The sequence below is a fragment of the Doryrhamphus excisus genome, linkage group LG15 (assembly GCF_037039965.1).
Source record: "Doryrhamphus excisus strain RoL-2023G ecotype Guam linkage group LG15, RoL_Dexc_Guam_v1.1, whole genome shotgun sequence".
Classification (NCBI taxonomy): Eukaryota; Metazoa; Chordata; class Actinopteri; order Syngnathiformes; family Syngnathidae; genus Doryrhamphus; species Doryrhamphus excisus.
In genome coordinates, this window is record NC_136371.1 from 14,562,851 (window position 1) to 14,795,098 (window position 232,248).

A 232,248-nucleotide genomic window follows, 5' to 3' on the forward strand; every position below is an offset into this window, starting at 1 on the left:
AAATTGCTAAACACCAACTGCAGAACAGAATCCAAAATAAATTCAAACATGTGCACCCAATTCTTGTTTTGGATATACACTACATTGTATAATCATACAATTCCACCCGGTCAAATAAAGCACCCAAATTGAATATGTCCACCACGCTTATGGTGAGAGTATGCAAACTTGTAGATGTTGCCAGTTGCACACAAACTGGAAGGTCAAGTTTTTGGGCGGTGAAAATGACCGCTCAAGTATAACCTCAGGTAACGCTGTACAATTTTAGGAATTTCAGAACTGCCGTATGTCCACTATAATTAAAACCTGTATTTTTAGTTTAATTGCCACAAACCTGTTTTTTTAAAAATACCACTGACAAAAATAGGTGACCGTTTTTGTCTTATATTTGAGAGCCAAAGGAGTAATTTCTGTGAAAAATGGGTCCGTTTATGTCATATACATGTGTAGTACGGTTAAAGGGGCCGGATCCTATATATGACATTTCATACTAACAGCGGTGTTTGCCCAGTTTCCTGATTTGTTATTTAAAACATAAAACATAACTATTGTTTATCACACGAGTTCAATTTCCCAAACAACACCCAAGCCTGCTTACTGCCACACCTGTAGTCTATCAAGAAATCACTTAAATACAACCTGCCTGACAACGTGAAGTAGACCAAAATCTCCTCAAAAGCTAGACATCATGCCCCATCATGATCTAAAGAAATGAAGGAACAAACGACAAAGAAAATAAATGAGCTCCGTCCATCTGAAAAAGGTCATAAAGCCATCTCTAAAGCCTTTGGACTCCAACAAACCACAGTGAGAGCCATTATCTACAAACCTTGGCCGGTCAATCAAAATGACCCACAGCCACGACTCATCCAAGAGGTCACAAAAGACCCCACAACAACATCCAAGCAACTGAAGGCCTCACTTGCTTCAGTGTTCATAACTCCACCGTGAGAAAGACACTGGGCAAAAACGGCCTGCATGGCAGAATACCAAAACCACTGCTGAACAAAATCTTGATGATCCCCAAGACCTTTGGGAAGTTGAACTTTTTGGGGGTGTGTCCCATTACATCTGGCGTAAAAGTAACGCCACTTGCAGAAAAAGATCATACAGGATCAGGCAAAATGATCTGACATATTTGTAGGTTAAATAAAAGGCAAATAAAGTAAAAGCTGTTATTTTTGGAAAAGTACATATAATGTCATTTTGCTTTGTTTCTTTATAATGCCATTGTTTTTGGTTTCTTTTTCAATTGCTGCCATGAATTGGACTGGTGAGCATGGCGCTTTCATCGTGGAAACGTTTATCAAAACAAACAAATCTGTAACCGCAACACAACTAGCGTTCCGTTTGCACTTCAATCTTGGTAGACATGATCCTGTACCAGCTGGAAACACTATCTTGTTATGGGTTACCAACTTCAGAGATACTGGATTTGCATTGAAACAAAAATCAACCGACCGACCTCGCACCACCAGAACTGATTTAATTTTCAAAACATAATGAAACAAAATGGCATTATATGTACTTTTCAAAAATATAAAAATGTTTAGTTTCTTTACTTTATTTGCCTTTTATTTAACCTACAAATGTGTCAGATCATTTTGCCCGACCCTGTAATACCAACAGTAAAATATGGTGGTGGTAGTGGGTTGGTAGCCCACTATTGTTTACCCTAATGACCCACGACTGTCGTCCCAGGTTCAGCAGCAACCACATCCTTTGTCACGTAGCAAAGTAGGAGGTGATATGAGCATCCACTGACATAATGGGTACCATAGTAAGTGTCAATATAGTGATATATATAGCACATCATGACTGGTTCAAGACTCTTCATCCTTGTATTTAGCAAACATCAACTGCTTGTATTGTCGATAGTATTGATATTTTGATTCGAGAGTTGACTTTAGAGCCTGAAGAGCTGATATCTGTATCGATCTGCAAATCATAAGCATTTTTTTTCTTTATTTAACAAACAATTATGGACAAAAATTGTCTGGAAGCCATGGAGTTAGGGATAAAGAAAAATAATAAAAAATAAATAAAAGAATTAGTAAGGACCAATTTTTAATATGTGTTTATGTATAGCTATACCTATAAGTATAGGTACATTTTTCAGTGCATTCAAACTATTACTCAGTGTCGGGAGACAGATGGCAATAAGTACCGCCTCAGGTCATGTTGTACAATTTTAGGAATTTTAGAATTGCTGTATGTCCACTATAATCAAAACCGGTACTTTCAGTTGAATTGCCACAAACTTCTTAAAAAAAGCTGCCTCATTTATTAATATGATTAATTATGATTACTGAAATGGCCCTCAACGACATTTCCAACTTGTCAGACACCTTTATTTGTTTCAAATGTTGCAATGCTGTAGAACACGATGCGGAAGTACTAAGTACTATATGTCATTAAGCAACGGCTTATTTGTATTTTCCAGTTCATATACCTGCAAAATTTTGTATTCATGTTTCTGAAAAAATATGTGAAAACCTAAAAAAAAAAAAAGGTCATTCAGTGCATTGAAACTGGAATCGTACTCAGTGCCAAGAGTTCGGGATAACAATCCAGCTTAGCCATGCCGTTACACAGCAAATGGTTCAAGGACAACTTATGTCCTTTATGCTGGACGTCACCTTTAAGCCATTTTAGCCCCCCGAAAAAAATCCAAAAGTGCCTTTGTATTTTATCGTTGGAAGTCATTTTTGGAGACCAGCAATTTGCGCCATTTTGCAAATAATTAAAGACTGGACACTGGAAACGTGTTTCTCACGTTAATTATCATTCTTTCTGATCCAGTTTGGGAGGTTGGAATAGTCAAAGAATGTGTCCACTTGCCTGCAGTGGGAAGGTGTGCACTTGGGGGTGGTCTATATAAACGGATGGACAGGGGATGAAGCTCTCAAGGCATCCGAAGACCTCCTCCTGCTCATCAGTCCCTCCCCTCCTTCTGCTCCATCAACGCTGCACACGGTAGGTCGGTGGAAGTAGACACAGGCTGGACCGGGGTTTAGACCAGGGTTCTAGGTTGGTGATTGATGAGTAGATTATGGCAGAAAATTGCATTGAAAATTTGAGTTACAATTGAAAACCATCAGAGGTCGACACACACCGAGATGACTCCAAGGCCCAATGCTGCATTTTGAAGCACCTATGGTAGGCTCATGTACGTTTTAGTCGACTGTCGTCATTTCCCAGTTCGAGGGTTTTCCAGAAATATATACCAATTCATAAATCATGCTGATTTAGGGTTGAATATAGCCTATATTTAAGCTAATATTACATATATTTGCCTAATTGGCTAAATAAACGAAAATACAATTCTAAGGCACTCAACAGAAATGTTCAAAAACCTTGAGTTTTCTACACTGGACACAAGGTGTCAGTAATGATACTGTAATGCTCGATGACACACACAACAGGCTTTTATTGCAGGTTTGAATTATTTCATATAATAATGTGAAATAATAATCCTTAATAAAAACATGAGCTACTGTTGCGGCCATCACTTCCTGTCTGCCAATCATTCTGTTCCCTTCGGGGAACCAACACACATACCACGAGTCATATTTATGTCTTAAATGCCTTTTTCACTCTTATTATGTACACTATATTGGGTAATCTGCGTGAAACGGTGACTATAGGGGTGTTAAGGCAAGGCTAGAGGGCTCTAATATGTTAAAACTATATTTAAAAGGTTGAAAATCTTCCAATTCACTTATAATTTTTTTGTTTTCTGGGGGAGACCTACTGAAAGCGCAGTTTGATGTTGCATTCATATCCAAAATTCAGGGAACACCTCCACGCCCCCCCTTCCCCTCTCCCCTGGTGTAAGTCTGGTGTTTATGTTTTAAAATAGTGCTTATTTGTGCCTATGTATGCGGAGGTTCTTTGACAGCCCCACACTGTACCCCCCCCCCCCTGAGATTAGTTTGGAATGGTCTTTTTTCCTCTCCCCAGCCCTCCCCCCTCACTGTTCACATTCCTGTATGCATGGTGAGGGGAGCGGGCTGAGGAATCAGAGCTTTTCGGCCAAAAGTTGAATAATACAAATTCATCCTGTATACACAACCTTGAATATTTTATTGAAAAAAACTTACAATCATACCCCCACTGGTATCATATCATTTTAAAAGCCCCTGAAATGAGGAGGATGGGTCACCTTTTAATGTTATCCCTGTCACCAGGACAGGACATGAAATTAGGGTAAACAGGGTGTTTTTTTTGTTTACATCAATGACCGCTTGTGTCAATGTGAGGGGATGTCGACTTACACCGGATTCACTGTGTTAAAACGAGACATAAACGTGTTTAACCGCTTCAGATTCTTAATAAAATATCCCTGGAAATAGACAAGCACAAATTTAGACTAAATATTGGAATCAAATGTATTCCCCAGTGGCGTCATTAGGCCTAATTTAAAATGTTCTTAAGCCCACCTAAATAATTTTATATTTTTTATTGAATTTTTAAAATTTCTTTTGATTTTTTTTTTTACAAAAAAAATCTCTGATAAATTTCATATAATAGGGCAAAAGCAGGCTAATAAGCATGCCAATATGCAGGCTAATACTAGCCTACTACTAGTAGTAGTAGTAGTAATAATCAGAAGAAGAATAATGACAATAGTAATAACAATAATGGGCTAATTAATAATATAATAATGATTATGATATAATTGATGACTGTCCACTGGACAAAATGGTTGCAGAGCTTGAGCAGCGGTTTTGCAGTGTAGATTGTGTCTACTTGTGTACATTTAATGGTGGCCTAAAACAATTGAGTATATCTACTAAATCTGTCCAAAAGTGGGAAAGTTACATCTCGGTTCTTGTTTGTTGTTGTTTGTTTTTGAATGTCTACAACATTCATTCATATCCTGTACATCCCCAGGGGTCTAAGCCCCCCCCCCTCCTCAGATCCTAGTGACGTCCCTGGTATTGATATATTCCCGATTGACCCGTGGTATAGACAATGGGAAATCTTAACAACAGTAGGTGTCTCTGAAAAGCAGTGGCACTTTGAGCTGAGGATGCTAATGTGTGCCGTTTACGAGCTAACACCAACCCTTTTTTTCACCAAAGAAACCCTTTGTTTCTTTCAGCAATGAAGATGAGTGTGCTGCTCTTCCTGCTGTTAGGTGAGAAAACCTTCCCATTACAGTTTTAATTCTAGGCTCTTCTTTTCATCTGTTGACCAAAACATTTGTCTTATCCTCTGATGCAGCAGTGACCTGCAGCCAGAATGGTTTGGTCCAATCGTTGCCATTTGGGGATATGGCAACCATTGCTATTGAGGACTGTCCTCTCAGTGTTTATGGGAACTTGTTCACATCTGTCCAAGTGAGTCGCACTGTACTTTGTACCATGGCAGGACTCTGCGTTATTCTAATTGTGTACATATTAACAGATTCAGACTGGACAAGGCGCTGTGACATACTGCTTCATAAATGTCGCGAGTGCTCCCGATTGCATTTCAATCACAACTGGAACCCTTCCCACTTCTGTGGACACGACGGTCGAGAGCGCCGCCGATCCTGCGCTCGGAGCGTCGGTCAAGGCCGAGCTGCTGCAGCTGAGTGATGACCTGACCTGCTATTTGAGAACCAACCTGTCCAGCAGTTCCGGAACTAATGTGAGTCTTTCCAGTTCAATAACAGGAACATAGACTGCTGTATTGGGGGTAGGCGGATGCTAATAGTTAACAGTTTGACCCCATTGCTCAGCACTAAAATTCTCCTGTCTTTTTCCATGTGCTCAGATGATTGTTACCTGGATGAAATTTGGATCCCAAACGGCATTGAGCGTGCATCTGATGATGTATCTGGATCCTTTAGTTGTAAGGACATGTGAGGTAGATTTGGTTCAATGCATGACTCGCGTGAACACTCGTGTCCTTTGTGCAGAATGTAGACGCAACAATCGGTTCCCAAGTGGTGTCAAGTAACTTCACCAAGACTGAGGGGGAGAATAATAAGTACATAGATATGAGTGGCTGCAGGTTGGAGGGTACGTCATGATTTCATGGGCCTGTTTTGACTTGTCTGATTGACAGCATGGCAGACTGACCCAGCTCTTTCAATCTGCAGACAATACTTTAATTTTACCGACCTACACTCTGACTGACCCAACGATCTGCATGACGACCATTTGCAGCCCGGCGGCCGATACCAGTTCTGAATCAACTTGTGGAGCCACGGAGACTTGCCAAGGCGATAATACGTAAATTGGTTTTGGCAGGTTTTGCAGTAAAGAATCTGATTTTGCCGCACACATGCTGACTGATCGGCTTTTATCCCATTTAGGTGTAATCCGATGTACCGTGTGTGCACGGTGACAGCCGCCCAAGTGATCCAGTTCTTTGGCAATGTAGTTTCCATCACGGACCGCTGTGTGCACAGCCTGCTCCAGCCCGTCAACAATCCCGGGTTTGAACTTGTGGCGACCTTCAAGGATCGCCGAAGTCAGATCATGCCGTTCCTGGACAGTGTGGTCCTGCTCCTCCCTCCCAATGTCATCATCTCTCTTGAAACAAGCGGAAGGGTTTGGGTAAGAAGATGATCGCTGAGCTCCGCCTGACAATACCCCGTCGCTGTGACGTTTGAGTAGACTTGCGCATGTGCTTTTGTTTCGTCCAGGTCGATGGCCAAATACAAATACTCACCCCCGAGGCCACATTGGTCCACGGAGTGATGCTGTCCAGGGACTCGACTGGTGTGACCATCAGTATTTCGAACCCAGACATTTCAGACGACCCTGTTACCGTCTTCTTTGATGGCTACAGCGCGCACATCAAAGGTGTGTAGCGTGTCTTGGTTTGGAGCTCACCTGGAACCCAACATTGACTGGATAGTTCTGTTCCTTGCTCTCAGTTCCTGATGGGAAGTCTCTAGCGGGCTTATGTGGCCACGCTGGCGATCCTACCTATCCAGCGACGTCCATCCCTGACATTGCCCGAAGCGATGAAGGGTAGGGACTGCTTTCAAGCAGGTCATCGGCTCCTGCTGAGGTTTTCTCTGGTGTTGATGTGCTTGCTTTGTTCTGCCTTAGATGTACTACTGTACCCCAAAGCGATGATCTTGTAATTGGCGATACAGCTGCAACGGGACGGTAAGCGCACTCCAACAGCAGCATGTTCGGGGTTCATCTCCATGGCAACTCTGACCCTCGCGATCACTGACACAGCTGCTCCCTGCTCCTGTCAAATCCCTTCACTGCTTGCCATGGGAAAGTCCCAGCAGAACCGCACGTCCAGTCATGCAACACAACTATGAGCAATTACCCCTTGGTGGACAACCTCCTGTGCCAGTTCTTTGAGGCGTACGACAAAACCTGTGAGCTGCAGCATGGGATCGATCTGGGAGACTGGAGGTCCTCCACCGGCTGCCGTAAGAGTGCCACACGCGGAAGTCCGTTGTCCGTTTACCACAAGTTAATTGCTTCCCTGTGATAAATGAATTTCAGTGATGTTAGAGCATAGAAAACCTGTTTATAATGCTCTACAACAGGGGTGGGGAAACTACGGCCCAGGGGCCACATGCGGCCCACAAAGCGTTTGAATCCGGCCCGCCAGTTGCTTTCTAAGTATTTCAACTTTTAACATACAAACTGGCAACATGACTTGCAAGTCGGATGTCTTAAAAAAAAAAAAACAACAAAACTGGGCTGCATGGCGGTTGAGTGGTTAGCACTCGGAGACCCGAGTTCAATTCCACCCTCGGCCATATCTGTGTGGAATTTGCATGTTCATGGGTTTTCTCCGGTTTCATCCCACATTCCAAAAAACATGCTAGGTTAATTGGCAGATTTCGAACTTAGCCATAAATTTGCTGCACGGTTCCATGTGTCAGTTTGTTCACCGGAAATTATGATGCATATTTGAAGGTTGTTTTTTTTAAAGTAACAAATTTGGTGTTGCCATCTGCAGCACCTGAATTTCACCCCAATGTTCCCATCCATGCACAGCTCTGGAACATCATGCCTACTGTCAGAACCACACTTGCAGCACCCACGAGTTCTGTGGAGAGTCCCCGCTCAGTGGAACCGGCTGCCTCTGCCGTGCCATATTTGCCTCCGGGTACAAGGCAGAAGACTCTTTAGGTATGGGTGCGCTAACATCGCTGCAACCCTCCGCAAGCTTCCTTCGCTAACGGGATTGTGCTTGCATAGGTGAGGCGACAATGTGCCAGGATAACTCGGCGAGCATCTCGCTGATTGGTTGCCTGCTGGAGGAGAAAGGCATCGACTTCTCCAGTTTGCATCTCCTTGATAACACCTGTACAGGTCAGCTAGACAGCGAAACCCATACACTAACCTTCGACTTCGACACGAACAACAATTGCGGGTCAGAAATCAACGTGAGTCCCCAACACAGACATAAAAGAATTATTCCGTGTGAAAAGTGCAAAGAGCACCTTTGGGACCCGCTCAAGGTTTGTGATGAGCATTTCTTCTCTGTGCAGACAAACAGCAGCCATGTTGCGTACAAGAATAAAATCGTTGTGAGCGGACCTCAAAACGGAGCCATCGTCACACGGCAAAACCTGTTGGAAGTGGACTTCTCGTGCGTATACACGCAGCCGGATGTGAGCACCATGTCCTTCAACATCAGGCAGAGGTGGGTGAAGCTTCAGGTCACACCCGGAGATGAGGATACGATTGATACCTGGCTCATTCTTATGTGTCCTGCAGCTCTTCTGTGCATCACGTGGTATCGCACACATGGAACTACACCTTGTTCATGAACGCGTACACGGACGCCGCGCGCACCAATATGCTAACCCCGGACATGGATGTGGACCTCAATCAGGAGGTTTGGATCGAGCTGACCACTGAAGGACTACAAGGGGCGGCGGTCCAACTGGTGACCGACTCCTGCTGGGTGACTAGTGATCCTTTGCCCACGGCAGCCATGAAATATGACCTCATCGTCGATGGGTGAGAACACACTCCAGACTGCACCCCATTTGGACACCATGGACGGCACCTTCCCATGCGCGTTTTCTTCCCGAGCAGTTGTCCGGACCTAAATGACGGTACCGTGGAAATAAAAGGAAACGGGATGGGTAAGGACAACTACTTCTCGTTCCGTATGTTCCAGTTTGTGAGCAGCAGAGACTTCTTCCTGCACTGCCAAGTCAACCTGTGCGTGGATCAGGACTGTTCCCCGGTGAGTTGCCAACACGTGCCCGCAAACCCGCGTATTCTGTACTTCCACTGACACGCAATAACCGTTTTGTCTTGCGTCATCCACACAGGATTGCAGTCAGCCTCCAGCCAGAAGACGCAGAGCCTTACAAGAAAGCAGAAGCGAGAAGCTGAGAGGTGACTTCATCTCGTTGGGGTGGAGCAATTAGGTACCTGCTCACGAAACACTAATGCGCGGAAATCGAAATAGATTTTGGCGAAATAATGTGGAATTAGAAAATGGAAAGATACCAATAAGCACTAACGCTGTCTTTTGTGTTTTCCAGGTGACCCGGTTTCCGTCCAGTATGACTGACCCACGCTTGAAGTCAAGCAGGGTGTGAAAGCTTTTTATGGACAGAACCTTGACAAATCGGCCATGGTTCTGCTGATTGGGGACAATGATTTGATTTAAAAATGGAATAGAGGTTTTTCTATACAGTGGAACCCGCTTATGTTGAGTTTGGGGGAGTTTCGGGGGACATTAGCATTGTAGTGACGTCACAAGAATAAAGTCAAACTATTAAGAGAAAAAAAGTTGTAATCTAACAAGAATTCGTAATAATTAAAACACAAAAAAAAATTCAGAATATTATGAGAAACGAACAAAATATATATTTTTATAAAATATATATTTTTATTTTTGTTAGGTTGGGGAAAAGTTTTCATTATGGGAATAACATCATGATATTATGATAGTTGTAATTTTTTTTAACCAAACTGAAATGGAAAAACCAACACCAATGTGAAGATGAAAAAATTGTTTATCTTCTTAAGTTTAGTTATTATGGGAATAAAGTCAAGAGTTGGAAAATAAATTTAAAAAAACCCAGCAAAAAACAAAATGTCATTTTCGTAGCAGGCAGTTGAAATATTACAGAAAAAAATATGTTTTTTTATTTCTTGATTGTATTTTCTTAGGTTTAGATTTATAAGTTCCAGGAATTAAGTCAATAGTTAAAAAAAAAGAATCTAAAAAAAAAGCAAGCTTCAAAATAGAAGCGTGGCAGTCTTAACCTGGATTTTTTGATATTAGCCACTGTAAGAAAGATTTGGAATCTACAAAAGCTTTATTGTCACTGTAGTTAGGACAAACTACAAAATTACCACTATCGTTGCTAGAGTATGAAATATGATTATAAAAGTTTCAATTATGTCGACAACCACTTGACGTCAAGTCAGGCTGACAAGTGTTGACATACGTAAGCGGGTTCCACTGTATTATAATGGGTACCTCATGAATGGGATTAAGTGGTGTGATGACTATGACAAAATGCAGTTGAAAATGATCATTAAAAAATGGATGTGGTGATTGCAAAGATAGGATTGAGTCTTGTTTTCCTTTCAGTTTCTAAATTGTACATACACATCAACAGTATCAAGTACCCTTGAGCAAGATACTGAACCCACAGTTGCTCTTGATGCTGGTCATCAGTCGGTAAATGTGCTAACAGTGTCGAAACGCTTTGAGCTTACCTTTATCAACAGCGCAGGTGCTGGAACCAATGTTCTTTCGCCTTCCCTCTTGATCCTCATGAACTTCATCTGCGAACTTGATTCAAGAAACAGCCAAGTTGAACTGACACTGGGACACAAATATATAAACAAGGGACATTTTTACTTGTTTTGGGGGTTTTGGGACCCTCAAAACCGGGGAATTATATTGTAGAATAAATTAAGTGTGTCACATATGCCTGTCAATAAGCCCCGCTTCCAGTAAAAGGAGTCTAAACTCCAAATAAGGAGTGTAGCAGAATGTATGATGTGGAAATTTAGCATCTCCCGTTTGTCCGGTGGTCAACTCACACCTCTGGCAGAACTTGCCTGAATCCCGGGAAAGGGGTAATGAGTCTGAATGAGCCATACTGCTTTCATTGCAAAGACTAAGGAATGATTGCATTGACATTGAATGATTACAAAGACCCATTGCACACAGTAAATCTGCTTATTACTCTGGTCTCATCTCATCCAACAAAGGAAACACCAAATCACTTTTCTCATTACTCAACAAGATCCTCCAGCCTCCCCACTCCTTACCCCCCCCCCCCCCACATTTACTCAATTGACACCTGTAATTCACTGATGTTATTCTTCAATGACAAAATTAACTCCATTCATCAGCACCTCTGTTCACAACCGCCTCCTCTCCCCACACCCGAACCCTTTCTCTACAGTCAGCCTTTTTCCTCCTTTCAACTCCCCAATGCCTCTGAAATATCTGACCTCATCCACAATTCCAAGCCCTCCACATGCCAGCTGGACCCCATCCCCACAATCCTGGTCAAATCCTGCCTCTCCTCTCTGCTTCCTCTCATTTCTGCCATTACCCACTCTTCACTGTCTACAGGAATTGTCCCTCCAGCTTTCAAAACTGCTGCTGTCACCCCAATTCTTAAAAAACCTGGTTCAGATCCCAACAACTTCAATAACCTCCGCCCTATCTCCAACTTACCTTTCATTTCCAAAATTCTTGAAAAAATAGTCTCCTCCCAACTTCGCGCACATCTCACTCTTAACAGTCTGTATGAACCCTTCCAGTCCAGCTTCCGTCCCCATCATAGCACCAAAACCGCACTTCAAAATCACCAACGATCTCCTCACTGCAGCTGACACCGGTTTACTTTCCATTCTCATCCTCCTCGACCTGACTGCAGCCTTTGACACCATCTCACACCTCATCCTCCTCAGTAGACTCTCCTCAATTGGCATCACCCACACACCCCTCCACTGGTTCCATTCTTATCTCACAGACTGCACTCAGTTCATACAGCTTAAGTCTTTCTCCTCCGACCCCTCCCCAGTCACCACAGGTGTGCCCCAGGGCTGTGTCCTGGGTCCCCTTCTTTTCATAACCTACCTTCACTTCCACTGCTTCGCGGATGACACCAGCTCTACCTTTCTTCCAAACCTAACTGCGCACTCCCACCCCCTCCCTCACCTCCTGTCTGAAATAAAATCATGGTTCACCTCTAACTTTCTGAAACTTAACAGCAATAAAACTGAATTCTTACTCATTGGCACCAAATCCACTAAAGTTGACTCCTTCTCTCTCTCCATCGACAGCTCCATCGTCTCCCTCTCCCCTCAAGGTCTTCTTTGACAGCACTCTATCTTTTCTATCCCACATTAATAACGCCACCAGGTCAGCTTACTTCCATCTGCGCTCCATTAATTGTCTCTTCCTTCTCTCTCCATCTCACTATAGTGCCTTAGCACTATGGGGAGCAGAGCTTTCAGCCGCTCTTCTCCCCAAGTCTGGAACTCATTGCCACCAGACCTCTGTAACTCTGCCACCCTTCCCATCTTCAAATCCAATCTCAAAACTCATCTGTTCAAACTTGCCTATTCTCTTTAACTGCTTCACACCCCCCCCTCCCCTATTTATTGTATGCTCTTATTTATTGTATGTTGTCTTTTCGCTTGTATTTTATATTGGTGTTTTTATCTTCTGTACAGCGACCTTGGGTGTCCTGAAAGGCGCTTTGAAATAAAATGTATTATGATTATTATTGATGTTTGTTTCTCTTTTCAAAATGTACAAATGAAACAGGTACAGGTGAAATAAATACCTTTTATTATTCTTCACCGTCATAACGAACACACAGCTGTTGCATTACTGCAGAATTTGGCCAAGAAAATTTAACGGCACTGCTGCATTTGTCTGGACCAACCATGCATAAAATCTTCCCAAGTGAAATAAAAATATATATATTAAAAAATTATACGTACCACTGATATACAGATCTGATATAAACAGGCGTATTGGTCACAAACCAATTAGAATTATAAACATGGCTTCTTTTACAAGACACACATAAACAGACTTTAGAAAAACAAAAAAGGTACATTTCATTTTTTTACATTTGTACAAGATTTTAATCATTGGTGTCCTCCGCTCGTGATGAGAACGCTCGAGGCATTATGGGTGGCACCAACTGAGCATAGACAGTAGTTACACACGCATACACATACACACACACACACACACACACACACAGTGGCTTCACACACTTAAGTGTCAACGCGCACATACAAATACCGGTCGTGAAACGTTAATCCACTGTGGTGAATGACGTCATCTGACAACTTGCATTCATTGCAAACACACACGCACAAACACACACACACACACACACACACACACACACGTGAGGAAACGTTATGTTATGTGCAAAGAAACAGCTGAGGAGGAATTGTAAAAAAATAAAAAATAAAAACTATAGAAAATATAAAATAGAAAAGTCAAAGATAGTGCATTCTGGTTTAAACACAACATGGCCACTCAAGTTTCTATGACCGCATGAAGAGAATTTGTTCTAGTGCCAAGCAGAGTGCATGTTAAGTGCCTTAAGGGGAATTGTACATTTCATGCAACAATCTGGACAAAACGGGATGGAGGGGAAACAAGGGTGTATTAGTGGCTTTTAGTACCATCTTGTGGCCACTGGAGGCAAAAACACCCTCTAAAACCTACCAAGTTGACTTTGTTGAACTGATCTATTTAATCTACAAGACAAAGTGTGGCGGTTCCAGCAGGCATCAGATTTGTGAAATACTTAATAAAGTTCTGGGCATGGTCAATATGGAACCTTTAGTTTGATCAGATGCAAGAAAAGTGTGCATTGTTTTTTTTGAACGGTGGGTTGGGTTGGGGGTAAGTGGCGGGGGGGTGGGTCTTTAAAAGCAGACCTTGCTCCGGTCTGGCTCTCACTGGCTGACTGACTGACTGGAACATTTAAGGCATCAATCTCAAGCCAGATGGAGAGGCGACAATGGGAGTGTTACTGATGGCGACTCACGACTGTCACTGCTAACCGGGGCGTACGCACAAAATAAGTATTTGATCCCCTGCTGATGACATTTATTGTAACCGAGAGAGACCGAATGTCATAAAATTCAGAAAACCTACTTGTTAGCTAAAAGACACTTAAATCACATAAATCTAATCTGTACACCACCATGGGCAAGACCAAAGAGCTGGCAAATGACAGCCAGGACAAGCTTGTAGGCCTGCACAAGACTGAAATAGGCATCAAGACCACCAGCAAGGAGACCACTGTAAGATTTTAAGGGTGAGTAAAGACGACTGCGAGAAAAGTGACTGGCCCAGAATGGCATGTTAGGAGCTGGTTAATGATGTCAAGGGAGTTGGGAGCACAGTTTGGAGGCAGATAAATGACACAGACTGACACAAACAACACCATCCCATCTATCAAACAAAGCGTCTCTCCTGAGATGTGTGCAACCCTGGTGACCAACTAGAAGAAACATCTGAGCTTGCCAACGACTACTCAGCCACATTTTGCATTGGGGATCAAATACAAATAAATTCATCAGCTTTATGTTTTTTTCTGTATTTGTTCTAAGTCCTGTCTCTCTGCCATAAAAAATTATGGATTGTCTTTGCAGTGTAGTAAACTTACAAAGTGGGGGATCAAATACTTAGCAACCATAGACTGCAACCCAGCTGAGTGCTTCATTCAAGGTCTTAAAGTTCTTTTGTATGTATGAAAGTGACAATGAGATTGATTGAGTGTGTGTGTGTGTGTGTGTGTGTGTGTGCGCCGGCAGCGGCATGACTTGGAGCCAATGTGTGTGACATATAATGCAACGACTACAAAACTCATTCAGGCAATATGTAAAAACTGAAAAAAGGCACATGGCAAGATGGCGACCGAAAAAGAAGGCGAGATGAAGGCAGGTGATTGGAAGGTGGTGTCTGCATGGGGTTTTTTTTAGCAGCAAGTCCAGGTCATCACAGGCAGGAGACTACATTCTGGGGTCTGGTCCACAACAACGACACCAACATTTGAAGAGGGGGGCGTTAAAAAAAGGGGGGGGGGTGTTTTCTGAGAGTTCATATCGCGCTTGATTCCTCCTTGTTTGAGAAAGTAAGGTGCAAAAAGAGAAGACTTGTGTCTTCAGCGGTTTCATACAAAGAGGCCTGGAAGCACCCAACCATCTGGTCCAGTATGGTTACAGTAAGTAAGCCCGGCTTTAGAGGTGGGTGTGTTGTCAGGCAAAGTCGCTCTCACCTTAATGTACAAAGATGTGCCTCAGCAGCTCATCTGCAGACGGACGTTGCTTGGTCTCCACAAAGATGCGTTTGAGAAACTCCCTGCAGTGATCCGACACGTGAGCTGGCAGCACAGGGTTGGTGGGCTGTGTGGCAATCTTAAAGATCGCTGCCATGGCTTCAAACTCTGCCCAGGGGGGTCGTTGGGTCAGCATTTCCACAACAGTGCAGCCAACACTCCTGAGAGCATGACACGGACCGTTGACATTCAACCCAAATAAAATGGTCAGATAGACCTTTCATGCAAACCCTGAACACAGTGGAACCTGTTTTCTACTTTTGACTATGGCCTATTATTCGTCAAACATATAGAGTTTAGACATGCCAAATTCCCTACACATTAGCCAAGTTTACATGAGGAGTTTTTCTCTTTCCGCCGAATGACCTTTCCGAAAGCAATGGTATACATGGAAAGGAATATTCCAATTGCGTGTCTACATGCGCCGCTATAATCAACCAGAATAGTCAATGGGGCATGCGCAGTAAAGCGTAAACACCAACATCACGTGATACCGACTTCCTCGACTTTTTCTTTCACTTGTGGAATAACTCTGTATTGCCAGTTTTTCGTTCGTCCAGTCTTGAAATTTAGTTTGAATCAAAACCAAACTTTCTGCAGCAGTCCAGTGCCGATTGCTTGCCTCCATTTTTTTAAATCAAAGAACGTCTCAAGCTGTGTGTTACGTCATATCTCAGCATTCGCTGAAAGAACGCACCCGGAAACAGGAAATGATAGTTAGATACAGTATGTCACAAAAGTGAGTACACCCTTCACATTTCTGCAAATATTTTATTATATCTTTTCATGGGACAACACTGAAGAAATGAAACTTTGCTACAATGTAAAGTAGTCAAGGGAAAGTAGAAAGGAAATTTACTGTTCCCTTCAAAATAACTCAATACACAGACCTTAATGTCTAAACTGCAGGCAACAAAAGTGAATACACCCCTAAGAGAAAATGTCCAAATTGGGCCAAAAGTGTCAATATTTTGTGTGGCCACCATTATTTTCCAGCACTGCCTTAACCCTCTTGGGCATGGAGTTCACCAGAGCTTCACAGGCTGCCACTGGAATCCTCTTCCACTCCTCCATGATGACATCACGGAGCTGGTGGATGTTAGAGACCTTGTGCTCCTTCACCTTCAGTTTGAGGATGCCCCACAGATGCTCAATAGGATTTAGGTCTGGAGACATGCTTGGCCAGTCCATCACATTCACCCTTAACTTCTTTAGCAAAGCAGTGGTTGTCTTGGAGGTGTGTTTGGGGTCGTTGTCATGTTGGAAGGGAGGGGATCATGCTCTGCTTCAGGATGTCACAGTACATGTTGGCATTCATGGTTCCCTCAATGAACTGTAGCTCCCCAGTGCCGGCAGCACTCATGCAGCTCCAGACCATGACACTCCCACCACCATGTTTGACTGTAGGTAAAACACACTCGTCTTTGTACTCCTCACCTGGTTTCCGCCACACACGCTTGACACCATCTGAACCAAATAAGCTTGGTCTCATCAGACCACAGGACATGGTTCCAGTAATCCATGTCTTTAGTCTGCTTATCTTCAGCAAACTGTTTGCGGGCTTTCTTATGCATCATCTTTAGAAGAGGCTTTTTTCTGGGATGACAGTCATGCAGACCAATTTGATGCAGAGTGCGACGTATGGTCTGAGCACTAACAGGTTGACCACCCATCCCTTCAACCTCTGCAGCAATGCTGGCAGCACTCAGGCGTCTATTTTCCAAAGACAACCTCTGGATATGACGCTGGGCACGTGCACTCAACTTCTTTGGTCGACCATGGCGAGGCCTGTTCTGAGTGGCACCTGTGATGTTAAACCGCTGTATGGTCTTGGCCACCGTGCTGCTGCTCAGTTTCAGAGTGTTGGCAATCTTCTTATAGCCTAAGCCATCTTCGTGTAGCGCAGCAATTCTTTTTTTTCAGATCCTCAGAGAGTTCTTTGCCATGAGGTGCCATGTTAAACTTCCAGTGACCAGTATGAGAGAGTGTGAGAGTGATAAAACCAAATTTAACACACATGCTCCCCATTCACACCTGAGACCTTGTAACACTAATGGGTCACATGACACTAGGGAAAGAAAATGGCTAATTGGGCCCAATTTGGACATTTTCACTTAGGGGTGTATTCACTTTTGTTGCCTGCAGTTTAGACATTAAGGTCTGTGTATTGAGTTATTTTGAGGGGACAGTAAATTTACACTGTTATACAAGCTGTACACTGACTACTTTACATTGTAGCAAAGTTTCATTTCTTCAGTGGTGTCCCATGAAAAGATATAATAAAATATTTGCAGAAATGTGAGGGGTGTACTCACTTTTGTGACATACTGTAAATAAAGATAGAAATTCAATCTTGCTAATATTTTATAATTAAGCTCAATATTTTATATAGATATGTATTTTCTTTTTTAATAAAACTGGACTTGTGAATGGTGTATAGAAGGGTTTAGATTCTGTTCCGCAGATGGCGGTAATGCACATGAAAGCTGCTTGCCAACCGCCAATAAACAACAGAAGAAGAAAAACACCACGAAGAAGAACGCAGTCTGACAACTTTCCGTTTGAGCGGGTACAAGATACCGCAATCGGATTGGGGAAAAGAATATTCCACCCCTGTGAATCCGATTATATATTCATTCGGATTGGTTCTTTTCTTTCGAAATGAGGTGTATACAAAGGTTACATTCTTTCCGTTTGAGCAAATAACCCGAATGGAATGGGAATATTTGGGTCCATGTATACGTGGCTATTGACAGCTCATCTAAGCCGTGGGAGACTTGTCTTGTACGGTTTGCTCTGGATGTGGGTGCCGGTGTGGCGACCAATGATCACATCGCGAACTTTGATAACTCAACAATAATGCCCGTCGAGACATTCTTTCTGGCATGTTTTGCCAGAATATGCTTGCCACTTTCACAACAACAAGCTTTGTGAGCTGCTCGGCAAAGATGATCAGCATTTACAAAGCAAGTATCGGGATATGCAGATACCATGCTTTTTCACAGAGATCGTCCAATTGATCGGAGCGCCAGCCCCATCGTCATATGAGCCGGGACAGGTTCCACTCAATAAGCTGTAGAAAATGAATGAATAATTATGTGGTCTTACCAGATGTCAGCCTTCCTCCCGTAACCTTCGCCACTGATTACTTCCGGGCTCATCCAGTAGGGGGTGCCGGTCACTGACTTGATTCCTGTTCCTGACAGACAGATAGTCTGCAGTCGACGACTGGCCCCAAAGTCACCCAGCTTCACGTTTCCGACAGAGTCTCTGAGGATATTGGCCCCTGAAGACACACACTTTTGAATAACACTTTCATCTTTCAGACACATTCAGGTCCTGGTCCAGATACCTGGAGATCTATAACAAAATGGTGCAGGCATTACCTTTGATGTCCCTGTGAACAATCATGTTGCTGTGAAGGTAGGAAACCCCTTCAAGGATCTGCCGAGTGTAACGACGTGTCACATTCTCTGTCAATGCACCATAGGACTTCACTTGGTCCTTTATGGAACCCTGAGGACAATGAGACATGATGAGTGGAGCATTCAGAGCTTGCCGCACAGCTGAGAGGGCATGGGCACTCACTCCAGGCATGTACTCCATGAAGATGGAGAGCGTTCGCTCCATGGTATCTCGCAGACACCCGTAGTACTGCACAATGCGTTCGTGACAAAGGTTTTTCAGCAGCTGAATTTCACACTCCAGCGCACTCACCTCCTGCTCATAACATAAGAGTCTTTTCAGCTTTTCCGCCACAAGAGAAAGAACATAAAAAGCAGAGCAATTCTGACCTTGCTTGTCTCAGGACTCTCTGGATCAAACTGGACCTGTTTGACAGCCAATTCCCGTCCAGTGTCGGCGTCGTAGCAAAGAAAAACCCGTCCGAAGGCACCCTGGCCAAGCAGCTTCCCCAAACGCCAGTTGGTGGGAGCTCGTGGTGCTGGAGATACATAGCGTGGTGAAAAAAATAACAAATAAAATGGGCGGTTGGGACGTCAAAGGGAGAACTCACAGCGGCTGGGAGGACTGATGTCCATAACTGTCAAGCCTGGGGTGGTCGACTGATTGACTTCAATGTCGCTTCCTCTTCGTGGCCGCCTGGCAGGCCCAGCGGCATCTTCCAGGTCGGGGGTAAAGACGCTACTGCCGCTGCTGGTGCTGGGAGACTGCTCCGTTGGGCTGAAGCTGACAGGTGAGCGAAGGCCGTGTGCCTGTGTTCGCCGAGCGCGAGGGAAGGTCTTCCTCCCTGCACAAAGAAAGGAGAGCAACGTGTGCTGTGCTTGCGTCACCCGTTGTTGGAGAGGGAACTAGAACCAAATGCATACCATCACTGTAATCTTGCAGGCCGAAGGGAACGCCGTATCGCCGAGGGTATGTGCCTCCTTTTCCTGTCTTGTCGAAGACCGGGATGTCGTACTCTGTAGAAGCAAGAACAAGATAAGTCCTGTTGCTCGTGACAAATGATACATCAGATGTACTGAAGGGGTATGTACCAGTGATGCAGCCATACATACAGTGGGGGGTGGCGGTTTGTGGGGTACACTGTGTAGTATTTGATCCCCTGCAAGCATGAAACATTCCTTTGTTGCCTTGGTTTTTAGCATGCTGGAAGACACACCAGCGATTCGGGGCTGTATATAAATAAACTTGAATTGACACCCACGTGCCACATTTATAAGCCGTATTTAATGGGAGTGATTGTAGATGACGATGTGTATTGTGATATTTTTAGAAAATTTTAGAAAAAATGTCCACGTCTGTATCTGGAGTGTGGGTGACAACTTCCAAAATCAACATGAGATCAAATCATTATTTCCCCCACTGTATAAAGGCAGTACCTGCACCTGGAAAGTCCTGGTGGTTGTCAGGGTAGCTCTGTGCTCTCGGCATCCTCGACTTTGGGTAGTCGCTGTTTAACAAACAAACATGGCAGTCAAGTATGGTATCATGCAAGCTGACTGAAGCCCGACTTAATCTGTCTCAACCTGTCCAGAGGGCTGTCTAAAGAAGGACAACTTCCAGAGGCTGAATTTTCTGGACTGCTCATGCTCAACGGATCCAACATCTGAGGAGAGAAAGACGCACCACTTATATTTCCCATGCATGGAGAATGGCAAGGTTTACGTGCTTGAGGCTGGGGAGGAGCACCTGGTCCATGCTCTCTGGAATGAACTCTCCTTCGCTGTTGATACTCGTGAAGGAGCCGTTCCTCGCCACCTGCTGGAGTGCGTCAGGAATATATCCAGGCGGAGGAGAGCTGCGGTCCGTTGAATGAGACCCTGAACCAGTTGGACACATTTACTCAATATCAAATTATTGCGCTTGACACTTGACTTTATCGACTGTGACATTCATTCTTGTTAGCATGAGAACTAACCATCTGCAGTACAAGCCACCGGGTGGCAAAGCTTCACTCTGGATAGGTGATTCGGTAAACAGGTATTCTCTTACCTAATGATCCAAGCATGCTCTTCTTGTCTGGGACTCGGAATCCTGTGTTGTCCAACTCCTCACAGGAAGGCAAAAGGCCCATATTGCAGGAAGAGTTCTGGAAAAACAACACAGGAAAATACTATACTCAGTGGTAGTTACAATTGACATTGTCAGAGAGATTTTATTACTGTGGTTGTAGGATTAGGATTATATTCAAACAGACAGGAAAGCAACAACATTAAGTCACTGGAAGTTGTAATAACCTGTTTAAGCATACTGAAACTAGGAAGTGCTTCTGAAAACCTTGCAGATAAACATGAAGTTTGAAAGCCAGACATATCACATCCTTCATCGTTTATCTGATTTTGTATTAATGTCTCTGCAATTTTGGGGCTTTTAGGTAGAAAATTATAATTATTTTTTAAATTTTTGGGATAACCCACCCACTTCTGCTTTTTCTCTCCGTAAATAGGTATCCTCCCCCCTCACAGAAAAACATTCAACCTCAGCAGGTAATAATTTATAAAGACGTGATAATAAAGCATAAAATTGACAGCCTTATGCTCATGTCATGTTGTTACGTCGTAGATGAAGGAAAAGTGTGAGGTTATGGACGCACTATAGCTTTTACAGTCAACTTTGTTACAATGTGGCTTCAAAAACTTATTGCAAGGTGAACACGAGGTAATAAAGCATCATATGTCGTGTAGATAATGGAGACGCAGCTTGGAGAAACTCCTTCCGCCGACAATTTGTAAATGGGAGATGGAGGCGGCCATGCAACAGCTCGAAACACGGTTATAGCCGTTTGCCCTACAGAAAGATGACTATGACTTAGTACAGTGGAAAATGGGTTGGCATCATTAATACGTTCCACAAGGTCAGATGCTAACCAAATTAAAATTTCCCATAAGAAATAATGCAAATCCAATTAGTCTGTTCCAAAAAGCAAAAAAATATAACACATAGTGTCAAAAACAATTCAAAATGCATATGAATGACTATAAATGATGATGAATGAAAGGGATAAATTCATTCATTCAATAACATTCCAGATTAATTTTACATTGAATTTTACTTACGAATATGACTGCTCCTAAAGACAGAGTGCGGCAGGAAGATAACACACCTTCCTGTTTTCCCATGACTTATTTCTTGAATAGTGTTTCTCACCTCAATAACCCAAAACAGGGCCAAAGAAAGTTGCATTTGTTAAAGAAGATGAGAAATAACTATAAACGGTGTGGTGTCTCGGAAGAGTCACGACTCCAGTGAAGATAAAAGTAACCTTAAAAGGTCAATGACATGATTTTTCAACATTGTTAAAATTCATGAAAAACTACATTTTTATACGTGCCAGGCGACATTATGGTCTGAACTCTTAAGAAAAGGGGCGTTTCCCAAGTGACCTTGGCAAAGGCACAGCTCTCATCTTGAGCAGAGTAAGCAAACCCTTCAAGAGGCCGCTCGTCAGTATATATTTCATCAAATTAGTAGTCCAGTCAAAACGTGTTGCCGCTGGCTGTTCAGTGTCCGAGGGTGCTCTCGTTGTTTTTCTTTTCCAAAAGTCAAAGGTTTAAGACTAAAATGAATGAAGAAAGTACACCGAGAACAAGGCACAATTGGAACACCGCTTTGCGTTTATTTCACTCAAGACTGCTGTGATCATCATTAAAAGAAGAAGCATTTGGCTTGAAAGTACGCAATTTGGATGCTATTTCTGATGCTATGTGAAACGAAAACTACTGACACCTGGCTCCAATTTTTGCTATGATCAATGTAAACATATTCTGTCTTGTCCATTGTCTCATTTTACTTGTTTACTGTGCCTTCGCCGACGTCACGTCCAGAAACGCCCCTTTTCAAAGACGGATATTAGTAAGATTTCCCGCCATATACTTCAAATGTAATTTTTACTAATTTTCCATTCGCATTAAAAAAACAAAAAACAAACATGGTGGAACATAATTATAAACAATGCATAACATATTTAAGCAATGTTGAGAGGTCATGTCAGTGACCGTAGATAATGTCAGTTACGACTTTGTTTGCAAGCTAAAGATGTTTGTGATGAAAATACATGAACACAGATGGACTCACACAGTGTATGAATAACATGTAAGACAAGAGCCATATTGTATGGCAAGTCGATTTCCTAACATGATAACCAAGGTTACACTGTATTAACATTTCAGCATTTTCTTGTTACATAATGCCCCTTTGCTGTATTTTCCATTTTTGCTGTTTTTGTTCAATTTCATTTCCACAAAAAGCCACTGGCACCATGGTCTACAAATGGCCTCCAGGCCGCCCTTTGGACACTCCTGATTAATGTATTTCACGAGGAAGCAAAGTGTTACCAGTGATGAGGAGTGTGTCCACATGCACAATGAATTGATACTGAAAAATTTGAATTAAATCAATCCATAACCGATTGAATACTGTAGTATTTTTTTTTACCCAGCCCTAATTAAAATATTTCATCTACTGTTAATATGATAGGTGGTTTCCTCATCCTGCACAATGCACAGTTCCGGATAGACCTTTGGGTCAAGCGTTTACAAACACAGGACAGGTTAAGACCAGTTGAAAACCCCTGTTGTGGGACTGACCCCGAGTTACCTGTGAGGAGATCTGCAGCACCAAGAGGATCTTTAGGCTCTTCATGTGAATGCTCCGATCCAGCAGCTCCACAGCCTTGTCCAGGTCATCCTGAACGGTCAGCGGAATCACCAGCTGCCAAGAATAAGTGAGGGGAGGTCTGTGAATGTACTGCTCACCTGAAATGACTGACTGGGTCAGAGTTAATAATGGTCTTAGCAGTTTTAGCTCTACCTCGTTGTTGCTGTAGTGAAGGTCCATCGTCTGACCGAAAGCCACCTTAGCTTTCGCCCTCAGGTCATCCAACTTGATGGGCCGACGAAATTGCAAAATTCTACAAAAATGAAGACATCAAAGGTCAAGGGGTGCGCAGAGGAGCACAAGTAATGAAGCAAGCCAGAGCCTCACCTCTTCTCGCCTTTAAACTCAAACTTCACTCTGACGTCATTCTGTTCCAAATACAAACATTGAGAGACGGTCAAATGTGAGGAAAAATGACATACTGAGAAGACAGTTTGGCAGTTTTTACTGAATGCGACAGTCTTTAAAATCCTCTGAAATTGTTGTATTATCCTTTATATGGCATGGAATATAGTAAAATACTGTATATTGTTATCACAAGAGGCTGCAGTGATGCTCCTGATGAAAATGTTAAGACCAGTTGCAAATTCCAGTAGGCTCGTGGGAATGGCTTTAAAAAAAAAAAAGAGCATCCACTGTCCATTTTTGTAAACTTCCTGTGCCATCAATTACTAAATATCTCAATTTGATTTAGATCAGGGGAACATGCAGGACGATCCTAAAAAGTGGGGTCACTCCTCCCTAGTTGAGCGTGGTGCTTACCAGGTTCTTGGGCGAGGAGGCTTTGGGTTTGCCTAGGTCCGACAGAAAGCCGGCAGGACGGCTGGAGCGATGAAGTTCTGCCAGGTCCTGCATGATTGACTGCAGCGCCTCCTGCTCATCTGTTCATTCAAACAAGGGAAAAACGAAAGGAAATGAGCACCTGTTCTTTACATGGAAACTGCACCTTTTTTGTCCATCATTCACAAGCCTTATGTAAAACATGAACACATATCTTTGCCTTTTCTGTGCATTCTAGCGCAAAAATACAAGTTAATATGAGAAAGCTAACAACAGACATCATGGGAAAAACCTATTGACGCTAAAGCATTAAAAAAACCCTAAAAAAACGGCAACAGTGTTCAATTTACTTATATATTAACTAAGCTACAGCGATATTAGTGTAGCATTAGTGTATTACCTGGGGGACTAACACGACACCTGGCTAGCCGCTAGTCTCAGCGTCATTCACAGACAGAAGAGTGGATATCTGGCTCTCAATTTCGCTACAAAGAGTCACCAAGATGCTGGTTTGTCATCAGCATTTTTTACCCGAGGACTGGAGCACACGTCTTGTGCTGGAAGACACAGCCATCCCATGGAAAGGGGACATCATAAGGGTTTGTCTGAACTAGCAGTATTAGCTAGCATTTGTATCAATATGCTTAGGAAATATGTTTCGTAGTGTTTTAAATAATCAAAATATGGCAAGATATTGCAACTACAACATGTTATGTTCAGTGCACGTGTTAATGTATGATCACAGCATGTTTATCAAACTATGCAACGTTGTTAGTTATTTTTTTGAGTGCTTCATAGTATAAATAGGTGTCCTAATGACGTGCATTTTATTAACTTGTTCACTCGTGTTCGAATGCACAGAAAAAGAAATATGTGTTCATGTTTCACATAAGGATTATGAATGATGGGCAAAACTCCCAAAAAAGTGCAGTTCACCCTTAAGTACACATAAAAACAATCAAACACTCTTTCAAAGTCACAGGTACACTTTGTGGCTTGTTTCGGTACACTAAGGGAACACAACACAAAAGAAAACCTATTCCCTAATTCTCCAATAAATAAAATAGAAATATTCTTACTTTATACATCACTATAAATGATGAAAAAGTTTGATATTTTGGTGACCTATTACCTCTGTAGGCCTGCCGGCGGAGTCATGGAATTGGCTGATAAAAAAAAAATCTAATGTTGTAAAGCAGAATCTTTTTGACATAATGTAAATGGAATGCTGTCATTGCAAGGAGAAGGAACATTTCTCATCACAAGCACTGATTCAACATGTCCAAACAACAACCTCAAACACTGGCAAAAGTTGGCAGAAAAAGGCCTCAAATTTACGTGAATGGAAGCTAGCTGGGTTAGCTTAGTTTAGCGGAGCATGCTAGTGCGGCTGTGTGTGTGTTTACACAGTGTTGTGTTTGTATCCAAGCGTTTTACAATGCTCGCTGATGTCAGGCATTCTCAATACACACACTACACTTCCTGACTAGGTCTCCCTTAACCACAAGCACGGGCATTATAGTTTATTGAGGATTTTGTAGCAATATGTGCAGAAGCTGTTAGCGAGGCTGCATCCGTTTCTGAAATACTGGGCAAGGATTTTTGCATTTAATTAAAAGGCATTTTATTTACTGTCGCAAAAGTACACACTCCGTGCAGGTAAAGTATAAAATGTAAAAGTATTATGAATTCAAAAAAAGGAAAATTGAAAAACTGAATAAAAAATAAAACGGAATTTGGGGAAAAATGCACAAATTTTACACAAAATAGATTGATTGCACACAGAAGAAAATATTCTAAACCTTTATTTCTTGCAATTTGGACATTTATCACTTACATATAATGAAACCCCCAAAGTTAGTCTTAATGAATGTAAACATTGTAAAAAGGCAAGATATTAGACAGCTGTGGTGTAAGAAACTAATCAGCTAAACGGCTCCATACACATGCAAAGACGAGCCCGCACTGCGGAAGGTACCAAAACCCAATTCAATGACGATGGTGTCACTGTGCTTGATTAGCCAGCAAACCCACTTGACCTGAGCCTCTCAAAGAGTCTGTTAGCCAGGGTCAAGAGAAAGATGAGCTGAAGACTCCTATCAAAGCAACCAGGGCTTTCAATACACCTGAGCAGTGCCACGGGCTGATCACCTTCATGCTATGCCGTATTGACGCTGTACTTCATGCAAAAGGAGGCCCAACCAAGTAGACAACACAGATACATACCCATCATAATGACACGGCTATTGACCCAAGAGTCCAGGAAAGAGGATTCTCCCATCAAAGGGATTCCTTCCTCCTGTAAGAGCACACAAGACACAAGTTGGAGCAGGAATAGTTGGAGCTGGCTGACAAGCACAACAAAATACTTGGTTGACATGCTGTCTTCATGCGGCACCAGGTATGGAGCAGATTACCAGCAACAGTACATTTTTCTGCTGTACCTACCGCCACATCTTTATGCAGATTGCTGAATGTGAACAGCTTGAGTACATTAGTGCCAAACACTGAGCTACAAAATGCTCTTGAACACCTCATTTGAACAGCCAAAGCCAGTAGTACAGTGCAGAAAAAACCCTGACTGCATGAAGTTGTTCATTGTGTTGTGTGTGTTACATGAATAACTAAGTAAGTTAACAAGTAAGTAATCGCCCCTCAGCCGTTCAAAGCACAAAACTGCAATGCTGAGTGTTTCACTTGAATATATAACATGGCAATTCACTTTTAACAGCAAGGGTTAATCGATCACACTGTTCATCTAGCTCAACAGGCAGCTCATTGTAGACAATTTTAGTGGGGACAGTAAAAGAACATTAATGATTATCAGCTGATGTGCATGGGCATCACCCATTGACTTCAGTCATGTTGGGACTTGACAAACGTACAATATTGTTTACACGGTGTTGGTGACATGCTAGCGACCCAGCGTTGCTATACTCACAACAAACATTGCAGCTGTGACTGTGGCCTGCTTGGCGGTTCTTTAGCTTCAATGCTATCGGCGAGAGCAAGTTGGTAGCTACAAAATGTCAACAGTTGCGATTCAATTTGCCATCTCAATAAAAGAAGATTATTCACGACGGTGTCGTCTCACAGCAGGCTAAAATGGCCGTGACTGACGACGGAAGCGAAGGGGCAATAAAAAAGCAGAAGACTCTTCAGTGTGCAGCTAAGCTGTCAGGCCGGAGGAAGTTGTCAAGCTATGCTAACGCTAAAGTGGACGGACAGTGTGGCTATACCTCGATGTGCTCGTAAAGCAAACCCTCACAGTTACAATTCGAATCTGTCTTGCCAGTTGTATTTCACTTATCTTACCTGTAAGGAATTCGATTTACTCAGTCATCCACAGGGCCGGTGACTCGCGCCCCGGGCCCCGCGGAGAGCCGCTGGGGGAAGCCGAAGTTTGGCACTCCGCTGGCAACTTCACTCGAGTGCTGATGGGACACGACGACGAGGCCCTCGGGCTGTCAATTTAGCCCTCTGCGAATCTCCTGGCATACAAATGTACCATTCATCCGGTGGTGTAGCCCCTTCTCCGCGCTGTTATAAAAACGAAGTTACGGAACAGCTGCCATTTTGTGCTACTTTTCGTGGTGTTGGCTGCCAACGATAGCTTTGCTTGCTGTTGTGGCCTCATCAGCATCAAGGTACTGGATTGTTGACAGCCAGTGCCGGAAGTTGCTTCATATGACTGACAAAACAAACGTCTCGTGCTATGACTAAATGACAAATACGCTTTTATTTTGTTGTTCAAAACGAGGAAATATTTTCTTATTCTGACCTGCTTGGTACGTCTTTAACCACCACCGTTTTAAGAATGTATCCGTGCTGTCAGAGAATGGTCATAATTCCTAAATATACACACTAAATACAACGTGAACACTAAACACCACTGTGTCGGTTAAACTTATTAAAAATGGCATACATTGTTGTTTGTATTGAATTTGTATTTAAATGTTTGTATTTATTTTGTTGTCTGAAAATAATTGGATTGCCCTGAATTTTATGATGGTCGTTGCCAAAAATAGCTGGAATAATTGACCAAAAGCAATCATTAGCGTTTGCAATTTATTACAAGTATAACGATAATCTGTCTATGAAAAATTGCATTTTATTTTGGCAGTGGGTCGCTTAGTTACGTCAGTTCCGGTAACCATAACTCTCACAACATCGGGCTTATGGTGAACGAAACCGCGTTGGCTAGCTAGCATTAATTCTATTGTTAGTACATTTGTGTCTTCGCCCACAGTGGAAAATATGTCAGATACGGTAAGACGAAACCATTTAATCGTAGTTGTTTTGCATTACATGTTTATCAGGCAAAACGAAACATAAACCTGCTTTAGGGGCTGTCACTTATTACCTTGTACTGCAATGTGCTAACGTTTAGCTCTGGTAGTTGGAGGCCCTCCCCCCAAAACACTTACTCACTTTATCGTGTAGCTAAAACTTTCCAAGGTATGATTCACATTATTTTCATGATAACATTCACATGCCGTTAATTAATCATCGGCAGTGTAGTATCTAAGCACCATTTGGCCTACTTTTACAGTCGTGGTGTTTACCATTGTGTTGTTTTGTAGGAGACAAAACCATCCAGCCAAGACGGTGGTGATAAGAAGGATGGAGAGTACATCAAATTGAAAGTGATCGGTCAGGTAGGAGTCGTGTCATATTATCAGACACCAGACATGCTCATGCAGTTTCCTGTAATCTGCTAGCATAGTCCTTGAATAAATAACGCGTTGGGAGTCTGATATCCTTTCTGTTGGTTGACATTGCCAATCGTTGATCTCCAGGATAGCAGTGAAATCCACTTTAAAGTGAAGATGACAACACATCTGAAAAAGCTAAAGGAGTCTTACAGCCAGAGACAGGTTGGACACACAATACAGTATGTCTGGACTTGAATGACAGCAACTGGGCCTCAAAAAATATCTGTGTTGCAGGGCGTCCCAGCGAGTACACTCAGGTTTCTGTTTGAAGGACAGAGAATTGCAGATAACCAAACTCCAAAAGAGGTAAACCTCTATTTCCTGTGATGCTCATCTTGAGCCGGTCTTTAAAAAAAATTCACTTTTCTTTTAAATTTTGCCCATCATCCACAATCCTTATGTGAGCCATGTACACAAACAGTATACCTTTCTTTTTTGTGAATTCTAAAGATGTATAAGTAGTTACTCACTCATTTGTTACCAAAGATGTATGTATTGTTTTTTTTTTAAAATCCGAACACCCGATCCCAAAGACGTATTTATACGCCCTGTACATTTTTTGGGAACGTTTAGATCATGTTTAGTGCACTTTTGAACTGTAAAAACAGCTGCAAAGTGGCAGAAGTGCATTTTATACAAGCATGGCATGCATCTTTTCTGTGTAATAAAGTGCTCCATCGCAAACAGGAAGTGAAAAAGCGTGGGGTAGTGCAGCGTGTAGGAGGTTACACATCGAAGGGGGGACACATGCACACACACAGTTTGGTTCCAAATGTAAAAATTGTAAATAGTTTCTGGTATGACATTTGAAAATTACAAAATGTTTTGTAAAGCAACCAGGTTTTGTGTTGTTGTGGCGTAGTTGTTTAGATATATCGGCTAAATACATATGGCAAAATTTGTGTCAAAGTGAAAGTTGTGCTTGAAATGTATCATTTCACCAAAACTAGTTTTTCTCCTTTTAAGTGATATTTTGCAGAACTGACTTATGTTTGACTGCTGATTACTAAAGAGGAAAATGGTAGTTGTAGGCTTGGTAGGTGCTATGTTTATGCAGCCCTAGAACACAATATTCCTTGTGCCTTGACAAATGAGAGGGATGTCTTGAAAAACGGCGTTAATGTGCATGTCACATATGTAAATGAAACGTTTGCTTTTTGGAGATTTTTTCAGATGACTTTATAGGGGGAATATGTTATGAGCAGTAATGAGCGTTCTCTTTTTCTGTTTTTATCTCGTTAGAACAATCAGAAAAGAGAAACACATTCATGTTCATGTCTCACGTCTATAAGGATTGTGCATGACGGGCAATTATAAAAAAAAATACAGTTTTCCTTTCATGATGTTCATGAAATGCATGAATTTGTTTGAACAGTTGGGGATGGAGGACGAGGATGTCATTGAGGTGTATCAAGAACAGACGGGTGGACTTTGGAACGAGTAAACCTTCTATCTTCTTAACCTTTTTTTATTTTGTATTTTGCTTTTTTTTATCAATGCATTTTGTTCACTTTCAAACCATCTGGATCAAAACTGTCAGGGCTTCCATGTATCCGAACGGAGAGACGAGAAATAAGACCAGGAGGAATTGCAGGAACCCTCATGTGGATACCATATCCATGATATAATGTTGACACAACCAGGAAGTGTAAAGGAGTCTGTGTTGTTCATGTAAGCCAAATTCTGGAACATAATGTGCCAGGAAGCGTTGCACCATGTGAACAAGTGGCAATTTTTGATGTACTTTATTTTTGGCATCACATTTGTACAGAGTTTGAAATCAGTCCCATTGTTTGCTTTAAAGGTGATGTTAGTGCAACACTTTGCAGCTATGTTGTCCACATTGACAGCCACATCCCCTAAAATAATTATCATTGGTATTAAAAACATTTTTATAATAACAATGGTGACTGTGCTTGTACATGTCTGTGTGTGTTTTCGAGCATTTTGAGTAATACAACCATGTTTTTATCTTCTGTGTGGTTGACTGCTCATATGGGAAGGTTTATGTAAATATATACACGGCTGCATCCGTTGGGAAACACTTGGTTGGCATGTGCTGCCTCTGTTGTGGCGGTTCCTTTTGTGTTGCTGTTGGAATCCGACTGTCCGTACTATAAAGTTCCTCAAGAAGATTGTGTTAAAGATTGTGTTAAATTTGTACACTTTGTGCTTTTGCAAATCAATATTTGAGATCATGACGTGAAGTCAGTCTCCCAAAGTGGTGCACATCATTATTAGCAAGTACAGATCCCAGTCCCAATACTGATCATACTTCTGAGGAACATTGATACAGATGGTTTGAGATTCTGCTGATTTTAGCTTTTTTTCCAAATAAAATATTTATAAATGGAAAACATTTTCTATTATTTTTTTTCTGTATTTGAATGAAAAGCAGGTTTGCCGGCCTCTGCTGGGCCCCTCCAGCCGCATCCGCTGCCTTCTGACTCTCAAAAATCTAAAGCTTTTTCTTTGTGTATACATATCATATCAATATATTGACTAATACATTTCCTGGTTCACTTACAAATGGGCAGCACGGTAGCCTCAAAGTTTAGCATGTTGGCCTCACAGTCAAGAGATCAAAGGCTTGATTCTTTGTTTTGGTGTCTTTATATGGAGTTTACATGTTCTCCGGGTGTGAGTTTTGTCTGGGTACTCCTGGTAAAAGATGCATGGATGGATGACATCAAAACCGCTGACATCCAAAAGAGTCACGTAACACGAATAACACTAAATGTCCCAACTACCTTCATTAGAATGAAATGCTGGGTTATCAGCCGTCCCGCCGCAACCTTACTGGCGACTCGTATCTACAGAACATAAGCCCAGATACAACCATCACGACTGTGCCCACCAGACCCATGGCGATGCCACAGCCCACATGCTGAGAATCAGGGGCCCGGGGCATTTTGAACGCAGGGGGGAACACGATGGTCTGATTGGTCACCACAGAGCTTAGATTCCATGCGAGGGGAACGAGTGACATCCCAGAAGCTGACAAGAACAGCGCTCCCGTGATAAAGAAGCAGCTGGGAATGTTCTTCTCCAATCCAAAGTGGACGTTCCTCAGGGCATAAACCCCACTGCTGTTCCCCACCAAGCCCACCAGCACAGGCAGGAGCATGAGCACTTGACGCAATCTCAGGTGGTGTGGACGCCTCCGAGAAGCCGATGTACCTGCAGTGTGTGACCACAAAGCCGGGGCTTACCTGCGTGTGGCTGTTGAAGCAGAGCCTCCACACGCCCACCCAGGCCATGCCTGAGGTGATTGCTTCGTTGTCATACACCAACCAAACCCTCCACTGGACCAGTCCAAGTGCCACGGCAGTTAGAATCCAGCCCATGCAGCCCAGCCACAAAGCACAAAGCTGGGGATGGGTCATGGCGGGGGGCAAATTCACCAAGAAGTCCACATCAGAACGTCAACAACATGTCCTCTAGTGCTCCGTTGCTTCGACGTCAGGCAGAAAAACACCCTGACATTCCCCTTCCCAACCCTGTAGAATGCCAACGTTTCTTCAGAGTGAAACCTTGAGTGGAAAGGTTCAATACTCCCACTTCCTTATCCTCATCCCACTAACCCAAACCGACTCCCGTCATGACGGCGCTGTAAATGATTGACGTCTCTTACTGTTATTGTGGCTGTCGCTACTCGAACATTCTTTTGGTTTTTGCCCTGATTGCTCGTTTCTACAACCAGGAAATATAAGATAAACAAGAAGATGATCACCTGATCGTTTTATTGCTTTTGCTCCAATGAAATGGAGTGGGGCCGATTCCGTCCACAACTCCTGACAAAGGAGCACTTTGATATGACAGTAAACTACTGAACAGAAAATAAGAACCAGTGATTGCTAAGGTAAGAAAACCCTAAATCTTTTATTATCACACAATGCATATGAATACAGTTTATACGGTTTTATACAAGGTAAATATAAAGACTGACATGTTTTTATGGGTTTCTTTTTTTGATGCACAAGCTGTGCAGTAACACAAAGTACACATTTATTGGTGTAGGATACTACTACACTATGATACTAACAAGAGCCCCTTTCAGCTACTTGTGATTATGAAAAACATTGTCGCATTCCCACCAAAACTACATTTCCTCAGAGCCCAAACTTGAAAAAGTACCTGGTCAGTAGGTTGGTCCAGGATGAGGCCAGGAATTTCTGGAGGGTCCAGCTAACAAGTTGCTGAAAAATGTCATCATTGGAACACACTTGCAAACGAGATGCTGCCAGAAGCAAACGAACGACTCTTTTAAGCCTATTTGCAGAGGGAGATATTCAGCTCTGAATTTACCAGTTGATCTACTCTATGTTCCAATGTTTACCTATGGTCTTGAGCTTTGGGTAGTGACCAAAAGGACATCATGGATACAAGTGGCCGAAATTAATCCTCTGTAAGGTGGCTGGGCTCTCTCTTAAGAGATAGATTGAGAACCACTGCTCCTCTGCATTGAGAGGAGTCAGTCAGTTCGGCTGCTTCCAGGGCGCCACCTCGACCAGATGACCAAATGGTACAACTAGTTTGGCGTACTGCAGCAACAAAAGGTTACTCACAAAAAACATTTTCCGGTAGCCATTTTCAAGGAAAGGTGACAAAACAGTACTGCCTACCCAACCGTTCATGACATTTAGGCGTGGCGTAAAGATGAAAGCAGGGGTGGCTGAATATGATATGGCACTTCCGCATTATTTTGAACGAGCGTAAGATATATGAAACATACATACTTTAAGTCTGAAAATTCCAATATGTTGGATGCAGTTCAGGCTGCACGGCGGGCGAGTGGTTAGCACGGAGACCTCACAGGAGACTCGAGTTCAATCCCACCCTCGGCCATCTCTGTGTGGAGTTAGCATGTTCTCCCCGTGCATGCGTGGGTTTTCTCCGGGTACTCTGGTTTCCTCCCACATTCCAAAAACATGCTAGGTTAATTGGCGACTCCAAATTGTCCATAGGTATGAATGTGAGTGTGAATGGTTGTTTGTCTATATGTAGCCTGTGATTGGCTGGCCACCAGCACCCCCACGACCCTCGTTAGGATAAGCGGTAGAAAATGAATGAATGAATCAATGGATGCGGTTCCTTTAATTACCCCAAATTGAACTGAACCTGAATCTGTACGGTGGGTGAGTGGTTAGCACGCACACCTCAAAGCTAGGAGACCCGAGTTCAATCCCACCCTAGGCCATCTCTGTCTGGAGTTTGCATGTGTGGGTTTTCTCTGGTTGCCTCCCACATTCCAAAAACATGCTAGGTTAATTGGCGACTCCAAATTGTCCATAGGTATGAATGTGAGTGTGAATGGTTGTTTGTCTATATGTGCCCTGTGATTGGCTGGCCACCAGTCCAGGGTGTACCCCGCCTCTTGCCCGAAAACAGTTGGGATAGGCTCCAGCACCCCCCATGAACCTCGTGAGGATAAGCGGTAGAAAATGAATGAATAAATGGATGCGGTTCCTTTAATTACCCCAAATTGAACTGAACCTTGGGCTGCACGGCGGTCGAGTGGTTAGCACGCAGACCTCACAGCTAGCAGACCCGAGTTCAATTCCACCCTCAGCCATCTCTGTGTGGAGTTTGCATGTTCATCCCGTGCATGTGTGGGTTTTCTCCGGGTTTCATCCTCCATTCCAAAAACATGCTAGGTTAATTAGCAACTCCAAATTGTCTGTAGGTATGAATGTGAGTGTGAATGGTTGTTTGTCTATATGTGCCCTGTGATTGGCCGGGCCGGGCGTGTGTACCCCGCCTCTTGCCTGAAGACAGCTGGGATAGGCTCCAGCACCCCTTGCGACCCTCGTGAGGATAAGCAGTAGAATACAAGAAATGGCTGAGAAAACATGACACATCACTGCGGTTTCAATCCATTTCTTCAATTTTCCTGCCTGTCCACAAAAAAACGTTCAAGGGAAACAGTTCAACCAGCAAACACAGTGTATACTGTCCAGATGCCAGTGGAGAGTTTCTTCCTGCGCTCCTGAAGGTATCATAGCCATGGCCTCTGCTCCGCTGGGAGACTGTCCAGCAGGCACTTGAGCTGCTCCTTGCCCAGCTTGATCTTGTCCTCCAGCTTCCGCTGCTCGATGATGAGAGCGGATTTCATCTTCACAAAATGGCGATAGTCATCCAGACACTCCGCGTCCAAGTGGGCTTCCATGATAGCGGAAACCAGACGCTCCCTCCGATCCAGGTTCTCCTTCAGTTCTTTGGCGTCCTCATGCTGTTGTATTAGCAGTTTGCGTTTCTCAGTCAGCGTGTGCTAATAAGAAGAAGTACATGTTTGAAATTTGAACAGTTTTGCAAAAAAAAAAAAAACATCATACTAATTACCTTCTCCTCCGGGGGCGCTTCATCTTCCAGGCTGTTGAGGGCGTTCTCCACCCGGGCGAGACGACCAGACAGTGACAGCAGCAGACTCACAACCTTGTCCAGGTCGCCCACAAACATTCGGAACTTGTCGAGCTGGTTGGGCAAACAGACACGCTGCACAGTGGTCTCCACCTCCAAGCCCAAAGCATCATTGTCTTCTATGTCCTCCTGGAGGCTTTGACGCGCTTCTCGAAGCACCTCGAGCTTCTTTGCCAGGCTGGAGATGAGCTCGTGCTGGAGATATTTGAGATAGAAATCCAAAAGATTAGTTTAATAAAAGTCATGAATAGTCATTAAAAGAGTCAACCTTTTTACTGGCTAGGTCCACGTCCAGCTCATCTTCAGACTCCTGTTCCAAAAGCTGTTCCTTCATGTCCTTCATCTTGATGAGGAGCTCAGCCTTTGGAGCTGACGTGTTGTAGTAGGAAGAGCTGGGAACCAGGGAACCTGTTGTTGAGACATCATCCTCCTCCCTCCTAACAAATGAAGACACAAATGATGATCAAGACCAAGACCACCAGGAGGCAGTCCAGGTAACTCAGCAAAAATGCTGACGAGATCCTCACCTGCTTGTGATAGGTAGCCTGGAGCCGTTGGAGGTTTTTCTGCGCTGCTGGGCCCCCTCAAGGATCTGCTCTTCTGGGGGAAATATTCCCTCCATCAGATCCATGGTGGTCTTCCTTCCACTGTGATCTAAAATGTCCACCAGAGATTTATCTTTGCCCATAATGTCCCGTACCAGCTGCTCTCTCTTGGCCTCTTCCCCCATTGGACCTAACTCAAGACTGTTCCCTTTGACTGGACCAAGTCCGGGGTCCATCGTGGGCTGGTGACTGCAGACAAATAGTGAGGAGGGTGACGCCTCGCCATGCAGGGAGATGTTGATGCCAGGACACCACCACATATCTGACGGGGAGACGACTCTCTCTACGTCTGAACACTCAGTGCTAGTTTCATTTTGGACGATCGTCCCTGAATACATCACAGCTTCACAGAGCTTGAAGTCATTTTCAGATCTGCAAAAAGATTCACTGTTGTTCAGTAATTTGACATTCCTAGGACAGAAAACCGATATAAGAAGCAGACAAAGAGATGACGTCGATTCCAAGCCCTTCAGATAAGCTGCTTACCTTTGAGTTGAGTCCTCCTGCACAGAAAGTGACGGTGAAGGAGAGCACGCTTGATTTAGCGCAAGACAAGACAAAGAGGTGATAGATGCAGACTGCTCCTTTCGTTCCTCGGCTTCTTCGTTATTCCTGTCAGGTCCAGGCATCCTGCACAAGTGAGGTGATTCAGCAGGGGTGGGCCTCTCAGTAGAGGCGTACTGCTGGGTCTCCAAGCCCAATGGCGGCCGCAGCATCGCTGGTTCCTCAAGGGCCTCTGAGAGGAAATCCTGAGATGAGGAAGTTGTTTCAGGATCTGAATGGGGACGGGATGGTGGCACGCCATTGGCTTGTGGGTTTGGGGCTGAGTGCCGGGAGTCAAGGACAGGGCTCAGGTTATGAGGGCCAGAGGAGACCCCGACATCGGCAGGGCGGACAGTATCTTGGCCAGTCTGGTTCTCAGTGGTGCCTGGAAAGGGGGGTTCTTTCCTAGCAGGCAAATAAACAACATTGATTTGAATCAAAGCACAAACACTCATTTGGTTTCAGAGGGTGAGGGGGGAAAGACGAGCCAACAGTGCTTTCGAGTGGCCGAATGAGACAAAGACACGCATCATCCCTGTGAAACACAGGCCTGATTTAGTTCCCTCTGAGTGATCATGGAGGTTACAGTCAGCTTTCTTGAAGTGGACATAAATTTTTTTTTAGACTGAGACACGTTGTTTGTTGTATACATAGCTAGTAAAGTGTAACTGCCTGAGGCCTTGTCTGGTTTTGCGATTTGGAATATAACATGTTATATTGCAAGAAAGGTTCATTGCACATGCAAGATATTTTTATACACACACAAAAAAATAAATCACAATTTGGGATTTTAGGTTTCAGGGTGATTGTGTATTAACACACTATGTAAATTGAAAAATAAAAATAACGGTACAGTGACAAGTCACACACATGTCACAACATACCTACTACCAGATAACTGTTTTTAAAGGTAAGCTATAAAGGTAAAAGACAAAAAGCTGTAAAAATGTTAAAAACTACTATAGACTCCAAACACTACCAACATTAGGACATGACACAGAAAACAACTGGAAATGGCCCAAATGTCATCAGGGACATATTATGCACATTGTCCAGCTTTTTGTATTGAGTTGTGGACTCCTATAGAGCAGTTACACACAATAACCAGCACAGAAAGCTTTCTGGCTCTTCCGGAATCTGCACCTATTCAGCTATATCTCCACCCGCTCCCGTGAACACATTACCCCGGTCCTTAAAAACCTCCACTGGCTTCCCATCCCCCAACGTATCCATTTCAAAGTCCTTCTCATCTCCTACAAAGCTCTCCACAATCTGACCCCTCCATACCTCACAGATCTCCTTCATCCACACAATCCCCCGCGTCCCCTTTGCTCCTCAGACTCCAACCTCCTGGCACTCCCCTGTAAAACCAAGCTCCGAACAGAGCCTTCTCCCTCGCTGCCCCCACCCCATTCACTCCGTGCTTGCCCCGACCTTCAAAAAACAACTCAAAATCCACCTGTTTAAATCCGTTTTTAATGATTGACTGCTACGCCTCACCAACAAACGCTTGGTTGACATCATAAACGGGACTGATGGTTTGTTACTAGAGAGCCTTACCTGTCGCTGCTCTGCTTGTCTTGTGTATTTCTCAACAGGGATGGACTATTCTAAAAAATAAGGAATGTTTTTGTGTGAAATAGAAAATTCTAAAGCATGAATTTTGTCTATTCAAAAATAGAAACTGACACAAGAACCTCTATACAGCACTTTGGCTCACCTGTGCATGGAAGTCTGCAGAGGGAGAAGATCTGGCTCTCTCATGGAAGCACATAACCTCCTCCTCAGCTTCGGTGTCTAGGATGTTCTCTGCTGAGTAATACCTGCCTTGGATCTTGGCCTCTGATGTCCTCTTCTGTTTTCTCCATGAGGCTTGGTACTCAGCAAAGGTTCCCAGCCTCTGTTGGTCCTGTTGGACCTCCTCCCATGGAGGGTTCAGGGAGCTGGCTTCGCCACACAGATGAGTCACCTCCACTTTTTCTGATAAAGTTCTGTCCTTGCTTTCTGTACCGGACTTTGTCACTGACTTAACCGGCTCAGAAACTGCAGGCTTGGCATCAAACAATTCCATTTGGGGAAATGACGCAACCTGATGCTCTCTGTCCATTCCTAGTCTGTCTATCTTGTCCGGTTCTGAGAAAGAATGTGTTCGCTTGGCCAAGGGAAAGCGCTTACGCCCTCTAACACGTCCATTGGTGGTTTTAAAGACTGGCGCCTCTCCTCCAAAGGGCTCTAGATCTCGTCTCTGGAAGGAGGTTGCCTTAAGAACCCTGGCCTGCGCCTCTTTCAGATTGTCTTTGTACGTGTTTGAGGAGGAGACGCTACACGATGTAGACGTCTCTCCAGCTTTCCACTCCGCCAGGTTGGCATCATCGACATTGCAAGTCAGCGTCGCGGCACTACGGCTTTTTTGCAGCTCAACTTGCTTCTGCCTCACTTCATTCCGTAGTGTGGTGGCAAAACGGTCACTGCGCCGACCGACTTTCCCGCAACTGGAGTCGTAGACATTCTGGGGTGACGCGGTGCTCGTGGGCGGGACTGTTCTACTCTCCTGTGCCAGAGAATGAAGTAACGGGGTCCTCAAGGCGGATATTCTGTGGTCTTCTTGAGGCACCCAGGGATCATGGAGTCTTGAAAGGCTGAAATGCTTTTTATTTTGATGAACTGAGAAAATTGCCTGTCCTTCACTTCTCTTTGTGGCTTCCTGAGGGCTGTGGGAGCGTTCAGAACTTTGATGGTCAAGGAGGACATTTCTTAGAGGGCCACTGTGTTCCTTATTTTCATTATATGGCACAGGCCTGGTCTTTTTGTTGACCGGGCCTGAGTATCTGTTCTGTTCTCTGTTTTCTATTTTTGTGGGTGCAATGTACGTCTTCATCGGCAGATCCTGAAGACTGCGATAGTAACTTCCAACACTCTGAATATTGGTGGGAGGAGCTAAGAATGTCTGGGTGTAGAAAGGACTCTCGTCACTGTATTGCCTCTGGTGGGCTGGTATGTTGGTGTGATGAGACAATCTGACATCAGTGCTGGACAAGGAGAAATGTTTCTTTGGGCGTGGTTGATTGTGTTCACCTGCTCTATTGGGATGGAGTAACTCCTTGTCAGACAGCGGGGTGAAGCTACGTCGAGATTCTGAGGGTTTATCTGAGAGGGATTTGTTGCTATCGGTCAGCTTTTCACCCATCCTGTCATAAGTTCTTCGATGTCTCTCAGGTCCCTCAGAGTATGTATTTTGCTGCCACAACACCTTTGTGGCAGCAAAACTATCACTTTGCAATTGGAGAGGCGGAGACGGAGATTTCTTCTTCTCTGGTACCTGCCGCAATGGGCCAGCGCCGGGCCTCAGATCACTCGTCATCCGAGATGAGTTCCGCTCATGTAACCATGACCCCTCGAGGTGAAGAGCCTGCAAGTATTTGGGCCGCTCTGTTGAAACAGACCCTCCACCGGGAAATCCCTTGAAAAAAATGTTTTCAATACTCGTCCCCGTCCTTGGATCGAGAAACGGAGGACCCGAGACAGCGGAGAAGCAGCTGAATGTGTCTCTTCTGCTTTGTGTTTTACTGAGAGGCTCAGTGATGCTGGTGTATGTAGTTGGAGAAGAACAATCTGCTGGGAAGGGATGAGCAGGACGCTCGAGTTTCTCCATGCCGTCCGCTGGGCTCAGCTGCCCAGTTCGCAGATGCAGGTTATTCTGGTCCACTTGAAAGGATGACTCCTTGGACCTGGTGTGTTGGGTCAGATGACCGTGTAAAGTTACAGTGTCATAACCTACCACTATTCTTTAGGATTTACTCTAGTCTACCCACCTTGCCTCCTTTGGCTGCCACACTGGCACCGACGTGGACTCTCTGCCAGGACACTCTGACTCCTCCTCTTTCAGCTTGGAAGAATGCCAGGAATGAGGCCGTGAGCTGGAATCATTCTTTCTGCCAAATAGAAATACAAGGAATGCTTTAAACATTGCAGCACATAAAAGATCCCAGAACTGAAAGGTATCACAATGGAGTGTCCTATTCTCAATTTCGGTTTACTTCTTCATGTTCATATGGACACAATATCCCTATGTTAACCTCAATACGGTAAATATTCAGAAAAAGTTTGACACATGGAAAAACCTTTTCAGAACCCCAATTCCAAACACATTTTCGATTATTAAAAACATGATCTGAAATCCTGGCACATGCCTGCTTCAACCCAAATTGTACCTTACACAATCCATGGAAATACAGTATTAAAATTATGTTCACTGCTCAAATTGCAAAGGATTGTGGGATTTGTCTCGGTCTGGAATGCCCCCAAATGTAGATGGTTGACACTTCTGGGATGAAGAGGAACCAAATGTAAGTCCATCGATGGGCATAGGCACCTGAACAGTACTATTTTTTATGAGTACTGTATCTGAAAAATATAGAAGTCAGTTTCCGCCACTGAAAAAAAAAAATGGTAAGTCGAAATGATGATAAAAAGTCGAAATTACGAGATAAAAAGTCAAAATAACGAGATAAAAAAATCACAATTCAAAATAAAAAGGCAAAATTATGAGTCATACTAGTGAGATAAGTTGAAATAACGAGATAAAAACTCACAATTACAACATAAGTCAAGATTTTGAGATAAGAAAGTCTAAATTATGAGAGAGAAAGTCTAAATTTTGAGATAAAAAGTGGCAATAACGAGATAAAAAGTGGCAATAACGAGATAAAAAGTGGCAATAGCAAGAACATTTTTGAGATAAGAAAGTCGAAATTATGAGATAAAAAGTCATAAAAGTGAGATAAAAAGTTAAAATAATGAGATAGCTTTGTAGAAGAGTAGCAGCAGCTCTTCTCTCCTGTTCAGACGTGGATTGTGAGTACATTGAGGAGTACTTTAAGTGTGGCTTTACAAGTGATGAAATACTTCATTTGCTGGTGAATTCACATCGAATTGTACTAAACAAACGCACATTGGAAAGAATTTTGAGGCACCAAAATAATAAAAGGTATGTGGCTGTTCACAACTGTCTAGCCATTTTGCCAAGTGACGAAGATGACGGCACCTTTCGACTTTCTATCTTGTAATTTCGACTTTTTATCTCGTAATTTTGATTTACCATTGGGATATTTTTTTTATACAGCGCCGGAAATGGGCTTCCATAGAAAAAGAAGCCTGTTTCTGACTATTTGATAGAAATAGTCAACAAAATGTGACATAATAATAATAATAATAATAATACATTTTATTTGTATAGCGCTTTTCAAGATACTCAAAGACACTTTACAAAAGAATGAAGTTGAATAGAACAAGTAAACAGAATGAAAGACACACCAAAATACAACATTCATTGGTTAATACACAGTTAAAAAAGCGGGGCGGGGCACAGCAGTCAGATATAAAAGGTTAGACATTAAAAACAGATTTAAAGAGGTGGGTTTTGAGTTGTTTTTTGAAGTTGGGAAGGTCAGGGCAAGCACGGAGTGAGTGGGGCAAAGAGTTCCAGAGAGTGGGGGCAGCGATGGAGAAGGCTCTGTCTCCCCAGGTTCGGAGCTTGGTCTTACAGGGGAGTGCCAGGAGGTTGGAGTCTGAGGAGCGAAGGGGACGCGGGGGATTATGTGGATGGAGGAGGTCTGTGAGATATGGGGGGGTCAGATCGTGGAGGGCTTTGTAGGTGATGAGAAGAACTTTGAAGTGAATGCGTTGGGGGACGGGAAGCCAGTGGAGGTTTTGGAGGACAGGGGTAATGTGGCGGTGAGGAGGCGGGCAGCGGAGTTCTGAATATATTGTAGTTTGTTGAGGGTTTTGGAGGGTGTACCGTAGAGAATGCTGTTGCAGTAGTCGATTCTGGAGGTGATGAATGCATGGATTAGGGATTCAGCGGCAGAGAATGTAAGTGATGGACGGAGTCGGGCTATGTTCTTAAGATGGAAGAATGCAGTCCGGGTTAACTGTTTGATGTGGGGTTCAAATGAAAGGGTGGGGTCTAGGAGGATACCAAGGTTGCGGATGAGCGGGGATGGAGTGAGGGTGGCGCTGTCAAATTGAAGATGGAAATTATGGGTGGGCGCTGTGGTGTTTTTGGGACCAATGATGATAATATCTGTTTTGTCACTAGTTTGAGAAAATTTTGTTCCATCCAAGTTTTGATATCAGCTAAGCAGTTGGTGAGGGTGGAGTAGATGTTGGAGGTGATGGAGGTGGTAGAGATGTATAGTTGAATATCATCGGTGTAGCTGTGGAAATTGAGGCGGAAATTTTGGACGGGACGAAAAAAAAAAAAAAAAGTCGATCTGGTCGATCGCGGCGTGACATTAAAAAAATATATCATCCTAGCATCAATGCCGTCACTTGATTGATATACAGGGCAGCCATTCAGATGACAACTGAATGTTGCCCTTCGGGTGACCAATCAAATCAAACAACGTCTCAAATGCAGCAGAACTTACGATGTCAGCCTATCATCCATCCCCGTTACTTGATTGACATACAGGACAACCAGTCAGATGACAACTGAATTTTGACCTTTAGGTCACCGCTCATGCGTAAACAACGGTGCAAAGTGCTAAGCTAGTCGGCGAATTGCGGCAGATTTTAAGCCCTCGCTAAAGTTTATGGTCACTAAAATGAGTGAAGTAGCTGGACCAAGTAAAAAGGCAAAAACATATCACTTCCATACGGAATGGGAGGTGGACTTTTTTTTCCCACAATGTCTTTTTCGAAGTGCTACTGTCCGGACTATGCATCCCTGGCTGATTCAATTCAGTGAAAGTCATCAAAATAACTCAGGTAATTACAAAAAATGTTAATAGTTAATTATGTGTGTTTTGCAATATTGGCTCATTTGGTTATGTAAGGTACATCAACATACATTGTATGTACAAATAATCCTCAATACATTTGAAAATAAATAGATGTTTTGCATTTTTGTAGTCGGTAGATCATTTTGACTCGGTCATTTTAAAAGTAGCTCGCATGCTGAAAAAGTGTGAGCACCCCTGATGTAGAGGATGAAGAGAAGAGGACCAAGCACCGAACCTTGGGGAACACCTTGAGGTAAAGGGGCTATGGAGGAGGAGCAGCTATTTATGTGCACAAACTGTTGACGATTGGTGAGGTATGATTGGAGCCAGGACAGTGCAGAATCAGTGATATTGAGGCTGGTTTTGAGGCGGGACAGGTCTAGGCGGTGAGGTCTAGGAGGATGAGGATGGTAAGATGGCTGGAATCGGAGGAGAGAAGAAGATCATTGGTGATTTTAAGAAGAGCCGTTTCAGTACTGTGTTTGGGACGGAAACCGGACTGGAAGGATTCACACAGGCTGTTGGAGTTGAGGTGAGTTCGAAGTTGAGCAGCTATGACACGTTCAAGGATTTTGGACAGAAAGGGGAGGTTGGATATGGGACGGAAATTGGAGAGGTTATTGGGATCGAGACCAGACTTTGAGTGTGGGGGGGATTGCCGCCAGCTTGAGAGACTGTGGGACGGATCCAGTGATAAGGGAGGAGTTAATGATACTTGTGATCAGCGGGGAGATGATGTGGAGGCAGGGTTTAATGAATGAAAAAGGGATAGGATCCAAGGAGCATGTTGGAGTCTTTATACCGGACATAAAGGGTTGCAGCCTGGCAGAAAAAAAACTTTACTATGTAAATGGAAATATTGGTAACTTGCCTTGCCTGAAAGAGAACCTTACTCATGTGTCATGTGTGCCTGTCAACGTCGCGAGGCTAATGTCGGTAACAATCTGACCAATATGGAGTCTGTTTCACTTTAAGAGTAATCCTCTTTGGTCTCACATACCCTTTGAAGCGGTTCTTCCTGGGTAGCGTGTCGCAAAAGAAAGACGTTTATCATTCTTGTTTGACACAGGGAATTGTTAAAGATTTACAATCTGAAGAATGAGGCTAAAATAGGAAACGCTAAGTGATCAGAGGACACCTACATAGCTACAGGCCAGCTACTTAATTGTACCTCATGGAGCTTCGCAAAATCTTGGTGAGAAAGCACCTCGCCACATGAACTTCGCTTTCCGATGGCATTGTGTGTGGCGAGACAACATCAACCATTTTAGCCCTAATCGTGCCGAGCAAGGGAGAGAAAAGGAGAAAGGAGAGATGATTTGTCATGACGATTTTCTCTGAAACAGATGGAGACATGGGGAAACAGCACCAACACATATAGCAACCCTGTTCACCTTTGTTGGCGTGGAAACACAGACATTAGCCGGTCAGGTGATGCTTACGTATACTTGTATACCAATACGTATTGCATGTTCTCCCCGTGCATGCGTGGGTTTTCTCTGGGTACTCCGGTTTCCTCCCACATTCCAAAAACATGCTAGGTTAATTGGTGACTCCAAATTGTCCATAGGTATGAATGTGAGTGTGAATGTTTGTCTATATGTGCCCTGTGATTGGCTGGCCACCAGTCCAGGGTGTACCCCGCCTCTCGCCAAAAAGGATAGGCTCCACAACCTTAGAAGATAAGTCGTATAGAAAAAGGATGGATGGATGGAACCTACAACAGTTTCTTGACACAGTTTTCCTCCATTTCTGTATATTGTATTTTTTATTTTATACTCTTATCTAACACACAGAAATAAGGCTGTCTTCTAGGAAGTTGAATCTAATAGTCAAATGTTTTTTTAAAGCGCACAGCCTTTCTCGTTTTAAACGATATCCAATGATGATGTGCTCTATCGAAGAAGCTGGTGACACAAGTTGCAATTTTCCAAATATTTACACACTTTGAAGGATTTTTTTCATAGCAAAACACAAAATAGACACAAAAAAAATCAAAATAGGCTATTTATAACAAAACCAAAGATATTCTTTGTAAAACTGTATGCTCAACAGGAGCCGTGGGCACCCCCCCCATTTAGTTACAGTGGTAAAATCTTGATCACATGACATTTTCATATGATTGATAGTTGAGTCAGACTTTGAATCAACTCATCAACTATTCAATACAAGGAAGGCCATTTCCGGTTGGGTTTTGGGGACTGGGCTCCTCACTGCAGCTTGTGAGGCTCTGAGGGCGGCAAGGCGTATGGGCGTGGTGAGTGCATTGATGTAATACTACATTTTTGGCCGGACTGAACTACATTATTCTCGTAATCGACTGGCAACATCCCAAAGATTGGACAGTAGTATCTCAAAAGAGGCGGTGACCCCTGACCTGGATAGAACCCCCTTAAATAGGCCCCGTTTATGTTGATAATCTGTGTTGACCAATGCTAAAAGTACATGCTGGATTATGTCTATGATTGAATCTTTCAGAAAGTAACATTTTGATAGAGGAGCTGGTCAATAATGGGGTGGGGGTGGAGGGGCGGGGGGTGTAAGACACTCAAGATGCAACCCCGCCGGTGGAGCTCTGAGGTGTATCAACGCTTCATCAGCTTGTGACATTTGACACTGAATGGCCAGTAAGACAAGACTGATTTACCGTCGTAAAGAAGAAAAAAAAAAAACTCACCAAACGCAAGGACAGACGCCTGAAAAGAAGTTGCACTTCACTGCACCTTCACTCCCGTGTGACACAAGAGCCCGTGCCGTGTACAAACCACACACCTTGTGCTGCCGGCAGATTTCTGGAGGGATTATAAAAGGGGATTTGAGAGGAGGGGAGGAGTTATTGTCCTGCATGGCGTCCTTGCTGTAATCTAGGCTTTTGGAAAGTAGCTCTCATGTCAAGAAGAGCTGCATTCAATAACCTTTTAACACTAAACATGTGTGTGCAAAAGTATTTCACAAGCTTTTTTGCCACTTTTGATTCTGTGTCCTTGTGGGCCGGCAGTCTGGAATGTTTGCCTTGTGGAGAGAGCAGACAATGTCACACTGAGCTCCACCAGCAGTGGGAGAAACACAAAGCACGCCACTGCATCATCCCGTGGCCGACGGTTCACCTGTCCAAAATGAGATATTTAAACTTCCGTCACCTGAGCTGTGCTGCCGAGTCAAAAGCCTGCTGACGACAGGCCCGGAACGTGGGGCCTACAAACACGACAACACAAAGCAAACTGCCAGAGTCATCACAGATGGGCTTATCTGGGAAGTAAAGCATGAGCGAAGGACAATAACCACCAAAAACCTGATCATGTGGAGCTGTTATCCACACTATACACTATATCCAATATATCCTAAATTATTATGTCAACTCACGCACTACTTTTTGATTGCAACACAGAATTATATTGGCGCAGGCATGAGACAAAGGTGGGAAAGAGGAAGTACCTGTGAGTAGAATCCCAACATGTCCAGAAAGCGTGAAAGCAGCCAGTCTGTGTGCTTGTAGCGGCCAAAGCCCTTGAGCACAATGGGCTCGGCTGATGTGGCCTCTCACCTAGGCAACATGGACCATACCATCCTCCAACAGCAGGGGAGGACACTCCCACACACACACACACACACACATACCTGGAAACTCTAAAAGCTCTCACACTCTTCTGTGTAGCGTCTGTCATTTTGTCATTTTTGCCACAAAGTCCACCTCCTCCCGTCAGCTATATCATCACCATGTGTTCTGTGACCACCACCACACCCCTCCCTCCCATACACCCACACACCCACCCACCATCGCTTGACCCGTGGCTTTGCAACTCCTAATTGGATTCAACCTCCACCACTCCAAGCACGGACATTAGCAACTACAACAAAGCCAAAGAGAGGAAACAAAAATAAAATGTCACATGACTTCCTTTTGGCGCTTCTTTTTTAATGCTTCTGTACTTTATGGAGTAGCTGGTAATAGTAACAGTAATCTGGATCATCTCAACACTTACAAAAACTGTTATACATTTTTAGTTGTTAAAGATAAATTATATAATAAACCCCCAACATGCTCAGAATAAAAACAATTTTTTTTTGGGTGGAATAAAAATTATGGTCTACAAGCAAAATACTTCCGTAACAAATGTAGTGACATTTTCAGAAGTGCATATTGGCTATCGTTTCCATGATACAGTATTGGGTCAAAATAGGAAATTGATGCAAATTAAAAATTAATACAAAAGTTGTTTCCTTTTATTTGAAACATTTCAAAATGAAAATACTGAACATGTAAACCGAGTTAAATATAATAAATTACAAAATAAGATAAAAGTAAAGTAATTAACTAAACTTTTACTACATAATTGGTTCCATCCGTATGCTGGATTTTTTACTATAAAGTAGATGCTTTTGTTTGTGGGTGTTTTTGGAATTAAAAGAAAAACTGATTTAAAAAAAAAAATCTTAAGTATACCCAGGTTCCCTGGAGTTTGCACATTTGAGAACAAGTGCACTAAAAAGACATGGACTACTGCTGAAACTGAAAAGAACGTAGTAGCCATAGTCAAGTACAGGCTGTTTAATTTACAACAAAAAACATCAGCGTGCAGCATGTTAAAGAAAACATTGCTACGTCTTTAAATCTGCCTTGGGAATAAAAAGTGGACCCTCCTAGCAGCCAATCATAGAGTCCTGAGCGCAGAGACACACTCACATCTCACGGTGCCGCCGCACGAATCACTTTGTCTCTCCAAGATGCTCCTCTTGCTGGGTCTGGCCAGCGTCCTCTCTGCTGGCTTCTCAAGGGAGCTGAACCGGACCTCCAAGCTGCTGGCGGATGGTACAGAGCAGTGCTCAGCCTGTGAATTCAGGGAGCACAGCAAGCAGATGAGACTCTATAGCATCAAGTCCCAGATCCTCAGCATCCTGCGGCTTGAGCAGGCCCCCAACATCAGCAGGGACATGATCCAGCAGCTGCTCCCCAAAGCACCGCCTCTGACACAGCTCCTGGACCAGTACGACCCGCGGGTGGAGGACGAGGACCACGCCACCACAGAAACCATCATCACCATGGCAACCAAGTGTAACTAACCATTGTTATTCTGCTGAGAGATGTATAAGTCCTGAGCACACGGTGCACCTTGGGGGTATTATAGCATGTAACGACCTGAAAATGCAACATTTGTGTGTCTTTAAAATGTGCATTTCCTTTTCCCTTCTATCGTAGTACAAAACTAAACTTTAATTCTTTCGATTCGCTTTTTCTTTCATCAGAGCACCAAATAAATGGCAAGTCATCATTTCATTCAGTTGGAACACCACCTAAACTTCAAGGCATCTTATGATGCATTTGTCCTTCAATCGGAGCACCAACTAAAGGCAGTGCATGTTTTACTTTTCTGCCAATTGGAGCACCAACTAAAGGGCATCGCATGTTTTACTTTTCTGCCAATTGAAGCACCAACTAAAGACATTGCATGTTTTACTTTTCTGCCAATTGAAGCACAAACTAAAGGCGTCGCATGTTTTACTTTTCTGCCAATTGCAGCACCAACTAAAGGGCATTGCATGTTTTACTTTTCTGCCAATTCAAGCACCAACTAAGAGGCATCCCAACGTTTACTTTTCTGCCAATTGACGCACAAACTAAAGGCGTTGCATGTTTTACTTTTCTGCCAATTGAAGCACCAACTAAAGGCATCACATGTTTTACTTTTCTGCCAATTGAAACACCAACTAAAGACATCGCATGTTTTACTTTTCTGCCAATTCAAGCACCAACTAAAAGGCATCCCATGTTTTACTTTTCTGCCAATTGAAGCACCAAATAAAATGTATCGCATGTTTTACTTTTCTGCCAATTGAAGCACCAACTAAAGACATCGCATGTTTTACTTTTCTGCCAATTGAAGCACCAACTAAAGGCATCGCATGTTTTACTTTTCTGTCAAATGAAGCACCAACTAAAGACATTGCATGTTTTACTTTTCTGACAATTGAAACACCAATTAAAAGGCATTGCATGTTTTACTTTCCTGACAATATAAGCACCAACTAAAAGGCATCGCATGTTTTACTTTTCTGCCAATTGGAGCACCAACTAAAGGGCATCGCATGTTTTACTTTTCTGCCAATTGAAGCACAAACTAAAGGCGTCGCATGTTTTACTTTTCTGCCAATCGCAGCACCAACTAAAGGGCATTGCATGTTTTACTTTTCTGCCAATTCAAGCACCAACTAAGAGGCATCCCAACGTTTACTTTTCTGCCAATTGACGCACAAACTAAAGGCGTTGCATGTTTTACTTTTCTGCCAATTGAAGCACCAACTAAAGGCATCACATGTTTTACTTTTCTGCCAATTGAAACACCAACTAAAGACATCGCATGTTTTGCTTTTCTGCCAATTCAAGCACCAACTAAAAGGCATCCCATGTTTTACTTTTCTGCCAATTGAAGCACCAAATAAAATGTATCGCATGTTTTACTTTTCTGCCAATTGAAGCACCAACTAAAGACATCGCATGTTTTACTTTTCTGCCAATTGAAGCACCAACTAAAGGCATCGCATGTTTTACTTTTCTGTCAAATGAAGCACCAACTAAAGACATTGCATGTTTTACTTTTCTGACAATTGAAACACCAATTAAAAGGCATTGCATGTTTTACTTTCCTGACAATATAAGCACCAACTAAAAGGCATCGCATGTTTTACTTTTCTGCCAATTCAAGCACCAACAAAAAGGCATCGCATATTTTACTTTTCTGCCAATTGAAGCCCCAACTAAAGACATCGCATGTTTTACTTTTCTGCCAATTGAAGCCCCAACTAAAGACATCGCATGTTTTACTTTTTTGTCAATTGAAGCACCAACTAAAGACATTGCAAGTTTTATTTTTCTGACAACTGAAACACCAGTTAAAAGGCATTGCATGTTTTACTTTTATGACAATATAAGCATCAACTAAAAGGCATCACATGTTTTACTTTTCTACCAATTCAAGCACCAACTAAACTGCAAAGCATGTTAACACCAACTATATGACAAGGCATGTTATGTTTCATATGTTTACCTTCCATCGGAGCACCAACTAAACTACATGGTGTCTTATTTTTCACTTTCAATCGGACCACCAACTATGTGACAAGTAATGTGATGTTTTACTTTTCGAGGTTTCAAGACTACAGGCGTCTTAGTTGACAGTTTTTCTTCGATCAGGGCACCAACATAACTGCAAGTCATTTTATGATTGACTTTTTCTTTATTCGGAGCACCAACTAAACTACAAGGCATTGTGTATGATTATTCTAGGTACCAAAAACAGCCAAAATAGCTGTGTCCACTGAAAGCTTCATCCTCTAGTGACCCTGAATGCACAGCATGATGCAAAACTGAACATTTGCTATATGAATGATCTCTTTCAGCAGATTCCATCGCAACAGACAAGCTATCCTATTGCCTGTTCAGCCTCAGTCCAAAGATCCACCCTGAGAACATCCTGAGTGCTCAGCTGTGGGTTCACCTGCGACCCGTCGACATGGTTACCACAGTCTTCCTGCAGATCTCACGCCTCAAACCCGACAAGGAGGGAAACAACACCCGGGTCAGAGTGCGCTCTTTAAAGGTCGATACTGATGCCGGCACCGGATCTTGGCAGAGCATCGACATTAAGTCTCTGCTTCAGGCATGGCTGCGTCAACCAGAGAGCAACTACGGCATTGACATCAATGCTTTTGACCCCCAAGGAGAAGACCTGGCAGTCACATCTGCAGAGCCTGGAGAGGAAGGGCTGGTGAGTGCACCTTATTCATTTATTCCTCGTAGGTCTCGCTGAGGGGTGTCCAAACTTTTTTCACTGGGGGCCCCATACTGAAAAATCATGGGGGAAAAACATGGCGCATTACTGATCATGTTTAAATGATCAGCACTACTGATTCATGGCAGCACATCTATCATGTGCGTAAGTTGACTGCCTAAGTTGATGCCTACTGTTTTTATCGAGATAAAATTTGAGACCCAAAGTATCACCCATTCAACATGAGTTAGCTAGTCCAAGGGACGTCGACATAAACAAGTGAGTGCCACTATATACTTAAAAAAACTACTTCTCTGTCAGTTTTGTGTTATTCCCCATTTTTGCTGATGTTTTCTTCGGTAATTGTATATATATATGGATATATACAATGTGCCGTGGGACAAAAGGAAATTCTCATGGGCACACTTTGGACACCCCTGGTTTATCTAATTAGATTTTTTAGACAATATGACAATCCATATCAGAAATATGTGTGTGCACAAGTGCGCCATTTCTTTCCAGCAACCATTCATTGAAGTCAAGATACTGGACAGCCCAAAGAGATCCCGGCGTGACTCAGGCCTAAACTGCAACGAAGAGTCTGCGGAAACACGCTGCTGTCGTTACCCGCTCACCGTTGACTTTGAGGAATTCGGTTGGGACTGGATCATCGCTCCAAAGCGTTATCGAGCCAACTACTGCTCGGGAGAGTGCGAGTTCTTACACCTGCAGCAGTACCCGCACGCACACCTGGTAAATAAGGCCAACCCAAGAGGCACAGCGGGACCCTGCTGCACGCCCACAAAGATGTCGCCCATCAACATGCTCTACTTCAACCGCAAGGAGCAGATCATCTACGGAAAGATCCCTTCCATGGTGGTGGACCACTGCGGCTGCTCCTGATGCACACAACACGCAACAGTACAGTTTGATAGCAGCACTCGATGCAACGATTAGATGCAGTTGTGGATTTGTAGAGTTTTAAAAACAACACAGTATCTGTTTTAGTGCATTTAGTTTTGCACAGGTCTGTGAGCCACATTCGGCTGTGACGGACCCCTGCTACTTCCTGTCCCTTCTGTCTGATTTGAGCTTTGGCCAAAAGAAAGCCTGCATGGTGTCTAACATGTGCTTTCATTTGAAAAACACTGAACTGAATGCCCTTTCCTTCCCCGCGCATGTTTGCAAACCCCTCACTGGGAATCACATGCTATTAATTTATCAGGACATTTAGAAAGGTTGTGTATGATTTATAGTATAATATAATGTATGTATGTATTGTATACGTCATATGCACATTATAGGAAAACACAATTCCCTGTAATGAAATTATTTTTTTGCTGTCCACAACATAAGAAATCATGTCAACAATATCTTGATTTCATGCATGATAAGGTCAGCTCGATCCGTCAGATCAAACAGAGAATGATCCGTCATTCTCTGTTCATTTGCTAGCAATAGTTCGGATGAATGGCAAAATTTAAAAAATTTTAAAAAGTGATGCAGATATTTTGGCATTTATTATCAACTCCTATGTTGTTTATCAAATCCTATAAAGCGGCACAAATCGGAAGTCCTTCTAAGCACTCAGGAGTGTGACCAACCACAGTGGACCACAGTAGGTGTGCCTGGAGGTGGGGTGTGGGTGGAATACATTAAAAGCAGGAAGCACGAAATCCAACAAATACAACTCAATAGATGCAGATTCTGGAAGAACTAGAAAGTATTCTGTGCTGGTTATTGTGTGTAGCTGCTCTACAGAGTCCACAACTCAATACAAAGGCATGAAAAATGAGTATAATAGGTCCCCTTTCAGCTCAAAAATACCTCTGGTGAGTGTATGTACATCTGGGTGCAAAGTATATGCGCAGTGACGATATAATGATGCAGTTGGCTCTGATGCAAAGGCAATCTCTCTTTCAAGCAAGTGGGGGTGTTGGATTTGATGCTGCGTGCAGATGTCCCGGGTGTTGTTGTTGTGCTTCCTGGGGATTTCTGACCCAAACTATTGGGACACAGAGTCCACACGATGCCCATTACTGTACTGACCTCGAGTTCACATTTTGCACCAAAGAAGTCACTGCACTCAGCTAACTTTATACTCAGCAAGTCACCAAGCAGATGGGAAAGGGAAACCTTATGACCTTCTTTCGTTAAACAGTCTATCTCTTCAACACATTAAAAAATGTAAAATGACTTGTGGTGTTCAGTTTTATTTCATGAATAAATATAGTAAATATGGTCTTCAACTCCCTTCTCCTTGAAACTAATCCCTATTCTATTCCATTCCCTAATACTGCATACATTTAGGTTCGTTTTTTGACAAGAGTTTCACTAGAACGTGAAAAGTCACTGTCAAAGAGTTTAGGTTTCAGTTTCAAATGCTTCTGAGTTCCTTTCGCTTTCCCTGAAAACACATGGTCACTTTGGCTGTTCCAGCCAATGGTCGTACTCCCTCGGTTATTATTGTTATTCTTTTACTTTGGATGATTTTAAACAAACATTTAGATTTCTTCTACCACAAAAAATAAACCAAAACCTGATCACTTTTTTTAACTCCAAATCGCGCAACAACGAGACGTTTCGGTGTGTAAATGTTGTCTTGGGTTGTCTTGTTCGTGTAGGTAAGTGGCATTAAGGACGGAACAGCCGACATTCCGCCAGCTGATTGGCTATCATAAGCTGGAGGCGGAACTTTGTCGGGTGTTCTCGGCGGCGATTGGATTACTTGCGTGAAACCTACAAACAGTCTGACAGATTCGTTGTCGGAACAAGGAACTAGGTTCACTCGTCACACCGAGCCTTCATTTACCTTCAAACGGTAACTTTTTCTATGTATTCATCTCTACACTGGCAATGTTGAACAAATGTCAATATGTTCTTTTATGGGTTGCTACTGTGATAAGCCGCTCGTAAGTTTGCTAACTAACTGTAATACTTAGCTTGTGTACATTGCATGCGATGTGTTGATATCGCTGATTAATGTACTACTGTGTTATATGAACGATATAACGCTTTATTTTTTGGAGTCTTCCATTATAATAGTAATAGTAATAGTATAATATAATAAAACTCAAATCCGTTTACAATAGGGGTGTCCGAACTTTTTCCACTAACACAGTAAAACCAATCCAATATATGGCAATATATCCTAAGCTATCTGAAAATAATATTTTAGCTTTTACTGTATATGAGACAAAGCAAATCCATGTAATATCTAAAATATATATATTAAACATGCCGGTGTCGCAGTTTTCTTCTGATAAGATGAATTTTGTTGACCATGTTCACCAGGAGATGGCGCAGTGGCGCAAGCTTCAGCTGCTGGACTCCAAGTACTTGGAGCAGGTAGACCAGCTGTATGACGACTCCTTCCCCATGGACATCAGACAGTACCTGAGCAAGTGGATTGAGAGCATAGACTGGTGAGATGACGCCAAACTTCTGCAATACCTGACAGCTTATCCAATGAAGAATCATACAGTGGTCGGCTGGGGTAAACACGCAGCAACGTCCAAATGCTCCTGATTCCAAACCAAAAACAGACAAACACCATAAAACACACTCAATGGGAAAATGCTGCAGTCATAAAAAACACTACAGCATCAAAAACAACGTTTAACATTGTTGCACATTTACCCCTGTCGGCCACCATTATTAACATGATTAAAATTAAATTATAACCCCTAGCATGATATATAAATGGATGTTTTTTTTCTCAGTTTAGGAAAAAACAAAGCTGAATCATTTATATTAATCCATCATTGCACTGCTTATGGTTGTTTACATCCAAATATCACTGCATTTTATGTGTTCTTTTATTGCATTTATTTATGGATGTTTGTACACATTCAGAGATGACATTTAACATAATTAAACACCTCCGGATTCACGGTGTACAGTGGGCCATGTTTTTTGAACGCGCTATGCCGGACTTTTCCAATCAGTCAGGGAAATAAAACTATAAGTGACCACAATCTTATGCCAACATTGAAGCAGCAAATTATTTACACTTGTACTGCAAATTCGGTGGCCAACGCAGGTTAGTAGGACCTTAGTAGCGCGGTTATGTTAAACTTTGCATATTCTGCATCATAAAACAGGTTTTCAAAAATAAAAATAATTTGTGAACGTGTACTCCTATGTACAATGTAATATCAAGACCACAAAAAAAAAAAAGAAATCTTGAGGTTTTGAGGATAAACTTGTAAATGTACAAGTAATTTGCCCAAGGTCTATAGCTGGGCAATAGTGTTAAAATAAACTGAGATTTTGAGAATAAAAAATGTTTAACTTGTAATCAGACATTGTCTGAGACCGTTGGCCTTGGGCCTGTGGAGGGGGGGTAAAGAACGCGGAAGTGACAAACATCAGACGTGCTGATCTGCTTGTAGACCCGTAATATTACGACTTTAGTCTCAAAATTGACTAAATAGTTTGTACACCGTTGAGTTAAACAGAATAGGCAACCTCCTCAAGCATGGTAGCGGATTTATAAGTACAAGTATTTCCAGTATTTGTGTCTTGGCCACCTCAGGGATGCCGTGTCAGCCCAAGATTCATTAGCCACCGTTCGCTTTCATGACCTCCTGGCCCAGCTGGACGACCAACACAGCCGCTTTGCACTGGCAAATAACTTCCTGCAGCAACACAACTTCCGCAAGATCAAGAGGAACCTTCAGGTCAGAATGAGCTGGACGTTCTACTCCACTTGGAATGTACCGCTTATTAACCTTGGCGTCAACGTGACTTTTCCAGGATAGATTCCAGGAAGACCCAGTCCATATGGCCATGATCATCTCCAAAAATCTGAAAGATGAGCGCTTCATCCTTGCCAATGCAAAGAGTGCAATGGTAGAGCTACACTTGACTCAAATAAAGCTTTGGACAGTGGAGTTGAAACAGAGTATCCACTACAGATGTGTCACTCTGCAGGAAGGTGAGGACACTATGTCAGCCATGGTGGTGGAGAAACAGAAGCTGGACAGCAAAGTGAAAGAGATGAGAGACCAAGCTCAGGTGACATACTACATCCAAGCCGGTGTGTTCTGCTTTGGGTTAGACTTTGGTGACATGTCAAATTTGTGTCTCAGATGGTAGATCAGAACATCAAAAATGTGGAAGATCTGCAAGATGAATACGACTTCAAGTTAAACACATGGCGGAGCAGAGGTGAAACCTGCCTCCAAGGCTCAGAAACGTAAATGTGACATGAAGGAGGTGACTTAGAAGGTTGTGTGTTTGTGTAGAAAATGAACTTAATGACATGATGCCAAAGGAAGTGGAGAGGGAGAAGCTGATCATCGGTAGGATGTGCTTGGAGCTGAAAGCCAAACGGCAGGTTTGTTCATCAGAATTCCAATACCATATACTGTATGTACCTAAGTATGTACCTATATATACTTTATGGCTATATAATACTAACTGTGGGGCACGGCGGTCTACTGGTTAGCGCGCAGACCTCACAGCTAGGAGACAAAAATTGTGATTAATCATGATTAGAGGTGTCATGAGAAGCGATGACACACGAGATTGGGTCTACAAGAACAAGACGTTACTTTTAAGAAAAGTACAATGAAAAAAAACACTAATATACCGCAATCTACTATTGCTACATTACGGTCTTCTGCACTCTGTGTATGCCAGTGGCCTCGCCTCCACCCATCCAGACAAAGAGACTATATGTCTTGACAAAAGGGCTCACTCTGTTCATGCCATTGTTCTATGGAAAGCACCAAGGTGCTGAAACCAATGCTCAGAGTGAGCGCTCGCCCTGCCTGTTTGGATGTGGGAGGAAAACAGACAATTTATTGAGCCCGGCAAAATTGTCAAGTTATGTTTCATTTATTGTGTGATTAACTAATTAATGATTAATGATGAAAATTAAATTAATGAAAATTTTAATGATTAATTAATTAATGTCTCAGGCGAGAGGGTTTTATTTTTTACTGAATGACAAACGTCTCTTTTAGTCTCAGGAGATCTTGTGACACCCCTAATCATGATGAATTAATTAACTGTGATTAATCTGATAGCAAATTTAGCAATTTTTACTGTAAAATGGGCCCTACATGGATAACATTACACTTTACAGTTGACATCAAAACAAATTAGTTTCTACAGTACATACTACAATGCTCAACCACGTGCTCATCAATGTTGTCCTCATTCACCTGGAGCATTTTGAGACATTTGTAAGCTCTGATTGTCCTATTTCCCACTCGCTATTTGTCTCAAATGTGGCCTAGTCACCCAGCCTCCTCCCTCTCTCATCAGGAAGTGGTGTTCAAGCTGACTGAGCTCTTGAACATCACTCAGGCTTTACTGACAGACCTGATCTCTGAGGAGCTGCCCGAGTGGAAGCAGCGGCAGCAGATTGCCTGCATTGGTGGACCACCCAACGCTTGCCTGGACCAGCTGCAGAATTGGTGGGTACTGTCCGAGCGTCTGATCTGCTGGATACATAAAACTCTTCGTTCTCTTGCAGGTTTACCACGGTAGCAGAGACACTTCAACAGGTCCGGCAGCATCTGAAGAAACTGCAAGAACTGGAGCAGAAGTTCACTTATGAATGCGACCCCATCACCCAGAAGAAAGATTTCCTTGAGGCCCGAGTTCTGGAGCTCCTAAAGCACCTCCTCACCAAGTACTTATTCACGTCTGGGTTTTTGGATGATGGTTCATCCATTGAGGTGATGCATCATCGAGCTGTGTGTGTGTTTGTGTGTGTGTGTGTGTGTGTGCAGTGCTTTGGTTGTGGAGAGGCAACCCTGCATGCCCACCCACCCACAGAGACCACTGGTGCTGAAAACCTGCATCCAGTTCACGGTAAAACTGCGGTAAGTAGCGCCTCTGCTGGCGCTAAGTTGGCGTTTTGAAAAGAAGACACAAACATCCCACCGTCTGCTGTGTACTCAGGTTCCTGGTGAAGCTGCCTGAGTTTAACTACCAGCTCAAAGTCAAGGCTGTGTTTGACAAGTACGATCTCACACTTGCTAGCTGAACCACTGCGTTATCGAACTTGTTGTTAATGAGCCATTTTGGTCTTCTCAGGGACGTGACAGACAAGAAAGGGTATGTCTCCAAAGCGTTGACACATTCAGTATTCATTCGAGTATATGATGTTTCATGCCGAGGACAGTCCAAGTGAGAGATGCACATGTATCTCTCAGGTTCCGCAAGTTCAACATCCTGGGAACGAACACCAAAGTTATGAACATGGAGGAGTCCAACGGCAGCCTGGCAGCAGAGTTCAGACATCTGGTCAGTGTTTTGTATCATTGACAGTAGCTTATAGTCGAACAGAGCATCTTGATGAACTACTGAAAGTATGTTTTGTTTTACACACAGCAATTAAAAGAACAGAAAGTGACAGGAAATCGAAACAATGAGGTAAGATTGTTAATTCTTTATTTTTACCTCTTGGGTCACGCCATGAAATATGCAGTCAACTTTGGTTTTCTTACTCCGCAGTTTTGTCGAAATGTTGACCAAAATGTTTTCGTACAATACTGCACGTACCAAACTAGTCCGTTTGCACTGTGTTGTATAGTTCCTCGAAGTCGAGTGTCCAAACAAAGCGCCCTGATTCAACATCTGTGCTTGCAACATCTTCATAACCAGTTACACGGCCAAAGAAAGTTAAAGAGAAAGAAGGTGATAATTCAAATTAAATCATGAAGTGTTTACTGTGTGAACAGAACTGCAGGAGTCTGTTGGAGAATGAGCTCCGCTGCCCCTGTTCATGATTGGTTTGTCCAGGATGGACAGCTGTCTGTCCAATGTCCTTCATCGCCTTCCTTCATTGCTTGTTCGGCTTTCCGGATCAGTTTGTCCATCCAATTCATGTCCTTTTTGCTGGTGCTGCACACCCAACCAACCACAGCAAAGTACAGGCCACTGGCAACCACACACTGGTAGAACACCTCCAGCAGCTTGCTGCACATATTGAAAGACCTAAGCTTCCTCAGGAGGTCTGCTCAGGCCCTTCTTGTAGACAGTTGTCCTTCTGGTCCAGTCTGCAGTTCATGTGGACTCCCACACGAACTGCGGTGCGGTGCCCCTACACTACTGACCACAGTGTCAGTCAGTACTTTGGTTATTTTACAATTACAATCTACAACTAGCGTTAACTAACTAACTCAAAAATAAAAACAGAAGCGGCTCCAATATATAATGTTAGCTTTCGGTAATGGCCTGATGCATTGTGAGCACAGCGCTGACACACTATGAGCGAGCGCGTGGTGAAGCTAGTGTGACACATCAGCTGATGTGGTGTCACAATTCACATTATGTAAATTGATTGGTTTTTGGAGTTTTTTTCCAGACTGCTTTATGGGCAGAATAGGTGCATCGTATTACATGCATTCTTAGCTGTCTCTTTGTATCTGTTTTTATATCTTTAGAACGCATACAAAAGAGAAAAGATGTGTGTTCATGATTGTGGACGATTGGCAAAATGTCTCAGTTCCTGTTGTCTCAAGGCAAATTATCCATTAAGCTTGAGCTATCCTCTTCATCACGCAGTAGTCCAGCCTTTCCAAAACCTGTCAGTGATGGTGGATGGTTGATGTCCAAAGAGAAGCTGGAGTAATATTTGATCAAACGTACTGAAGATGTGTGCTCTGTTTTTGTGTTTAGGCACCGCTGGTCGTCACAAATGAGCTCCACTTGCTGAGCTTTGAGGCGCTTCTGCAGCTCGGCCAGTCTGGAATGACCATCCAACTGGAGGTGAGACAACAAGAGTTGAGTGGAGGTTTAACGATGAATGAGTCTGCAGATGATGAGATGGTTGTCGGTGTCTCAGGCGCTGTCTCTGCCCCTGGTGGTGATCTCCAACGTGTGCCAGCTGCCCAGCGGCTGGGCGTCCATCCTGTGGTACAACATGCTGACCAGTGAGCCCAAGGTGACCACAAAGATGTACACATCCAGATATGTACATTATGAATCTTACAGGCTGAAGCACTGATTCCAGCAAGTTCCTGGGTTTCAAAATGAAAGCTTGCATGCTTAAAGTATCTAGTTGAGAATGTTTCCAGACCATTCTCATCCATAGCGTATTTCCTTCACAGAACCTGCAGTTCTTTTTGGCTCCTCCGGCAGCAAAGTGGTCTCAGCTCTCCGAGGTTCTCAGCTGGCAGTTCTCCTCCGTCACTAAGCGAGGCTTGAGCCAGGAGCAGCTGAACATGCTGGCCGACAAGCTGCTGGGTCAGAACTTCATGTAGCACTTAAAACATGAACATATTCAAGCAACACAATGGTGGAGTGTCTTATTGAGCTGATGAAAAGGGGACTGTGACTCTCTGCAGGATCCAAAGCTGACAGGAACCCAGATGGGCTCATACACTGGAACAAGTTCTGCAAGGTGACAAGACCGAAATAATCACACAGCTCTTCAGAAGTCTGATTGCGTTTGAACTAAAAGCGTGATCTGCTTGTGTTTAGCCACTAAACAACAATGACAAAGCAAATTCGTTCTGGTTGTGGATTGAAGGCATCTTGGATCTGATTAAGAGACACCTGCTTTCTCCCTGGAATGACGGGTGAGTTCCACCTGTTCAGGACGGTGCATGGGTTGAATGCGAAGCAGCTTGGCTCACAAAGCGAGCACTTCTGCTTCCTGTATGTGTGTGCAGCTTCATCATGGGATTCATCAGCAAGGAGCGTGAAAAGGCTCTGCTGAGCGACAAATGTCCGGGGACCTTCTTGCTCAGGTTCAGTGAGAGCAGCAAAGAAGGAGCCATTACCTTCACGTGGATCGAACATGACATGCACAGTGAGTCGGCCATCTCTTCAACACATTCATATTCCCATACTCGTCATCCACGAGGGAAATCAGCCAGTACCGATGGCGTAGATTAAGTGGAAATGTTTCAATTGAATTCATTCATTCATTCATTTTCTACCGCTTTTTCCTCACGAGGGTCGCGGGGGTGCTGGAGCCTATCCCAACTGTCTTCCGGCGAGAGGCGGGGTACACCTGGTGGCCAGCCAATCACAGGGCACATACGTATAGTCAAACAACCATCACACTCACATTCATACATATTCATATTCGGCCATCTCTGTGTGGAGTTTGCATGTTCTCCCCGTGCATGCGTGGGTTTTCTCCGGGTACTCCGGTTTCCTCCCACATTCCAAAAACATGCTAGGTTAATTGGCGACTCCAAATTGTCCATAGGTATGAATGTGAGTGTGAATGGTTGTTTGTCTATATGTGCCCTGTGATTGGCTGGCGTGTACCCCCCTCTAGCCCGAAGACACCTGGGATAGGCTCCAGCACCCCCCTCAGCGACCCTCATGAGGATAAGCGCTAGAAAATGAATAATTTTAAACATCATATTTGTATATGTTATATCAATTAAAAGATTAAAAAAGATGTATAAATCAATACATAAATATCATAATGATAAAATTATGATTACAAAACTGAGCAAAAGTACACAGAAATGTGGCTGGTTGAACAGGAACCCATTAAAACCACTACTGGACAGCACAGCAATTCCTTCACCACAAACCCCAGCGGGTCATCTTTACACAGTCATCTTTCCACTCCAGTTACCCCAAAGAGGAGACATTATATCATAACATAAGATATTTCAGACATTTTACTGTATCTTACGGCATGATTGTCATGTGACTTGCTCAACAGACAAGCCCATCTTCCACTCGGTGGAACCCTACTCAAAGAAAGACCTGAATGCAGTGCCGCTGGCCGACATCATCCGCACCTACAAGGTGATGGCGGCAGACGACATCCCCGATAATCCGCTGCGCTTCCTCTACCCCGACATTCCCAAAGACCTCGCATTTGGGAAGTACTACAACAAAAGCTCAGAGTGTAAGCCTCAAATGATTCCCTTTTATTGTCCAAGTGCATGGAAGGATTGGTAAATGTGTGTCAACATGGCATCCAGCTCCAGAGCCCATGGACGTGGAGAACACGGAGAAGACCGGCTACATGAAGACGGAGCTTATTTCTGTCTCGGAAGTGTAAGCGAGCCGTTCCAATTTTTTCCGGGTGTCTGCACTGATCTGAACTCATGAGTTGATGGCTTGTGTCACGGTCGCGCAGACATCCGTCCCGCCTGCAGGAGAAGATGATGCCGATGTCACCGGAGGTCTACAGGTTGTTGGAGCAGTCCGTCAGTCCCGCAGACCTCAACGATGCAGTAAGACCAGCGTCGGAAGGCATCTCAGGGTGAAATCATAAGGAAATCATTATTTTTTTCTGCTTCTTCACAGATGAATGCAGACTTTCAAGGTCAGAAGTGAGGAGGCGTGGACTTTCTTAAGAGGTCATCAAACGCAAGATCTCACTTTGTGTTTAATGTGCTTGCATGCCAGCTCCTCTTTGTCTGTTATTGGTGAATTTTGTGTCAGGTCAGAGGAAAGACAGTTTGTAGCTTAGCATATAGCATCCGGGTCAAACATACCTGGACTATATGGTTGAACATTCATTGATAATTCAGTTTATCAATGAGTTTATCAAATCAACAAAGTATGGGTTTGTTTTCATGGGATGACTCAAGGAAAGCCTTAAAGTAGCTGGTATCTGTTGTACTTATGTATATAGAATGTAACGTACAAGTAAAAAGCAGGGTGTGTTGACCAGTTGACTTTTTTCCAAACTATTTATGAAGCAACATAAAATACCGCCACATAACAAATTGAAAAGTGTACTCGACATTATTGCAATCAGATTATTTTATTGGCACAGCGTATGTACAGGCAGCGTGCTAGCATGGATTATAAACAAATATGCACATTAGCACCCAATAACATCAGCAATGATAGCAAACATGACAACAACTGTAATGTACTCAATATGTGATATGTAACTATAATCTTATTGCCGACTTCACCATCACTGTAATAAAACCAACAGCATGACAACACCATGGATGAGTCGGTGAGTTATGTGGGGAAGTACTCATGTACTGTGAGGGTGTATATGTGTGTGTGTACAGGTATCTCTGGAGGTGTCTGCAACCTACCACACCTTTGTATTAGATTTCTTCCATTTCGTCTTCCAAGTGCTATAGTTTCATTTGTCACAACCGCTTTTTCCAGTACATGTCTGTGTTTTGGGTTTTTTTGCTACATGAACACACAAGTCCGTTTATATACTATATATACATTCTGGGCAGTACTGGGCGCGCAACAGTGTATTCACTGGCCCTGATCTGAGCGTAAAATAAAGTTATGTACAGTTTATATACATTTTGATTAAATTAATGAATATTATTGACTGAAAAAGAAAGTGTAGGGTTTCTAGAATCTGCTGACTATCATGGCGACCAAACGCGTGCGTAGCGTATGGAGGACCAAAACTGCCAAAATCATAAATAAATAAATAAATAAAAGTGAAAATAAAAACAAAAATGAAAAAAAAATCTAAAAATTAAATACAAAAAATAAATATAAATGGAAATAAAAACAAAAATAAAAAATATATACATAAATAAATAAATAAAAGCAAAAATAAATACAAAAATAAAAAACAAGATTCAAAAATTAAAAATAAATACAAAAATAAATGTAGAAATAAATACAAAAATAAATATATAAATAGAATTACATATCAATAAATAAATAAAAGCACTCTGCTCTCATATGTATTTATTTCATGCTGCAGACAATGTCAGCTTGAAATGCAGAAGGAAAAACTATTCAAATGAGGGGGCGGTCCTAAGTGTGTCTTGGGTTGAACTGTTCGCCTATTGGTTGATCGACATGTGAGTGCGAAAATCGACTAGGTATGCCTGCAAACAGCCACAGCAAGAGGAAGTCACCACACCACTCTCAATGGCGGTAAATATGGCTGCAATCTCCAGGGATCTCCGTTTGCTAGCAGATATTTCGGATAATGCTTCCCCGGATTACCTGCTTTTCCGGGTGGAAGCCTTATTGGAGCAGTTAATTCACACAAATGAAACAACAGACTCAGAGGTCGACCCTGTAGTTTACAGGACCTTGTGTGAAGTTGTGGAGTACCTAAACATTCAAATCGCAAGTTCTGGTGACAGTGGACAAGTTGGTCGTCCATCGCTGGAGCTGTCCATGCAAGCCGTGGAGACTTACTTGTAACCAATAGGCGAACAGTTCAACCCAAGACACACTTAGGACCGCCCCCTCATTTGAATAGTTCTTCCTTCTGCATTTCAAGCTGACATTGTCTGCTGCATGAAATAAATACATATGAGAGCAGAGTGCTTTTATTTATTTATTGATATGTAATTCTATTTATATATTTATTTTAGTATTTATTTCTACATTTATTTTTGTATTTATTTTTAATTTTTGAATCTTGTTTTTTATTTTAGTATTTATTTTTGCTTTTATTTATTTATGTATATATTTTTTATTTTTGTTTTTATTTCCATTTATATTATTTTTTTTGTATTTATTTTTTTGATTTTTTTTTCATTTTTGTTTTTATTTCCACGTTTATTTATTTATTTATTATTTTGGCAGTTTTGGTCCTCCATATAGCGTACAACGGAAGTGGAATAATTATCGTCTTTGGTGTGACCGTACTCGTGCACTCAAAATAGAGTGTTAATTATGGAAATCAGAGGTTTGAGCTCAGCCAAAGACTACGTTTTTCACAAAACTGGCTAGTTTAGTTCATCCTATTGGTTAACAATGAAAGCCAACCAGTCTCTTCGTCCAATCGCTTTTCTATATTTCTGGACCGTGCTCCAATCACGAACAAACAGCGGCACATTGAAACATGTGAATATTGAATCGTTTATTAAATGTTTTACTGGTGACAACTATATATATATATATATATATATATATATATATATATGTATCCAGTCACGTCTGTGTTTCTTACAACCAACAACAATCACGCGTGACAAATATTGGGCGTTGTTTGTGCTTGTCGAATATTTTCGTCAACATCCACGCACACGGAACCATTCTTACTTTCCTCACGTTTCCTTCCTGAGAAGCAACCGTATAGTACAAGTTCACAATCTGTGCTACGAACACGTAAAAACTGTCACTACGTTTACATAAAAATAATGAAAACCTTCATTTTAAGCGCTGCTATGATTGATGAGGCTGGCAGTGACATCCGTTGTACTGTCACACAACAAACTTTGGCTAACTGTTTAACGATACCGAATAAATAGCAAATAAATAAGTACAGTTGTGATAAATATTTCACAGCATAAACAATCATACAGTTGAAATACTGTACAGACTTACATCATGTTTCCCATGGAAAGCAACAATATACCTATTTATACACACACACACACACAAACACTGACTTGTCTCTGAAATAAATACAAACACATAAGTTGCCAAGTGTTGGGGGAGGTTACATTCCACCAGATGGCGATAAAAGGGAGGACGGTTTTGTCTGATACACTTCCACTTTCTTTTCAGAGTAAAACCAAAACCAGCTGCCGCTAAATGAAGCCAGCATTCAGCTATTCGGCAGGTAGCGTCCTCCACGTTGTTACAAAAGTAAAGCTGATCAAAAAAAAACAACTGACAGTAAAACCTTGAAGCAAAACTAGAAAGAGTACACGGAGGAATGCAGCACGACACCAGCTAACGACATTTTGGTTAGAGCTCTGGTCCCTCCTTTACAGCATGCCGTCAAGGTTCTTCTCTGCGTTCTCCTTTGTCGCCGGGCTCTCCTGGGGACTGTACAGGTTGTGGTAATCGCGCAGGATGGTCACCACGTCGTGGTGGCCGAAGTGGACCGCCTCGTCCATCGGTGTGTTGCCCCACCTGCGGCGGGACGTGATGGACTTTATTGTACGTTCAGGCCGATGATGGAACCCGTTTAAGTTGACTTAAGCGGTCGTCAGCATAACTGAATCTGAACTCGGACATTATGATGATTCATTTTGATTGATGGGAGTTTTATTTGATGCAGATGCTTGGTATTGGCTTTCTTAATGATATTCGATACGGCCATCATACCTCGTCTTAAAGGAAGCCTCTCCAAGCATAAAGATGACGAAATGTACAAGCAGACATTCCGCCAGTCAACCTAAAGTAAAACAACAACGAACTCTCCCAATGCTAACATGTGTCATTCTTTATTATGTCTTATTTTCTATTATTATTATATATTATAATTTTATTATTTTTCTTACTATATTGAGTAATAGGAGCATAAAGGTGACTATAGGGTTGTTAATTCATGTCTAGAGGGCTCTAATTGTGTTAAAAACCAGTGTGTAGCTAGGAAAACTATACTCCAACTACGAAAATATTTAATTTGTAAATTAGGAACCCGGGCTGCACGGCGCACAAGTGGTTAGCGCGCAGACCTCACAGCTAGGAGACCAGGGTTCAATTCCACCCTCGGCTATCTCTGTGTGGAGTTTGCATGTTCTCCCAGTGCATGTGTGGGTTTTCTCCGGGTACTCCAGTTTCCTCCCACATTCCAAATTGTTGTGTAGGCACAACAATTTTCTTTTTAACTTTATTAGTGCCCTCTAGACATGAAATAACAACCCTATAGTCACAGTTACATTCCTATTACTCAAAGATGTCAATAAAATCAGGGAAAATAAGACCTAACTTAGACATAAATAAGATAGCAGACGAGTGGTTAGTACGCAGGCCTCACAGCCAGGAGACTCGAGTTCAATTCCAAAAACATGCTAGGTTAATTGGCGACTCCAAGTTGTCCATAGGTATGAATGTGAGTGTGAATGGTTGTTTGTCTACAGTGCATCCGGAAAGTATTCACAGCGCTTCACTTTTTCTACATTTTGTCATGTTACAGCCTCATTCCAAACTGTATTAAATTAATCTCTTACCTCAAAATTCTACACAAAATAGTCCATTATGACAATGTCAAAAGGTTTTTTTGACATGTTTTGAATTTATTAAAAATAGAAAACAAAAAAAATCACATTTACATAAGTATTCACAGCCTTTGCCATGAAGCTCAAAATTGAGCTCAGGTGCATCTTTTTTCCACTGATCATCCTTGAGATCTTTCTACAGCTTAATTGGAGTCCACCTGCAGTAAATTCAGTTGATTGGACATGATTTGGAAATATAATAACTGTCTATATAAGGTCCCACAGTTGACTGTGCATGTCAGAGCACAAACACCAAGCATGAAGTCAAAAGAACTGTCTGTAGACCTGCGAGACAGGATTGTCTTGAGGCACAAATCTGGGGAAGGATACAGAAAAATTTCTGCTGCTTTGAAGGTCCCAATGAGCACAGTGGCCTCCATTATTCGTAAATGGAAGACGTTTGGAACCACCAGGACTCTTCCTAGAGCTGGCCGGCCTTCTAAACTGAGCGATCGGGGAAGAAGGGCCTTAGTCAGGGAGGTGACCAAGGCCCCGATGGTCACGCTGTCAGAGCTCCAGCGTTCCTCTGTGAAGAGAGGAGAGCCTTCCAGAAGGACAACCATCTCTGCAGCAATCCACCAATCAGGCCTGTATGGTAGAGTGGCCAGACGAAAGCCACTCCTTAGTAAAAGGAACATGGCAGCCCGTCTGGAATTTGCCAAAAAGCACCTGAATGACTCTCAGACCATGAGAAACAAAATTCTCTGGTCTGATGAGACAAAGATTGAACTCTTTGGTGTGAATGCCAGGCGCCATGTTTGGAGGAAACCAGGCACTGCTCATCACCAGGCCAATACCATCCCTACAGTGAAGCATGGTGGTGGCAGCATCATGCTGTGGGGATGTTTTTCAGCAGCAGGAACTGGCAGACTAGTCAGGATAGAAGGAAAAATGAATGCAGCAATATATAGAGATATCCTGGATGAAAACCTGCTCCAGAGCGGTCTTGACCTCAGGCTGGGGCGAAGGTTCATTTTTCAACGACCCGAAGCACACAGCCAAGATCTCAAAAGATTGGCTTCAGAACCACTCCGTGAATGTCCTGGAGTGGCCCAGCCAGAGTCCCGACTTGAATCCGATCGAACATCTCTGGAGAGATCTGAAAATGGCTGTGCACAGACGTCTCCCATCCAACCTGACGGAGCTTGAGACTTATTGCAAAGAAGAATGGGCAAAACTGCCTAAAGATAGGTGTGCTAAACTTGTGGGATCATATTCAAAAAGACTTGAGGCTGTAATTGCTGCCAAAGGTGGATCAACAAAGTATTAAGCAAAGGCTGTGAATACTTATGTAAATGTGATTTTTTTTGTTTTCTATTTTTAATAAATTCAAAACATGTCAAAAAAACCTTTTTCACATTGTCATAATGGAGGATTTTGTGTAGAATTTTGAGGTAAGAGATGAATTTAATTCAGTTTGGAATGAGGCTGTAACATGACAAAATGTAGAAAAAGTGAAGTGCTGTGAATACTTTCCGGATGCACTGTATATGTGCCCCCCGCCTCTCGCCAGCGGTAGAAAATAAATGAATGAATTAGGAACCCTACTTTGCGGGAATTCACTTATCACTGCTGGGTCTGGAACTAACCGCAATAGTTTTTAGTTTGTTGATGAAACTGCCATGCTTTAATTTTGAAGTTGACTTTGCACTGAGCAGGAATTGCAGCGTCTACATTTTTAGACTTATTTGATGTTGCTGCTTAGCATAATGATAATGCTGACAATAAATGTGTTCCACTTTTTAATCATTCCTCCAGTTGTTACCTGTCTCTGGGGACCGGGTTGACTTTGCAGGCCTCGAGCAGGAAGCGAACCACTTCAGCATGGCCTGAACACACACACACACACACACACACACACACAAATAAGCTCCCCGAACAGAAACACTCAGAGGTGCCAGGGATTCACCTTCAGCTGCTGCCACGTGCAGAGCCGTCCTTGAGTCGTAGTCCCTCTGCTCCATGTCCATAGAGGACAACGCAAACCTGCATCGCCAAAAAACAAAACACAGCCTTAGAGCTAAAGAGGACGGCGTTGATTCAAATTCCGGATGCTGTACCTTCTGAGGGCGGACACGTCTCCAGTGTAGGCAGCAAACAACAGATTAATCACAGACTTCACCTGAAATGCAGCATAAGTTGTCAAGATGGAGGTCAGCACACACGCACGCCACCCACCGCTTCCATCAGGTAACTCACTCTCTGGTCTCCTCCCTCTCGACGAGGATCCAGCTTCTTCGCAAAGTGTCTGAGATTATCGTAGTTGTGAAAGTTGAAGAGGGAAACCAAGTCCTGCGGCAAGATGAGAGTGGCGTCACCTGGCTTTTTCGCGGCTTTGAACACCGGAAAAGCTTACCGTGCAGAATTGGATGCCTCGGACGCTGTTGCCCAGCTTGTCGAGAGGAGGAGACCAACACATGATGCCCATAACGTTTGGAACGACGAGCAGGATCCCACCGGCAACGCCGGATTTAGCTGGCAGACCCACCTGAGAAGTCAACATAAAAACCGTGACTTTCACAGCGTAGAATTACTCACCAGAATCTTCTCTAAGCGTTCCCGGGTACTGACGTGGAAGGCAAACTGTCCGGAGAAGTCGTACATTCCACACGAGTGCATCAGGCTCAGAGTGTTCCGCACCGCCTCCGGGCTCAGAACCCGCTCTCCTGTGATGGGACAGAAGCCGCCGTTGGCAAGGGTGGCGGCCATGACGCTGGCGCTCTCACAGGTCACTTCGATGGAGCACAGCTGGCGGAAAACCAAACGGGATTGTGAGTACGGATGAATGTCATCTCTCAAGAGTGGATTACAGTCGCCCCTCAATACATCGCCGTCCCAACATCGTGCCGTCAGGAAAAAAAATTACAAATTCTAATAATAAATGATATAATGTTAATCGTGGCAAAAACATAGCATAGTTATGCAAAATCTACTCATTCTTGGCCTAAATTCAACATTTTCAAGCATAAAAACGGCTAAATGTACCAAAGTACAAATACAAGGCAGAAAAAGCATTGCAATATTCTACAGTGGCCACTAGGTGTCGGTAATGGACATTAGGCGTTTTTTTTGCAGTTTTCAATGATCTCACCACAGGCACAATCATAACAACATGGGCTACTGTTAAACCACCAACGTCACTTCCTGTCCTCCACACGTCTGTGGGAACACATTTGACTGTGATGCACATGAGGAGTGTTATGTACATCTTAAATGACTTAGCTACTCTTATTAAGGGCTACTATATTGGGCAATGCGACCATAAAGCCATTTAGAGCCACCATTACAATACTGTGAAAACTACAGGAAGTACGCGAAGGTGGAACTGCTAAGGTGTGAGTCTGTTATCTTTCATTCATTCATTCATTTTCTACCACTTATCCTCACGAGGGTCGCGGGGGTGCTGGAGCCTATCCTCAGCCAATCACAGGGCACATATAGACAAACAACCAGTCACACTCACATTCATACCTATGGACAATTTGGAGTCGCCAATTAACCTAGCATGTTTTTGGAATGTGGGAGGAAAGCGGAGTACCCGGAGAAAACCCACGCATGCACGGCGAGAACATGCAAACGCCACACAGAGATGGCCGAGGGTGGAACTGAACTACGGTCTCCTAGCAGTGAGGCCTGTGTACTAACCACTCGTCTGTTATCTTATTTATGTGTAAGTTAAGTCTTATTTTCCCTGATTTTATCGACTACTTTGAGTAATAGGAGTGTAACTGTGACTATAGGGTTGTTATTTCATGTCTAGAGGGCTCTAATGATGTTAAAAAGAAAATTGTTGTGCCTACACTTGGCTAAATAAATAAAGGAGGTCCTCAGTCTCAGTGAGTTCCATTCCAATGATGGCATTGTAAGTAGAGTTATAGTGGAATTCGCCACATACACCAACAGCTCCCATTTGCAAAGCCCATTGGCTGATCATCTTTCACCTGGAAGTAGAAGTCCAAGATGGAGGTCATGTCTGTTCCCTCTGGAAAACACTGCAAGCACAAAAAAAGAGGTAAAGATGATGCGGCTTAGCTTGGCAGAAGACAACCGGCAATGACCTTCTGACCTTCTTCTCCTTCAGGTAGTAGCCGATGGCAAAGTTCCTGTCTCCAGACTCACGCTCTGACTGGAACCTGGGAACAAAGAGAAGAGGAGGATGAACCTTTCCATCATCTCCTCATTGTCTCAGTTGGCGAATGGGTGCAGCGTCCAACTCACGTGGCGTTGCTGAAGCCAACATACTCGTTTCCGGCCAGTTTGTTCATGAAGTTCATGACCTGCGGAGTTCATTGGGAAACGTGAAGAGCACGCGGGCGGGAAACTGCAGTCGCCGTGTGTCGGGTACTCACGTAATCAAACTTCTCAGCGTTGCTCGCTCCTTGCTGTAACATAAACACATCACGGCTCGCTTATCTTCTTAGCATTACTGCCACACGTTACCACAATCATTTATACAGCGTGTCCACAAAAACATGATAGCATGAATAACACTGTTATGTTAATTACATTCATCTACTATATACGGCTACTCCTCACGAAAATGCATAATGTTTATTATGGTTTATGAAACAAAATAGGTAAATACACTCAGCGAAATAGATTATTTGTCAAAAGCCGACCCCCCTCGAGACGGGACATTTTTGATGATATTGACTGATTTTTCAAAGCACACAGAATATTGTGGACTTATGGCTATATAGGGTAGGGCAGGGGTGGGCAAATACTTTCACTCGTGGGCCGCATTGAGGAAACAAAATTGTCCGGGGGGGCCAGAACATATATATTTAACACACACACTATTTTATACTTATAATTTTTCTTGAATTTTTTTGTCTAATTTTATCTGTAAGTGTTATATACTATCAGCTGTATGTTTTCATGTCCCTTTTTTTCAGGAGCACTTTAAACATCACACCACATCTAACTACGTCATTTAATTTGACAGTTTTGTTGTTTTTTTTTTTACTAAATAAGACTTGCAAGTCATGTTGCCAGTTTGTATGTTAAAAGTTGAAATACTTAGAACGCAACTGGCGGGCCGGATTCAAACGCTTGGTGGGCCGCATGTGGCCCCCGGGCCGTAGTTTGCCCACCCCTGGGGTAGGGTATGGTACGGTATGTATTGTAATATAATATAGACCAGTCCAGGGTGTACCCCGCCTCTTGCCCAAAGACAGCTGGGATAGGCTCCAGCACCCCCATGATCCTCATGAGGGTAAGCGGTAGAAAATGAATGAAATAAAAATAAATTAATAACTTTTCACTTTTAGCCTTATGTATTTCACCAATATGTCTAAACATCTATGTTTATGATGGCACTTCTGCCATCAAACCTGCTCTCTTCTGTTGTAGAGTTGCATCATCGCCTCTTTGTGCCTCTCATGCAAATAAACGTAAAAGACGTATAAATAGTCTGTTAATGGGGGTGGGGACAGTGTTAGGATTACGGGAGGACTGGACCACCACCAACATCAAGGGGTGTAAGTGAGGGCAATTTGATACAGTATATTTGGTGTGTTAAAAGCAATCCAGTGTTGGTCAACATATGCCTAGCCAGGCGACATTATCCAAGACGGGCTGCAGAGCCAAAATGGCCCCCAACATATTGGACGTCCCTGCTGTAAAACAAGTCTACTCTTCATTTTTTTAATCATTTCCACATTTGTGTCTATTTACTTTTGCCAAAACTGTGTTACAGTCTAAAGAGTGTAAACCCAGCAGGGGGCAGTCTTGTATACTGTAATCCTGAGCCCACAGGTCAACGGCAGTAACCTTGAATGACGTTGGAATGTGTGTCCCTGTTTTGCTTCTTACCACCAAATCCCCTTTTCAGCATGATTATAAGCATAATCTGGCCCGAGTGCACAACTCTGTGGTTTCATACAAATTCTGTTGGCCAGCGTGACTCAGTGATGGTAACGTTCAGCTGACAGCGTTGTTGTGATCTTACCTTAATGAGGGACGTGCACACGATGGCGCCGGCATTCACCATGGGGTTGTGTGGTTTATCTGCAACACACAATCACAAGTCTCACACAGAAATAAGACATCGTCCACCGGCTGCTTCTCAGGTGGAGTCTCGTCAAGCCCTTGCCGCCCGAGAAGCAACCTCTCATCAATAATTCATTCCGCTTCCATGGCAACGGGGGCCAGAGACTAGCGGCTCCTCTTTCGGTCAACGCTCTTCCTTACCGTCCTCATTCAAGAAGAGCTTGTTGAATCGCAGGCCGCTGGGTTCTTTGCCGATAAATCGGTGCACATACTCTGTCCCGTGGTCGTGGACGGCGATGGCGTATTTCAAAGGCTTGACACAGGACTGCAGACAGAAGGGAACCTTGGTGTCGCCAACCGTGTGCCTGGAAAAGACGAGAATGTGTGGTGGCTAGTAATGGACAGGTACAGAAGATCCCCGCCTATTCGTGGTTGGGCTTTGGTGACCCCTGCCTCTTCACGGATTTCCTTTCTCCATCCATCCATTTTCTTCCGCTTATCCGGGGTCTGGGTCGCAGGAGCAGAAGTCTCAGTAGGGAAGCCCAGACTTCCCGGTCCCCGGCCACCTCCTCCAGCTCCACCGGGAGGACACCAAAGCGTTCCCAGGCCAGCTGTGAGACATAATCCCTCCAGCGTGCCCTAGGTCTGCCCCGGGGCCTTTTCCCGGCTGGGCATGCCCAGAACACCTCACCAGAGAGGTGTCCGGGAGGCATCCAGACTAGATGCCCGAGCCACCTCAACTGGATTTCCTTTCTCTACTTTAAAATGTTTAGTTTAGTTTTTTTTTTTACAAAAACTTGGTAGCGAAGGGTGCTGTATCACAAGTCAATTAACTCAACATTCTCCAGCAAGTACACAAAAGCTGTACAAAGCATGCATATAGGATGGAAAATGGAATTTAACATGCGTCTCTATACCTCTGACCGTCCACGGTGCACAGCGCTACGGCCCACAAGTCTGGGCTGAAGCGGGCCAGCTGGGGAATGTAGTCAGCCACCTGCAGCAACAATTATTAGTGTCACATCAGAATCAGTCCACTCGAGGGGTGCGGCCTTTGTTTTGTCACTCACCTGTCCTCCAGACAGGTTCTTGGCGTTGTCGTAGAGGTCGTCCATATGGCTGCAAAAGGGCTGAAAGTCTGGGATGACAAACTTCTTTCTGAAAGCCTGAGTGAGCAGGACTATGTTGCTCTGCACACATCTGCACACAAAATTATTTTTTTTATTATCATTATATTTAATATCGGGCAAATGTATTGCAGAGGTCGTCAAAAGGGGGGGTCAAATGGTGGAGATGTGGCAGGGGGCATCCCTCATGACAGACGGCCCTCATCTGCGAGGTAATGACTGGCTTTTTTCAACAGGACTCTTTTTCAACTCTGCACTTCACAATGGCCACCTGACTTCTTACCCAAGAATAACATCACTCTCTTGGACCAGCCTGTGTGTTCGCCGGATCTAAATCCAATCCAACATTTGGGGATGGCTGGCAAGGCAAAAAGACCTGGAGCAACATTCTCACTAGCCTCCAGGAATCACAAGCATGCCAAAACCAATTTTTGGGGTGGCTTACAAGAATGATGCAACTACTTACTACAGTGTCAGTTTTTGTAAATGTTACTTCTATTTTGGGGTGTGATGTGCTCTTTTTTTCACTTTAATGCTTGTTTGCTATAAAAAAAATTGTCCCACTCACATTTATTCTCTTTGAATGTCTACTCAGAAACTTTTGAATTTTGGAACATATAAAAATATGAGGGCTGCACGTTAGTTGAGTGGTTAGTTGTTAGAGACCCAAGTTCAATTCCACCCTCACCATCTCTGTGTGGAGTTTGCATGTTCTCCCCGTGCATGTGTGGGTTTTATCCGGGTGCTCCGGTTTCCTCGCACATTCCAAATTGTTGTGTAGGCACAACAATTTTCTTTTTGACATTATTAGAGCCCTCTCGACATGAAATAACAACCCTATAGTCACAGTTACACTCCTATTACTCAAAGTCGTCGATAAAATCAGGGAAAATAAGATCTAATTTAGACATAAATAAGATAACAGACAAATGAATTAATCTATTATTATGGGAAATAACACTGGTCTAGGCTGCATGGTGGTTAGCGCTCAGACCTCACAGCCAGGAGACCCGAGTTCAATTCCACCTTCGGCCATCTTTGTGTGGAGTTTGCATGTTCTCCCCGTGCATGCGTGGGTTTTCTCCGGGTTTCCTCCCCCATTCCAAAAACATGCTAGGTTAAGTGGTGACTCCAAAGGTATGAATGTGAGTGTGAATGGTTGTTTGTCTATATGTGCCCTGTGATTGGCTGGCCACCAGTCCAGGGTGTACCCCGCCTCTCGCCCCAAAGACAGCTGGGATAGGCTCCAGCACCCCCCACAACCCTCGTGAAGACAAGCAGTAGAAAATGAATGAATGAATGAACATATGAATATAGGCCACATTTTAGGCCGTTTACAGTGGGCTGTCACCAGGGGTTAATATTAATATTAAATAGTAATATTCTATACAGTCTTTTGATGTAAACAAATCACAGGCTGCCCAATGTCATATAATGGATTGTATCCTATGTCAAATAACTCCAAGTTAAATTTGATTTGCTCCCGGTTGTGCCAGCCGTTATAAAAACACAGACAGCAGGGTGGAAGCGTCTCTGCTTACAGAGACATTTGCAGCTCAGCTATCTCTCCGGCATCACTCCCTGTAATCCCTGTATAGCGTGGTATCCCTGTGGGGAAAACACACGCTACACTCCACCCGCTGATCACGTGCTTCCTGCAGAGGCTGAGTTAAAAAAAAAAAAAAAAAAAGCCCCAGCAGGCAGTGGATCACTGCCAGTAGCGGAAGTGTCAAGAGTGAGCTGTCATATGCCCTGGCTCAGTAAGCCACCACCATCCCCCCCAGTCTGGCATCAATGGGGGAGGAGGTGTACTGATACTTTACACTTCTGTTTTCGCCTGCTCTCAGGTCACGTGTCCAGCAGGATCAAAACCTGAGCGAAGGCCACGGGACGAACTAAAGTGAGGAGGCAATGCTGAATAATTCATACGGTGCAGAAATGAGGCAGCTTAAAAAAAAAAAACATACTTCTTGAAGAGATGCCTGTCCAGGGCTCCGTCTGAGGTGGTTTTCAAAGTGACCTTCAGCATCTCCATACATTCTTTGAGCCGGGGGTCACCTGTGCGAAGCCCCGTTGCTTTGAGAGCCTGTTGAGAGCGGATGATTAGCGAGTCGTGTGTTCAGGAAAAAAAGCTTGATGACTTACTTATCCTGGTTTAAAAACTCACCGTGGTGAATTTGTGTGCTGGGATCTTTTCCTGGCCTTCAGCTATTGTATAAAAGAGGAGGTCTTCCAGGCTGGGCAGAATGCCTGCCTTCCTTCTCCTGCATGACACACACACACACACAGCTGATGACACATGAGGCAGCTTGGGAAAATGTTCCCAATTCAAGATGATTGCACGTCACATGTGAACCAACGTTTATTGCGAGAATACCAGCCAGGTAGTAACCTCCAATTTAGAGGCAGGTCCGCTGCCTGTGACTGAAATGATGTGACTGAAGTGGGGACGGGGGCCGAACCGATTCGGTATTGGAAATTTCCGATAACACCAAATCTTCCAATAAGATTTCTGCTCCAAGAGCCATGTCTGTACTTTCATAAATTTTCATAGTTACAGCATAGAAAACCTGTTTATGAACACCTAAATATGGTTGTAACCATTATTAGCCCTGTAGACAGGAAATAGCACCCCTGTAGTCACCTTTACACTCCTATTACCCAATAGAGTTGATATACCAACAGAAAATTAGGATATAAAAATATATATAACAGGTGTTGAATGTGGTTATACTGGTATAAATGTTGAATGTAAACGAGCCGAGATGCGCGCCATTGCTACATAAGATGAATTAAACGTGAGGAGAAGGAACATACTTCGTGTGGGGAGTATTTACTCAGGGGACCGTTTTCACTAAAAACACTAAACCGCCTCCTACTGAACCACAAAGGTTGCCGGTGTTATGTTTGAGCACTTTTGAGCCTGATATTTTGTCTCCGCAGGAAGCAGCTGATTGGCCCCACCCCTTCTTGGAGCAGATAAATGAGTGCAGGTGTTCTCTGGCTCTCCAAGGTGGGAGGACAACAGCCCTGTACAGGGTTGACCTGTTGACCTCACCGTCCTTTTGTTTGTTTGGGCCGATAAAACTCTGGTGACTCCTCCTGTGTCCTCTTTAAATAGATTAGATTGGTTTAGCATGCTCGCATGGTTGTGTGCGTGACTCGAGCTGAGGATGAGTATATCTGCACCGCTGTAATGTCAGGGGCGTTTCACAATGCGGGATAACACCATGCAGGTTCAGAGGACATACGGCCGGCCAAACAAAATAAAAGCACTGTTTTATCACAGAGTGTGATAAAAATATCATACATACGCCGTTGGAATTGCATGGGTGACTACATCTTCCTAATCACAATCACAGGCATTACAGTTTGTTGAAGATTTAGTAGCAATGTGTACACAGGCCGACATCCCATTAGTAAAGTTAGACAGTTAATAAATAAAGGTGCTTTACAATTTGAGAGTGTATCTCATTACTGCTCTGACCTTATAACTGGACCTGGCTGGTACTCGTAGCAGGCAGGAGAGTTAGTTAGGTCAGCTATGCTTCAAATCAACATCTGATTGGATTTACACAAAGCTGTCTGCTCACGGGACACAGGCCAGTGTGTTAGGAAATGCAAAATCTTTTTAGCTGACAGCACTTTGGACACATCGAGACGTGACAGCGTTTCGAAGTGTGTTCCCTTTGGACTGATTCAGCAGCAGCAAAGACCCAATTGGAACCTTTCATCCTCACATACCAGACCCGACTCTGACCACGAGCCATCAAGGATGTGTGGGTTAATCATTAAAAGAGGAAGTTGGGAAGTTGGGTTATTTGAAAGAAAATGGTTGGAAGGTGGACTACTTCTACTGAAGGAGGGGGGGGCGGGATACTCCAAAAGTAAAATAAACAAAGAAAGATACTTACAATGTAAAGCAAGCAGATCAACCGTGAGGGAGAGAATGTGCAGAACAAATATTAATGACTTGTGACAATGAACAGTCAGAATTCACACACATCTATACTTATTCAGCAATGACCTCAACTTCACCATAACCTCGTTTGCTTAATGAGGATTTGACAGGTCAAAGGTGGAACATCTGTAACATCTGGAGGAGCAGCTGGCCTCATTAGTGCCTGATTCTGTTTTTGCGGCTCAATTGCTCATCTCAATCTTGAGCGGTGTACTGCACTTCTGAAGGTGCTGCAAGTGCATCTCGGGTGGAAGTTGCACGTCTGGCAGCAGAAAGAAGCGGTGCTGCACGGATCAACCGGGAGTGACCCATCTTCTCCTGGAAGACAAATGCCGGGCAGCGTGCCAGCTTTTTGTGCAAAAAGCAATGTAGGTGGGATCAATTCAACAAACATTTTAACCCCCATTAGATGGATCACAGCCATTGGTATCCAGACACAGGTCAGGGTCTTAAATGATACAATCCGTGCACTAATTGTAGACACACTGTGTTGTTTGGCTGCCTGAATATTTCTTTTTTTATCTGTCACTATGATCGATTGTGATGTGAAAGACGATTACTGCCTTATGAGCACATTTGTTTTTACAGACACTAAAATAAAATGCACTAAAATAAATTGAGTGCCACTACACTGACTAAAACGTGCTGAGAAATACTTGTGTATTTAAAAAAAAATAATCAACTAACCAACATTGACCTTGACGCTTGCTGGGATGCGTTGCGCTATTACGGTCCAGCCAATGGTCGTTTGGTAGCAGGTGTCTCAACCGGAAGTTGTCTATGCCACACGCACTGACTGACAATTAAAGCTATGTAGTTAAATCCACACAGTAATTGTAGCTAACAGCTAGCTATAGCTAACGACGAGCGCCATCGAGCTAGTACGCCAAACCCCGAAACAAAGTAAATAACATGCCTTGGCTAATGTTCGAAGAAACACACATTCGTGAGTTGACATCCAGGGCAAACGAAAGCAGCCAAGCTTTAATTCGGCATTGTTTTTTACATTAAATGCGCCACATTTCCATAGTAATGACACTGGAATAATATGGTCCATTCGTGTCCCATTAACCGTCATGATATTAAATCGTGCGTTTTCCCAATGAAGTTCGGTATGGCTAACCTCTACGCTGCTCACTCACTTCTCTGTTGAAGAATCCTTGGTGGCATCGTTGGGTCCGTCTGTTTTGGAACAAAAGCCTCTCACACCGTGCTGCTTGATAAGCGGCTGCGTGGCCCTCCACCCGGTGAAAGCTCTCCCGGTGGCGGGAGAGCGGGACCAGCAGCTGGCTGCCGGTGGTGCGTGAACTCCGCCTGCCAAAGGTCGCTTCAGCTGGCTGTGTAATATCTCCTTGAGCAATGCCGTTGATCGTAAATGTAACATTTCAATCCGTTGAAATAACCCTGAAATTGAAGGTGAAGCAGGCACACTAACGAGATACCGAGAATACGGTTGCGATAATAACGATTTCCCGGCGAATGGATGCAATGCAGGAGTTCACAACCAACAAGTTACAACCTACATTGAACTGCGCGGATTTTGATTGGTCCTTACTGAAGCAGTAATTCAAATCCGATTGGTCAAATAAGTCGTCAATCATCAGTATGTCTTGCGCTGGTTTGGCCGCCCTGATGGTGAGCAGAATTCAAAATCATTGAAAACATGTCCTCGGCACACTGCTCAGCTACTAACTGCTCCAGTAGTCTGTCCAAAATACCACATTTGTAATTTTTCAAGTTCCCTAAAAATAATGACAAGTGTCATAAAGCTGTTGTAGATTTATAGCATAGTTATTGGTGGTTGTAAATAAACAGGACTGCGGACAGTGTGTAACATTAATCGATATTACCAAAGCGCACGCACAGTGTAACTAGTGTAATAGTGTAACGGTGTAATTAGTTTTATACACACAGAGCTCGTGAGTACAATTGTACACCGTTGTCCGCCTCGCCCCGCCCACCTCTCTTGCTCACCATCATGGCGGGCTTTCTGCTCTATGGCGTACTACACCGTTCAGTTATAGGTCAGTGCCTTACTTTGAAGCTGAGTCGACCTTTGGATGGGTTGTCGCTTTCTGTTACAATAAAAAACTGTCCATACTTAATAATTCCCCATGAATTGGGCTTCGGAAACGATTTGAAACGTTTTGTCTTGACCGATAATAAAATGCAATTTTAGGGCATTTTCACCGAATTAGTGTAAATTTTCTTTAAGTAAGTTGGGTGCTCTGACAAGAATGTGGTATATTCTCATTCATTTGTGCTGCGACGCCATATTAAGTATTAAGTATTTTGGTATACAGTACTATATAATGCACGTTTAAGCAGTAGCTGTTCTTAAAAATAGCCACAGCACCATCTTGTGGTAAAATGTTATTAGGTCATATTTGAAATAGCATTAATTCCTTCAGCAGCATTAACAAATATTATGCATCATCATATATTGTTTTTAGCATGTCATTAGTTAGCTATTTGCATGGATTATTGTGACATTATTGGATCGACGCTAGCGTGATTGATATCAAAATTAGCAGTGTCGCCCACCACGTTTCAAAGCGAGGCAGTGATGAGTCGGTCACGAACGAAGCGAATCTTAGAGTCGACTCTCGCTTTGGTTGTCTCAATTTCTTCATTAATTCATTCATTTTTTTTTACCGCTTTTCCTCACGAGGGTCGCGGGGGGTGCTGGAGCCTATCCCAGCTGTCTTCCTAGTCAATTAACCCGCACGTGATTGGTCGGTGGGGGGGGGGGTACTGTAGACACAGCATAAACACACACTGAAAGAGATAAACGTAACAAAACATTAGGGAGGGAAACTCAAAACGAGTGCAAATGAGTGACTTGTAGGAAAAGCAGTAAAATTTGGGCACAATTCCATGACATTGTGTGTCAAGCATGCATGATTAAAATGTACAAATGCATGCACGTTAGTTGAGGACAATAAGTACTAAACATAAGTACTGAACTTTATTGTATGTTCCATACACTAGTCATTTAGCAACAACAAAAAATAACAGCCGCTGTTAGTGAGCCGAGTCATAAGATCCAATTCTCTGGAAGAGCTGGAATTCCCATCACTAAAGTGAGGGTGATGGGTGCACTCAGCATATACCTCCCACGCTGCTTAGTGTCTGCCTCCCGCCCACCACCAGACCCATGGAGCCACCCACTTCCAACCATTGCCACGGCAACCCATCATCATCAGTAGTGACTTGTGCTGGAGGAGGACAGGGAGGGGAGGGGTGGCCGTGCAGAGCAGGGCTGCCACTGAACAGCAGCGGGCGTGGGCGTTCATGAGCTGAGCTATTCTCCAGAGAAAGTCTGTGTGTGTGTGTATGTGTGTGTGTGCGTGTGCGTGTGTGTGTGAGTGGGAAGGATGGGAAGTATGTGAAGAGAACCTGCGTCAGAGTGAGTCATAAGCTTGTTTCACAATGTCTTGATGTGACGTGGATGCAAATAGCCGGTGCAGGAAAGCAACTTCACCTTCATTTATGTTTACCTTGCAGGGGCCCCGTATTGGGAGTACATATCGGGACAATTCCAAGGGCCCCTGACTGACAGGGGCCTTAAATAATACCGCTGCCTGCATGGGGAGGGGAGGGGAGGATTCCTGGTGGCGCCCCTGTTCGTGTGCATGTTAGCCATGCACCATGACACCATAAAACCTGCAAATGGCACACAACCAAATAAAGAAAAGACTTACCTCCTGCATTGAGTGGAAGAGCATTTCATTGTTGTGCCTATCAATGTGCATCGGGGGGCTATGACTCAATGAACCTGGGGGCTGTCTGATGTTGAGTCTGCATAAGTATTCACAAAATCACATTGTTGTCAACAAACACCACTGGAAGCTCCTGAAGTACACTATAGTTACTAATAAAATATTTAATATGGCATGCTTGAGTTGCACAAAAAAAAGTTGAACTTTATTTGGGCACGTAGTAGTCTACACTACTCCAAACGAGTCATTCTTTAACATAACAGTCTGACTCATCAAAGAAATAACACTATAACCATCACACAGCAACAGGTAGATAACACCTACACGCATCAACTACATACTACTCTTAGAGAATAATACACAACTATGTTAGCACTATACACGTACCTTGAGCAGCTATTTACAGCTGGGAGTACTTCCGGCTTCCTAGCATGCCTTGTGGCGCATTTTGGAAAAAACTGCTAAAGTTGAGTGTTGAAAGTTGAGAGAGATTTAACGTTGTTGTTCATTATGATAGCAAAATGTAAATGTGAAAATAGTGACATTTTTCTTGGTTTACGTAAGTCACTGATAAAGAAAAAGTGAGTCAGAAGTGCAGATTGGCTATAGTTTCCAAGATACAGTATTGGGTGAAAATGGGTAACTGATGCAAAATAAAGCAAAAACAGGAGTTTATCAGGGTGTCGACAAGCAAGAAGTTCTATCTGAAAGCCTGTCTGCACATTACAATACATGCATTTGAATATGTCTAAAGTTTCGACATAAAAGTTTTGTTTTTATTTGCTGAAATAAATCTCTCTTGGAAGTTGACATGTAGAGAAATTTCGTGAACCGTAGCAGAAATTGACATTTGCATCTCAGTTTCCTGGAAACTACAAGGCAGATCATTATAAGCAGTTGGTGGCAAAAATCCTTAAGTCCTACAAAGCCATTTTTTAGATTCCCATTTAGATTTCTTTCTATTGAACTGCGGAGAAGTGATGAGCACGGGCTGTTGTTGGGCAAGAGGCGGGGTACACACCCTGGACTGGTCGCCATACAGCAAATCGCAGGGAAAGCAGATACAGTCCAAGAATTTGTAGACCAGTGTTATTTCCAATAATAATAGATTTATTCATTCATTTTCTACCGCTTAACCTCACAAGGGTTGCAGGGGTGCTGTCTTTGAGCGAGAGGTGGGGTACACCCCGGACTGGTGGCCAGCCAATCACAGGGCACATATAGACAAACAACCATTCACACTCACATTCATACCTATGGACAATTTGGAGTGGCCAATTAACCTAGCATGTTTTTGGAATGTGGGAGGAAACTGGAATACCCGGAGAAAACCCACGCATGCACAGGGAGAACATGCAAACTTCACACAGAGATGGCAGAGGGTGGAATTGAACCCTGGTCTCCTGTGAGGTCTGAGCGCTAACCACTCGACCGCCATGCAGCCTAGACCAGTGTTATTTCCCATAACGAGGGTTGCTGCGGTTGCTGGAGCCTATCCCAGCTGTCTTCGGGCGAGAGGCGGGGTACACCCTGGACTGGTCGCCATACAGCCAATGGCAGGGAAAGCAGATCGAGTCCAAGAATTTGTAGACCAGTGTTATTTCCCGTAAGAGTTAACAGTAAAAATGGCATTTTTGCGCCAATGAAGTTAAGGTGGATAGTTATCGACCAGCCACAATACTATGGCAACTCATGGAAGCAGACACTGATCATAGAACAGACGTCACAATAGGGTTCAAAAAATACAATTTAATGTCATGTGCTGTATAGCAAATAAAATATATTAGTGTTTAAAAAAAACAGGTGCATAACTAGGTGGAGCCTAATCTATCACTGTGAGGAGACTGTAAGGAGAGGGCGACAAGGTCTCCTGCTGCGGGGGGAGAAACATTACAACATCATCACAAGTCTTCACGAGTTGGCTGCTTGAACACAACACTGAACTCCATGAAGGAAACCTTTAAATACAAATACAGTGTGCTGCACATTCAGACAACATTACGTGGAGGACCAACATACAGTCACAAAACAATCATACATGTCCACACAATACATGTTAGTCACGTGTATATTGCATTGGTCTGCCACTGAATGGGGAAAAAGGAGGAGAGTTGGACCAACTTGTCAGGACACACGGAACGCTTGTCATGTTTCTACAGCTAAAAACAACTCACATATGAAATATGCATTAACAGCCGGCTAGTCAACATCATCGGGTGTTGTGGTGTAAAGCATTTCATATACCACACACTTTCACACTTGGATTTTTTTCCATCTAAGTTCTTTTTTTTATGCACATGAACGCTATTGACACACATCATTACAGCAAAGTTACACATGACAGAGCAGAACGGGTATTTGTTATCACACAACTACAATATTTACACTCAGCAAGGACACACACACACCTGAAGGTGAGAATAACACATCTTCAGTCCTGGGATATCCTGTTTGCAGATGTGTGGTTCAGGGTCACCAGCAGTGTGACGTGCAGCAGTACCTGGACCCCCACACTGATCTTAAAAAACTGCTTCTGGAAAGACCTCCCATAGATATACATATGTAAGACAAGAGCGGGAAGAGGCGGAGTCATCCCAACCACAAAGCAAAGCAACCTGTTGCTGGGACTGGGCCCACACTCCCCACAGTACCTGTGACTTTTCAGCACAAATGCAGACAAATGTTGGATTTGGGAGAAGGTCAGCGGCAGAGCAACAACAACAACAACAAAAAAATCGTTCAGAGAGGTAAGTGTGTCCAAACGTACTTCTAGTCCAGACCTGCCAAGCATTGAGAGGGCATGCCTTCATGCTCTCTGGATGCATTGGCACTGACACAAAGACGAAATCAAGGAAAAAAAATAAATGCTCTTCATGAGGCAACATTGGTTGTTAAGGCTCTACTGTGGCTGTGCTTGCTTAGTTTCTAGTGACGGCTGAATACTGCATACTACATGAGACAAGGGGGCGGAGCAAGCAGGAGGCACTATGTGGAGTCTTCAGGTTCTGACTTGATGGTCTTCCTGTCTGTGATGTTGGACGCCCGCTGTGAAATCCCGTTTTCTGGAAACACAAATCATCAGGATTTTCCACTAATCATCACTAAAGTCGAACTGTAGTAAGTAGCACAGAAGGCAATTAATAATTAAGTTAATCGATTAATTGACAACTATTTTGGTAATCGATTACCGTAAATTATTGTAAAATAAATTACCCGCAAAAAATGCCACTTATACTCCAGTGCAACTTATGTATGTTTTTTTCAACGTAATTATGCATTTTTGGCCTTGTGCAACTTATACTTCGGCGCGACTTATAGTCCAGAAAATACGGTAATCGTTATTTTATTTAAATCAGTAAATATTCTCAGATTTCTGCCTCTCAAATGTGTATATTTTTTTAATTTCCATTGTCATCCGTTAAAGCAGACCTATTATTTTTGTGTTTTAGCCAAAACAAGAAAACAGTGATGGGCCCAACCACCAACAGTCGCTGTTTGCTTCATATTAATATGGTCCGTCAACGGCCGAAACGTTTACTGCATTAATTGAAACAACACGCTGCAGATTAATCGATGAAGAAAATGATCTTAATTGTATTTTTGTGTACATTTATTGTTTTACTGAAGCTAAACATTTAGGTTTTTTTATTAGTTAACATTATTTTAACAGAATATCCAAGCTCAACCTGGTGTTTGTGCACGTATTTACTCTGTCATTTCAAATCTTCTATTTCTGAAAAAAAGAGGCAAAGATTTTTATTAAATAATGAATCATCGATTAATCAAAAAATAATCAACTGATTAATCATTGTTAAAATAATCAGCAGTTACACCCCTGGTGTTCAGTCAAAACGCCACTAACCCGTTGCTGTTTTGGTCTCTTCTGTGCTGCTGTTGTTGTGGTTGTGATGACGTTTCAGCTCATTGGCCAGCTGCTTGCCCAATGGGAGGTCACCTTCCTGCATGGTTTGACTCACAACCCTCAAGTTCATGGGTCGCTCGTCTAGAGAAAAGACCGTTTGTTTACCAAATGCCATGCAAAGACATACTCTAACAACAACAACGTGCGTATGGAAGAGGTGAAAGTATGCAAGTTGCAATGTGCAATGTTTAAATATGAAAGTATGCGATATAAATAATGTCCCTGGTGATGGAATGGGACGTGCAAACTCTGAAACTTTGGAAAAAAACATACGTGTTTGTATAAAATATAAAGAAATATAATATAAATGACAAATGATTTACTATAATGTTACGATTTATTGGTATGTGTTTAAGAAGCATTAATTGTATTCTAAATATGACTGGCAACATTGTTCCCAAATTCAAAATAAAAATGTCATTTAGAGCATATACTGTATTTGCATGTAAAGAAAAATTCAAATACAAAACATAACAAAACACAACAAAAACGTTCTTTCGCGTTTTAATTTTTAAACAATATTAACGTTTCAACTTAAAAAGTTCTGAATTTAATATGTGGTGCAATGGCTGTCACACATCTAAAGCTAAAAATATAAATATTTTCATAAAAAAATAATACATGAATATATATTTAAAAACATATTATATAGTTTTAGATGGTATTATTTTTGCATAATTATTATTGTACTCATTTTAAGAACATTTAAACCAACATTTTTATTGAATTATGAATGAAAATGGTGCTTGTTTGTATAATATACAGTATGTATTACATGCGTATATTATCTGTAAGTGGAACAGAAATAGGGGGAGGTGAGAGAGAGAAAGCTGGATTGACAGTCAGCGAGCAGAGAGAGCCGAAAGAGAGAGACGCCCTCTCTGGGCAGCTGGTTGGATGTAAACATGTGTGGGTGGGATGATTGCAGGTGCATTGTGGGATTTGTGGAAAGAGCAATAGAAGAAGCTGTCACCGTGGGTGAGAGAGGAAGAGGAGATGAGGCCTGCAGAGTGAATACTAATGAAGAAAGAACTCCGCAACAATCATGGCTTGTTTCCACGTACTTTACATGCAAAGTCGTCAAATGAGCTCCACCCACAGGAAGTACCTTGTGACTGCTTTTACCTTGCGTCTCCCTGCTGGCGTCCCCGGCAGCCCCGTTGGTGTTCTGGGCGTCAGCGAGATACTTTAAGGCGGCAGGGGGGATCCTCCAGTCCAGAGCCTGCAGTCGCTCCTGCACTGCGGCGTCCTGCAGGATCTCCATCTGCCTCGCCAGCAGACGCTCCAATTGCATCTGATGACACAAATACAAGCGGCATGACTACGACTCTGGACTCGTGGTCGCGCAGTTGAAAAATGGTCCCGTCAGTGAGTGTCAGCACAAACGTCTGGCCGGGAGTCAAATGATCATCGGCGTGCACGTCGCTGTCGCTGTAAATTAGAACATCAAAGTGCCACGTCCTCCGCAGGGCTCACATTGTGAATGAGCCATGTAATCTCTTCCTTCTCTGAATAGCGTTTGGGAAAATCGCATCAGCTTGACAAGCGGAAGCGCAAAAACGCAGACAGACGTGTGCGCGACATGCTGACACGGCAAGTCACACGTGTTTCCACGCCTCAATGAACGGAACAAGCTCATCAATGACCGACGTAAAAGCTGTCGCCAACGCCGCATGTCGCTGTTACGACAGCTGTATCGTCATTAGCTACGTTTACATGAGGAGTTTTTCTCTTTCCGCCGAATGACCTTTCCGAAAGCAATGGTATACATGGAAAGGAATATTCCAATTGCGTGTCTACATGCGCCGCTATAATCAACCAGAATAGTCAATGGGGCATGCGCAGTAAAGCGTAAACACCAACATCACGTGATACCGACTTCCTCAACTTTTTCTTTCACTTGTTGGAATATCTCCATATTGCCAGTTTTTCGTTCATCCAGTCTTGAAATTTAGTTTGAATCAAAAACAAACTTTCCACAGCAGTCCAGTGCCGATTGTTTGAATGTTTTTAATTTTATTATTTTTTTCCATTTTTTTAAATCAAAAAACGTCTGGAGCTGCGTGTTACGTCATATCTCAGCATTTGCTGAAAGAACGCACCCGGGAACAGGAAATGATAAAGTTCAATCTTGCTAATATTTTATAATTAAGCTCGGCGCAGGTTTTATATAGATATGTATTTTCTTTTTTAATAAAACTTGACTTGTGAATGGTGTATAGAAGGGTTTAGATTCTGTTCCACAGATGGCGCTAATGCACACGAAAGCTGCTTGCCAACCGCCAATAAACAACAGAAGAAGAAAAACACCACGAAGAAGAACGCAGTCTGACAACTTTCCGTTTGAGCGGGTACAAGATACCTCAATCGGATTGGGGAAAGGAATATTCCACCCCTGGGAATCCCATTATATATTCATTCGGACTGGCACTTTTCTTTCGGAATGAGGTGTATACAAAGGTTACATTCTTTCCGTTTGAGCGAATAACCCGAATGGAATTGGAATATTTGGCTTTGTATGTCTGAAGCCGAGATGCCATGACGACTTAATGACCGTACCTGCAGATTACGACCAATGCTTTCGTCTCCTTTGGACTTGGCGCAGGCCAGCTGCTCCCTCAGCATCTCCTGCCTCATGTGGATGGCCTGCAGTGCCTCCTGGATGTCGAAGAAGTTCTCCTGGAGATGCAAAAGAGAGAGATTCACACCGCTTGCAGTTTCAATTGCTGACACATCTGAAGAGCCAAAGAACTGACCTCGGTTTTAATTCTTTTAGGAGACGGCTCATCTCCACAGCGAGACCTAGGAACAAACAGGAAAAGTTGTTCAGGAAGTGTGCTTGAGATGCCGGAACACCAGAACGGCGTCTCTTACTTGCTGGTGCGGTATGTGTACTTGTAGGTGACCTCTCTGGAGATCTGCCGAGCGAGTCCAAACAGCTCGTCTCGGCGGGTCAGCAGAGCCGTGTCCCTCATGCAGAGCTGCGCTGCCGCCTCGTTCACTGTCAGCTGCACAAAACGATAAACGTGAGCTCCAAAACGGGTTGCTTGAAATGTTTCGACACCTGAGGAATGAGGCGGCACCTCGTGGAGCGTCAGGTGTTTGCCGTCCCTCCTCTTTGAATCGAAGCGTCCGTAGATGGCGCTGTATTTGCGAATCTCCTCCTCCCTCCGCGGGTCATCATCACTCAAGTCAAAGATGTGTCCGATCATCTTTGCTAGTTTCTTGTTGCTCTTAAGCTGCTCTTTGATGTCAGCAATGTCCGCCTTGGCGAGCCCTGGTGCCATCCTGTCCACACATTCCAGAACCGACTGCACTGCAGCCGCATCCAGGGCCTCCATTCCGTCTCTGGGCGAGGATGGGGACCCGAGGTCAGAGGGGGAAAGGCTGTGCTCGCTATCGTTGCTATGTCCCGACCAGAACCGAGCTTCACTGTTGCTCTGAAGGGGAGACCCTACAGACACTTTGTCCCGAGTCAAGTCCGACTTTCCTGCGTCAGAGCAGGTGGCGACCGCTTTGGGTATCTTGGTGCTGGACGTGTTTGCCCGGTCCTGGGAACCCAGCAGTGTCGGCGAGCCCTCGGGCATCTTATAGACGGGGATGCTGCAGACCGGCAGCGAGGTGAGAGGCTGGTTGAAGATGGCTGGGTTGGTGACCCAGTCGCGGAGCGCTTTCTGCAAACGCCGTACGTGCAGCGGCTTGCTGGCCATACCGACTAGCGCCATGATCTCCAGGAACTCCTCCTCGCCGGCCTCGCACAGCTGCTGCACATCATCGCCGCCCTGCTGGATGAAGGCTTCGTAGTAGTAGAGGAGGTTGGCTCGCTGCAGGATCCGATAGAGCTGCAGTTCACCCAGCGTCCTCGGCAAGACCGCTGCCATAACTGGAGGAGGAAGACAACCAATGATGCTGTTGTTGTGTCTGTATAAACCTGGGGTGTCCACCAAATATTCTACAGTGGAACCCGTTGTAAGTCCACATCCTTGACATCCACGTCGTGGCAAATGAGCTGAAACAACGACTGAGAAGTCTGTTGCCCTTCCCACCCTTCTTCTTTCTTTTTATTGATTTTAACCACAAATCTGCGTCGGCGGGGCTGCACAGCGGTCGAGTGGTTAGCACACAAGCCTCACAGCTAGGAGACCCGAGTTCAATTCCACCCTCGGCCATCTCTGTGTGGAGTTAGCATGTTCTCCCCGTGCATGCATGGGTTTTCTCCGGGTACTCCGGTTTCCTCCCACATTCCAAAAACATGCTAGGTTAATTGGCCACTTAATTGTCCATAGGTATGAATGTGAGTGTGAATGGTTGTTTGTCTATGTGCCCTGTGATTGGCTGGCCACAAGTCTTGCCCGAACGGAATATCCCACATTATTGCTTGCTGCGCCGTCAAGCTGCACGGGCTTCGGCGTATCAACAGGAAGCACTGAGAAAATAAAAGCCTGTGTTTCAACAGCTCAGCCAATCCGAAGACAGCTGGGATAGGCCCCAGCATCCCCGCGACCCTTGTGAGAATAAGCGGTAGAAAATGAATGAATGCAATACCACAACACATGTCAGCATAAATGGAAGGATTCTTCATACAAATGATCCGTTTGAGTCTCAAATTTCAGGTTGAGAAAAGTTTTTAATAATAAGTGGAACACAGTAGACTTAAACGACTTCAACCAAATGATGTCACGCTCCACTTCCACTGTGATTGTATTGCCCTTCAAGTTTTTGGTCACTGACATGTACATGTGCTCTTTCAAATCAAGGTCGCTAACTTTTTGCAGTTCTTTTCCCAGTACAATTATACACACCAAGAGGTCATAATGTGTCCCTACATGAAGCGTGTTCCTCACTCCAGCGACCCCCCCCCCACCTAACAGAGGGGCAATCACCACAAGGCCAGGCTGCTGGGAGGACCACATGCCTCTCTCCACCCCTGCAGGATGTGTAGGTGGTGGGCTCGCCCAGAATAAGTCTGAGCAGAGGCCCTGGGTGGGAATCAGACAAAAGCCGTCTGAATGAAGAGAGTATAGCTGGAGTAGAACTTTTCTAGTGTGCCACTTTTCAGTCTTGCCACGTCAAATATGCACGTTTTGTCATGTGACCTGCTTACAGCTTTAATGGTCAATTCCTTTGTATTATACACACATTATACGTGTGTGTGTGTGTGTGTGTGTGTGTGTGCTTCCGCTTCATAAATCAAGTTGAGCGAGTTTTCAGCTCTGGGGTGCTCACAGATATCGTGACACATTCAGGGACACTTTGAGTTCACTAGAAATTCCCTATCATTGTCGCCATGGCGACCTGCGCTTTTTGTGTCTACAAAAGAAGTAAACGCAAATGTATAGCATATTTAATTGCCATATTACCATACATCAATAAGCAATTCCTATTGTGCTTCTCTTCGTGGATTAGAGTCCCACATCCACACCCATCAGTTTTACTTATATTTGTGGCATCTTGCTTTGCATGCAACGTGCGTGAAATACAATAAGGCGCAATCGTGCACTGGACTTGGCCTACCTGATGTGTATTTGTCCTCTTTGGTCAGCGCTCCTCTGCTTTTCCTCCTCAGCACGGAGACTGACTGGCAATCTGCAAGATTCGAGAGTTCTCGCAGCGTGCGTGGACGAGCAAGGTATGGATGTAAAGATTCTTTCCAGTTGGAACAGAAAGAGAACACACACACAAAAAAGGAATTCCTTGGTTGGTTCAAAAGAAGCGAGGCTCTTGTGTCTGAGCCTCCTCTGGAAACTTTTCCTCTTCCTGCCGGCAAGAGAAGCAAAAGGCGCAGAAAAAAAGACTTCTGAGCGACCCTTTTTCCTCTCAGTGTGTGTTGCGCGCGTGTGTGCGTGTGAAACCTGTGCGTGTTTGAGTCCTCGCTCAGCCCGTCTCCACTCCCCTGCGCACTTTCACCACACTATCAAACGGCACTCAAACACAAGTACATCCGGCTCCCTAACAAAATAAAAGATGCGAGTTTAGGAGAATTATGAAGCCCTATGAAATTTGAGTTATTGTTAGGACTTCCCAGGCTAAAACTGCACAAATGTTATCATTTATTGGCGCCACACATGGGGGGTCGTAAATATCAGTGTAAATTGATGAAATGTAAGCAAGCATGCTGGCATATGGAATGAATGAAGTCCGGTAGCATTTACCGCTGTTGGAGAATGAGCTCTGCATTGTCCAATGGAATGGGATATTCGGATATTGGGCTTTCTGGATCCTAATCAGTGGTGTCCATATGTTTTTATTGGCCGTTGGCACATTCAAAAAAATGTCAATCATGACAAGAAAAGTAAAAATACTAGTGATACTAGTGAGACCCTTTGTCACCGGTGACACAAAACTGAAGGTTTTTCCCAAATACGTCGGCTTGGCTGAGCCGTTGAAACACAGGCTTTTATTTTCTCAGCGCTTCCTGTTGATACGCCGAACCCCGCGCAGCTTGACGGCGCAGCGAGCAATAATGTGGGATATTCCGCTCGCGCTCTCTCTCGGCGTCTCTCTCCGCCTCGCGCCCACGCTGCTCCCCGTGTGACGCAAATCCGCGCGTGGGTGGACACACGGGGCGTGGGAGGCTTTCTGCACGGAATACCAAACACGAGCAGGTTACACGCCCACAGACGCGCAACACTTTTGAACGCTGACATTGTTCGCAAAAGTTTAGCCAGCATATATTATCTATTATCAATCCATTTTTTTGTTTACCTGAAAATGTGGCAGCTAATTTTTTGATTGATGGTGCAATATCACGGAAACATCTCCACTAATTATCATAATATTTTCACATATGTCAACAATTTTCCTAATGAGGTGCTTGTGTCATTTCTGCACACGGTTTCTTATTTATTATTTTTGTTTTTTATTTATTTATTTTTATATTATTTATATTTGTATTTTCTTATTTTATTTTTTATTCATGTCTTATTTCTTCTTATTATTATTATCTTTATTTATTATATCACTATTTTGGGTGAATTAGGCCAGCTGCCACCAATGCAACACAGTTCAGCACCCCAAGGACACGAACGCAGCACATTTTAACTCCCACCCCCAACTCACTACACTCCGACACATAAACACAACACAGCTACCTTGTGCAGCTAAGACAGGAAATCAATAAAATAAGTCATATATGCAATTTCCCTCCGAAATATTTCCTGATTCTTTGCCACCCACTTTTATGTCTAAATCCTATGGATGTGCGTGCGTGTGGGTTATTATGCTGATATGACCTTCCTACGTTGATGATGTGGATCAGATGGGATGAAATCCAATTCCACACGAGACGTCAGGTTGTTTTGAACACACGTGCACGCACACAGACACTGAAAATACACAAAAGACAGAAATAGAGAAGAAAGTGCGAAGAAATTATAGTGCCAGCAGCAAATAAGATGTCCACCCACGCAGGAAGGTGGGTCTAGTCCCACAAGTCCCTGTTTACCCAAACATCCTGGTACTTTATGGAGCATCTTCCCGAAGAATCAACTGTCTCATGGACATCAACCGTCAACGTTGTTGGTTCTGACGTGAACGTTTCACTCCGCCGCTTCCAGCGGAGGGAAGTTTAATTTAGAGCGTGAAAGAAAGCAGCTTCCAAGGTTTTCACACTCCTGACATGCTGTCAATCATCTCCGAAGCGTAGGCGCCACTTTTAATTTATTTATGTCTTGTTGGCGGCCGCCCTCCCACCTGCTGATAGTGCATGTGTCTCATTTGGCAGGAAGCCTTGTCATATCGCACTTTCTCATTTTTGCGGCAGCTCGCCGCTCCCTTCCTTTGCCTTTTTCTTCCTTTGGCTGTCTTTGCCCCTCACCCCCCCCCCCCCCCCCTGAGGAGAAACACATTTCAATGACACACCCACGCCTGGGCCTGTCAGCCCCTCGCCCTGTCAGAGCGCCCACGCCGCTCCGCTCCCTACAACCCACATCTTCAGCGCTCCGGCAGCTCTTTTCATCCAACTTCCTCTTTTGGAGGCACGCTTGCGTGTGTAGGCCGCCTTCATGTCCCTCCTCATTTGCAGCCAGGGTGGCTCCAAAGTTTGCATCTCAGAATTGCAGACGGGCGTGGATGCCGCTGGTCTTAAAGTAGCAACTTTCCTATTAAGCACATTTCTTTGTGTGTGTGTGTGTGTGTGTGTGTGTGTGTGCAAGGCTCCTACTTTGTGTCTGTAGAGCAAGTGTGGGAAGTATGAGCGGCTTATGTCTGACTGAACATGTGTGTGTGTGTGTGTGTGTGTGCTTGTGTGGAGCTGAGAGTGTATCTGGGGTGTGTAGATATGTGTGTCTTTGGAGGACACAGACTTGTGTGTGTGTGGGCAAGGATGTGTGGGTGGGCGTAGTCTGTGAAGGCGGGGGTTATGTGACATACAGACAGAGACAGCAGTATATACGTATATGTGTGTGTGTGTGTTTCTTGCAATAGGCGTCTGCGGATCTGCCAGTGTGAAAATCAGCCTGTAGTGGAAGTGTAAAAAGAAAATGACCACAGTGCACGATTGTGGAAAAATGTAAATCACGACCTGTTATAAATCTGTATATACAATAGAACCGGTTTAATAATTACAACACTGTGGACTGGGAAGTGATGAGTTGCTCGATATGCACGGGTTGTCAACATAAGCAGGACTTCCGCTGTATGCAAATCACAATGTTTTTATTAAGACTGGATCAGACTACTTAGTAAACTGAAACTGCCGTGCCCTGATACTGCAGGAAACTACTAGCTATAGCGGTGCGAAAAGAAACAAATGTAAATATTAATCAACGACAACACAACTGAACACTTGCCTCAGTTAAGGTCAGTGTTCATGATTCCACCATAAGTAACTTGGCAAAAACAGCCTGCATGGCAGAGTTCCAAGACCGAAACCAAAACTGAAGAAAAACAACATTAAGGCTCATTTCAATTTAGCCAGAAAACATCTTAATGATCCCCGAGACCTTTGGGAAAATACTCTGTGGTTCGACGAGAGAAAAGTTTTTGGAAGGTGTGTGTCCCATTACATCTGGTGTCAAAGTAACATGCATTTCAAAAAAAGAACATCATACCAAGAGTAAAATATAGTGGTGGTAGTGTGATGGTCTGGGGCTGTTTCGCTGCTTCAGGACCTGGAAGACTTGCTATGATAAATTGAATCACAAAACAAAAAATCCTGAAAGAGAATGGTGAACTCATTCCAAAACCAACTTGGGTTCTTCAGCAGGACAATGATCCAAAACACACCAGCAAGTCCACAAAATGAAGACTTTGGATTGGCCTAGTCCAAGTCCTGACCTGAATCCTATGGAGATGCTGCGGCATGACCTTAACAAAGGAACGATATAGTCACTATATTGTTAGTATATATTATATATTCCCGATAGTTTTGGGAAAAATGAGCCCTCCAAAGTGATACGAAATTAGGAATTAGCACCGCTGATCCCTAATGTAAAAGACACAGAGGATTAACTTTGTGCTTATGTTTTGCTTTTTCTTTGTTTTTTTTCGGCTTTTGGTAACACTAATTCAAAAAGCTGCCCACATAACAGCCTAGTCTCTCTGGGATTACATCACATGTAGCAGAGTGCCCTGATGCAGGTCAAGTTAATGGCCCAATGATAAACAATGAAAATTGGGAAGGTCTTTTTCATCACTTTTTGGAAAAAACGGATATTTGTTCCCTAGACTATATGATCACTAATCACTAGGCATTGTCAATATAGCCATATATAGCAAAAAGCTTACCAAAAATCAACTTCAGGAAATTTCAAACGAGGAATTTTGCACACACGTCTTTCTGCATTAAGAAGCTGCCTCTTTTTTCTGAGTTTTTATATCTTTAAAAAAATGTCTCACGTAAGAATTATAGATGTTGGGCAAAATTCCGAAGAAAGCCCATATAGGCAGATGTCAAAAACAAAAACAAGCAGTCACCGTCCATAAAATGGTAACACTTCCATGACAAACGTTGCCATCCTAACGGTTAGTCTGTTAGCCACTACCTCCGATTGATGGGAATGGACCAGAAGCTAAAATAGTGCAAAAATAAACAAAGCGATGACGACAATACAAAACATAACATAGACAGGTCCAAATGTGTTTTTTTTAGCTTTTCTGTTGACTATTGTGAGAGTTTGGGTGTTTTGGGTTTGGGGTTCGGGTTAAGGTAATTCAATATGAATGACAGCGCTTCATCCATCTTGTTAAGTGGGCGTGACAAGCAGCTGATGAGCGGCTTCTGCTGCTGAATTCAACGGTCTAAGGACACACCACAGTTCATGCTAACTCCGACTCATCTGACGCCAAGAATGACACTGAAGTAGACGGTATGACGGACACACACATTCATTCATTCATTCTTTTTCTACCGCTTATCCTCACAAGGGTCGCGGGGGTGCTGGAGCCTATCCCAGCTGAGGCGGGGTAATGGTGGCCAGCCAATCACAGGGCACATATAGACAAACAACCACTTATGGACAATTTGGAGTCACCAATTAACCTAGCATGTTTTTGGAATGTGGGAGGAAACCGGAGTACCCGGAGAAAACCCACGCATGCACGGGGAGAACAAACACACAGATGGCCAAGGGTGGGATTGAATCCTAGCTGTGAGGCCTGCACGCTAACCACTCGTACATCGTGCAGCCCTAAAATGAACATAATAATTGTAATCTGATGAGTTAAGGAACTACTTCTATGAGAATAATGTTGTAGTATTGTGAAGAAAAATAACATCATTTTAGCAGCATAAAGTGGAAATATTGAATCATATTATGTGAAGGAAGTCCATATATTAGGGGAATAAAGTCAAAATATTATGGAAAACATTGGGGAAAAAAGTAAATCGTGAATTTGATAGCAATAATAGGCTTTTTCAAATATATCACAAGTAGCTCTAGCATCCTTTCATATTTCACCCCCTGTGACCCCCTTTGGATAAAGGTCTGACACCCCTGGTTTATGGAACTCGGCAGAGTTGGCCGAGGGTGGGATTGAACTCAGGTCTCCTAGCTGTGAGGTCTGTGCGCTAACCACTCGATCGCCGTACAGCCCTTGATTAGGATTCCTTATTTATAAATCTAATATTTTCATGTTACAGCATAAAAAATGTCTTTAGAACCGCCTAAATATATTATTCCAACCATATCGTCACTTTTATACTCTTATTACACGTATTGGGAATCTGACAGAAAATGGAAAATCAATCAGAAGCATTGACCAAGACCAAGAATGAAGTCCTGGAGTGTTCACTGTGGGAACGGAACTGGAGGAGTCTGTTGGAAAATGAATGTCCACTTTGACTCTGTGGCGCCCCCGGTGGCCAAACAGTGATAAACCATGGGGCTCCATCCTTCATCCTAACAGTGCAGTATGAGCACCCATGCCAAAAACGGAGGATGCGCTAAATCTCAAAGAGTTGATGAATTTCCACCAAACTCTCAAGTCAGTCCGACGCAAGGAAGACAGGAACGCTCACGCTGAAACAAAGTGTGTTAGACGATGGCGGGTGCAGGCACGATTTGCATGATTATTGCTGTGAAGTTTTTGATGTGCAGCCAGCAGGCAGCAACAACAGCAGCAGCCTGGGATTAACCCCCCCACTCACACGCCCACCTCACCAGCACAAGTCCCTGACTCAATTAGAAACCAACTTCCTGGCTCACATGCGCCCACACGCCCCGCCCACCACACCGCCAGCATCACTTTCATTACCCGTACAATGAGCGTGCGTGCCAAGAGGAGACGTGTGCGTGCCGATCATATAGCGGCCCCGTACACCTTTAATTGCATATCAGATGTCACGGAGGAGGCGGCTGCATGCAGTCCTCCTCGGCATGGTGTGCTCACACGATCGGAACGCCGGTTTTGAATCATCATAAATGGCCTGAGCCTTTATTTAACCTTGTTCCGTTCTACCAGGACCACACACACATTCTCTCTCGGCTCTCCCACTGTGGCTGTGATGACCCAGCAGGCTGCGGGGGCTGGAGGGGGCCTGGAGGGACGCGAGGCGGGGCCGAAGCGGCCTCCCTGCTGAGCTATCGGCTGCCCACGAAAAGGGCATCTACTGTATGGAGTGGATTGATCCAGCCAGGACTAAAATGGCCAAGGAGGAAGTGGACCGAAGTAGTTTTGTTGGCTGTCCTTGACTGTTACACATTGTTGCATGCGCTTACTTCAAATGGACGACATATTCCTTGTCTGATGCAAGACAGTTGCAAAGGTGGAAAGAGAGATGTTGCGGTGATGAGTTAGTGACATCACGGTGTGTATGTATACAGCAGGGGGTGGAAGGATGCACGCCGTATATGTTTAAGCCCGTGTTGACATCAAATTGTAGACCCAAAAAGGTCATTCCTCTGAAAGGTTGTCCCATTAACGTCAATGTGTTTGAGCATACAGGCGCCCTTCACTCTATCACTATGGTTCAAAAATACATTTGTTAATAAACCATGCTTTTTTATGGTTGAATGCGGTCTAATATCAGGAAACAAATATGCACATTTAAGCTAATTTTATATATTTTTGATTGAGAGTTTTCAGGTTCAGCTGCACGGTTGTAAAGTGGTTAGCGCGCAGACCTTGCGCGCTAACCACTTGGGTTCAATTCCACCCTCGGCCATCTCTGTATGGAGTTTGCATGTTCTCTTTGTGCATGCGTGGGTTTTCTCCCACATTCCTCCGACTCACAAAAGGTCACAAAAGACCCCACAACAACATCCAAAGGACTGCATGCCTCACTTGCCTCAGTTAAGGTCGGTGTTCATGACTCCACCATTAGAAAGACACTGCATGGCAGAGTTCCAAAACCAAGACCACCGCTGAAGAAAAAGAACATTAAGGCTCATCTCAATTTGTGAGGAAAACATCTTGATCTCAAGATAAAAGTTATGTGTGCATTTCAGAAAAAGAACATCATACCAACAGTAAAATATGGCGGTGGTAGTGTGATGGTCTTGGGCTGTTTTGTTGCTTCGGGACCTGAAAGACCTGCTCTGATAAATGGAACCATGAATTCTGTCTACCAAAAAATCCTGAAGGAAAATCTGTCAGTAACCTGAAGTATTACGTAACTTGGGTTCTTCAGCAGGACAATGATCGAAAACACACCAGCAAGTCCACCTCTGAATGGCTGAAGAAAAAACAAATGAAAACTTTGGAGTGGCCGAGTCCAAGTCCTGACCGGAAATCCTATTGAGATGCCTCCATAACGCTGTAAGACACTCATTGCAAGTTATCACAAGCCTGATTGCAGTTGTTGCTGCTATGGGCCCAACCAGTTATTAGCTTTAGGGGGGAAATCATTTTTTCCACACATTGGGTTTCTTTTCTCCCTTAATGATGAAAATCTTAAATAAAAAATGCAATTTTGTTCAGTTGTGTTGTCATTGACTAATATTTACATTTGATTGATGATCTGTAACATTTCAGTGCGACAAGCATGCATAAAATAAGAATTCCGGAAGTGGGCATACACTTGTTCACACCATTGTATTTGGATGTATTAAGAAGTCTAAAATATGTTTGTCTAACACTCATCTCTTTAATAGTAGCAGCATTTCAATCACACTTTAAACCCTGTTATTATGAGTCATGAGGGGTCGCATTCAAAGACATCACGTAGTTTAACGGAAATGTACTTGTTTACAGTGTATTTTCCAGCATACTTATATGTAGCAAATGGTTAGAATAATCACTTCATGTGTTTCGTTAGCTTCCTGTTTATTTACACACACACACACACATATACATAAATGATAACATGTTTGTTCACTTGTCATGTTCCGAGTGTCCCTGAATGGGTCCCCAGGATGAATGGACTAGAAACATGTCAGCTATTTATTGAGTTGTTTTTTTTTAACAGCAAATATTGTCAAATATTGTAAAATATTTTCATAAGACACTGTTGCAATAATTTATTCATTTTTTGGTACAGCCAACATTTTGTGGAGCATCTATCTTTTAGAGCCACTGACCTTGTAGTATTAGATGGCAGAAACCCAATTTTTTTAGGAAGCTTATTACTGTCCTCCCACGAACGCCTATCAGAAGAAGGCCCACCATGACCTCAATAACCTGCATACGAGCGACACAAGACAGCAGTTCCCTCGGAGCGCTACTGCCACCCGGTGACCAACTGGAGAACTACATCCTGGAAAGGAAGCGATTTTACCGTTCGTGCTTTTTACATCATGTAGCAATTCATATTCATGTTGTGAAGTACTTAACATCAGTTTAGGAATACTACAGTAAAGTACAGTACACATGCAGGTCATTGTACATTTTCTTCTCATAATTAGGACTTTTATTGCCATATTTTGACCTTATTCTCACATTGTACCTTTTCACCAAATCTAAATTTTCAACTTACAACTTTATTTTGTTTCTTATAGTATGATTTTTTAAATAAAAATAAAAATTATCTCAGTGGTACTAAAACAAAATGTTTATCCCCTAAAAAATATATGTTATAATATTTCAATTTCATGCTACTTATACTATTTTTTCATCATATTAGAGTATATTTTTATTTAATATTTTTTAATATTTTTTACCTCGCAACGTCCAAAAATTACGACTTTTTATTTTACTAAAAAAATATTTCAAATGTTTCCTCATTTTACATGATTGTAATCAATATTAAAATGTTTTCTTTTTGAATTACCATTTTTTTCCTCAATATTTTATTCTTATAACATTAAAGTTTTTTTACACAAAACTTTTTTCCCAAAAAATCCATCTTTGTTTTATTTTTCATATGATTATTTTTTTTCTTTAATATTAAAAAACTCTATGATACTAAAATTATAGAAATTATAAAAAACTTTTTTTTTCTTAAAAATAGGACAAAATATTTTTTCCTGTTTTGATTATGACTTCATTCTTGTAACATTACATTTTCCCAAAAAGTACAACTTTGTTTTGTTTCTTTTTTTATTTTAATATTATGACTTAACATTTTTTTCTTTAATATTCCATCTTTATGTTACTAAAATGTATTTTTACTTGTATGACATAATTCTCATCAAAATTCAATTTTTCTTTGGTTGTTTTTCTCGTAACATTTTTTACATTATTCTTGTAAAATTACTGCAGAACATTTTTGCCTTTTTTTCCTTGTTAAATGACATTTTCATTGGCGGCCCAATAAAAAAAACATTCACGAGCTGTAAATGGCCCCCAGGCTGCAGTTTGGCTTGTGTGACTAGTTCTGGGGCTGTGCATTATTTGTATACGCAACCTTCTTCTTTAGTCTCCCCATCAGGGGTCCAACCTTATTCCTAACGTTCCATCGGGACCAACACCACCAAGGAGGTGGATTGTAAATTCAAACGTCACTTTCATCAAGTTTGTTTGGAAACGGCAGCAGTCGTATTTCTAGCCCACGTTCAGAAAATGCTAAATTTGTGATGAATTTATTTGAAATACTGTTCTGACAATTACAGTGTTACACTGGTGGTCCGTGGAAGAGGTACGTCGAAGCATCTTAAGTCAAGCTAACAGGAAACTGACTTCAGTACATATCAAAGTACATAAAACATTCAGTTCAGAAACCACAAAAATAGACTTAACTCTTAAATTAACCTTAAAAATAAAACAGCGGGAACACTTCACTCGAGAGGCACTTGCTTAACAGTCGTGAAGTGTCGACAGCTGTGACAGGAAGTATTCAAGTGTGCAGACCGCTCAGTCGACAAGTATCTTTGGCGCTACTTTGGCTCCGCCTTCATCGGACTCCGCCTGGGTCTGGTCTTTGTTACAGTTTGTAAACGTTGTGCAGGCGGGGCCCGGTTGAGTCGGCAGTCCGGGGTTGGGCGTAGCGTCGGCATCGTTGTGGTTTCTGTGTGCCGCCTCCACCGGTTGATCATTAGGAACCTGATGACAGAGAGAGTAAACAGCTGACACCCGCTATGGTAAAAGGTGTGCACACAAACACATTTCCTTCTGTGTTAGGTAATGACTTTATGAGCATGCACACACACATCCACACACACACACACACACACCCTAACGCACAAACATGGTAACTTTCCATCAGCAAACACAAACTTCTCACCTCTCTGCAGGGTGGGGGCAACCAGTAGTACAGTAGAGGAGGAAGCAAGAAATCAGCACAGGAAGTAGGAAGTTATGTTTAAAATTTATTGTAAACCACAGAGTCCAGCGGCCGATATGCAATAAGAAACCAAACAGAAACAAAAAGCTTTCCATACGAGGAAGTACATCCCATACTACATAATAAATACTGCTTGTGAAACAGACCTGGCTCACCTGTAGGGGCCGAGTCTCCCGCTGGCTACTCTTCGCCATGGTCAGCATCTCTTTAATCTGGACAACAGCGAAGGCGATGGTGACCCAGGGGGCGCCGGAGAGCACCCAGGCTGGCCGGGCTACATCCTCCTGCTCCTCTTGGTACTTGGTCTTCTTCACAGGAGCGGGGGTGCTTTGGTGGTTGAGAGCGGCGCTGCTCCTGGTGCCCAGACTCTCGACCAAGTCAATGGTGGCAATGGGGACGGGGCTGGAGGGGACTGGGATGTTCTCCGCCAGCATTTTGTCCTCTAAAAGAAAAAATAAATCAAGAAATGACACAAAACACCAATCTTTTAAAGTTCCTACTATTTACACAGTAATTGTGCTATAAGTGAGGATGAGGATGGAAGAAGTGACCCACCCTTGCCGCCTGTTTCGTCTGTCAGACACTGGATGAGAGTGAAGATGAGGAGTATGATCAATGAGGCCATGCCGACCCCTCGGAATGTTGTTGCAGCACCTGCAAAGTCAAGCCAAATACCAACACATCAAAACGGAAACTGATTGTATTCTCAGGCGATTCAATCGACCGTAACTCCACCGTTCAGGTTGCCTTAGAAGACGTTTGGCGTTGTGGCCGTTAAAACTACACCAAACACGATCTTTTCTACTGTGGAGTTGAATCACCACCTCTTTGTGAAAAAAGTAAACCCATAAAAGATGTATCGATTTGTCTTTGGTGGCGAATGGGTTTGTTTGTTGGATGATCTGAAAGATTTAATTGTGACAAATATGCCTTTTTTCCATATTTAGGCTTTTCCAACTGTCTTCCTCTTAAGCCTGTTGGGACCATTATTTGTGTTGTTGGTATTTGGACCCATGTGACGTCCACATATGAGTACCAGTGCCTTGGTGCTGTTCAGAGCCCTCCTCTACATGTCTTCCATCTTGGCCAACATAGAGATACTAGTGATGCCATCACACAGCCATGCTTTTGTCTGTTAAATGTTCCCAAGAACTGAAAAAAATGTGGTTTTGAGGCAAATGAGAACTTTGTTCTGGGTTGAGAGCGGCTCTGCCATGGCAGGGTGTGATCAAGGTTGCCTCAGAGTTTCCATTGTTTCCTGGGTTGGAAAACAGGGAGGTGACGTTGAATGAAGTCAGTTTCATTTTAGTCCGTTTCTCACCAAGTTCATTGAGTTTTGGATGTGATGTTGTGTGTGCTAAAAGACTGGACACACTTGGTGCACTTTTTACAAAGATTTTTCCCATCATCCACAATCCTTATGTGAGATATGAAAACACTTTGCCTTTTCTGTGTATTCTAAAGATATAAAAACAGATAAAAAGATTACTGCATGTAATGTTAATAAAACTCCTCCAACCAGGCTTTATGGTGTTATATCCATGCTGTAACCATGTAGTAACTTTCCCGATATGTAACACATGTAACTGAATCCTGAGGTGAAAATTGGCGAGAAAACGCAAACTCCACACTTAAAAAGGTGCAATCTAACAGGTTGAAACACCTTGAGCTGAAGGAATCATGGTCTCATACCAAAGTAACCAACCAGCAGCCCCCCAACCATGGCCCCACAACCACGGCCCAGCCCGAGGTGAAGCCCCTGGAGGATGCCCTGCGCCGACGTCCTCAGAGCGGGTGGGACAGCGGCGCTCAAGAAAGAGATACAAGCTGCCCAAACAGAGGCGTGAGTCACACCTGCAAGACAAACAAACGCCACATGACTTCCTGTGACACTTCATTTGAATCGATGAGCTTTCTCGCACCTTGCACATGGTTGTTCCCATGGGTCCTAGATCCCGCCCTATTCTACACTAAAGGCATGAAGCATTACCTTGAAGGACCTCCATGGGCAGCACCGTCCAGGCGTTGTGCAGGTATGAGATGTAGAGGTAGCGTGCTGTGTTGCAGGCCAGGCCGATGTAGAGCACCCTGAGGGCGACACCACATCCACATTTTAGTATCTTGGTGGAAAACAATTAGCCGTCCTGCTATAACAAAGCAATCTAAACACGACACACCCTGGGAAAACAAACTCACCAGGCTGGATCATTGCATTTGCTCAGAACACACTCGGCATGTTTGCCGACACATACAATCACACGTATAGGTGTGACCTTTGGAATAGCAGAGAAGAGCCCAACTTGTTTGGAGAAGATGTCAGATGGCAGAAGAACCTTTGAGCAAGGACGTGAACGCCCAAACCATCCAGGGGCTCAACCCATGTACACCTTAGGGGTGTGTATTGGCAAGAATCTGGCGATACCATACGTATCACGATACGATATATCACGATATATCACGATACTGTAAACAAGGCGATATTTTTTTGTTTTTCTCGTAGTTAAAGATTATTTACTGAGAAAACTGAATAATACCAGCAATATGCACTTACTAAACACATTTTTATTCCATTAGAACAGCATGTTATGCTGTATCACAAAGTGTAGCATTTGGATAAATAAAGCTTAACATCCAGCTTTAAATCTACAAAAAATAGGTAAAAAAACAAATAAATTAAATTATGTCTCAAGATCCTGCACCTCGTACTTCGGTATGGGACAAAAAAAAACTTAAAAACTTAAACTGACGGAAAGCAGGAAGTGAACAAATGTAACAGTTACTGATTGTAAAAGTACCAGATGGAGGGGTAGGATTTAATAAGCTTTGCTTCTTCCTACTCCTTTTGGACATCTGGAACTGGGAAGTGATTATGGGATGCACTCAATTGTGATCTGATGCATGTTCAAATGAAATTAACCGTTACCATTACCAAATGTTCACATTCTATTAGCTGTGAAAAAATGCACAGTATTCAGTCCCTGAGTTTTCCACCATCAGAAGAGTATTTTTGTGGAACAAAGTAACTAACATCAGTAAAAAGTCCTTTTAGGATGCTTGATATAACCATTATTTAACAAAATTGAAATCAATTTCAAAAACAAAATACCTGCAATATCACAGTACTACTTTTGTATTATACAAAAGGACCTTCGCATTGCTTGCTAGCGGCAGGTCCTCATGGTGTCTCGCTAAGTGGACTCACAGATTTGTCGTCTTTCCCGAATACTTTATTAACTATTAACCGACGACACACTTTACAAACGACATGGGTTTTGTCCATTTCTGCACACCCTACTTTGTGTAGAAATCCAAAATGTGTCCACACTTCAGCCTTGTACGCTGCAGGGGCCGCTGTTATGTGCTCGCATTCCGCCATGTTGAACTGTGTTTATGTACTCGTGAATCTCGTTCAACGTCCTTGCCTAATTGACGACGTACTGCCGCCTAACGATCGGAGGTTTCAATTAAAATCAGAAATGAACCTTTGCCGTGTCTGCACTTACCATATATTACCATATATACAATTTAATTACCATATACAGTCTGTGATAAATGCCTAAAAATATATTGACACAGTATCGTGGAACAAAGTATAGCGATATATCGCAGAAACAATATTTTCTTACACCGCTAGTACACCTCACTGGTGAATTGCTTTTTGTATGGCGCAGAAGGCAAAAGTGCAATAATGAACATTAGTATGATTAAAAAAGCGAAGCTCACCTGATGTGTCCCACCAGCTCAATGAACTTGTGGCTGGTGAAGTAGGCGGCAAGCTCCGAGACGTGACTCAGCACGGAGCAGACGCCAAACAGCGTGTATGTGCCATGCAGGTCCTCTAGGTGCCAGTACAGGAAGCTGAAGACAAAGCCGTAGCCGAAACCCATGAACCAGGCCACGAAGAGAACCGAACTGTAGCGCACACTGCACAGCAGCTTCAGGAGATCGCTGTAGTGGAACTCCTGATCGGCGGCGGTGGCGATGGCGGTCGGGTCGGCCGCGGGCGTCTCCTCTGCCGCCCCCTCTGGAATGTCTTGAACATAGTCACCGCCTTTTTCAAAGTAGAACTGTGTGGCAACGACAAAGGCTGCGCCCATCAGCACACCGAAGACGATGAAAGCAATCTGGTAGTTGCGGAGGCGGAAGGCAGGTATGACGCAGCCAACGCCGTCAATGGTGACGGTGATGTGCGTGTGGTCGATCCAGATGCCCACCAGCAGCATGGTGAGCCCCCACCCCAGAGAGCCCCACATCCTCTGCAGCCCGTAGCGATCGCGGGCCTTGCCCAGGTACTGCAGCGTGACCGTGTCCACAATAGTGACGGCGGGAGCGCTGAAGAACTCCCCGACGATGATGACAAGCAGGATAATCAGGAAAATGTTCTCCACTTGGGTGTTGTCGTAGATGATCTGGTACTCCTTGGTGCCGGTTGGAGCAGGGAAGGGGGTTGTGGTGGTGGGGGTAGTGGCCGAGGAGTCATTGATGCTTCGCTGGGATAAGGATGGGAGCCACTGAAGATCCATGAAGCTGCGGCCAACCCGGCTGGTGGAGTTGCTCTCCTGCGTGAAGTTTCCCGGCGTGGCTGCGGTGGGCGCCACTGTCACCTCAGCTCCCAACTCCACGCATTTCATATCAGCCGGCTTCACGAAGCCGATGCCGCAGTTGAACACCAACCAACAGAAAACAGAGAACAGCAGCACCGCCTTCCCCTTCTTGAAGCGGTCCGCCACCACACCCCAGAAGGGCGCACTGCAGAATTCTATGAAGTAACGGATGCCGACCAGGAGGCCGCTGCGGCTGGCGGACATGCCCAGCTGCTTGTAGTAGACCGACAGCAGCGGGTGCAGTGAGCCGTACGCGGCGTAGAAGAAGAAGTAGAAGACTTTCGAGATGAGGAGATGAGTGTTGACTTGAAGGCACATCCTCTCGCAGCATTTGAGGGAGTCCGGCGGCGAGGTCACCGTCGACTCAGGCGAGGTGGCAGCAGAGGGCGGGGTCGAAACGCCCCTCTGCTGAAGCGTCAACGTGTTGAACGCATCAGCCACTTCGTCGTCTGTCAGGATAACAACCTTGTCGTCAGCTGCCATATCTGGAGAGAATGAGACAACGACATCGTCAGGGCCTTGAAATTCCCACAGCGAGTTAAGATGACTAAGTATGTTGAGTATGAACATGTGAGGCGTTTACAAACAACTCATCAAACAGTGGGAGGGGTTTCTTTAACCCTTAGATGCATAAGTGGGTCAAAAATGACCCGGTCCGGTTGTTTTCATGAAATATTTTCATTCATTCATTCATTTTCTACCGCTTTTCCTCACGAGGGTCACGGGGGGTGCTGGAGCCTATCCCAGCTGTCTTCAGGCGAGAGGCGGGGTACACCCTGGACTGGTCGCCAGCCAATCACAGGGCACATATAGACAAACAACCATTCACACTCACATTCATACCTATGGACAATTTGGAGTCGCTAATTAACCTAGCATGTTTTTGGAATGTGGGAGGAAACCGGAGTACCCGGAGAAAACCCAAGCATGCACGGGGAGAACATGCAAACTCCACACAGAGATGGCCGACAGATGGTGAGGTCTGCGCGCTAACCACTCGACCGCCGTGCCGCCTGAAATATCTTTGTAATGAAATTTTTTTATCGCTTCATATTCCAGGTATTCCTCAAAAAACATGTTTTTGATAGCTAGATAGCTAGATAGCAAATACTGAACTGCATGCAGTGATGAGACAAGTGGAAACACACAATGGATCCTCATATTTTCTATTGTTGTACGGGGTCATTTTCTTTTTCAAAGATGTCAAAAAGTGAAAAATTAAGATGTTTCTAACATGAAACAATTCTTGTGTGGTCCTAAATATAATACTAAATATCATACAAGTGATTATTCCTAACAAAAATGGCAAAATTGGCATAAAAACGCATTGATTCTAGTATGGGTCATCTAAGGGTTAAGAGAAATACTGTGGAAAAGCTCATGTCACAGCGATGACGTCATCTAAATAACATACATATAAACATACAGAATAAGCAGCCATTATGGGGCGTCTGGAGGACGACCATTTGAACACCTGCCTGTCACTCACGCGCCATTGCGGAAGTGTTTTGTTTCTGTCACAAAGCTTCAACAGCTTTTAAAAGAGGCGAAAGCTATACAGTATACACGTATTTGTACAATAAAATCATACTGCTTGACTTCCACCACGTCTAACCCACAACGGTGATAAATAATAGTCAAACTGCTCACCTGCTTAGGTCACAGCTCCCATTAAAGTCAAACTATGACTGCGCAGGTTCTCTTGAGTTTCTCGCTTTGTCTGAAGACGTTTGTCACAATAAATCCCATGTCATGGCTGCCTTCATAGATTCACCCGAACAAAATACACCGTATTGTGTCCATATTCGAATAGACTATCCCCGGCCGGATGGTTTGTCTTTGTATTCTGCCGACAGGATAGCTCGTCTAACCGGAGCTCCCACCTGTCTGGCGATGACATCACCGTCAAGTTGGCCGTGAATGATGAAGCACACTTTCGTTTTTCGCTTTCAAAATAAGAGATACTTTTACACGATGTGGAAAACAAACAGTTCTTCATTGTCTTTTTAGCGTCTGGGTGTAAGCGTTTATTCACATTTTATTCACAATTTACAATTTACTGTTGAATATAGAGGAATTAATTCGAGTTAACTGGTGACTGTTCATCACCCGGTGATGATATTGATAATATTATATTTTATATTGTATTGCATTTATGTTTGTTTATTGTTGTCAAATAAAATCTTCGACACATTGGAAAAATATGTGTCCATGGTTTGCTCTGATTATAATCATGGGTCAGCAAATTAAAGACAAAAATCACAAAATTATTTACATTTCATGTGATCAGTATTGGTATACGAGTCACGTGCTGAAAAAATAGAAAAAAAACACAACTACAGAAGAAATGAAATACAAAACAAAACACCAAGCTGCTCTATGTGGAGGGGGTGGAATTACGTTAAATAAATATTGTGAACATTTAATTTAGATTCCAAACAAATCAGAACGATGCTTTTATTTTGAAGTTTGTACAGGAAATACTGAGCGACGGGGAAAAACAGTCTAACTGAAACTTCGGGTGGACCGTCAATTTGCATTTGTCATACCGATGCTGATACTGATACTTTTTACTTGACATTTTTGTAGATCCTTGAATTATTTGGCGAGTTTGCCTTCATTAAAAAAATAAAATAAAATTAGAATCTGATTTTAGGCAAAACGTAATGTTTTCCTTTTTCTCACTGCATTGTGCTCAATGTGTTTTTCTGTGTCTATGTAGCGCCATCTAGTGCTGGTTAAGAATAGATGGAACAGCATTGTTGCGCAACAAGAAGAGGGTTCCTTGGAGGATGCAATGATGTTCATAACGATATTCATGTTAAGTGAGCGGGATGGCTGAAATAAAGAAAAATACTTTTAAAGAACATTTTTAAAAAAATTTAAAAACTTTACTACTAAAATGATATTTTTCCCAATAATTATGACTTTTTTCCGGGTTGCAATACCCCATTTTTCACTTCATATTTGCATTTTTTAGAGTTATTTTTCCCATTTCTTTTTTTTTTTAACATTTCCCAATGATTTCAAGATTCTTTGAGTATGTTTTTTTCTCATCGTTATCCCCATACTATTTTGACATAATACCTGTAATATTATAACTTTCTCCCCCAACCTCATTTGTTTCTTTGTCATATTATATTATATTATATTATATTATATTATATTATATTATATTATATTATATTATATTATATTATATTATATTATATTATATTATATTATATTACATTATATTACATTACATTACATTACATTACATTACATTACATTACATTACATTACATTATATTATATTATATTATATTATATTATATTATATTATATTCCTTAACATTTCAACTTTATGCTTCCAGCTTTATTCTCTTACAATTTTTCTTGTTAGATTACAGTTTTTCTCTCTTAATATTTTGACTTTATTCCTGTAAAATGATAATGTTTGTATTTTTGCCTTTGGTGCTTTAAAAAAAAATTTTTTTTGTTAAATTATATTTTTCTAATAAAAAAATAGCCTTGGGCCACAAAAAATATTTTATATCACATTCATTTAATTTTTTTTCCAACATAAGTACAATTCAACTCTGTAAAAAATATACTTTTATCATAAATGCCAAATGTGTAACACACAACTAGAAGAGTAAATATATATTGAAACAGATGTTAGCTTTTTTAAGTTAAGGAGATCTAAACTGAGCAAAAGATGTTTCATTGGGAAATATTGCGACATAGCGAAGGAAATAATACGCTGGAAAGAAAAGGATGAACGTCAATAATCTGACTCGTCTGAAAGTTCTCCCTGTTGCGTCCAGTGCTTCCCCCGCTTCTTCTTTTTCCTCTTCCTCTCCCCCATCAGCATGGCGGCCAACACGGTTATCACCACGGTGACGGTGATGATGAGCACGGTGACCGTCTCGGCGATGCACAGCTCCGTATCCACCTGCATCAGCCGGTAGTTGCGCAGCACTGCGGGCTCCCTGCATGTCAGGTTGTAGTAGTCGTCCAGGAAGAGTCTCTGGATGCTCCTCAGCTTCCGGAACACTCTCTGCAGGTCGCAGTCGCAGTTCCAAGGGTTTCCCTCCAGCAGGATGTGGGTGCTGTAAGTGTGTATGCTCAAGAAGGTCTTGAAGTGGATGCTGGTCAGTCGGTTGTTGGCCAGACTGAGGAGCGTCATGGTGGTGAGCGGTTTGAACACCCCCACCTGCGTCTCGTTGATCTGGTTGCCGGCCAGGTTGAGGACCTCCAGCGAGCGCAGCATGGAGAACATCCCGCTGCTCAGAGCGCTGAGCTGGTTGGACTGGAGGTGAAGCTGCCGCAGGCTGCTCATGGAGGCAAATGATCTCACCTGGATGGTATGGATTCTGTTGCTGCTCAGGTTCAACCTCTGCAGGCCGTCCAGATGCGAGAAGCTGCTGCTGTCCAGGCTGCTCAGTGAATTGTGGGCCAGCTGCAGCTCTCGCAGGAAGCCCAATCCGACGGAGAAGCCCTCGCCTAGGGTGGAGATCTGGTTCCAGCTTAGGTCCAGCTTCTGCAGGAACTCCAGCTGTGAGAAACCGCCGTCCTGCACCGTGCTGATGTTGTTGTTCTGCAACAGGAGCACACGCAGCTTGCGGTTGTGGCTGAAGGAGCGCTCGGGGATGACCGTGATGCGGTTGACGGACAGGTCGAGCAGCTCGGTGGCGGGTGGGACTCTGGCCGGCAGCCGGGTGAAGAAGGCCCGCGAGCAAATGGCGAGCCTCAGATCCCCACGACAGTCGCAACCCAACTCACACCAGGTGCTGTGAGACCTGGAGGACGCTGCTGACACGGCCAGGAGGAGCAACAGGAAGTCCTTCATGGCTACTGAAAACACACACACAGGAGCCATGTTTGCTTGAAGAGAATATAGAGCACATTCCAAATATGATTTAAAAAAAAAAAAGAGAGTTCCTATTTATGACTTCATCTTTTGTCTTACCGGCAGCGACCCGTCTGCTTGCCAACAAGCAGCGGGCAGCAGGTGGAAACATGACATGATGATGGCGGTGAGGGAGGCGGGCGGTCACGGCCTGGAAAACCTAATGAGACACCACAAAGAGGATGGAAACAAGACAGCGAGGGGAGGAGAGCTCGTCAATTATTTACCGTGCAGTGGGTGGGTGGGTTGGTGGGTGGGAAGGGTGGGGGGGGGGGCGGGGGCAAAGCGAAGGTGGGAGGGGGGGTTAAGAGATTGAAAGCAAATTGGGCCACAGAGCAGAATTAGAAGGTCTGGGCTTATTCAACTGATTGCAGGCAGCTTTTAATCTCTGCCATATCACATACATATATGCAGTATATTCAAAAATATATACAGTACAAGTATATACATTTTCTATTGGAGTGAAATAGTCCACTGCTAAGTCACTGGGTGTTCTAACTACGTAAACCAGGGGTGTCAGACCTTCACATAGTGAAATATGAAAGGATGCTAGAGCTACTTCCATATTTTGTAAAGCAACACATGATATGCAAACAAGTACTTATTTCAGGAAAAAAAACTCCATTTCACCTTTGTGATATATTTGAAAAACTCTATTATTGCTATCAAATTCACTATTTACTTTTTCCCCAATGTTTTCCATAATATTTTGACTTTATTCCCCTAATATATGGACTTCCTTCACATAATATGATTCAATATTTCCACTTTATGCTGCTGAAATGATGTTTTTCTTCATAATACTACAACATTATTCTGATAGAAGTAGTTCCTTAACTCATCAGATTACAACTATTATGTTCATTTTTGGGCTGCACGATGGTCGAGTGGTTAGCGTGCAGGCCTCACAGCTAGGATAACCGAATTCAATTCAACCCTCGGCCATGCAAACCCTTGGAGTTTGCATGTTCTCCCCGTGTATGCGTGGGTTTTCTCTGGGTACTCCGATTTCCTCCCACATTCCAAAAACATGCTAGGTTAATTGTGCCCTGTGATTGGCTGGCCACCAGTCCAGGGTGTACCCCGCCTCTCGCCCAAAGACAGCTGGGATAGGCTCCAGCAACCCCCCCCCCCCCCGCGATGTTCATGAGGCTAAACGGTAGAAAATGAATGAATGAATGAATGTATTGAGTTGTGGACTCCGATAGAGCAGCTACACACAATAACCGCACAGAAAGCTTTCTAGATCTTCCACATCCAACACCTTTTTCTGCAGTGTTTTGTTTAATTTACTCAGGCCCTCCTATAGCGACACTCACGTCGCTGTGTTCAAGGACTTTTGGATACGTAGTTCATCCATAAGGTCTTTCAGGGCTGATTAAACTTCATTATTTAACATGAGAATACAATATTGTACCAACATGTATAGGTCAGAAAAGCATTATCGGTCCTCTTTAATATTTGGCTTTTTTCCTGGAAAATTACTGCTAATTTTTCCAGTTTTGCTGAGGTTTTTTTCCAACAGTTTTCTTCAACCGGACTTGTTTAAAATTAGAACCATTGTGAGGAACCAGAATTCCAGAGACTTTTGACAGGTGAAAATGACCGATTGGGAGCAAAAGCTGAAATCCAAGTAAAGACTCTTACAGGAGAGCCGCTGTGCCACATGTTCCATTGTTTACTCTCATCTGTAGGATGAGACGGGATGTATCCGATTGCCAGCGGACCTGTTGGTCACCCAGAGAAAGATTACATTAATACCGTCCAAATCCGCGGCCCAGATAAAGCACTCGCTTGCCATATGGGGTCATAACTTTATGCTCACTTTGGCCTTTATGGAAAATCAGAGCATTTTTAACACATAATGGGGACACAATGGAGGCTTTAATGACTGCCATAATTGTATCCTCCAAATAAAACCAGCCCCGTCCCAACAGGTATCAGGTGTCCGCAGGGGTCCGGTTCCGCCGAGTTGACCTCAATATGTTGCATATAATAGCGCTCCTTGGGTTACTTCCTGCTGTAACACAACACATCTGCTCCAGTCCGTCTGAAGGCCTGACAGAGGTGAACCGAGAGACAAATCATAAACGTGTCGGATCATAAAGTTATTACGCATCACACTTGCAGAGTGACGGGGAGATTAGAGGAAAGCCTAAATGAAGACGTTAATCCGCACAGGGAAGGATTACATCCGTGTTCTGCTTCTTGGGAACATCAAAGTCCATATACCGGATCTTGATCTTCATCACTTTTATTGTTGAGTATATGGTGCTAGCATGCTAACTGTTAGCATGTTAGCTGGCACAGACAGGGCATGATGGAGGGATATTATAGGCCAAATTTAGTGAAACAAAAAACGTATAATACGTATAATATAACAAAACGTTACAATATTATGAATAAACTACAATATGTAATACAACAGTACAAATTAAGCATAAGCAATCTCATCATGCGAGTTTCGATCCGGTACTGTCACTATCAATACAATATTTGGATCGACTGTCCCGACTTTCTACCAGATTGATAATTTTCCACTGTTGGAAAAAAGTGAAACGGATAAGCATTTATTAAACAAACAACGGCCTGGCCATCCCACGACGCAACATTTACCATCAGAACTTACGAAATCAACTTTTTGCATTTGTGACGTCACTCTACGCAATGTGTGCTTATGGCCAGCAGAGGGCGAAAAAGGCCAGTTTGAACAGCAAAGGTTCAGGCTGTGTCTGAATCCGGGTTCTGCAGCCTACTAGTGTAGCTTACCCGGTCTACGAAGGCCAGACGTTCAGAGACTACTCCTCCAGCCGAGAACCAGCCTTGCTAATTCAGATGGTCTAGCCTTCCTCACACTTCCTGGTTCTGTCACGTGGTCTCATGTTTACCCTGACGTCCTCACAGAATGACATGTGCCTTGAGTGGGAAAGTAGCAAATAACTCAAGGCTAAGTCAAGGCTAACACCCAAAAGCAAAGTTATTATTATTATATTATTATATTATATTGTTATTGTTATTTTTAACAAGGTTTTAGAGGAGAGACAAGAAATGTTGTTCTTTTACAGATTTATCTCCAGCTCACAGCGAAATCTAATATAAACAGTAGTAATATTAATATCTCCTTTTATTTAGTTAGTACTTTTTGGCTACATTGTGCATTTCTACATTACCGATCAGCAGCAACACATAAGTTTTAATACATGTATTATTTGATGGCATATATGAGGTGATAAATACTAATAAAACAATGTTGCATCCTGCACTGTATCAAGCTGGGGGGGCAGGTGAAATAATAATGAGGTGCAGGACCATCCTGCCATCAATGTCCTGCAGTCCCATCCTGATCATAATTATCTTCAGTAAAACTACTACTATTAAAACTATTATATTTGTGTTCTTTAAGGTTGGCAGTGGAGATCATCCTTGCACACCCGCTGGATGGATGATGATGAGGACAGTGGAGACATGCACCAGTCCACATGATGTCCCGGTGAGAGACACACATTCATAAAAGTTAACATGCAGATGATGACTGAATAATGATTTTACTGCAATATTGTGTACTTTACCTTACAACACTATTAGTGTTGTTGCCGTGGGTGGGTTGCGTGCACCTGGGTGTGTGCATGTGCTTGTGTGTACATGTGAGTGGGAGAGACAGACAGAGGTGTTAACGAACGACGACAGTGGCAGCGCAGCGTGGCTACTTGTTAGCGCCTCCGCTCAGATTCAATATGGCAGCCTCACTGAGGAACAGCGAGAACCTCACAGAGGTCGCAAGGGTCATGACCAAAAGGATGAAACAGCCTGTTCCTGCCGTCGGATGCCAACTAACCCGCCATGCGGAGATGATTTACAGTCATATCCATCATCATTATAAAGCCATTTTGAACGTTTTGGGACTCCAGCAAACCATAATGAGAGCCATTATCCACAAATGGTGAAAACATACAACAGTAGTGAACCTTCTCACGAGTGGCCGGCCAACCAAAACGGCCCCAAGACTTCAGGGACGACTCATCTAACAGGTCGCAAAAGACCCCACAACAACAGGTTTCTTTTTCCCTAATGGGTTTTGAGTTTTTCCTTGCCCTGATGAGGGTTCAGATCAGGGATGTCGTCTATTGTCTATCATCGACTGTATCGACTGTTGCCTGCTTGTTAAGCCCTTTGGGGCTCTTTTGTGATTAAGGGCTATACAAATAAACTTGACTTGACTTGACAACATCCATAGAACTGCATGCCTCATTTGCCTCAGTTAAGGTCGGTGTTTATGATTCCACTATAAGACAGACACTGGGCAAAACGGTTCCAAGATGAAAACTTTTGCACATCATACCAACAGTAAAATATGGTGGTGGTAGTGTGATGGTCTGGGGATGTTTTGCTGCTTCAGGACCTGGAAGACTTGCTGTGATAAATGGAACCATGAATTCACCATCAAAAAACTAAGCCAAACAAATCAAGCAAGGGAGAAGCTGGAACTACTACTAATGGTAGGAATCAGAAAGTGTCTGTTATGTATCATTTATTCATCATTATTTACCCACTTAATCATATATTTTTATTCATTTGATATACTACTTAGGAGACCCAAGTTCAATTCCACTCTTGGCCATCTCTGTGTGGAGTTTGCATGTTCTCCCTGTGCATGCGTGGGTTTTTTCCCGGGTACTCCGGTTTCCTCCCACATTCCAAAAACATGCTAGATTAATTGGCGACTCCAAATTGTCCATAGGTATGAATGTGAGTGTGAATGGTTGTTTGTCCATATGTGCCCTGTGATTGGCTGGCCACCAGTCCAGGGTGTACCCCGCCTCTCGCCCAAAGACAGCTGGGATAGGCTCCAGCATACCCGTGACCCTCGTGAGGATAAGCGGTAGAAAATGAATGAATGAAATATTACTACGTTCCTTGTGGTGATTAGTACCACGACTTACATGACCTTTAATATTATTGAAATGAAGAAGAAATGTCCATGCGTTTAATGTGCAATCGCCCCACGAGATGCCAGAGCTTTTAGGTCAGATGGATGTGTGAGCTTCAGCATCTTCCCGGAGAAGTCAATGAGTGGGTATGTTGGGAGAGAAAAAAAAGACAGAAAAACACTGAATTATTTAGTGGCACAACAAGCCATTTTTATCTTCATCTGTTGGAAGGGGTGTATGTCCATATGCCTTGGAACAACACAACACCAGACATCGCTTGCAGTTTGACTTGCGAATTTTACCAGAGATAAAAGGTTGATAGTAAATTGCATATTTTTACTTGGCTTCTTCCGTCTTCATATACCCATAAAGCACACACATTCCAATGTTTAGTAAGGAATAACGACACTTGTCATCTTAAAGTTCACCTGAAGCAACGAAGCACACTGAAAGGAACAAAAACACAATTATCTCCAAGTTCATTAGATAACTCCAAAGTTCCATTCAAAAGCATACCAAACTAACTGATCATTTAGACCAGGGGTCGGGAACCTTTTTGGCGAAGAGAGCCATGAAGGCCAGATATTTTAAAATGTGTATCTGTGAGAGCCATATACATTTTTTTTAAACATTGAATGCAATAAAATGTGTGCATTTTTATGTAAGACCAACAGTTTTAGATAATGGGCTCTAATTATGTAGACCAGGCACACTACCCCACGCCAATGGGGTGCGGCCAGCACACTTTCGTGAGTAGCGCAGTGTCTAATAATAAATCAAATACTTGTTGCCATTAATACAACTTCTGCTGCTGCATAGTTTTGCACCGTACTCCGTAGACGTATTTCATTCTTTTGGCCATCTACCATTACCCAGTAATAATCAAGTTTTGGTGTTTGACCTGGAAAATATCATCAGGAAAGATAGATATGGTTGGACGTATTGCAGCAGAATATAGATGGACGAATTAAAATGCATAAGAAAGTTGTTGATTTTGAATATTATTTTTAACAGTCATTTCTGTGATGGTTTACTTTAAAATGTTAGCAAAAATACATTTTTATTGTGGTAAGAAGTGCTTGAGAGCCAGATACAGTCATCAAAAGAGCCCTACCTGGCTCCCGAGCCATAGGTTCCCTACCTCTGATTTAGCAGATCGGCGTGACCCATTTAATGGCCGTATTTTTAAAACGGTCCTATCATCAAAGTATAAATTACAGCCGAACATGTAGCTGAAAGACATAGAGTTAGGAAAACCTTTTATTTGTTCGTTTTTCCTATTTTAAGATGCTTTTATGATACTTTGTTGATATTCACCCAAATGGCAAAGTAGTTCGGAATTGGGTTTGTAACGCCATTGAGTCGAATGAAATTGCTGCGTAACAATATTGAATCAAAACCTTGCTAATTATGCCTCAATGTTGAATTATATTGATATGTAAAAGTGTAAATGGAAATGTGAATTTCTGATCTCGGTCCAAGTGATTCATATTGATAATGCTGTACAAAATGTAGCATGAATTGTAGCATGATATCAATGTTGATCAAATGTTTAAGACCATAGCTTAAAGAAAACCTCAAGGCCAGTTTTGTAAACTTTCATTCCCAAATGTGCTCAATTGGATTTAGATCAGGGGAACAGGCAGGATGGCATAAAAAGAGCGATGATTGCCACATAGCCATCTACCGTTTGACGCCCCTGCACAACCTGAAGCTGCATTGAACAATTCTATTCTCATCAGGAAAATAAACCTTTCTTCCACTTTTCAGTGTCCCAGTTTTGGTGCGCTCATGCAAATGCAAAGACAAGGTCTTTGAGGATGTTTTGTTTTGTTCTTAAAAGCCTTCTCTTGCAGGTACCATCTGATGGTGAATGCCGCTAACCAAGGTTCCACTGCAGGAGGTGCTTGTGTGTGCAAGGAGGTCAAAGTTCAGACGTTAGAGAGAAGCGGAGCGGGGGTGCTGCTGCCCTAAAAGCCTCCCAGCTTGTTGACGCCGGCCATTAACACTCTGTTTAAAGCTTTATGACAGCGTACACGGCACGGCGCTCCACCGTGTGCACCTTTGTGTGACCTTGGTGTGCTCCTGGTATGTTGACGCGGCAATAAATGGAAAGGAAACCAGTGGTCCGCATCCTTAGTTTGGACTTCAAGCTGTTTGTTGGTGCCCTTTGTTGATGTGAAGAGCAACCACAAAGTGCACGCTTGTTCCGTTCGTCCCTGGCGGCTGCGTCCGGAGCGCAGCGTGGAGGAGGTGCAGGAGGATGTGTTTGTTGGGATGGATATAATGCACACTGACATGTCGCCCAGTGCAGAAAGGGGGGTGGGGGGCGTGGGGGTGCAGCCAGAGGAAGCAGGCTTCTTGAAAGAAAATCTGTCAGCCATCGATTTGACATCACCTTTACTCCGTTTCTTTGCCAATAATCACGATTCGGGAGTCAATTCGGTTTATGACTAAATGAAAAAGGTTTGTAAGGAATGTAATGGTCTGCCGACGTGCCTAAGAGCTTGTCGGGTGTCCTCCTGAGTGGCCTGAAAACAGGTCAGTGTGTCTGCACTGAAACTGTATATTCTTCCAGGCCTGAGTGGGTCTCAAGGATTATTTAATATTTCATATTTTCTTATGCAGCAGACACAAGTCTATTCAAAGTGTTTAATATGAGAGAGTAGACCGTCCGCAACCTGCATCAAGCCATAAGTCCAAGTACAGTGCTAGGTGTGAGCCACGATAAGGTCATACATGCAAACATATTTTACAGTAATCTTACTGCAATGTTCAGTGAGACACACAAGCACCAGATTTGACGGGTAGAAAAAAACATGCTTTCAAACACGCTTCAATTATCTCACAACAGACACAGGACCCATGCCGTAACCCATGCAAAGTTAAAACTCAACTCTAAACCCCCTCTTCCCCCCCACCATGTCACTTCCTGTCTGCCGCTCACTCGAAACACATTTACAGCAACACACACAAGCACATGTCGTCAATGTCTTCTTTTCTTACAGATTAATTAATATGAGTTTAAAAGTGACTATAGGGGTGTTACTTCCTGTGTAGAGAGCTCTAATCATGTTGAAACCTGTATTTAGAAGATGGTAAACAGGATTCATTATCCTCACAAGGGTCACGGGGGTGCTGGAGCCTATCCCAGCTCACTTCGGGCGAGAGGCAGGGTACACCCTGGACTGGTGGCCAGCCAATCACAGGGCACATATAGACAAACAACCATTCACACTCACATTCATACCTATGGACAATTTGGAGTCGCTAATTAACCTAGCATGTTTTTGGAATGTGGGAGGAAACCAGAGTACAAGGAGAAAACCCACACATGCACAGGGAGAACATGCAAACTCCACACAGAGATGTCCGAGGGTGGGATTGAACTCAGGTCTCCTAGCTGTGAAGCCTGCACGCTAACCACTCATCCGCCATGCAACAAAAATATTCAAATTCTTCCCCAATTCACTTATCATGGTTGGGTCTGGAACCAGTTAACCCTTCAAGTACAGTGAAGATGCCAGTGTCAGAAAAATGCTTCGGACTGTGGTTGTTGCCATGGTAATGTGGTAACATGAACATCTTGGCCTATCCCAGCGAGCTTTGCCGTGCGGCGGGATACGAGAGACGGGAGGTGGCCCACAGCTGGAGCGGGACACACAACATCTTGCTTGGATGATTGATCCCGTCACAAGTGCACAAAGTTAACCGTCTGAAGACTCCGGGAGAAAGAAAACTCTCATAAATCATTCCCGATGCGTCATTAAAGATGCAACGTCAGCAGCGTTCTGCACTTGGCAGGAGCCTCACCTGCTGCCAGCCTGCCCTGAAAAGTCATGTCCAATTATTATTACCTTTTCAGGGCGTGCCTTTTAGCACTTTCAATCTGATTTTGGTGAAATGAGACTGTGGTTGAACGGCATTTGATTCTATCCGGTGAAACCTTGAGCCTCTGGCAGTGACCTGCCTCTGCTATAAGTGTGTTTGTTTGTTTTGGGATGGATGTCAGTTTTCACACCTGCTGGTGCAAAAACTGTGGGGGTCGGGGATGGAGTGTTAGTCGCTTGTGCTAAAAGCATCCAAATCTGCAGATAGGTCAAAAAGACATGTGATGAAGCTGTGAAGGATGCCAGAGAAGGAAGGAAGTGTTAAATTTTTTTTTTTACCATAAAGTTGAATGACAAACTGCATTTTACAAAGGTCGGAAATGTGTAAAATGTAATCACAGAGCCTTCCAAAGTATCGTTTATAGGTAGAATATTTGCTATATTGTCTTACTGTTATGTCTTACTGTTGCAACAAGTGATTGGTTTTGTAAATATCACGTGCATGTGTGGGTGTGTTTCCTGTGAGTGTCCCTGAATGTACCCGTGTACCCGATGCACCGGAATGCACCATTCTTTAAAAAAGCTGCGCCGATTGCTAGATTTGCTTTAAGCCAGGGGTCGGGAACCTTTTTGGCGAAGAGAGTCATGAAGGCCAGATATTTTAAAATGTGTATCTGTGAGAGCCATATACATTTTTTTAAACATTGAATACAATAAAATGTGTGCATTTTTATGTAAGACCAACAGTTTTAGATAATGGGCTCTAATTACGTAGACCAGGCACACTACCCCACGGCAATGGGGTGTGGCCAGCACACTTTCGTGAGCAGCGCAGAGTCTAATAATAAATCAAATACTTGTTGCCATTAATACAACTTCTGCTGCTGCATAATTTTGCACCGTACTCCGTAGATGTATTTCATTCTTTTGGCCATCTTCGTCAGAAGGCTTGGTTCTGCAGCTTTAGCTATTTGACTAAAGGAGGAAAGTTTACATTTACATGTTATTTTGACATCTCAATGACCGAGGTAGACTACAGCATTACCCAGTAATAATCAAGTTTTGGTGTTTGACCTGGAAAATATCATCAGGAAAGATAGATATGGTTGGCCGTACTGCAGCAGAATATAGATGGACGAATTAAAATGCATAAGAAAGTTGTTGATTTTGAATATTATTTTAACAGTCATTTCTGTGATGGTTTACTTTAAAATGTTAGCAAAAATACATTTTTATTGTGGTAAGAAATGCTTGAGAGCCAGATACAGTCATCAAAAGAGCCCTACCTGGCTCCCGAGCCATAGGTTCCCTACCTCTGCTTTAAGCCAACACATTAAAGCTTCAATTGAATGTCGGAATGAATGGTAAACATTGAATATTCTGTCTGATTCCTATCATTTTTAACATTGTCATTAACTACCCGGTATCTCGGGGTTTGGTTCACAAGTGAGGGAAAGTTGGAGCATGAGATTGACAAGCAGAAGTCTGACCGGTGTGTGTCCCACCTAGTCCAGCGGCGATTACGACATGGATGAATGAGGATATTCACAGGCATGAAAACTGGAGCGTTTTTGTTAGCGTGAAGGCACTGAAAACGCTACGAGTAAGTACCGAAGTGTTCCAATTGAGACACAGCCTTTGTCTCAACTAACACTTCAATATGTATTCTGTGTGAGGGGCATCAACTTTGAGTGTACTGCGAGTGCTGTTGCAAATTGAATACCGTCGTTGTGCACTTACCAGAAACCCAACAATGAAAAGACAAAGAATCGACACGCATACTTAGATTAAATAAGATAAGAGATTAGATAAGTTGTCAGCTCCCAATCATAGCAATCAATTGTTACCATGGTAATATACAACACATATACAATTGTCGTGACAGGACGTGGGAAGGAGGACCTAAAGGCAGAATTGGCAGGCACCACAGGAGATAAGGTTCAACACGAGGCCGAGGGTCGGTACAAAGGAAGTCAGTCCACTAAGGCAAAGGTATCCAAGAACGAGTGGAAGAACAGACGAGGGTCAAAAACCAGGCGAGGCAATAACAAGGAACGCCACAACGAGACATGGGAGTACAAGAACTTGCAGCTAACAGGAGGAACTAGAGGGAATAAATAGGAAGAAGGAAATCAGGTGATGAGGAACACCGGAGCGCAATCAGGCAGGAGGCGGGTCTCCGAGTTGAAGGCGGGGTAGAAGGTGACAGGCACGACAGGCACGACAATACGGAATGACAAAATTCAGTGTTTGGGGCCAATAAATTCTGACCAGGTTGCGACAACAAGCAAGACTGACGTTTATATAAAGTCGATAAAATTTTAAGACCTTCCAAAATCATATTTTGTTTTTCCAATCATTTCTTTTATTGAAGTTTTACATGTGAAAGAAACATCAGACCAAAATGTTCTTCGACACAAATATTTCAGAAGAATGTTCATCGTGCACATCCAATGGACGTGCATTGACGTGTCTGTATGTATGATGTATACCTGTACAGGAAAGCTAAGCTAAGACATCCTTATACATCAGAGCCGAAATACAGTTTTACATGGAACCACATGGTCAGATATCATCTTGGGGATTTCTATTCACAGTCTTGACATATTCAACAAATGGTGTCCAAATTCCTTTCAGTATGTACACTACCGCTGAAAAGTTTGGGATCACTTGGAAATGTTTTTGGCCAGTCTGAGATCTGGCTTTTTCTTGGCAATCCTACCATGAAGTCCAGCATCCTGAAGTTGCCGCTTCACTGTTGATACTGACACTGGTGTTTGACGGGTACTATTTAGTGCAGCTGTCAGCTGACGTCCTGTGAGGCACCTTTGTCTTAAACTAAACACTCTGATATTTGTCTTCTGGCACAGTTGCACAGTGCATCGTTTTTCTGTCCTTGTTAGACCCAGTTTGTGCTGCTCTTTGAAGGGAGTAGTTAACAGAGATTTTTGTTTTAGTTTAGTTTAGATGGGTTTTCTAATAATCTATTAGCCTTATTAAATGATGAACTTACATCAGCAGCCATAAAAGGAGATTGATGCAGAGGACTGACAGTTGTTGATAGTAGGCCTCTATGCAAAAATGTAGATCCTTCTTTGAAAATCATCTGATTAATTTTAATTGTTCGTGAAATTGATAAAAATGTTTGTGAAATGGATAAAAATTGTTTGTGAAATGCATGAAAAAATGTTCTTTGTAAAACAAAGAAATTTGCAAGTGATCCCAAACGTTTGAGCGGTAGTGTATGTTATCGTTTCAAGCAGAAGCCGTGATCATCAACATCTGAGGTCTTAGAGTCTTTTTCATTCATTTCATTTCTGTAACCAATCAAAATCGGATTTTCAATGGTCATTTTAGGAGACCTTAAATTTAAATTATGAACTTTTTAAGACCGCAGGGATACCATGTTTACTATGAGATGTTCAGGTTATTTTTAAAGAAGTGCTGGTAAAACAACAATAACACACATTTAAATACACTCAACTATTGTTTGAGGCGCCTTGTGAAGTGATTTTTCATACAACAATACATGTCACATATACAAAAAGAAGTTGAGAAAAACCAGGAAGCAAAACATATAAATGCATGTCAATTTGGGGACATTCTGAGCCACTTGTGCGTTGACAGTGTGGAGTCGTTGCTAAATGCTGAGGCATGTAGATGTAGGCATGTAGGCATGCAGGCATGCAGAGATATCAGAATGAGAATATTGTCAGTGGAAAATTCCCTGCTCTGGAATATTTCTTAGTTCTGGAGGGGAATCCCATCCTCCCTTTGATTTAGCAAAAAGACCAAGAGCAAGAACTCTGTCAGCATCATCTTCTGTGCAGTACATGTGTAAGCCAGCGGCAAACAAGGCAGTAGCGTCTCCAGTCGGGAAATTAAAATGCTTTTCTCGTATCTGACATAACGGACCTGCTGTGATTGTGTTGGGAACATACGGTACATGTGCACAACGTTGCGGCAATCCTCAAGAGGCACAAATGCTGTCGATGTGAAGACGCCGTGTAAAGCACTATTTTGGTGACGAGCTGGCATAGTCTATAAATAGAGAATGCAGACAGGTAAATGCTCACCAGTCAATACAATACCTTCTAAATACATTTTTTAAACATTATTAAAGCTCTCTAGACATGACATAACACCCCTATAGTCACATTTATACTCATATTACCCAATATAGTAGACACAATAAGATTTTGGCCAATATTTCTGGCCATCACTGCATGTGTGTGTGTTACCTTTTACTTCATCATAGATGTCTACCAATCTACTACAAATTGTTACAGTATATGAAATATGGTTATTTTTAGTGCTTCATTGCCTGCATCCCATGTTGCAGTAATCTTTTCTGCCAAAAACAGGGTACGATAATCCCTTTTTATCATTGCTAACTGGTTCCACACCCAGCCGTGATAAGTGAATTTCCGCCAAGTAGGATTCCTTATTTATAAATTGAATATTTTCATCGTTCATCGTCATCAACCTGTTTACAACCTTCTAAGTGTCTCTTTTTTTACCATTATTAGAGAACTCTCAACAATGGTCACTGTAAAAGTCGTATTACCCAATATAGTACATATAATAACAGTAAATAAGACATATTAGACATACAAGAGCTCTTTGTTTTTTTCATGACAGCTACTTCCATCTCATCAATGAAACAATAGTCACGCCTTGATCTTTGAATGCGTCCTCTGAATGCCTTATATCTAAATTTTACCCATTTACCCATTTTTATGCTCGAAAATGCTTCCTTTAGGCCAAAATTGCATACTATTTACATAAATATTTGTATATTTTGACTAATAACAAGGCGTGGTAAACAAAACAATGATGGGGCCCAGAATTCCTGGTTGCACCCCTACTACTGGCTATATGAAAGAGGGAACCATAAAGTCACCTTCGTTTAGACAAAAACATATTTGACTTACTTTTTCAGGAGATAACCGGTGAAACTTACAGAGGATGTGACGTCTTCTTTAAGAAGACTTTGGATGCGAAAGTACATAGGTATCATGCAGTGGGGTTCCAAGTGAGAGAACAAATTTATATCACTCTCACAAACAGCAGGTACGTTCCACATGGCAGACATGTTCTATTACAGTGGAACCTTGGTAAGTGTCCGCCCCAGTTAGAGTGTTTTGCAGTAAACATTTCTGCACCGGTTTGTGTGCATGCTCCGGTTAGTGTACAATATGGCGTTCATCTTGTCGCGTTATTAACTCTTTCAATTGCAGCCATTTTTCAAGGCACACAGAATATTGTGTTCTTGGGCTATATTGACATGGTATATGCCAAAAGAAGATTAGACGTCATGCTTTTGTAATCAGTAGTGGAACATAGGTAAGTTTCAGCAAAATATCAGTTCTCAACAATCAAGACACAAAAACAGCTTTTTGTCAAAACAGACATTTCAAGGATAACTTTCACTTTGACATAAATTTAGCCGTATACTGTATATTTACCCAAAATGTCTGTAGAGTCATGCCACAACATAAACAACACAAAAAACGTCTGTTTTACATGAAAACAACAACATCCGTCGCGCAAAAATGCCTTTTCAAAAATGCCTTTTCAAAAATGCCTTTTCAAAAATGCCGGTGCGAAGCATGTATTTCATGGGACAGATACAGACCGTGCTCTCATAAAATGCACTTCTACCACCTTGTGTTTCTGCCGTGTTTTTGGCTTAAAACTGCACCAAGCGTGCTCTCTTCTCCTGTCCACTTCCATCATCCTCTCAATGTGCCAAAAAATACAAAAGACGTATAAATACATCTTTGGGAGCGAGCTGTCAGGTTGAAAAAAACGTATAAATACATCTTTGGTAGCAAACAAGTTCATGGACTGTGCGAGTCCAACTATGTTCTTCATGCATTTAAAAAACATGTTAGCATACTAATCGCTAGCTAAACATAATGGCAACCAGATCATTATAGTTCCACTTGAATCTATTCTAAGTGCATATAAATTGTGAATGAAAGGGATAAATGAAGACTTAATGTTACTTTTAGCTTCACTCAACACATGACTGTCCCCAAAGACACGCTGTGGCAGCGAGATCAACCACTCATTATACTCATTTTTCAGCCCTTTGTATTGAGTTGTGAACGCCTATAGAGCAGCTACACACGATAACAAGCACAGAAGGCTTTCCAGGTCTTCTAGAATCTGCACCCATTTCAGGTGTATTTCCTTGGATTTCCAAAACAATGCCTGATACCTGAGTCCTGAGTCAATGCTCCTTGCTAACACCGTGAAATCTGTGTAGCAGGGGGCGGGGTAGGGCTGCTGTCTGTTTTGGTGGGGGGTGGTGCCAACAGCTAGTGCTTACTGTCGGCACGCTATGATGCCACAAAGAGCCAGTGTTAGGAAAAACACTCTGAAACGAAGCGTTCTGGGCCATCACAAACTTTCACTAACATTCTGGACCTCCTGGAACAAATGAATGACACAAACTAAGGTTCCACTGTACTCTTTTTGCTGCTTCTTCTCTCCTTCTTAATGTTTTGAATTGCAAGCACGTGACTTAGTCCCTCCCCTTCCGCTGCATTGCTCAAAGAGTGACTTTATGGATTGTGAAGTGTTTTAGCCGCTTTGAGTGCAACATCCAGGTAATGACAGCGTCCTGCATTTTGCCATGCTTCTCAGCATGAACACATGTATACACTCACAAGACTAAGCGTCAGTAGGGAAGTGTGCCAATTGAGACACAACTTACTAAATACATAAAAAAACAAAGTAGTTTAGTTTCAACAAGGTAAATGCTTCATGTAAAATCTTAAAGAAATTGTCACACCTCCATATTAGAGGATAAATCCCGACTTCTGGGTGTCCATGAGTCCATCAGGACATGAGACTGCTACGTCGCTGGCCACCTCTCTGTTACCGTTGGACATGAGACAGGTTCTAATGTACGTGGCGTTGGCAACCTTGAGGAGGCAGCCATTTTCCATCTGAAAAACACAACCGACTGGTCATAATCAGAACAGACAATATCTTTTTACTTGAGCAGTGAAACTATTCAAACGTTTCTGAATTTAATGCGAGTGATTCTCCAGCTACTGAATCATTTGAGTCCTGACACCCACAATCGACACGCACAGGGACATGCAAGCATTACATTATTTACTGCGCCTACACTACGGCAATGGGGTGTGGCCAGCTCACTTTTTGTGACCAGCACAGTGTGGCGCATTGCGGCGCACCCACGCCCCGTCCCTCCCACACATGTCCACTGTTCCTGACAGTTACATTAAACGCAGCAACAGGCTAATCCAGGCATCGTGCTTGTGATCACTGAATGGCATTGAATATTGTGCATTTTGAGTGTATTAAGTATACAAGCTGAGATTGGCAGTACGCGGACTCAACATCTTAATTTTACCTTTTAAATCCTGCTTGCTACGAACATCAGCTCGTTTTCTGGAGTTGGATGAAAATACAAAGCTGACCCGAGAATAGCTTCTATGAAGAATTCATCATTAGGTAAATGATGATGTCAGTACGTCAGCGGAGCGATCATGCTTATGTCTGTCTGATGATGCAACTAATCACAGGCTAAACAGGACTGGCTTTCACGAACTGGAATGAATGAAATGAAAGATGAAAAATGATACATATCAACTAATATAAAGTCATACAGTACATGTAGATGCATGTTTACATACTGTACTTGAGATGAACAGGACCTGTCTTATTTACACAGCATGTCTGATCACATCATCACAGTTTACACTGAGCTGTGCCCGAGGCTTGTGTGTGCTGAGTTAGAGCGCTCTAGATTCAATGCTTTTGCTGATATGCGATGGCAAATCAAAGATAAAGCCTTTTGAAAGCCTTCCAATTAAGGGTGTGAGATGCAGACCAAACAACCTTAAACCAAGCTGGCAGCGTAAGTAATTTGGAGAGTTAGACTGACACAGGACAGAAGGCCCGAGTTGTTCACTTGGTATACGGCTAACAAGAATACACTAAAACTATTGCACAGATTTAGTGCTTGTGCATATACAACATATTTACTACTTTCACTTATACAGTATATACAACATTTACTCTCAGTAGAACTGTCAACCCTCTTACCCCCAGAATATGTTTGGCTGTTTGCAGCATGGAATGTACATCATTATCACTTTTAGTGCATTTTGCCAATGAGCATTGTTTGCACAATTTCACAATATGGCGATTAGTTTCATCCCCGCCTGGGGACCCCAAAAGTACCTTTGTTATACATATACTATATTGACATTTATTAATGATGGATGCAAGTTTGCATAACCTGCTAACATGTATGGAACATTACTGTATGTTGTACCTGACTGCAGGTATCCTGTGTGGTGGCGCTAAACAGACTATAGGCCTCGACTGAAGGTTGAGTCAGCGCCACCAACTTCTCCAACTCCAGCGCAGATCTCTGTAGGGGACCCGGGGCCAAAGCAGAACCTTGTTGCTTGTGTAAGTCCTGCCCCTGCCGTGTGTATGGCTCCACTATACTCTGGTAGTGACGCACATTGGCACCAGTCAGTGCTGATCTGCTTGCGAGTGATACGTTGGAGACGTTGCAATCCGCAGCGTCGACAAGCACATCAGGCAAAAGGAAAGTGTGTTTTTTGGGGCTAAAGGTTCTTTCCTGTGTCTGGACATATTCCTGTGGATATGGCTGTTGCTGGGCTTGGTGCGGCTCCAGCTGCAACTGCTGATCTGACTCCAAAGGTGAGGTCATATCTTTGCGCTCCCTGTTGAAATGTAATGTCCCGGCAAAAAGGTCGATGTTGTTGTCAGGACAGGGTTCCTCAGGCAGGTGCATCCAGTGGCTGTTCGGAATCCCAGAGAGGATGCTAGTATCTACACTTCCAGATGGAGACTGAAGCCCACCCACACTAGGCAGCTGCTGCATCTGCTGGGGTGTAACACTCTGCCCACAGGGAGACGGAGTGGAAGGGGTAGCTGGCACAAAGTGTGCCTGCACCTCTTGGGTAGCACTTTGGGAGGGGTTTGGTGGAAGGGTCGTTGGGCCAAATTGACCTATATTGCTGTAGTCTCCATTCTCCATCTCCATTGAGTCATGAATGTAGGAGAGGATTTCATTGTTCGCTGTTGAGACATGGCTGGGATCCACCTCAACCTGGATCATTCTCTCATCCAATAGCAAAAGTTCCAAGTCTTCAGCGTTCAGGCCCAGGTTCTCCAAAGCACTAAAGAGTTCACTGTTGGAGCAGGTCTCCTCTCCATCCAGAGATAGAGAGTCGAGGGTTGCCAGCAGTGGCTCACACGTGGACACTCTGCCATTGGATTTCACCGCCTCTCTATTAGCAAGCATCTGCCAGCTGTCCCCACATTGAGGAGTCTCACCTTGCTGGTCATTGAAAGTACTCCAATGGTAAGACTTGGGAGCCTCAGAATCTGGCTGGCAGTAAACAGACTCATCTTGGCTCATCATCACTTCCAGCAAAGACTTTGGGTGTTGATGCTCCGAGCCCTTCTTGTCCATTTTCCCCTTTTTAGACTTGTTGGCTTTGGCATTGTCGTGCACAGGCTCTGGAAATCCATAGAGTGGGTAACCGGTCTGGTAAAGAAGTGCCTCCCCTGTCGCAAAGGTGAAAGGAAGGTGCATGGAGCGTTTCCTCAGATGTTCCCCTCCTTCCTCTTCACTGTAGAGAGAGAAACAGTGTTTAAACAATTCCACTCTCTTTTCAAGCCGTTGCTGTGCACTTACACCAGGGGCCTCTGTGTCGCAATGATGTAGTCCGGTTTGCCATTCTTGTAGACGAGGCGGGCGTTGGCTTGGACCCACTTCCACCTGTTGTCCTTGGTGAGTAACCGGAAGACGGTGAGGCCGCTCTCTCCAGTCTTTATCACTAGAATCACATCAGACAAGAAACGGGCCATGTGCTCCTACAGTTTGCACGCACTTGTGTGTGTCTGTAATGCGGGTCACCTTTTTCTGTTGCTTTTAGAAGATAGCAATGGTATTGTTTTAAATATTGTCTTAAATTTGTTTGTTATTGTGGATGTCCTCTGTAGTGGTGTAGAACTGCACCGGGCTACATGGCCGAGACTTGTAGCTAAACAAGGCCATCCATATGGTATTCTTTTTTTATTCAACACATTGTCTTGATAGGAGCATCTAAATTGACATGATCCATAGATGTAGTTAGGTGCTGTACATTCATGGTTTGATTGATTTAGACAATGAAGTAAATATACAGAGTAAAAAGTTTCTTAATTTATACAGTGGATCAGTATAGCGAGTGAGCATTCACAGCCCCACATATGCACTAATTATTTGTCAAATTCTTTCCCCACTGAAAATAGACAGTTTTTTCACCCATCATCTTACATGATGAACATGACTAGTTCTGAGTACCTACACATTTTATCCTAATAAATGTGTGAGGCATATTTACGGGTTAAACCTGCATTGTGTCACGTTCTGGAGCTGAATCTAATCTAATAATATACAAAATACTGCAAATGTCGATAAGAAATTGGGGAAGAACGTCAATGTCAAGCCAGCTGGAGGGTTTGTGGAGTGCCAAAAATATAAATTTTTCAATTAGTTGTTTTTTTTTGCCATTTGTTGGTGGACATGGGATATTTTTCCGTATATTTCTGAAATGTTGCTTTATTTTTTAAATATAAATGTTAACAGGTATGGTTAAAGCTTTCATTTGCATGTCTATATTGTATTGTATGTTTTCAAATGCGTGCATACTTGTGTGTCTGTATGCATGACTACATGCATTCAGGGAGTGTGTTTTTGTGTGAGCTTGTCTGATAATGTGGGCACCATGGTTACAACAAACCAGGTCATCGGGTCCATCAGCTACAGTAAGTAGGACAAGTTGTTGAATTAGTAGCAAATGCTATGTGGTTATCATTGGGAAAATGCTACATGTGCATCTGTTAGGAAAACGAGGATTCTATGACTTTTCCACACTGAAAGGCGACAAAGAAATATTTAGTCTTTCATCACATAATGGGTTTACTGTAATTACATGACTATTTAATAATTAGCCTGTTTGTGACAAATGTGCTCAGCAAGGTTTTTAACTTACTTCTGACGTGATTCTCAGCACAGTACAGCATGTCAGCAGCATGGATGAACTGGTAACCCGAACCTCTAACACGCAGCTCTGCCTCAGTGTAACCCAGCACAATTTTCCCCCTGAAAAACACAAACACTCAGGATTCTTAATTGACTTCTTACATGAAAAATACGAGTGCAGAACCACGCACTTTGCATCACAGGCCATGGGAGTGAAGTCAAGCTTGTGTTTGGTCCTGAAGATCATGTTCTTTGTTCGGATTTCCAAGATGGCGGGGGGCTGCAGGGGAGTAGCAATGGCGAACAAAGCCAGCTGAAACCGGGTGCGCTCATTGCCGTGCTGCAGTTGGCTCTGACCACGAAGAAACTTCAGTCGACCCTGGATGCTCAGTGCCTGAACAAAGAGTTTGGAGGAACACCAACAACTGAGCAAATGAGTGCTACTGACTACTTTTCCCTACATCAAGTATCATTAGTCTTATTGTACTGCGGGGGGAGTACTATCTCAGTTTTAACACAGTGTGTTAAAACTCTTCTCTGTTAATAAAACCCCTTGGCCCTTTGGGAACCCGTTTATGTCGACACAGCTCGAACTAGCTGACTGACATGGACATAAGTGACTGTCGACACTTTGGTCAAAGAGATGGTGTTGAATGAAGTTGAGCCTTTTGAAAGTTTGAACTGTCAGCATACAGGGGGTCCACAGTCTCTGTTCCTGCAATCTGACACAAGTTATACTTGGGTCTTACAATTAAGAACTTCTACCTAAATTATACCTAAAATAACACCTATGTCACGTACACTGGACACAGAACACATGAATGACATATCAACTACAGTAATAAAAAGGTTACATACAAGAATGAAATGTATGTAACCTGTGAGTGTCTTGTACACTGGAAGTGGGCGTTGCAAGGGAGGGAAATAGAGGGAGAGAGGAATCATCAATGATGAGACCACTATGCTGCTCAGTTGTCCCTGTTCCTTTCATAGAAGCAGGTCCTTTCACATGTTCAAAGCTACTGTTTTTATCCTTGACCGTTACAGTGTTTGAGCAGCTTGGATTGGACCTGCAGCCAATGGTTTCTGAGCCTACTTTCGCGTTCCTTTTTATTTTCAATTTTTGATGCACTGCTATCAGAAGAGTTAAGCTTGGAAGAAACCACGAACGGAAATAAGTTAACTAAAAAGAACAATAGTGACGTAGTCATTCCTCTGTGTAGAGACGTGTAGTGCCGTCACATTCTTTGTCATTGCAGTCTTCAAAGTAGCGGTACACTTGATTGTCACAGCCATGCTGTGGTCTCACACCACTTGCTACAATTAAATGGAGTAAAAAAAAACTCCTCTACGACCACTGATGCTCCAGATAAACTTCCAAAGGTGTCTGTGTGACCTTAAGGCGTGACATCACTTTCTCTGTATAAATCAGCTGACATGACACGTCACAGGAACATCACGTGACCACTCTGATGCCAGCAAGCAGTCCAAACGGTCATATATGGAAAAGAACTTCTTGGTGTGTTTAAAAAATTGTCCTTTCCTGTGACGACCCCCGTCTCTGTTAGCTCTGCCTAATTGACCTTACTTAAGTGGGTTTAAGGGCCTGCAGCTGTGATGTCAGGAATCTGGTTCTGAATAGCAGGAGGGATTATGAAAAACAAAGCCATAGTGACCACCAGATACATGCAGAAACCTGGCTTACTGCTCACGCAAATGCTCTGGGAGGCAGGAGAGACAGAGTTCGAACCATGCGTCCTTCTGGTGAACTATGAACATGAAATCGCAGCACTGAGCCTCTGAACAAGGACAACAGGAGGGTTACATCCTTGTAGTGTGGGTAAATGATGAGAAAAACAGTTTCAGGATTAGTTCTCGACGGTCTTCAGGATCCAAACCCGTTCCGGTGGCAGCGACTGAACTAAACTGCAGCAGTGGGAGTGCAAATGGAAATACCGATGTCATCTACTGAAATGACATTTTCCTCATATCCCATCCGCACTGGGGAATGGGGGGGGGCGAAGGCCCTGTTCCCCATGACCCTGAAGCTCTTCTAAAGCAGATTACATGAGTAAATGGTGACTTCTGATCCCTGAGGGACTGACGTGACACACCAGGAATGAAAACATGCTTTCATGAAGAGACACTCAAAGTGACATTTACTCATAAAATCTCACCAAGAAGCCTGTGGAATTGTCCAGTAGACAGCGGAAGCGGCAGACAAAGCTTCTCTCCAAGAAGGAGGAATTTTCGGGTGGAAGCTCATCAGGGTTGTAGGAAGTTGGTTCGGCATCAGCTGGAGTGAATGTATCAACACAAATTAAATGACGCAGAAGAGAGACTGTCCTTGATCTGTGTGTGTGTGCACCAACTGTTGACATAATTGAAAGTGACGTGTGTATATTAAGAGTGGGTGTGTGTTCGGATGTGTCGAGGTTTGAGCTAAAGTTCTCCTCTCACTGAATGCCAATTCGATTCCTCTGAAGCAAAAAGAAAAACAACTCGCTGATTCATGATTTTGTTGTTGAATCGGAGGAGTTATTAACAGGAAAAATGAAGGCAAAGCATTGAAATCTTGCTGAGTCAAATGGAGGCTACTAGACCTGCTACAGCCTCCAAAGAGGATTCAGTGCTGGGAAGGTTGAGCGACCAGTGCAGGTTCCTTCTGAACTCTTGCTGGTCTTCTGTGTGGATCAGCTCAAACACACTCTGATGCATCACATCCGTCTGGCAAGAAAACACCACACAAGGAGGTTGAAAAAAAAAATACAGATATATATATTTATTTTTTAAATACATATATTTCTGGGGCTCTGGTCCAAATGCAAACGTTTGCCCTTAAAAATGTCTGAAGTGGAAACTTCAGTCTGTTATTATCTTATTTTATTTCTGCATTGACGTTCCACAGATGGCACCTGGGCCACATGTTTGACACTCATGCATGTCTTGCCAGCAAAGCGAGGAGCTGCCAGGCATAAGAGGAGTGTGCCCCAGCTCCGCCTGTCTCTGTTGTGTGTCGCAGTGTGGAAGCTTTAAAGCTTTCACACCGGCATTGCACTGCTACTAGAATCAGAAGTGGAGATCTTTGCGGCAAATACTTCATCTTTGTTGAATGGGTGTATTTAAATATCAAATAAATGCATGACACAAGTCACACTTCCTGTCTCTCACTTTTAATGCACACCCCTACTTGTTAAATATAGCAACCATGCAACTGTCAACACCCATCTCCTATATGTTTGGGGTGTGTTATGGAGCAGAGTTATGGTCGCCACAGTATGCCCTCAGGTCAGACACATATTCCAGACAGCTCTGGAGCTTCAAGTGTTGAATGATGGAAAAAAACATCCACACGTCACTCGCTGACGCTGGGGACACCAAGGTAGGTTAGATTGCAGGGTGTGTACAGCACTCAATGTGCAGTTCCGATAACCCTTGCACTGCTGTCACTTGCAAGATCCCATGATATGAGATCTTGAGACACCCCTACTTATTCATGGCCACTTTGGCCATTTGCAGATGGTCTTGGTAGCCCGCGATTAATGGGCATCAACCGTATACACTGAGGCGCTTCACATGCTGCAAAAGGTTGTCAAAATAGCATACCTGATGGAAGCCTAGGTAATCCTGGATGGTTTGAGAGCAGTAAAAGATGATTCCCTCAGATGTGATCACCAGGACAAAGCCACTCAAAGCCTGCAGAGACAACAGGGGATGATCAGAGCACTGCTGAGGACATCTGAAAGTTGTGGTGTGGTTATTATGTTATTGTACAGTGTGTTGTAGTTATTGAGAGAGTGTGCATCATTACAAAGATGGTACTGTAAACAAAAGGGCACATGAGAAAAAAAATTTGCACCTTTTTTCTGCACTCGTTGTTACGTTCTCATTAGGTCTATATTATTTTGCCTTTTCCTCCTCTGTATTTTTTTTTCCACAGAGCTTCTCAGGCGGGAGGCGGTTCCTCTAGGCACACTTGATTTTGATTACTGCTCAGCTACTTAGGCTCACTGCTGACAGCTGATGGATGCTGGTTTATTCCTCTGTGTCTCCCATGACACTAGCCTTGTGGCATTCTACTTTCATCCACCTTCAACTACTTCTACTTGTAGTTGTGAATCACACACTTTTGAGCCGCAGAGGAGTGGTAAATACTGAAACCTATTTACTATTTACCTGAAGCAGCAGTTCCCCCTCAGGCATGCAGCTTGCTGTATGTTCCGACACCTTATCACCATGGCGGTCAACACTAGATGGACATCTTTTCAACGCCACTGGAGAAGGAGCAAGAGAAGGGGAAGGATGATGGGTAATTAGGACAATGAAAACGCAGGTTTTCTGTGGAAAAACGTCAAAAGCCCAGCTGTTCCAAACATAATCCTTCTCACGAGCACATAGAATAGCGATGTTTCAATTAGAGTCACATTGTACTATACAGTAAGGTAGCCCATAGTACTTAAAGGGGCTCCTATATGACCCCAAACACAAAACCCCTGAGGCCATTAATGTGCCTCAGAGCCTGGGGATGAAAACCGTACAAGCGGGTCGAATCTGCTGAAAACAAAGAGCTTTTCTGGTGCCGCAAAGGAGACATTGACAGAAGGGGAAGTCAGCAGGCTGGGGACAATACGGGTGGAAGGTTAAATGGCTTCGTCGCATCACATCTATTTGTAATTGTACATGGCCTTCATTTTTTTCCTATTACCAATGCAAATTTCATTAAAGGCTGCTCACTAAACAATGGAAAACTTAAACGGATAATTTGGAGTTTTGAAAATGAAGTTGTATGACACCCTCATAAGCAGTAAAGTCCGTCAACAGCAACTCACTCCCCACTTGGTGTCCTGAGCCGGGTTCTGGTGGTATTTCAGTGCAGAGGAAAGTAGTTCCAGCCAGTTGCTGGGGACAGTTAAGTAAAGAGTTTGGCTTCTCAAAAACAATATGCGTTTAAAAGCATAAGACATTTGCATCACACAAATGCCTACCAGAAAAACAATGAGATCACACAAATCGCCCGGTGGTGTGCTCCTCCCTGCCCCCCCACCTGTTAGATGACCACTAACTTTGGGTTTATATTAATTTGGTCAGTCAAGAGCCTAACCAATGATTTGATTCAGTGAAATGACAAGCTTCATCTTAATCTTTAGTTGCAGACCTAAAATAAACTTTAACATACTGCACAGACATCTCATGAAAATAAGCACATCCTGCACATTTCAGCGAGGCAGTCATCGTCTTGGAGGTGTGTTTGGGCTCATTATCATGTGCTAATTATCATTAACGTGTTATCCAAAGTGAAGGATCATGCTCTACTCTAGAATGTCGCAGTGAGTAGATGCTGAAAATTAACTTAATGAACCATAGCTCCCTAGTGCTGGCAGTACTCGTGCAACCCCACACCAATAAGGGGTGTGGTGCTGCTACTATTAAAGAAGATATACTATGGTAAAAAAATGGCTGCTGAAATGTTCGAGGTGTGCTGAGTGAAGTAACCCGAAACTGAAGCACGACAGAACCAACAGTGTCTATACCTGGAAGACCGATTTGCAAGCAGCAAAACAGCTTCAGCTGATTTGATGCGACAGTAGGAGTCAAAAGTTGAAACATGGGCATTTGTGCCCCCCACCCCACTCCGTTTCTTAAAAAAAAGTCTGCAAAACGGCGTGAGTGGATTATCCTGCCATGTTTTTATTCTCCAAAGCTTTCATCTCCTCCTCCTAACTGCACACTGCAGTGCCAGCGCCTCCTCAGACCTACATTACTGTGTAGCTCAGACTTTGGGAGGGAGGTCACATCATGGCCACAGGCAAACTCATTGACCTACAATCCATTAAAGGCCGCATTCAGACACTGCAATGAGTTGGGGGTCTTCCAGAGGTCATGTACATGTGCTGGAGAAAGATAGAAAGAAGTGGGGGCTGACTCGGGCTGGGTGATATGGCCCAGTAATCGTACCTATTGCCAATAATATTTATTATATTATACATTGTATTATAGATCATAATATCAAGGATTATGAGTATTTCACATTGATCAAAAAGTTACATCATGAGCATCTTCAGTAATGTTAAGTAACTGCTCCACATACAGTATGCATTTTCAAAAATGTACTAAGTAATAAATAAATGACCGCTGTTTCACGATTGAAATTGATCTTTTTGACCTAAATGAAGCATTAAAAAGGCTTAATGAAAGAAAATACAAATATAAGGCAATCAAAAGACATGATATGATGTGTAATACAGTATCTCTGACTTGTGTGTGCCTTTAAGAAGTCTGGCATACTGGCTGTGACATCACTAGCTAGAGTTGACTGTTAGCTGAGTGCTACCATCATGTCAGCAGTGGAGAGCGTGGCCGACAGCAGCTCCTGTGTGAATGTTCACCGCATGTGTTCCTTGCTTCCTAATGTATCGATTGAAGTGCATCATGAGTTTCTCATTACCCACAAACAGTGACAGTAGAGTAGTATTCCACACTGGTCTGTAGTAGTGTCAGTAACATTACACTGATGAGCCAATAGGCACCTGGAAAACTAACATTTGGGTATCTTCTTTATGTCTAAGATGGATTTTTTTCTATTATCATTCATTCATTTTCTACTGCTTATCCTCATGAGGGTCGGGGGTGCTGGAGCCTATCCCAGATGTCTTCAGGAGAGAGGCGGGGTACACCCTGGACTGGTGGCCAGCAAATCACAGGGCACATATAAACAATTTGAAATCACCAATTAACCTAGCATGTTTTTGGACTGTGGGAGGTAACCGGAGTTTATTATCATATTTATTTTCATGTGTACTATATACGGTAAGACAAGTGTAAAAGTGCCTATATGGGTGATATTTTATGTCTACAGGGTTCTAATGACGGTAAAAACCATATTAAAAGGTCATAAACATGTCCAATTATTAATATGAAATCCTACTTTGCGGGAATTAATTAATCATGGTCGGGCCTGGAACTATTTATTTATTTTCTACCGTTAATCCTCACGAGGATTGCAGGGGTGCTGGAGCCTATCCCAGCCGTCTTGGGCCGAGAGGCGGGGTACACTCTGGACTGGTGGCCAGCCAATCACAGGGCACATATAGACAAACAACCATTCACACTCACATTCATACCTATGGACAATGGGAGGAAACCGGAGTCCCTGGAGAAAACCCACTCATGCACGAGGAAAACATGCAAACTCCACACAGAGATTGCAGAGGGTGGGACTGAACTCGGGTCTCCTAGCATTGATGTCTGTGCGCTAACCAATCGACCGCCGTGCAGTCAGCCTAGAACTAATAAACCCCAATTAATGATGATCATACTTGCGTATTGCATATTTCATCACTGACACACGGCTTAAAATTTAAAATCTTCCCAATCTTGCTTAGGCATGGTACCGCTCCATTGTTAGAACATGCTTTCATGCCTCCACCTACCTCCTGGCCTGGTTCAAATGTGATGTGTGTATTTTCACAGTAGGTTGAGTCCAAAAGAGTAGGATTCCCTACCTGAGAAGAAGCCCTTAGTGCGGAGGTAGCTGACACTGAGCCTCAGGATGGACAGTTTGTCCAAGCTGGAGATGACATCCTCAGGGAAGGGAAGCAACCTGGCCAGCCTGTCCAGCTCCATGTTCAGACGATCACGGTGACGTTTGGATGGGTTGGACTTGGCCCCTTCAGCCGGGATCAATTTGGCTCTGGATTTGAGATGACACAGTGGAACAGTGGTTGGGAGTCACTGTCGTAGCATATCTTAACCCACGGTGATTGATTTTTGTGGGGTTTGTGGATTAAAATGTAAAGAAAATCACAGTGGCCCCCTCGCACCCTACATTTTTTTCTATATGCAACATATGTAAAGCTGTATTATAACGTTCTGCGGTTATATTGCTAGAAGACAAATTGAAAATGTGACTTTGTTGTTATTTATTTGAATTATTTAGTATCTCACAAACTAGTGGTGGACACCACTACAGATTGATAAGTTAAACTTGAAAATGTTCAAGATCATGGACTGATTTCGTGCTTTTGCCTTTGATTAGCTGATCATGATTACAACCAGAATAAAACACAAAACAGCAATGTAAAGATAGTAACAAAATAACACAAATGGACCCTTATCCCCCTTGTACCAGTATAGTTACTCCAGACTCCATTCACTGTGCAACATTAAGGCTCTAAGTGCAATATATTAAGTTCAAAGTGAAGTATTTCTATAATGCCTCATATTAAATCACTAGCAAGATCTCATAGTGTACTATAGACTGGTCATATATTTCATCTCATTTCATATTATCTGCAAACTGTATTTGTATATAACTATGGGTAAAATTGTTGATTTGTTAATACTTGGGTTGTTTATATTTATATTGTGTAGTTTGTACTTTGTACTGCTTAACTGATTCTGTACTCTAGCTGCTGTGCAATGCAAATTTCCCCACTGAGGGGCGAATAAAGGCATATCTTATCTTATCCTATTCCCCCTTTTTTTAAACAATTGTTAAAGGGGGGAAAACCCTCTTTCAAATTCTGTGTTTTTTTGCCTCCTGCGTCCATAAACTTATTCCCTGAGTTTGTAAACAACAACAAAAATATCCTCCCATCAAGCTAGCATGGAATGTTTTAATAGCTTCACGTGCAGCGCAATTAAATCTCGGTTACTCACAATGACAGGATATGAACAAACATTTTACCCTCATGAATAAACATTTTACCCTTTCTGAACCGGTTTTCTTCTCTTGCGTCCAGCGTACATGTTGGCTCCCGTTTATTCCCAGCCGAGCGGCTCATCCATGAAGTCGAACCAACCCAGAAGAAAAGCCAGCCTCGTAGCCGGGACCACGAGCACGTTATCGGCTAGCGTTCAATACAAACACCCCGGCACCAGGCGCCATTTCAAATGTCACATTGACAACTAAGAGTAGACACGACTATTTTACATGATGACATGTAAGTATACCTGTCCCGGATATACTGTATGCTAAATCACTTCCTTTCAGTACCCCCCCTCCTCCAAGGCGGACTTTAAACTTCCTAAAAGCCACGTCCAAGTTCAGTTCGCTGCCTCCATCCACCGGTTCCCCTCCCAACTACCATCTCCCTGTCCCGCTCAAGTGCACTGATGAGATGTCTGGTTCCAGCATTCGCGAAGGGGGTGGGTGGATCCTGGGGGGTGGAAAGCAGCACATTAAAACGTCAATACATGTTTAACCTCATGCCCTACAGACCCATTTCTTAAAAAATAGCATAGCATTGCAGTTTAATGTGACATTACCTTTGTTGCTTGTCCTATGTTAATTCATTTTAAAATATAGTTCAACTGTAATATATAAATATAACAACATTAAACCATTAGAATTGTTAAATGGGTTTGAAATTACCGCTATTGGCAAAAAAATAAGCTTTTGGAAATGAGCTAGCTTACCTGACATTTTGGAAAAGCCATATATTCCAGAATAGTCACGACTGTCACATGACCTATATGTTTTTTCCACCTTTTTGACCTATAAATGTAGTTAGAATGTTGTTAAATCTTGTGTTAAACGATGCCAAAGTTTCAGATAATGAGGTTTGCATATTTGGAAGTGAGCCCTGAAAGACGCCCAGTTTCAGAAGGCATGGTAAAACTTCCACTTTGTGATGTCACAGAGGAGCAGACCTCTTTATATGGGCATGGCTGTAAGCCAGATAAGCTCTCTGTCCTTCCGCAAGCTCTGCTACTGTTTACGAAACAAGCAGAAGGCAGAAATTATTGTATTTGGTGATTCCCAGCATTTCACACGGGACTGGTTTTGTGAACATGAATATGAAATATCTGTCAAATATGTTTTGCTAGAGCCAGAAATGGTGCGCCTTCGCTGGGAAAAGTGCATTAATGAATTAATGTCGGACATACTGTACATCCACGCGGAGCCCTCACGTCCGGCTTCTGAGCTCCAACGGCGCTTCTGAGCTCTCTTCCTCGGGCAGGTGAGGTTGCCACACGTCCATCTTCTCTTGAGCTCCATCACACCGGCGGTGCTACGCTACTGCTTTTCAATTAGCTTTCAAATCCGCTTTCACTACAAGTGATAACTCAAACATCAAAGTACAGTTCAGTCATGTCAAGTTAGTTGTAGTGGGAGATTTTCTTGAGTAATGGAGTGTAATTCAAATAAAAGAGCCCCGAGAGCCTGGAGGAAATACTAATACCCAAGTACTTCCTATTTGCAGGAGAGGAAGGATGCTTGGGCTATGGGGCCCCATGAGTCTTGGCTTAGTGGGAGTAATTTAGATTTGGACCAATTTATTGTGTGAGGTGATCCCATTGGTGGTTGCTATGGCTCTAGGTGAGGTGATCCCATTGGTAGTTACTATGGTTCTAGGTGAGGTGATCCCATTGGTGGTTGCTATGGCTCTAGGTGAGGTGATCCCATTGGTAGTTACTATGGTTCTAGGTGAGGTGAGCCCATTGGTGGTTACTATGGTTCTAGGTGAGGTGATCCCATTGGTGGTTACTATGGCTCTAGGTAAGGTGATCCCATTGGTGGCTACTTTGGCTTTAGGTGAGGTGATCCCATTGGTGGTTACTATGGCTCTAGGTGAGGTGATCCATTGATGGTTACTATGGCTCTAGGTGAGGTGATCCCATTGGTGGTTACTATGGCTCTAGGTGAGGTGATCCCATTGGTGGTTACTATGGCTCTAGGTGAGGTGATCCCATTGGTGGTTACTTTGGCTCTAGGTGAGGTGATCCCATTGGTGGTTACTTTGGCTCAAGGTGAGGTGATCCCATTGGTGGTTACTATAGCTCTAGGTGAGGTGATCCCATTGGTGGTTACTTTGGCTCTAGGTGAGGTGATCCCATTGGTGGTTACATTGGTGGTTACTATGGCTCTAGGTGAGGTGATCCCATTGGTGTTCACTATGGCTCTAGGTGAGGTGATCCATTGGTGGTTACTATGGCTCTAGGTGAGGTGATCCCATTGGTGTTTACTATGGCTCTAGGTGAGGTGATCCATTAGTGGTTACTATGGCTCTAGGTGAGGTGATCCCATTGGTGGTTACTATAGCTCTAGGTGAGGTGATCCCATTGGTGGTTACTTTGGCTCTAGGTGAGGTGATCCCATTGGTGGTTACTATGGCTCTAGGTGAGGTGATCCCATTGGTGTTTACTATGGCTCTAGGTGAGGTGATCCATTGGTGGTTACTATGGCTCTAGGTGAGGTGATCCCATTGGTGGTTACCATGGCTCTAGGTGAGGTGATCCATTGTGATCCAGTGATAATGGCTGTGTTCATACGTATATGGTGGAATTGTGGAAGTTGTTTTGATTTCCGCAATTACTCTTAATAGTACGGGTGAAAAGGCATCCCAGAATAGTTTCTAAAACTCTGCTGGTAATCCGTCTGGTCCTGGTGATTTGTTGTTTGGTATTTTATTTATAGATTTGTACATTTCATTCGCGGTAAGTGGTGTGTCTAACATGTGCCTGATCAGATGAGAGTGTCAGAAGGTCGAGTCTGTCTAAGGGGCCATCCATAATTTTCAACATTTTCACAAGAGTACAAAGAGTACTCTTTTGAGCAACCCCCCTCCCCCCTAAAAAGAGTACAATCCCAAATGAAAAATGTTGATAGGTCCATGACCAACTGACCCAATACAGCCAGGAAATTCGAACACGTCCAATAGTGTTCTCTGGCTGTATTTTGGGACTCTGGTCAATCAGTCACTGCCCATCAACATTGTATTGAACAAACAAGATAAAAAATTTTGTCAAATGCCTCTTTTTTGTATTTTTCTGTCAAGAAAATACAAATGTATTACAAATTTGGTCTTTTTGTATTGTTCTTTCTATCAAATGATAAATGTAGAAAAGTCCTGATGCAACAACTGTTTTCCATGGGATTTTTTAAACAAGGGAATACTTCTTGTATACACACATGATTACTCAAGGAGCAGAAGAGTTGCCCCTCGTTTCCAAAAGCCTGAGGAGATAAAATCTTCTTTGAAATGATGGACACAACCTTGAACTCAATTCAATGCGAAGTAGGCAATAAAGATGCCACAACTGTTTTGAAAAGGCTTAACAATCACACCTATAGTCTAGTCCAGTGGTGGGCAAACTACAGCCCAGGGGCCACATCCGGCCCACCAAGTGTTTGAATACGGCCCACCCATTCTTTCCAAAGTATTTCATTTCAACTTAACATCCAACCTTTTGATGGTTTAAGTAGCTGTTTTATCAATTTCGTTATTTGCACAGATACAATAATTCCAGGTGGACTGTTACGTGTAAAATATATAGTATGGTGCCCCCGTCAATTTTGTGAAATCAATGCGGCCCGCCAGTCAAAAAGTTTGCCCGCCCCTGGTCTAGTCAGTCTATCACAGGAAGTGAAAATCACATTGATTGTTACTGCACTGTCCACAAAGTCAAATTCACCACCACAGAGTCATTCAGAAAATGGCAATCACAGCCAGGTCCATGCCCAAATATAGAAAATAAACACAGAGCTGGCGAATAGATTCAGGATGGTCGGTTTAGTTTTGATCTTCTCCATTTTCGCAACGGCACTTCGGAACAAATCCGCCCTGCTCGATTCCTTCGATTTGGAACCTTTCCAAGCCGCCTGGCCAGCCGCAACAGCGTCCTTCCGCTTTCTTTCCGAACCCACAAAGCAGTAAACATTGATGTATTGTTCGTATGCATTGCTCGGTGAGCGATGAATGGCAGTAATTCTCTTTTTGATGAACGAAAATAGGTAATCGAAATCACCGGGGTCGGCCATTGTCTGATTGTTGTGTTGGAATGCGAAGCACGCAGAGCCACGTGAAGTATCGCGTGGACTGGTACGCTCTCGCGCTAGCATCCGACGACAGGGGACCAGTCTATTCGCGCTACAATTTGACTGCGTCCCGCGGTTCGAACATACAGACATCGACATTTTCTGGTTTTCAAAAAGCGTACGTTGATGTCTTAACCCCCCCCCCTCGTACGGTTTGTACGCTCGTGAAAATGTTGAAAATTATGGATGGCCCCTAAGAATGTTTCTATTGGAAAGTGTTTGTTCGGTGTTTGTTTCTATGTTGCTATGTGAAATCGATGCACCCGGGAATGCTTAGAACAAGGAAAATACGGCAAAATACTGTAAGTAGTACATGTTATCATGGATGTGCCTGTTGCTACATGGTTACAGCATGGATATAAAATGCTTTGCATGAGGTTAGCAGGGTTAGCTCTGTCCTTTGCATGTGAAGTACGCATATTTTCTCCATGCGGCACGGGATTTACCCTGGATACTCCAAGTTTCCTCCCACACACAAAAACATGCATGCAAGATTAAGTGGAGACTGTAAATGTAAATGGTTGACTGTGATTGACCGGCTTCACCTTGCAGCTTGTCCTCTATGACCAAAACAAGCGTTACACTGACACCGAGTGGACCAGCAGAGCACTAACATCATTCATACATTCATTCATTCATTTTCTACCTGCTTTTTCCTCACAAGGGTCGCGGGGGTGTTGGAGCCTATCCCAGCTGTCTTTGGGCGAGAGGCGGGGTACACCCTGGACTGGTCGCCAGCCAATCACAGGGCACATATAGACAAACAACCATTAACGCTCACATTCATACCTATGGACAATTTGGAGTCACCAATTAACCTAGCATGTTTTTGGAATGTGGGAGGAAACCGGAATCATTCATACAGACTACATCAAAGAATATTGGAGAAACACAAGTGTTCAGCGGTTACACAGAGGAATAACATGACTAAAAACTTAGCATCAGAGCATCTTTAATGCGGCGACTGTGGATAGACACTTGATGAAATCAACTGAAAAGGTACAGAGTATACACATGTATATGCAGCTGTGCATGTGAATGTACAAAAATAAAACACAGGCCGATAATATGTGACAAAATGTGTTACAAAATACATAAATATACTGTATATACCAGCAAACTGAGTTTGAACAAAACAATATCCAACACTCACAAAAAGTTAGGTACATTCGGCTTTTCGGCTGGAATTTAAAATGCACGACAACCTTTACAGGTGAACTTTAATTTGACCTTCTCTAAACAATAAATGTCCTGGTTAATTGGAATTGGTGGAGTGCCATCATTGCAACATAGAAACAAAGAAACCGGCAGAGTCACACTACCGCAGGGGGTCCGACGTTTTCTACTCAGGGCCTCATACTGAAAAGCCAAGGATGCAAGGGCCACTTTGATATTGCTGTGAAATTATATATATTTCAAGAGAAAACTGCATGCCAGCTTTGTGATACAGGTGAAAAGGTGTATTATTAGTATGATAGGAAATATTAGCATTCTCCATTTTTGCTGTTGTTTTTACCTTACATTTTTCTTTCTTTCTTTCTTTCTTTCTTTCTTCGTAAATCATTTTCACACACATTCTAATATTTATACATTATTCCCATAAAATGTTTTTCCACAAACTAATATATACAATATTACAACTTTGTTTTTTATGACATTCTGACTTTTTAATTCATATATTGACTTTACACTTTTCCCAGCTGTTTTTTTCATTTTCCAACCATTTCTTCTTGTAAATGTTCTTTTCACAATTATATCATCTTTACTGCCTTAAAGGGGAACTGGACTTTTTTTTGGAATTTTGCCCATTATTCACAATCCTTATGTGAAACAAGAATACATATTTATTCATTAAAACATGAGAAAATGAATTAATATGAGCTAGCTTACAATGTGCATCATTGGGATACACCTATTTCGACTATGAAGCATGGTTTCATATACACGCTGTGATCATGCATTAACACATACACTGATGATAACATGTAATAGTTGTAGTTTTTTTTAAATACTACCGATCTACTTTTTTTTTTTTTTTTTTTTTTTTTAATCGGGCTTCATAGTCGAAATAGGTTTGTCATTACAACTTTTTTCTCTAAATATTTGTACATTATTCTTGTAAAATTGCTGTTGTTTTTAAACATTTTAACACATATTCTTGTTGTTTTTAGAACGTGTTTGGGTCAGCTAGGCCACACTTTGGACACCTCTCCAGTACTATATGTTGTCTGAGAAAAAGAAAAATCACCTGTTGTGAACTTCGCTGTTCAGTTCCTTAATACAGAAGAGGAAGTTGTGCCAAAAAAGTACTGACTCAACACATACAAAAGTCCATAGAAGGTCAAATGAAGTTCAACTGTGAAGAAGATTGTAGAGTATTTTGGGTTCATCCTAAAATTTCACACCAAAGTCGACTACCAATTGTGTATGATTGGCCTTTCCTTTTCTTTTACAGGCAATACCACCAGCATAAATGTATATTCTTACAAAAAAACACTCATGAAAACACATGTAAAAGGTTGCAAATGAGTTCTGATTGCTGTTTTTACATACCATGACGCAATAGTACTTTACACTTTACTGTAGGTGTGTTTATTTGTTAGCGGCACTACCTAAAAAATACTCAACCGATTTCCAACTTTTATTTACTTTGGTTTCAGAGTACAGCCGCTTCTCCCTCACATCGCAAGGAGCCAGTTGAGGTGGCTGGAGGTGGCCTGAAACCAGGAAGTCTGGGCTTCCCTACTGAGACAGCTATCCAAGATAAGCGGGGGAAATGGATGGATGTTCTTTCTAGGTATTACATTTCAAGTCCAATTATAAGCCAAAATACTGAATCTTTCACATATACAGTGAAACCCATTTGAGTCCCTCGGATTGGCTGACTCACGTCAACATAAGTGGTTGTCGACATAACCTAAATGACTTGTGACATTAGGCAGAAAGGGGGATGAAAAAATGGCTGAGAAGCCTTTGTTTGTTTTGATTAGTTTTGATGTAATCAAAGTCTGCTTTGGCAAAATCACACAAGCGATAACAATGAAGTTAATAATACGACCACACATGTAGACAACAAAGATCAACAAAAGTGGTCAACCGTGTACATGACCTGTCAAAAGGTAGAACTTCTACAATTCTACAATTTCTCTGGAGAAAAAATGGTCTGTCTGTTCTAGCCCTTTTTATCGCAACAAATGACTGTGTCCAGTACAATGTTGTTTAACTGATGTTCTATAGTACCACAGTGTGTTCTGGGTAACCTTACCTTTTGTAACTTCTGGCACTTCAACATTTACCTTTGTGCCATTTCAAGCCATTCATTGGACTTGAACAACTTGAATTTCAAGAAATAATTTGTGGCCCGCGGCTCTTTATCGGCCTGTGGTAAATTCTAAAACTCTAATTTACAAAAAAAAAAAAAAACAGCAGCAGCAAAAATGCAAATGTTTAAGCAGTAAGTTTACAAAAACAAATTCAAAATAGTAAGTCATAATCTTACAAGAATGCCATCATATTATGAGGGAAAATTAGGTTCTGGTTAAAATATATGTTAAAATATTCAAATATTATGGGAATAAGGTAAAAATTGAATGGGGATAAAGATGTAAAGTAGAAATAAAGCAGAAATAGAAAAAACGGCTGTAATTTCACAAGAAAAAAGCCATATTCTGACTTTTTGAAAAAAGAGTACATTTGTCATATTATTAGGAAATATCATGTCATTTCAGTAGAAAGACTTCAAATATTTTTGTTGTAATACTTGTAAAAGTTGTACTAGTATGGTAAACAAAACAAAATACATTTGTCATTTTGAAAAAAATACTTTGAGGGAAAATGTTTTAAAATGGGAATAACATTTTTTCCAAACATAACAGAACTAAATTTACAACGATTATGACCAAAGTTCATACTAAGCTTTTCCACTTATATCACAGACCACAGATGGAGTTTTTCTTGAAATACAGTATGAACAATATAAATTAATAGCATATCTACATGTGTTGGTTTTATAAAATAAGAAAGTAGCCCTGTTTGGACACTCCTGATGAATGGCAACATGAGTTTTATAAGAATGGTAGACTGGGCCTTGACGACTTAAGATATGGTCAACTTAAAAGGGTTCCACTGTACCATAAAGATCCCTCTACATCAGTGGTCTCGAATCGTGGCACATTTGAAACACTAAATGAGCCTGAATGAGACCCGAAGCTGACGTCTCACTAGACACAACAAGGACTACAATCATGGTGCCAACACTGAAATGACAGCACATCATGTCACATGTAAGTAAACACACAATAGGGCAAGTACTACTACTCTAAACATGTAATTTAGCCACGTTTTACAAAACAAGTACCGCAAGGCATGCTGGGAAGCCAAAAATACTCCTGCATGCCTTTTTGAGTTCCTACTTGCCCAAATAAAGAGCAACTTCCTTGAAGCAAACTCCAATGCCTCGGACTGTGCCTCTTTCGGGTACCACAATATTATATTTTTATACAGTACTTGGGTTTTATAGTCATGACCGCTTACGGGCTTCTGGTAGTGTTTGTTGACAAGTTAGTCATCTGGTGGAGATGAATGGGCGTGACTACCTGATGCAACCCAGCCCCACTTAGAGGCTACCTCCAGCTATTATGTGGCCTGCAGTTACACATTTGTAAAGGGTGGGCATGTTGTAATTATAAAAAGTGACATTTTTCTCCTTTGTTATCGTTGAGCGATATTAAGACCCACAGACTGTAAGACACTGGAAGTCTCTTCTTCCATTTCCTTTGTTGCATGTATACATCCTCATTTAAACCAGACGATAGCTGCCTTTGTTATTTTTACTTCTGCACCGTTGATGCTCTGGCTTTGAGCAGGAATCCTAAACTAACCGCAAGACAGAAAGAAGAAAGAGGACGGACTTTTGCTGCAAAAAGACGACAGCTTCACGTTTACAGTCATTGTTGCAAAAAAAATATGTTAGAGGGAATACAATCTGTTGAAAGCGTCACACAATTGTCTATTCATGTATGTACATAGTATATAAGCTTTCTAAACAGAGTGCAATACATATGAAAGTCATAGGCAAAGTTAACTTTTGTTGTTTTAGTTTAAATATATACATTTCTGTTACTGAGAGGCATTGCCTGCGCTATTTTTCCACTGCAGGAAAAACCTACTGAAATATAACAATGGAAAAAAGACTGTTTGCTTTCAAACAACACACAGCAGATTTCGTTTTTGTAGGTTGGTTGGATCAAAAAAGTAGATATCATTTTGGACCATTTTGTCCTTCTGGGTGCGACTTGGTTGTGCGTGTTTGTATGTTAAGAGATGGCAGCTGAAACCAAATTCATCCGTCACTCCTCAGCTTTTTTCAGCTTGTAAGGTTCCATTAATTCAGGTGGTGCCCACAGTATTTATTAATAGTGTACACATAAAATTAACAATTAATTATATGCAGTATATTATCACATACTTCATTATACAAATTAGCTTTATCGCTAACTTGTCCGTAGTTTGTTCAAATAGCTTACCTTGACATGCATTGGATGGCTTTTAGCATCTTGAACACACATCCTCCGCATCCTCCAATTTTCCTTGGAAACTTTGGACCCCCCTGCAGTAAGGACAAATAACAAATGTGGCACAAGTGCACCCTGTGGCCAAAAAAGGGACGTCTACTGTCATAAGGGAAGCAACCCTGGCGGTGCGGTGGTACACGGTGGAGAGCATGGGTGAGATTGCCAACCAGGACAAACTAATCCAACAGCGTTCATGCGGGTGATGTGACCTGTGGTGACCTCTGATGGGGAAATTCCTGAAAGTGAAAAAAAAACCTGACCAGTCAGGTCAATTTCCATACATCCAATCTATGTTATCAATAAGAGCCCTTAAACAGATTTCACTGATCTTCACGTTTTTGGTCAAATCCAACCAGATCAATGCTCATTTTCAATGATTCCACGTTCAAACACTCCATACGAACAGGTGAGCTTTCATCTCTTACTTGAGTATCCTGACCATTTAGGCGACAAAGAAACAACAGGGGCATTTCTGTTCTTCAGTCAAGCGCATGTTCATGTTTTTCGAGACACTTGTCCATGTTGTGATCCCTTGCAGCCCACAAGTCACAGCTGCTTCCTGTTTGTTCTCTGAGGAGCAGGAGTTCCCGTTTGGCAGTGAGGAAATGCCCCGCCCTTGTTCCCGACAACTGAGTGGTTGTTGAACTGTACAAAACGAAAAACACAAAATATCAAACTTTATCAAACCATCAATCTGACAATGCTTTTTACCTGGTCACTGAAACTTAGGTACTGTTGTTGCATCAGCGGGCCCCCCAGGTCAACACTTGGGGTCATTTGGCAGGAAAGCGGTGCCGTGTCTGAATGGGACATGGACCCGCTCTCACCCTGATAGAAGCACGAGGGGCTGTCTGGGATGTGGTTGCTGACGTCTTTCAATCGCTGGTAAGGCGGCATCTGACTGAAATGCCCACCGTTCACGGGCAGCGAGGGGGGGTTGTTATGGAACATACAGCTGCTTGAACCTCCGACGAGTGGACCCCCCAGAGCATGCATTGACAGAGTGTTCTGGGTCACTGTGAAGCCTGGATTTGTCTGAAATCCTGATAATTGGTTCATTCCCATTTGTCCATTTGAAATGAACTCCGTTTCTAGCTGCTGCCAAGAACCCTCCACGTGGCTCTGCACACTAGTGGGTGCTGGTGGATCGGCTTTAAGCGCTCCATTAGAAACATTTTGAGTGTACCTTCCCACAAAGGCGTCTGCATGCTTTGAGTTCCACTGGCCATTCTGTAAGCTAAGCCCCGCCTGTATTTGATCATAGTGGTCGACAGGCAGGCCGGACATCCTCTGTGGATGGCAGTGCTGCATTGGTTGAGCCCTTTGGATGTGATTGGGTTGTCTGAGCGACAATAGGTTGTTCTCCTTTATGGTCCTCGATTTGTTTGATGTCTCGGAACAGGAGGCCCCCAAAGACGGGACAAAGCTCTGTGGAGGTCCACCCGTGGGGTCCTGGTCACCATGAAGGCCGGTAGAAAGTGACAGTGTTTGCTGTAAGCCAATCTGCTCCATTGCTGGACTCTTAAAACTCAGCTGAGGAAGATCAATGTGGGTCAGTTTCTCCATCTCCGGGAGTAAAGATGGTTCGGACATCATCTGCTCTCCACTGAAGAACTGGCTCTGAGGCTCTAAAGGCCATCTAAAGCTTGGGTCAGCAGGACCCTGGTTCTGGTGGTTCAATACTGGGACGCTGTCGTCAATCTGGTCTGGCAACTTCAGCCCACCCTCTTTTTGGAGCTGCTCCTCCACATACAAGAAGATGTCCTCACTAATAAGTTCATTTATCTTGCCACTCATTTCGCAGCTGTTGCTTTTCACCTTCATTACGGTGCTTTCCCAGCTCTTTAGCTCTTCAGGTCTCACATTCACTGTATCTATGAGGTTACCATCACCCAGGATCTCCTGCAGAGTCTCCATCATGTCCTGGATCGTGCCCTCTGACTTGACCAGGCTTTCAACGGCAGGGTTGGGGGAAGATTGCTGCCAGACATCTCCAGGAATACTGACTGTGGCGTGGGTGTCCTTGAAGGCTATGTCATTAAGGTCGTTCATGGTCTTGGTACTGTTGTGCTTGCAGTAGATAGACTGATCCTGGTTCAGCATTAAGCCAAGGATGGAGTTGGAGCTGACCGTGTACTGGTCTACCTTCCTCTGCTTTGGGGTGGAGCAAGTCTCCAGCATATCCACAGTTGGTTCCAGATCGTACAACAGCGCCTCACCAGTGGCAAAGCTAAACGACACCTCCAGCCGGCGAAGACGCAGCTGTTCCTCTCCTTCTTCGTTGCTGCAAAAAGGAAGGCAGTGTCAGTCTTGTTTGTACCTTATCTTCATCAAACATGCAAGCATTCATTCATTTTTCGCTTATTCCTCACGAGGGTTGCAGGGGGTGCTGGAGCCTATCCCTGCTGTCTTTGGGCGAGAGGCGGGTACACCCTGGACTGGTGGCCAGCCAATCACAGGGCACATATAGACAAACAACCATTCCCACTCACATTCATACCTTTGGACAATTTGGAGTCGCCAATTAACCTAGCATGTTTTTGGAATGTGGGAGGAAACTGGAGTACCCGGAGAAAACCCATGCATGCACGGGGAGAACATGCAAACTCCACACAGGGATGGCCGAGGGTGGAATTGAACCCTGGTGTCCTAGCTGTGAGGTCTGTGCGCTAACCACTACGCAGTGCAGCCCAACATGCACTGCTTTGTTGGAAAAATTATGATCAAAAAGAAATAAAAGATAAGAGGGATGAACCCGTTTAGTTATTTTGACAATTCAAGCAGTTTGAGGACTTAAAAAAACTGTAAAGCAGCTTCAAAATATTTGAAAATAACATGGATTTTGCCAGCTGCACAGTAGTCTAGTGGTTAGCGCACTGACCTCAAAGCTAGGGGGCCTAGCCCACCCTCGGCCATCTCTGTGTGGAGTTTGCATGTTCTCCCCGTGCATGCGTGGGTTTTCTCCGGGTACTCCGGTTTCCTCCCACATTCCAAAAACATGCTAGGTTAATTGCCGACTCCAAATTGTCCATAGGTATGAATGTGAGTGTGAATGGTTGTTTGTCTCTATGTGCCCTGTGATTGGCTGGCCACCAGTCCAGGGTGTACCCAGCCTCTTGCCTGAAAACAGCTGGGATAGGCTCCAGCACCCCCTGCAACCCTCATGAGGATAAGTGGTAGAAAATAATTGAATGAATGAATTTTGCCTCAAATAAACACCATATGAAAATAATACAAGGAAAAGCACAACCATGCCTTATGCAACTTACGACAAAAGTCTCTGCCGGGCCACAATGAAATCTGGCTTATCTCCCTTCATGACAAGCCTGGCGGTGGCCTGGACCCAGACCCAGGTTCCCGTTTTCGTCAGCAGTCTGAAGACGGAAGTAACACTCTGTCCTGTTTTCATCACTGGGCAAACACAGAGACTAACGTAAGTTCAAGCTATACATTGCAGCATGTGTCATAAAAGTAGGACTCACTCGTGACGTGGTTGTCGGCACAGTACATCATGTCTGCAGCGTGGAGGAAGCTGTAGCCTGAACCCTTCATGCGGAGTTCTACCTCACTGTAACCCAGAACCACCTTTCCTCTGAACAAAACACACAAATTGAAATCACAGTCTAGCTTTGCATAGCATAAAGTCAGCATCACTTTGCAAATGGCTAAACTTAATCTCCAATCAGAATGCAAGCGGTTTTACCTGGTGTCGATGCCGATTGGCGTGAAGTCCAGCTCATGCTTGCTCTGGAAAATGAGCGTCTTGGTGCGGATCTCCACAATGGACGGCGGCTGCAGGGGTGTAGCAATGGCAAACAGAGCAAGCTGTGGAGGAACCTGCGTCCCGTTCTCTGACACCCGGTTCTGGCCATGAAGGAGTTTCAGACGACCACAGAAGTTCAGGGCCTGAACACGTCAAATGAGAGCAGAGACTTGCAGCTAAAAGGCAACTTTGGACCATTTGTTGTTTGTTATGTTGATGTTTCTTCTACCAGGAAGCCAGAAGAGTTGTCCAACAGGCATCGGAAGCGGCAGCAGAAGTTTCTTTCCAAGAAAGACGAGTTTTCTGGAGGGATGGTCTGTGGGTTGTAAGTTATCATGTTGGCGCTGACTTCACTGCTGCTCTGCTCACCTGCAGTCACGATATAAACATTAAGTTTGTCTACAAGCAGCTGATACATGGTCCTCACGTCAAATGGATGATGCAGGAGCAACTTACTGGTCTGCGCGATACCATCCTGCTGGCTGGAATGTGGGTTGAAGGCAAAGTGAAGTTGTCGGCGGAAAAGTGCTCGATCGTCTGTGTGTATTAACTCGAATACACTCTGATGGATGACGTCAGACTGTAACATAGAACGCTGAATTAGGGCTCTTCAACCCCACTGAGACAGAGTGGCAAGTTGTTCCTTGCTCTGTGTGCATCGTATCAACAAATTAAGAGTATTAAGAGCTTCATCTTGAAGCTTTCATTTATATGTACTGTATATTCAAATTAATCCCCGCAAAATGAGGCTTTATCGGTGGTTGTATGTATTTTTGTATTTCAGATACTACTATAAAGGGGGCAGCATGGAAAGATTCCAGTCAGATAATGGACAAGCAGGATTAAAACTAGCAAAGTGCTATCAGTGCTGCTCCATTTTTTTCTAAAATGGCGCATTCACGCGCATCACATAACTCCTCGGACACAAGTTGCTGCTGCATTCAGGAACACTTGTAAATCACAGTACATACCTCCACACATGCAGCCCAAAGTAGGTGATATTTACAAAACCAACCCCTTGTTGCTCAAACAACAATAAGACAATGTTACAAAATGGTCTACTTATAACAGACATCAACATTAAACCAATTTTTGGACGGATGCTTGTTAAACTTTCCCCTTCAATTTGGTTTGAAATAAATATGAAAACTTAACCCGCAGCCATCCTTCAAATTATATCGATTCAAAGGGAAGGATGCCAACATCAGAGTGGAATAAAATATGTGTAGGATAATAACCTATTATAACTTACTTATTTATCAGTGCTCATGTCAAACTTTATCCGAATGTCACCATGCAAAATACACATTTTTCCAGCCCAAATTATGATAAAATGAATCAACCAATGAATTATGTTCAATATTTCATGTTACTTAACATCATAAGGTTTATGTTTGTGCAGGAGCAGAGGGTACATGGCTTCAGGTCAAATGTCTGAAAGACCTTTAGATACTGAGAAAAACCTTGAGCATTTGTATCTTCTGTTCTTTGAGTCTGTTCTTACCTGGTGGAAACCCAGAAAGTCCTGGATGGTAGGTGATGTGTAGAAGACGTAGCCTTCAGAGGTCACCACCAACACAAAGCTATTCAGCACCTATTGACCAAACACTTGATTAGACGCAATACTCTTCTTTGTTGGCTCACAGGATTGGTCAAGTCTCACCTGGAGGAGCAGGTCTCCCTCTGAGAAGCTAACCCCGTCAATGGAGGTCACCAGGGAGGTGGACGGCGTGGCTGTGGAGGTCGTGGCGGTGAGAGTGCATGGCATCGGTGTGTTCTGCGCATCTGCCTCTGCAACGGGGCTGTGATTGTTGTACCAGCTGGACCTGTTCGCTCCATTCTTGAGGGTGGCTGTCATGTAAAAAAAACAAATAAGGTTTTTAAGTCCTTTTGACTGTATAGAGGCAGCAGTGAACAAACTTTTTTTCATCTATACATTTTGTGCAGAAAAGACGCACGGTAATTAAGATATGCTAAGCTATCTGAACAATACCAAAGGTGACAAATCAAATTCATGTAATATCTAATGAGAACCAGTAAAAAATAGCTTGTGGATCAATATAATGTTGGAGAGCCATGTTGGGAGCCTTTACTGTCAAGTGATGAGTGTGAAGTCCAAACAACAGAAAGGGCAAAAGTGCAGTGCTTTCCATCAGGGTGCGGCCACCTGCCGTTTCCTGTAGTCTTACAACACTGTAACACAACACTTCCTCCCCTGGCGTTTATCAGACAGCCCTAATCACCACAGGAAATAAGAAGAACCTAACTGGGCTCCTTAAAATGTCCTCTTGGACAGGAAGCTGGTGATTTTTTTAAAACAGGACCTATTATGCTCATTTTTATGTACCCGTTTAATTACCCGTTGGCTTCAGTGGGCTGGAGTGGGTCGGTAACTATTTTGGAAGACAAGTAGCATGTGGTGGATGAAGGCCACAAACAAACACATTTCTTTTAACCAAATAGTTAGCATTGTAATGCAGTCATCACAGCCGCTAAGTAGCACAGAGAGGGCCGAGGGTGGGATTGAACTCGGGTTCTAGCTGTGAGGTCTGCGTGCTAACCACTCAACCGCCATGCAGCCTGCAACACATAATTATACATGATTATACAAAAAGCTTTCCCAGTCATATTGTTCATTGTACTTTTTCTAAAAGTAAACTTAAAATCTCGTCTCACCTCAATATATTTCACTTTGTCATTCTTGACCTAATCTCATGCATCATCTCTTTGCGAGTCGGGTGTCTCATGACAACTCTACTAACTGCATCAAATACATGTCAGCTCCCAGTAATTGACCCCTCCTTTCCCCATCTTGGCATTTCCCAACACTTTGCGGTTTCTCTCCCCTCTGAAACCCAAGAGCTGAATGGGACCATTGTTCTTCGACCCCTTTGGAGTACAGGATCGAGGAGTGTGTGTGTGTGAGATCCACATCACCACAACTCTCTGGCTCTGGCCTTGCTCTCGCTCTTTCTCTCTCTACGATCCTCATCAGGCATGTTTGGGCACGAAAGGTGAAAATAGAAAATTCTTGTCATCCATTTCAACTCTCAGTGCAGCCCTCGTCGTGAGGTCCATGTCACTGCTGGCCAAGTCTTCTGCCCTTGACTGTGCCTAGGTGCACAAAGCCAGATCATAAAGGCATGCTTGGATGAGTGCGTGGTGAAAGAATCCCTAATTTGAGCGTGAGCCAGCAGGCCTTTTCTCGTGTCCTCAGGGAGCAACTATGCAACAGTGGAACCCACTTATATACAGTGACATAGATGGGTGTCCCCCCTTAATATAAAGGTGCCTGTGACTTGTGGATCCATCCTGCTGCTGCAATGGCTTCCACATGTTCATCTGGAACTGCCAAACTGTTCACCTGGAATGGTCACAGAAATATAAGAAAATCGCTGGGGACATACTTCATTTGTGTCCATTCCTTGTCCATCCCCTACACACCAAAACACTACCATTAAATTTAATGTGAGACTTCCAACCAAAAGACTGAAGATGAAGAAGGTGATTTGTTTACATCTCGTCTTCCCTACCAGCAAACACGCAAGCATGCATGCACATACACATCCGTCAGCAAAGCCTCGCGTGCGAACTTTCAACCAACAGCATCCTGAGTGGAGAAAGGAGAGGAAGAGGCCGGTGGAGGAAAAGACAAAGAAAGATGTATACTGTTCAGCAGTGCACACACACACTCACACACACACACACACACACACACACACACTCACACACACACACAGTAATGGCAGCAAACACATCTGATATGCAGTGGGGAAAATAATTACTAGATCTGCTGATTTTGTTTGTTTACTGACTTACAAAGGCATGAACATTCCATAGTTCTTATGGTACAAGACAGGAATATCGACAAACAAAATCCAGAATTTTGTATAATAAAGTTTGTAAATTTGAGTGACTTAATTATTTGATCCCTTATCAACCGGCAGGAATTCTGGTGCGGATGTGAGGAAACTGAGAGAGGGGGGGGTTCAGTATAACAACCAGCTGTCTGTAATAGAGGATGAAAGCTAATGTACTGTAGCAATGGCTATCGTGCCATGGACTCATTGAAAACCGGAAGCACACACACAGGAAACACACACAGAAAGACACACTATGCGACAACTAAGTGAGTCAATTGATCAATCAGTGAGTGAGTGACTAAGTCCGTGAGTTAGTCATGGATCCAGACAGTACCTGGCAGACAGCAAGGCTGCAACCCTGACAGCTGACTGACAGGTGCTGCGGTACGTAGACAGGTTGGGCTGTTAGCCAACAGAGTTGCATGTTTATTTGTGGTTTATTTACACAAGCGAGTGAATGTGTGTGTGTTGCTGGTGGTGGGGGTCTGTTCAAAGACGTTTTGTTGAGCCCCAAGGGATCATTTCTGCAGGAAAGAAGTCACACTCATGTTGGAATTCAAGAAAAAATGTGTGTGTTTCATGCTTTGACTGACTGGTGACAAGCTTGCTAGCCTGTTTTATTTTCTTATAAGTGCCATCCGGCGCCAAAAACCCTCACAAATGAGATAAAATCATGATGAACATTATTGAGCTAAATATGGTTTGGCTGCAGTGTGCATTTGCGACAGGAATTCAACGGGAGCATCTATGTGGCTGTGTCATTGTGCTACACATCAAGCTACACACCTATAGTGCTGTCTGTATTTTCCGCATCCGCAAACCCAAAGACTTCTACAACTGAATGATTTATTAGTACCATTTACTTATACAAGCCACAATTGGGTGCATGTGTTTGAATTTATTTTGAAGGGGACCTACTTTGCTCATTTTCTGCACTTTGTATTGTGTTGTGTTGCTGCACACGATAACCCGCACAGAAAGCTTTCCAGATCTTCTAGATTCTGCACCTCTTTCTATGTTTCTATCTTTCTATCTTCTCACTATCTTTCTACGTGTTTCTATGGACATCCTGCTTCCAACCCAGACTCAATGACCAACCAACAAGTTGCTACAAATAGTTGCCATGGCTGAGGTACTATATTGTCAGCTGGACGGTTAAATGCAATCAAAGGTTGAGTGTATGAAAGCAAAAGTATAAGTGATCAGATGGGAATCAGGTCAAACAGGCTCAATTGGTTTTCTTCACACAGGTATAGTGTGTCACTTGAGTTTGCAACTGTCAATACAATTGGTAAAAAAGATAATTCCAAAGCCAAAGGCCACAGGCCGTGTGTGGGAATACTAGTAGTGTGCAAGGTGAATCCATCAACACAAATGAGCCGCCAGTATACCAAATTTGTTTGAAAGTGGTGGCAACATGGACAAAACAAACATGCCAACTTAAATACATCCACCTGCCATCGGGGAAAGACGTACACACAGACAGTCAACACTTTGATCTGGAAAGTAAATAAAAAAGGAACAGGTAAATGGTGTGCGTTCACAGAGTGTAGTTTAAATACATCACCAAAAAAATGCTGCTCTTTTATACAGTGGAAAAACCAGCACGAAGGTCACTTGAATTTGCAACTTATTATTGCAAATAAGCAATAATTATGGTGAATTTGCTCCAAGATCATTGTTCATCATCTGTTGATGAACAGATCATCATCTGTTTGAGCTCTTTCTTCTAGTCCGCACTGCTCAAAGGATCATACAGGACCCCTCACACTCTGTGTTTGAGTGGATTCCATTGGGTTGTAGACTAAGGCTGCAAAACAAAGGAAGAGGGCAAAATTTGTCTCCACAGTTAAATTGCCCCACGGGGATAAATAAGTGTTTGAATTGAATTGAACTGTCAATATTCTAAAGGAATACACACTTAAAACTCATTCCTCAAAAAATACATAGCAAGATGGTACAAATTGGGAGGAAAAGGTGAGGTCCAAGGTAAGCCCAACGGACGAGCCAGTATGCCAAATTAGTTTGAACCTGGTGTCACATAAAAGACAACAAAACAAACTTGCCACCTAAATATATTACATCGATCCAGTTTTCCCATCTGGGAAAAAAAACGACTCATCAAAATGCAGAACCTTCATCTCGACAGTCAAAACTGCGATGTTTGATTGGCAAATTAAACCAAAACAACACAGAAAGTTCCATTGCAAAAGAAATGCTGCCCTTTAATACAGTTGAAAAGCCAGTATTTCCAGAAACACTGCAAAAGTTTGGAAAATACATGTCACAGATGCCAATTCCACAACTTTACAGATAGTAAGGCGATATTATTTTTATAGTAGTACAGTATCATAACATGTAATATTACAATAATAGCATCATAAACCTTTCAAAATACACCTGCATTCTTTGGTGACTTTTCAATTTAAAAAAAGTGTATTTGTCCAGTCACATTTTTCTGTTGTACTTTTCTGAAAATTAATGTTAAAAATCTTGTCTCATCTCTTGGACCCGACCTGGTGAATTGTCTCGTCTCGTGAGTTGGGTGTCCTTTGATGGCTAGTATATTGACAGTCATGACATCATGACTTTTGTTTCAATAAGAATGAAAATGTGAAGGCTCAAGCTGGAATGTGTGATGTCATCATCAGCTCAGACTTTAGCCCTCCAACTACTAACTGCAAACTTGCTCCGCTGCTTGATCTGCTGCGCAGAACGATTACACAACTATATATTTGTACTGTTTTGGTTGGGGCAGGCTGTTTGCCTGACATGTCTAAACCAGCTGGAAGGAGCCGCCGGCTCCTCTTTCATCTGCGCAGGGTACAGTATGTAAACAAGGCAAAGCGCTATGAAGAATAACTGGCATCAAAACCTGTTTTTAGATCTATAGTCATGTGGTCACGTGGCTGAATGTGATGGTTACAGGTTGGCTGGTGAACTTAAGCTTAACATAGTCACATATGAAGCACAATTACAATATGAGTCAAAGAAGAAAAGGAAGTCAGTCAGTGAAATAAAAGAGTGCCATTTGGCCACTTTTTGGCTAGATTTAACAAGATTTCACCTTTCTCTACCCGTCTGACAGAACTTCATGTCACAAGCGTGACTTCCTGTCAGACATAAGGAGAAACGGGTGCACTACAGACCCTGATTAGCTAGCAGGCAAAACCGCTGAACTAATTCTTTCAGGTATGCAAACTCTTCCTGAACTCTCATGGAGTTTGTAGATCGACATCTGGGCTAGAGCGGGATCAAGAGATCTGGTCTTAGAAGATGACCTGTTGGAGTTGAGTGAGCACTGAGTCACTGGTGACAAGAAAGCAGAAGAAAGACACCGTGCCGTTAAATTGTCTGCTTGCTCTCTGAAAGAGGAAAGCTGAGAAACGTCAAGGTTGCTTGTGGACCAGTGGGATGCTTTGATGACCACACATGTGGAACAGATTAGAGGTGAGGAAAAGTGGAGTGAATCGGTTCATAAAAATGAAGTAATTTGGTAATCACTCATTCCCTCTTCTGCGTAGGTTGAACTAAAATATTACTGCAATGATAAGCTTTATAAGCGGCTGCTACTCACACGTGTATAATAATAATAATAATAATACATTTTATTTGTATAGCGCTTTTCAAGATACTCAAAGACACTTTACAAAAGAATGAAGTTGAATAGAACAAGTAAACAGAATGAAAGACACACCAAAATACAACATTCATTGGTTAATACACAGTTAAAAAAGCGGGGCGGGGCACAGCAGTCAGATATAAAAGGTTAGACATTAAAAACAGATTTAAAGAGGTGGGTTTTGAGTTGTTTTTTGAAGTTGGGAAGGTCAGGGCAAGCACGGAGTGAGTGGGGCAAAGAGTTCCAGAGAGTGGGGGCAGCGATGGAGAAGGCTCTGTCTCCCCAGGTTCGGAGCTTGGTCTTACAGGGGAGTGCCAGGAGGTTGGAGTCTGAGGAGCGAAGGGGACGTGGGGGATTATGTGGATGGAGGAGGTCTGTGAGATATGGGGGGGTCAGATCGTGGAGGGCTTTATAGGTGATGAGAAGAATTTTGAAGTGAATGCGTTGGGGGGCGGGAAGCCAGTGGAGGTTTTGGAGGACAGGGGTAATGTGTTCTGGTGTGCTTTGGAGCAATCATGCAGTGCTTCGTGCACACGCCCTTATCAATGATACTTAGTTAGTGATGTGCGAGCCATTTCCTTTCCAATTCGAAGCCCATCGAACGAGCAATACCCATCCGATAGAGTAGCTCATAAAATAAAGAATATAAGACATAAGGTAATGGTAATGGTTTTATTTCATTTCAACATGCATCAGATTACAATTGAGTGCATCACATAATCAGTTCCCAGTTCCACATGTCCAAAAGGAGTAGGAAGAAGCAAAGCTTATTAAATCCTACCCCTCCATCTGGTACTTTTACAATCAGTAACTGTTACATTTGTTCACTTTCTGCTTTCCTAATATAATTTAAATTTGTTAAATCTTTTTCTTTTATAATTTTAATTAATTATTTTAATTATATAATTTTTATCCCAATATATTTTAATTTTAATTTTAATTTTAATTTTAATTTTAATTTTAATTTTAATTTTAATTTTAATTTTAATTTTAATTTTAATTTTAATTTTAATTTTAATTTTAATTTTAATTTTAATTTTAATTTTAAAAATACCGAAGTACGAGGTGATATGACCATACAATGACATAATGGGTACCATAGTAAGTGTCAATATAGTGATATATATAGCACATCATGACTGGTTCAAGACTCTTCATCCTTGTATTTAGCAAACATCAACTGCTTGTATTGTTTCTTGAATTGGCTCATCGTCGTGCATTGTTTGACTTCCGTACTCAATCCATTCCATAGTTTGATTCCCCATACTGAAATGCTATGGCTTTTAAGCGTAATTTAGTCATTTATTTTAAACTACGACAAGGTCTCAATAATTTTGCTACTTATTGAAAAGCGCTTCCAAGGATTGATACACACTGCTCTGCAGCAGATGCTTGGGCAGGTTTTGACACGAGTGCCAGGCTGCTGTGTTTTGACTGTTATCCTCCATGAGGAGGCTCTGCAGGTCTGATTGCTATCACACCGGACACAAAGGAGTGTGCAACTGTAACCTATGCTAGACCTTCCAAGGACAAATTGCCGGCTAGCTTGGCTGCGGTGGAGACACAAGTCGGTGTATTTCCATCATTCAGCCTCACAACTTGAGTTTCAAGTCCCTCCATCTGTTTCCTGAAGGTGGTTACTCGGGCTGGGAGAACTGCCAAACATCAGCAGGGTTTGTATTTATTAGTTCTACACAAGTAGCAATTTGCTTTGAGGCACTTTTACTTTTTTTCGCTTTTACTGAAACTGGAACAATTTTATTATTTTCTCATCTCTGAGTCAGAAAGAATTTCATTCCACCATTCTTCACCTTACTTCCCGTGGAGACTTCATAGACAACGCGTCTTCCAGTAGGACTGCAGTCAGCAACATGGGGGTGAGAACACCAGACAATGCTGTTGTTCACAACAGCTTCCATGAGACTGGACCCTCAGACGGTTCCCATCGGCCTATCTGTGTAGTCACACAAGTCACAGCCTGGATGGCGAGACTGGGATGAGGCCACAAGGACAGAGCGCTTTTCTCTTGCCGGCTGCACCAACACGCTAAAAGTGACCACCCCATTAGCTTTTGCACTCCCAGGTCATCTTTGTTCACCATAAGGAATGTCTCAAAGTGTATCAATAGTCTGGGGGCGTAAAGAACTAAATGAACTTTCTTCTGTCGCCTCTTTTGGTCATTTTTTTTTTTATTACAAACAAGACGAAGGATGGAGGAGAGGCCTACAGCCGTACTCGTTGCTTTCATGTCAGAGTCTCCAAAACTCTCTGCTGGATTTGATACTAGTTGCTTTTTTGAAAAAGAGCATTTGGAGGAGTCTGATTACCCTGATTATTTACTTTATAAATATGATAATACTGACACCTTCTGCTACATCCTCAGCTACGTATTAGGTGTGTTAAAAAACTACATATAGATACATCGTATCACCTACATAGTTGTAACGACAAGCTACATTCACAGACAGTCCCATTATAATGTGTTTATGAGCGAGGGTGAACAGGCGGTGCCAAATCTATTTGTGGCGGCCCAAATGTGTTTGTGGCTGGCCACCACTAATAAATGAGTGTATGGGAAGTACAGGTGTCCTGTTGATAAAGGAAGAGATACTGTACATTAAGAAAATGCAGTAGAAAGTATTAGGTATGACTGAATAAAATAAATACAAAAACATGCTAGGTTAATTGGTGACTCCAAATTGTCCATAGGTATGAATGTGAGTGTGAATGGTTGTTTGTCTATATGTTTAAAAACTGTAAAGAAGCTTCAAAATATTTGAAAATAACATGGATTTTGCCAGCTGCACGGTGGCCTAGTGGTTAGCGCGCAGACCTCACAGCTAGGGGGCCTAGCCCACCCTCGGCCATCTCTGTGTGGATTTTGCATGTTCTCTCCGTGCATGCGTGGCCTGTGATTGTGTATGTGCCCTGTGATTGGCTGGCCATCAGTCCAGAGTGCCTCTCGCCCGAAGTCAGCTGGGATAGGCTCCAGCACCCCCGCGACCCTCCGGAGGATAAGCGGCAGAAAATGAATGAATGAATGAATGTACAGTTTTCTAGTATGATGATGAGCATGTGTGTGCCGACCCCCATGACTGCATAATGCCAAAGTTGTCCCAGTGCAAAGCTACTATGCTAACAGGTCGTCTCACTGCAACAACAAAATTGTGTCCACCAGGGTTTGTTGAGGTAGAGGGAGTTCAAACTTACACTTACTTACAGAAATTCAACATACATGACACGTAAGATCATTGCTCAAAGTTTCAACTGAACAATTTATGCTCATGAACTATGCACACATGGAAGTGCCCGTCTGTAACTTTACACCTCCCTTGGCCAAAAGGTCAGTTCCAAATATATGGTGTGCCAGAAGGGAAAGTAACACAGAATTAGTAACACAAGCCTGCCCCACCCACGACGCCTTGTCTGTAAATAGGGATTATGTCTTTAAGGAAGTCTGCATCTGATCGTTTCTAGTTTGTAAAAAAGGCAGAGAAACAATAAGAGGAAGTTGGAAACTTGAAAAAAATCCAAATGAAAAAAATAACTGCTGCCCTGGCCTTGGTCCAAATTCACTTCTGACAATGAGGCCCAGTGGAGGCATTTGGTCTGAGATGAAACAAAGCATCCCAGCTCTCACTGGGGCTAGCAAGCGATACTTTGGGTTTGTTTGATACTTTAGGTTATCCAGTCCACCAGTTCTCACAACCAGTTCATCTCACCCCTATTATCCCTGTACCAGCTGACATTACTGTGGATTCTACATCCTGATCACTTCTCAACCCAAACCCTTCCCCAACATCCCCTACTCTGACTCCAATCACAGTCAATGATGTGACCTAACGCTGCCTTGTCTTTCTTCTCCCTCTTTCTTCCTTGTCAGTCGTCCCGCTAAACATTGCGATGCAATTGGAACAGGAGGAGTATACCAGACCGACCGAAGCTGTTCAGGCAAAGCAATCTTACAGTTCACTCATACTGCATGACTAAACGTCTGAACAGGACCGGTACAAAAAATAAAAACATTGCAAGGTTTATTTACTGAGCCTAAATACGACCCTGAAATTGAGTTCCTTCTCCGGAGGAAGGAATATTTTTACATCAAAAAAAGAAGTCATCCACATACAGTATGTGAACGGACAGCGAAACTGAAAACCTTGACTTTGAGATACCTGTAAGGTTCGCTTGCCATTTGTTCAGTTCATGCAGTGAATAGTGAATCTAATGCTAATGCTAACCGCTCAACAAAACTCTGTATCGTAATAGTACGAGTGCATATGTAAATTCTTGAAACCAGACCAAAAAAAAGTAACAATCGGTACCACTTTTCGGTGCTAAATGGATGCAAACTCAAGTTGTGCAAGTGGCGTCCCGGTTGCTCTTTCACACCAACGCACAACACGTCCTTATTGTTCACAATCAAATGTCATCAGTATGACTTGAATAAACTACTCTCAACTTTAAGGTGTGTTGAAAACACAAACCTTGCAGATCACCAAGAATTATTTCATCCTGGTATTAAAAAAAGTTATTCCTAGCAATAACTGTGTTAAAAAAAAGGAGGTATTCCATCACATGCTCGATATGTCACACTCACCATTAAAAAAGCTCTTGACCTTCAGGTAACCCACACTGAGCCGGAGCACTGACAACTTGTCTAGACGAGCCCGGATTTCTTCAGTGAAGGGCAGCAAACTGGTCAATTTGTCCAACTCGCCATTGAGCCGATCACGATGTCGTTTGGATGGGTTGGATTTGGCACCATCGGGAGGTAGAGGTTTGGGTCTGCAAGATAAATGGCCGAAAAAATCATAACCTAAACACAGCAAACAAAAACAGCAAAACAAGAAGAGAAGATGAGGGAAAATGTGTATTGTTGTTTTTTTGTGAGGAGTAGGGGTGACCTTGCTAGATTAAAATGGGTCAGGATTTCTGATAAAGTGCCATCATGAATTAATTAATCACAAATGGAAATTATTTCCTGTCATTTTGCCGGCCTATGCATATTCCTGTTTTGCTCGTCTCTCGCATCCACAAACGCATTTGTGCATTGGTTTCAGCACCAAGACACTTTCATAGGACAAAACCATTTCATAGAGCATTGATTCCCAAAGTGTGGGCCGCGGTCCCCTGGTGGGCTGTAGTGGTACTGCAGGTGGGCCGTGAGAGGTCATTAAAAATATCATTAATTCATTCATTCATTCTCTACCGCTTTTTCTTTGCAAATTTTTTTTTTCGGCGATTGTCAATTGTACTGTTTACAGTCGTACATATTAACAGAAGTCCAGCTGGAAGTGAATTACAGGTATGAACAGGAAATTATTATTATCAAGTAAATTACAACTGCACAGAGCATCTACAATGTCAATTCACATGTCCAAAACCGGAAACAGCATTTGTTTCTGTATCATCATCAGCGAAAGACAGAGCCATTGTAAAGGATAATAAACAGAAACTTTGTAACTTTGTCTCTTTGTTGTTAGCAGTTGTTATCGTTGTTTATTGCCCGCATAGTAGCAGTAGTAGTTTATTGATGTTATGTGTTAACTTTCTGTGGATGGGATCATTTGTTTGATGACGCTCTGGCCATTCAAAGAATGTATGTACACTCATTCACTGCAGTGAACCCAAATACTACATTTTCTATAAGAGCTTTGACACAGCGAAAAACAGTGACTTGTTTTGTTATAATCATCAACATTATCGCCCCATATTTGCGAATGAAAACTACAAAATGCTGACATTCCCTCCCTCCTGTAAATGAGCCATCTGTTTGATAATCCTCCAAAACACGACGCATCCCAAGTCAAGTCGAGATGGCTATCGATGCATTCCTGGCAGCAGAAGTCTCCATGAGAACAATGAGCGTCCAGTGTTGCTGCCTCTGGCGTTATCTGACGGTCGTGTGAGGGGTGTGTCATTAAGCACAGTACGGGATTGAGTTGGACTTCAAAAAACACTCCCCTGCGGAAACACAAAAGGGCTTTGTCTGGTAGAAGTGACACCTTTTCAGGAGAAGAGGCCATCTTCTTGTTGCAACACTTTCTTTCATTCATTCATTTTCTACCGCTTGTCCTCATGAGGGTCGCAGGGCGTGCTGGAGCCTATCCCAGGCGGGTTACACCCTGGACTGGTGGCCAGCCAATCACAGGGCACATATAGACAAACAACCATTCACACTCACATTCATACCTATGGACAATTTGGAGTCGCCAATTAACCTAGCATGTTTTTGGAATGTGGGAGGAAACCGGAGTACCCGGAGAAAACCCACGCACGCACGAGGAGAACATGCAAACTCCACACAGAGATGGCCGAGGGTGGAATTGAACTCCGGTCTCGTAGCTAACCACTCGGCAAAACACTTTCTTCATTCATTCATTCATTTTCTACCGCCTTTTCCTCACGAGGGTCGCAGGGCGTGCTGGAGCCTATCCCAGCTGTCTTCGGGCGAGAGGCGGGTTACACCCTGGACTGGTGGCCAGCCAATCACAGGGCACATATAGACAAACAACCATTCACACTCACATTCATACCTACCTATGGACAATTTGGAGTCGCCAATTAACCAAGCATGTTTTTGGAATGTGGGAGGAAACCGGAGAAAACCCACGCATGCACGGGGAGAACATGCAAACTCCACACAGAGATGGCAGAGGGTGGAATTGAACTCCGGTCTCATAGCTAACCACTCGGCAACACTTTCTTGTTAAGACAAAATTATTAATACAATAAGTCCAAAAGCAAAAAGAGAACTAGTTACGTGTGTGTGGCCAAACCAAATGTACCGGTACTCGCTAAATTTATTTTAAAAAATTTACTTTAACCTCTATTTTCTTTCCCAAGTGGGAATGAGGCTATTCTGGTGTCAAAGAAAAGTGAAAGTGAAAAGTCAGGTGGAATTAGACATAGAAGAAATCAGACCCCCAAGGGGTAGAAATGCAACCAGATGTCACCCCATCATCAAGCAAAGATAGACTTCACAAAATGTGACAAACGACGGCAATGTGACATGTGTGCCTTAATCCCTTAAGCTACCCAGCATGCTTTGTGGTGAGAAGTTATGAGTGTATTTTTGACATGTGTGTTGTGCGTACATGTTTATCTGTATGTCCACACGGTCCAGTGGATAGGTTACATTGCGTGTCAGACGTGTGTTGACTTTTACTCTGTTTTTGTTTGCACCGTGACTGAGGGGTTGTTTGGATTGCTGCTCAAACCACTGGAGGGAGAGGTATACTTTGGCTCTGACTACTTCCTGTGTGACGGGACTTGCCACAATAATATTACTAGTCATGCTACTGCTACACCTGTTGATGCTGACGTTTTAAAAAAATGCATTAACTTTCGTTAAAAAGCTTGGCGGCTGCAGTTTGCCCCCTCCCACTCTACCACTACCCTGATGATAGGTTAAAGGATGGATCCTTCATAAGTCGGCGTGTCACGATAAATTGATTGATCCAACAATAATATTTTTGGTTTTCTAGGCTGAATGCCACAGCTCCAGGGTGGAATTGCAGTAGTGTCTTCATCCTGACGGTCCGCGCATGTGGACATGTTTGACAGACGAAAGTGCGAATTGGGAGAACATACATTGTATAGGTCAAAACATGTAATTCACATGTAATTCCTCAACTGCATAACTGAGTGAAAGAAGATGCGTTGAAGGACATCAGGAACATTGCATTTTACACCACCAACAATACACTTCATACATAACTGTGTGTGTGTTTTATTGGAGTGGGAGGTTTTCTTAACAGGAACAGGGTCCATTTTTTTTGGTTATGCTTTTAATTCTTTTTTAAGTTCATTTTTTTGCTCAAAGAGGCTGAGAGTCCATTTTATTTTAATTGGTGATGATTGCCTTTTTTGTTTGTTTAATGTATTTAAAATATTTAAACACTCTTGATGCTCTTAATATTTTAAATATTATTGATTATCAACAGGGCTGCATGGTGGACAAGTGGTTAGTGCGCAGACCTCACAGCTAGGAGACCCGAGTTCAATTCCACCCTCGGCCATCACTGTGTGGAGTTTGCATGTTCTCCCCGTGCATGCGTGGGTTTTCTCTGGGTACTCCGGTTTCCTCCCACATTCCAAAAACATGCTAGGTTAATTGGCAACTCCAAATTGTCCATAGGTACGAATGTGGTTGTTTGTCTATATGTGCCCTGTGATTGGCTGGCCACCAGTCCAGGGTGTACCCCGCCTCTCGCCCGGATAAGCGGCAGAATGAATGAATGATTATCAACAATAATTTCTGGGACATTTATCGTCCAGCAAAATTTGTTCTTGACAGGCCTATTCATTAGCATTGAATAGCTTTAAACTTCGAAATGTTTTTAATAATGTGAGGTATATTTAGGGCTTAAAAACTGATTGTGTAATTGAAGAGGGATGTGGACCTGAATTGAATGTAGTAGCACTTATTTTTATTGCAAATGTTGATCTGAAATCGGAGGAGAACATCAACATCTCTTATGGAAGCCTCTGTTATTTGTGCTCTTTATGTCAGTCGCTGGTAGTTTATGCAGGTACTACTGTAGTAGTACTCTTTTAACTGACACAAAACTACCTCTGGGCCTCTAACATTTGTATCTTACTAAAATCGAAGGACGTTGAATCCCCAGAAGAAACTTTTACCAAACAACAGGCTGAGGGAACATGGCCGACTTACATAAGCATTTGCGTGACACAGAACTATGTTCATTTGGGTCGAGGGAAGGAAGAAAGGAAAAAAAGAGCGAGACAGAAGGAAAGACGGGAAGAAAGTATGTTGAGAAAAAACACACAGCGTGTCTCATATTACTCGGCCCTCCTCCCTCATGGAAACATGGCTAGTTGTGATGAACGCAGGTACAGCTTCACACACACCCACACACCAGGGTTCCACCAAGGTTCTCTACAGGCTTTGCTGGGCCAGGATTAACATCTCAAACTGATAACATCAAAGTGAGGAATACGATCTTTAACTAGCATACTTTAGAACCGCAAGAGACATGATTCACCACTTGGACACACACTTTATGACAAACAAAAAGCATTGTCTTCCACTAGGGTGTGGCAGGTCAAGCCACACATCAATATACTATACTGCATCAGTATTGGATCAATGCTAGCAGGAGGAGATTTTCAGTTCCAGGTTTGGATTTTGTGGACTTTCAGCTTCATAAGGGTCATAGTTGTCATAGCAGAGGCCTGCATGGATGAGGATCGCCAGGTTCTTCTACTTCAGGCAGATACAATCAGTTGAAACTCATTCAACAGCCATTTTTGGCACCCAGAGATGAAAGTAAGGCGGCGAGGATGTTCAGGAAGTCTACCGTCTGCTATACACCGGTGTCAAGAGTTCACAGTGAATCCAGTTTGACACTAACCAAGAAAGAAGCCCCTGCTCTTAAAATCAACACCATCAAGCTCAACTGAAATTTGCAGCATGTCTATGTCAACTATTGACCAGAATGGTGGAGCTCCTCTGAGAATGTTATATAAGTTCCATTCCAGAACTAGTCCAAGTGGGTCGGACCCTCAGCACAGAGGTTTTTGGAACAATTTATGAATAACCTCAAAACGTTATTGTGAAATAACATGCTTCCGTGACACGAAACTGGAACCCTTTATGAGCCCGTTGAATTTAAAGGCATACTTGTTTCACTACGACAGCAAAACCACTTGGGCAAACTACTGCTAGTACTATATACAGAACAAAGATGGACCTATCCTATTATTGAGGTGGCTCTTTGTTACGAAGCCATTAACTCATACAATCCCAACCTTTTTTCAAAAGACCCTTTGACTGATTTTTCAAGGCACTCGTGATATTGTGTTCTATGGCTGTATAAACATGGAATGTTTATTTCTACCTTTTTTTGTTCTTTAGTAATCAGCAGTCTTTCACTTCCAACTTTCACTTGGACACATTTTTTTTGTCTCCTCTCTGGGATACCGAGGGCACAGAAGAGGGAGTTGGCTACATCTGCGCTTCTGAAGGCAGCGGATGCGGCTGGAGGGACCCAGCAGAGGTGGACAAACCTTTCAGTTAATAATGTGGGAAGACCAAAATTAAACGCATTGTGAAATACTAAACCTGAGTTGAAAATACCAGCATTTTGTTCATGTCCTGGTAAAACAAGCATATTTGGCTTTGTTTGGCTTGAAATTAAGCTATGAAAATACAAAAATGAGTAGCTCTTGGATATTTTATCCCGTTTTCTACAATGTAGCCCGTACTACATTTAAACATTTACACTCATGGATTATTGGGATCGGCGGCATACAACGCTGATTGGACCATTATTGTAAAAAATAATCATATGCAGTCAGAAAGCATATTTTGCATATAATGCTTATTTACAGCGACTTTGACTTTCGACTACCAGACTTTAAAAATGCGACATATTTCAGCTTATTTCTGCAACTTACATGTTTTTTTTTCATTTTAAATTTAATAAACCTAAATGTTCTGATGATTGAATTTTGTCAACGACTAAATCCAGCAACCTCCTGTTGGTATTTAGCCCACAAGCCCGTTTATAAGGGCGTCTGTATAATGAATAGATTGTTTCTGAACAGGCGTTTATGCAAGCGGCAAACTCGAGCGCTAACCTAAAACGTTCTTTTTCTTATAAAGTAACACAATTTGAGTTAGTCCACAAACTCCACATTCATGACAACAATGCAGACGTTTGTATGCATGCTCATCACCTCCAAAAACAAGCCCTCACACAAAGTGTACACATGATAGCTCGACTGCTGGCAGGAAACAACACTGAAGCAACAGTTGTTTCTGTAAGCTGGCGTCTCACATTGCGCAACAACTGCAGTTAATGTTGTTTTATAATAAGCGGTCATGTTATTTAAATGTCTTACAATAGTTTGTTTAAATTTGGACCACCACAGAAAGATCCAGTGCAATCACAAACACATTATAATAGAGCTGTCTGTGTGCCTGTCATTACAAGTGCAACCAGTAGATGGCATTGGTACTCTGCAGTCAGCTTGCTTACAGGGACCGTATACAGCGGGTTGTGCGTATTGCTAGCAACACGTTCCGCCTCTTCGAAACTCACACACATGGTCACTACTTATGTTTGTTGTCAGCTAATGATAGCAATTTGGAAAAGTTTAGCTATGAACATCTGCTATCATTGAATATATGGCCATCATACCAAACACATGACTACAAATACTTGATCGCCTGCTTTTGTATGTGTGCAGGCACCACAAATTTACAACATTTTTTATGTAGTTGTTAGAAATATTTAACTAAATTAAATAGGCTCTATTTTTAAAAGCACGCTTGGCGTTCTGCTAGCAGAAGGTGGTTCGGTCTCAATATGAACAGCACAGCACCTAAGAGGTATGCTAACACACTCAAATTTGAACTGTTATTTAATAAGATCCCGCAAGGCATGCTGGCAAAACCCCTAAACTAACGCCTGTAAGTCAATAACTTAAAGTTCCGTTGTTAAATACGACTGTCGCGACATTTATTCACAAGCCAAAGGGCTCAGGTTTACCTGTCCACACAAAAACGCTCAGTTTTTGCGTCATGTAATGCAAATTAGATGATGGCGCAATCCATCAGCACAGTGCACATGAATAAAAATTACAAAGTGATGGCGGTATTTCACATTTAACCTCATGAGATGCAGATAAATGTTGCATTTTGTTCATTAATTAATTGTTTTGGGTGAGAAACAGACAAATTAATCATTTGTTCATGTTTTAGCTTACATTCATATAATGATAATGCCATTGGACATTTAAAACATAATAAACTTTGCTTGAAGTTCTCTTAGTTTTGGGGTTTTTTTTGGTTTCCTGGTCATACCTTTTCAGTGCTATGATGAGTATCATAGTAGTATTTCTTAAGTAACCAGTATTTCTTCCTGGTTAGGCAGATGCAGCTTAATGCAAGTGTTGCATCAACTTTCTTTCAAACAAGTATCTTTAATATTAGTGTAATAAAATATCTCGATAATTACTTTGGGGAAAAATACTATTAAATGCCCAGGAGCAGCACTTGGGACATCACCGCCATATGTAGTAGACGTTTAACAGCAATATGACAAAAAAGACAACATTATATTGACCCCCTGATGATCTGTGACTTACATTTTCTGCTGCGGCTTCTTCCTTTTCTTTGCGGCGTAAAGCGCCGAGCTCGGCAGCATTTTGAGATCCGAGCTCGTAAAAGTGGCAAACGTAATCCCGCCTTGAATAAAAAGCACACAGAAGAGCTGCCAGACAAACCGAGGAGAATCACATCACCGAAGAAAAGAAGCAAAAAGTTGAAAGTGAAACATGCTACGCGTTCCCGAGGGAGCTCTCGGTGGAGAAAAACAACTTTTGTGTTTGGGGTGTTTTGCAGTCCGTACGCCCATCAGAAGTTAACAAAGTATCACAGCTTCGGTGTAAACTTTCATAAAAGTTCACCGAGTGAGTTTAAAGGAAGATCCTCTGAGGTAACACCCTGATCACCGCCTAGCAAAAAAAAACTGCTGCTTGTTTCCTTACCCCAAGGTTGTGTAATATTTAAGGTGGACTAAATATGAGCCGGCATAGACGCACTGATGAGATGCGTGCCAACCTTAAGGAGGACCTTAAAAATTCAATGTTTTTCACAGGGACGTGAAAAGTTAGCGTGTGTACACTGAGGCGATACTGCACATGTTGGTGTCTATTCGATATCAGTCTTCAGTGTGGGTAGCGGAAAATAGGCCCCCCTTTTCCTGCTTTTGAAATTTGTTACAGTTATGTCTGCTTAAGTTGCTTGTTACATAACCATGTTTATATAATTATAGCCCAATAACACTTTACAATAAGCCAGACAAAATTACAGGAGTTAATAAGGAACCAACCTAACCCTAACTACTACTCATTGGTTCCTCATTAGTTTTACATTAGTAACTACCGTATTCATGATTTCCTCATTAGTGCATCAATAACTACTCTAAATGTATGTGCCTTCATTCCAAATTAACTACTGCACTAATTAGTTCCTCATTAGTTCATCGGTAACTACTCTTCAGTAACTACTGTACTCTTGCAGAGTAGTTCCTCATTAGCGCTTTGTTAGTTCTTCAGTAACTACTATAAATTGATGTGCCTTAGTTGTTAGCTTTTCATTACTTCTTCATTGCATTTTCATTAACAAATCTAAATTTATGTACCTTAAGCAGGGGTCACAACAAGACCTGCGTGTTTTTACTCCGCGCTCACCCTCAATCCAGTGAGGATTTGTTGCAGCTCCAGTGTGGCCTCTGTTGCTGGCTGACTCAGCGTCATTTGGTCCAGCTCCAGGCTACGGCTCCATATGGCATAACGGAAAGAATCTGTTTGGGATCTTTTCTTTCAAACGCCGGCGCATTCAGAATTCGGATGAAGGAATATTGTGAGCCAAATAGGAAGTCAGTCGCCTCAAGGTTGAAACCTTTGGTGCATTTCAAAGTTAAATGAGTCTGAAAACACTGTATTACGTATTACTGGATCAGGACCGGAGCTGCACCATAGTCAGCGTAAGCCCGCTGTTAGTTGTTCCTTGCAGCGGCCACGGCTGACATGTTTTTCTGAACTAAACTAAACTGTGAAATAAAGAGAAGCTAATTATGAGATACGACCGTTTTTCACATTTGTGCATATAACTGCACATAAAATGGTCAGTGCAGTATGAATCACCATAGGGGGTAACTACGGCACTTGGTGGAGGTCCCCAAGAAAATAAAAATAAATCCCCTTATTCACTGAGCTAGATGAAGTCCTTAAAATGAAGTAAAATATGAATACAAGACGGGAGAATCATTCTATCATTTAGTACTGTATTCTACATTGGCCAGAAAGACTTAGAGGAGCCCAGAGCCTAGAGGGAGACTGATGTCAGCGGAGTGCTGTGGCAGGCACTCGTATTTGTGTTTTTGTTTCATTTTTGTGTTAGGCATTGCTGTGCTGAATATATTTTTTTGGATTGCCAAAAATATTGGTGGTTCCAACCGCTTCCAATTCCCCCTCCAAATGCAATAGAATATTCCACATCACTGTGCATGTGCCGCAAGTGCAGATTGATGGCGAAAGAGGGGAGCAAAACAAACTTGGAGTTACCCCAGTGGAGCAGAGAAGAAGACGTCGAGAAGAAAACAGTTTTTATCAAAACTAGTGAAGGTGTCAACCTTTTTCACAGTCACAACAAATGTAGACACACGAGCGCAGCAAGTGTCAGTGTCAGCTGCTGAGAATGCAGTACAGTCATCACTTGTTTATGGCGGTTAATTGGTTCCAGACCTGACCACAATAAGTGAGTTTTCCCAAAGTAGGATTCAAGAAAACCTGTTTACAATGTTCTAAATACAGTTTTTAACATGATTAGAGCCTTCAAGACATGAAATTAGTGTCACCTTTACACTGATATTACCCAATATAGTAGAAATAATCACATTAGATATGAATAAGATAACATAGACTCAGGCTGCACGGCGGACAAGTGGTTAGCCCGCAGGCCTCACAGCTAGGAGACCTGAGTTTGATTCCCCATGCATACACAGGTTTTCCGGTTTCCTCCCACATTCCAAAAACATGCTAGGTTAATTAGCGACTCCAAATTGTCCATAGGTATGAATGTGAGTGTGAATGGTTGTTTGTCTATATGTGCCCTGTGATTGGCTGGCCACCAGTCCAGGGTGTACCCCGCCTCTCAGCTGAGATAGGCTCCAGCACCCCCGCGACCCTCGTGTATAAGCTGTAGAAAATGAATGAATGAATGAACATAGACTCACATGTTCACAGTTCCTAGTTCTTTTTGGACAGGGTACTTCAAAAGGCTTTACATTCGTACCACTCAATAAAGTAAATAAACAAAATAACAGTAAATAAGCCATTTAAGATGTAAATAAAATTGCTCAAGCAGTGCCACAGTAATTGTGTTCCTTTGGGAAATCATGTAAATCAAATTAGTATGTTCTAAATAACAAATAAAATGGATAAATGAACCACGCACACGCAGAACTTTCAATTATAATTATTTATTCAAAATTATTATTATTATTATTATTTGTGCAATTTACTGTTTACACTGTACATTGTTGTTCATATTTGATGTCATCTATTTATTCTCCACATTATTATTTTTATTATTTATTATTATTTATCTTCTTTTGTCCACCCTCGGCCATCTCTGTGTGGAGTTTGCATGTTCTCCCCGTGCATGCGTGGGTTTTCTCCGGGTACTCCGGTTTCCTCCCACATTCCAAAAACATGCTAGGTTAATTGGCCACTCCAAATTGTCCATAGGTATGAATGTGAGTGTGAATGGTTGTTTGTCTATATGTGCCCTGTGATTGGCTGGCGACCAGTCCAGGGTGTACCCTGCCTCTCGCCCGAAGAAAGCTGGGATAGGCTCCAGCACCCCCTCTTGAGGAAAAAGCGGTAGAAAATGAATGAATGAATGAATCTTTTTTTGTCTCTGGTATTATACGGGAACCAGGCAAACGACATTTCGTTAGCAATTTTACTGCTGTGTTATTGTGCAATGACAATAAAGGAAGTCTATCCATCCATCCATCCAACACCTGTAACACCTTCACACCTTTTGCAACTTTAGCTTCCTCAATCTCTTCTTACTTCACCAAGATGGATGAATGGAACTTAAGCGGCAAACCGACTAGCTTGTACAACCATTTAAGTTTGCCAAAGTACTGTAATGCCTTACAGGATACCACTAAGTACCATGAGATAAGGGGGCTGTATTGCAAAGCGAGTTTAGTGGGTTAGCGAGCTGTGTTGAGTGGAAAGCTGGACTGTTCCACTAAGGTAGCAGCTGTATCACCATGGTAACTTGTAGCTGAAGTCTATGTCCAGCCTTTCAGATTAAAAGCGGTTATGAAAGTAACACTCTTTCATGATTTAAAAGCAAACTGCACACTTTGGGGAATTTTGCCCATCATTCACAATCCTCATGTCCCCTTTCTCACGTGAGAAAACAAGTTAATATGAGCTGGCTAACAACTGATGTCATAGGAAATACCTATTTGGATGGAGTTTGACGTTAAAATGTTTCTGTGTGCATGGCCCAAGAGACACATGGAAGGACTGGGATAAGCCTGATGGAGTAGGCACGGCACATGAAGAAGACGAAGAAGAAGCAGGCTGTGGTCGTTCGTATTGTGCAACATGCTGAGCTGGCAATTACAGACTCGAAAAACCCAGAAAATGTTCAATTCGATTGTTTCTTCATGCTCAGTTTCAAAATGGAATGTTCTTGGACACATTTCCTTGATTTATTTGTATTTTTTCCTCAACAAATCTTTTAAGAGTGTTGTTACACTGTCGTGAGGCACCAAACATACTAAAACATTCGGACAAATGTCTCAAATTAGCTCAGACACAGAAAAACATTTGTGATTACAGGTCCAAGCTATTTAAATTACAGGCCAGCTGGTCTGGGAGGCCTCAGACCAGTAGCTCATCATCGCTGGTTAGTGGTGAGAGTCGGAGCAGTCTCGACAGGCTCCAGCTTGAGCAACATCAATAGAGCTACACCAACCATTTATACTCACATTCATAATTCCTACTACATCAGTGGTTCAATGGAAGGATGTTATCTGTTCAAAACATCCACATCTTAGCTTTGTGTTCTAGGTGATAATGAGTATAGTTTATAATTGTATAGCTCATAACGTATTCATTAGATTTTTACAATATGCTGACGGCCAATAAAAACCCCCTGTTAATTTGTTGTTTCCCACTAAAAATAATTCATTCATTCATTCATTTTCTACCGCTTATCCTCACGAGGGTGGCGAGGGGTGCTGGAGCCTATCCCAGCTGTCTTCGGGCGAGAGGCGGGGTACACCCTGGACTGGTGGCCAGCCAATCACAGGGCACATATAGACAAACAACCATTCACACTCACTTGGAGTCGCCAATTAACCTAGCATGTTTTTTTTTTTTGGTATGTGGGAGAAAACCCACGCATGCACGGGGAGAACATGCAAACTCCACACAGAGATGGCGGGTGGAATTGAACTTAGGTCTCCTAGCTGTGTGACCTGCACGCTAACCCCTTGTCCGCGGTGCAGCTTGCTAAAAATAATTAATTGAACAATTTGTTTCCCGTGTATTTGCATTACTCCAAAACATGCATCTAACTAAAATCAGGTTAGGGTGACAACAGATGGGGCGTGCACCCTTGGGCGTGCACCCGCGAGGAAATGTTCCAGTGGCATAAACGCTGTATGCTTACTGTTGTATATAAAACAATAATGGCAATAGGAGCAAAGCATGTACAGTAAAAAGAAAATATAGGCAGATGCAGAGGCAGCTGTGGCCTCCAGGGGGTGCCAAAACATCTGGAAAAAAAATTACCTTCACTATAATTACTTCATAGGAATCACTACCAATACACAAAATTCACGGTTATTACATTTTGATGTTTTTTTCCATACAGAAAATAAATTACCTTGAATCTTCCCCGGAAACTCCACTCATCCTTCCTCAGAGTGACATTCTCACACAAAGGTGCTGCTTTATCGGAACATTTTCAGATGGTGATCTCACAGTGGACTGGGAGCAGCAGTCATAACAGTCACAGCTGGCCAGTCGGATCCTGAGGAAGCTCAGACTGGTGGCCAATACACACACATGCAGGTTTGACTCTAAGTCTATGTGAAGGTTGACTTGTTTGACATTTAAACTAGGCCCTAACGAAGATAACGCAACCACACACAGTGTCTGCTCATCTGTGCTTCATTAGCAGCACACACACACACACACAAGTGATGTGTCAGCGGTTTCCAAAGAACTCAGTCGCCCCTTCAAAAACAAAATTGGGGGTTTGAATCCGATAAAATTCATAAGCAGTATGTAAAAAAATCTCATGCCCGATCATATCGCTTGTAGAAATAGAAGCTACAGGAAATGATCCTCACTACCAGCTTTAATACCTCACAGTTTATGTTGGATGTTCCTGTAAAGATCTGCTGAGGGTTTGGAGTCTCCAGCCAAATCGTTGGCAAGACTCACACTTGACAAACGATGAGAGTGTGAGATGAAACATCTCATCGGCTTCTCAACAGTGTGGCGAGACCTGATGCTTTGATTTGACTTTAACTAACTTTATTGGTCTTTTACTTACATGCAGCGATTGAACACAGCGGGTTCCTCCAGATGAGTTTGCCGAAATTTCGCTGAGAAATTTAATGAACGGCAGCAGTAGTGGAGTTTCTTGGAAATTACAAGGCAGAAAAACTCCTGAAGTCCTACAAAAAGTGTCCTTCAGATACTGAAAAAAGGGAACTTTTGAGTGTTAAGTCATAATTTAACTTGTTTTTCATGAGATATTCAATTGCTTAATATCTTAAGATATTTCTTGTTTATTTCTTGATGGATAAAGAAGTGTAACTTCAATATTTCCAAAAATAATTTTTTAAGCAAAAATGTCTACATTTTTGAAAAAAAATCAAAAAATCTAAAAAAAATCTATTGTAACAGATGTGATTTTAATGCAAAATAATATCATTAAATATCTTGAATACTGTGCTTACCAGAATGGTTATCAATTGATTTTCCCTTGGTCTTATCAAAATAAATTTAGCCACTTTTAGTCTTAAAAGTATACAATATATACATTTAAAATGTGTCATTGTAATTGTTTCATAGTTTAGTAATTACTTTTTATAATTTACATTTGTGATTATTTTAATAGTTTATTTATATTTTTATTGATATACTTAATGCATACTGAATGAATTTATTCCCTCTTATGTATTTGTGTTGTTCATTATTTATTTAGATTATATGTAAAGACCCTGGAGACAGTTGGACATCCTCGACAGCAGAGGTCTCCTTCAACTGGGCTGACTGAATGCCGTGCAGACAGGGTGCAGTGCTGCACTTTAACCACAGGATGGTGCTGTTTATACGTTTGAAACCTCCATCAACCCTGTCGACTGTCAAAATGCCCATAGCAACATAACTCGAAAAACAAGTTGAGCGTTTTGGTTAATAATTTAATTAATTAATAAAAATTACAAAAATCTTCTTTGCAATCCCAAACTTTTATGTTGAGAGATGCTGCACTCTTGGAGCAGTGGGGAATATTTTTGTACAAAGTTCATATTGTAGCAGGGTCGCTACAATATTACCCTCTTCTAGTCATCCTCCATAACGTCCCGTGGTGCACTGGGTTGGAGTGCCGTCTCAGAGCAAACGGACTCAACATCATCATTATCTTCATCATCCTTATCCTCCATCTCATTGGTGACATAGGAGCCTCTCTGCCTGGACTGACCCCAACACAAGAGTGCCATCACACACATAAGGATTAGCAGCGTTGCACCTACGACCCCTGCAAGAAGAAACGCAAAAATACGACACAACCCTAAAATTACTGGCATGTTTTGGAGTCGCTACAATCCACTCAGTGTGTCCCGACTCGCAGATATCGACGACAGCCGGAACAACAGCTGCTTGGCGTCAGCCGGAAGATGCCGGATCGTGGTCTTCTAACTTCAGTGCTGTGAGAGTTGTTTCTCCAGTCCCTGTTCCCAAAGGACACGTTTTGCTTTTTTTTTCCTACGGTATGGTTAACTTGTGTTAACTCATTTATTTAATGAATTATGTTAACATTTATAGTACGGTTGCATGTTTAAGACATGTTTAAGGCTTAAGACATAGTCATGAGGGATGCCCCTTCAACATCTCCACATAGCCAGTCACCATTTGACGTCCCTGCACAATCTGAAGCTCCATTGTTCCGTTGAAGGAAAAAGCACCCCAGATCATGATGGCATCCCCTCCACTGTGCAGTGTGGAAAACAATCTCAGGTGGACTGTGAAATGAGTTGTGGACTCCTATAGAGCAGCGACACACAATAACGAGCACAGAAAACTTTCAAGTTCTTCCAGAATCTACACCTATCCAGATGTATTTCGTTGGATTTTGCGGTTTAAAGAGAGATGTTGTCTCTTTAAATTTATGGCACATCTGTGGCACGCTGTGGTTTGTCCCACTCGCGAGTGCTTAAAACGACTTACAGTTTGTGCCGCTAGCTGCAAATGGTATAGGAGTTAATAATAAACGGCAATGTATCTTTTTAAAATGGCGTCTTTTCACATACAGTCATATTTTTTGGAATTCAAATCTTAATTAATCTTTAGGAATTGTAAACAATGTGGCTTTCCTGTACGAGACATTGTAAATAGAGCCAACGTAAATAGAGTAGCAGGGCTCGGGACAGAGAGCTTATCTGGGTTACAGCCACGCCCATATAAGGAAGTCCGCTCCTCTATGACATCACAAAGAGGCCTGCTGAAACCAAGCGTTTTGAGCCATCCCAAACGGCTTTCAGGGCTCACCGAATGCGTAAACCTCATTATCTGAAACGTTGGCATCGTTTAACACGAGAATACAACATTCTAACTACATTTATAGGTCAGACAAATGGAAAAATCATATAGGTATTTTGCATTTTGATGCTCCAACAGATCCAAAAGCGCAAAATGTACATACTTGCTATTTTTCAATTGGTTTTAAAATTTTGACCAGGAGTACACCTCCAACTCACCATCTCTCTGTCCATTCTCAGAACAAGACTTGCTCATTTTCCACCAGACTACCGTGAGGTATCCATTCCCATTCCCGACTCTCCCAACTCCAAACATCAACACCAGGAGCGCCACACACAACGTGGAAATATTATAGGGACAATTCCACAGACCTTAAACTGACAGGGGCCCCAACAACTACAGGAGTTGTGACATAAACTGAGTATTTATAAGTGTGTCCTGTCATTTATCTTTCCGTTATTATATTTTAAACATAGTTGCAAATGTTGATTAATCAGGATTAATTTGTAAACCATGATTAATTGGATTGGTTGTTTGTCTATATGTGCTCTGTGATTGGCGACTGGATTGCAATTGTGTACCCCGCCTCTCGCCCGAAGTCAGCTGGGATAGGCTCCAGCATACCCTGTCGACCCCAACGAGGATAAGCGCCATAGCAGATGCATGGCTGGAATCTAACATTCTCACCTCCAATCAAGGCTGCAAAGCTGTCGTCATCCTCCTTCATACCTTGAAGAAAAAAGACATTCATATAAATTTGGTGTCATGGAAAACGGATCAGGACCAGTGAGGCTTTGCAAAAATCACTTGCATTCATCAATTGTATGACAATTAATGTTAAATGTTACTCAAAATATTCTCTACCATTATTGATTTCGATAGGAATCTAGTCCTTTTTTTTTTTAACCTATTTGATACTATAACATCTCCAAGAGTTTTTCTACTTTGTCTGCTTGGCTCTTATCTCCACGGTTGCTCCGTCCCAGACTGCTCTCTGACATCAGACTGATAAGACATGCCTTCCTCCAGCGGCCCCATCGTTGTTACATCCACTGCGTCGCGTGTTTTTTTTTTCTTCAATAACCACAAAGGGGTGGCGCACATTAGCAGCACACCCAAACCCAAAGCAAACATGTGTAGTTTCAGTTTCTGCACATTAAGTATCATCTTCTGCAAGTATTTGTTGACTATTACAATATTGAATTAAGAGCGTGCTGGGCCTTTAACCACAATGCCTTCTTTAGCTTACTTAAAGTCTACATGAGACAGAGGAGTCACGCGACTTGGATTTGAGCCAGACTTGGGTTAAAATTGTGACGACTTTGGACTCGATTTGTGTGCACAGCCTAATTCCAGGAGTACTCTGTTGGCATTAGTTGGCATTATTTAGTCGTTCCACGACTAAATAAATCGAAAATTCCAAATGCAGTCATTGCATTTGTAAAATGTAATAGATTGTTATGTTGTTAACTCGGGAAACACTAAATAATGCTTATCAATTACAAGGACTCAAACATTTTAAGCCTATGACTTCGGACTTGACTTGAATTAAGACTTGCACGTCTTGACTTGAGACTTGCACAACACTGACTTTCTCCCACCTCTGCTATGAGAATGTTATCACTTTCAAACACGTACCGTTCATTGGCTGGGTCACAGGGTCAGGGTGCAGGGGGGGAGGAGTTTCAGGAGCCGCCATCTCCACAGAAACGTGAGCAGAATAAATTAAGTGCATTCACATGAGTTATTTCATCATTTAAATCCTATTTCGCAACATATAATAAGTGTATATATAAATCTATATACTATATTTTTCGGACTATAAGTCACACTTTTTTTCATAGGTTGGCTGTTCCTGCGACTTATACTCCAGAGCGACTTATAAATGAAAAAACTGTTTATGTTCCATAAACACTGGACACCTTTTCTGTTCATGTTTATTTTTTGTGTCGCTGAATAAGCATTGTGTTAGCATATCTTACACCTATTCAGCCTGTTCTCTATTCTTTTATTGTTACAACTTGCCTTCCAAGAGGACGTAATGTCTGTTTTGGTCAAGTAGTTTGGAAAATAAATTACCCGTAAAAAACTTATACTTCAGTGTGACTTATGTATTTTTTTTCTACCTAATTATGCATTTTTGGCCTTGTGCGACTTATAGTCCAGTAAATATGGTATATAATGCTATGTGTAGACATACGTATATGTATTTGGGCTATCAACAGATTAAACGATTGATTGTGATTAATCAAATTTAGTCCAGAGTTAACTCATAATTAATCACACTTGATTACTTTTTAATCCACAATAAGTCGGGATGGATCTCAACTATGCAACTACATCAAATTTGGAAATATTTTATTTTAATAATGTACGTATAGAAATCCCCCAGTTTTTGCATGTTTAAAGGGAGCGCTGCTTTGTCTCATTTTGTTAGATGACCATTGAACGCACCATGTAACTTGTCCCACACTGTACAGATACACCGACTGTAGTGTAGTTTTAGCTCATATTTAATTATTCCTATTTCCCAGGTGCTGATACTACATGGGAATACATGAAGTTAAGATTAAACAACCTTGTTGATGCCTTAGCGTATTAACTCTGACAGCCCAAAATGTAATATTGTCAAACCACAAGCCCAAAATCAAGACGATGTGATCCAAACTCACCAGCTCAGATGGCCAAGCAGCAGCGTGTATACAAATGTGTGAAACACACACGCACATACACCAATGTTGGGTGTGGCGTCAGTCCCCAGGGTCTGAGCTGGTGTCCCTCTCCGTCACGGCAAATATGGCTCCACCCCTTTAAGCAACAAATAGGTGGAACACCCACAAAGCCCACTCTCAGTCACTGAATGCATTACATGATCACTTTCTCCATTCCTCCATTGACTTGAGAGGCAAAACAGATATCATTGGATGTGAAAATACAGCCGTTAACTACAGGGATGCTCTGATCGATCGGCTGATATCCGTTAAATGCATGTGATCAGCATAAAAAGCTGTCAGAATTGAGTTTCAAATTCTCCTTCTTGCATATGAAAGCATCTTAAAGAGCTGATGAGGTTTTAAGTAGAGCTGTAATATGCAAGTGCCATCCAATTATGATTAGATGGCGACCCATCCAGGGTTTACCCCGCCTCTTGCCCAAAGTCAGTCATGGGACACCCCCCGCGACCCTAATAAGGATAAGAGGCATCAAAAAGGGACATGACTTGTCAGCTGACTAGAGTGCTGACTTGACTGTAGCCGAGTGCTTGCAGTGAGTCTTAGTTTGTCCAAGAAGGATTATTTTATATTATTATGTTTACTCTATTGAGTAATACGAGTGTAAAGGTGATTATAGGGATGTTATTTCATTTCTAGAGAGCTCTAATGATTAAAAAACAGTTCCATTTATTAATATTGGCTATCGGCAATACTGATTTATTTCTACTGTTTCATACATGCAATCCAATGTACATCACATAAAAGAGTCAAATAAGACATAAAGATACATGCCATGACAATGGTTATGGTTTATAGCCTAAACAGGAACTTTATTGTCAGTGCTCGTCATCGTTCTCAGATCAAGTTGGTTCCCTTCTTTTGACATGATGTGTCAGCGACTCCTAAAAGCCTCCATTTTGTTTGTACCACTGAGCTCTGGCCACAACATCACTGGAATAGTCGCCATCGTAGGTGCCCGAATCCATTCCATGCAAACTTTGCACTTTGTTGGGCCCGCAGTTGTAGGCGGCGATCCCACCTGGAAGAGGGAAAATACCAATACGGAACAAATGTGTTGGTGATATTTAGGATGGACTTTAAGATGGCAAACAAACCTCTGAGTTGCTCCTCTGGAGTGGAGTTAGGAAACTTCTGTTTCATTTGACGTACGTAACCAGTCAAGATTTCTGCGCCCTGCCTGACATGCTGCTCGCTGTTCCGGTCACCTTGTGGTGTGTGATACCGCTTGTCGATCTGCAAAGATTAGAAAGTAATGAGAAGTTTTCATTGGATGCATGCATACTAGGTTAATTGGCGACTCCAAATTGTCCATAGGTATGAATGCGAGTGTGAATGGTTGTTTGTCTAAATGAACTAAGGCATATGCTTCTAAGGAACAAAGGCACATACGTTTAGAGTAGTTACTGAGGAACTAATGAAGAACGAATAAGGAGAAAATAATGAGTAGAATAGTTGCTAAGGAACTACGGCACATACATTTATAGTAGTTACTGATGAACTAATGAGTAGAGTAGTTACTGAGGAACTAACCACTACGGTACAACACAAGTAGGTATTCGAGTGTAAAATAAAAAACAAAAGCTATTTTAATTTCTTCCCATAATGCAATTCGTCCCAGCACGTAACTTCAAAGCTGATTCATTCAGAGGTAGGGGCGGTTGAAGAAAGAGCTGCCGTTTCCTGGCTGGTGAGCAACACAGCAGGAGATGAGACCAGATAAGAACATGGCTGCGCCGCTGTATAAGATGCAGAGTTCAAGGTCAATCTGACTATCATAAATATTATTTTTTCAGCCTGGACAATCGGGCCATGTACATGTACGGTCTACTTTAAACAATGTGTACTAACGATGAATATGAGGGTTTACATTCATGAACCGTGAGTCATACATGGCTTTAAAGGACAAAAATGTTTTTCATATTTTCAATATGAAGTTATGGCTTATGTTACTCAGCCTTCAACCAAAAGTTGGTTTTGAGTTTTGTGCTGAATACGAGTATGCTAGTTGTTCCTTTGCCGCCATATTGTATTCATAAGACATATGTATACCAACCTGCATGACGCCAAAGGCATTACCACGGTCTCCGCAGCCATTCGCATCCAGCGTATTGCCGCCTCTGGATTCTCTGGAAATGATGCCAGCAAGAACAGCAGGTTCAATTCCCTTTTCCTGTGCCACTTTGTTGATGACAGGCTTGAGCTTGTTCATTCTGGCCAGATCTGTTTGTGCCATGGTGTGAGACGCAGCCTCGCCTTTAAGGAGACACAACTGAGTGTTACGTCTTTTTATTTTTGTTTGATTTCTGCAGGAAGCATCTGATTGGCGCTGCCCTTTCTGGGGCCAATAGATGAGTGCTCCTCTCTCCACCCTCCACTGTCCACTCTCTGCCTTTGCTTTCTTCCCGGCTGGTAAATGGCCAAGATTACCTGTGACACTCAAATTGTCCTGCCGGGATGTCCGCGCTCCTGCACCACTTGTTTTAATCTTCATGATGTTCCCGTCTAAAAACAAAAACGCTTAATGTCTTATTTGTCATCAAAACAGATGCACAAATCACAAAAAAGAAACACTCACCCATTGTCCTGTAGTTTTTGTGTGTGCGACTGTCCACCTGTAGCAGGAAACAACCAGTTGTAGTTTTTGTAGTTTGGTAATGATAATGGTTTTATTTCATTTAAACAAGCATCAGATTACAATTGAATGCATCACATAATCAGTTCCCAGTTCCACATGTCCAAAAGAAGTAGGAAGATGCAAAGCTTATTACATCCTACCCCTCCATCTGGTACTTTTACAATCAGTAACTGTTACATTTGTTCACTTCCTGCTTTCCTAATATAGTTTACGTTTTGTTTTCATTTTTTAAAAAACTTTAATTTATTATTTTTAATAAATAAATGTTAATAAATACATCTTGAGCCATGTTCCGTGCGTCCACTGCATCCACTGACAGTTGGAGGCGTGGCTATGAGATGGTCCGTGACTATCATGACGGGAATCCCAGAAATTGTCAGTGGAATTGGTCATGGTTTAATTTCATTTCAACATGCATCACATAATCAGTTCCCAGTTCCACATGTCCAAAAGGAGTAGGAAGAAGCAAAGCTTATTAAATCCTACCCCTCCATCTGGTACTTTCAGTAACTGTTTGTAACATTTGTTGACTTCCTGTTTTCCTAATATAGTGTATAGTTTAACACACAAGTCATAAGAGTTTCACAATTAACAAGTTTTTTTTTTTTTACTGGGGTAAAGTTAGAAACACTTTCACAGATTCGAACTTTCGACATCAAACGCTCCCAAACAAATGGTTGTTGTAGCAAACCATACATTGGAAACACAGACAAGCAGGCAACCCAGCTTTTTGTCTTCTGTGCAGTCACACTTAGGGACCATCTACAAAGGTTTTCTTTTTCTTCTGTATTATTGAATTAATCCAATGTTTCCAACTTCTGAGTAAGAAAAGTGGCTATTGGCTGTTTTAGCTATTGGTTATTCTGCATATTAATGTTCTATATGAATCACCAGTATTTAAAACGTCCACGATAACAATAAATAATAAAATGCAATTTAAACAAATGGCAATTATGCTCATTCTACACAAACACAGCAGTATGCCTCATGTAGAAACTGTAGAAAATAAACATTTACAGTAGATGAAGTAGACAAGAGATTCGTTCCATCCACTTACCTGTGTTCCTTGGTAGACACTGTGTCTTCCAGCCAGTCAGCCTTCTACCAGCTCTGCTATTTTATCCCCTTTTCTATATTTTCTCTTTCGGTTTCATTCTTAGTATGTTGACACAGAATGAAACCGAAAGTTTATGTCCGGTAATAACCCCCCACCCGCTCAGAATGAAACCAAATCTATTTCTTTTTCTCTTGGTTTGTGCTGCTTTTGTGCAAATAAAATCATCCTTTGTCTCAAACAAAAATATATAAACAACTATGACATAACATTTATTGATTTTCTACCGCTTATCCTCACAAGGGTCGCGGGGTGCTGGAGCCTATCCCAGCTGTCTGCGGGCGAGAGGTGGTGTACACCCTGAACTGGTGGCCAGCCAATCACAGGGCACATATAGACAAACAACCATTCACACTCACATTCATACCTATGGACAATTTGGAGTGGCCAATTAACCTAGCATGTTTTTGGAATGCACGGGGAGAACAACAAACTCCACACAGAGATGGCCGAGGGTGGAATCGATCGCTGGTCTCCTAGCTATGACAACATAAAAAATGGTTGTTTTGCACGAATATAACAATTTATTTACAAATATAACACCATGAAGTATTTACAATTTCCACATTTGTCACTGAATTGAATTGCATGCTGGCGTGTCAATGCATTCAAATGTGTAATCTCTTCAACGCTACAAGACCCTGTGCCTTTTCACTTCCTGGTTGCAGTGCAGAGCCTATTTATATGGCAAAGTTGCAGGCCCAGTTCTTATAAAATGCACTTCAGCATTTTCTGATTACAACTGCACCAAACTTGCTCTCTATTGTGGAGTTGCATCATCACCTTTTTGCCTCTATTGCAAAAAACATAAAAGACATATAAATATGTCCTTGGGAGCGAGATGTTAGGCATTTAATGGCTGCTCTCCAACTACTGCTGCTAATGTAAATCATCCCCTAGCGTTCATAGTAGTGTAATTCGCGACAAACAACTCTGCTTTCGATTGGGAGGTTGTATTGCGCTACAGTGGTGCCTTGGTTAACATCATTAATCCGTTAAAGAAGGTCCAAAACGGACTCTAACCAAATCAACTTTTCCCATAGAAAATTTCCCATGAAATCAGCATCAGTTGAAATATCAATAGGTGCCCATCCCTACTCTCCAGTGTGAACTCTTGTGTGTGCTTTTAAAAGATATTTTTGAGCAAATCTTGCGCCACACACCAGGCAAGGAAACGGTTTCTCTCCAGTGTGTACTCTTGTGTGTCTATTGAAATTATCTTTCCGAGAAAATATTTTACCACAAACTGTACAACGAAAACACTTCTCTCCGGTGTGTACGATTGTGTGTGTTTTTAAATCACATTTTTGAGAGAAACTTTTCCCACATGCCGAGCAAGGAAAAGACTTCTCTCCAGCGTGCACTCTTGTGTGTGCTTTGAGAACATGCTTTTGGGCAAATCTTGTACCACACACCAGGCAAGGAAACGGTTTCTCTCCAGTGTGTACTCTTGTGTGTCTGTCTAAACTACTTTTTCGTTGGAATCTTTTACCGCACACTGTACAAGGCAAAGATTTCTCTCCAGTGTGTATTCTTGTGTGTCTTTTTAAATTTGCTTTTTGAGAGAATCTTTCACCACACTCCAAGCAAGGAAAAGGTTTCTCTCCGGTGTGCACTTCTGAGTGTGTTTTTAAAACATATTTCCTGGAGAATCTTTTACCACACACTGTGCAAAGAAAAGGTTTCTCTCCTGTGTGACGTCTGATGTGTTCTTTCAGCTTTTGCTTGTTGGCATAGGTTTTGTCACATGGGAAGCATTTCCAGCGTGTGTTCTCAGTGTGACACGTCATGTCATCTTCAGAGTCTTCATCATCAGTGTCAGTAGAGTGTGACGTTATGTCGTCGCTATCTGATAGTGGAGCGAAGAGGTTTTCTACTTGTGATCCTCCACAGTGGTCTCCATCAGCGTCTGTTGTAATGTGATGAGCTGAGCTGCTGCTTGGGGGCTCCACCTCTCTCCTCTCCTCACTTTGGTCCTCATCATCTTCACTCTTCACGGGGACAACGATAACTCGGAACTCCTCCAGTCCTTTAAGCTCCTCCTGACTGATGCTGTAATCCTCCTCTTCCTTTTTAATGTCTGGGGCCTGTGGCCCCACCGCTTCCTCTTTAATGTGGGGAAGCTGTGGTTCTCCCTTCTCCATGCTGGAGTTCCACTCCCGCTGCCCAAGGGGTGGATACGCCTCCATAACACAAGAAGACATGATTTTCAATTCAATTTTTTTTATATTGCACCAAAAGACTTTACACATTTAGCAGGTCTATGATCACGCTAGTCCTTCCATCTTCTACAGTAAACCTCGAATATATCGGACTCGGATATATCGGAAATTAGCTCACAACGGACAGATAAAAAAGAACCAATTTTTCTGTAATGCATTTCCAAAACTTAGGGAAAACCTGTTGCCAATTAACCTAACATGTTTTGGACATGTAGGAGGAAACCATACAAAACCCACCACCCACGCACACACACACGGGAAGAACATGCAAATTCCACACAGAGATGCCCGAGCGGAGATTCAAACCTGTGTGGTCAACATGCTCACCGCTCAACCACCAACAATGATAAGTCTGACATAACAATTGTTTCACTACGCTTTATTTTGAAAAACGTGCACCGGAATTACCTGCTGCCCTGATGTCGTTTGGCAGATAAGAATAGGAAGAAAATCTTCTAAAAACGGACCCCATGTTGACACTGTTACTGACAGTACCATTTAACTTTATGTTTATGTGTTTGTCCCTCATGCGTTACGTTTAAGAATCAGCTCGACCTCGCTTAATATCCATTAAATGTCCTTGATAACTTATTTCTGCAATTTCAGATGAGTATTTACAATTAATTTCAAAAGAAGAGGAAGGTTCCCGAGGAGGTGGGTCAGAGGGTCGGGCATCAAACGGATGTTGACGTTATGACCTCAAGACCCAAGCTATAGCTGTGCTGCATGGGGACCATCTGGCAGCTTCAATTGGCCACTTCTGGCCTGTTCCCATTGAAAAGATCATTGGAACTTTTTCCAAAACTAAATCATAAAGTTAAAAAAATTATTAGACACAAACAGCGACGCAGCAGCGAAGGCAGTAAGCTTCGAGTTAGGACTCAGTGTAGCAGTGCAGCAGTGTTTTGGGGGATTTCTTAGCGCAACCTATTAACAGAGTTACAATAACACAGCCTGGAAGTCACAAAAAACAGGTTCAATTGAGGACCGGAGGAAACCAAAGTCAAAACCATCAAAAAACTGGTTGAAAATGACATCACATTGACATGGAAATTAAATACATATTTAACCCACAAAGACTTTATAAAGTCGACATCCTTAGTGTTCTACTACATTAACAATTTAGCATTTTTCATTTAAATATTTATTTGTTTAATAATGCACAATATTTGTAATGTAATTACTTTAACTCCTATTTGCGCCTTGATTTTTTTTACATACCGGAAGTGGGACGTACACATAACAGACCTGAAAACAAACCATCCGTCTCATGAAGCTGGTTTCGATCACATGATCGATTATGTGGCTTACACAAAGACGGAGGAAAACTATTTTGTGAGTAGAGATAAAGTCCATCTTATAACCATATGGACAAAATAGTTAAACTAATCTGCTCCGTGCAACTTGATGCTTCTTAAAGCACAGCGTCCAGGACTTGACCTCGTCGCCGGGTCTCCTCGTTTGTTCGACAAAGTTCCTCCTCGTACTCTACTATGGTTATTCTCACACTACAAAAGTCCATTAATCAATCGCAATTAGTTGCTGACATAATAACGATACTTGGCACTCACGCTTGAGCGCTGCTCAGCAATGTGTTGATAACTTCCGGGTCTCTTTGTTAGCAGCTAGCCAAGCTGACCTAGCATGAGAATCTTCAAAGCTAATTGAAACTATTGTAGACTCAAGTGGGTAAAACTTTCACTGGTCGTGTCTAGTTTAAGGAGCCAACCAAGCCAGTAGCCTACCCGGTCGACGAAGGTCAGACGTTCGGAGGTTCCTCCTCAAGCAGCGACCAGCCTTGTGGGAATAGACCGACTAGCGGATAGCATCCTCGCATTTCCGGGTTGTGTCACGTGTTCTCATGTTTACTGCGACGTCATGAAAGGGCGACGTCCGTCTTCCATCGCAGAAGGACAGCGAAAACAGAACTCAAGTGAAAGAGAACAAACATTATAGAAGTAAAATGTCACCGTCTTTTTAGATAAATAGAATACATATTTGTTGATGAAACACATACAGCAACACCATGCAATCATGCTTACGACAATATTTGAAATACATGTTTAATAATAGTCTATTTTAATTCATGTCTAAAATGGCGCACTAAGCCTTTTATAGATGATTGTATTTTTTACACTGTAGGAGAAATGGAATATAGTAAGGGCACGATATATTCCTTATTCCTGGATCTATGAAATTAATTATTATTTTATTATTATTTCTGTCGGTCCATCGTTTTCTAAGAGGACCATGACTTTGGAATGAAGTTAGAGATTTGTGGCTGTGGGTCTGGAGATGGCTGACAAGACCAATCCGGGCCCAGAAGGCTCGACTACATGTGGGACACATGTGGGACGCTGTCCGCCATTCTGGTGACATGTCCAGCCCATCTGGCTTGAACTTCCTTTAGGAAGGTGTCGATGCTGGCGATGCCGGCCCGTTCCAGGACCTCCGTGACCGGGATCTCTGTGACCATATATCCACCATCATGTTCTGTAATGTGGCCTCTGTGTTGCTTTGTCCACATCGTAGCGAGCAAGTTCTTTGGCAACCAGAGCTGATCTTCTTTCTGGTCTGTCTGCCTTGGTGGTACCCAAGGTTGAGTACCTTCACTTTTTCCTTCTTTGTTGATTGACCGCATGAACGGGATAATTTACCAATCCGGCACATCCGCCCACCCGAAAATCCCAATACGATTTTTGTGTGGATAGAGCCAAATGCATTCTCATTGCATTATCAATGTTAGTGCTAAATGTTACAATGAAGTCACGACAGTCACTTACAATGGATGCTCTCATTGGGATGCAGACTGATGTTGTGGCTGGAACTGTCGGAAAAAAAAAATCTCCCTATTGAGCTGGTAAATTTAGCATACCCCACAGGTAAAAAAAATACTGAGAGCAAACGAGCATCTTGCAGAGTCTTCGTAGCGAACTCACCAACAACACAGCAGCACTTTGTGTTAGCTGCTACAACATCGCTGTAGCTATATAGGTCAATTATGTCAATGGAACATTGTTGGTGGTTTTGGGGAGATTTTTTTAGGGCTTTATAGTAAGTAAAGGGCTGAAATAAAGACACATTTCTGAGATATTTGATAATATCAGAAGATATAAACAATACATAATACAGTAAACCTCGGATATATCGGACTCGGATATATCGGAAATTCGCTCACAACGGACAGATAAAAAATAACCCATTTTTCTGTAATGCATTTCCAATAAAAATTCATTGCATATATCGGATTTTTTATAACGGATTTCGCCTATTTCGGACAAAATCTCCAGTCCCGTTCCAATTTCCCTTGCATATATTGGATGGCCGCATCGTGGCCTTTGATCCATCTTTGATCCATGTTCACAGCCAAAGCTGAAGATTATAACATCTTTGTATGAATTACAGACATGTACATGAGCATGTACAACGAAATAAAAAAACAATTCTCAAATCTGTTTATGTTTATCGTTTGGTTTCTAAACCTCCCTAATAGCAACAAGAAGGCATTTCTACAGATTTGAGAATTTATTTTTTTATTTCGTTGTACATGCTCATGTACATGTCTGTAATTCATACAAAGATGTTATAATCTTCAGCTTTGGCTGTGAACATGGATCAAAGAAAGTTCCCCCATGGCATTGCGCGTCCGTGTAATGAATGTGGCGGACATTTTCTGGTATACGCATATAACGGATTTCGCTTATATCGGACAAAACCAGTGGGAACAATTGAATCTGATATATCCAAGGTTTACTGTATAAACATGTTTTGCGCCAATATTGACGATCTGTACGTCTTTGTAAATGTTCATTCATTTTCTACCGCTTACCCTCACGAGGGTCGTGGGGGGTGCTGGAGCCTATCCCAGCTGTCTTCAGGCAAGAGGTGGGGTACACCCTGGACTGGTGGCCAGCCAATCACAGGGCACATATAGACAAACAACCATTCACACTCACATTCATACCTATGGACCATTTGGAGTCACCAATTAACCTAGCATGCATGCACAGTGAGAACATGCAAACTCTGTCTGCACAGTGATGCCCGAGGGTGGAATCAAACTCGGGTCTCCTCGCTGTGTGGCCTGCACACTAACCACTCAACCACCATGCAGCTTCTTTGTAAATATCGCCCTTACAATTTCAACATTTACAGGCCAGCAGGAGCAGCTATAGTTAAACTCAGAGGCCTACATGGATGAGTTATCGCTGGTAAATATGAAAATGAAATCAAGAAGGGGAGAAATTGTGGACGAAAAAGAAACAGCAGAGCCAATCGAAAGAGATGTCAGCTTGAGTTTCCGTTTAATTTAAATGCAACATTGTTTTTCAACGGTAATGATCAAACATGACATGGTACGGTACCATGTTGATCACCTAACATTTTCATGAATCAACTGTGAGATCGAACATCGAATCACACGCCTCCAAATCGAAGACTATTCTAAAACACCCCTAATATTGTCTTGCTTTGCATGTCCACTAGTGTGTGTTCTTGTGTGTCTGATTAAAGAAATTTTCCAGGAGAAACTTTTACCACAAACCGTGCAGGGAAAGGGTTTTTCCCCAGTGTGTACTCTAGTGTGTCCATTCAAATTACCTTTGTGATAGAATCTTTTACCACACACGGTACAAAAAAAAGGTTTCTCTCCAGTGTGTATTTTGATGTGCTCTTTCAAATTGGACCTTTCATTGAATCCTTTAGCACAAACTGAGCAGGAAAAAGGTTTCTCTCCACTGTGTGTTCTCATGTGTGCTTCTAAATCACATTTTCGAGAGAATCCTTTACCACACAGCGAGCAAGGAAAAGGTTTCTCTATCATGTGTACTCCTGTGTGTTTTAATAAAACGCGTTTATGACAGAATCTTTTGCCGCACACCGTGCAAGGAAATGGTCTCTCTCCGGCATGTAGTCTTTGGTGTGCTTCAAAAACACCTTTTTGAGAGAAACTTTTCCCGCACACCGTGCAAAGAAAAGGTTTTTCTCCAGTGTGTACTCTTGTGTGTTCTTTCAAATGTGTCTTATTAACAAATCCTTTACCACAAACTGAGCAAGGAAATGGTTTCTTTCCCGTGTGTATGCTTGTGTGTCTATTTAAATCGCCTTTCTGATAGAAGCTTTTACCACACACTGAGCAAGGAAAAGGTTTCTCTCCGGTGTGTATTCTTGTGTGTCTATTCAAATCTTCTTTTTGATAGAATCGTTTAGCACAAACTGAGCACACAAAAGGTTTGTCCCCTGTGTGACGTTTCATGTGTGTTTTCAGATATCGCTTGTTAGCATAGGTTTTATCGCACTGACAGCATTTCCAGGGTTTTTCGTCAGCGTGACATGTCATGCCAGGTTTTGAATCATCAGCGTTAGGAGAGCGTGACGTTATGTCGTCGCCATCTGATAGTGGAGCTAAGAGGTTGTCTGCTTGTGATCCTCCACAGTGGTCTCCATCAGTGTCTGCTGTTGTGTGATGACTGGAGCTGCCGCTTGGAGGCTCCATCTCTCTGTCGTCCTCGCTTTGACCTTCATCTTCATCATCGTCAATCTTTACAGGGACAACAATAACCTCCAGTCCTTCAAGCTCCTCCTGACTGATGCTGTGATCTTCCTCGTTTTTAATAAAGGGAGGCTGTGGCTCCTCCGCTTCCTCTTTAATGTAAGCAAACAGTGGCTCCTCCGATTCCTCTTTAATGTAAAGGAACATTGGATCCTCCTCTTCCTCCTTAATGTGGCGGGGCTGTTTTTCCTTCTGCTCCATCCTGGAGTTCCACTCCTGCTGCTTCACTGTCTTCTGCAGGACACAGGAAGACAGACATGCTCTATAAAAGTCGACAACGTCTCTCAGCACCTCAACAGTAGAGTTGAACAAGTTCACCACTATCTGTATATGTTCACCCATCTAAATGATCTGTATCTGTACTCTGAATGGGCAGGGCATAAACTGGAAGTGGGTGTGGTTTAACATTACAACAACTTGAAGTTGCTGTATTGTTTATTATTCAGCTCCATGTGTACCGTGTATGTATGTAAGTGATTTGTAAAAGTTTTTCACATCAACTTTCTTTCTTTCCGAGTTAATTTAAGCTTTTTTGTTTTATTTTCCAGTTTTATTTTACGTTTTGTTTCTACAATGTGCTGTTCACAGGCCCATAAAAATGCTATCCGCAAATGGTCCGCATGCCGCACTTTGAACATCTGTGGTTTACATATTTCACAGGGAAAGAGGGGGAGGGGGGTGTTAACAAATGAGTGTGTCTGTATTTTTGAAGCGCGGTCACAAAATGACTCCCGCCATAACAAAGGCTGGATGCAGGCTTCCACAGTGGTGCACACACACCAGGTTTAGAAGGTGCGCTCGGATATTTATGACGAAACACTTCATTCATTTCAAATTATGACTGCTTCACCCCAAGTGTGTGAAGTAGCGATATCGCAGGTCCTTTCTTCCTGCAGCTGTCAGGCTGTACAACCAGCACTGCTCCCAATAGACTTCTACACCGCTATGTACCTCTGTGCAATACTCTGTTTTTTATATTCAGTATAGTTACTCCAGACTCCATTCTCTGTGCAATATCTGATCAACCTCCACGTGCAATATTAAGGCTCTAAATGCAAAAGTTCTATGTGAAGTATTTCCTTAATGCCTCATATTAACTCTAACAAGATCTCATAGTGTATAGACTGGTCATATATTTCATCTTGTTTCATATTATCTACATACTGTATTTGTACAAAACTCTGGGTAAAACTGTTGATTTTGTTAATACTTGGGTTGTTTATATTGTTTATTTTTCTATATTGTGTATTTTGTACTGCTTAACTGACTCTGTACTCTTGCTGCTGTGCAATGCAAATTTCCCCACTGAGGGATGAATAAAGGCATATCTTAATCGTAATGATGCATACCATAAAATATATATTTTTTGCGTATGAGTGGGACAACACTTCCGCCACAGAGAGCAGCCATCTATCCTAGCTGTTAGGAGACTTATAGATTCATATGCGCAACAATTTGACTCTAGTTTTATTTATTTAGTAAGGACTTATTTCAGGAACAAAATGCAAATGAAAGTGTTGAGTGCTCCCAGACCAAACATAGACTGGCGTTGAATTATTCTAGCTCCCAGGCCTACCGGGTGTTCTCAATAAATGGCAACATCATCTCCAAAAGATGCCGTTATTCTCGTCAAATTATAGCTTTTCTTGTTAGATTTCCCCCCGCTTTTTACCTCTCAATATTTTGACTTTTTTTTGTGAAATAAATGTTTTTTTCCATTTCTGCTGTTGCTTTTATTTTTGTAATTTTACAACTAGTTCAGCTTTCTTCTTGTAAACTGTCCTTTTGTAATAATGACTTTATTCCCAAAATATTTTGACATTATTCTTGTAACCTTATGACTTTTTCCTAGCTGTCTTGACTGTTTTGTATGTTTTATATTATATTATGGCTTTTTTTTTAAATCTGAAAAAAAATCTTTAATATTTCAACTTTATTCTACTAAAATGTAATTATCTTTCCTCATAATATTTTCTCTTAATATTTCTATAGTTAAATTTTTAGAATATGCCACGGGCCAATAAAAAAAACAGTGGCGCTCTGAAAATGGCCCCTGGGCCGCACTTTGGACCACCCTTGAGTTACACTGTGAAACATCTTCATGGTCGATTTTAAGCTGAACATGGTGATCCAGCCCGTTAAAAGAGATCCACTTGTGTACAGGTAAGTCTGGCTTCAGACTCGACAGACCTGATTTAACCCACCAAAGTCGCCTTGCGACACGGGTGGCAACTGAAAAATGGCTATCTCGTCCCGCGAGTATCGATCAGATATCGGTAAGATGGATATGTGTATGTGGGATAGGCTCCAGCTCGCCCGGGACCCTAATGAGGATAAGGGGTATAAAAAATGAATGAACGAATGAAATAATGTCCACGAACAGCTTAAAACCACGAGGACGTAAGAGTTCAACTGACCTGCTCTGTGAAACACAACTTCTTGAAAACAGCTTCCGGTAGTGGAGGTTGTCCTCGCTCTCTTCTTTTGTTCGAGAAAGACCCTTCCTCTTCGTACTCCGCTATCGGCCTTTCTCACGCTGCAAACATTTCATCAACAGACGCAGTTAGTCGCCGATTCACCAACGCTCTCTTTCACACAATCGCAACACTTTGAGGTCCGCGTTGATAACTTCCGGGTCGCTTTGATAGCAGGAAGCAAGCCAAGATAGCCTTCGACGCGTCAACGTTAACTGAGTATTAACTCGTATTCTATTCTGAAACGATTACAACTGTTGTTTACATTACATTTTACACAATTAACAATTGTGCTTTTTTTCTCGAAGACCACCCGGAAATTTAATGTCGTTTCAACGGAGCGTATTTTAGCGCATGCGCATTGTTGACTGGCAGCGTTTCATGCACATTACGTAGAAAACTCATGAGCCGTACGCTTTTGTTGCCGCGAGTCCGCCATCTTGTGTAGCTCTACCTTGTTCGACGTTTTTACTGATGCTTTATGAAATTATGGACGCGATAAGGCATAAAAATGCCCCACTGTGCGGCTGTAAACTACCGATATATGCCTATACACTGAGCACGCTGGGCTGCCAAGTTGTGCTACACAAGATGGCGGCCTGTGCACTGAAACGAATTTTGTTGTAAGGTACAGTATGGGATTTTTTATTTATAATTGTTACACCGTAAAATAGACCGTACTTAATACATCTATCAGTTTAGTTTCACTTTAATTATTTTGTTAAAACAGTTGTACTATTCTCCTTTTGAACGAGTGCGAGAGATTTGCATAACAACGCTTGTTCTACGTTCAACCATATTACCAAATGAAACAATGTCAGTTTTATATGGTTATATAGTTAAAGTCATATTTTGGCTACTTCACCAAAAAAATATTTAGGGGAGTTTCAACAGAATCTTCTCTGTGATGGACGGCAGTGACAAGCACCTTCCAAGAGGACAGTATTGTGGACTGTATCAGGTTTTTGTGCATTTTATTGTCCAGTTAGCAAGAATAACTGCACTGTTCATGTGATGAGGCGTTCAAGTGTACTTTGTAATTATTTGAATGAATTTGAATGTTTTAGTTAATTAGGGGTTACATTTGGGGTAAGAAGAGTCAATTTAATTTAAAACCACGAGTGACATCAGTGTGATCCTCACTGGCGAGGAACTGTCTTTTACTATAGCGCTAAAGATTTGTGCAAAAACAAAAAAACTCATCTACAGGCAGAGGAAGGGGAAAACATTACAAGATGGCAGGCTGGTGTTTTCAACATCTTTTACTTCTCCAGCTGGGGGGGAGGGGTGTTGACTCTCAAGCCACAATTCCATTCCAAGTGAAAAAAAATAAACAGAAGTTCTGAAGATATGTGACAGTCCGAGGTTCCTTGATATCAGATATACATTTGATAAACATATATGGCCCCAATTCTGATGATCGGAACTTCTTTGACCTCCAAATTCAACATTAACAGGACATATCATGCCAGGAGTGACTAAAGTTAATCTCAGAGGCATATATATGCATGGATTATCACAGTTTGGTTTATATAATAATGAAATGTAATCATTTCTAATGATTCCAGCGCCACCCACTGATGGCAGAGTGAATATCACCCAGGAGTATCACAATACATTAGGGATGGCCAATCAGCTAGCAATAAACAAGTGCAAGCGTTATATGAAGACGGTATTTTCCTTTTTTTAACGAGTGTGTGCTTTTGTGTGCCTTATCAAAGATATCTTCCTCGGGAAACTTTCACCACAAACTGCGCAGCAAAAAGGTTTCTCTCCAGTGTGCATTTTTATGTGTTCCTTCAAATTGGACATCTCAGGGAACCTTTTAGCACAGACTGAGCAGGAAAAAGGTTTCTCTCCAGTGTGTACTCTTGTGTGTACTTTTAAACTACCACTGTGACGGAATCTTTTACCGCACAGCGTGCAAAGGAAAGGTTTCTCTCCAGTGTGTAGTCTTGTGTGTGTTTTTAAACTACCCTGGTGAAAGAAGCTTTTACCACACACTGTACAAAGAAAAGGTTTCTCTCCTGAGTGTACAACAGTGTGTGCCTTTAAAGCACCTTTTTGAGAGAAGATTTTACCACACACCGTGCAAGAGAAACGTTTCTCTCCAGTGTGTATTTTTGTGTGTTCTTTTAAATGCGACTTGGCAGTGAATCCTTGACCACACACTGAGCAAGGAAAATGTTTCTCTCCAGTGTGTATTTTTATGTGTTCCTTCAAATTTGACTCCTCGGTGAATCCTTCAGCGCAAACTGAGCAGGCAAAAGGTGTCTCTCCTGTGTGTATTTCTTTGTGTCTCTTTAAAGAACACTTTTGAGAGAATCTTTTACCACACACCAAGCAAGGAAAAGGTTTCTCTCCAGTGTGTACTCTTGTGTGTGTTTTTAAACTACCTTTGAGATAAAATCTTTTCCCACACACCGTGCAAGGAAAGGGTTTCTCTCCAGTGTGCACACTTGCATGTGTTTTTAAACTAGATTTGTGAAAGAATCTTTTACCACACAACGTGCAAGGAAAATGTTTGTGACCTTCGGCCTGATCATCTTCAGTCAGCACAGGGGTAGCAATAACCGGGAACCCTTCCAGTTCTTCAAGCGACTCCCGACTTATGCTCTGAGCCTCCTCTTCCTCCTTAATATAGGAGGGCTGTGGCTGCTCCTGCGCCATCCTGGGGTTCCACCCCTGCTGCTCAGAGGGAGGTTGCTCTTCACTGACATCTGCACGGCACACAAAGACAAAGACTTCATAAAAGTCTAGCTTTGCTTCGTCACGTGAGGCATTGGCCTGCACCAGCATAAGTTCCGTGTGTGTGTGTGTGTGTGTGTGTGTGAAGTGATACCCTTGTCAACCCCCCCAAATGAAAATATATACATCTCACGGTGTGCCTTCAAATTCAAACACTACAAGTGGTTGTGAAGGGAATCAACTAACACGACAAATTATCATTTTTAAAAAAAGTACCTCTTAGCTGATGTTGAGTTCTAACAGTTCTTGATGGTGGCACTTTATCAGTTTTGGGAGCCAGAGCTGCCCCCCCTTGTTGACAAGGCAGTTCACCGAGCATCTGATAACACACAAAAACACATGTGATAAAAACAGGCCAGAAAAGGTATGCAGTTTGATTGGCAGTGATTGACACTGACAGGTCTATGCAAAATAGAGAATTTTGCAGAATTGTTTTCCAGCCTGAAGTCTACTATTTTTTGGTAGACAGCAGAATTCATGGTTCCGTTTATCACAGCAAGTCTTCCGGGTCCTGAAGCAGCAAAACAGCCCCAGACCATCACACTACCACCACCATATTTTACTTTGGTATGATGTTCTTTTTCTGAAATGTGGTCTTACTTTGACACCAGATGTAATGGGACACACACCTTCCAAATATTCAACTTTTGTCTTGTCAGACCACAAAGTATTTTCCCAAAGGTCTTGAGGATCATCAAAATGGAGATGAGCTTTAACATTGTTTCTGTTCAGCAGTGGTTTTGGTCTTGGAACTCTACAATGCAGGCTGTTTTTGCCCACTGTCTTATGTTGAAGTCATGAACTCTGACCTTAACTGAGACCAAGTTAGACCTGCAGTTCTTGGATGTTGCGGGGTCTTTTGTGACCTCTTGGGTGAGTCGTCACTGCGCTCTTGGTGTCATTGTGGTTGGCTGGCTGCTGGGACATTTCACCACTGTTGATAATGGCTCTCAATGTGGTTTGCTGGAGTCCCAAAGCTTTAGATATGGTTTTATAACCTTTTCCAGACTAATAGATGTCAATTACTTTACTTAATACAAAGTTTTATTTAAAAACTGTATTTTGTGTTCAGTTGTGTTGTCATTGACTAGTATTTCAATTTGTTTGATGATCTGAAACATTACAGTGACAAAAACATGCTAAAAATAAGAAATATGAATGGGAGCAAACACTTAAACACAGCTGTATCTCGTAAAAACATTAGAAAAATGTACTTACAGCCACCTGGGCATGCTTGTCTACCGTTGAGTTTCTTGTGTTTTTTTGGCTTTTTCTTTGTGTCTTGCCATCTGCTTTAGGCCTCGTGTTTCCACTGGCAGATCCCGGTTTGGGTCGAGGAAAGATAGTCGGAACAGCAGATGGTAGAAGCACCCTTCGGTAATACACAGGCAGTCCCAAACTTTCCTTTATCCGAGGCCTATTATCAAAACAACTGTCCTCGAAATGCGCCGAACACAATTCCGAAGAATCAGACGGTGTAAATTTGACTCGTGTTTGTAGCACTTGGCTAGCCCACTGCTCGCGGCGAATGGGGTCTTTTGGAAATGCGAACAGGCTTACTCCGTCAGCTCGAGTGTTTGAGCAATAGCCTGCCACACAACGAGCTGGCATATTATCAAAAAAATCTATAACAAAATATATAATAACTAAAAAATGCACCAAAAACACAGCATTCCAGGCGTGATCCAGAGAGGACGTGTTCTCACCGTGAGGTCACTTCCTCCTCCAATATCCCACCTGTTTTAAAATTGAAAAAAGGATAAATATGTCAATATGGACATCTGCCAATACGACAAACAGCCAGCTAAGCACCAAGAGGAAATCCTGCTTTGTAGTACACGCCCTGGATGGCTTGATACTCTTGTTTTCATGTGTGATTGACTATCATTGTTTTCCTAGCAGGGTAAAAAAATACCACATATTTCTGCTCTAAAATATAATATCAATATTTCAGTTATTTGAGGCAGTAAGAATCCTCAAAGTGGTGAGTAATTTAATGATGTTTAAATGGTTGGCGGTTGGTGAGAACAACATAAATAATGTAGCAATATAATAAAAACAATCAGTTAAAAATAGAAACACTGACGATAACTGAAAAATAGCTATCGTCGATTTTGATATCGGTGTAATGAAAACATGGAGTGCATACAGAAAACGAACATTCACAGAGATAACATTTAAAAGTAGTGTTAATGAACAAAGGGGACGCTAATAAACATGTGAATGTAAGAGTTAAACTAACCTGCTCGTTACACAACTTGATGCTTCTCGACGTCGACTTATCGCTGTTTCTCCTCTTTTGTTGGCGAAAGGTCCTCCTCGTAGTCTGCTTTCGTTCTTTTCACATAACAAATATTTCTTCAAGAGCCGTTGTTGGTCCAAGGCCCTTATTAGATGTGCTTTAAACACTTTCACACAATCACGACGCTGTACTCTCCCGTTTACTGAGTGCTACATTGACAACTTCCGGGTCTCTGTTAGCGGTTTGGAAACTAAGCTAGCTAAGCCCGAGAAGCTTCAAAGTTAATTGAGACGAGTTTATACTGAAATGAATAAAACCGTCGCTTACCCTCGCTTAATGTCTGTCATTTACATTACATATTTAAAACAATTAGCGTTTGTGTATTTCTCGGAAGGCTACCCGGAAATTGAATGTTTTTCCAAGATGGCGATCACTGCGCATGCGCATTGTTGATGTAGAGCCTTTTTTCACCTACAAAAAACTTTATTTATAATTCAAAAAGAACATCACTTCCTGTTGACAAGAAAAAACATGAAAGGCAGGAGCTCCGACTTTGCGACCGGAGTTTTAAAGCTTTTATTTAATTATGTCAATGGAACATTGTTGGTGGTTTTTGGGGAGGTTTTTTAGGGCTTTATAGTAAAAAAGGACTGAAATAAAGACACGTTTCTGAGATATTTGATAATTCAAGGTTCCTTCATATCACAAGATATACATGTGATAAACATATAAGGCGCCAATATTGACGATCTGAACTTCTTTGTAAATGTTCATTAATTTTCTACTGCTTATCCTCTCTAGGGTCGTGGGCGTGCTGGAGTCTATCCCAGCTGTCTTCAGGTGAGAGGCAGGGTAGACCCTGCCCAGCCAATCACAGGGCACATATAGACAAACAACCATTCACACTCACATTCATACCTATGGACAATTTGGAGTCACCAATTAACCTAGCATGTTTTTGGAATGTGGAAGGAAACCGGAGTACCCAGAGAAAACCCTCGCATGCACAGGGAGAACATGCAAACTCCACACAGAGATGGCAGAGGGTGGAATTGAACTCGGGTCTCCTAGCTGTGAGGCGTGCCATTATTCTTATCATTATACTAATATTTCATGTAATATATATAGTATATTGACATCCATGTGCTATAGTTTAGGAACAAAAAGCACACATTGAGAAAATCAATCATTGTTCTACTGCACTGTTTCACTGCTCTGATTTCCACTTGTTAGCACATAGGAAAGGCTTGCAGGAAATATTTGTTCAGGTTTGAAGGACAGCTAACTTGCCTAAAGAGGTGAGCAGAAGTGGTTGAAGTAGCAGATTCCAGGTGAAGAGAAAAATATGGGACTGCAGTGTGAACCATCCACCAAACTGTTGCTGAAGTCCGATGCCTTTCCAGCTTTGCTTGGCCATGTTGAAGAGTCTGAAGCCCAAACTGCAATTAACAATTGGTCAGTGTCCTAACTTTCTTATGTGTAAGTAAGCGATTATATGTGTAGCAGTATAGAGTGTGCAAACAGGCAGCCAGGTGCAAATTACAACCTCACTACTACTCTGTAGTAGCTAATAGCCTTTTTCCACCACTAGTCTGTGTTTTTAAACACAGGTAGTCTTGCAAAAAACTACTAATAGTTCATAACCACTTTCCAAGTAGCTCTCCAAAGGATTTATTCATTTATTATCAACTCCTACACAGAAATTAGAAAAATTAGAAATTGGGTTTCGGCAGCGATCTAGAAGTCCTTGGGAACACTTGTGAGTGTAGCCAATCACAGAAAAGTGGGCATGCCTGGAGGCGGTCCATGGGTGGACTCAATTAAAACAGACCATTTTGGAAAACTCACAGAAATACAGCTGGAATATAGGTGCAGATTCTGGAAGATCTAGAAAGCTTGCTCTACAGGAGTCCACAACTCAATACAAAAGGCCAAAAAATTCGCTTAATGGGTTTCCTTTAATAAAATACAGTAAAATGGGTATTTCAGACATTTTTAAATGGTGATTAATCATGATTAATTTGGAAAGTGTATTTTTTGGATTACAAATTTGAATAATTTGAGAGCCTGCTTTATTATGTAATGTTATGCTGTGGTGTGTTGTACATTTGGTACCTGGGTCTTCAGGAACGACCCAATTCACATCTTAATACAACCACTATGACATCACAATAATACAAACTCTCAATAATATACAAACATGCACTATAACAATACATGGCTGTATAGAATTCAGGACGAAACCCAGGGAACCATTTATCTTCAAATACATCATCTCTAAACAACTCCAAACCTCAACACAACATATACAGCAGTTCAGAATCAGTTTTTTTATGACAAAAACATGAAAAAATATATAACATACATCATACATTCAATGCGGGTATGCTGGAACTTAGCGAGAGGCGGGGCACACCCTGGCCAATCGCAGGGCACATATACGTAGACTTGGAGTCACCAATTAACCTAACACATTTTTTTCTCCACTGGTCAGACACAGAGGTGTTCATTGTTTATAAAACTCACTCATTTGCTCAAATAACACACACAAAACAATGAACCACTCCGTGTCGGCCTCTTTCTTCGTGTCACAACAGGGTCAATTAAGCACTGTGATGAAGTGTTCAAGTGTACGCCGTAATTTTAAGTGTTTGGGACCATGCCCGGCCGTGTGAGCCAGATTTGAAATCTGATTGGTTAAAGCCAAAGTGTTCCATTTGTAGTCCTCTGCTAATTTTTAATTGGGCCACTGCCCATTATCAAAGTCAGATTAAACCAAAGAACAATTACTCACAGCAACGTGAGAAGTATTTTTTTTCATAATACTGTCAGTGTGTGTTCTTATGTGTCTCATCAAAGATATTTTCCAAGGGAAACTTTTACCACAAACTGAGCAAGAAAAAGGTTTTTCTCCAGTGTGTATTCTTGCGTGTCCATTTAAATTTGTTTTCTGATAGAATCTTTTACCACACACTGTACAAGGAAAAGGTTTCTCTCCAGTGTGTATTTTTGTGTGTTCTTTCAAATTTGACTTCTCAGTGAATCCTTTAGCACAAACTGAGCAAGAAAATGGTTTCTCTCCGGTGTGTACTCTGGTGTGCGTTTTTAAATCACATTTGTGAGAGAATAGTTTACCACACACTAAGCAGGGAAAAGGTTTCTCCCCGGTGTGTGCTCTGGTGTGTTTTTTTAAAACGCGTTTTTGAGAGAATCTTTTACCGCACACCGAGCAAGGAAAAGGTTTCTCTCCAGTGTGCACTCTCGCGTGTGTATTTAAAAGGCGTTTTTGAGAAAATCTTTTTTCGCACACCGTGCATGGAAAAGGTTTCTCTACAGTGTGCGTTCTTGTGTGTTCCTTCAAATGTGACTTATGCATGAATCTTTTGCCGCAAACCGAGCAAGGAAAAGGTCTCTTTCCGGTGTGTATTTTTGTATGTCTATTCAAATCTTCTTTTTGAGAGAATACTTTACCGCAAACTAAGCAGGCAAAAGGTTTCTCTCGTGTGTGTCGTTTCATGTGTGTTTTCAGATATCGCTTGTTAGCAAATGTTTTATTACATTGAGAGCATTTCCAGCTTGTGTTGTCAGTGTGACGTCTCATACCAGCGTCTTTATCAGTGTGAGAACAGCGTAACGTTGTGTCATCGCTATCTGATAATGGCGCTAATAGGCTGTCTGTTTGTGCTTCACCACAATGTCCTCCATCAACTTTTGTTGTCATGTCAGTGGAGCTGCTGCTTGGAGGCTCCACCTCTTTTTTATCCACATCATCTTCGCTCTTCACAGGGACAACAATAACCTCCAGCCGTTGAAATTTCTCCTGACCGATGCTGTGATCTTCCTCTTCAATATAGGAGGACTGCGGCTCCTCCCCTTCCTCTTTCATTTGAGGTGGTTCCTGCTGCACCCTCCCGTAGTTCCACTCCTGCTGTTCAAATTCACTGACAAAAGACAAAGACATGTTTTTTTAACTATCTCTTGTGAGGGATTGTCCTGCACCCGCATCGGCTCCACTATTTGAGAAGCACTATATGAACATGGAACCTACCAAAAGAAAGATTAGAAAAAAATGTTTATACCCTTTAGTAGTACTCATGTTATTATATTACAATATTTGCTGGAGGAATAAGCACTCTGAGGTGCCAATCAACTGCATCAAAACACTTCTTTAATCTAATAAGGAAAAGCTTGTCACAAAGAAAAAAGTGCAACACTGCCATCTAGTGGTCACTGTGAGATACAGCATTCCATAGCCGTTAAATATGAACTCAACTCATTACAAATCTCTGTGGTGTATTAAAGCGATCTATCGGTGATCTATCGGTGTCTGTTGTTGTATTTACCAATGCTACCACTAGAGGGTGGTGTATACTCATGTTAAAGACGTAAGCAGCTGGAGTAACTAGGCCATCACCTTATGTGCCGGTACCAGTTAAAGACCAGTTAAAGACCAGTTAACGACGAAGCAATGTAACGACGAAGGCAACTGAAAAAGAGCTTCCTCATCATGTTAGTATCGATGCGGACATCGGCCCAATGGATATGTGGCGTACACAACGAAAATGGCCATTCACGGGGGGGGTAAATACACATTTTATACACTAACCTGCTCTGCTCTCAACTTGGCGCTTCTTCGAGAAAGTTCCTCGTTCTTTCTCACATTTCTTCAACCCTCGCAATATTTGTACTTTACACCTACACTGTAGATGCACTCACGCTCCAGCTCTGCGTTGATAACTTCCGGGTTTCTTTGTTAGAAGCTAGGACGCTAAGCTAGTTCACAGACACGAGTTACAACTTGAAGGAGTGACTCTCTCTCATTGTCTCTTAATATCTGCGTCGTTCACAATGAATATTTTAAACAATTATCTATACTCGGTAGGCTACCCATAAATGAATGTATTATGTTCAAACGCCATGATGCCTGACTATGTGCGCATGCGCTATGTTGATTTGTAGCTCGTTTGACACATCCGTCAGGCGGTGAATAATACATATGGTATGTGCAGTCATTTTAGCTTAATTTAATTAAAAACATATAGATATATATATAATTGCTTCTGTAACATTATTTTGGCGACATATTGACACAGGCGCCACGGTCCAATTCCGATAGTCGTTGCTTATTTTTTTTGGTAAGAACTTTATTTATAGTGAAAATGGCAGTCAAATACAATATCATAGTATAGCAACGGAGTTATGTAAGCCAAATATTCACGGCTTTTCTTCTGAACTGAAGATATTATATGAAACAGTGAAAACCTTTCATACTTTGGAGAACGTTCTAAAAACAATTCATATGGAGAACAAGCTCATGTGACATGCTTTTTTATTGTTTTTTTTTGTTCTTATTTTCAAGCAATATCCCTCGCACATCCCTTACTTTGTTAGTTACTCTTTTTCTTATTTATGTTCATATTGTTCTGTAGAATTGCACTTTTATGTTCCTGTAATTCTGCTTACATTGTTTTGTACAATTGAAGTTTGTAATTATATTAAAAAAAAAAAAAGTATAACAACGGAGAAAATTCAGCCCGGTATTTAATTAAGGAATCTGAAATTTAGGGATTTTTTTCCTCAAGAAAATGTAAAAAAAAGACGATTGGAATCATACAGAAAATACATTTATAGTACAGTTCACTGGATAGTCACTATGGCTATGATCTAAACACATTTTGACACTATTAGAGCCCAGTAGACTTGAAATAACAACCTATAATCACTTTTATGCTCATATAACCAAATATAGCAAACATAATGGTACTGTATTGTGATAGAAAACACCCCAGACATAAGACTCACACGTTAGAATTGGGAGATGAACCGTATTTATGTACTGATAATTAGAATTACACACAAAAGCAGTTACTCAAAAGTCACTCACTCACATGAGTAAAGAAATTTTCAGCTGTGTAACAGGAAGCTGAGCCAATCAGTGCCTAGCATACTGAAGTATAACTTCCTGTACTGTATCGTACATGCAACCAAAACATGTTTCATGTCAACTACAAAACAGCGCTGATTAATTAATAGTAGTGTCCATAACATGAGTCAGCTATGCAGCGTTCATTAGACACACAGCTTGTTAGCATTTGCTATCAAACAAAGCAGACATACAAGAAAAGAAAATGCTTATGCAAAAGACAATGCAGCCAAAATCAAGACGACATATTACAAAGGTTTGATCAATGGGCAAAATTTGAGAAATTCGAGCCCATTGGTGTTGGCACTGCAGTGCTGTTGATGTGTTCAGAAAGAGTGTATCAGACTGTGTGGAGGCACTGCACTGAACCTCCACCTGCTATCATAACAAGAGGTGTGGCTTGACATGATTATCGACACTAATAATGTAATTACTGTAATATATGAGTTACTGTCATTTTGACAAGATGTCTTCCAACAGTAGAGTTTTACCACAAAGTGAGCAGGAAAAAGGTTTCCCTCAAGTGTGTTTCTTTATGTGTCGTTTCAAATTTGACTTCTCAGCGAATGCTTTTGCACAAACAGAACAGGAAAAGGGTCTCTCTCCAGTGTGTACCTTTGTATGTACTCGTAAAGCACCAATGTGAGAGAATCCTTTACCGCACACCGTACAAGGAAAAGGTTTCTCTCCAGTGTGTACTCGTGTGTGTACTTTCAAAGCACCTCTGTGATTGAATCTTTTACCGCACAAAGAGCAAGAAAAAGGTCTCTCTCCAGTATGGACTCTTGTGTGATCATTTAAAGCCCCTTTGTGATTGAATATTTTACCGCACACAGTGCAAGAAAAGGGTTTCTCTCCGGTGTGTAGTCTCGAGTGTATTTTCAAACCAGATTTATCACTGAATTTTTTACCGCACAGCGTGCAAGGAAATGGTCTCTCTCCGGTGTGTACACTTGTGTGTATTTTTAAACCACCCTTTTGAGTGAATCTTTTACCACACACCGAGCAAACAAAAGGTTTCTCTCCTGTGTGTACTTGTGTGTGTGTTTTTAAACTATCTTCGTGAGAGAATGTTTTAGCACACACGATGCAAGGAAATAGTTTCTCTTCGGTGTGTATTCTTGTGTGTTCTTTAAAATCGGACTTCTCAATGCCTTTGCCGCAAAATGAGCAGGGATACGTTGTGTGTAATAACTCTGTGTGTCTCTTTAAAGAATATTTCCGAGTGAACGTTTTAGCACACACCGAGCAAGGAAAACCTTTGTGGCCTTTGTCTTCATCATCATCGTCACTCCTCACAGGGCGAACAACCACAAACTCCTGCATTCCATGGAGATCCTCTTGCCTGATGCTGTGATCCATCTCTTCCTCTCCACTGTAGGGGGGCTGTGGCTCCTCCTCTTCCTCGTCAGTGTGGAAGTGCTGTGGCTCTTCCTCTTTAATGTGAAGGGGATATGGCTCTTCCTTTTCATCTTTAATGTCTGCAAGATGCGGCTCCTCTGTGGAGTTCAACTCCTGCTCCTCAAAGGGAAGATGTTCTTCACTGATGTCTGAAGGACACAAAGGAAGAAGACTAAGACAGGCTTTATTAAACCACACCCACATTCTCACGTGGCCCCATGTGTCATCTAACTTTTGTCACATGAGCCAAGCATACCATTTGCCGTCAGCTGCTAGGAAAGACTCGTACCTTGTCCTTCAGCGCCGTTTGACAGTTCAAACACTCCACCGGGAGTTTGAAATGATTCCCAACTTTTGACAGCTTCTGCCTTTTCTTTTTGTCCCGTTCCTCCGTTTCCCCCTCGTTGTCGTTTTCCTTGGAGCCTCCTCTCTCCATCATCAGTCTCCGCTGTTCCCCGCCACACACCAAAAGACACTAAGTTAGTAAGACAGACTTCTTAGTCGAAACGCATGAAACACTGTGTAGTACACAATAGAGAAGAAAGTCTGCCATGTTGGTAAGCAAGTGAGCAAGGCGAGGCTTTAAAAAGTGTTTACACTCTGATGAAATGAATGCAAGTTATTGAACACATTGAATCTATACATAAAGTCCAATCAATTCATAAATGCGTGCAAGTGTAAATGTGCACTCACAAGCGGCCTCGCCTCCACCCACTGGGACAAAAAGACTGAATGACTGACAGGAGGGTTCACTCAGAGTTCGCGCCCGGGGTGTTGAGACAGATGCACAGAGTGAAACCTCTTGTCTGGACGAGAGAGACAGGAGGAAAACAAACCGATTGCACATGTCAACATATGGAGCCCGGCAAAATGATGGAGTTGGTTTTTTATTTATCCTGCGGTTCATTGATTATTGTGACAGGTTGTATTTATATTTTGTGACGAATAATGGGTCATAGTCAGCCATGAAATAGCCATCATTGCCTTGAAATTCAAACATTAAAAGTGGATTTTGAGGGGAAACAACTGAAAACATAACAAAGCATATCATTTTTTTTTTAAATGACCTTTGCAGGAACCGCCTCGCTGATTTTGAGTCACAACAATCCTTGATGCTGGCCTTATTTCGACTGCAACCTGGGTTCCAGCATCCGAGCATGCAGCTTTGAACTGTTTTGGGTAAACACATGAACAACATTCATTGATAAGGTGGAAATGAGCACTTATCAATAAATAATACATGTTACTAGGGATGTCCCGACACATTTTCTTGGCTTCCCAACCCTTTTTGGTCTGGAATATGAACTTCATTGGGCGCTGGATATGTTGACCATGACATGTCTGCATGGTGGTGTTGCGTTCTGTTCTTCATCCAGGCGGCAGGAGTCGAATGGCAACCAGAGGATGCCTAGAGAGGCATTAAGCACCACCATGTTGAGAGTGTGGCCAGAGTGATGAACGGTTAAACGGCAATCGGATCGACACAATATCATGGTGGATGGCAATTTTATCCCATCTTCAAAATACAGTGGATCGGCAGCCGATCCCGATCGTGAAGATTGGATCGGGACATTGTCAGGTTTAAACCCCAACACTGGTAAAAAAAACACTGCCTGTACAAAGGAGGTGAGTTTCTTTTTACTTGCAAGGAGAGATGATGGAGACTGCACTGTACAATCCTCCTACCAACTCTGAAACAGTCTCCATTCTCCTGCTATTAATTGAATCAGGAATGCCCTAGGTACACGTGGTTTCACCGGCTAAGGGAAGGGGGGTCTAACTATTCCAGTTGAAACCGGTCCTTTTTGCACAACATGTTATCCATAGTGTGTGGGTATCTCCTCTTTGGCATGTGATCTTCCGGAGACACTCACACACACACACACATATATACATTCTAGGTCACATGTAGCAATTTCCTGTCCACGAGGGTATGATAGAACTATCTAGTGAGAGAATGTTCTGTCACGTTCTGTTTTCTCTAATCATGATATACACCAAATGTGCAAGCGACACAACATTAATCTTACTTTTGCCACGTGAGTGATATGAAATGCTTGTAGGTCATAAGAAAATAGGTCATAAGAATATAGTAAAAATAGAATAACTTTATGTACAATTCTTCCAACAAACATCTCTAAGTTACTACATAGCTAGCCTTGACATTTGGCATAAAAACACATCTTATAAGATTTGTAGAATATACCGAGTAGACAAAAAGTTGATTTACTTACTGCCACCTTGGCACGATTTTCCATGGTTGAATGTTTTCTCCTTGTTTTCTCCTTTTTCTTTGTATCTTGCCATCTGCGTTAGGCCTGGTGTTTACACTCGCAGATGCCAGTTTGGGTTGAGGAAAGATGCCGATGGCAGAAGCACCTTTTGGAAATACACAGGAAGTTCCAAACTTTCCTTTATCCTGGGGACATCATCAAAACAACCGTCCTCGAAATGTGACTAAGACAATACCGAGGAATCAGACGGTGTCCATTTTACTCGTGTTCGTAGCACTTGCCTGGTCCACTGATTGCGGCGAATGGGGTCTTTTGGAAACGTGAAAAGGCTTACTCTGTTTGCTCGAGTGTTTGAGCAATAGCCTGCCACACAGCAATCCGGCATGACATAAGAAAAAGTACAAAAAAAATATCAAAAATGTACCACAAAAGTATAAAAACACAGCATTTCATGCGTAATCCAGAGAGGATGTGTTCTCTTGGTGATGTCACTTCCTCCTCCGTCACCAATCTCCAACCTGTTTGTTTTTCAATGGCACAAAAGTGTAAACATGTCAACATTTAAGTATACATCTATCCCTAAGATGTGCCTTTTAAAACTAACAAACTGAACATTAAACATGGATGTCATGAGCAGTTGGAAAACAGCATAAAAAAACAAAGAAAACAACATTTTGTTGTTATAAGACACAGATTGTCCTAATTAGCGTCGCAGCTAGGCTGGCGCCTATCGCAGCTAATAAGCCAATCAGGTCTTGTTGTAAAATATGGCTTGCTAGCATCTCATGCCGCCATTTTGCCGAACCGCTACTACACTGTCGATTAAACTACACCCGCCATGTGAACCATATGACGATACAGAAGGAACAATATCGACAATGTAACAATACAACAACATGACAACATATGAATATAAACACCACGCCTTCACTTCGTAAATAAACGTACATAGGGAAAATGAACATTCATGGCGAAAACACTTGCCTCGGTAGTGTTAATCAACAAATAAAATGTTATTAGCATGTGAGTTAAGAGTTAAGCTAACCTGCTCAGGGTAACATAACTTGATGCTTCTGGGAGGAAAAATAGTCCAGTAGTTAACGTTGTCGCTCGTTCTTCTCTCTTCCTCCTCGTCTCTCCTATCGTTCCTTCTTACACTACAAACAGTAATTATTCTGTCACTTCACTCGTGTGTCGTTCACGTTAAATACTTTAAATAATTATCAATTGCGTTTTTGTCGGACCCAGATATGAAATGTATTTCCAACATGGCGGACTACTGACGCATGCGCATTGTTGCTTTATGGCGCATCCTTTCGGTGAAACGTCGAGTTTTGTTTTGGGAAAATACATTTTGATTCCGAAATGTCAGACTGTAAAACATAAACAAAAATATGTATATTATGTATAAAATATGTATAATAATTCTAGTGTAAGCTATTTATGTGTCGCTCGTCTCTTCACTCATTTCTAACAAGCTACCTAAACACACCCACTTCCGGCCTTCAGAATAACAGCACATCCTGTGGGGGGGATACCAAAGTAAGGGCGTCACACACTAGTTTCATTAAAATTATTAATGGAAGTTTTATTAAATTATTATTTATTATTATTTATATATTAGTTAATATTGTAGTGACGTTAGTGTTCTCATCTCCCGGGACTTCACAACAAGTCATGCATCAGAGGGAGACATCTTAGCATCTTTGGAAGTAAACCTTAACCAAATGTTGAACATTACAAGGAGCCTGGGTGAAGCCATGGCTTTGGAACGTCTTCAGTGACGTCATTTCCTGGTGGACTTGCCGCCCGTTCCAAAGCATTGGAGGGCATGTTTCACATAGGCATGAACGTGAATGGCTGTTCCTCTCTCTCTATGTGTACTGTGATTGGCTGGCGGCCAGGGTGGACCCCGCCTCTCGCCTGAAAAGACTGATGTTCGTGTGTTGTTCCTATAATATTTACGAAAAAAAAGTCGTATTCTAAAGAGGAAAAAAGTCAAAAGTTTACAACAATAAACTCACAATATCATAAGAAAAAGCAAAAAGTTGTATTACCCCAAAAAAGTCAATTTTACGTCAATAAACTCACAATATTATGTGGAAAAATATCCTTTTAGTAGCATAAAGTTGGAATATTAAAGAAAATATGTTATTAAACTGCATATGCAGCTGTCCACCATCATCTAAGACTATTATACAGCATTTTAACATGAAATAAGGATTTATGCAGACTTCATACTTCCATGCAGGAGCTCATACATTCACAAGTTCATGTCTTCATTCAGATACTTCTGTTCCAAGTCACGTCTGCACACTTTTGGTACAAGTCCACTTTTGCGTTTTGGCCACCTGTGCGACAGGAGTACTTTACTTCAAATGTATTGACACACAATTTGAATTTGAATTTATTCAGTATCAAGTCTTTTTCATCACTTTTATGAGTCCATCCCCCTTTTGTTTCGGTATTTTGTGTGTGTTCATCCTGCCTTGAATTGGATGGGATTAAGATTTTAGATTAAAACACAAAATAATGTGACCATAGTTTCATTTTATTTCATGCAACCGAAGAGGCGTACAAAAACTACTACAGAGGCATACAAAACAAATATTACTTAGCATTATAACATTAACACAACATCGTATAATGAATGAATGACCACTGCCAGAGGAATATAACTGGATGGATTAACACAAACTGGTATATATTCAACTGAAATCAAATCATTTCCAACATTTGGGAGTCAAATTCACCCAGAAATATCCCAAAATGTGTGCAGGAAAGAGGTTTCCCTGTGGCGTGTACAACCCTGTACTACACAGTGAACAAGGAAAATGTTTCTGTCACTGTGTACTCTTGTGTGCATTTTTAAAACAGATATCTCAGAAAATCCTGTACCACACAAAGTGCAAGAAAAAGGTTTCTCTACAGTGTGAACACTCTTGTGTGTTTCTAAACTGCCATTGTGTTAGAATATTTAACCTCACATCGCACAAGGAAAAGGTTTCTTTGCAGTGTGTCTTTTTAAACCACATTTGTCAAAGAATCCCTTACCACACTCTGTGCAAAAAAAAGGTTTCTCTCCAGTGTGTACTCTTGTTGTGTGTCTTTTTAAACTCCGTTTTCGAGAGAATGTCTTATCACACAGCAAACAGGAAAAAAGTTTCTCTCCAGTGTGTATTTTTGTGTGTCCTCTCAAATTTGACTTGTTCCTGAATTCTCTCGCACAAACTGAGCAGGAAAAAGGTTTCTCTCCAGTGTGTACTCTTGTGTGTACTTTTAAACCACATTTGCCACGGAACCCTTTACCACACACGGTGCAGGAAAAAGGTTTCTCTCCAGTGTGCGCTCTCGTGTGTATTTTTAAACTCTCATTTTGGGAGAATCTTTTACCACACAGTGAGCAAGAAAAGGGTTTCTCTCCAGTGTGTATTTTTGTATGTGCGCTCAAATTTGACTTTTTAGTGAATCCTCTAGCACACACTGAGCAGGAAAATGGTTTCTCACCAGCGTGTTCTCTAGTGTGTTTTATTAAACTACCTTCGTGAGAGAATCCTTTACCACACACAGTGCAAGGAAAAAGTTTCTCTCCAGTGTGTACTCTCGTGTGTCTTTTTAAACTACCTTTTCGAGAGAATGTTTTATCACACAGCGAGCAAGGAAAAAGTTTCTCTTTAGTGTGTATTTTTGTGTGCGCTCTCAAATTTGACTTATTACTGAATCCTCTTGCACAAACTGAGCAGGAAAAAGGTTTCTCTCCTGTGTGTACTCTTGTGTGTATTTTTAAACCACACGTGTCATAGAATCCTTTACCACACACAGTGCAAGAAAAAGGTTTCTCTCCGGTGTGTGCTCTAGTGTGTATTTTTAAACTCTCTTTTTGGGAGAATCTTTTACCACACAGCGAGCAAGGAAAGGGTTTCTCCCCAGTGTGTATTTTTGTGTGCGCTCTCAAATGTGCCTTGCTAGTGAATCCTCTCCCGCAAACCGTGCAGGGAAAAGGTTTCTCTCCAGCGTGTACTCTGGTGTGTTTATTTAATCTACCTTGGTGAGAGAATCTTTTGCCGCACACCGAGCAAGAAAAACGTTTCTGACCTTTGTCCTCCTCATCTTCACTCCTCACAGGAACAACAACAACTGGAAACTCCTCCATTCCTTCAAGCGCCTCCGGACTGATGCTGTGGTCCTCGTCTTCCTGTCTAATATCGGGCAGCAGTGGATCCTGCTCTTTAAAGTTGAGGGGCTGTGGCTCCTCCTCTTCCTGTTTAGCGTAGAAGTGCTGTGGCTCCTCCTCTTTCTCTTTAATGTAAGGGGGCTGTGGCTCCTCCTCTTCTTCTTTAATGTGGGGGGGCTGTGGCTCGTCCTCTTCTTCTTTAATGTGGGGGGGCTGTGGTTCCTCCTTCTCCATCCCGGAGTTCCACTCCTGCTGCTCGGAGGGAAGATTTTCTTCACTGACGTCTGCAGGACACAAGAAGACATACTTTATTAAAGTCCAGCTTTGCTCCGTCAGGTGAGGCATTTGGTTCTGACAATGTCTCTTAGAATGTCGTCAGTGTCAGGTTACTTGTACTTGTGTACTACGTGTGAAGTAGTACTGCTGTTAAAATACACCTGTGCTATCATAACCCTGGACTCTTATTGAACAAACATTCAAGGGACATATTATCATTTTCGGCCCTTTGTATTGAAATGTAGACTCCAAAAGAGCAGCTACACACAATAACCAGCACAGAAAGCTTTGGAGATCTGCCAGAATCTGCACCTATTCCAGCTGTATACCTTGGATTTTAAAAAACTGTTTGTTTTAATTTATTCCACCCACAACCCACCTCGGAGCACGCGCACTCTGCTGTGATTGGTCACATTCCCAATCACCCTGGAGTACTTCTGACGACTGCCGGAACTACTTTCTAATTTTGTCAGTATCGGAGTTAATAATAAATAAATGAAAACCTTGGAGAGCTACTTTAAAAGTGGTTAGGAGCCACTGTTTGGGAAACCCCTGACTTACCATGTATGTGATAATGTAGGCACTGCTGGTGCGGTGGAACTGCGGTGTGAGGGCGCTGCATCCACCTCGCCTGCCCGAGGAGGAGCACTCACTGTCGGACACACTTTGTCACAGGCACTGCTGGTGCCGTGGAGCTCTAAAGCCGGACGTGAGCGCACCGCGTTTACTAAGTGCAGACAATCTTGGCACAACAACGGTAGTGGAAATGTGGTCATTACATGTTTTTTTTTCCGAGGACATCGGTGAGCTTGTATGCTATACGGACAAGCGCTTACTTACACAAAATAAACAGCATGATAACGCGGAGAAATCTTCCACAAAAGAGTGCAGCAGAGCGGGCAGCAGGCCAGGCGTACCCTGGCACACCCATATAAGGAAGTCCGGCTACCAGCTACCTACCAGCTTTAGAAAAAAAAATGCTCTGAAACCGAGCGTTCAGAGCCATCCCAAACTTCGTTCAGGGCTCACTTTCAAATGTCCAAACCTCATTATCGGAAATTTTAGCCTTGATTAACACGAGAATACAACATTCTAACTACATTTATAGGTCAGAAAAGTGGAAAAAGGATAGTAGGTCCCCTTTAAGTGCTCTCAGCAACTTTAAGATAAGAGATAAGATATGCCTTTATTCGTCCCTCAGTGGGGAAATTAACAATTATTAACAATTAACAAATCAACAATTTTACCCATAGTTATATACAAATACAGTTTGCAGATAATATGAAACGAGATGAAATATATGACCAGTCTATAGTACACTATGAGATCTTGCTAGTGATTTAATATGAGGCATTATAGAAATACTTCACTTCGAACTTAATATATTGCACTTAGAGCCTTAATATTGCACATGGAGGTTGATCAGATATTGCACAGTGAATGGAGTCTGGAGTAACTATTACCATTAAATTAACTTTTTAATTTTTTATGTTCTAGGTTAATAAGTTATTAAAAAATTATTTTCCATAATAAAAAATTATATATATCAGAAGCAGCAGCAGCACGACACAGCGACAGTAGTCCCATGCAGCCCACCGCCACAGCTTCAGAAACCTTGATGGCGTAAATGAGGCATGCGGGGGCGTGGTCAGTTCATGCCAGTGCACACCAGTTCCAGTCGTGTGTAAACAGATTGTGGCAGGCCAAACAGGGACACACATGAGCACCAGTCTTGTGTCCTGAAAGAACTTATTTTTAACTTTACGGCTCCAGTAATGTCACAAACTGCATTTATGAAGTCATATGCAGATTTTGTATGTCTTTTATAATCCTACTATGCAGAAATTCCCTTATCACAGTAATCTCATGTCTGATCAATGTAAACATACTGATTAGGGATCGACTGATATAGTTTTTTTCAGGCCGATGGCCGATTTTGCTTGGGCCGATACTGCTTTTGCTGCCTCAATTTACATGAAAAAATGACAATGATAACAAATATTACAGGTCTGAAGTTTAAACAAATATTAATTGAAATGTAAACACTGAACACAGTAGGATTCAGCTTTCTTAAACACACATTTAAATGGCATTATCAACTTTATGATGAATAAATATTCCTTAAATAAATATTCCTCTAAGGAGGATAAGCGATATAGAAAATGGATGGATGGATGAGGCAACAGTCAACCAGGAAATAGAAATCTTTGCCTTAAAATTCAAACATTAAGTGATTTCTGAAGGCAAATAACATAAAATATGTCAATTTTATATAATAATTGACCTTACAGGATCAATTTACACTGAGTAAACAGTAAAATAGTGGTTACCACATGCATGTATACATTTATTTTCAAGACTTAAAAAAATAAGGAGCTATATCAGTTTCAGAAGCCAGCGATCAGGGAAAATAAATGATGACTGTTAAGCGGTCCCTCTTTAGCGAGCCTTAAAATTTGGCATACAAACGCGTTATTATTATGCTAAGATTTATATATCTAGTAGAGAAAAAATGTGCATTGACTTACTGCCACCTTGGTACGCTGTTCCACCGTCGTGTTTGCCTTTTTCTTGACGTCTTCCCGTCCGCATTGGGCCTTGTGTTTACACTCAACGATGCCAGTTTGAGTCGAGGGAAGATAGTCGGGACAGCTGATGGAAAAAGCACCTTTTGGAAATACACACGCCGTCCCAAACTTCCCTTTCTTTATCCGGGGCACATTATCACAACAACCGTCCTCGCACAATACCTGACGATATCCACTGGAAATATTTATTCTTCTGTTCACTTGTGTGTCGTTGACATTAAATACTTCAAATAATTGCCAATTGTGTTCTCGGAAGGCTACCCAGAAATGGAATGTATTTCCAAGATGGCGGTCTGCGTGCGCGTGCGCATTGTTGCTCTGTGGTTCGCAAATGTTCCGAATGTAAAATACTGCGAATAGTACGTGTATTACTTGTATTACCTTTAGTTTTATTAATATTGTAGTGACGGTGGTATTCTAATTTCCAATAGCTGAAAACAAGCCACGCTAAACCAAAAGTTTAACATTACAAGAAGCCCTGAGCCTAAAGGAAACTCTGTAGCATCATCAATGACATCACTTCCGGTAGATTTGCCACACAATCCAATGCATTGCCGCACCATAGACATAAATGGCCAACGCTAAGTCGTACGTCTATGTCGCCGCCATATTGGATGGGTCAACGCTGCGCTAAATGAATGCTAGTCAATGTACTTACTATTGATTATGCTTCTTTCTACTCAAAAATTTAAGTTAATTCCTAATTCACACTAATATACTTGGGGAACAGTTAGGGAACTTTTAGGGATTTTTAGGACATTTTTGTGCGATTTTTCCTTTAGATGATTACTCAGTTAAAATTCTGGAAAAAATTGGAGCAACTTGAATGAAACCGCTGCAGCCGGACAGGAAGCCCAAAATCTTATAATATTGGTATCAATCAAAATTGATACCAACTTTGGGATCAATATTATCAATGTTTATTAATATCCAAGTTTCAGGGGCAAAAGTTTGACTGTACCCGACTTAGCCACTAGAATTCACCAACTTTAGAAGCGTAACCTCAAACTGCAACATGGACTTTAGATTAAACACAAAATACTTTATTGACCATATATGAAGAAGTCGCATTTCCTTTCATGCAACTTAACAAAAAGCTAATGAAGTGAAACAAAAAATAAAAGAAAACAAAATAAAGACTCAGAACTAATTTTCCTCCAAGAAACTGAATTGGATTCTTTGTATATTTATTACTTACAATTTCAACATCAACAGAAGATCATATAATGGAAAAGTACTGTTATGGTCTGATGCATATAAATGGATGGACTAACACAAATGAGTGGATATTAAAATGAAAGGAAATCATTTTAAATGTTTGGACCATCCCAAAGTGGTGGGTGGGCGAGTCAAATTCACCCAGGAATGTTCATTCATTCATTTTCTACAGCTTATCCTCACGAGGGTCGCAAGGGGTGCTGGAGCCTACCCCAGCTGTCTTCGGGCAAGAGGCGGGGTACACCCTGGACTGGTGGCCAGCCAATCACAGGGCACATACAGACAAACAACCATTCACACTCACATTCATACCTATGGACAATTTGGAGTGGCCAATTAACCTAGCATGTTTTTGGAATGTGGGAGGAAACCGGAGTACCCAGAGAAAACCCACGCATGCACGGGGAGAACATGCAAACTCCACACAGAGATGGCCGAGGGTGGAATTGAACTCGGGTCTCCTAGCTGTGTGGTCTGCGCGCTAACCACTAGACCGCCGTGCAGCAATGTTAGAAGTTATTTTATACAACTTCACTATGAATACTGTCTCGCTTGGCTTTTATTTGTTTTGTTTTTTTACTTGAGTGTGTTCTTATGTGCCTTCTCAGAGATACCTTCCCAAGAAAACCTTCACCACAAACTGTGCAAGAAAACGGTTTCTCTCCAGTGTGTATTCTTGTGTGTCTTTTTAAACCAGATTTGTCATAGAACCCTTTACCACACACCGTGCAAGAAAACGGTTCTCTCTCTCGCTCGCCACCGTGTACCTTTGTGTGCGCTCTCAAATATGACATCTTAGTGAATCCTCGGGCACAAACTGAGCAGGAAAAAGGTTTCTCTCCAGTGTGTACACCTGTGTGCGTTTTTAAGCCATCTTTTCGAGAGAATCTTTTACCGCACAGCGAGCAAGGAAAAGGTTTCTCTCCAGTGTGTACTTTTGTGTGTGCCCTCAATCCTGACTTGTGACTGAATTCTCTCGCACAAACTGAGCAGGAAAAAGATTTCTCTCCAGCGTGCATTTCTGTGTGTGTTCTCAAATTTGACTTGTCACCAAATTGTCGGGCACAAACTGAGCAGGAGGAAGGTTTCTCTCCAGTGTGTACACTTGTGTGTCTTTTTAAACTGCCTTTGCGACAGAATTCTTTACCACACACTGCACAAGGGAAAGGTTTCTTTGCAGTGTGTACTATTACGTGTCTGTTTAGCGCACCTTTGCTTACGAATCCTTTACAACACACAGTGCAAAGAAAAGGTTTCTTCCCAGTGTGTATTTGCGTGTGTACTCTCAAATTTGACTTGTAACTGAACGCTCTACCACAAACTGAGCAGGAAAAAGGTTTCTCTCCAGTGTGTCCTCTGATGTGTATTTTTAAACCAAATTTGTCATAGAATCCTTTACCGCACACCGTGCAAGAAAAAGGTTTCTCTCCAGTGTGTACTTTCATGTGTTTACTTACACTACCTTTGTGAGAAAATGTTTTGCCGCACAATGTGCAAGGAAAGAGTTTCTCTTCAGTGTGTATTCTTGTGTGTTCTGTCAAATGTGACTTATCGATGAGTCCTGTACCACAAACGGAGCAGTCAAGAGGTGTGTGACTCGCTGTGTGTTTTTGCAAAGAACATTTTCGAGCGAATGTTTTACCACACAGCGAACAAGGAAAACGTTCCTGACCTTCGTCCTCATCATCTTCACCACTCTCGGGGCCGACAACCGGAAACTCCTCCATTCCCTCAAGGTCCTCCTGACTGGTGCTGTGGTCCTCGTCGTCCTCCCCACTATCGGGTGTGTGCGGCTCCTGCTGCTCCTCTTTAAAATGGAGTGCGTGTGGTTCTTCTTCTTTAATGTAAAGAGGCTGTGGCTCCTCCTGTTCCTGTTTAACGTGGGGGGGCTGTGGCTCCTGCTCTTCCTCTTTAAAATGAAGGGTGTGTGGTTCTTCCTCTTTAATATGAGGGGGCTCCTCTTCTTCTTCTTCTTCTTTAATTTGCGGGGGTTGTGATTCCTCCTTCTCCATCCTGGACATCCACTCTTTCTCCTCAGAGTTAAGATGTTCTTCACTGATGTCTGTAGGACACAAGAAGACATAGACAGGCTTTACAAAGTCCAGCCTTGCATCATCTGAGAATCTCACCAGCTGACACAAGGAGTTGTATTGCTGTTCAATTGCTTCAACCATCCACCTCTGGCCAAATTGAGGCTCTAAATAAAATGTTATTCGGAGGAAATTTATTATTTATTATTATTATTATTATTTGAAACCAGAACTAAACGTGTCTTTTACAGATACACACGTCTTCATGGTGGGAAATCCTGACAAAAAATGTTTAAATTGTGTTTTAAACGGGACCTATCATGCTTTTTCCACTTTTCTGACCTATAAATGTTGTTAGAATGTTGTATTTTCAGGTTAAATGATGCCAAAGTTTCAGATAATGAAGTTTGAGTATTTGGAAGTGAGCTCTTAAAGAAGTTTGGGGTGACTTAAAACGCTCGGTTTCTAAGGGCGTTGCAAAACTGTTCTTTTGTGATGTCACAGAGGAGCGGGCTTCCTTATGGGCATGGCTGTAGGCACAATACACTCGCTACCCTCCCACAAGCTCTGCTTCTCCCGTCAAGGCCCCCCCTCCCAAGCTCTGTTTTTGTGAACATGAACATGAACTTGAAAGTGAAATATCCTGAAACCAGAAGTAGTGCGCTCTCGCCAGGAAAGGTGCATTAATGTCCGTGTTTGCGACCACAGTGCTCGCTGTCTGGAACGCGGTAGTCCCGCAAAAAAACGTGTAATGACCACATTTCCAGTACCGACTTTGTGCCAAGATTGTCTGGACTTACTAAATGCAGCGCCCTCATGTGCAGCTTCATGTTGTTTGCAATAAACAGGAAGTAGCTGGGGAGTGTGACCAATCACAGCGGAGTGGGTGTGCCCACCCAATTACAGAGGTGGCAAAGGTTAAGTAACATTTTGTATGAATGCCAGGCATTAAAATTAACAACTAGGGTGGCGTCATGTTTTCCATGACTGAATGCATCGATATAATTGTCTATCTCAGGGCCTCTTGTAATTGTAATTGATTGTAGCAGTGCACCATTATAAAATAAAAACCGCCACACCTTAAAATAAATGTCGATTAATGTATGACAGGATATATATGCTATATAGATACAGAGATTTCCTGTTATTTACGCACACATGGACCAATTTTTTTTTAAACATACGCAATAGAGGTGGTTATAGTCAGTAACTTCTTGTTGTGAAATATAATAATGCCATACTTAATTGTTGCTAAAACTATAACCTGTGAACACTTTAATTTTACCATATATAAATAAAATCAACAATCTCATCAAGCTAGTATCGATTTAACACTGGCACGACGCTTAATGGCGGCACGGTGGTCACGTGGCCTACTTCAAGAAAATGGACGTTGAGAAATGCACAAATAAAAATATAAGCACGTGAAAGTAAGAGTTAAAGTAACCTGCTTGATGCGTCTGAGTGAAGCTCCAGTAGTTGACGTTGTCGCTTGTTCTCCTCTGTTGTTCGAGAAAGTTCCTCCTCGTACTTTGCTATGGTTCTTTCTCACACTTCTTTTTCTTTCGGCTAAAAAGATTTATTCACAGGTGCAGTTAAATCGCTGCACTTCCGGGTTTCTATGTTAGCAGCTCGTCAGCTAGCTGCAAGTATAGTAAGCTTGTTTGAGAAGCTTCAATGTTCATGGAGAGAATTTCGTACTGAAATCACGACCGCTTAATTTCTGTGTCGTTCATATTAAGTACTTTAACTTATTATAAATTCGATTTTCTGCTGAGGCTGCCGAGAAATGGAATGCATTGCCAAGGTAGCGACTTATTTGCGCATGCGCTTTCACTCCTCAGTAACAATAGTAGGTATTGGCTAAGTCTTTAGGCGACGCCATTGGCTAATATGCATATAATTTGCATATGACGTTTAAGAGATTCTGCGGGAAAAAAAACAAGTAGGAGAGACAAAAATGAGGGGCAAAAGCCGTCAATTGTGTTTAGAACGACAAATAAATTAATAGATTTTCAGTTTGTTGATTTAAAATCGGCCACCACTGGATAAAAAAAAATAATTTGCATATTTTATCGCAGCCACAAAATACATTTACAACTTTTACAATAATACAACTTTGGAAGCCTAACCACAAGGTTTAGATTTTAACACAATACACTTTATTGATCATATACCAACACGTTTCATCGAATATCACACAATTTAAGAAATATTTCAAACAAAACAACAAATAAACATATCATAAACTTACATTTTTGTGAAATGGGGGCCAATTGTGCTCATTTTCAGCCCTTTGTATTGAAATGTGGACTCCTATAGAGCATCTCCACGCAATAACCCACACAGAAACTTTCCAGATCTTCCCTAATCTGCACCAATTCAGCTGTATGTCCAAAGGTCTGTTTTGATTCATTCCACCCATGACCCGCCTCTGGGCACGCCCACTCTGCTGTGATTGGTCACACTACCAAGCACTCCTGAGGACTTCCAGACTACCGCTGAACCCCATTTTTGAATTTTGTTGGCATAAGTGTTGATCATAAATGAATAAAGCCTTCGGAGAGCTGCCCCTGACTTACCGTGTATGAACTCAAAGAGTGGCAACGTAGGCACTGCTGGTGCGGTGGAGCTCAGGAGAAACCAGAATACTGGAACATTTCCACGACATCGGCTACCCTTGTTCCAGACATCGGTGCCTGCAGGTAAGATGCTCCATGTACACTCGATATTGCAACACAAACAAACGCTAACTTATGCTAGCACGGTGGAAAAGGCGGGAGGAGGGCAGGCATATCCTGGCACGCCCTTATAAGGAAGTCTGGCTCCCTGTGACATCAGTGTTTGAAAAAAACTGCATTCAGAGCATTCAGAGCCATCTCAAACTTCTTTCAGGGCTCACTTTTACCACACCCTGAGCAATGAAAAGGTTTCTCTCCAGTGTGTATACGTATTCGCGTGCGCTCTCAAGTGTGACTTCTTTATGAATCCTCTTGCACAAACTGAGCAGGAAAAAGGTTTCTCTCCAGTGTGTACTCTTGTGTGTACTTTTAAACTTTCGAGCCAATCACAGGGCACATATAGACAAACAACCATTCACACTCACATTCATACCTATGGACAATTTGGAGTCGCCAATTAACCTAGCATGTTTTTGGAATGTGGGAGGAAACCGGAGTACCCGGAGAAAACCCATGCATGCATGGGGAGAACATGCAAACTCCACACAGAGATGGCCAAGGGTGGAATTAAACTCCGGTCTCCTAGCTGTGAGGCCTGCATGCTAACCACTTGCCCGCCATGCAACTGCCCATTTATTTGTCACATTTGTTAAATTTTTTTGTATGTTGTTTAATTCACTTTAATTATAAGCTCTTGACGTTCCAACTAAGATTAAAGCTTAATGGTTTTGCCACGGTGTACTCACGTTATTATTATATACATTCTCACTAGATGCATGGTATCTCGATATTTCTAAATAATGTCCATAATATCGTTTATCTGCAATAATTTGGGGGATAATTGTCATCCAGCGAAATGTGTTATTGTGACCGGCCTAGTGCCCGGTGTGTATTCTTGTGTGTGTTATTAAACCAACCTTTCGAGAGAAGGTTTTACCACACAGGGAACAAGGAAAAGGTTTCTCTCCCGTGTGTATTTTTGTGTGTGCTGTCAAATATGACTTCTTAGTGAATCCTCTAGCACAAACCGAGCATGCAAAAGGTTTCTCTCCTGTGTGTACTCGTGTGTGTATGTTTAGATTGCTCTTGTGAGAGAACCTTTCTCCACACACTGTGCAAGGAAAAGGTTTCTCTCCAGTGTGTACTCTTGTATGTATTTGTAAACCAGATTTGTCATAGAATCCTTTACCGCACACCGTGCAGGAAAAAGCTTTCTCCCCAGTGTGCACACTTGTGTGTATATTTAAACTTCGTTTTTGAGAAAATCTTTTACCACATACAGTACAAGGAAAAGGTTTCTCGCCTGTGTGTATTTTAGTGTGCGCTCTCAAATTTGACTTTGTAGTGAATCCTCGAGCACAAACTGAGCAGGCAAAAGATTTCGCTCGAGTGTGTACATTTTCGTGTTTTTTTAAATTCCCCCTCTGAGAGAACCTTTCACCACACACCGTGCAAGGAAAAGGTTTCTCTCCAGTGTGTAGTCTTGTGTGTGTTTTTAAACCAGATTTGTCATAAAATCCTTTGCCGCACACTGTGCAAGAAAATGGTTTCTCTCCTGTGTGTACGCTGGTGTGTATTTTTAAACTACGTTTTTGAGAGAATCTTTTACCACACACCAAGCAAGAAAAAGGTTTCTCTCCAGTGTGTGCAATTGTGTGTAATTTTAAATTGCCTTTCTGAGAGAACTGTTTACCACACACCGTGCAAGAAAAAGGTTTCTCTCCTGCATGGACAATTGTATGTAATTTTAAATGACCTTTCTTAGAGAATATTTTATCACACACTGTGCAAGGAAAATGTTTCTCTTCAGTGTGTATTCTTGTGTCTTCTTTCAAATGTGACGGATCAAAGATTCCTTCACCAAAAACTGAGCAGGCAGAATGTGTGTGTGTCTCTGTGTGTCTTTTTAAAGAACATTTTCGAGAGAATCTCTTACCACACACCACACTACTTTCATGGCCAACAACAACTGAACGCTCCTTTGTTTCTTCAAGCTCCTGTCTGATGCTGAGATGCTCCTCTTCCTCTGTACTACAGGGGGGCTGTGGCTCCTCCTCTTCCTCTTTAATGCGAGGTGGCTGTGGCGCTTCCTCTTCCTTTTTAAGGTAGAAATACTGTGGGTCATCTTCTTCCTCTCTAAAATGGGGAGGGGCTTCCACTTTGATGTCAGGGGGTTGTGACTCCTCCTGTTCATCTTTAATGTGAAGGGGCTGCGTTTCCTCTGCTTCCTCTTTCACGTGTGGGGGCTGCGGTTCCTCCTCTTCCATCCTGGAGCGCATCCACTGGTGCTGCTCAGAGGGAAGATGTTCTTGACGGACATCTGCAGGAGACAAGACGACGACAAAGACAGGCGTTATACAAGTCCAGTTTTGCTTTGCATCGTCACGTGAGGCACTGGTCCTGCACCAGCGAAGGTTCTGACCATGTCTCGGAGAATCTCTACAGTGTCAGGTAGTGGTGTGTCGGTCATGAACAATCGGGTCAAAAGAACTTGTTCTTTTTCGCGCATGGAATGAACGAGGTCACCGCTCAAATACCCGTTCAGTCCTTTCAGTTGCAAATGCTTTTTTTTTGATTGGCTGGATAGTCAGTTCACTGTTCCTTTTGCAGGGCGGGACTATCTGTGTGCTTGCCCGTTCTCAAAATGCGCCAAACACATTTTTACTCGTGTCCGTAGCCACTGATCACGGTGAATGGGGTCTTTTGGAAACGTGAAAAGGCTTACTCCGCTTGCTCGAGTGTTCGCACAATAGCCTGCTACACAGCGATCCGGCATGATAATAAAAAATAATATAATAATAAGTGCCACAAAAATGTGAAAATGCAGCATTTACTCATGTAAACGTGGCTAATGTTCAGGATCTTCTTTGAGCTATCAGTCACCATAACATTGAAAAAACAAGTACTTTGGTGTTTGCTTGAATGTGATGCTTTTTTATCACAAAGATGCAAGTATGAAAGCAGTAAACTATATGATATGTTGCTTAATGTCCTTATCAATTACAATAAAGGCGCTGATGATGATGATGATTCTCTTGTTTGGTCATAATAAGCTCTGGAAATAGTACAATTTTCTCATATTAACACTATTTCCTGCTGCCTCCAATGAAGACCTTGTGTTGAGGGGACAAAACTTGTCAGTGAAGTACTAGGATGTGGTGGGCCCCAATGATTGGGTTTGCCTTGGGCCCCCAAATGACTAAATACGCCCCTGACTGTAACATAACAGTGCAGAACTTTTGAACACATCGAGTCGCCATTTTGTCCTAGTGCCACAACATTGTCGATAAAACTATACCCGTCATGTGAACAATTTGACGATATAAAACACGCCAGTATCGACGCTAGTACATTCGTGAGGATTTTTTTTAACAAGTAGTGTTAATGCACAAACGAAAAGCCTCCAAGTACGTGAAAGTACTGACCTGCTCAGGGTAACACAACTTGATGCTTTCATAAAACTGTCCGTACTTAACGTTGTCGTTAGTTCTCTTTTTGATCGAGGAAGTTCCTCTTCATACTCTGCTCTCGTTCTTTCTCACGAAAGCCGCAGTTAGTCGCTGATCCACCAACGTTATCGACATTTATACTTCACACACTTCCACACAATCAGGACATTTTACACTCAAGCTTGACCTCTGCTGAGCGATGTGTTGATAACTTCCGGGTTGCTTTCGTAGCAGCGAGCAAGCTATGCTAGCCTGAGAAGCTTCGAAGTTCATTGAGACAAGTTCATACTGAAATTCGTGTCACAGTCGCTTTCTTTCTGTGTCGTTCACATGAAATACTTTAAATATCCTTTGTGTTTTTGTCGGAAGGCCACCCAGAAATGGAATGTATTTCAATGATGGCGGACGGTGCGCGCATGCGCACTGTTGATTTGTGGCGTATCCCTTAGGCAAATTATTTATGAATAATTTTGTTAAAAAACATGGTAGGATTATTTTGATTTAGAAAACAGGTGGTTTCTTAAGACTGTAAAAGGGGCCATACATAATATGTGTGCTGTTTTAGTTTGATTTTAATTATTTGTCATATTGTAGACTGGGCCGAGTGGTTAGTCTACGCACAATGGCAATTCCCAAATTGTAGTTGAGTGTGTAATTTTTGTGACAGTACTGCGTGTTTATGTATTGTTTATTTTGTATCAGTAAGTTGTTGTCTGTGTAGCATTATAGAGTGTGCATAAAGGAGCATCTTACCAATGTGTGAAGTAGCTTTTTTCACCACAATCGGTGTGTTTACCCAAGTCTTCGGGAACGCTTGGGAATGTGACCAATCACAGCGGATTGGTCTTGCCTGAAGGCAGGCTGCGGGTGGAATAATTAAAAAAAAAATGAACCTGTGAAACACCTTTTTCCAAGGACCATGTGGCCTAATGGATAAGGCGTCTGACTTGGGCTCAGAAGATGGAGGGATCGAGTCCCTTCGTGGTTGTGTTTATTCTACATCCATACGAGATGTGCAATGGCAATTCATAAAGTGTAGGTGTGTATGGAGTTTTTGTGAAAGTCCTGCAGGTTTATTCATTGTTTATTTTGTGTCAGTAATTTGTTGTGTGTGTAGCATTATATAGTGTGCATAAAGGAGCATCTTACCGATGTGTGAAGTGGCTTTTTTCACCACAATCGGTGTGTCTACCCAAGTCTTCGGGAACGCTTGGGAATGTGACCTATCACAGCGGAGTGGCCTTGCCTGGAGGCGGGCAGTGGGTGGAATAAATTGAGAAAAAATAAATGAACCTGTGAAATCTCTTTTTGAAGGACCATGTGGCCTAATGGAAAAGGGGTCTGACTTTGGATCAGAAGATTGAGGGTTCAAGTCCCTTCGTTTTTGTATTTATTCTACATCCATAAAAGAAATGTTATGGCAATTCCCAAAATGTAGATGAGTGTGTAATCTTTGTGAAAGTACTGCAGATTTATAGTGTCGTTGAGTCTGAAATTATTGCAGGTTTTTATGCTTGTATTTTTTTCCAAGGACAGACTTCAGAAATACAATATTGTACTCACTGCATCACATCTTTTTAAAGCGTCTTCCTGCTGGAAACTGCTGGCAAAGGACCACGTGGCCTAATGGCTAAGGTGTCTGACTTCAGATCAGACGATTGAGGATTCGAATCCCTTCGTGGTTGGTTTATGCCTCCATCCATACAAGGAAATGCTCAAGATGTGTTTATTGTTTTTGTAGAGTATGGAATCTACCCCAGAGATTTACATCCCTACTTCCATATGAAAACATATTCCTATCTACTTCACATGGAGAGAAAATGGATACGTTGTCTGACTTTGTATTATAAGATTGATGCTTCGTATCTGATTGTGGTTGGGTGTCTTTAATAGACATTGATGAAGTGGTGGCATATGAAAATGTGCTTGGGCACGGTCGTCATGGCACTTCCATCTGACCGTGTGGCCTAATGGATAAGATGTCTGACTTTGGCTCAGAAGATGGCGGGTTCAAGTCCCTTCATGGTTGAGACCCTTTAAAAGCTTTTGATGAAGTGATGATGTATAAAAATGTGCTTGAACAACTTGTTTTTATTGAACAACTGCATGGCCTAATGGCAAAGGCAGCGCTGTCTGAATCTTTCTCAGCGAGGTCCACATGGTGAAAAATGGAAGACGCTGTGCTCCTCCCATACGACTGAGCTCTTATGGTGAGTTCAGCTACCCTACAGAGGAAACTCATTTCAGCCGCTTGTATCCGCAATCTCGTTCTTTCAGTCCCGACCCAAAGCTCAAGACCAAAGGTGACGGGGTAATGGAGGAGATGGGTTTAAATTCAGAGCTTTGCCTTCCGACTCAGCTCTCTTTTCACCATGACGGTCTGATGCTGTGCAGAACCGCCTGTCCATCTTGAGGGATTTTCATTGCTCATTCCTCATTCTATGGAAAAGCAAAAAATAAATCTGTGATAGAACTGTCACAGGACCATGTGGCCTAATGGATAAGGCGTCTGACTTCGGATCAGAAGATTGAGGGTTCAAGTCCCTTCGTTGTTGTGTTTCTTCTACACCCTACATCCACTTGCTACGGCAGCTTTTATGCTCGTATTTTTTCAATAACAGACTTAAGGAATACAATATTGTACTCGCTGCATCACATCTCGTCAAAGCGTCTTCCTGGTGGAAAATGTGGATTGAATTACCTTGTGAGACAGTGCCCTCTGCTGGATTTTACCATCAACCCACTTTCAAAAGAAGGGAAACCAACACGCCGAGTACACGGCCTGAGAATACAATGAAGAACTGGCTCCAAAGAAAGTGCAGGTCTACTGCACCAAAGCATCTGATTTTTATAATCAGGGTGAAGATATCAGAGTCGAACCATTCCTCCTTCACATGGAGAGGTTAGTATGCTAATTTGTAAAATGCTACGAGGCTAATGCTAACATTGCTGGCATGCTAACATTGGCATAGTAGCATGGTCATGTGTCAATATGTTTATTTAAGACATTAAATCAAAAAATTAAATAAAAAAAGGAGATCAACTTGTTTAAACTTCAGGCAGAGGACCACGTGGCCTAATGGATAAGGCGTCTAACTTAGGATCAGAGGACTGAGGGTTCCAGTCCCTTCGTGGTTGGTTTATGCCTACATCCATACTTGACTTGTAAGGAAATCCTCAAGATGTATTTATTGTTGTAGTTGAGTATGCAATCTACCCCACGTCCCTACTTCCACATGAAAACATAATACATACACAAGAACATAAACATACTTCACATGAAGAGAAAATGGATAATTTGTCTGACTTCGTATCATAAGATTGAGGCTTCGAATCCCCTTGCGGTTGTGTTTCTTTAATAGACTTTGATGAAGTGGTGGTGTATGAAAATGTGTTTGGGTATGGTCGTCATGGAACTTGGCATTTCTCAGAGGACTGCATCTGCTTTTTAGAGTCATGGTGGGGATGCCTCTGCTGGGTTTTGCCAACCATTTTCAAAAGAAGGCAAATGCCCTGAATACGCGGTCTGAGAATGCAATGAAGAATAAACATCAGAGTTGTCACCTGACCGTGTGGCCTAATGGATA

General features: G+C 42.4%; 20 protein-coding genes across 37 annotated transcripts; 3 read left to right on the forward strand and 17 right to left on the reverse strand.

Moving 5' to 3' along the window:
• Positions 1-12,745: 12,745 nt before the first annotated feature.
• On the reverse strand, positions 12,746-27,855 carry map3k2 (mitogen-activated protein kinase kinase kinase 2). Of its 3 annotated transcripts, none has more exons than XM_058052063.2 (17): positions 27,497-27,853; positions 26,408-26,480; positions 24,164-24,282; positions 23,729-23,769; positions 23,555-23,654; positions 23,342-23,455; positions 20,738-20,834; positions 20,435-20,565; positions 20,272-20,351; positions 20,125-20,195; positions 19,612-19,704; positions 19,299-19,532; positions 19,078-19,226; positions 18,872-19,003; positions 18,670-18,799; positions 18,392-18,569; positions 12,746-15,444 (listed from the first exon to the last, which is right to left on the reverse strand). In XM_058052063.2, the coding sequence occupies exons 2-17, from the start codon at positions 26,460-26,462 to the stop codon at positions 15,225-15,227; spliced, it is 1,944 nt and encodes a 647-aa protein (XP_057908046.1). In that variant the 5' UTR covers positions 26,463-26,480; positions 27,497-27,853; the 3' UTR covers positions 12,746-15,224. The 3 variants fall into 3 exon arrangements, 2 of the variants coding, with proteins under 2 accessions (XP_057908046.1, XP_057908048.1); XM_058052065.2 differs by having other exon boundaries at positions 20,131-20,195; positions 27,497-27,852; XR_009119813.2 differs by having other exon boundaries at positions 15,296-15,444; positions 18,392-18,582; positions 27,497-27,855.
• Positions 27,856-28,315: 460 nt separating this feature from the next.
• On the forward strand, positions 28,316-31,253 carry sumo1 (small ubiquitin like modifier 1). The gene is made up of 5 exons (XM_058051494.2): positions 28,316-28,450; positions 28,765-28,839; positions 28,981-29,058; positions 29,131-29,202; positions 30,272-31,253. The coding sequence occupies exons 1-5, from the start codon at positions 28,439-28,441 to the stop codon at positions 30,338-30,340; spliced, it is 306 nt and encodes a 101-aa protein (XP_057907477.1). The 5' UTR covers positions 28,316-28,438; the 3' UTR covers positions 30,341-31,253.
• Positions 31,254-31,672: 419 nt separating this feature from the next.
• LOC131104677 (claudin-34-like) lies at positions 31,673-32,282 on the reverse strand. Its single transcript, XM_058052124.2, is given in 2 exon segments — positions 31,673-32,033; positions 32,035-32,282. Coding segments are annotated over 2 exon segments (609 nt in total).
• A 2,478-nt stretch (positions 32,283-34,760) lies between these two features.
• On the reverse strand, positions 34,761-46,945 carry LOC131104452 (protein Shroom2-like). 7 transcript variants are annotated; one of them, XM_078796464.1, is made up of 13 exons: positions 46,682-46,717; positions 46,387-46,441; positions 45,924-46,038; positions 44,418-44,519; positions 44,247-44,264; positions 40,277-40,396; positions 38,185-40,192; positions 38,025-38,074; positions 36,408-36,869; positions 35,844-36,293; positions 35,585-35,753; positions 35,239-35,511; positions 34,761-35,167 (listed from the first exon to the last, which is right to left on the reverse strand). In XM_078796464.1, exons 1-13 carry the CDS (start codon positions 46,700-46,702, stop codon positions 34,895-34,897), a joined length of 4,116 nt encoding a protein of 1,371 aa, XP_078652590.1. In that variant the 5' UTR covers positions 46,703-46,717; the 3' UTR covers positions 34,761-34,894. The 7 variants fall into 7 exon arrangements, with proteins under 7 accessions (XP_078652590.1, XP_057907626.2, XP_057907622.2 ...); XM_058051643.2 differs by lacking the exon at positions 46,387-46,441 and having other exon boundaries at positions 46,682-46,817; XM_058051639.2 differs by lacking the exon at positions 46,387-46,441 and having other exon boundaries at positions 45,924-46,353; positions 46,682-46,755.
• Positions 46,946-47,932: 987 nt separating this feature from the next.
• Positions 47,933-53,244, forward strand: LOC131104454 (growth/differentiation factor 8-like). 2 transcript variants are annotated; one of them, XM_058051647.2, is made up of 3 exons: positions 47,933-48,299; positions 50,642-51,009; positions 51,535-53,244. In XM_058051647.2, the coding sequence occupies exons 1-3, from the start codon at positions 47,972-47,974 to the stop codon at positions 51,913-51,915; spliced, it is 1,077 nt and encodes a 358-aa protein (XP_057907630.2). In that variant the 5' UTR covers positions 47,933-47,971; the 3' UTR covers positions 51,916-53,244. The 2 variants fall into 2 exon arrangements, with proteins under 2 accessions (XP_057907630.2, XP_057907631.2); XM_058051648.2 differs by having other exon boundaries at positions 50,645-51,009.
• A 476-nt stretch (positions 53,245-53,720) lies between these two features.
• On the forward strand, positions 53,721-62,912 carry stat1a (signal transducer and activator of transcription 1a). The gene is made up of 24 exons (XM_058050788.2): positions 53,721-53,833; positions 54,307-54,437; positions 55,550-55,694; positions 55,771-55,866; positions 55,948-56,031; positions 56,106-56,184; positions 56,262-56,353; positions 57,289-57,440; positions 57,500-57,658; positions 57,759-57,851; positions 57,931-57,990; positions 58,066-58,086; positions 58,185-58,275; positions 58,363-58,404; positions 59,653-59,742; positions 59,819-59,917; positions 60,084-60,219; positions 60,321-60,376; positions 60,457-60,554; positions 60,648-60,787; positions 61,664-61,852; positions 61,929-62,004; positions 62,087-62,183; positions 62,257-62,912. Exons 2-24 carry the CDS (start codon positions 54,310-54,312, stop codon positions 62,284-62,286), a joined length of 2,253 nt encoding a protein of 750 aa, XP_057906771.2. The 5' UTR covers positions 53,721-53,833; positions 54,307-54,309; the 3' UTR covers positions 62,287-62,912.
• A 1,830-nt stretch (positions 62,913-64,742) lies between these two features.
• LOC131104060 (glutaminase kidney isoform, mitochondrial-like) lies at positions 64,743-79,465 on the reverse strand. Of its 3 annotated transcripts, none has more exons than XM_058050791.2 (18): positions 79,079-79,465; positions 76,143-76,233; positions 75,943-76,061; positions 73,919-74,048; positions 73,766-73,845; positions 73,050-73,213; positions 72,808-72,866; positions 71,207-71,239; positions 71,076-71,134; positions 70,924-70,990; positions 70,799-70,849; positions 69,429-69,605; positions 69,214-69,345; positions 69,057-69,149; positions 68,918-68,979; positions 68,767-68,843; positions 68,623-68,686; positions 64,743-65,766 (listed from the first exon to the last, which is right to left on the reverse strand). In XM_058050791.2, exons 1-18 carry the CDS (start codon positions 79,318-79,320, stop codon positions 65,619-65,621), a joined length of 1,848 nt encoding a protein of 615 aa, XP_057906774.2. In that variant the 5' UTR covers positions 79,321-79,465; the 3' UTR covers positions 64,743-65,618. The 3 variants fall into 3 exon arrangements, with proteins under 3 accessions (XP_057906774.2, XP_057906773.2, XP_057906775.1); XM_058050790.2 differs by having other exon boundaries at positions 76,143-76,239; XM_058050792.2 differs by lacking the exon at positions 79,079-79,465 and adding an exon at positions 77,890-79,044 and having other exon boundaries at positions 64,744-65,766; positions 76,143-76,239.
• Positions 79,466-83,387: 3,922 nt separating this feature from the next.
• On the reverse strand, positions 83,388-91,490 carry LOC131104799 (NGFI-A-binding protein 1-like). Its single transcript, XM_058052329.2, has 8 exons — positions 91,095-91,490; positions 88,664-89,463; positions 88,455-88,588; positions 88,337-88,382; positions 88,140-88,259; positions 86,706-86,874; positions 85,521-85,661; positions 83,388-84,720 (listed from the first exon to the last, which is right to left on the reverse strand). The coding sequence occupies exons 2-8, from the start codon at positions 89,459-89,461 to the stop codon at positions 84,644-84,646; spliced, it is 1,485 nt and encodes a 494-aa protein (XP_057908312.2). The 5' UTR covers positions 89,462-89,463; positions 91,095-91,490; the 3' UTR covers positions 83,388-84,643.
• Positions 91,491-100,962: 9,472 nt separating this feature from the next.
• LOC131104798 (major facilitator superfamily domain-containing protein 6) lies at positions 100,963-108,187 on the reverse strand. 2 transcript variants are annotated; one of them, XM_058052327.2, is made up of 7 exons: positions 107,934-108,187; positions 105,403-106,768; positions 103,670-103,767; positions 103,372-103,533; positions 102,235-102,333; positions 101,826-102,121; positions 100,963-101,438 (listed from the first exon to the last, which is right to left on the reverse strand). In XM_058052327.2, the coding sequence occupies exons 2-7, from the start codon at positions 106,764-106,766 to the stop codon at positions 101,250-101,252; spliced, it is 2,208 nt and encodes a 735-aa protein (XP_057908310.2). In that variant the 5' UTR covers positions 106,767-106,768; positions 107,934-108,187; the 3' UTR covers positions 100,963-101,249. The 2 variants fall into 2 exon arrangements, with proteins under 2 accessions (XP_057908310.2, XP_057908311.2); XM_058052328.2 differs by having other exon boundaries at positions 101,835-102,121; positions 107,934-108,186.
• Positions 108,188-109,882: 1,695 nt separating this feature from the next.
• On the reverse strand, positions 109,883-111,360 carry LOC131104800 (uncharacterized). The gene is made up of 2 exons (XM_078796663.1): positions 111,238-111,360; positions 109,883-111,122 (listed from the first exon to the last, which is right to left on the reverse strand). The coding sequence occupies exons 1-2, from the start codon at positions 111,287-111,289 to the stop codon at positions 110,050-110,052; spliced, it is 1,125 nt and encodes a 374-aa protein (XP_078652789.1). The 5' UTR covers positions 111,290-111,360; the 3' UTR covers positions 109,883-110,049.
• A 4,805-nt stretch (positions 111,361-116,165) lies between these two features.
• Positions 116,166-140,289, reverse strand: LOC131104797 (aryl hydrocarbon receptor-like). 3 transcript variants are annotated; one of them, XM_058052325.2, is made up of 12 exons: positions 139,693-140,289; positions 138,488-138,675; positions 135,162-135,259; positions 134,592-134,681; positions 133,589-133,712; positions 133,163-133,281; positions 131,177-131,379; positions 130,996-131,105; positions 129,654-129,795; positions 128,253-129,588; positions 126,738-126,894; positions 116,166-116,227 (listed from the first exon to the last, which is right to left on the reverse strand). In XM_058052325.2, exons 1-11 carry the CDS (start codon positions 139,731-139,733, stop codon positions 126,745-126,747), a joined length of 2,601 nt encoding a protein of 866 aa, XP_057908308.2. In that variant the 5' UTR covers positions 139,734-140,289; the 3' UTR covers positions 116,166-116,227; positions 126,738-126,744. The 3 variants fall into 3 exon arrangements, with proteins under 3 accessions (XP_057908308.2, XP_078652587.1, XP_057908307.2); XM_058052324.2 differs by lacking the exon at positions 116,166-116,227 and adding an exon at positions 122,255-123,976 and having other exon boundaries at positions 139,693-140,288; XM_078796461.1 differs by lacking the exon at positions 116,166-116,227 and having other exon boundaries at positions 122,252-126,894.
• A 4,451-nt stretch (positions 140,290-144,740) lies between these two features.
• Positions 144,741-173,139, reverse strand: LOC131104796 (aryl hydrocarbon receptor). Its single transcript, XM_058052323.2, has 11 exons — positions 172,744-173,139; positions 165,224-165,411; positions 154,805-154,992; positions 154,646-154,735; positions 153,598-153,721; positions 153,371-153,510; positions 153,082-153,284; positions 152,861-152,970; positions 152,648-152,789; positions 150,090-151,662; positions 144,741-150,023 (listed from the first exon to the last, which is right to left on the reverse strand). The coding sequence occupies exons 1-11, from the start codon at positions 172,800-172,802 to the stop codon at positions 149,925-149,927; spliced, it is 2,916 nt and encodes a 971-aa protein (XP_057908306.2). The 5' UTR covers positions 172,803-173,139; the 3' UTR covers positions 144,741-149,924.
• Positions 173,140-179,540: 6,401 nt separating this feature from the next.
• On the reverse strand, positions 179,541-183,869 carry LOC144901747 (uncharacterized). Its single transcript, XM_078796590.1, has 4 exons — positions 183,639-183,869; positions 182,605-182,665; positions 181,654-181,695; positions 179,541-179,965 (listed from the first exon to the last, which is right to left on the reverse strand). Exons 1-4 carry the CDS (start codon positions 183,693-183,695, stop codon positions 179,769-179,771), a joined length of 357 nt encoding a protein of 118 aa, XP_078652716.1. The 5' UTR covers positions 183,696-183,869; the 3' UTR covers positions 179,541-179,768.
• A 614-nt stretch (positions 183,870-184,483) lies between these two features.
• LOC131104191 (lysozyme g-like) lies at positions 184,484-191,561 on the reverse strand. Of its 3 annotated transcripts, XM_058051113.2 has the most exons (6): positions 187,394-187,482; positions 186,277-186,313; positions 186,129-186,203; positions 185,755-185,954; positions 184,796-184,934; positions 184,484-184,719 (listed from the first exon to the last, which is right to left on the reverse strand). In XM_058051113.2, the coding sequence occupies exons 2-6, from the start codon at positions 186,278-186,280 to the stop codon at positions 184,583-184,585; spliced, it is 555 nt and encodes a 184-aa protein (XP_057907096.2). In that variant the 5' UTR covers positions 186,281-186,313; positions 187,394-187,482; the 3' UTR covers positions 184,484-184,582. The 3 variants fall into 3 exon arrangements, 1 of the variants encoding a protein (XP_057907096.2); XR_013629841.1 differs by lacking the exons at positions 184,484-184,719; positions 184,796-184,934; positions 185,755-185,954; positions 186,129-186,203 and adding exons at positions 191,063-191,180; positions 191,418-191,561 and having other exon boundaries at positions 186,292-186,313; positions 187,394-189,633; XR_013629842.1 differs by lacking the exons at positions 184,484-184,719; positions 184,796-184,934; positions 185,755-185,954; positions 186,129-186,203 and adding an exon at positions 191,418-191,535 and having other exon boundaries at positions 186,292-186,313; positions 187,394-189,633.
• Positions 191,562-193,937: 2,376 nt separating this feature from the next.
• LOC131104189 (uncharacterized) lies at positions 193,938-197,977 on the reverse strand. Its single transcript, XM_058051109.2, has 2 exons — positions 197,641-197,977; positions 193,938-195,457 (listed from the first exon to the last, which is right to left on the reverse strand). Exon 2 carries the CDS (start codon positions 195,422-195,424, stop codon positions 194,111-194,113), a length of 1,314 nt encoding a protein of 437 aa, XP_057907092.2. The 5' UTR covers positions 195,425-195,457; positions 197,641-197,977; the 3' UTR covers positions 193,938-194,110.
• Positions 197,978-198,941: 964 nt separating this feature from the next.
• Positions 198,942-203,104, reverse strand: LOC131104188 (uncharacterized). The gene is made up of 5 exons (XM_058051107.2): positions 203,015-203,104; positions 202,688-202,782; positions 201,664-202,182; positions 200,662-200,764; positions 198,942-200,417 (listed from the first exon to the last, which is right to left on the reverse strand). The coding sequence occupies exons 3-5, from the start codon at positions 202,054-202,056 to the stop codon at positions 199,384-199,386; spliced, it is 1,530 nt and encodes a 509-aa protein (XP_057907090.2). The 5' UTR covers positions 202,057-202,182; positions 202,688-202,782; positions 203,015-203,104; the 3' UTR covers positions 198,942-199,383.
• Positions 203,105-207,836: 4,732 nt separating this feature from the next.
• On the reverse strand, positions 207,837-213,540 carry LOC131104676 (uncharacterized). The gene is made up of 6 exons (XM_078796609.1): positions 213,291-213,540; positions 212,246-212,763; positions 211,079-211,181; positions 210,705-210,817; positions 210,301-210,459; positions 207,837-210,160 (listed from the first exon to the last, which is right to left on the reverse strand). The coding sequence occupies exons 2-6, from the start codon at positions 212,316-212,318 to the stop codon at positions 209,130-209,132; spliced, it is 1,479 nt and encodes a 492-aa protein (XP_078652735.1). The 5' UTR covers positions 212,319-212,763; positions 213,291-213,540; the 3' UTR covers positions 207,837-209,129.
• A 1,247-nt stretch (positions 213,541-214,787) lies between these two features.
• Positions 214,788-219,562, reverse strand: LOC131104890 (uncharacterized). 2 transcript variants are annotated; one of them, XM_078796608.1, is made up of 2 exons: positions 219,230-219,562; positions 214,788-216,703 (listed from the first exon to the last, which is right to left on the reverse strand). In XM_078796608.1, exons 1-2 carry the CDS (start codon positions 219,285-219,287, stop codon positions 215,229-215,231), a joined length of 1,533 nt encoding a protein of 510 aa, XP_078652734.1. In that variant the 5' UTR covers positions 219,288-219,562; the 3' UTR covers positions 214,788-215,228. The 2 variants fall into 2 exon arrangements, with proteins under 2 accessions (XP_078652734.1, XP_057908530.2); XM_058052547.2 differs by having other exon boundaries at positions 219,224-219,562.
• A 756-nt stretch (positions 219,563-220,318) lies between these two features.
• LOC131104898 (uncharacterized) lies at positions 220,319-224,232 on the reverse strand. The gene is made up of 2 exons (XM_058052557.2): positions 223,979-224,232; positions 220,319-222,563 (listed from the first exon to the last, which is right to left on the reverse strand). Exon 2 carries the CDS (start codon positions 222,520-222,522, stop codon positions 221,023-221,025), a length of 1,500 nt encoding a protein of 499 aa, XP_057908540.2. The 5' UTR covers positions 222,523-222,563; positions 223,979-224,232; the 3' UTR covers positions 220,319-221,022.
• A 507-nt stretch (positions 224,233-224,739) lies between these two features.
• On the reverse strand, positions 224,740-229,064 carry LOC131104893 (uncharacterized). Its single transcript, XM_058052550.2, has 2 exons — positions 228,638-229,064; positions 224,740-227,532 (listed from the first exon to the last, which is right to left on the reverse strand). The coding sequence occupies exon 2, from the start codon at positions 227,489-227,491 to the stop codon at positions 226,088-226,090; it is 1,404 nt and encodes a 467-aa protein (XP_057908533.2). The 5' UTR covers positions 227,492-227,532; positions 228,638-229,064; the 3' UTR covers positions 224,740-226,087.
• Positions 229,065-232,248: the final 3,184 nt, after the last annotated feature.

Coding starts and splice junctions, on each gene's coding strand:
- LOC131104898 (XM_058052557.2), bottom strand. CDS start 222,522: ATGTCCAGGATGGAGAAGGAGGAATCACAACCCCCGCAAATTAAAGAA.
- LOC131104454 (XM_058051647.2), top strand. CDS start 47,972: ATGCTCCTCTTGCTGGGTCTGGCCAGCGTCCTCTCTGCTGGCTTCTCA. Junction 48,300..50,641: donor CATCACCATGGCAACCAAGT/GTAACTAACCAT, acceptor GATCTCTTTCAG/CAGATTCCATCGCAACAGAC. Junction 51,010..51,534: donor AGCCTGGAGAGGAAGGGCTG/GTGAGTGCACCT, acceptor ATTTCTTTCCAG/CAACCATTCATTGAAGTCAA.
- LOC131104890 (XM_058052547.2), bottom strand. CDS start 219,287: ATGCGGACGGGAAGACGTCAAGAAAAAGGCAAACACGACGGTGGAACA. Junction 216,704..219,223: donor AACAGCGTACCAAGGTGGCA/GTAAGTCAATGC, acceptor TGTGTCCTGCAG/ACGTCAGTGAAGAAAATCTT.
- LOC131104798 (XM_058052327.2), bottom strand. CDS start 106,766: ATGGCAGCTGACGACAAGGTTGTTATCCTGACAGACGACGAAGTGGCT. Junction 102,122..102,234: donor AGACGAAACAGGCGGCAAGG/GTGGGTCACTTC, acceptor TTTTTCTTTTAG/AGGACAAAATGCTGGCGGAG. Junction 101,439..101,825: donor GGCCCCTACAGGTGAGCCAG/GTCTGTTTCACA, acceptor CTCTGTCATCAG/GTTCCTAATGATCAACCGGT.
- stat1a (XM_058050788.2), top strand. CDS start 54,310: ATGGCGCAGTGGCGCAAGCTTCAGCTGCTGGACTCCAAGTACTTGGAG. Junction 60,788..61,663: donor GATCGAACATGACATGCACA/GTGAGTCGGCCA, acceptor CTTGCTCAACAG/ACAAGCCCATCTTCCACTCG. Junction 62,005..62,086: donor CTTATTTCTGTCTCGGAAGT/GTAAGCGAGCCG, acceptor ACGGTCGCGCAG/ACATCCGTCCCGCCTGCAGG.
- map3k2 (XM_058052063.2), bottom strand. CDS start 26,462: ATGGGAGAATCCTCTTTCCTGGACTCTTGGGTCAATAGCCGTGTCATT. Junction 20,566..20,737: donor GAGCATGCTTGGATCATTAG/GTAAGAGAATAC, acceptor CAACTGGTTCAG/GGTCTCATTCAACGGACCGC. Junction 19,705..20,124: donor CCAGGACTTTCCAGGTGCAG/GTACTGCCTTTA, acceptor TTGCTTCTACAG/AGTACGACATCCCGGTCTTC.
- LOC131104797 (XM_058052325.2), bottom strand. CDS start 139,733: ATGTACGCTGGACGCAAGAGAAGAAAACCGGTTCAGAAAGG. Junction 134,682..135,161: donor AGGGGGAACTGCTGCTTCAG/GTAAATAGTAAA, acceptor TTGTCTCTGCAG/GCTTTGAGTGGCTTTGTCCT. Junction 126,895..128,252: donor CACAGGATACCTGCAGTCAG/GTACAACATACA, acceptor TGTGTTTTTCAG/ATGGAAAATGGCTGCCTCCT.
- LOC144901747 (XM_078796590.1), bottom strand. CDS start 183,695: ATGTGCGTGTGTGTTTCACACATTTGTATACACGCTGCTGCTTGGCCA. Junction 182,666..183,638: donor CTGCTTGGCCATCTGAGCTG/GTGAGTTTGGAT, acceptor GTTTCTGTGGAG/ATGGCGGCTCCTGAAACTCC. Junction 181,696..182,604: donor TGTGACCCAGCCAATGAACG/GTACGTGTTTGA, acceptor TTTTTCTTCAAG/GTATGAAGGAGGATGACGAC.
- LOC131104796 (XM_058052323.2), bottom strand. CDS start 172,802: ATGCTGCCGAGCTCGGCGCTTTACGCCGCAAAGAAAAGGAAGAAGCCG. Junction 153,511..153,597: donor GGATGGTATCGCGCAGACCA/GTAAGTTGCTCC, acceptor TCGTGACTGCAG/GTGAGCAGAGCAGCAGTGAA. Junction 152,790..152,860: donor TGCCGACAACCACGTCACGA/GTGAGTCCTACT, acceptor GTGTTTGCCCAG/TGATGAAAACAGGACAGAGT.
- LOC131104191 (XM_058051113.2), bottom strand. Junction 185,955..186,128: donor GGACAATTTGAGTGTCACAG/GTAATCTTGGCC, acceptor GTCTCCTTAAAG/GCGAGGCTGCGTCTCACACC. Junction 184,720..184,795: donor TCCAGAGGAGCAACTCAGAG/GTTTGTTTGCCA, acceptor TCCCTCTTCCAG/GTGGGATCGCCGCCTACAAC.
- LOC131104189 (XM_058051109.2), bottom strand. CDS start 195,424: ATGGAGCAGAAGGAAAAACAGCCCCGCCACATTAAGGAGGAAGAGGAG.
- LOC131104800 (XM_078796663.1), bottom strand. CDS start 111,289: ATGTTTCCACCTGCTGCCCGCTGCTTGTTGGCAAGCAGACGGGTCGCT. Junction 111,123..111,237: donor AAGCAGACGGGTCGCTGCCG/GTAAGACAAAAG, acceptor GTGTGTTTTCAG/TAGCCATGAAGGACTTCCTG.
- LOC131104060 (XM_058050790.2), bottom strand. CDS start 79,320: ATGTTACATTTACGATCAACGGCATTGCTCAAGGAGATATTACACAGC. Junction 73,214..73,765: donor TGCACCGTGGACGGTCAGAG/GTATAGAGACGC, acceptor CGTCTTTTCCAG/GCACACGGTTGGCGACACCA. Junction 68,980..69,056: donor GAGAGGGAGGAGACCAGAGA/GTGAGTTACCTG, acceptor GCTGCATTTCAG/GTGAAGTCTGTGATTAATCT.
- LOC131104676 (XM_078796609.1), bottom strand. CDS start 212,318: ATGGCAAGATACAAAGAAAAAGGAGAAAACAAGGAGAAAACATTCAAC. Junction 211,182..212,245: donor AAAATCGTGCCAAGGTGGCA/GTAAGTAAATCA, acceptor TACCCAAAACAG/TTCAAAGCTGCATGCTCGGA. Junction 210,460..210,704: donor GGGTGGAGGCGAGGCCGCTT/GTGAGTGCACAT, acceptor GGCGGGGAACAG/CGGAGACTGATGATGGAGAG.
- LOC131104188 (XM_058051107.2), bottom strand. CDS start 202,056: ATGCCAGCTCGTTGTGTGGCAGGCTATTGCTCAAACACTCGAGCTGAC. Junction 200,765..201,663: donor ACAAGCATGCCCAGGTGGCT/GTAAGTACATTT, acceptor GTGTGTTATCAG/ATGCTCGGTGAACTGCCTTG. Junction 200,418..200,661: donor AACTCAACATCAGCTAAGAG/GTACTTTTTTTA, acceptor TGTGCCGTGCAG/ATGTCAGTGAAGAGCAACCT.
- LOC131104893 (XM_058052550.2), bottom strand. CDS start 227,491: ATGCGCTCCAGGATGGAAGAGGAGGAACCGCAGCCCCCACACGTGAAA.
- LOC131104799 (XM_058052329.2), bottom strand. CDS start 89,461: ATGGCAGCGGTCTTGCCGAGGACGCTGGGTGAACTGCAGCTCTATCGG. Junction 88,589..88,663: donor AACACCTGACGCTCCACGAG/GTGCCGCCTCAT, acceptor CGTTTTGTGCAG/CTGACAGTGAACGAGGCGGC. Junction 85,662..86,705: donor CGCCAGCAGGGAGACGCAAG/GTAAAAGCAGTC, acceptor TCTTTTCTCTAG/ACGAGCGACCCATGAACTTG.
- LOC131104452 (XM_078796464.1), bottom strand. CDS start 46,702: ATGTTGGGATTCTACTCACAG. Junction 38,075..38,184: donor CTGCAGACTTCCATGCACAG/GTGAGCCAAAGT, acceptor CTTATTTTTTAG/AATAGTCCATCCCTGTTGAG. Junction 35,168..35,238: donor AAGCGCCCCCGGAGGAGAAG/GTAATTAGTATG, acceptor TCTTCTTATTAG/CACACGCTGACTGAGAAACG.
- sumo1 (XM_058051494.2), top strand. Junction 28,840..28,980: donor AATTGAAAGTGATCGGTCAG/GTAGGAGTCGTG, acceptor GTTGATCTCCAG/GATAGCAGTGAAATCCACTT. Junction 29,203..30,271: donor ATAACCAAACTCCAAAAGAG/GTAAACCTCTAT, acceptor TTGTTTGAACAG/TTGGGGATGGAGGACGAGGA.